We start from the raw sequence: 288,358 nt of genomic DNA on the forward strand, positions 1-288,358 counted from the left end.
ACTTTTTGGCTTTGAAACAGAGATGAGCACGGTCCCCTAGAGTCAGGAATGACTAGCACATATGTGTGAGGGGAACTTTTACCTTTACCTTTAGAAGCAAATAAACTTATAACCAGTAGCCAATATGGGTTTATCAAAAACAGATAATGCCAAACAAATCTGATTTGATTCTTCGACAAAGTGACTAAATTAGTGGATCAGTGAAATGCAATGAACATACTATTTACTAAATTTCAGTAAAGCATTTGATAATAGCAGTAGACTTAAAACCACAACCTACTTGGCAAACTAGCAAAATGTGGAATAGACAGCATTACCACTAGATGGCTTTGGAACTAGCTGACAAATCATACTCAACATGTAGTTCTCAATTGAACTACATCTACATGGTAGGAACTAAGCAGTAGGGTACCCCAAGGTTCAATTTTGGGCCCAATGCTCTTCAGTATCTTCATAAACAATCTAGACAAGAGAAGTAGAAGGTGGCAGATTTGTAGATAACAGTAAGCTGACAGGAATAGCCAACATGTCAGAAGACAAAATCAAGATCTAAAGATCTTGAGAGACTTGAACACGGCTCTATTTAACAAAATGAAATATAATGTAAATAAAAGTAAAGTTTTAAACGTAGGCAAGAAAAACCAACTGTATAATACAGGCTAGGTGAAACTTGGCTTAATGCCAGTAACTGTGAGAGGGATCTTGGATAATCACTTAAATATAAGCCAACAGTGTGGGCAGCCACCAAAAATGTCAATGCAATCCTAGGCTGCATTGGATTCTATCCAATAGGGATAGAATCAAATCACATAACATTCTAGTACCACTTTACAAAGCCATAGTAATACTTGGAGTACTGCATCCAGTTCTGATCACCACGATATATAAAAAAAAAAGATGTTGAGACTCTGGGTGGAGAGAAGAGCAACAATTATCAAGGGGCTGAAAGCCAAAGCATACAAAGAATGGATACAGGCATTGGGTAGTCTAATGAAAATAAGAAATAGAGGAGACATGATAGCAATGTTCCAATATTTGAGAGGCTTCTACAAAGATGAGGGGATTAAACTATTTTCCAAATCACCAAAAAGCAAGATGAGAAACAATGGATGGAAACTAACCAAGGAGAGAAGCAATCTAGAACTAACAAGAAATTTCCTAACGGTGAAAGCAATCAACCAATGCAATAGCTTACCTTCAGAAGTTGTGGGAACTCCATTATTGGAGGCTTTCAAAAAGAGATTGGAGAACCATTTATCTGAAATGATATAGAGCAGGAGTGTCAAACTTGCGTCATAACGGCGTCATCATGACGTATCAGGACTTTTTTCCGTTTAGCTAAACTGGCTGGGGGCTGGGCCAGCATATTATGCATCTGGCCGGCAGGCGCAAGTTTGACATCCTTTATATAGAGTCTCCTGCTTGAGCAGGGAGTTGGACTAGAAGCCCTCCAAGGTCCCTTCCAACTCTAATATTCTATATTCTGTGTTCTATGAGCTAGAAGAGTTGTGGGTAAAAAAATTTGCAGACGTAACTATCAACCATCAATCAATAATCTTAACCCTAATTCTAACTTAACCCATTTTCGGTGTATGGGGGGGTGAGATAGCCAAAATAAGTGAACACCATCCACAGGTACATGAAATTCACTGGTAGATACCTTCATTACAGTACTTTGACAAAAAAAATCTTCAGAAGTCATGACAAATTGGGAAGCAGATGAGTGATAATAGACTTGAGTCTTGCAGACAGAACTGCTCCGTTCCTGCTGCAGCTCTATGATTGGTTGATGTTTTAAACACAAATTACCAATGTAGAGAAGAATGGTTTTCTTTATGTGATATTTTGTAATAGGAGCATATTGACAGACCACAACTAGGTAAAACTCTTGATTATTTCCTATCAAATCTGCCTTGAGTTTTAGCAACCCCACAGGTGGACAGCCTGGATGATCTGCCTCTAATTTGCCCCTTCAGACCTTATAACAGGACACCCATCATGGCTGTAATTGATTTTATTTCTGATTGTCTTATTCTTCTTTTTCTTTTTTTGTTCCCAGCATAATGGACTTCTAGAGAAAGCAAAGTCTTCATGTAATGTGTGCAAAATATAATTGGATTATCGGTGCCACAGGTGAGAACTCTGATTTGATTGGTTACATGATCTATTTGTTTGTTTACTTGGCATTCTTAGTTTTCTCTAATATTAAATTTCCAAAGTGTCAATACGCTTTATCTTGTTTCTTCTAGCTTTCTCTTTCAGGGTCTATGATACAGAAAATCATTGCGTGCATGTTTCTAACATGGATGTTATAGACACGTCATGTCATCTTAATATTCTCCATTAAATGTGTACTGTCAGTTTTCACTTCCGCTTAGGGAAGAGGAGGAGGAGGAGGAAGAAGAAGAAGACAAAAGATGTCCAAAAAAGAAAACCAGGAGACAGGCTAGCATTTCTCTATAGCCCGAATGATTTAAAAGAAATCACGAGCGCCGGCAGCCACCGGTCTGAAAAGAGGCGTGATTAGAAAGATTTGAGGGACAAGCCACGCCAAGGAGGTTCTGTGTGAGTGACGTAACCGCTCTTAGAAGCGAATGGCCGACCGGCTTCCTCGAGAAGATTTGGGGATTGGCCTTCCCCCGCGCGGGAGCTGCCGTCAGAGGGCGGGATTTCAGGCTAACGGGAGGATGTGATTGCGCGACGGGCGAGGCGGGGGCGGTACCGGTTATCTCCTTCCCCTCTCCGTGGCCGTCCACTTTCTTCATAGTCTGAGGCTGAGCTGCGGAGGAGGCTGCAAGTGGTCGCCCGGCTTCTCTTTCTCCTTTCTCCCCCCCGACAGGTGGGTTTCTGCTCTGCGCCGCCTCTACTCGCCTTTCAAAGGGCTGGTTATGGCGGATCCCTGTTTCTGCTGTCAGAAATGAGTGGGGGAGAGAGAGAGAGGAGCGGCACGGCTTCTTCAAACAATCCCTTTTTTGTTTATTCGCTTTTTTAAAAATTTAGTCTACCCATTTATCTTTGTACCTCGCTTAACTGTCCGTAGAGTTTCTTTTCCATCGCCCCGTTTAACTTCGGAATGCCGGGACCGCTTCTTGCGCTTTTTTAATTTAATTAACTCCCCCGACTGAGCGCCCCGGGAGGAGGAGTTAAAATACGGAGGGAAGTGAGCAGAGTCTGAGAATCGGCCCGCTTTCTGCTTCTTTCGAGGGGTTTTGCTGTTTTCTTGGTCCCCTTTGCCCAAACTCCCAGACGTTGCCGTTGCTGCAACCCGATACCGTAGCCTGCCTTCCGCCCCCGCAGGTTTTCTGTGCTGAATGGTGTCTGACCTTCGCTAGCAAGTTCGTCCCCGCGAAACAAAAAAAAAAGTGTTCGTGATATTGTACTGTATGGGAGTTCTCAAAGTCGTATTTCATTCGTAACACTTTCATTTTCTCATTGCTTCTCCTTCCGTTTTATGCAGCAAAATCATTTTATATGTGCGCGGTGGCCCTTTTTGGTGATCGCACTACCAACCAGAAAAATGTCTCTCTGAGCGTTGTCTGTCTCATTTTGGCGGAACCAGTAAAGACCCGAACTCCGTTATATTTAACCGTTTCTGAGTGTTTTCATCTACAAATGATGGATTGGCATAATCCTTCATTAGCATTTAGATTCAGATTCTCACTTAGTCTGAGTCTTCGGTCAGGCTCTTGAATCGTGCAATCTCCGAGCCTATGCATAGGTAGTCCTCAACTTATGACCACAATTGAGCCCTAAATTTATGTTGCTAAGTGAGAAATTTGCTAAGTGATTTTTGCCCCATTTTACTTTTCTTGCCACATTTGTTAAGTACTACAGTTATTAAAAACACTTTAAATGAATCTGGTTTAAGTGACTACCCATTGACTTTGCTTGTCAGAAGGTGATCACATGACCCCAAGACACTGCAACCGTTATGGGGATGCTGCAGTGGCTACAAGTGTGAAAAATGGTTGTAAGTCACTTTTTTCAATGCAGTTGTACCTTTGAATGGTCATTAAGTGAACTGTTGTAAGTCAGGGACTACCTGTATGCATTAAAAGAATACAATATTGTATAGGGGGTGGATAATATCTTTGAGTATGAAGAGATTGGACAACCATTTAAAAGACCTCTAAGGTCTCTTCCAGCTCTGTTGTTCTGTTCTGTTCTAATTGAATATAAAGTAAAATCAGGCTTTGCAATCAACAGCCTTAGCATAAAAGGAACTATATCTAAAAAATTATAAGGACAATGTTGATAGGGTTAAAGTTGTAATTTTGCCATAAAAGTAGTGTTTGTATTGTGTCATCTAGAAGACTAAAAGAACAAGATGTGGCAACAAAAAGTACAACTAATTAATATTTGTCTTTCTGCCCCAGTGTGTATTAGGCTAACTTTTCTTGGATATTTGTGTGCATTCATATGTGCATGCACACACACACACTCACACACTTCTATTCAATGATAGATTATTCCTATCTTGAAACTTCAGAGGCACCATATTTATTTACTGCAATTACAGTACATTTCCAGGTTCCTTTCACATATCTTGACTAGTTTTTATCTTCCTTCATGATCTGCCTTGATCCAATACAATAGTTTCTGATAAGCTTTCAGATAATAAACATATTTATCTCCAGGCCCAAAGATTTAATATTTATAAAGACATTTACACCTCAGACTCAAGTTTCATTTACAAGTGTTCCAATTGAGTAAACCCTTCACCCCCAGTCATTAATTTAAACCTCTTGAAAGTAATTGTTAAAAAAATTCTGAAATATAGAAAAGCCTATCAAGAGAATGTCTTTAGTTTCTGTACAAATAAATTGAAGAGAAGACAAATGGATTTCTTAGGTCACAGTTTCACATTTCTGCTAATGGTGACAAAGTTGTCACAAGCTAGATTTGAAAAATAGGTAAGGATCTTCCTCACTTGCAGAGAACTTTCGTGTATGAAGGAGATGATTTCTGTCCATTTCATTCTTGTACATTGATATTTAAAGAAGAAAGCTGTCCCGTAGAAGGCAGAATCTTGGTCTCTTTCCCAGCTTCAGAATTGGAACAAAAAATGATATTTTGATTGGCATCACATGGGCATTCTGGCCTAGTTCATATAGCATGATAAATTATAATATTTACTTGATTTGGGCTCTGTGTTGCCAAAATTCAACCAGCTGTGGCATATTCAGTAAATAAATGTTTAATACAATATAATTGCATCCACAATGTAAATTCAGTGGTAAAGACTATGATTCTATATACAAATATCTGACAATAAGATTCCCTGAATATAATTTGACTTACTTTTGAGTAAGTAAAGGTAGTCCTCGATTTACAACAGTTCATTTAGTGGCCATTCAAAGTCACATTGCATTGAAAAAGTGACTTATGACTATTTTTCACACATGATCATTACAGTATTCCCGTAATCATAATTCAGACTCTTGGTAAATGATTAATATTTATGATGGTTGCACTGTCCCAGAGATATGTGATCCCCTTTTGTGACTTTCTGACAAGCAAGGTATATGGGAAAGCCGGATTCACTTAGCAACTGTGTTACTAATTTAACAACTGCAGTGATTCACTTAACAAATATGGTAAGAAGTTGTAAAATGAAACAAAACTCAGCAAATTTCTCTCTTAGTAACATAGATTTTGTGCTGAATTATGGTCATAAGTGTAGGACTATCTCTATTTAATTTACTGACACAGTTTACCAGATATACTTTCTGCTATAGAGATGAAGAAAGATCTTAGTTCTTAACTATTATCCAAAGCTATCTGATGTCTGCAGCCTGCTATAGAGTCCTGATTACAAAAAGAAAAACTGGCTGTTAATGATTACAAAGTTGGTTATAGCCTCCAGCAGTTGGTGATCCTAATTGGACAAATTGCTTTCATTGCTTGCACACCTTGTTTCTCTTTCCATATTTTCAAGACCACCTACTCTCATCCCACCCCACCCTACCGTCTCATAGATGAAGGAGAGGGGAGGTAGTTGTATAAGATAGGAAAGGAAGAAAAGAACATAAAGTGATAAGCCCAGATAGCTGGAAGACAACATTAGGGTTGTGTAAAAGGAGGATTGTGTATCTAATTAACTGAAGTTAGAGCCAAATAAGCCTGATTTTTTTTTATTGAAGAACAAAGTGCATCCTCATATTTTATAGGTGACAAAACACCTTCCTCTTATATAGGATTTCAGTACTGGATTCTGAAATTCAACTCTTGAAACAAGTACATAAAAGCAGGGATGCAGGAAGTAATGAGTATTTCATGTTAATGTCCGTATATTATCAGTGCTTTGTGAATAGTATTGGTTGCTGTTTGACTTCCAGGTAGAATTCAAGTTGCTGGTTGTTAGCTATAAGGCCCTTCCTGGAAAGATCTGATTATTTGAGGGAGTACCTGTCTCCAATAGTTTCCACTCATCTAGTAAAATCAAGCAAAGTGGATATGATCTTACTTCCTTATATTAAATATTGCCATCAATGGACAACATCCATTTTCCAAGGAGGCACATCTTCTCTGATATGGTATCTGGTCTCTGAAAAGCATATGTTTCCTCCCAAGATAAGTATAGTTCTCTCCCTTCAAATATATAGTTACACTGACCTCCTCAGTTCAGACAAATCTGTTCCTGAAAATGCCACCAGCACCCCTGGCTTTTTGATCTATGTAGCCAGGCTAATAACTTGCATAAGCATAGCCTTTCAATTCCTCCCTCAGATGAGTTGCTCAGGACCTCCCTGTAAACAACATTCCTGATTTTGCTCTCTGGCTGGAGGATGACCAGGTGTCAGGTGAACTGACTCTGGAGCATGTCACATACAACTGGCCATGGGAGAAACAGTCATTCTTCAGATGCACACCACCTACTTTCAAAGTCTGTCACTGTGCCTTATTGATGGTGATGGCGTATCACACCTTAATGGGAAATTGTTGGTGTTTGAACTCGAAATAGTAGTCTGATGAGATCAGAGGAATTCAGTGGAGGAAAACAGTTTCTCCCTGATTGACACCTGTGAAAATTGTGGCTTTGATTATGTGTTTGCATAGTCTTCATCTGAAGCCTGGTGCCATTGCACAGTAACAGCATGATTGGAGCTCCAATCTTGAGGTTAGAGGACATGAACTGGTAATTCTGGTGGGTTGAGAGTGTGTAAGAACTCTACAGGGTAATGTACAGCATCTTCGACCTTAACTACTTGTTAATTTTCAAGCTTTAAATGTCAATTTATCAAGCCCAATCACATAGTTTCCTACTGAAGCATGGGTATCCAGCTAGTATTTCATAAACCTCTTTAAGAACTCATGGAATATTGTCCTTCCAACAATTTGGCAGGACCATCATCCTTTCAGCCCTTGGGAAGATAGATTAAATTAGAAGAAATAGAATGAAGATCTTAACAAGATGATTAAGGCTCAGGGTTGTGGGGTTTTTTGTTCAATTTTTTATAGTTACTGGAATTAATGTTTTTCTGAGCCACCCGGCATTGTTTAAGATGGGCAGCTATACAAAGCTTTTAAATAAACAATAAATGGCTGGCTCTCTTCCCAGGTCTGAGGATGTCTGTGGAGTTTCTGGCAATTTTATGGCTACTATTAGTATGGTTCTACCTGCCCATTCAGTTTTTTTTAAATATATATTTTATATGGTTTTATATATTTTAAATAAAACAGAGGGATTTTCCACTCCTCAGTTGGACTTGCAATTCAATATACATCTGTGAGCTGATGTTAGAGGTTCAAAATATTGTAAATGTGTTGGATTAAACCACTTTATGACTAGAAGAGACATCTATTACATCCTCCTCTTCTTTTGTGGTAATTGAGCTTTTCCTCAGTTTAATCAAAGAACCGCCTTTCCTGTTTGCTGTAGCAGACTTATTCTGTTATATTAATTTATTGTTTTTAACAGTAGAAGTTCCAGTTTTATGATTCTTCAGAGTTATACTGAAGCAAGACTAGCCTTTATTAAACATTTTTTCTTGTAGTTGGTGTAGTACATGTTGCCCTTGACTTACAACAGTTCATTTAGGGACCATTCAAAGTTATAATGGTACTATACTTTAAACCGTTTTTCACATATATGACCATTGAAGAATACCATGATCAAAATTCAGACACTTGGCAGCTGACTCATATTCATGATGGTTGCAGAATCCCAAGGTCATGTGGTCATCTTTTGGGACATTGTGACAACCAAAGTCAATGGGGCTAACTTAACAATTGCAGTGATTCACAACTGTGTCAAGAAAGGTTATAAAATGGGACAAAATTCAGTTAACAACTCTCACTTAGCACAGAAATCTGGGGTACAATTATCTTGCATGTATAAGTTGAGGTCTACTGTATTACCCTGCATGATTTTTTAGACTGCTATCAAAGACTAATAATAATAATAATAATAATAATAATAATAATAATAATAATAATAATAATAATATAGTGCAGATGAAAATCGTGCCATAATGGCCTGTTACTACAACTCAGAGCCAGAAAAAAGAGGCTATTTAAAGCGAATGTATGAATTATGGAAACAACAATATCCAGATTCAAATGTTAGTGAACAACGACTAGCAGATCAAAGGCGATTTATTATACGGAATAAAGTGTTTAGTGTAGTTGAACATGAGGAAATTCAGGCAAATTGCAAAACCCAAAAAACAATATCACAAGCGGAAATAACTGATATTCAAGACAGAACTAAAGACATTATAGTAGAACTCCCAGAAGAAGCTCTCGGGGAGGAAATAACATCACCACCACTAGAACCAGTTATCACTGAACCAACTGATGAACTAACTCAAAAAGAATTGAAGGATAAGATCATGGAGTATTTTCTGCTTAATGAGGAAAGGCAACGTTTACCATCACTAAAAACTGTGCCTAAGAAAATTTTGGCCCCTATCATGAAAATGGTTAATGCAGTGTTTTCAACAATTGAACCGGGATCCATCTTGGAAACAAACCAGTTAATGTACAGCGCAGCTGTAATAGTCACTAATGAACTAGGCATTAAAATTAAAGTACCTAGTCACACAACAGAAAAAGCATCAAAGCCAAAGTGGAAAATCCGTTTAGAACAAAAAATAAAAAAAATTAAGGGCAGATGCTAGTAACTTAAAGAACATGCATGAGCAACGGCTTAAAAACAACAAAATCATAGATCGGCTAATCGGAAGATATAGATTGGATACAAGAAACATCAAAGAAGCTGTAGAGATTGTAAAACAGCAGATAACAGCAACAGCTAGAAAAATTGAAAGATATGAGGCATGAATCATCCAATATAAACAAAATCAGCAATTTCGATCAGACCAACGGCGTTTTTATCAAAGTCTTAATGTGAATGGTGACACCAAAAGTGAAAAACCAGAAAACAGTTGAATTCTGGAAAGAATTGTGGGAAAATGCAAAGGACTACAACAAGGAAGCAAAGTGGATACATGACTTTGAGAAAAGCATTGGCAACAAACAAATGCAAGTATTAGAAATAACAACTGAGATGGTCAAAAATCGAGTTAAAAAGGTAAAGAATTGGACATTACCTGGAAAGGACCAATTACATGGTTTCTGGCTCAAATATCTGACCAGTTTACATGCAATATTGACCAGGCAACTGAATGAAATTTTACAAAAGGGCCAAATTGATGAATGGTTGACAACTGGAAAAACATACTTGATTCAGAAAGATGCAACTAAAGGAACAACACCTGAAAACTACAGATCAATAACATGCTTGCCAACAACCTTCAAATTACTCACCGGCATTATTGCCAATAACATGATGGATTATTTGGAAACAAACAACATCTTGCCAGTAGAGCAAAAAGGCAACAAAAGAAGGAGCAGGGGCACAAAAGATCAGCTCCTAATTGATAAAATGATATTAGAAAATTGTAAGAACATAAAAACGAACTTGAATATGGTCTGGATTGATTACAAAAAGGCATTTGACTCACTGCCACATAGTTGGATCATAAAATGCTTAGAAACAACTGGCATTAGCAAAAATATTACATCCTTTACTGAAAAGGCGATGAAACAATGGAGAACTGAGTTGGCAGTAGGGAATGAGATCTACGGAATGGTTAATATCAGGCGAGGAATTTTCCAGGGTGATTCACTTTCACCTCTTCTCTTCATCATCGCAATGATCCCACTATCAGTAATCTTAAAAAAAATGAAATTAGGCTACCAAACAGCCAAAGAAGCTGAAAAAATTTCGCATTTACTATATATGGATGATTTGAAATTCTATGGAAAGTCAGAAATAGAAATCCAATCATTGACAAACACAGTCCGAGTATTCAGCACCGATATTTCAATGCAGTTTGGCATGGAAAAATGTGCCACTGTATCCATAAAAAGGGGCAAAATCACTGCATGTGAGGGAATTGAAATGCCCAATGGCCAATTAATGAAATGCAAAGAAAATGAAGCCTACAAATACTTAGGCATTCTGCAGTTGGATAACATCAAGCATGGAGAAGTAAAAACTATTGTCAGGCGAGAGTACACCAACAGAGTTAGGAAAATTTTGAAATCTAAATTGAATGGTGGAAATACAATCAAGGCCATTAATACCTGGGCCATACCAGTTATAAGATACACAGCTGGTATAGTTAACTGGACACAAGTTGATTTGGACCTTTTGGACCGAAAAACCAGGAAACTAATGACAATGCACTACAGTTTACATCCACGTGGTGATACTGATAGACTATATCTGCCCCGAAAATCAGGTGGCAGAGGATTATTACAAGTGAAGCAAACAGTTGAAGAAGAAAAACACGCTCTGGTTGATTATTTAAAAGAAAGTCAAGAACATCTATTAATCGAAGTAAAGAACAAAAATCAACTGAAGGTCCCACAGACGAAACAAGAATACAGAAAAGACGTGATAAAATCAAGAATGGAGAGTTGGCAAAACAAAGCACTGCATGGCCAATTTCTGGAAAAAATAAAAGATAAAGTGGACAGTGAACAAACTTGGTTATGGTTAACAACAGGTACATTAAAGAAAGAAACAGAGTCACTAATCCTGGCTGCACAAGAACAAGCTATCCACACAAATGCCATTAAGGCCAAAATCGAAAAATCCTCTGATGATATCAAATGCAGACTTTGCAAAGAAGCTGATGAAACTGTTGATCACATACTGAGCTGCTGTAAAAAAATTGCACAGACTGATTATAAATTGCGGCACAATTCAGTAGCACAAATGATCCATTGGAATTTGTGCAAAAATTATAATATTAAAACAGCAATAAACTGGTGGGAACATCAGTCACCGAAAATCAGATGGTCAAGATCTTGTGGGATTTCCGTATACAAACCGACAAAATACTGGCGCATAATACACCAGACATCACACTGGTTGAGAAAAATAAGGTCACAATCATAGACATCGCAATACCAGGTGATAGCAGGGTCACTGAGAAGGAACATGAAAAAATTGCAAGATACCAGGACTTAAAAATCGAAATTCAACGACTATGGCACAAACACTGGGTGCTATTCCAAAAGCACTGGAATTACATTTAAAACAGTTAAAAATTGACAAAATCACCATCAGTCAAATGCAAAAAGCCGAACTGCTTGGATCTGCACGCATATTACGAAAATACGTTACGACGTCCTAGGCCCCTGGGTGGGGCCCGACTAGTAACCAATGCCAAATCCGGCAAAACAACTGGCCGCTGTGATACAATTGTATAATAATAAACAACTTTATTATGGTCACAGATCAGCAATAGACAAAATTATCACTGTTTACAATAGTAAATGATATTACTACTACTACTACTACTACTACTACTACTACTACTACTACTACTACTAATTATTATTATTATTATTATTATTATTAACATCCATAATAATAAAATATATGGTATCAAATAGTATGGCTCATGCCTTTGGTTACATAATGGAAGAGCGGGTAAGTATGTGTATAAATACGGATTCTCTAAAAATTGTTAGGGATATCTACAAGAAATTGGTGCAGTAAACATCTTTAATTCAGTAATCAGATTTTCCTTGTCATTGTAGAATTTGCTACTGCACATGTGATAGCCAGGTTATGATTATTTAGATATTTCTTTATAATGCCTTTTGTAACTATCTGTTGCAGAGTTTACAGCAAAAGAAAGGCTCCCTTGAATCTCCAGGATATCCTCAATACCTTTTCTGACTTCCATCAGACATGGTTTATATAATATAGTTACCAGCCAAAAGAATAATTTGTTTATTGAATAATATCAGAGAAATTCAGGATCAGAATTTTGAACCTTATATTTGCAACTACCTAATTTGGGTAGGCAAGTTGCACTTCTTCTGGCTAAAAGGAGAATACTATAGGAGGTGGATTCCTGGAAATAGAAATCAGGAGTAATTAACAGTGATGTCCATATCTGTAGGAAATATGGCAAAATAAGAATGGAAAGAGCATGATCTCTTGAATCCTATACTGAAAACTTTTTTTTTTTTACTAATTCTCAGACTATCTATTGTGAGTGAAACTGATATTCTTAAAGAAGTAAACAAGCCAGAAGTCATCACATGTCACATGATGTGACATCTGGAGAACAAGTAATGTAGTGCAGCTCTTTTTGAACATGATTGGATTTTCCAGTTGATTCAGAACCAATCTATCCTTCAGAAAGCAATTAAATATGCCTTTTTATTTAGTCATTGATCAAAAGCTGCACTGGTAATAGAAATATGTGAGAATGATTTAAATGAAGATCATAATTTGTTTTATTTTCTGAAGATCAGTAGATATGAGGCATTGCAATGATGAATCTTCATCTTAACTTTAGGGAAAAAATAGGATTTTAGGGAAAAAAAACTGTGTCTATTAACAGTAGCATTAAATATACTCTTCTAACCTCATCCATAATTTTATGTAGTATTATTTCCCCACTTTTGTCATGTAAGAGGTGAACTGAGAATTATGATTATTAATTATTTTTTATCTAGGCTTTATTATTTTATATATAACTCTAGGTGGTGAATATACATAATGCTTTTTTTCCCTTATTGTCACCATAGCAGCATATAATGATATATGTAAAGAGGAACCCAAAATTTGATTAATGAGGAATGAGAAAATTGGGCTGTCTTGGAATAGATGAGATCCTAAAGCACAGAATAGCCAGCAATGTAGCATTTGATGAAATAAAGTTTCCCAGTTTTTAAATTTGGATTCCAACAACATGGGTCAATCATTTGTCATTATGGGTTCTAATATTATCAGTGACTAGTGGGCTAGTAGAAAGATTAGCCTTTGGAACTTATTATAAAGCTTAGGCAAAGTCATAAAAATGTAATAGTTCATCAAGTAAATGGTCTCATGCCATTCACAATTCTGAAGCTTAATGTTAAACTCCTTGACAAAACTTCTGTTGGACTTCCACTTGCTTAGAAGCTCTCAGACATTTGGTCCAAGTAGAGAACTCTTCGTTATCTTTGAAAAAGTATCCAATGTCAGAACAAAATAATATATGTAAAGGCCATTTAGTTGCACATGTTGAATCAATATTGCACCAGCTGAAGTTTCTTTTTAAAAGGCAATTTTGTATTGAAAGTATTTCTAGTATCATCCTTCTATAACAGTCTTTGCAATAAATCTATAGTAAAACTCTGCCCAGGTTTTGTTTTGGATATTTTAATTTTGTTTATAGAAATTAAATGACTGTTTTCCCATTTATAAGGTTCAACAGTCATTCCTAGTCCTTGACTTAGCAGCAGGGCAATATGCTTTGGGTGTAGGATGCTGTAGATATACTGTAGGATGAGTCATTAGTTGCTCACATTTTTTTCTTTCAAGTTACATTTAAATAGCAGGAGGAATTGCAGACGACTGTGTATAAAAGCGTGGGTGCAGAGGAAACACCAAACTCTGTAGAGAACTGGCCTGTAGCACTTGCTGCAAGGCTGTGCATGCTGCATTTTAAAGTTCAGATATCTAATCATCTGGTGATTCATCCTGTCTGGCTCGGTGGCTTGCCAAGTTCCATGAGGATCTTTATACAGCATATTTGCAACTGTGGAGTCATAGGATACATTTAGCTGAGGATTAACTTCTTTGGACACCTCTTAAACTGGACTGGCTTCTCTGTAGTGGTTTCTTGAATGGTCACGCCCTCCCCATGGCACATAACATATTTTTCTCATTAATATGATCAAAGAATTCTGGCAACTGCTTCAACATTTTTAAAATAGTTCTTTTTTAAACACATTTTCTTCACTTACTTCAAAACTGAATTCAAAAGGAATTTTTTTCACTTGTCTTAAAACACTTTCTGAGGTGGTTAGCTTTTGGGTTAACTAGATTACCAATTCAGTGTATTGGGCAGTTTGCTTTAAAAGGGTTCTGGAAGATTTTGTTTTAAATCTGCTTTGCTAGCATGGTTGTCTATATAAGCATAGGCACAGTAGATAGAATCGAAGCCTATTGATTTTTTGCAATTCTGTAGAACACTTAAGGCTGATACAAAATAGTTGGGAATCAAAGTACATATGTGTAGAATTAAGGTATATAATGCTTTTGAGCAATGTTGAAAGTAACAATTAAGCGGGTTGGAGCTAATTTCACTGGGGGAGGGGAGATTTCCAAAGGACAGAAGCAACAACAGAAAAGGATTTTCTCCTGGACCCCTTCAGCTGGGAAACCAGTGCGACCTGCAGCATGCCTTCTCTGCCTTTAAATGTGATTATCTACACCTTGAATTGTACCCAGAAGTAAACTGGTAGTTAGGACAACTCACAGAGCAGTGATATTAAATGGGTTGCTCTTGGGACCTCAAGAACTGTCCATGCTGCTGCATTCTGCACCAGGTGTAGTTTGTAAAAGCTCTTCAAGGGTCTCTCCATGTAGAGCACATTGCAATAGTCCAACCACAAGATGACTAGGCTTGAATGAGTGAGCACAAGGACTCCTAGTGCAGGAGTGGCCACAATTGATGCACAACATGAAGTTATGCAAAGGCTCTCTTGCCATGACTGCCACCTGCTCTTTCATCAGGAGCCAGGAGTCAAATTGGATCCAACTGGAATAGTGCCAATCCATCCAGCATTAAATATGTCAAAAAACCTGGATTTGGGGGTCCTAAGAAATGAAAAGTACTATACCTACCATTTATTATTTTTAAGATAATAATGGGATGATCAGCTAGGATTTTTTGGGGGAGGGGGTTAAAAATGGCACTAACAACCTGCTTGTATTACAGCTTTTTCACCTCAAAAAAAATAGTATAAAAATAAAATAATGCCCTTTGGAAAAACGAACAAAGATTCAAATTGCAGAAGTTATGTTTTTAAAGCTAATCGTAAGGTAGTTTAAGAATTTAAGTACATAATACTTTAGAGAAGGATTATATAGTATGATGCAACGTAGTGTACAGTATGTGACACTGCCATGGATTACATTTGGACTGATCTAAACACTTTTATGGTAGACCTTTGAGGTATATCAGAAACAGAATGCACCCAGTAGGACTGCTTATTCCTGATACAGGCAAATATTTTGTCTTCAGTTTGGGATAATGAGAAAGCATGATGGAGAGGGTCATCCATTATACTTTTGTAGCATATCTGTGGTTGGAATTATAGAAATGTCAAGCAAACTTGGAGCATATGTTTCTCTCAGGGAACACAGATAATGCTTATAGAGGACTTCAAAAGGTTCAAATGATTCATAAAACCAAGAGGAACCTGTAGGTACCAACTTTGGGTCTGTGGAAATCAAGAATGCCCAGCATTTGTGGCTCTTCCATAAACAAATTCAGTTAAAAATTATTTTCCCCTTCCTGTGTTGCTTAGGAAAATGAGCATTGCTTGCCTAATTGAAGCAAATCCCTTGAGATCATGAGCCTAACTGGGGACAATATCGCAAATTGGTTTTGCTTTTGAGATGCAACATCCTTCTGTTCTTTAAGAAGGGAATGTATCTGGATTCTGAAATGTTAAAAAGGCTTTCTAAGCAGCCAGCTAAAGCTGGAGAAGAGAGAAGTCATTTAACCTACTGTGAGAGCATTGTTTGTGTGGGATCCCGGAAGTGGGTGTTCTTTACAAGAAAAGGTTTAGCAGCTGAAACAGGCAGGAGCAAGCCGTCAGCCAAGAGTGCAACTACTATATGCAAATTCAAACCTGATGAAGCATATTTAAAAAAGGAGACTAAGAGTAGTATCCATAAAATATTAAGTTTAACAAAGTCAATGTAGTGGCAAAGATAAGAAAGGACATAGATGCTATTTTTCCTTAGGTGGCTTTCTGCTAAATGATAGAGATGAGGGGGTGGGTTTTTTTGGCAAGGATCTTCTGCGATCTGTGTCTGAAGTGAGCTATATGAATATTTGCTTTACCTGCTGCTGTGTTTTGCACTGCGTTATGCAACAAACCATTTTGACCAATTTTTAAAAATGGGAAATGTAACTTTAGAGAATGAGACCTATCAAAATATTTAAAAAATCCTAGGTAGAAAAGATGAGACAGGATCTTAATTAGAAATGACTTCTTTAGTTCCAAAGAGGAAGGCGACAATTATAAATTCCTCAACTAAATTGAGTTATATAGGGCTTCTCAGCTCCTACTGATGGGTTAAGGGTTAGTGGTTTGCCATGACTTTCTTTCTAGGGCACAATTAAGATAGGACTACAATTCACAATCTCCCAATTTCTAGCTTGGTGCCTTTAATTACTATACCAGATTGGTTCTGCAAATGGAATATGTGCTCATTGCCTACAATTCTCAGACCAATAATAAACAATTGAGACTGTGAGTATCATATCCTTTAATGATAGGCCCTTCCCTCTGCGTGGGCAGCTGTATTGACAAAAGGAGGACCAGATAAAATATGGGAGTGCTTGGAAAAGATTCAAGATTTATATGTAATGTGTAGCATCTATTTAAAAACAAAACAGCTTTAGGGAAAATAGCCTAAAACAAATAGAAGCGTTTTTGTGTATGGGGACCTCTCATGGAAGAAAGTAGAAGGAGAATGAAGCATATATGCTAGGCCCGTGATGGCAAACTTATGGCGCATGTGGCCAAGTGGGGCACATGCCATGTTGCCTGACCTGCATGGCATCGCCCATTCATCTTCTGGATTTTTGGAGCACATGTGTGCATGACAGTAAGCTGGCCTTTATGCGTGTGGCAGTGCCGAAAACCAGAAGAGCTGGTCATCTGGTTTCGATTATGCACATGCATGCTGGCCAGCTGATCGTCACATGTGCATGCATGCCAGAAACTGGAAGACCAGATGGCCAATGCACATGTGCACGGCGGAAACCAGAATTTCATTTCCCAGCACATGCATGCCTTCTGGGCAGCTCTTCTTCTGGGTTGTGGCCCTGACGAGCGCATGCAATATGCACACACGCTCCCGCCAACTGCCCAAAAGGTTCGCCATCATTGTGTTAGGCAAACTCCTTAAATGAGTTTCAAATGCAGCCCCACCCTTCCTGGCTAGCCAATATTTCTGGAGATCTCTTTATGCTTCCTTCAACTACAGGAAACAATTTCTCATTTAACTCGCCTGGTGGCAGGAAACTTTACCTTGCATGCCTCACCCCAGCAGAGTTTAAAGTCCAATGTTTCTGGCTTCCCGAAAGTTTCAAGATGCCATGATCAAAGGAGAAGCAAAATTTCTTTCTTGGGTTCTAGCCTTGCAAAACAGAAAGAGGATCCTTGCCATAGAAAGATATTAGAGCCTGAGCACTCAGGCAGGCCCATTTAGCTGTAGTTGAATCTTAAAAAGCCATGCCTTCCTAGTTCATTATTTTATAATATGTATAAGTAAAAAAGAGATTGGATTCTTATACTAAAACAATTTTAATGTTCCTTTTTAATTGTCACAAAGATGTCCCAATTACTTTAAAAAAAAGATTCCACCAAACAAAGAGAGAGAAAATTGAAACTGAAATGTATATGTGTGTGTGAATATCAATTAGTATAAAAATGTGTACATTAATCTTTAATCTCATTCCCAGTTACTTTTAATCTCTTTTGAAAGAGACTCTGTTATGGACATGATACTATTGAAAAGTTGCTCTCCTTATTTTGGCTTAATGCATCTCTGTAAAAATATAAAGACAAATTCATTTGGCCCTGAATATCTTGTATTTGGCAACAAATTGAATGCCAATTATGTTATACTCCAAAAGTGATAATTAAATAAGCATTTACAGCAGGGAATTCTAATTAGGGATCTCTGCAGTAATTTAGATTGTATGTTCCAATTTTGATGCCTAATTTCATAACTTTTTCCTATTGTCAGGTAAATGTATGCTTAATGTTACTCAGTAAAACTGCTATACACATATACATATTTTATATACAACTGATTTATTTGAATATAAAATGGGTAAAACAGTGCAAAAGAGAAATATTAAGATTTTTGTGAAATGCTTTATACTTTTTGGGGAGGGGGGCAAACATAGAAAAAGAAAATGAAAAGGCAGCCCAGTCAATATAAAAATGATGTTTCCATTTTGGTAGAGGCAGAACAGAAAACCTAGAATGCCTCACTGTGTCAGCACAATCTACTTTCTCTAAGAAAGAGAGACTGTGAAGGCCAGCCAAGGCTGAGCCATTTCTGATTGCAGCTGCTGCTTAACAGCCAATTCCATTCAAGAGTAGTTCTAAGCTGCAAACCTAATTCTTGGATAGGAGTGAAATCATATTCTGTTCCTTATAATGTGGTTAGAATTCTGGTTTTGTTTTGTTATGTTATTTAATTGTACCATGATTATTTATTTGTGGAGTCATTTGGTAGCTGTACTTTAAATTGCCCAGAATCTTTTTGACCACAGTGGTTATAATTCATTGGGTTTTTAAAAAATTTATGTACACCTTTGTTGTTCTGCTGGCCCCTGTGTTCTGCAAAAGCATCTTACCTGAGCTGCTTGACTCCACTGCTAGGCTTGTGTGATGTAGAACCTGTAGGGGCTCAGGAATTCATGCTGCAATGACAACAGTTGACCTGATCCAGGTTCCTGAGAGCTTGAGACATACAGGTGATCACATTTTAGGTTTGTTTTTTTATCTCATAGACATTGTACCATGATCTGAGACATTACCATCAGTCTTTTGTTACAATCGGATCACTCTCTGGTTGCTCTTCAGTTTGCTTCATACTTTTGCTCCCCCTGTTTCCCAGGAGATTCACTGACTTCCACTACTGGACTATGATATGTTTTAGACGGTGCTTGGGTTTTTTCCTGAAGTGAGCCTGTGATGAGCATCTTAGAAAGGTTTGCTTTATATGATCTTTCTTATTCCCAGGTGACTCTCTAATTGAGAGAGAGGCGACTTTGATCCCAAGTGACTCTCTAATTTTCTGAGATGCTCTGGAAAATTAAATAACAAAAGCTTAGAGCACTTTTGGAGTAAGTAGTAAAGTGAATTTGACTAATAATATGTAAGAACCTATATTAGGGGCTACAATTGGCTCTTTTTAAAATAATCTGTTCTCTGCTAGGAGAGATGGATCCCCAGAATATCTAGAGGGCCATTGTGAAGAATATTCAATCACTTGGATTCTCTTGGAGTTGTACTCTGACTGGGTTGGTTCAGTTGAGGCAACTTTGGCATAATTTCTGTAGAAATGAATAGGATCCTTGGATCTGTTAACTTCCCACTGTTAGATTCATATCCTTCCTGTTTGGTTAAGGTCTCCAGAGAGATGATAAAAGTTGGAATCATGTGGTGATAAACTCATCCTAGAGTAGTGATTCCCCATGCCTTTACAAGAAACAATGTCTTATTAAGAAACTATCACTGGACCCAACAGTTTATGTCAACCTTTGCCCAGATTTCAGCCTTTTATTTCTGAGAAAAACTGTTGAAAAGGTGATCATGCTGCAGCTTCAGATTGCTAGGAGAAAATGGATTATTTGGATCTTTTCAATCGTTACAGCCAAAGCATAGAGCTGGCATTGGTATGACTGAGAATGAGATAGTGGCTCTCCTTGATCTCTTACCTACCTTTAAAACTATCAGTCATGGTATTCTTCGTCATCAACAATAGGGATTGGGAATGAGAGGTATGGCATTGCAGTGGATTGATTTTCCCTGTGGCCAGTTCTAGATAGTACTAATAGAGAGTAGAGATTACCTCCCTGCGACCAATTAGATCGCATAGATTAGGCCTCCTCCGAGTTCCATCTGCTAGTCAGTGCCGACTGGCAACTACACGGAGGAGAGCCTTTTCAGTAGTAGCTCCGACCCTTTGGAACGATCTCCCCGTGGAGATTCATACCCTCACCACCATCCAGACCTTCCGCACAGCCCTTAAGACCTGGCTAGCCCGTCAGGCCTGGGGATAAAGATAATTTGTCCCCACCCGAATGATGAATGAATGTTGCTTACTATTTTACTTCTATGTATTGTTTGTGTCTATTGTCTGTACCCTCCCTTCCTTATTTTATGTAAGCCGCCCTGAGTCCCCTCAGGGAAAAGGGCGACCTATAAATACTAATAAAAACAAACAAAACAAAAAAAAACAGATTGAGCCCAAAGTCCCTGATCTGTGGAGTGCCTCAGGACTTGTAAAGGAATGTGTGAATGAACTTGGAGGAATAAGAGCAGGGGAAGCCCACCATCACTTAGCTGTCAAAGAAGAGAGAAGACATACCCTAATTGATCAAATAGTTACAAGTGTGTGGGTTGAGAGGAGTTCTCCCAGCCAGGCAGGGAAATGGTGTCAAGTGGGGAATAAGCCTTGCATCCTTGTGTAGCTGCAAGAGGCATAAGCCTGACATCGCCTCCCCCCCCCAATTCCATGGAACTTTATCCCATTGTTCCCAAGAGAAGGCAAAGAGTTTGGAAGATTTCTTGTATTAAAGGTAGAACACAGTAAAGCAGCTTACTTAGACCCTTCATGAGTGGATCTTGCTTGTTGAAACTCCTGTGTGGTTATTATATGGATTATATGGATCCATATAATATTATATGGATTATATGGATCAGGTCAGAGGTGGGTTCCTACCAATTTGGATGGGTTCGGCCAAACCGGTAATGGTATGCCAGCCTGGGTCACAGAACCAGTAGTAACCTCTGGTTGGCCATGCCCCGGAACTGGTCTGGACACTTGCCCTGCCTTGTCTTCGCCATGTGCATCCACTGCCTCCTCCTGCGTACACACAGGTAAGCATTGCGGCGGGGATGGGGGCAATCTGGCAAGTTTCACATGCTGGAGAGGGCGGCAGCGGAAGAAGAGGGTGGTGGCAAGAGAGGGCAATGGTGGGAGGAGAGGGCAGTGGTTGTGGTGGCCAGTGCCCCTGTCCCCATTCCAACCATAGCGGCAGCAGCTGGCAGATCGGTTCACTGGAGGTTTTTAAGAAGAAATTTGTCCATAATAGTATAGGGTCTCATCTCATGCTTCAGCAGGAGTTGGACTAGAAAACCTCCAAGGTCCCTTCCCTATTATTATTCTTTATAAATCTCTCCACTCAGTCTTACTAAGAGAATGGTGATGCATGGTATTTGGAAATGTATATCAGGCAGTCTTCAGACAGCAAAATCTCATCTTATTGGCTAGTATCAAGGGGAAGATGACTTTGAAAAACTTCCTCTCCCACCATAACATGCAAGGTGAGGCAAGGACTGACTGGGAGGGAAGGGGCGAGGAGAAACCAGGCAAGGTTCACCTCCATGTGAGTAACATTAAGATGGCACACCCACCCAGTCACATGACCATGCCTACCTAGTCATGCCTACCTGGTCCCATGACCGCCAAGCCACTCCCACCTGGCCACATGACTGCCAAGCCACACCCACAAAATAAACCACGGCCACAGAACCAGTAATAAAAAAATTTTAAACCCACCACTGGGTCAAGTATAATTGGTATGCTGATTATATAACTCAGTATCATGTGTATCTTGAGTTCTTCGAGTCTTTTATATATCATAAAAGACTTGAAGCAATGTTTGGAGGTTGTAGGGCAATGGATAGGGGAAACAGATTGAAGCAAGACAAAGTAAATATTGATATGGATATGGACTTCCATCTCAAACTGGAAGTTTGCATCTCTAATTCTAAATAAGGTTACATTTCCACAGAGGAAACTGATATACAATTTGAGTCCTGCTCAAAGCTCACAGATTCATCTTGTACACTAATGCCTCTGTTCCTGAATTGGGAAGCTTTTCTCACCATCCCTTATACTTTGATTAGCACAATTGCAAGCCTGCTGTTCTTTAAATGTGGCTTGTCTCTTTCCCAACATTTGGAATTGGGCTGCTTATGCGCTCTTAGATTTTCTTATGTCTTCTGCACGAATAACCATCTTCCCATTGCCTGATAATAGTTCTTTCTGTGGTTTTCACTTTGTACACTGTCTATTTTCGAGAAATTGGGCAACTTTAGAATTATGAATGATAAACACAGTCATTATAAATACATTTTTGATAAGGATGCAAAATATAGGTGTATGTAAGGTTATGTCTTTAAAGAAAATTTTATTCTCAAAGTAATATACAATGTAATTATAGTTTATCAAATAAAATAATATTTTATTTTATCCTTATTTTAAAAAAGGAAAGAAAACATTGGTAATAATTGCAGGATGTTTGCATAAATGCTTGCTGATAACATTTAGAACATGTAACTATTTTTCTTAATTCCTTAAAGCAGAGGAGAAGTTCTGTAAGTTCTCACTCATTAATTGTGCTTACGCTGCTCTGGGATCTTTTTGGATGATGCTTGGGATAAAATTGATCTAAATAATAAATTGAATACTTTCTTCTCTTCATAAAGCATAAACCAGTCTCATTTTTGGGGTTCACTGTAGCTCTGCCAAGGATGTACTACAGTATTTTGCAACAATTCCTAGGTTTTTCTTAACCAGAAATCATACATTTTGGGGGGATTTTAAAGGGTGTTGTAAAAGATGGTTTGGGATTTCTAAGTAGTCACTTAAGTATTGTGTTTTTTCTGCTACAAAATAATATGTTTTCTTCAAGAAAAAGTACTTTTCATTACAGTACAGACATTGATATCCACAAGCTTTATCAGAACAAATGCTTAAAAATTGTCATTTAATCGTTCTTTTCTTGGGCTTTATCTTTTAGTAACATACCCGAAATAAGAGATGGCAGTAATGGAAATAGCTTGTCAGGACCATACAGATCCAGCTACTGGATCTCCAAAGGATCTCCTAATGGGCAAAGGGCCAGAAGAAGTAGTGAGTGAAAAGAAAAGCAGCGTTTGCAAAGTAGAGGAGCCAGATGAGAAGATATTCCATGAATCATGGAAGATCCTGAACGATGTGATTGCTAAAGGAACTGCCAAGGAAGACAGCGGACAAGGGAGCTTAACCTCAATCTCCATCATTGCCCAGGCAGAATGTAAGTGGAAAACAACATATTAATGAAAGGAGAAGAAGATGAAGCTGTATGTGAGGGGGGGGGGAGCAGGGAAGGAGGGAACATACAGTATATGAAAGTATAACTTTCTGTTCTGGAAAGATATTGGTAGCCCTATAATAGATTTTCAGTCTTAATAAGGACATTCAATTGGATACTATGATGATGAAGGGAGAATTGACTGCTCTTAATTCACTTTTATTTTCCATTTGTCCTGGCATTTCCATCTCTCTCTGTCATCCTGAGTCTTAATTCTGGTAGAAACCTCTAACTTTGAAACTGTAAGTGACATAGAGTAAATACAATGAACCCTTGACTTAACAGACTGCTGGGGGCAAGAGGATCTGCTATATCTGAATGCTCATGAAATGTTGAAAGAGAATGTATACATGTGTTATACCATTATATACAAAGATAAATTGTTGTTATGTAACAGCTAATGTCAAATAAAATTCAATGCATTCATAATATGGCATTACATGTTAAAATGCTGAACAGATCTTGCATCTGAAGTCCACTATACTAAGATCTGATCAACTGTCAATGTGTGATTTTGTTATTTCTTGCTTCATTGTGGCATATTTCAACTTCTTTTTCTCATAACTTTCTTCAGGTGAGATAAGCCAGGAGTTCAGTCCCACTTATTCAGAGAGGCCTTTTATTGCTCACACAAAACAATATAGGTAAGTAATCGTTCATAAAATACAAAACCACAATGCCCTCTCCTGTTCCTTATCCCCTATTCACTTGCTTAAAAAGAGAAGGATCCTTTGAATCATCATATTGGAAAGAGTATTCCACATCCATATCCAGGGCCCGGAGAAACATCAAAATAGTCAAGGGCAGGGCTCTTCAACCATATTTTGATGACTGCCACCTTGCCTGCTTTGATTCATGCACCCCATTCAGCGGAGGTTAAGTTAAGTGTATTCCATTTAATTTCACTTTTTATCATAGACTGGTATCCAAACCATTGTGCTAGAATTAGCAAATTTCATACTTCAGAATTTTCTGCATTACATGACATAATTTTTTATTTGAAATGCTATCTTTGAAATTGTTCTTTGGAGACTGTCAGGACTTGGCAAGTATATAGTGTTGATAAAAAACATTGTATACCCCTGCAGATGTAGCATGATTTATGTAAGGTCTTAGTTGCTATGGGATAACTACAAAGTTGTCTTGCAGATTTTCAGCAAGAGTGGAGTATCAAGGCTAAATTTTGTAAGCAACATTCAAGTAAATTATTCTTTGATTGTAAAAAGATAGGAGTGAATGTTTTAAAAGAAGGGAAAGATGAGTAAAGAATCAATATTATGTATCAAAGGGAGCCATTGCATGACTCATTCTTAGGTTTTGTATTTTGAAAAAATAAAATGTTTTTATTGTGACAAGAAGCAATAATACCAGCAGAATAAAATGTTTCTAGGAAAGACCCCCCACATATTCTGTTTCGTGTTATTCACAGTCATTTTCTATTCTGTTATGTCTAAGTTTGCCTCTTTGCCCATATCACCCCAAAATATCATTCAGGAAGTCTAAAAGTCAGTAAAGTTAAAACAATGAATGTTTCAACATTGCTGTGAGCAAATAAATCCAGTGCCTGGCATGGCATGGCATTGCTTTCATTCTCATAAGTCTAAATACTTTGACTCACTTTTGATACTCATATTAAAATACTGTTGACAAGGAAACATCTGATAAAATATGTGTCTATAGTGCTTCAATGTATGATTTAAAAATATATAATTTTATAGATATATTTTATTGGAAATTAAAGATGAAGGATATTATAAGATTAAAAAGAGCATTTTTTACAAACATAAATTCTTTAGTTTGAGAACTTACTTATTATGATTACTCAAAATGTTCTCAAGATCTTAGTGTGTAGTTTTCAGATCTGCTAAATGACTGTTTTTGTGAATTGAGCTAAAGTATATATATCTGTATTACTACTTTCTGTCAGCCGGTCTTGCAGCCTTGATCAAATCCCCAATAATGTGGCTCATGCAACTGAAGGAAAAATGGCTCCATGTTCCTGGAAGGCCTTACATCGCGGCAAATCCCGGAAGAAACAGCGAAAGAGAAAATCCTCCCTTAAAACAGCAAAAAAAGCAACCTCCCTAATTCAAAAGCCAAGGACTCCGGAGCAGGAGAGCTGTGTACCCATACCTGTGCAGGTAGAGCATATTCTACACTGCCTCAAATCATGCTTCAATATAGTATTAATGATGGGCATAATGGAACTTAACCTCAGTAGTGCCTGTTTTCTTCCTCAGAGGCATATATGTGTTTGTAATTGAATTAACAATGTACAAATGAGCAACAGTTCAGATTCCATTTTTCACCTTTATGAAATATATCCTGTTGCAAAATGTGTTATAAAACAAGGAGATTCTAAACCATTTGGGGGGAAAATTTTTAAAATTACAATCTACATTAGATGACCTGTATGATGACAATACAAAAGAGGACAAAGATCACTAGATAGCTTAGCAGTATTAGACCACTTTTTTGTAATTTACCATCTCTGAAACATTTAGGACTTTAACTTCAATTCATCCCAGACAATATTGAAATTGAGATCCAACATACTAAAGTAGATAAATACGTAAATATGTTTTATTTATGATACTTTTATTATAATTTTTAAAGTAGTCATTAAGTGAATCACATAGTCATTAAATTAATCCAGCTTCCCCAGTGGGCATTTTTGCTAGAAATTGATAAAAACACTCACAATCATGTCACTGCAGAACACTGCAAGTGGTGGTAAAGAACTAAGAGCCCAGACCGTGATCAATTGGTACAATGGTTATAAATAATTAACATTATTAAAGGAATGATGGTGAGTCCAGGATTATCTGTAAATTATTGGTTCATATTTATTTATAGATAAATTTCATGTAAAATCATTCCTCTGAAATGTTAGAAATTCATGTTCTTGGTTCCCAGCTTTTAGTTATTTTCCTTTTAACTTATAGGAATCTGACAATTGAGAAAATACCTTTCCTAATTATTGATGGGGTTTAGAGCGTAATCCTATTGGTTAGCTTTCCTTGAGTAGCTAACTAGTTCATTTTTCTTCCAGGAAGATGACTCTCATTTGGGCACCCTCTTCAATATCACTTCATGGCATTCAGAACTATATAAGGATTTTGGTTCTGATTTCAGTTCCTTTGAGAAACCAAGCCAAGTTTTATCTACTAGCAAGTTGCACATGATAAAGAACCAAGCAAAACTTGAGTTACACAAGTTGATCAGCCCTGCTCAGTGCTTGAGTCATGTTTGGAAATCCTATACACAGGACAATTTGGGCTCTCAATTGGAGATTGTGCATCCCTCCCATTCAAACAAATTTGCTCCTTATTTGTATAACCATAGCTATTTGCTTCCTGCTTTGAAACCTGGCCCCCTGAAGACTTATCTTTTTGATGATCTTTCAAATGTAGATGATGAACGTTACCTTTCAGACTTAAATCTGGCACATAGCTTTTCCAAATGTCACCAGTCTGCAAAAAACACTTCAGATACTTTTTCTATGGATGATTTTCTAGTAGATGCATTGAAGGGAAATGTTATTCTTGGAGAACCAAGAAACCTAGCTTGCTTGGCCAAGACTTGGAAAAATGGATCAAGTTCAAAAGTGTGCCTACAGGAAATCAATGAAAATGAAGGAGTGTTGCTTACAGAGGTGAGCCTTTGAAAACTGTTAACAGGGTACCAACTGTATACTTTTTGATCAATCATGCTGTATTATGCAAAGAAAAGATAGGGATCATCACCTGGAGCCATATTCCTATAAACAGGGTCAAAGCTTGGTCAAAGGCAAAGCTTGGTCAAAGGCAAAACATACAATTAAAAGTATTACAAGATAGGATATTTGTGTTAAAATATTTGAAACTGCGTGGGGCCAGGGGCATTGTATCTTTCTATATTTCCTTAAGTGGGAAAAGTACTAAAAATCTGGCATAGAAAGAAAAGATGAGACTGCAATTTTACTCTCCATTGGGCTAGCTTTCTTAAGAAAATGAGCTTTTAACAAAGAGATTCAATTTCTTATGTCTGGTATAATAAAGGAATAACTATTATGATCTTAGAGTGAAAGTTCATTTTAATGAACTTCATTTATTGAAAATAACTTGAAAAATCATTTTAATGAACTTTTAAGTTATTTTCAATAAATGAATTAATACGGAAGGTAGTAGGGTCCTCATTTGAAATAGAAACAATTTATCCGTCCCATCCTTAAAAATACTTCCAGTGTTGGAGCATTCACAACTTCTGGAGGCAAGTTGGTCCACTGATTAATTGTTCTGTCAGGAAATTTCTCCTCAGTTCCAAGTTGCCTCTCTCCTTGATCAACTTCCACCCATTGCTTCTTTTCTTGACCTTAGGTGCTTTGGAGAATAGCTTGGCTCCCTCTTCTTTGTGACAACCCCTGAGATACTGGAACACTGCTATCATGTTTCTCCTAGTCCTTCTTTTCATTAAGCTAGACATACTCAGTTCCTGCAACCTTTCTTCATATGTTTTAGCCTCCAGTCCCCTAATCATCTTTGTTGCTCTTCTCTGCACTCTTTCTACAGTCTCCACATCTTTTCTACATTGTGGCGACCAAAACTGGATGCAGTATTCCAAGTGTGGTCTTACCAAGGCATTATAAAGTGGTATTACACTTCACGTGATCTTGATTCCCTCTCTCTGTTTATGCAGCCTAGAACTGTGTTGGCTTTTTTGGCAGCTGCTACACATTGTTGGCTCATATTTAAATGGTTGTCCACTAGGACTCCAAGATCCCTCTCACATACTACTATTGAGCAAAGTACCACATATATTTTACCTGTATGTTTTGTTTTTCTTGCCTAAATGTAGAACCTTACTTTTTTCACCATTGAATTTCATTTTGTTAGATAGCGCCCAATGTTCAAGTCTGTCAAGATCCTTCTGTATCTTAAGCCTATCTTCTGGAATATTCGTGGCTATTCCTGCCAGCTTGGTGTTATCTGCAAATTTGATGAGTTCCCCATCTATCCCCTGGTCCAAATCGTTGATGAAGACGTTGAAGAGTACTGGGCCTAAAACAGAGCCTTGGGGTACTCCACTGCATACTTCCCTCCATGTAGATGCAGTTCCATTGCTCCAGGATCTTTGAAAGATATAGTTGGGTGGTTCTGAGATCTCATCTACTAGTTCCTTCAGAACCTTGGGGTGTAATCCATTCAGTCCTGGTGATTTGAACTCGTGTAGAGTAGACAGGTGCTCACTTATCATTTTCTTCCCTATTTTAACTTATGTTCCTAATCTGTTTTTTGTGGTGCTGTTTTTGATAGTTGGACTGTTTGTTCCCTTTGTGTAAAGACAGATGCAAAAAAACAAGTTAAGTAGTTCTGCTTTCTCCCTGTTACGTGTCACCTTCTTGCCACTTTCCCCCAGCAATGGACCAATTATTTCCTTGACTTTTTTCTTGTTCTTAACATGTTGGAAGAAGCTTTTTTTGGTTATTTTTTACTTCTGTGGCAAGCCTTTGTTCATTGTGAGCCTTTCCTCACTTCATCTTTACAGGCTCGGGTTATTTGCTGATATTCTGCCTTAGTTATGTGCTCCTCTTTCCATTTTTTATACTTGTCCTTTTTATCTTTCAATTTGCCAGAAAGTTCTTTATGCTGCCATGCTGGTTTCTTTTGAGAGCTGTTATTTTTCTTCTTCATTGGTATTGTGCTAGACTGGGCTTTTATAATCTCACTTTTCAAAATTTCTCAAGCTTCTTGTGTTGTTTTCCCCTTGAGGATTCTTATCCATGGAATTCTTCCCAAGCGCTCTCTAAGTTTATTTAAATTAGCTCTCTTAAAATCCAAGACTCTAGTTTGACTTTCTTCTACTATTTGTGCTTGCATAATGTTGAATTCCAATATTGCATGATCACTTGCCCCCAAAGTTTGTTGTTTGTTTGTTTATTATATTTATATGCTGCCCTTTCCCCCCGAAGGGGACTCAGGGCGGCTCACAACTCAAACCAGGGAAGGGGGGTACAGACAAAAAATTAAAAAACGACACATAACAATGCATAATTTAAAACACACAACAGTCATACCATTCGAGACGGGGGCAACAGCTCTTTAGCCCCAGGCCTGTCAGAACAGCCAGGTTTTAAGGGCTTTGCAGAATGCCTGGAGGGTGGTGAGGGTTTGAATCTCCACAGGGAGTTCGTTCCAGAGGGTAGGAGCAGCCACAGAGAAGGCTCTCCTTCCTGTAGCTTCAATACGTTCTATCATTTAATCTCTTAATGAGAATTAAGTCCAATATGGCTGTTAGGAACCTGTTGGATCTTCCACTTGGTGCAGAGTTTGTCTCCCAGTTGATGTCAGGGTAGTTAAAATCCCCCATTACTATTGTGATGTGCTTCCTACATACCTTAGTTAGCTGACTAGCAAATAGTTCGTCTATTTCCTCTGTTCCTCTGGTTGGTAGCCTATAGTATAGACCTATGGCAATGTCAGCCCCCCCCCCCCAAACTTAATATTGACCCAAATGCATTCAAGATAATTTTCATCATTGTAGTGCTCTATTTCTGTAGAGATACAGTTATTTCTTATATATAGTGCAACTCTACCTCCTCTTTTATTTGGTCTATTTCTTTTAAATAATTTAAATCCCTCTAGCTGTGTATTCCATTTGTGGGTTTCATCCCACAAAGTTTCCGTAATGGCATCAATATCATATCTGTCCTCATTTTCTTGAATTTCTAATTCACCGTGTTTATTCTTTATACTCTGTGCTTGGTATATAGACATTTGAGTCCATTTTGATTGAACCTGTTTTTGCATCCTACTTGTTTCTGTTTGAATATTATCAGAAGAAATTGCTGAGTTCACTCTTTATGTTAAACCTTAATGTGTTTGCTTTTTATTTACTATAGTGTGATGTGTGAAGAAAGTTGCAGTTCTTTATAAACTCATAATTTATCATTTAGCATTTATAAATCCATGTTGCGAGTTTCACTGGCTATTCACACAACATGCCATAATAGCTTCATTTGGTTTTGGTATTGAAATGCAGATGCTGTTTTTAAGGTTTATGTGAGAACTAGAGCATTTTAATTAAGCGAACTATGGCTTAATATTTGGCTCCCAATAATAAAGCTGAACATTTGGGTAGATAGACTGGTTCTAGATTCTGGACAGGCAGAAAGAAATATATCATGACATAGCATTGTGATTCCCCCCCCCCCCCCATGAAATTTATTGCCAATAGAAAAGGAGGTGATCCCTAGTTTCAGTAATGTTGGAAAGCATTATATGAATTCATGACTTTATCCCTATGAAGCTGTAATTTGTGAGTAATATACCCTGTTTTCCCAAAAATAAGACCTCCCTGATTAATAAGCCCAATTCGGACTTTTGAGCGCATGGGCTAAAATAAGCTTTCCCCAAAAATAAGACCTCCACAAAAATATTGCAACATAGCAGCAGCCATGAGGTGACCACGCTCGCCACCTCCTGCACCTCAAAAATAATAAGACTTCCCCAAAAATAAGTCCAAGTGCTTATTTCGGGAGTCAAAAGAAAATAAGACCCTTATTTTCGGGGAAGCACAGTAGCAGTAAGAATACTCTTGAGTCCTGGTCACTGTTATGTATATGGTGAGGAAGACTCTTGTTCTGCTATGTTGTTAAGGCTTTGTGAACGTGATGCTGTAACTTGGTATATTTTTGATGATCATGATGTCTAAAGAGCATTTATTTTTTTAAATAAATTGTTCATAGAAACAATTTAAACTCGAAAGAGTTTAAAATCTTTCCATGTAAGACAAGCATTTATTTTTATTGCATGAATCTGCTAATAGAAATCCTAGGTTTCTCACAGAGTCAAAGATGGAAGGTATACAGAGAGAATTTCTGGGATGCCTCCTGAATTCATGTCACTTTGTCACTCTCTGTTTGAGGATCTCATTTTGTGATGCATCTTTGTTCTCTCTTCAAATTGTGCTTCTTCCTAGGATTATGTAAGTTTCATTTGAAGCAAAAGACAGCTATTGTTCTTTTCTAGGAGCAAGAGAAATAAGTAGGTAGCCATCCAACTTTCTCACTGTAGATTCTGGGCTTTAAAACTAGAATAGCTACAATTATGTGAGTTGCAGTTAGAGAGAGAGAAAGAGAACACATACTGGATTGGGGAGGGCTAGTCTTCCAAAAAAATAAAAGTAAATTTCTAAGGCTCAAGGATAGAGAAGAATTAATAAACATGTGAACTAATGGCAGGATAATTTGTCTTTAAAAGGCAATCTCTGAAATGTTTTTTTTCTCCTGTTCTTAACAATAATTTTGGCAGTGTCAGTTAATTCATTCTCTTTTCAAGGGCTCTTTTCCTCTTTTGTTTCCTGGTTGCTAATCTGCAGAAACTCAAAGCAGTCGATTATGAGTACCGAGAAGAGGTTCACTGGACTAAATCTCAAGGTTTGCTCGGCACAGGCTCTTTTGGAGAAGTGTACAAAATGGAGGACAAACAGACCGGCTTTCAGTGCGCAGCCAAAAAGGTACAGTGGTACATTATGCAAATCTGTTGCCTCCAAGGGAGGGAAAGCAGCATCAAAAAGAGGAAATGAAAGTTGCTTCCCTTTTCAGTGGAACTGCTGAAGGCTGGAGCAGTCACAGCAGTGATGCTTTGCTGAAACTTGTTTGTCACATCCTCAAGGTCAAGCCAGAAGCCGTCGCCATAGTGACACCAAACAGCGGAATCTCCAGCTGGCTGTGGGTGTAATGGGCTGCTAGGGAAGGATCACTCTTGTATAGAGGCCAAAATATTGTCCTGCTGAGGCAATCTTAGCTGCTTTCTTACATGGCAGAAATCATTTGTACAATTTGTAACAGGGTCAGGTATTAATAATAATGGAACTTTCTTTAATCTGATCATTGTATCCTGGCAATTTGTCTGGCTTACTTCTTTTAGAATATAATTGTAGTCGTGGTTTACTCCTCATCCAATTAAATGGGCTCCAGCCACAACAGCTCATGATGTAATTAAAGTATTAGTCTTAAAAATACCACCAATCTCTATATTTAAATACAAAGTATGGTGTGAGAGCATACATCACAACTTTTATGCAGTTTTATTAGACAAAGCTGTAGCTTTAAGCTACTAGCTGGAGCTGATTTGTAAGTGTTTAATTCTTTTTGTGACACATAGTGTGCTTTGGTGGCACCTCCAGCAGCTGTCTAGACTTCCTCCTTGTATTGCATCATGCACTTTCTTATGTTTAATGCTGATATTATGTTTAAGACACAAGGGGGAGCTAAGTTAACAAGTTGGGAAGCTCAGATGCCTGAAAGTTTCTCTGATGACTTTGTGCAAAAATCCTGAGGCTATTTTTGTAATTCCTTTTTTTCCTCGGGTCTGAATTTCAATTCTTTATTTCATTCTCTGATCCAACAATTACCAGCAACTAGCATGTTAATGACTAATATTTTTCTTCTGGCTATTCTTCTTTACAGACTTTTTGTTTTACCAGACTATATATAATCAGCTGTCATTTTAGCTTTTCTCTTGTCTATAACTAGAGGCAGACTGTATTTTAATGTCTGGGTTGAAAAAACAAGCTGGAAAAAGAATATTTAGCTTCATTCATACAAAAAAATACTAGGATATGTTTAGCTTATTTTTGAACTGAACGCACAATGTGACTTTAGCTTTCAGATCTCAGCTTGTTTCGATGAGAACGTATTACTGTATCAAAGTATAATATTGGTTTGTTCTTGCTTGTTTGTCTTATCTGTTCAGGCCACAGAGATGTGAGGTCAAAGCCATGAAAAAGAAACACTTTACAATTAAAACTACTCTTGTTTGCTCCCCTCCCCCAATTCCTTGATCCTTCTTACTCTTTTTGGCACTAGTCATATTTTTATATCAGTTTCTTTATAAAGACCCATGCTTATGCCAGGATTTTTGTGTTTTTTGTTATTCTGCTTTCTGTAACTTCAATGTTGAAAATGCAGCTTCAGTGGGACCAAATGTCACTAGTGTGCCCAAAACAAGTAAACACTCTAGGGAGCTTTGCATTCTCAAAAGTAAAACTTTATTGGATACACTATTTTGGTACTGAAGAATCAAAACCAGCTCTGGTTTTCCCAAGCAAATGCTTACCTTGTTAAACAATAGCTTCCCTTTCTCCCCAACCCTGGTGATCATATTTTTCTCAATTATCATGAGCCTAAATGTTTCCTTGGCTCATTGCTTACTCGTCTTGTTTTTTAATCCATTGTTAATTTGGTTTTACTTCTTTTTCTGCCAGCTTGTATTTTAGCTTTATTTGTTGCCATAATTTTCTTTATAAAAATTTATTAGGATCTATTTCTTCCATTTCAATGTTTTCTGCCTCTCATTCTCATCTTTTCTTCATTTAAGCAGCTGAGAATCACAATCCTTTGTAATTAAGGTTAAGTAGGTATAAATACCAAGTGGTCTGCTTGCCTCTCAAATTTCCTTAAAGATAAGAAATCCAAATACCCCAGCTTGCTCCATCTTCTGCTTTCTCACTGCTCTGAACTTCCCTAGTCCTGGGTTTCTTTCCCCACTCCACTCATGCTTAATTCATTTGAAGAAACAAGATATTGCTTATTTTAATTGTTTGTGAAAGGCATAATTTTTCTATTTAAATCCAATATTGTTTGAGCCTTTTTAACTCATACTTCTCTTTCTAGGTACAAGTTGAACACTTTCGTGCAGAAGAGTTGTCAACATGTGCTGGAGTAACACATGCCAAAGTCCTTCCATTATATGGAGCAGTGAAAGAAGGCCAGTGGGTTACCATCTTCATGAAACTGATGGAAGGTAGGTGATCAGGAACAGAGAAAAGATATTAGCAATGAACAATAGAAATCACAGACTATTGGCAGAGGCAAAAATAAATTGGTTGACTAGATCTGAAGCAGGGATCTAATTTAGTCAATTTAAGTTTGTAGGGAATTGCTTCTGCAACATTTAAACAACCATTAAATGTTGCCTGATGTGGTTGTTGTGGGATATGGAACTGAAACTTGATGGAATACTTTTCTTCAAACACTATCTAAACCACCCCACTTTCCTTCAGTCTTAGATTTGCTTTTTAAAAATAATAATATTATTTGGGCCTTGTTCATCATACTAAAATATAATGAACTTTTAACATCTTGGTTTTAATGGTCCTATAAATATAGAATGCTTTAAAATTTTAGTAGAGAAGCAGAATATCTTTCCTGACCTGATCTTGCCTGTTTTTCTCTAGCCGTCAATTTATGCTTTATTTCATTTTATTTCCCTAAAAGCCAAGGATCACAACTGTTTCCTGACTTTAGTGTTAATTTCTCTTTTAATTGGGGATAAGTATTTTCTATTTTTAGTAGAGGATAACTGAATATTAGTTAGAACCTATTGGTCCAGTAGTTGAACTTACAGCGGGAGGCTGTGAATTCTAGCTCTGCCTTTGGCACAAAGCCCAACTGAGTTTCTCCCAGCCCGAGGAGGAAGTCAATGTCAAACCACTTCTGAAAAACCTTGCCAAGAAAACTGCAGGGACTTGTTCAAGTAATCTCTGAGAATTGGGCATGATTGAACAGAAGAAGAAAAAAAAACACCCTCCTGAATATTTACTTCTTGCTTTTATAGTCTTGCTATAAAAATATGTATTAGATTACAGATGAAGAAGTTTTATAGCTAATTAGCTGACCCTGCACTAGCGGGAATACACTAGGAAGAGGAAGAAACTCTAAAGTTAATGTGTGTAACTTATGGTTCAAGGGCCACATGCAGTCCCAGACTTTCCAAATTGTAGTCACCATGTCTTCTTTGTACATTGTTGCCCTTTAACTATAAGAGCCACGATTGCAGATTTCTTGACTATGATGCCACTTGATATTTTTCTATAGACTGAAGAAGCTAATGTACTTCTTGGTGATTAGCTAATAACAGGAATAATTTTCTCTGAGTGATGGGACTTTTTTCTTCTAGGTGGGTCACTAGGCCAGCTAGTTAAGAAATGTGGATACCTCCCTGAGGACAGAGCTCTTGATTATCTCAGCCAAACACTGGAGGCCTTGGAATACCTCCACTCCCACAATATTCTCCATGGAGATGTAAAAGGTAAGATCAGCATTAAACAGCCAACTCTAAGTAGCAGAGAATTTGCTCAAAATTGCATTAATTGCTGCAGTTTCAGAAAATAGGAGGTGATGTGAATTAGTCAGCTTGTCTTTGCCTTCAATAGAAGATTATGTGAATGTTCTGGCAGCCTCCTTTCACATAGAAAATTAACTTTGAGGGAGAGGGACTCTCTTTAGGCTTCTGCCTGAGATGTTAATTTCTCTCATATTAGAATTTCTATGGAGGAACACTTAATCATGTAAATCTGCACTTCTGGTCCCCAGTAATAAAGTCAAAATGTCAGGTGAGAACCTAAGGAGAAGAACTAGATGGTTTTGCTAACAATATTATAGATAGATATTGATGGTTTGAAAACTTGCAATTTTTCTTTTGGCAGCTGACAATGTCCTTTTATCTGGTGACAAAAGCCATGCTGTTCTCTGTGACTTTGGTCATGCAGCTCAACTTCATCCAGATGGCATAAGGAACTATCTAATCACAGGTAACCTATGGCAGGTTCTGAAGAGGCTGTTGATGTACAAACATTGGACGACTGTTTCCTTTATGTTCTAAATTTGCAACTCAGCCCCAAATATAAATAACATAGAGGTGTCTGTCTCACTATCTTCTAACATCAGATATGAAAATGTATCTTTATATCTGACTCAATATTTTAGGCATAATTTCTAAGGGCATTATTTTAAAAAAATGTTATATGGTGTTATATACACTATATTGCCAAAAGTATTCGCTCACCCATCCAAATAATCAGAATCAGGTGTTCTAATCACTTCCATGGCCACAGGTGTATAGAATCAAGTCTCTAGGCATGCAAACTGCTTTTACAAACATTTGTGAAAGAATGGGTCGCTCTCAGGAGCTCAGTGAATTCCAGCGTGCAACTGTGATAGGATGCCACCTGTGCAACAAATCCAGTTGTGAAATTTCCTCGCTCCTAAATATTCCACAGTCAACTGTACATGGAAGTGTTTGGGAATGACAGCAACTCAGCTACGAAGTGGTGGGCCACGTAAACTCGTCCAACATCAGTGTGTCACCTCACAAATGCGCTTCTTGAAGAATGGTCAAAAATTCCCATAAACACACTCCTGAACCTTGTGGACAGCCTTCCCAGAAGAGTTCAAGCTGTTATAGCTGCGAAGGATGGACCGACATCATATTGAACCCTATGGATTAGGAATGGGATGTCACAATAAGTTCATATGCGAGTAAAGGCAGTTGAGCGAATACTTTTGGCAATATAGTGTATGTTATATATCTTCTGCCCATAATCTTTACCCAAGAACTTTAGATATTATTCAAATTGAGCTACTGTGGGTACTTTACCAACAAGAAAATTGCCTTAAAATTGAGAAAAAATGAAATTATGTCAAAAATCCTGGGTAATATAAACTTAGATATAAGTTTCATAGGAGATAAAATTCTCTTTGCTTTGACTAAGGCTAGGGAGGAAGGAAAAGCAAAAAGGATCTTATCTTGCAACCCCTGGCTCCTCCCCCCCCCCCCCCAAGTTTAGCAGCATATGCTAATGCCTTGGAAAGGAAGGTTAGGGCTAGAGAGGAAAGGAAAGCCAAGAGCTTCACCAGCATCTCACAAAAAGATTGCTGCTTGTAGAATTCTGCCAAATGGCCCAGCAATGAACAAGCCTGTCATCCTTCCCTACCTCAGCCTCTTGAACTCTGGAGATCTTGAAATGGTAAATGAGCAATCAGTGACAGGGATGGGGGTGGGGAGGAGGCTCAAGGAACTGTGGGGACTGCAAAGGATGGGAAGTGGAGCATGGGGTGTCAGGGTGGGGAGAGTCTTTAAGAGGATGGAGACAAGTGGGCTTGTGCCTGCACTAGGCCCACAGGTTCTTCCCCTACTCCTGAAGCATCACGTACTCCACTTAACAACCCACATTTAATGAATGGGGAAGCAGGGGTGGGGACCATTCCAGAAGTGTTTTGAGAATGAAGCGGCTGATTGTTTGGCTTTAAAATACCTCTTTCAGATTTGAAACCTTGTGAATGCAAAACATTTTGGGTACTCCTATTTCCCAAGCAGTACTTCTTTCCAGAGAGTTTCCTACCAGCATGAATCTGAACTCAAGTTTTCTGTATTCTTGCCTTGTCTCTCAGTTGTAATACTCCAACATTAATTTTTTTGTGTGGTGTCTGGTCTTCTACAGTGAAGGGCTCTTGGGCTAGCCTTTATTAGTTTAAGAATGTCTCAGCATGGCTGCTTGTATGGAACAGGGCCCAGCAGGACCCCAAAGAACCAATTTTCTCTATTCCACTTTTAGGGGATTATGTCCCAGGCACTGAGACCCACTTGGCTCCTGAAATCATAATGGGGAAGCACTGTGATTTCAAGATAGATATCTGGAGTAGTTGCTGTATGATGCTGCACCTACTGAATGGGTATCATCCTTGGATTAAGTACTATAATCATCCTCTGTGCCTCAAAGTAAGTCATCAGTTATTAATGGATAAATTGTTGGTTCATTTATTTGAAAGACAAAACAGATAATTGTGGCATGAAATGCTTAGTGTTCTCAACCAATCTAAAAAATGTATCTTTTGTTAGTAAATACATATTTTGTTGGTAGCTTAAAATCCAAAACGTTTACCATTCAATACGATGCACTTATTTTATATTAAATATTGGTCTTCTGGAGACCAATAGTTAATCTAAAATAAGTGCATTATGTTGAATGGTAATTTTTTTAATACAGGTCCCACCTCGGAATTACTTCAAATTTTCAGATCTCTAGAAATTGTGGTTTACACTGAAATACACAGTCTCTATTCTGTCTAGTTGTTTGGTGACAAAAGCCATTTGCTTGAACCTTTTAGCAAAAAATCAGCAATATTTGTTAAATGGTAAGATCCTTATAATGATAAGTTCAAAGTGAACAACAGTCTATAAAAAGGGGTTTCTTGGGATTGTGGCTATAGCTTATCCAGTCCCAAACAAATATATTTGGATGGATGATTCTTTCATTCCCCACCATCCTGTCAGAGCTGAAGAAGCTTCTTGGATGAGAAGCAAAACATCTTTGGAGAAAAACCAGAAAGTCCAGTTGCCTCCTGAAAAAAGCACTTTTGGGACATTTTAAATTCAGGGTCATTTTTCTCTTACATAAATATTTGTTAGAAAATGAGTATGTGCCTACTTAGTTCTACGCAGAACCTGCAAGAATGGATGGGTGAAGTTGGCATTTAGACTGCAATTCTGGTCTCATTTACCTGAAGTTGAATTTTAATTAAAACAATGAGACCTTTAGTAAATCAGTTTGCATATATAATGGAAGATAAAGGACAAACATGAAGTAAGCTTATTCAATTCTGAAACAACACAGTATTTAGTCCATATAGAAATGATCACTCAGAAGCTGAAGGGCTATAATTAGGAAAATGCAAAAGACAATTTTCTTTGAATCTTTAATATAGAGCAGCTTCAGGAATCAGCTCTTAGACAAAAACCTCTATGTCAAGATATGGGTTAAGGTCAGGGTTTCAGGATTCCAAATAGCATCCTCCATAAAATAAAAGTCAGAGGCTAGAGGTTCCTCAAAATTCCAATTTATTAGAAGAGCCATGTTGGCACATCTGGGAAACCCCAAATCTGAATCAGCACCCACATGTCCATCACATAGTCCAATCAGTCACTATCCCACAGGGAGATTCCTCCCAGCAATGCCCCTCCAGGTGCCAAGACAAAATGACCTTGACTTTCTGAGAAAGAATGTTATTTTGACTACTTAGGTCTCATGCTCCATACAATCTCCCTTCCCAGTTTCCCACAGTAGAATATGTGGTAGGCTTGAGGCCCACTGTAAAAGATGGCTTCCAAGCCTGACACTCTATTTGAGAAGTTTAGTGTGGATGCAAGTCGTATCTAATAATTATATAAATTTTGATGTATAAAATACTATTTAGGTTGCAGTTGACTATTCTTAATGCAAAAGAACATTATTTTAAACAATTGAAAATGTAGCGTAAAACCTTTCAGGTTTTCAAAGAATATAATTATTCTGTCTTTTCACTGGGGGCTAAAATGATTCTAATTTTTGTCTTCTTAATTCAGCCTGATGAAATATAGTAGGCTTGGATTTAAGAGCTGGGCAAATGTTGGCCAGTGAGGAAACACAATTTCTATCTATCTAAGACATTTGGATAGCACTGGTCCTATTTGCAAGCCACGCCCCATATTTTGTCCCTTTTGAGTATTGCCTTTAAGACAACCTATCAGTCTATAGTGTGTGCCTGGTAGAATTACTATATAGATTAATATTTTCGTGCCAAAATATTAAGGGTCTTTGCCTGTATTGCAGTTGTCGGTCACATAGTATTATCTATGCCTTGTTTTCAAAAAAGTGAGAAATTGATTTCTATTTCATATAGTATATATACAATAGTAGTTGTCATTGTTTGTTAAATAGTTACCATTTGTAGGCCTGTAGCTTTCTGATTGCTTTTGATCAGTATCCATTTTCCTGTATCTCTGCATTGCAGATAGCCAAAGAACTACCCCCTCTCAGAGAAATTCCTCCCTCCTGTCACCCATCCACTGTTAGGGTCATTATCTCTGGCCTTGAGAAAGATCCTACAAAACGAGCTTCTGCAGCAGAGCTAAAGAAGAAAACCTGCATAGCACTTAAGCAAGGTGAGATTGCTTTGCCCAACTGAACATGCAACTGGCTGGCAATTTCTTCCTTTCTTGCATCTGTCCCCACAGTCCCCTGAAGAAAACCTTCCTCTTTTATTTTGTTCCTGACATTTCTCTTTATGTTGCTTCCATGAATCATTTTCACATTTGGTTGTGTAAGAGAAAACATAGAAGTCAGGTTTTGTTTAGTAACTTGTGTGCTATAAATTGGAAGAAAGTAAAAGTACACAGCATGTCACAGGGCAAGCATTGTCTGTAAATGAATTTGATTGCCTTCCCTAGTGTCATGCATGAAAACCAGGGCCACACGTGAAGGTTCAATTTAACTGATTTATTGCTAAAAACATATGCACGGGAATCTTCTCAATAAACAATCAACAACTGATTAGAGCTAGATAAGGTTCAAAGGAAGTTCGACTTAGCTTGTTTGAGATTACATAACAACTAAACTAATTCCTTGTTTTACCTCTCTTTCTGGCTCTGCCAATCCTTCTCCTACATTGATCAAATAAAATTATACTAATTTATTGTCCGCAGAATATTTCTGGTAACTTTATGATATACGTACGTACGTACATACATACATACATTTCTTCTTTTTTGTTCTCTCTGATCCGTGAGTGCAAAATTCTGAAGTTGTATATTAGTAAAAGGATGATGTATTACTGAGTGCTGCTAAAAAACAGTCCTTCTATGTGGCTGGTTAATAAAACAGATCAAGATAATGTCTCCTTCAAGCTGACAAATAAGAACCATTATAGTTGAGTAATTCCTGGACTGTGAGCATGGGACTGTTTTATCAGCAGGCTTCTGGCTACAAATCAAAAACATGTATTTGCCCTGATAAAAGCACCAAATAATTTAGCTCATGGTAGTGGTTTGCACTCTGTGGGACAGCCTTCCCAGTTGTTCCTGTTGGCAACAATTTTTGTGATATTTTAGAAAGCAGTATGCTTTTATTGTTGTAAATTCCAGTCATCTTTCTGTGCTTAGTGATACAGCACTGAAACAAATAGTCAAACTCACTCCTGATTTCCATATGTATATGCTATGTCTTTTGTCAAATAAGACAAAAGTGATTTACTGTTTATGGCCTTTTGGTTTTGTTTTGTTTGAAAATATGATAAAACATTATTCTGCTGAACAGTAGAAAATAAAACCATGTCACAGTAGTCACCATTTTATTAATATATTTATTATAGAATGTATTTATATTTTCCCTCTTCATAATTGATTGCTACAGGGAATTTAGAAGAACTAAGAACATCTAGGTATATCATCTGAAACTTTGGAGGTATCTTACCTTGTGTTAAATGTGTAAGTGGTGGTTGAACAGGGGTCCCAGTGTTCCTGAGGTGTTTTTATCATAGATTTTTCCATATGTGCTTCTGTTTTATAGTGGGAGGACTGAAGAGTTCTTGGAGTGCTGAATACAGAGAACCTAGATGCCTGCAGTCAACACAGAAAGCTATTCTCACAGAACTATTGTTATCCATACCTGAACTCCCGGATAGCCAAAAGGTGTTGTCTAGAAGCCCTAGACCTCCACTACCATGTCAGGATCTGACTGAGAGAAAGCAGTTAACTCACCCAGACATGTGCAAGGAATTACTGCCACCATGTGACTCCCTTCTACCCTCCTTCCTGGTACCAGCCAGTATTAGGAAATACAACATGACAGAATGGAGGACTCCCAGCATTGACCACGACCTTCAGCAGCTGGAGTTTGGTAATCATGGATCAGGATTGATTGATTGATTCGTTCATTTATCCATGCATCCATCCATTCATTTCCTTTATTGTTTTTATAAATAATTCAAGGCAGCAAACATATCTAATACTCCTCCTTCCTCCTATTTTCCCAAAATAGGAGAAGGAAGGAAAGAAACAGTGAGAAACAATGACCAGCCCAGGCTGGCTTTCATGGCTGAAGTGGGACTAGAACTCACAATCTCCTGTTTTCTAGCCTGATGCTTTAATCAGCAGACCAAACTGGCTTTCTTATCATTAAAGCTGCTTCTCTGTTTGCCATCTATTTTCCTGACCTCTCTTTTTTCCCCCAAGCTTTTTGTATAGCTGTCCACATCATAGACATTTTTTCTGAATGCTGTATACCTGCTTACATTTCTACCTGCTTATTAATTTAGTTGAAGAAGCCAGTCATATAATTTAAAGTTTAAAAGAAGGCGAGGGTAATGACGGTAGCAGAATCAAAGGAACCTGCAAATACCCAGACATCCATGAAGGAAATTGAGTATGTTGCAGTGTGAAAGTAGCCAGGGGTATCTGATAGTATACATTTTAGAGAATGAGCATATGTAATATTTAAATTTAATAGTAGAATCAGGAAATGAAAGGATCCTTTGAAAACCTTGCATTAGATTCTCGGTTTAAAAAGTGTTAATGTAAGTAAAATGTTCTTTAGATGAGTCAATAAACTTGGTAATCCAATTTCACTCCTTTATTTAAGTTGTGAAAGGGATTCATTATTAATGTAGTTCAGTGTTTCAAAAATAATTTGGAAGAAGTGTTTATTTGCTTTGGCATAATACTGTCTTACTTTTCATTAAAACAGTTTCAATGTGGCTGCTTTAATAAATAGTAGAAAGGTGCTGTGTTCATGCATGAAATCCAAAGCCCTTCTTCCAAATCATTTTGAAGCACCTAAAGTTTTTAATTGCCGTATTTTTCAGAGTATAACCTTCCCCCCACCAAAAAAAGAGGGTGAAAATTTGGGTGCAACGTACATACACTGAATGTAGCCCCTACCCCTTGAGGCAAAAAACATGATGGTCTGTGGCAATCCCTGCAGCCTGGGAGTATTCCGGTAGTCCGATCCACCCGCCAATCAGCTGTGCTGAATCAGGTTGCAATGAGTGTTAAAGCTGACCTGTCTGGTCAGAGTTTGCAGCAGCAGTCACATTCAGAAAGCACATACTAGTAACTGATTCAGCAGGATTCAAAATAATAATAATAATATACAATACAATACCAAAAGCAGGTTTTCCAAGGTAAATACAAGCAAAACACAAGCATTTTCACTTTCAGTTCTCAGCTAAGCCAGGTTCCTTCATGTCTCCTTGTTGCTCACCCAGCAAATACAGTTTCAGAGTCCAAATAACCTTCATTGCTGACTTAGTTGCTATTCCTATTAATTGGCTGATCAAGTCATGAACTCTCACAACTGACAGGAAATTAACCAGCTGAATACCATGGATGCTGGTAGGCAGAGGCAGAATTTTTCTTCTTCTCACTTTCCTTCCCAAAAACTAAGGTGCGTCTTGCACTCTGGAGTGTCTTATACTCTGAAAAATACGGTTGTTCTAGCAGGATTCAGAAGAAACAGGTTTTATTCCAGTATATGCCAATGGGCAAAATATCCATTGTTTTTTTTAGAGTTACAAATATTTTATTTACAAATAAACTAAATTAAAATTAAAATAATTCTTTATTGGCAGATTATATTGGAAACACAAAAGACAAAAAAAGGCTTTAACTGGGTTGAACTTTTGAGGAAAGAAAGGTTTGTTTTAGAGAAGGAGAAATTAAGTAGTAAGAATGAAAAATGCATGCCAGTATGTTTAAAACTAAATATAATAGCTGCCAAGCAAGAATTAGTATAAATACAATACACATTTATTTTTTAAAAAAAGCAAATCCATTTAATTTATTATTGGAAGCAAAATCAAAACTATAACCATTGTATTTTGAAATGTTAATGAGATAATGGAGCCCTTATCTGTTTTAATAATGAATCCAGAAATGAGATGATGGTTACTCCAGATCAGTTTAGGGTAATCATGGATGCCGACAGCGGACAGTCTTCAACGTCTTCATTTTAGTCCATTCTCATTTCCATAGATCTGATTCTGAACAGCCTCTCTCAACCCTTTTCACTGGAAGAACAGGAACAAATGTTGACCTGCTTCAGCTTGGATAGCTTCCTCTCATCAGATGCTAGTGAAAAGGTAACTTACATGAGGATGGGCAGTTGCTGTTTTGGAATTGTAGCAGATTGTTCAAGTCAGAATATTCCAAGAAGGATTGTACAGAATTCCTATTCAGAAGAATTTGAGCATATTTGAAGGCCTTGTGCATTCAAATCTTTCACTAATCCTGCTTCAAGTTTGTGTCCTGTCTATGCTATGAAGGAAAATGGTTTTTTTAAATAGAACCCCAATCTAGATTCTATTGAGAAAAGCATATTTATTTCCTCCACTAATTTCCTCCAGTAATTGAAGAAATAAATAATAAAATGAGTGACTGATCTAATATACTCAATTGCTTACCCAATCTTCTGGGTCAAAAAGGGGACAAGTAATCCTTGACTTGACAACCATAATTGGGACCAGAATTTCTGTCACCAAGAAATGCAGTTGTAAAGTGTGATGTCATGTGACTGCATTACTTAGCACTGGCAATGCTGGCAGTCCTGGTGGCCATCATAATTCCTAATACTTGGGGAGGAGGGTTGTCTTTAAGCAGGAAGTGGAGAGAATCCCAAATAAATACATATCCACTGATCACATCAATCAGACAGCAGCTCCTGCTGCTGCTGAGGTATGGCTGCCTTGGACCTTCACAGGACAACTGCTGCCCATGCCAGGCCTTCTTTCCAAGGTTGCTTGCTCCATTCTCCAAATTGTGTGTTCCGCTCTCCAAATAGTGCATCTTGTTCTCCCAATGCTTTAGAAAGCCTTCAGAAAAGTCTTCGCCAGATCTTTGAGAATGGGCACCCTATTTGGTGAAAGGCAAACACTCAGCTCTTGCAGTGCTTTGGAAGTTTTCTAACTTCCAAAGGCTTTCTGAAGCATTACAAGCACCGGGAACACAATTTAGAGAATGTTACCTTGGGAAGAAGGCCTGGTGGAGCCAGCAGCTGCTTTGTAAAGAGTCAGGCAGGGCATACCTTGTGAATAGCGGGAGGAAGGTGGCAAAGGTCAGCTGGGTGTGGCAGGGTGGAGGTAAATGAAAGCCATTAGTGCTTTCTGCTGTGATCTTGAGGTAGCTAGCTGAGATTTGTGGCTTGAGGGAGCATTTCTCAGGGGCAACTGCAGCTCCGTGACTGCAATAAAGGCCTAAAGGATAATAGTAGTTGGCTAGCTGAAGGCCCTGAGCCTCTAGTTCAGTCCCTGCTTTGATGCTTCTGCTAAGGAGTGTTACTGTGCAAGGTGGCCAAAAGGATAGACGGGCAAGAGATAAGCAGGAGAGGGAAGTCAAAGGTCCTCTATGGTTATAAGTGTGGGCAGACTGCCAAGAATCCAGATTCTGATCACATGACCATGGGATACTGCAATGACCATAACTTCAGGGAACAGTCATAAGACCATTTTTTTCAGTAGTGTTGTAACTTCAAATGAGCATTGAATAAATAATCATAAACTTCAGCATTTTTTTCCAGTCTCTTTCCCATTCGCTGCAGATCATTCCTAGGGCTTTGTGCTTTTCTCGAAAACTACAAAAACTGCTCACTGCAATTGAATTGCATCAGTACAGTGTAGTGTTTATGTTGTTGGACTGGACACAGGGAGATCGGGTTCAAACCCTCACTCAACTGTGGAATCAACTAGATTGATTTTGGCCAGTTACTCTCAGCCAAAATGTGAAGATTTGCCATAATAAGTGGAATCTAAATATAGCTAAATGTAATAAAAGTATCCTATAATAAAAGGTTATAGATATTCCTAAGGAATGTTCACATTTTTCTTTCATATCACATCACCTCTGAATCTTTGAACTTCTTACCCCAGAATCTTACAAACAAGCTGAGCTATTCTCTGTATGTCCACCTTCTCTGCCTATGCAAAAATTGGCTGATGCATCTTTCCCATTTAGAATGTTTCAGTAGTGAGGCATGGCACTTGGACAAATGATAAACTTTATGAACGGTTGGTTAGACATTCCATTCCATTCCAAAACACATGCATATGCATACTGAATACACATACATACTGAAATAAAATTGTCGTCTTCTCTCTTCTTGTTTCTATGTCTTTCACAGATAGTTTTTCTTTAGCAACGTTAGCATGCAAAATACATTTCTTTCTTCTCATGCTTGAAAGTATTCACATTTATTTTTTTTCTCCATATACCAGGTGTCAAATACAAGCCCATGTAGAGATTTATATTGTCTAGCATTTCTTGAGAATGTGTGTGTATGCGCGTTTGGAGCTCCAGCAAAGGAGGGGGGAATACAGAAAGGAATGCAAAAAGGAATGTAACAAAAAGATACATCTGGCATCCAAGCCCCCCCCAAAATGGAGTTGCTCCTCCTTTTTGATTCTTTAGGGTTCATTGAAAATGTCCCACAGTCTGAAGGACACCATGAGTTCAGGTGTACATTCCTGGAACAGTCAAGCAGATGGCCAGAGCAACAGCTGGAACAGCTGGCTGAATCGCAGCAGGAATACAGATATGCCCACTTATGTTAATGGTAAGACATGGTTATAGGATGATAGCCACAAATTATTTTTGATGGTATTTGTCAGATATGATTTTTTAAAAAATCAAAATTAGTTACTATTGTATTTTTTGGAGTATAAGACGCACCTTTCCCCCCCCAAAAAAGAGGGTGAAAATCTGGGTATGTTTTATACACTGAATACAGCATTTTTGGCCGCCTGAAACCCCGGCCCCTTTACAAAAATGGACATGGAGAGGGTATGGGAGGCTTGAAAAGTACTCCTGAGGTCTGGGGAGGGTAAAATTGAGCAAAAAATGGGCAATTTTTCCTCATTTTTGCCCCAGCCCCCAGAAGCACTCTACAAGCCTCCCAAAGCTCTGCATGCCCTTTTTGTGTGTGTGTGAAAAACGGCCTGTTTTTTGCTTGTTTTTGCCTCACCCCCATCACCCAGGAGCACTCTACAAGCCTCCCAAAGCTCTGCATCTCCCCCTCCTTTTTTTTTTTTTTTTTTGCAAAAAACAAGGCATGCAGAGGGTTTGGAAGACCTGCAGAATGCAGAAACATTTTTTTTTAAATTACCTCTTCAAAATCATGGTGCGTCTTATTGTCTGAAAAATACGGTACTTGAATTATGGACATGAGCTAGAACAACAGGATAGCAGCCTGGAAGATAATTATTCTTTCCCATTGTTTACTACATTTTTCTAGTAACAATCTAACCTACGTTTCTGGAAAATGTTTATTTGATAAAGTTAAATGGTGAAGACTCTGGCTGTTTGAAAAGCAACTTAAGTGTGACATGAGCTTTCAAAGATTAATCTGGTTAAGTGTATGCTACATTACACTCTGTGCACAATTATTAAGCAGGCTGTATTTGGGAGGATTAAAGAAGTTTGTTATTTATATATAATAACTATATTATATATTTAATGTGTGACCTAAAAATTCCTCTTCACTAAGTACAGCTCAAAGAAGCCAAAATGTTGGAGAATCATAATCTAAATCCATATTTCTCAATCTTACCAACTTTAAACATGTTTGGAGTTCAAGTTTCCCAGCCATCATGCTGTGATTTGAAATCCATATATCTTAAAGCCACCAGTGTTGGGAATACTGGCCTAATCTATTTTTACACTAGTATTCTCCGGGTTGAGAACGTCTTATATTTGATAGGCATTTTAGTCCAAGGATGGGTGGAAGAAAAATTGAGAGCTATTAATCTCTGCAGCAGGGGTAGTCAACCTTTTTATACCTACCGCCCACTTTTGTATCTCTGTTAGTAGTAAAATTTTCTAACCACCCACCGGTTCCACAGTAGTGGTGATTATTAAAGTAGGGAAGTAACTTAACTTTACAAAATTTATAAAGCAGAGTTACAGCAAGCCCCTACCGCCCACCATGAAAGCTGGAACGCCCACTAGTGGGCAGTAGGGAGCAGGTTGACTACCACTGCTCTACAGAATAAGGCTCTTTGGAATAAAATTGGAACAAAAAGTTCTTTTCTCTCTTCTTTTTTATTTTCTACCAGGGGTGAAAATTGAGATCTGCTTGCTTAGTGGGGAAAGCCTCCACATCAGAGAATTCCATGGAACTAAGGTGGGAGATGTTGCCACTGGAATCAGCAGCCAGGTAGATATTGCACAGAAGAGCTGGTCTTTTTTGGCTATGTATTAAAATAGAGTTTTCGGTGAAGGAAATATAAATTTTGCAAAGCAACTCTTTTATAGCAGAGGATGCACAGTGATAATTTTTATCTCTTAGATATTGTTGAAGTGGGTGTGGCTACAGTTTCCAGTCCAATCTGAGGATTTGGGATGCCATAGTGCTCCCCCAATTGGGGAAATTAGCCTAGTTTGGGGAGGGACTGGATACCTCTGAAAGATTTAAAATGCTACTTTATTCATATTTTCACTGTTTACTACTATTATTTAAACATAGTACATGATTTATTCCATCCTTACATTCATCCCAGGCCAAGATTTGTAATTGTCCAGAGGTGTGCCATGGGTCACTAAACACAAATCTGATGGGTTCACAGAAGGATTTGGCAGATTTATACAGGCATTAATTAGGATTGCTAGTAATATGTACCTATAGTAGAGTGGATTTTGTTTACCTGCTTTTTATTTTTTATTTTTGTTTTCTTAGATACCAGCCCCTGCATTCAGCTTCTTCTCAAAAGAAGGCGATCCTGTTCATTGTGATATGACTGTCCCTGATTCAGGCATTGAACTTCAGTGCACTTTGGCTCCTGATTGTAGTTCTGGCTGGAAGTGGAGGGTCAAACATGGTCAGTTAGAGAAGCGGCTGTAAGGTCTTTTTCCTCCTCACTTCTTATATTGAAGCAAATCTGACTCTGCAGAAAAGTCAATGTAGGAATTCATTGGTGACAGCTGGCTGCCAAAGTAGATTATAGGTTCCTTGTCTGCTTCTTTGCCACATCCAGTGCCTACAGATGGTGTTGTGGGATGAACGTCTATGCAGAATTGAATGATTGGACTGCATTTAACAAAATCAACCTCAGAAGCTTGGAAACATAGGTTGCTGTGGTTTAGGCAGATAAATCTTCCTTAATCTCACTACTATCCCAATAGTGCTTGCGGGGGGGTGTCATCTTTTAACCTGCCTTTTTTCAGTTTGAGCATTGAATGTTGCTTTTGAATTCTTTGGAGGAATATATGACCTCCAATATAACAGGCAGTGTGTAATGAGTGCATAACCAATATCTCTGCAGAAGCTGTAACTTCATCATTTATACAGAAACTCTTTTTACTATATGTTATTTCATTTTCTTCCTGCACAATTTACAGCAGGCATGTTCAATATATAAAAGGAAGTTTATTATTTAGATACATTAACTATACTATATATTTTACTTGCGGTCCAAGACAATTCTTTTCCATTCTGTGTGGCCCAGGAAAGCAAAAAGTTTGCACACACCTGTTTTACAGAATTAAAATTAAATTCTTATCAGGGAAACTTTTAACTACAATATAATACAAATAGCTTTTTAATATTAAATAGATCATACTTTTCAGGAGAGCATTAATTTTTATTTTTTGTAATTCTAAATCAGAGAGAACCACATCAATCTATTATTGTTTATGATATAGAAGTAAGCCCTTTTGAATGCACCAAGACTTCAATGCTCAGTAGATTCCACCTATGTCAAAGATAATTTGAAGCAAAAATCTAAACTTGAGATAGTTTAGGCAAATCCTTATAGTCTTATTTTTAGTTGACCATATTGATTTTATTAATTTTGATAGGTTTGTGTGAAGAACTCTGGTCGTGTAAATGAATATCATTGGACTAGGGTGTAAAAGGAATAAAATATATGGTATATAGCAGGGGTGTCAAACTCAAGGCCCACGTACCGGATCTGGCCCACGGGGTGCTTAGATCTTGCCCACAGCAAAGGAACAGCCCACAGTGGCTCTGCAGACAAAAACTGAGCTTAGGAGGGCTGTGTGTGGCCCTCCCAAGCTCTGTTTTCGCTGGCAGAGGGTTGCAAAAGGCTGTTGCAGACGAAAACGGAACTCAGGAGCCAATTTTTGCAGACAGAATGTTCGGGCCTCCACAGGCGCCCCCAATACGAGTGATGTTGAGCTGATCATGCCCTCCCCAGCCCCCTGATGTCAAACACAACCCTGATGTGGCCCTCAATGAAATCGAGTTTGAGATCCCTGGTATATCCTTGACACCCCTGGTATATCCTTTTCTCTTGATAGGTGTAAAGATATCTCATTCACAAAACCTCATCTGGCATGTTTGGAGCTACATCTGGAATGTGTTCACTCATAATTGTTTTTGGTTAAACTTTGAAATGATATAAAAAAGATCAATCCAATTGACAAAATTGGAGGGGAGGGGGAGGATTTTAAAATGTGTCTGATTGTTATTCCTTTCTCTCAAAAAAAAAGTAATTTGAGGGCAATAGACCAGCCTGAATTTAGTTGCCTAAATTCCAGCTAAATTTTCAAGGTTTTCTACTTCCTCTCCCAAATATGCCTACTTCTGTACCAAGGTAACCTCCAGCCATTCTGGAGGGCAACATCTTTCAATCCATCTTTTCAAATGTAATTCTTAGGCAGCTGGAGTGAATGTGTAAATTACAAAAAAATGGCCATAGAGCAACTCTAAACTCTATAATATTTTTCCTTTTAAAAGTTTCATTTCACATCAGAGTTAAATGTCTTCATTTCTAACTTGACTTCACTATTGGATAATAAAATTTGTCTGTTGCTGCTTCTAAATCTACTGCAATTCTAAGCAAGTAGATTATTTTCTAGAAGCTTGAAGTTGTGCCTTAATAATCAATTTTTTCTTAATTGGCAAGAGGCTTTTGTAGTCTGATCTATTAGAAGTTGTACTGCTGCATTTGAAATCTTGCTTGAATATCCTGCTAATTTGATCATAGTTGTGCTCTAAGAGGCAATATCTTTCCAGGTGGTACAACAGAATGCTGAAATAGGCTACTATGTGTTTATGATTGTATGTAATTTCAATTGTCTGAAGTTCATATTGTGGTCCCTATTTAATTATGCACAAAATTAAATGCTATTCAGAATTGGAATCATTGCTCTTGCAATTCAGTAACCTAATGAACTTGTGGAGTTTCATGATTTACAAAATTGCCACAAGTATTGGGAGACACTGGTTAAAATATCTCCTCAGGATTGTATTTGTTGGAAAGAGCAAGCAGCCTCTTATTTTGTTATTGAAAACTAAAATGTATAAGTACTGTTGTTTGGGACTGCAATCTGTAAAATCATTCTGTATTGTACTCTCTTAGTAGCTGGTACAGTTCATGTAAAAGAAAGAGGTTTTTTTTAAAAAATGCAACACTTTATTATAAAGAATAAGAATTAGCATAAGAAACATATTTGACATTAGTTCATTGCGGGCAGCAGCATTGTGGGTGCAAGCAGCAGGAAAGAATTGAGGTGCTGCTCTTGGGAACTTCCAAGGCATCCTGCTCCATTTTTCCTTCAGGGACCTGGGTGCTTTTATCCAATCTGAACCAGCTGATTTGGAGAAATGCCGTGTAATCATCAGTTAACAAATCTGACTTTCTTTTCGGTTTGGCTGCAGGAGGCTCAAATAAAGCATTCTCTTAGGGTCACCAGGGTAGGTTTCTTGACAATATGTTTGTCAACATGGGTTGACTCAGCCTTCCATCCTTCCGAGGTGGGTAAAATGAGGACCCAGATTGTTGGGGGCAATATGCTGACTCTCTGTAAACCGCTTAGAGAGGCCTGAAAGGCCTATGAAGCGGTATATAAGTCTACTGCTATTGCTATTGCTATGTTTGTCTTGGCAATGATGTTGGAGCATTTTTGTGACAGAGCCAGGTTCTGAACCAGGGCCTCCTTCAGAGCAAGGGCTTGGTTGAGTTCTCTAAGCTCCTTTGACAGCTGAGCTAGCTGGAGGGCATGCTGAGCAGTGTAGTTGTCTGAAAACAGAAGAGCCTCCAGTTTTACTGCAGACCTTGAACTGATTTTCTCCAGCATCTCTGGCTGCTCCATTTTTCTCCAGAAGTGAGTGGTCTTTTCCCATCAGAGAGAGATTTTCCACAGGCTCACCCCCAAAGCCTCCAGGCACGGCTCCAAAAGGATCCTGAAAGGGAAACCACGGCAGATCTGTCCCTCACTCACCAGCATTAGGAAAGAGTTTAGTTGTTCTAATATATCTAGATAGATGAGTAAACTCTATTTTTCGCTGTCATACCTAGTTTCAAGTTGGAATTCAAGGAATGATTTTTAAAAATTATAGAGGAGAAATTGGCTGCAGAGCCAGTCACAGCTGTCAATCTATTCCTAACTGTAGATATTTTTTAAAAAAAATAAAAAGCCCTCTATAGATAGTACAACTTGAGCTTATCCATTCTGTTTGTGGAAAGGAAACGGCTCCTAGTTACCAATGAAATTCTCCTAAGTGTTCCTAAAAACATTATTTGTGGAAATCTTGACTTTTTCAAGCACTTTTCTTAATTTGCAAGAATGGCTGATTTATCCAATCAAAAGAAAAAAAATGTAGCAGTATGATGTATCTAAATGCAATAGGGGAGTAAACTACTCTCACAGAAAAATCTGAAAGTTTATCGTGATATCTAAAGTATTTGTGGCTGTAATCCAACTGTCAGTTCTTAAAACTTCAATCTACTTACAGCATATTGATTCCTGCGAATGAAGTAGCAGACCCTAAATCAAGAAATGGGGATCTAATATACAGAAAAGCACAATATTTTTTCTTCTTCATTAATTTACTTCATGTATATTTTCTCTATTTGTTTTGTTTTTTGGTATAAAGAAGTTTTTTGTCAGATTTGCATTGTGATGACTTAATGATAGTGTGCTCATAGATCATATTATGTCTCTGCATGTGTATGTTTTTTTTTACTGTGATATATAAATCAACTCTGTAGCATCAAGTCAAGCCACAATGGCATATTGAACAAATGGTGAAAATCATTTGGCCATAGTGTTTAGGAGCACTATATGAACCAAACCATTTTTTTTTTAACTCTAGAGAATTTATGCTAAAATATTAACTTTCTGTGTGAGCTTTCTGTGTGGAGAATTTATTAACTTCCTTGCTTCCAGTGTTTAAACTGTTAAATAACTAATTTGCTTGCAAAAATAAGCTTAGAAGTTTGTCTATTTTTTCAATGTTAAAATTATCTTGGTTTTGAAAAAGCCGAGAGATGGAACGCTAGAAAGCCTCAGTCTTACAGCCTGTTATCTTAAATACTTTTTCCTCTAGTTCAGCTTCAGAAATGCCAAAAAACTTTTTAAAATGAATAGAATGAAAGAATTATTTGAAACAGCTCTTTAAATTGGAGTTGCTTTTGCCAAAACCAGGGTAGTAACCAGAGTGGCCTAAAGATCCTTCCAAACTGTGTTCTTAATATTTCAATTAAAAGTGTTCATTTTGTTGTTTTCAATTTAAAAAATATTTTTAATGGAAGGGGAAAGTAAGAACATAGAAATATATTTTAAATGAAAATCACTGATTACATTCATATGGCGCACTGAACCAAAAACTTGCCAGTGATAGTCTAGTGTGTTCTGAAGACCTGTGCTGTGTTTAATTTATGGTTCAGTGTGATGTTTCAATCCAGAAAAGTAAATTTTATTAATTATGGATCATTTTATACAAGCACAATATATATTGTCTGTGATTCTGTGAAAATTAAGAATGTCTGATGTTATTTTTAACTGTCAATGAAGTTGTAACCCTAATGAAAGCTAAATGTACCTTTTTTCAATCAAAGAAATTAAATCACTGTGCCTTTAGCTCATATTTTGGTAGTGTCTTTATTTAGCTAGATGTTTTTCTACTGTTTCTCTTTTCTGTAGAACTTTGACTAAGGATGGGTGAATATCTAAAAATGTTGTGGTTACTTACTAATGACTAAGTGCAGTTTATGAATTTGCAACAGGTATATACAACCTCTGTGATTTTAGTGCAGATGTGGCGGTCTCATCACATACCAAAGCCAGCATACTGTCTCCCATACTGTCTTAGATCATAAACTAACTCATGCTAATGTTCTGGGCTGTCTGCTGTCCTTTATAGTAGGGATTGCTTCATAAAGAAATTAATGCCCAACATTGATAAGTGTTTGCCTTTTGAAGAAATATTTCATTTCCCACATCTTAAATTGTAATTCATACCGCTTACAAATGATTTGTAATTTGGGAATAAACATTTGAGAATAAAATTCTTGCCAATTATGGGGAAAGCTGGGGAAGAGCCATTATCAGGAGGGCTGCTGCAAGATTTGGCTTTGTGTGAACGAGTTTGACAAGTACCCTTTCTTTTGCCAAAACAACACTAGAAAGACTATCTTTACCCATGTGCAACTTAAAATCTCAACTCAAAGTCGTCATATTTTTTAATTCCCCTCCATGTTGCATTTTATCCAATTCGAGGTCTATTTTGTTGTCTGGATCCAAAACAATGATCATTGAAGCTTAGCAACTTGGCCTTGTCATAAAGTGCAAGGCTGAATTTTGTAAAACCAAAATAGTCACCCTTTCGGTTCTAGATAACATTGCAGGTTTCAATCTTTGATTCAAATCATACAACAGGAAGGGCTTTAAACTATTGTGGGCATGACTGGTCTTCAATAAAGTTCCAAGTTCATCCATGGTCACTTGAATACTTACTAAGGATACTTAAGAGGCATCTTTAGGTCAGCCATTTGTTGTCATCACAGCCCAGGGTGGCTGTTGGGATAAAATGGAGCCCCCTGAAAGTCACCTTAAGTCTCGAACAAATATGGGTTTACAAATCAAATAAAATGGTGGGATATTCATGTACAATTAAAGGCTTAGTGTGGTAGAAGCCTGATCTGAAAATTTAGAGTACTGTACAGATTTTAATCACAATAGTAGAGTCAGGGATTAGAGTCTACTAGTTATATAAACAAAACTGTAGTATCACTGTAAAGGTTAGTCTCTCAAACATTTGATTTCTGAAAATGATCAATTTATCTATGCAACGTGTAGTACTCAGAGGGAAATCGTTCTGAATCTATCATGGGTTAACAACAGATATGCTTGCGGTACAAAAATATTTCTAGTTCCTTGGCTGAACTGGGACGTTGAAAACACATTCTGAAAGGCAAACTACATCTGCTGAGAAAAAGCGCATGGATATAGCCACCTGCATTTGAATTAAGTTGCAACATCTTTTATATGTCACCTAAACTGATGGTTTTATTCTTTTTGGAAGGGAGGAGGAAAAATAGCCTGTGAAGTCTAGGTGACAATGAATAAGGCGGCAGGTTTTGCTGTTAGTGGTAAAATAGGTACTTGTTATTACTATTCACTGGGATAGTTTTTCTCAACCATATCATCTGGAGGGCATGAAGCTTGAGAAGACTATGAAGAGTCATTATTTAAAAACCAGACAAAGATGATTTTGTAGGGCAAGTAAGTTTTACCACGTTGTGTAGTCTCTAAACACTTTCGCTTGAACACTACATCTTGAACAGAATTCTGAGCTGCCATGTATTTATGATCATAGGATGAATCTCTAGACATTTTGATATTGCAAATTGTATTGGCTCCTCTTTGACAGATTTTTTGCAAACTTTTTTGAATATTTCCTGTCTTAAGAATCTAGCCCAGTGTACTTCCCAAACAGTAAGAACATAATTTTCATAGTTACAATACATGTATTATATTCTCTCATTTGTTAACTTGCTTTGGATTAAATGCAATTCACACACCATATATAAAAATAATGTATACAAAGTAACAAGTCATGTAGAGCGTTGTAGCTCATCTACAGAATTCAAGGCATTTTAAGAAAATTAAGTTCCACATTCAGTTGTTTTATTAACCCTCCCTCCCCACACCATTCCCCTTGCTCCCAGACATGGCATAAAGAATTGTGCTATTCTGAGCATTTTCTGCGATAATTTTAGTTTTTCTTAAATTATGGGAAAAGCAATGGTAGCCTAAAACTGGGCTTCTAAGCATATCTAGTCTACAGCAAGTTTGGGACGGACAGTAGGGACCTGGCCATAGTATTGCTAAAGGCAGTTGAGGATTTTGTTTCATCCAAGTTGAGACTGAACAAATTTGTCCATGCATATCTAATCTCTCCTGAAATAGGTAGTTATTGCTGTGAAGCTTGCATGCTGGAGTTTGAGAGGGAAAGCAAAAGTGCAACTCTGCATAAGTGTGTCCCTGCAGGCATAAAGTGCTCCAGATGGAGCCAGATTATACAAAATGATGGTACTGTAACCCACGCCTCCTGCATACCCACCCACCCAAAAAGAGGGGCATGAACACATTGCTCTTCCCCTCTACATATTTTAGGAGATATAATAATTGTTCTCCCTCGGCAAATGAAAGAAAAGCTAGGAACCATAAAAATCTGGCTTGATTTGGGAGAGGGAGTAAGATGTATTGTTTCATGTGCAGTGGAACTACAAAAAAGAAAGAAAAGGAGAAAAAAGGGGGGTGGGAGCATTTTTCACAAGTTAACCCTATTCCCCAGGTTTTCAGCAAGTAGGGAAACATGCATTTGGATTAGGATGTGGTATCCTTCAGGTGAACTGACAGTGTGTAAATCTCAGTATAGAATTATAACTATGCATTGCAATGATGAAATCTTTATTAAAGATTTCCTGAGTTATCTAATTACTGTCACCTCCAGTCTATATTTTTCTGTTTCTTAGAAAGCTCTTAAGAGTATACATCTGAAGAATGGAGGTGGGGAGATAATGTATTATATTTCATACATAATACATACTGCCAGCAACCCGGAAGAAAAAATTGTTCAGCCCACAGAAGAATGACACCATGTGGCAAGGAAAAGAACAGCAATTCCCATAGCCAGTGTGATTGTCACCAATACTCAAATGAGTAGTTTTTGAAAGTGCCAAACTTTTGCTAAATCCTGAGATGCTGTTCAACTGATCAGATTAACTCCCTAGACTGATTGTTGTGATAGAAAAGGATGCTGAATTCTTTAAATATTCAAGAAGAATATATAATCATGGGGAACTTTGCTAGAGAGGGAGAAGAGCAACATTGTTTTCAATGGGTTTCTAATTACATTGGATGCAACTATGATCATGCAGTTACAGTTGACATGTAGTTGAATATAGATCACAATAAGGGGCAGATCTGGACTGTATGGAAATGTATAAAGAGGGCAAAAAATTATTCATAATTCTAAGCAAGCAACAGGATTATGTGCCCAGAATCAATCATGAAATTTTGCAAAAGAAAAGGCTACAGGCCACTGAAGCCAAATCATTCTACATCAGAAAGCTGAAATGCTGAATATGATTTCGATTCTAAAGTGATGAAATTAATGCAGCACCTTTGCAAATAAAAAATAAAAAAATGCTGGGGCAGGATGCTATTGTATACAGGGTGTTTGCTCCACTTACAAACAGCTTGGATTTACTAATTAATTAGCCCTGTTTTGCTATGTTATAATGGCTTAAATGATCCTGAGGTTACACCTTCCCAGGAAGTAATCATCCTACAAGTACATCAGTACTTAGACTAACATAATTTTTGTGACACTTGAAAGAAAACAGACAATCCTCTCCCACCTTGTCTCTAGGATAGAAGCGGAATTGAAAAACTAAAATAGAACGAATGCCCTAGATAAGGAAACCAGAATAGGTTGGATAGAAAAGAAAGCAGGGAGAAAGGATCTGGATCAAATTGCTTTCTTCTTCTTTAGAGGCAGCAGTCGCCACAAAGATTTTTGGAGGTGGAAGATGTTTCTTATTGATTTGGTGGTGGAGGTTTGTAGCACCATTGGCTGTCCCTATTATTAGAGACTTGAGCCTCCCCATCCTGCCCACTGCTGCCATGGTAGGTCAGTCAAATGTGGCCAAGATATTAGTTGCTTATTAGATGAAGAAATATTGTTGATCCAGCGGGCAACATAGCCAGCAAGATTTACATGTGCAAAGGTTATAATTAAGTGTGTATGTGGGGAGAGGAGAGGACAGTCATCCTGGCCTGAGTCCCTTTATTCCTTGGAGGGAAAAGTCTTTGGTCCAGGCCTCTTGGTCTGAGTCCTTGTTTCACCCAGCAAACCAAGGCTTATTTAGCTTGTTCTCATTCAAATCTGTCACAGTGAGATCTCGGAGGTTGCCTGGAGAATCTGCCCAGTGGTTCGTTTTTTGCCACTGTGCCGACCAGTGTCCCCCCGCCGGTATGGCTGGATACGTAGACCTGCCACAAAATAAAACAAAACTCAATTATGACTTTTGAAGGTACATATTCTCTACCCAGCAATATTTTTATAATGCAGAACATTTTAATACATAGGGAAGAAATTTTTACCTGCTTCTTAGTATTCATTATGTTTTGGGGAAAAAAATGGGATTCCAGCCTTGAAAAAGACTTTTGTTAAGAGTATCTAAAACTTGGCAGTTGCCAAGAAAACTAAATCTTTGCATCAGACACTAAAATTCCAGTAAATATTAAAAATAAGCATGCATCATAAAAGTATTTATCCTTTGCTCTTTAATTGGGAAATATATAAATATTTATCTACTTATAAGCAAGATGGATATAATGGGGAGACAAGATTAAATCTCCAGTCACGATGCTCATAGAGAGTGTGTAATTTTCCTGTTGGAGGGGAATTTGAGGATAAAAAGAGGGTCTTGTGGTCCATTCTGCCAGACTCAATGAGGATAAGCACTCCAAATACATTCAAAGAATCGCTGTTGGAAAGAGTTAATATGCCATGCTGATTGCTAACTGCCATGTTCCTTCCCCCAAATAAATTGTGCTGCTGACCAATGTTACCTAAAGCCACAAGCTACAGTGGGCTTTCTTCATTGAAGCTGGCATCGCAGAAGAGGCGAGATGAGCGTTTCCCCGTCCGAGCAGTAAAAGGAATAGTTTTCAAAGCTAAAAAGGGACAGTTCAGGGAAGAAAGAAAGGAATCAAAGAAAGGAAAAGAGAAAGGAAAAGCAGTAGGCAAGTGAAAGAATGGATTGTCCAAAGAAATATACCTTGATAGTGCAGCTGCATTACTGTACTTACTAAAAAAGTTATCTAGGGAATAGGCTACCTGCTCTCCCTTAGAGACTCTCCAGAGCAGTCGAGTTCCCGCTCCCCACACTGCAACTCCCAGGTCAGATTTAACTCCCCAGGTCAGATTCAAGGTCAAGATGCCCTTGAGTGAGCTATTAGCTTAGTCAGTGCAGTTTACTTGGCAATAATATCTAAGTGATTACCCATTTTTCCCCTCCTTCCACGTTTCTCAGTTTAGCAACAATCTCCTGTTATCAGGTGCTCCCCATCCAATACTAACAGATCATTGCTGTGTAAAAAAATAGGAGGCAGGAGGATTATGGATACCATCCTGAGTTCCTGAACGAGGTGGAATAGAAACCAAATAATTAACTAACTAACTAATTAACTAAGACTGAGCTCCTCAGTTTCTGAAATTAGCACAGTGGGTTAGATGCTGAGGCCATGATACAATATTCATCCCCAAATCCCCTGCTTGTGAGATGGATGTATTCTTTGAGAATCCAGGGCAGAGAAAGATATGGGTATGTCTAAATTCAGTGTGGTATCTTGCAGGGATTAGTAAAAGCAAATGAACATGACTTCCAAAACAAGTGATAAGGCTTAAGAAGGGCAAAAGGGAAGCAAGTCAAAAAGTCAGAAGTAAACGAACAGCTAGTTTCAGAAAGCTAGTATCCTTTTAAAGTCCCACAGAGCTTCAAGATCATGTGCCCATGTACTGCTAAATTCTACCAATCTGTACAAAATTTGCCAGGGAAGATTTAAACAGACTGGTTTGGATCCAAATTTAGGGTTACAGAAATAGAGATACTTATTATTCCCCCCCCCCCCAGAAAGTTTCTGAAAAGGCTACATGGAGTATCATGGAAGACACAGGGAACTGAGGGGAAGGAGGGGGTGGGGAGAACCAGAAGCAAAGGTATCTTCCATGATCAGAGCTCTGCTCATACGTTTTAATCTCCTTTGGCTTTCAGAAGTTCCCCATTTTCACTATACTACAACTTGTTTTCTTCTACAAAGTTTTAATCCCCTGCACACTATAGTATTTTTCAGTGCTGGGAGGGGAAATTTGCCTTCATCAATCCACTTGTATATCTAAATCTAAACTCATCTTACTCATGGTGATTATTATTTGTACATTTATATATAATTTCCTGAATTGTACTTTCTATTTCTATTGATGGGTTTAAAAAGTTTAATGTTTTGATAGTGCTTTGAGCATATTACCCCCGGGGGGGGGAAAATAAGCAGAATAAAACTGTAAGAAAAAATAACAGTTCACATCTGCAATAAGGAAAATTAAATGTGCAGCTTCAATGGACCTTAGAAATGTGCTACACAATGATACCTTCTCAACGAATGTGGCAGGGACCCAAAGAACTAAAAACCACATGCCAGCTTCTTGCTACACAGAGATATGAAGGAAGATCATCAACAGTATCCATGCAATGAAAAATATTGCTAGACATTTGCTTTCCCACCTAGGAGCAGGTATCTAAAGAAAAACAGTAATTCAGGGCAAATTATTTGTAGGTCACTAAGATCACTTTCCCCTGTCAATAGGATTCTGAGCAGTTCTCACTTTAATCTTTGGGCTTCTAGGATGGATCTGCAGAGACTTCAGAATTTTTTGTTCAAGCTGCCAATTTCCCTTCTCACCTGAAATAATGTCTTCAATGGCACCATCTTTTTCTTCATAAATGAGAGGCTCTTTCACCATCTGCTTTTTCTTCAGCTCAGTTATGAGGTCCATCTGTTGTCGCTTGGCCTTATGGGTGGGAGATTGCTAAGGAAGAGAAACCGTTGCTATGGTTACCCATGTATCATGATGAAACCGAAGGTGTCTGTAAAGCCAGCTCACCCAACAGTGCTGTATGGGAAGTAAGTCCACTTATGGAGTAGGAGATGCTGTAGATTTTGGAACAGGAGGAAAGGATAAGAAAATCTTAACACATACCTTGGGTACTGCCTGTTCCCCTTTGCCGGGGGAAACTTGCTCCTCCTCTTTGGCAGCTGCTTCTTGCTTCTTCCACACTTTTATATCTTCCTCTGCTTTCTTTATATTAGTGGAATGAGAGAAAAGCAATAATCCCATTAAGCAAACATGTATATCTCAACTAGATCACTGTTTTTCAACCTTAGTAACTTTGCTGATGAGGCATTCTGAGCAGTGAAGTTCGCACACCTTAAAATTGCCATGGTTGAGAAACACTGATTTATTATACAATAAGATGTTTTCTCCTCAACAAAGATTATGGCCCATTTCTCCTTTGCAAGCTCTGCTTTTCTTTCTTTTAAATAACCCCTGTACTATAGGAATGAGCTTTTAAGCTCACAGCATACATTGTCTTATCCCCGTTTTTCAAGAAACTGCACCTTCTTAGAAGCACAAATAAAGTGATACATTATTCTTTTCTATTTCTTCCAACTGGTATAGTGTTCCCTCACATTTGGCCATCAATATTATTGTAATTCTTCTCACTGTTCACTGTGTGAAAATGCAATATATATATATATTGATTAATGCCACCCTTACCATTTTGATTTTTCGTTTTTGTGGCTTTCATGTAATATATATATATATATATATATATATATATATATATATATATATATATATATATATATATATATATATATATATATATATATATATATATATATATATATATATATATATATATATATATATATATATGCATTTTCACACAGTGAACAGTGAGAAGAATTACAATAGAATTACAATAATATTGATGGCCAAATATATATATATATTACATGAAAGCCACAAAAACGAAAAATCAAAATGGTAAGGGTGGCATTAATCAATCCCAACAAGCCTAAGCTACAATTTAAAAAGAATACACCCGTACTTTACGTCAGGTGAAAGAAAAAACAGTTTTTAATAAGTTTCTTTTTTCATATTAGAAGGAATTAAGATATAAGAATGAGCTGAGATTATTGGAAGAAACTATTTTAACACCCTTGCTTATGAACTACAATTACATTCATGCATTTTTTTTGTCAATATCATCAGTAGTCCTTTTCCACAAGGTTGTTTTTTATCCCTGCAATAATAATTGTCATGAAAACAATAGAAATTAGCAGCAAATGCTATCTACAGAATGGTATTTCAAAATGAGACATGAAAATGGGAGAATTTCCATGATGAAAATAGCTTAATAGTTGCAGTCAACTAAACAATTTGGAAGAGAACTGATGGACTCAGTCAACCTCCCCTCACCCCCGAATAGATCAACTGAGACTGAACAATTTTCATAATTATTTAATTAATTTCTACACCACAATTTTTGTCTCAGCTTTACATAGATTTAGTGCAGCCCTCTCCATTGTGATACCCTCCAGGTATAATGGAATTGTGTATTTCATCACTCTCAGCCCAGGTGACCAATGGGGTTTTAGGTTAAAGAAAAACTGATTTCGTATATTTCAATAATTCAAGGTTCCTTATATCTATCTTCTGACCAAGCTTTACAAAACTTCAGTAGAGGAAACTACTTTGATAATCTTCATATTGCAAAAGTGACACATGAAAACAGAAGAGAGCAGCCATCTTGAGAATCCACGATTCAGACAAGAGATGAACCCAAATAGTCTCCTTGGGTCATTAGGCTAAAACATTAGGCTACAATGTATTGGAAACAGGTTTTATTTTACCTGGTATGCTCTAATAAAGCGTACAAATGTAGGGAAGAACATAGTTGGAGGAGTAGTCTTGGGATTCTCCCCAAAGTATTCCACTGTTGACTCGTATGCCTCCTAAGGAGCAAGTAAAAACAATAACTGATTCACACTTATGGTTATAAGAGCCATTCTGTCAATCAAAAACTCTTTATTATCTCTATCTATCTATCATTACCTTTCTATGCTTCCCATCCCCCCTACAAGGTGATTCTAGATGGCTTAAAATTATAGAAACAAGTGAAAAGAGCTAAAAGATTAAAACAAACCAATATTAAAATATTATTAAAAACTGCACTAAAACCATGCCTACAAGAGCCAAGAGCACACAGGACAAGGATGAGATCTTCTTATCCTGTCAGCAACTTCCAGTGATGAGCATCCTTCTCAAGGCTCCAGGGCAACCGCAAAGCCAGGCCTTGATACTCTTCCAGAAGATGAAAAGGAAGGGGAGTTCTGACCTCCAATGAAAAAAATGTTTCACAGGGATAGGAAAACAGTGGAAAAGGCTTTTCCCCTTGATACTGCCTGCTTCAATTTCTTAGCAGACAGGATATGTAGCAGGCCTCTTTTGCTGGCACAAAGAGGCAGGCTTGTCCCATTAGGGAGAGACAGCTCCTCAGATATCTTGGACCATGCCATGTAGGGCATTAAAGGTAACAACCAACATCCTGAATTGGGTCTGGAAGCAAACTGGCAGCCAATGCAACTTGCACACTTATAAGTGGAGCCTTAGAAGCTCCCAGGACTGCACACCATTACATTTTACACTAACTGCAGCTTTTGAATACTCTTCAAGGATAGCTCAATATAGAATGCATTGCAGTAATCTAGTCAGGAGACAGGGCATGAATGACTATGGACTGTGGGCAGGGCCTCATAATCCACGTAAGGACACAACTGCTGCACAACTCAAAGTTGCACAAAGGCCCTCCTAGCTACCCAGTTGATAAACTATCAGATCCTCTTGCACCCAAAGCATTGTGCCTGGTGTCTGTTGAAGCCTATTGTCTCCCATCCAGACCCTCATAGCCTCCAGGCACAGAGAAAGGGCAACATCGCTTGGATTTTAAATCTATGGCTGTATAAGAATGTATAACATCCATTTAAAACATGATTTATGGTACGAGAGTTCATAAATAGATTGTGGAAAAAGAAAACAGTTCTGCTTTCCCAACCTGTGGATGAATTCTCTTCCAAGCCCATAGACACTTGCTGTGATACCTCTTTTAAATAAAGAGGCACCGCAGCTTTCTGGTTATTTTGTTATGACCTCCCCCAACAGCAAGCGGACCTGATAGCAGATTCGGACAGTGAAAAGGTTGGGGAGGTACATGGGACAGTCCTGGAGTCTGGGGAAGATTCTAACGAGTGCTCTGTGTCAGAGACAGAGATGAGGCCAGGGCACATCTGACAGTTATCAGCTGCTTTCGGAGTCAGACATCAGTGGGGCAGATGAACAGCTGAAGCCTGTTACCCAATGTGCACATGCACAGAGTTGCCAGATGAAGGGAACAGCTAAGGAACAAGGTTCGACTTGGGAGTAAGGCCAGAGGTAGACGTGAATGGCCCCTCCCATAGGGAATAAAGAAGAGCAAAAGGAGAGGAGTGTTTGCAGGAGACAATTAGTTCATTCCTGCATTCTTGCCAAGTATTGCGGCATCTGAAATATATCAGCTTGGCCACTCTCCAAACCTGATAAATGTCAGTAATTGTGAACTATCTTGAAAGACTGCGGGAAAGACTTTGCTGGAGAGGAATTCACTATAAATTAAATAAAAGGGGTTTATTGGGATGAGGATTCGGCTTCCAGCTGCTTGGGAAGCCTAGATCAGAACAATTTTGTCCTTACCTGTGCAGTTTTACTGTCTGCCTGAAGCTTTTCCATCATTTCTATGTTTGTCTTTAGGAAATCCTTGAGTATGATACTGTCATCCTGGCGCATGAATTCTTTGCGTGTTAGCTCCATGCCCCGCTGTAAGCTTCTCACATCTTGAAGCACACTGTCCAGTGACACTACAAAGATGGGAAGGAAAGAGAAAAAGTATGGAGAGGTGAAGCAAGAACAGCCAGTCTGGATTACTTCCGTCTCACTTACTTTCACTTTTAGATTCATTATTTTTATAGGGCAGATGCTCTTCTACCTAATTGCCATTGTTAGGAATATAATCTAATGGTTGGGTTGGCAATATATAAACCATGTAACAATGTTGTACCTGTTTCTTTAAATCATACTGTAAAATGTGATTGGTTGCTGTTTTCGTCAATCGGCCATAAGAGGAAACCAGAACAACTGTTAGCTCTCTGTTTGTTAGATGCTGGGCTGATCTGATCTGAGTGTTTTGGAAGCTGGCTGTTAGAAAGTGCTGTGAGCTATTGTAAGTTTTGCAACTGTTAGCAAACTTTGAGTACCAGACTGATTATATGATACTGGACTATGTTATTTGGATTATCTCTTAACTGAAAGACATTGATGACTGACTGTCTTATCCGTGTATGACTTGGACTGTTTGATGGACTCTGATACCTCTATTTCCACGAAAGTAAAAGCCTATTTAAACTGCAGTGTCTCTGTATGCTGGTTTGTGTGTTCTCCAACACAACTCTCACAACACTTCACTGAACGTACTCTTTCTCCCAACAGGGAGCTTACCTAACAGCCATCCAAAGAGAAAAATCAACACTCTATTTTTCACTAGGAAAGACACTCACTGTTCTCTTCTTGCCCATAATCTACCACTTTAACTTAACTTTAACTTTTAATAAATTTATATGCCGCCCAATTCCATAGGACTCCGGGCGGCTACTTCATACCTGCCCCTGCTTTGTCCAGAAAATGCAGCTCACTGGAAAAGTTCAGGAACTCAGGGTATTTTTCTTGGATCACCCGCACTATATAATGAAGTAGTGTCTGTTTCCGGTCTGTTGATTTCATATCCAGAAGCTACAGAGAAAAATAGCAATTAGGTTAAGAAAAAACTAAGATATCAAAGCATTACAGAACACCTGCCCTTTCTGGTGCAGCAATTTTCTTCCCACCTCTTCTTAATTCCCGTGGGTTTGGGTGATGTATTTTATAAACATACCTCTGATATTGTGAAGACATGTCCTTGGAGTACAGTACTATCACTCCTGATAACTTGAACATCATCAGGGAATCCAAGGTAAGGAAATGCTGAATGACTCATACTATAGTAGCTTGGGAAAGATTACTGGAAAGCACAACCTACTGCTATTATGAAAGTCTGTTTGAAATGCTCAAGGACCCATATTGGGTGGTGTGTGAGTGTGTGCATTTTTCCTCTGTGGCTGATGCATAATTGGAGCTCTGTGTCATGCACGTTACTCTCAGTCTTAGCTCGTTCCTCATTTGTGGCCACAACCAACTTTCAAGTTAACACCCTACTATTTGTTTTATTCTAGAAGCAGGTCCTAAGGATTCTATGCCTTCTCCCCACCTACCGCATCAAGGCTCTGCAACCGGAATCCATAAGCCGCTCCCCGTTTGCTGCTGTTCAAATAATTCCCAAATGCCAGGACAATCTATGGAGAGGCAGACAGGCAATTAAAATGAGTCATATTTGACTGGAATCTCTTAGCTGAATCTAAAAGCATTGATAGGCCAAGATAAAGGGAGGAGGACAAGAGGATATCATTTTATCTTATAAGAATAGCCAGCTACTGGGGGGGGGGAGGTGGATATATTAATGATGGCTTTGAAAGTTTATACATATTCATGAAAAAGCATATGAATGGTTATTAACCATAATCATTATAATAGTGATTTTACTATTTCTTTTATTCCTGGGAAACAGTGGGTGAAAACCTCAAGTTCCACCTTTAGGCTTGGGAAATAAATGTCTACAATGTCTGATGTCTTTACAGCATAATATTTCTAGACATATATAATAGAGCAGGATTCTATTATGACAATCAATTGGTTGTGTCACATAACCCAATAAGTTCATGAATCAAAGGGACCCACATAGCAGATTCTGTCTGCTGTCAAGCTCCAAGGATCAATCTTTCCTTCCTTCCTTCCTTCCTTCCTTCCTTCCTTCCTTCCTTCCTTCCTTCCTTCCTTCCTTCCTTCCTTCCTTCTCTTCCTTCCTTCTTTCCTTCCTACCTTCTTTCTTTCCTTCCTTCCTACCTTTTCCTTCCTTCCTTCCTTCTTTTTCCTTCCTTCCATCCTTCCTTTCTTCCTCCCTCACTCCTTCCATGCCCTCCCCCCCAATCCATACTCACACCACAAATTCACAAAGAAGTGAACTGGGTAGACCTCTGTTGCTTAATGTTATTAAAAATTCATGCCAGTGTGGCATACTAAATAACTTTGAGACAGTCCAATTTTCAGTCTCATGGGATTGTTGTCTATGTGTGTTTGTGTGTGGGAATACATAGAATACAATGCATGCCACTGACTTCCTGGAGGAAATAGTGGTTTACACATCTAACAAATACATAAAACAATTAAATTGAATGTAGAAAGTATTCTGAGGTTTAAGAATATGTAGACAACAGTTTGCAACTTGGTTGTCAACATTCTGGGAGCCAACAATTATTACTACTCAAGACCAAAGAAAAATTGTCCTTCAACTTAAATGATTGTGGAGACCTTATCTTTAAGGAACCTCACCTCTAAAATCTGACGCAGTTTGGTAGATGACTTGACTGACATTGAAGCAACAATCACAAAATTTAGTTGCTGCAAATGAAATGTGAGAATGACATAATCAGATTTCCTACTTGGTTTGACAACTACCTGAAATTATCCTACCTACCTTAATAGATACTACTTATTGGAACTAAATATAAATGTGGATATTTTAAACTTTTTAAACCTCTAAAATTTATGTTTTCCTGTTTTGTGACTTTACTCCACAAACATTTCTTGACATTTAAAAAAAATCATGAAATTGGAAATGAATATTTTGAAAACAATCAGAACAGGAAAAAACAATAACTTTTAAAGTACCATTTTAGCTGCCAACACTGCTAAATGCTGCATAAGATACTTAATAATGCTAGCTTATCATGCAAGGTGTAGACCTGGATCTTTTCAGATAATTGCAACCTTTCCCCTGAGGTAATTTAACGTGGCTTGGGAATTCGATGACAAACCCTGATAATGCCATAGTGGATAATTCCACATAAAGGCTTGGCAAGGGTTAGAATTACTTCCACAATCAGCACAAGTTGATAGAAGAAGAAAAAATAGTTGGTAGAATAAAAAGTTAAAAAAAAAAACATAAAAAGGATTTGCTGCCTGCTGCTATTTGATGTCTTAAGTGCCAGATTTGTTGCTCTCTCTCCCCCAACAATATTGGATACTTGAAAATGCTTCGCTACATTTAGCCCCGATCTACTTCCTATGCAAAGTTGCAATTTACATTCTGCTGCTCTTATTAAGCCATTCAGCAAATCATGCCTTTTTTTCCTGCAACCTGTAATAAATAAGAAGACGGAAAAAGAAGAAAAATACTATTTTAGAAGAATCATTAGTCAAGATACTATATCAACTTTTATAACCATTTTCAGGCTCTTCCAATTGGTATTAACCCAAGATATTATGATTGACACCACTTCTTGGTTATAATCAGTTGCCTGCTTTGTTCCTTACTGGCAGAAGGAGTTGTACGGTATCTGCAAAACTGCCTAAGAATGTCATGATGTTCATGCGTTCTGTAAGGCGGGGAATTTTGCTGAATTTGATCATGAATTGGTCCTCATCTGAAAGCTCATCCAGTGGACGTTGCTCTTTTTCATATTTGCGGATTAGTGTCATCTCATATTCCGTTGGGATGAAGCGCATCAGTAACTCCAGAAAATCCAGATTGAGGGTTTGTAAGTCGTATCTAAACAAGAATAAAGTAGGCCGGGAGTAACTGGTTAGGTAGGAGAGGCCTAAAGGGTTTTTCTAGATGACAGAACTATATATGTCATTCCAGTAAGTAGCTTCCCATCACAAAATTAACTGTTTTGCATATATCTAATGTGGATCATGAGCACATGCATAATGTGTTCAATTCAATCTTCCCTTTTGAATGGCAGGTGAAATTAGCAAGAAAAGCTGGACATACTTACGTCTGAATGGCTTTGCAAATGCTGTCGATACTGAGCCCCCCTTTACGGAGGGTGATGGCCAGGTTCTTGGCCCGGTTGCATTCAATCAGTGAAACCTTAGTGGGAGCTTTCTGTAAAGTCTTGGTCTTTATGGAACTGAATTCTTTGCCTGGACCCTGAGCTTTGGTTTTGAATTGTTCTTCAAAGTCATTCATGTCCAGCTCCTGCACCAAGGAGAAGCCAAAATGAACAAAGTGATATATGTATTGGGTGAGCAAGGAAGAGAAAAGCAAAAAGGTAGAGGCACCCACCTGAAGGACTTTTTCATCATTGAGTTCATTGAAGATGGTCCCATTGATCTGGTTAGGCTTCAAAGCAACCCAATTGAAGACAGGCATACGGAATTTGGTCTGTATAGGCTTCTTGATCTTGACAGCTTCCAACAAATAAGAAAGTTTGTAAGTACTTTATAAACTTCTACCATCTCAGAGATTTGTCTCTTCCCAATTTTATTTTTCAGCAAGGGCCTTCTCACAGATTGGGCATAAAATGAAAGATAAACTCTCATCTGTGATAATTTGGATGTAGTTAAATCTTTCTAAACTAGTAGAAACGTTGAGCAATCATTGATAAAATATTGGATTGAGAAGACCTAGGTTCCAATTTATACAATTTATGTAATTTCATGAGTGTCTAAAGAGTGAAGCTGGCTGATTCCCACAACGTATTAAGCCATAAGGTTGCTTATTTATTTAGAGATGTGCCTCACAACCTTTGGCATAACACAAAAATTAAAATCCACCAGTTAAAACAATAACTCATGGCATCCTGGCTACATGACCTTTTCCAATCATAAAACTGCACCAGGAACAAGGCTTACCTAACCTCCAAACCTGAACAGTGAGGGAAAAGCCAGGTCCTAACAGCCTTACAAAAGGCTACCTGGATCATCAAAAACTTGCTGGGGAAACTATACACCCCACCTTCACTTCAAACGAAGGTAAAGCTAGACATTTTGGAAAGTGAATTTAAGAGAATCCCAGAAAATACTACTAAAAATAAAGGAGTTGAGGAAATACTAGCAGAACCGTTTTAAAACCTTGGAAGATCACAGCAATAACAGTTTGTAAGCAGATATGAAAAATATAGTGCAGCCCAAAGAGATGGACAATATCAATTTAAATTAGATTTCATATTAACCTTCTGGAAGACTGTGAAGATCTGGCTCTTTGCCCAGGCATTGGCCCAGAAGCAAACCCAGCAAATGTAAATGTAAAGTTAATGAGGCATTATGGGGCTGGGTTTGGGATGCATGGTGTTATTGTGGGGTGGTGTTGGTTATATTTATTGTGTTCTCATTGGATTTCATTGTGAGCCATATATGTTTTCCAAATAAATAAATATTTTTCAATACAAAAAAAGCAATATTAAATAATGCTCAAACTATTTTAAAAACCCTCACTGTTCCACAAATCTGATTTTATCTTAAGGTAAAGGTAAAGGTTCCCCTCACACATATGTGTTAGTCGTTCCTGATTCTAGGGGGCAGTGCTCATCTCTGTTTCAAAGCCAAAAAGCCAGTGCTGTCTGAAGATGTCTCTGTGGTCATGTGGCTGGCATGACTAAATGCTGAAAGCACACAGAACGCTGTTACCTTCCCACCAAAGTGATCCCTATTTTGCTAATTGCATTTTTTATGTTCTTTCAAACTGCTAGGTGACAGAAACTTGGACAAGTAACGGGAGCTCACCCCATTATGCGGCACTAGGGATTTGAACTGCCAAACTGTTAACCTTTCAATCGACAAGCTCAGCGTCTTAGCCACTGGGCCACCGGGTCCCTTTTGATTTTAACTTACCAATACATAATAAAAATACCTAAGGTATAGTTTAAGACTTAGCAGTAATGTATGATCCCATGTGTGGGCCATGCAATAAACCATGGTTAAAAAAAATAACTGTTTAGCACAATATTTGGACCTGTTCATTGTCTTTCAGCATAATTCTTTTTTTTTTTATGAATGTTGTTATAAGCAAAAGCAAGAAATAAACACAGTAACTAAATAGAGGTAACATGGAATATAAATTCTACTCAGTTCCTAATTTCTAGCCTTGAGTATTCTTCAGGCTAGGAGCTAGACTTTGGAGATGAAAGATCTCAACTTTAATTTATTTAAAAGGCTGCTGCCTCTGTTATTGAAGAAAAGCTTGGTAATATTATGTGATCATATAATATGATATGATATTTTAAGGAAGAGCAATTGGAAAAAAAAGATGTCTGGCAAGTAATTTGCCATACTTCCTTTTTCCCCAGAGTTATTGTATCCCCTTTACACTTAGCAGTAAATACCACAAAACCTTTGTCATCCTCAAGAAAATCAAATTAACATTGTTAGGAATGTATGATGTAACCTGTTGGGCTGAAAACCTGTTAGGTTCAGTGAGTTTTACTGAGCTCATCCAGGTTCTGAGTAGACATGTCCAGTTTAGAATTGCCCTTTTAATTAATTAAATACATGAACAAAAATCTATAAATGATGATTTAGATTAATTTTAAAAATAAATTTCTTCAGAATTACAAATTATGATTTACAGTAAATGGAAATTTTTATAAAAGTGCAGAATGAAAGCACCAACTCAGAGGAAGTATCCCAACTCTAAAGTAACTGAATATATCATTTATATATAGTTGTTTTAAATATTAAGATTATATCTTTCTGCTATATACAATAAGATACCCAAGGAACCATATACATCAATATTTTTAAATTCAAACAATCCTTTTCTTGAATTAGGAACTGAACAATGCAGACTATTGTTTGAGATTTCTAATTATATTTCCGTTCAGATTCACTGATTTATTGACTGATGAAAAATTTATATGTCATTAAATTCACAATTCTTTTGTGAGCTTCTGATTTCAAGAGAGGGGTAAATGAATATATATCTTACAATGCAAATAGAATGGCTGTTTAAGAAAGATCTACTATACTATATACAATTTACCTGCAGTAACTGTACTGGCTGGCAAAGTTGCTCCATCAATCATGGGAGGCGGTGGTGGGGGAGGAGGAGCAACTGGGCCACCAAATGTTAAGAGGGGTGGTGGCGGAGGAGGAGGAGGCGTTGATGAAGCTTGAGATGTAGTTACAATCACAGGCAGTGGTGGGGCAGGTGGAGGCTCATTGATCCCTGGTAAGGGTGGTGGTGGTGGTGGTGGAAGAGAAGTTGGAATAGGTGGCAACTCCTCCTCTTGAGAAGAATAGAAAGCCCCAGAATCACTGCCTTTCATGGAAGGTAGAGGTGGTGCTGGTGGTATTTCTGGAGCAAGACTGCGGACAGGAGATGTAGATGGGGAGGGATAATCTGAAAGAAAACAGAACAAGATATGAGGAATGCCTTCCTGTCCTGCCCACTGGAAGATAATCCTGTCTAAATCTCCTGGAAAGAAAAAGTATATGAGCCAACCATATTAAAATACTTGTTCCTGTATGATAAGTGATGATTTCTTAGCTGCTGCATATCACGGAGTAGTCTCCAGGAGATAAGCCATTTGGGAGACCATATAGTTCAAATGTTGATGGGTTGGAGCAATTCAAATTGGAGTGTTTCTTACCTGAATGTCCATTAAGGCAAAATGAGGCAAAGGAAACAAATCCTCTACATTAACCGAGGAGGAAAAGTTCTACACCAATCTTGTCCTTGATCTACTAGCTGCATGTGGGAATGTATTCATATAGGGCAGGGTTTCTCAAACTGGGAATAGTGAATTATCAGGGCACATTGGCAACTTGGTGATTATTTTTAATGCATTTAATAGATGGGAACTTTAACGCAATTTAAATGGCAAAAAATCTATGTGCCGCACAGTACAACTAACACCTATCTATTTATTTACTTATTATGGTTGCCCACTAGAGTGATGGCTAAAAAGAAGAATTTGTAAAAAATATCCAACTATTATTGGAGATTTACAATCAATTGATAAAGACTAGTGATAACCGTGTTTGGCTTCTTTCAGATATACTTGTTTCCCTCTGGAATTTCCAGGAAATTTAAATTCTTTGGAGTGACTAAAGAAATATATGTCAAAGTAAAGTTCAGTATTTTAACCCTCTTTGTACATGAAGTTATGAGGTTCTTTACCTCACTTGCTTCACATGTAGATTAACATTTAATTTGTAGAACTAAGCAGTATATTTCTTGCCCAATGTAATATTTTATTTTATTCAATTTCAGGATTTCAGGATTTCAGGTGCTGCATCAGCCGAGAGCCCAGGGAAGGGGTGGGGGTGTGGCCGCTGTTATCCGGGAGTCGTTAGTTCCTCGTAGGGTCCCTGCTCCGGAGATTGTCGGGTGTGAGTCTTTGCTGTTAAAGTTGGACCTCAAGGGTCAAGTGGGTCTGCTGCTAACGTACCTGCCTCCCAACAGCGTTGCAGCAGCCCTCCCCTCGCTCCTCGAGTCGGTAGCCGAGCTGGCAGTTGAGTTCCCTAGGTTGATGGTCCTGGGGGACTTCAATTTGCCGTCGCTCGGTGAAAACTCTGATGGGGCGCAGGAGTTCATGGCCTCCATGACAGCCATGGGCTTGACCCAAGTAATTAGAGGCCCAACCCATTCAGCGGGACACATGCTTGACCTTGTATTTCTCTCGGAGCAGTGGATTTGTGATCTTGGTCTGAGGGGGAGCGACATCATACCCCTGTCGTGGTCAGACCACTGCCTACTGAGGCTCGACTTCCGGAGGCCAAACCCCCACTGTAGGGAGGAGGAACCGACCAGGTGGTTCCGCCCCAGGCGTCTTATGGAGCCGTCAAGGTTCCAGACAGAGCTTGGGGTTATTCCTGACACTCTCGCCCACAGTCCGGTGGAGACTCTGGCTGCTGCGTGGCACTCGGCAGCGTCGGAGGCCCTCGACCGGATTGCGCCACTGCGGCTCCTCCGAGGCAGCGGATCCCGGAGACCTCCTTGGTTCACCGAGGAACTCCGGGAGATGAAGCGCCGGAGGAGATGCCTAGAGCACCGTTGGAGGTCCAATAAGTCCGAATCGAACCGAGCAATGGTAACCACCTGCACCAGGGAATACACCAGGGCACTTAGGGCAGCAAAAAGATCTCACATAGCCACCCTGGTTGCATCCGCTGAGTCCCGCCCAGCCGCCCTGTTTAGGATAACCCGCTCCCTATTGAACAAAAGGGAGGCGGGGGAACCCTTGCAGGGCAGAGCTGAAGAGTATGCCCAATTCTTAGCGGACAAAATTGCTCGGTTTCGGTCGGACTTGGACTCCACCCCCGCAGTTCCAGCCGAGACACAGGGGGACCAAGTAGAACAGCTCTGGGTTGAGTTTCAGGACGTTACCCCCGGGGATGTGGACAAGGCCATGAGAGCTGTAAGTACCTCCACCTGTGTTCTGGATCCGTGTCCCTCATGGCTGGTTACGAACTGCAGTGAGGTGACACGAGGCTGGATCCAGGCGGTCGTGACCGCCTCCCTTCGGGAGGGGAACTTCCCCGCCGCACTGAAAGCGGCGGTGGTGAGACCCCTCCTGAAGAAACCATCCTTGGATCCAGCTGTCCTTAACAGTTATCGCCCTGTCTCCAACCTCCCCTTCTTGGGGAAGGTTGTTGAGAAGGTGGTGGCCTTCCAGCTCCAACGGTCCTTGGAGGAAGCAAACTACCTAGACCCCTTCCAGTCAGGCTTCAGACCCGGTTACAGCACAGAAACCGCTTTGGTCGCATTGATTGATGATCTCTGGAGAGCCAGAGATGAAGGATATCCCTCCATCCTGGTCCTCCTTGACCTCTCAGCGGCTTTCGATACCATCGACCATGGTATCCTTCTGCGACGACTGCGGGAGGTGGGAGTGGGAGGCACCGTGCTACGGTGGTTCTCCTCCTACCTCTCGGACAGGTCGCAGTCGGTGTTAGTGGGGGGGCAGAGATCGTCCCCTAGGCCCCTAAATTATGGGGTGCCTCAGGGTTCGGTCTTATCCCCCCTACTATTCAACATCTACATGAAACCGCTGGGAGAGATCATCCGCAGGCACGGGATTAGATACCATCAATATGCGGACGATACTCAATTGTATCTGTCCGCCCCGTGCCAACTCAATGAAGCGGCAGATGTGATGGGCCGGGGTCTTGAGGCCGTTATGGACTGGATGAGGGTTAACAAGCTTGTGCTCAACCCAGAAAAGACCGAGTGGCTGTTGTGTTTTCCTCCCAAAGATCTGACTAATATTCCATCACTCAGGCTGGGGGGTCAAATTTTATACCCCTCAGAGAGGGTTCGCAACTTGGGAGTCCTCCTGGATCCGCAGCTGTCATTTGACCACCACCTAACGGCTGTGACCAGGGGGGCATTCGCCCAGGTTCGCCTGGTGCGCCAGTTGCGCCCCTACCTGAATCGGGAGGCTCTCACAACAGTCACTCGGGCCCTTGTGATCTCTAGGCTGGAATACTGCAATGTGCTCTACATGGGGCTGCCCTTGAAGAGCATCCGGCGACTTCAGCTAGTGCAGAACGCAGCCGCGCGAGTGATCGCGGGTGCACCTCGATTCACCCGCATAACACCTATCCTCCGCGAGCTGCGCTGGCTGCCTGTCGATCTCCGGATGCGCTTCAAGGTGCTATTAATCACCCATAAAGCCCTGCATGGCAGTGGATCTGGATACTTGAGAGACCGCCTTCTGCCAATTACATCCCTGCGACCGATAAGATCCCATAGATTAGGCCTCCTCCGTATCCCATCGGCCAGCCAGTGTCGGCTGGCAACCACAAGGAGGAGGGCCTTCTCAGCAGCAGCCCCGGCCCTTTGGAACGAGCTCCCTGTAGAGATTCGTACCCTCTCCACCGTCCAAGCCTTCCGCATAGCCTTGAAGAACTGGCTCGCCCGTCAGGCCTGGGGATAAGGATAGTTACCCCTCCCGAATGATGAATGTATGTTGCTTACCATTTTATTATATGTCTCTATCTTGTTGTTTGTATTCCCCCCTTTCCCAGTTTTATGTGAGCCGCCCTGAGTCCCCTCAGGGAAAAGGGCGGCCTACAAATTCTAATAAAACTAAACTAAACTAAAACTAATGAGAGGTCAGACCAGAAATTACTATATTGGGGCTACCACAGAATTGCAATGTTAAACAACATTCAACAGCAAAAAATTATAATTCTTCATTTATATTGCAAAATGCTCCAAGTGAAAGCCTTTGCCTTGCTTGTCCCATGAGGATGTACCTGTGCTAGTTGACGAAGATGCTTCAATATTAATCACAGGGAGGACCTCAATGCCAATGATGCTATCACTGCCAGGCCCACGCTGGATCCGGATAAAACCTCTGTCTTCTAGTTCTTCCAGGTTGTGCTCCAAGGCAGAGTATTGTGGAGTTATTTTTGACTCTGGTGGAAGCTGCATTGGGAACCAAGAAGGACTTTCTGGCTTGTTAACTTTGCTGATTTCATCTAGCTTCTCCTAAGAGAAAAAGTTTAGAGAGTTTTGAATAGAAAACCTAGTGAATTTATTCTGTTATTCTGAATTTGAGCAGCTTTTATTTTCTAGGATCTTGAATATGCTGCTATGGTATGGACTGGGTACCTGAGAGACCGCCTCCTGCCGATTACTTCCCATAGACCGATTAGATCTCACAGGTTGGGTCTCCTCCGGATCCCATCCGCCAGCCAATGTCGGCTGGCAACCCCCCGGAGGAGAACCTTCTCTGTTGCAGCTCCAGCCCTCTGGAATGATCTCCCTGTCGAGATCCGGACCCTTACTACCCTCCCGGCCTTCCGCAAAGCCACCAAGTCCTGGCTGCTCCAGCAGGCCGGGGGGCTTGTGAAACATCCAGCCCCAAGGAAATTGTGAATGTTGCGATTTTTGTTTTAAAGTGTTGTCTTTGTCCAGTTTTCCCCTTCCCTTGTCTATTGTGAGCCGCCCGGAGTCCTTCGGGAGTGGGCAGCATACAAGATAAATAAATACAAATACAATACAAATACTTGCCACTTATTTTCCTTTTTTTTTTTTTAAGAAAAAATATTCTGGGCTTATTAGATTTTTTTTAAAAAAAATCATTTTATACAGCTCACTAGCTCATATCAGTTTAGGGGGAAAAAAACCATAGGACAGATACTCCTAAGAGAAAGAAGCCCATGTCAATGTGACAGGTTCTGAATTGCAAATATTCCCATTTTCATGATTGATCATGACACAGGGAAGACTGATGTGTCAGGCAAACAATATAACCCACCCGATCAATCCACTCAAGTAATCTTGAGAGGTTTGATTTTTGCTCCAAAAGAAATTTGGGACTAAATTAACTTTCTTTTGTTCAAATGGGTTTAATGTCTTCTACAAAAATGAAGCCTTTCTATTCACTTTTCCTCCAGTGTTTTTCCTTTACCCATTTTCTTCCTGTGGGATGTAACACATCAAAAAGAAAAAGAAAAAAGTGAAGAGTGAGGAAACCAGCCCTGTGACTGGCTTTTGCAGAGCTGATCCTAGTGGCACCACATTTTTTAACTTTTACGAAATAAAACAAATAGATAAATAAATACATTTAGAAGCCAGAAGGTGAGGGGGGGGTAGGACACAAATTTCTAACTAAGTTTTGCAACTGTTGGGAGGACTAAACTGGGATGACTAATCAGTTGACCAATCACTGTCTAGCCATCTACAGGTTGTATGTTGCGAAGAAGAAAAGATGAGGGAAAGAGTGAATGATCAGGTCAGCCCTTTCATGTGTACATGGCAATTATGTTGAGCACATTAATATTCTTCCTCTATTATAGGACCTTCTCATCATCTGTTATTTCCAATTAATTCTACATATCTGCCCGCCGCATGCAGCTTGTGAGCTTTGTGGAGGGGCAACTATGTTAGATGGATACTTGACCTGATGCAGCAAATCTTCTAATTACATATGGAATTTATTTAAAAGATTCTGAGCCTACCAGGATTTCGGAACCTGGCTTTAGTTGCACACCTGGAACAATCTATGTTAAGGTTAGATCTGTTCATGAAAGGTTGAGAGGAGTCTGAATTCTTCTTGTAAAATCAGACTTTCTAAAGTTGGAAGGGGATATTTCGGGTCCAAAATGTTTTAGCTTGAAATGCTCTGCATTTCTTTTCCCACTTCCAGTGAGATGGTGATGCGGGAGACTGCAAGTACATGAATTCCATCTAATAATTTTAAAATTTATACAATAGACACAGATTTTTTTAAAAAAAATTGAAACATATAGGTTCAATATCAACTGAGGTTTGAAAGCAACAACCTGAGTTTACTGCAGAAGTGTGCAGTAATGCATAATAATAAAGATTGTAACTTTTTGCCCTGATCTTATTTTGAAATCCATTCTGATCAAAAGCTCTCCTAATACTTTTCCATTTGCTTCCATACCGGCTCATCACTAGTTCTTGCTCTCAGGATCTCCAGCTCATTGCGTGACTGATACAGCTGTTTCTCTAGCTCAGCAATTTTGGCCTCGGATTCGTTTTCTGCATCCTGGAGTTTCTCAGTGAGCTGTGAAAAGAATCAATGTACTGAGAATATGTTTTGGGAGGTCCAAGCTGTAAAGCAGAGTCAACAAATATCCTATGTACTCAACCAACGATGAACTTTGTGCATATGAACTTCAGGTGCAGGGATGGAATACATTCTCCCAGCAGTGGTGGGTTCCGGATCCCGTTCCAACTGGTACGATTGGAACGGGCCCGGCGGTATCCACATGGACGTGTGCAGCACACATATACATGCACGCATGTGTCTTAGTGCCTCCGCAAGCTTCCATGATGCTCCAGCTGCTCAGCAGAGCATCACATAGGCACTGTACATGTGTGTGGAAGTGCTGAAGACTTAAAAGACTGGTAAGGAGCTCAGGCGGGTGTGTGGGCCCTCCGGAGCACTGTACTGGAAAGGTATCCAGTGCTCTGGGCACACTTGTACCGGGGCGTACCGTCTGCAACCCACCACTGTCTCCCGGTGACCTGACCCCGTGGAGATTCGTACCCTCACCACCCTCCAGACCTTCCGCACAGCCCTTAAGATCTGGCTATCCCGTCAGGCCTGGGGTTAAAGATTATAATCCGCCACCACGCGAATGATGAATGTTGTTTCTATTTTTAATTATGTATTGTCTTTATATGTCATTGTGTGTATTCCCCTTCCCCATAAGTTGTAAGCCGCCCTGAGTCCCCTCAGGGAAAAGGGCGGCCTATAAATAAACTTATACAATACAATACAACCACCCACCTTCCTGAATTGCTGCTTCTTGACCATCTTAAGATGTGCATTGTCCATAGGATTTGTTTAGTCAGTTCCCTACCTGTCCAACCTCTTCTTGCAAATCCTCTATGTGTTCCAGGATGGCATTTTTGGTCTCGGTATCCTCCAGTAAGGCACCAACATCAAAGATATTATCCAGATAGGCTTGGATCTGCACTTGCAGTTTATCACTTTCTGTACAACGCAGCTTCTGTTAAATCACAGGAAGAAAATCTTGATTTAAAAATCTGGCCAGGGTGGTCATTCTTTACAGTATAAACTTTTGGAATTATAAATGTCAGTACATGATCCATCTGCATGTGTTTCTTTTTCTTATTTTTAATAAAAAGTTTATAGGCATTGGTGTTGTTGTTTTATGACACAAAACCCAAATAAACTTGCTAAAAGAACCAGGGCATAAAATTTTCCCGGAACATTTTTGGAAAATGCTCTTATCACCTCCAAATTCTTTTATTCCTTCAAAACCTATATATTATAGATTAATGCTTCAGTTTTAAAATGAATTACTTAGATTGTAAAGTGTTGTTTATAAGGAAAGTAAATAAAAAAGGGAAATTCAGCTATGAAGAACTTAATTCTAATTTCTATCAGTATATATAGAAAAATTTCCAAAAGTAATAAAACAGCATCAGCAAATTAGGTAGAGAAGCATTCAAATATCCCATCACTATCTCTTACTCTGAGTAATAAAACATATTTACTGTGTTAGCTAACTTCTATTGCTTGCTTCCAACAATGGTATACATTTCAGAATTGCTAAGCACTTTTCAAATGAAGAACAATTAAGGTGAAATTAAGAGCCATTAAAAATAACCACATACCTGTAGGTACTCATCAAGTCCCAACTGTGTAAACTCATATTGTAAGAAGGCACGGAAGTTCATGTTCTCCACAGAATGAACCACAATATTGATGAACTGCATACAAGCCACCTAGATGTTTGGGAATGGAGAAGAAAAAGTGAAAAGAAAAAGTTTTCTAGAGGATTTATAGTTTTGAAGGGCTGGGATTTTGGTGGTTAAAACTATCTTGTCATGTGAACTCATTATACCCAAGTTATATTTTTTAAATAATCAGATATTAACTTTGGGAGAACCAGTTAAGTGTAATATGGGGAGAGGGAGGGAGGGAGGGAGAGAGATTGTGACTTCTATTCCTAAAATAGGTATAAAGCCAATTGGGTGAGCTATTGGGTCAGAAGGAGTCAACAGGAACTTGAAGGCACACAAGAAAGGAATAACTTTGGCCTTTTGAAAATTAGAAAAAGTGTTTACTGACATTGAGAGTTTCAATGACTTTTTTTTAATTATGGGGAATATCATTTTATAGTTGATTTAGTTTTTAAGCCCCTTATTGATAATTTTAATGATGCTTTATTGAGCACTTACTGAGTATGCTTTGAAAATGATTCAGAAGGCATGCTAAAGATTTTACCCAAGCCCAAAACCGCTAGAGACATTGTTCGTCCATTTCTCCAACCTGTGCCTCCATAAGGGCTGATGCTTCCTTTTTGAGAATTGCTTTTCTGATCCTGAAGCATGAATTACTGCATAAATTTAAAACATGTAACTTATTCTTTGTTAATTAGGGATAGGAAACATGGCATGAGCAACAACTAATCTCCTGGCAGACTATGCCTGTTGGAGAAGAGTATTAGAGGAAATCTTACGGATGACCAAGCAACCATCCCCTCTAATGCATTTTGTTACCATGAAATCTATGTTGCTGTCTTCATTTCGGAAATACTCCATCAGCTTCTCAAAACGGTTCTTCTCACCACAAACCTTTAAGGAGAGAAAGGAGGGGAATTCTGTTTGATGGGACACTGCGGACCTGCCATGACAATAAAGAGTTTAAACTGTTTATATACATATGAGTAGCTTCTAGCAACCAGACCGAAGTATTTTATTCTCTGTACTCTCGGGGGCAGTCAACAAAAATGGAACCACTCACTGCTTAAATTTGTTTTAATTAGATGACAGGTCCAATGAATTTTAGCAAACCCTTTGAGAGAGCAATAATGGTACAGCCTTTGTTGCATCTTGTTAGTGGCATTCCAAAAACTTAGTGAGATCAAGATAAAATAAGTGGGGCCAGGACCCTCTCTCCAAAAAGAGAGAGATAGTGTATAGTTTAATATTTGTTTTTTGCCCCCTTTGTCGCATTTGAAATTATAGTTTGGCAGACAGCTCTTCTACGAGAAGCTTGGGAACTCAGTTTGAGTCTCAGTTTGTACACACCGCTAGAAAGCCTCTGGCTCCATCCCGATTAGTAAATATAGTTCAGCAACTATAATATTGCTATTTGAGTCTGTGTTTAATTGCTTACCAGCTAGCTGGCCCAAGTCCTTCCATCTCACATGTATCCTATCTTCTCCCACTTACTTTACTCTTTCAGTCCTAGTTCCTATGTCCTGAAAAATGACTTCTGTGGGGGAATAAGAGAATACCCTTTTCCTCTTTTCCCTCGATCTGGTTCCCAGATTCCCTTAGAATGGAAGCCATGCCAGTTTCGGACAGGAGATCATAACAATTTCAGCACAATTCTAAAATGAGATTTTATAATGGTACTACCATTTTATTTGTCTTACTAAAAGTAAGGTTGGTTATTTAGTGTATATTGCATAACTCCTCCAAGTATTACTGATGCAGCCAGCTCCTCCGCTTATGATTGATGTTGATTTAGTGGGTAGTGGTTGATAAGAGAAGGGAGGAAAGAGAGTGCTTCCATGAGGGGCTGTTGCCTCTCTTTTGCCCAGTTGCCAGTTATAATGTAGATAAGCTACCAGATCTGATTGCAGAAATCTAAATAATTATTAGAGAGCAGCAGAGTGTTATATTTTTCTATTGGTCACCCAGATTTTTCCAGTCCTAGTCTTGTAATTCAGGATGTTTGAAACACTCAGATGTACTGCTTTCCATCTCTAAGTGAAGAAACCTTTTCGAGAACATATTTTGAACTCATAAAAGAGCAAAATACCCTTACATAGAGCCAGTCCATTTCAGGCAACTGTAAATGTAAAACTGAAATGGCATGTGGGAAAAACTTTGGGAGTTGAGGCAAAGATGCTGCCTAGGGAATAACCAGATAAGAGACAGCATAGCCTGCAGCTAGATAATGGACAGGGCAAGACGCTTAGAAGGGACCCATGTTTAGTTTCTCAGGCTGTAAAGGAGATGGTGGGAGTACTTTCAGATTTGCAAGATTCTGTTAGTGTGGCTTAACAATAATGTAGAATTAACTCATTTGCTGTGTTTCCTATCAGGTACACACTGACAAGAGCTCTCAATGGTCACCAAGCTCTCAATGGTGATAATATGTTTCATAATTACTTATTTATAAGAATTTGCTTCTAGAACAACAGAATACTTGGCAGCTTGATCAGTACAGGAAGATTACGGTATTTAGTATTCATTCCCGTAAGCTCAGTGACATAAACAGATTCTGAGTTAGTGCAGTTGCTCTCGGTTCAGGGATTATCATTATTTTAATATCTACTGAATTTACTGGTATTCTGAGTTTATCTCAATAACCTTGGTTTTAAGTCTGATTCTCATAGCCACTTTATGAGCCAACTGCAGGTTGTTCATTCATGTTGGGAATAGGATCAGTTTGCATCTTTCTGTTCAGTAACTAGAATTCTCCCATTCCTAAAAAGCCATTAGGGCAGAGGTCTTCAAACTTGGCAACTTTAAGACTTGTGGACTTCAACTCCCAGAATTCTCCATCCAGCTGGCTGGAGAATTCTGGGAGTTGAAGTCCACAAGTCTTAAAGTTGTCAAGATTGGAGACCCCTGCTTTAGTGCAAACCACCTGTTCTATTGCCTACTATACTGGGTAATTTAAGTAGCTTCATCAGTTTAGAGAGAGCAGTATGAAGATCAAAAACCCAACTTTTCCTTCTATATCTATCTATCTATCTATCTATCTATCTATCTATCTATCTATCTATCTATCTATCTATCTATCTATCTATCTATCTATCTATCTATCATCTATCCACCCACCCACCCACCCACCCACCCATCTATCTATCATCTATCTATATCTATCTATCTATCTATCTATCTATCTATCTATCTATCTATCTATCTATCTATCTATCTATCTATCTAGTGTATTTCATTTCCAGAAGCTTTTGCAACATCTCCAGGAATTCCCAAGGAATATCTTTAAAAACCAAGTTAAACAAAAATGGGTGATTTCCTCCTGATGTAATCACAAGCTTGAAATGAAAAATATTTTTTTTCTGGATGGCAGCACTGAAAGACTTGCTGTGATCTCATTAATTCCCACTCTGCCTCCCAAGTGATTCAATTTGCATTTTAAAAGGAACAGTGCTAAACACAAAGTTATTTTTAAATCATGTATGTGGATACTACATTCATCTTCCCTATTCATATGTACATACTACAGTATAGTGAGAGAACATATCCTCTTGTATTGCTTCTGCTTTCATTTTTAAAAGCCATTGAAAAAAAAATCAACAAAAATGTGGAAGCTTTTAAAACCTCTGCTTTCATTCTTCGGCTCTTAGCACTTCAGTTCACTTGGGCAAGGGCTGAATAGTGTTCAGGCAATAACAGCAAAGGGATCCAGAATAGAATATATGGAGCTAGTTTCTATGGCTGTGGCCTCACATTTATCCCATTTCACAGCCTCTGCACATTGCCTACTGCTCACACTGGTTTAAATCTGAAAATATGTTACACTCTGAAAAGTTGAAAAGTTTCTTTTGAAAAACAAGTAATTATTGACCTGCTTCTACGGAAGTTTAGGATCTGTTATTCCACATAGCGATTGTCCTAGGAATGCTTCCTCTGTGGGTGGACTATTCTGCTGCAACTTTGTGTGAGGTAGCAATGAAACATATGTACCAATCAGATTTCAAACAAACTCATAGCAAAATTGAATAATTTTCACTGGAGCATTTTTGGAAAGATAAAAGGGTCTGAACATTAAGCAATGCCACCAATTAACACATGGTTTTCTACAGCCATGATGGCGAATCTATGGCTCACGTGCCAGAGGGAGCACACAGAGAGGGCATCTCTCTGCTGGCATGCGTGCTATCTTCCCAGGTCAGATCTCCGTGACATTTCTTTCGCAAGCTTCTCTTTCCCTGCAAACGACGAAACAGAAGCTCATGAAAAAAAAAGATCCTTCCTCTTGCTGCGCTGCCGGTGTTGGGATGTCCCACTTCCCGCCGCGCAGCTGGTCTTCGGGTCTCTGCTGCACATGTGTGCATGCGTGTGCACATGTCTGTGCGTGTGCATGTCCGTGCATATCCAGACGTCTGCACATATCTGTGCATGCATGCATTTGTGTGCACGTGCCCCTTTCAGTTTGGGCATGCGTGCATGTGCAGTTTGGGCACTCAGTGTCTAAAAGTTTTGCCATCATTGTTCTAGAGCATATTTTGGCACTAGTCTTGATAGATATTTTGAGAAGGGCTCCACTCAATAGAAAAAAAGTGAAGAAATAGCAAGACCGATTTACTGCATTTTGAAGAAAATATATTCACTGCCATCTGGGAGAGGGTTTTTTTGTAAGACCATTATATCTAGAATTTAATATTTAACTTTAGCTAGTTGCATACCTAAAATATTTTTTTTTAAATAGTTTATATTAAAGCAACATCACTTGAACTAAGCACCAGTGACAAAACAACAAGGTAGAGCTCACAAACCTCTTTGAAATTGTCAAAGGCAGCCAGAATAATGTCGTGTCCTCCTCGGACCAAGCAAACAGCAGCCAATAGCTCAAGGACAAGAGCTTTAGTTCTGCAATATGGGAGCAAAGATTTTACATTTTTCCAAAGAAACTGGAACAGGCAGACTTGGAAGAGAGTGAGGCCGACAGGCAGGCAGGCAGACTGATGGATGATTAGATTTGCATAACACATTAAGGCAAAGACAGCCAAACTACATTACAATTTTATGCAATGTGTGAATCTTTCTGTTGAATGGAGGTAAATTCCACATTCCTTACCACTAGTATACAATATTGTATTATTTGTCCTAATATGAACTCAGATAATTGTTATTATAGTCAGAATACTATGAGATTTAAATAACTCACTGAGTTCCAGTAACTCACTCCATAAAACTAAATGAATGAATACTGAGAACAAGTCAGGATGCTTGGGGATTTTGTTTGGTTTGTATTACAATCAGCACTGTGAAATGAAGCAACCTGCTCCACGCCTCTCAAACATCTGTGCCAACTTTAGATGCGACCCATTCTCAGCTCAAAATACATGCCATAGTGCATATAGAGTGCACATTTTTAGAAAATATATTGAAAAGTAATGTATTCTAGAAAACACTCATTTTATACCATATTTTAAAATAAAAGGAGTGTTTGATGCAGAAATGATATATGAATTCATCTCTGAAATTGACCTGGATAGCAATTGGCTAACATAACCATTCAGATTAAGAAATATAACCATAAAGGAGGACAGAATTCCTACCTGGGATTCTTATTGTTGAGGCTGAGTGTGATCTCATTTACACAGGCAGGGTGGTTCATCACAAGGCTGAATCCAGACTAAGGGAAAAGTGAGAAAGTTAGCAGCCCAAATTAGCAGTTGAAGGTGAATCTAGATAACTGAAAGTAAAAGCACACACAAGCATGGCTCTTTGGTTACACAGAAATTCAAAGAATGTATATATATTTTAGCAAGCTAAGGCCATATGGACATGGTTGATTGTGGCAAGCCAAACTGCTGGTTACTCGTTTTCAAGTGATAGTTATGAACCTAACTTTTCTTTTCATAGACAGCTTTAAAATCACACATAAACACACACTTTCACATTTTAACCAAATTGTGTGTGATGTCATTTAACTGTAGCATATAAAAGTTTAAAAGGCCATGCAACTCTTTAAGACACCCAAGTCGCCTCAAGCATTTGATTAATGATCAAATATTGGGATATATAAACTCACAGCATTCCACCAATTCCCACAGCCATGTCTGATGGGAGTAACACTACTGGGCAACATCTTCCTTTCAAAAATAATAGTGCAAAATATCTGCCTACTTACTCAGAAGTCATTGCAGGCAGGTTGTGGAAATCTGCCTGTACTGTAAGGAAAACTCCAGCGTTTAAATTTATAATATGTTTGCTTTTAATAATTTTAATAATATGGTGTTTATGTCATTTTAATTTTTGATTGTGAGCTACCCAGTTTGATGTAAGATGAGCACTTGCATAAATATTTTAAACAAATAAATAAATAAAATGGGGGTTCATCAAATCTAACACTGGCTTGCAACTTACTGACATCACTGACAACAAGGGCTATTGAATTCTCCCTTCTCAATTTGTCTACTGTGGCCAACAACCAAATGCTTGTTATATGTCAATGGTTAAAAGCTCCATACACACAGATGATTTCCTAATGACGGATAACAAAGTCCAACAATTTTGGAAAAACACTTGATTGCATCTTCTGTATTTTACACCCCATGATCTCAGAGAACTTCAAAACAATTAAACCCAGAATTCTAACATTAAAATATTAGGATTTTTCTGAGAATGCTTATAGCCACATTACTCCGAACACCTGATTTATGGGTCAATTGAGATAACATATTAGAAAACTCCCTAGTAATGGACATTGGTTTCTTCAGACTAGCTCTTCATATGGGAGTCTTTCTAGACCTACCTGAAAATATTGGGGATGGGTTTTCTTGTACGGTACATGTTTCATGGGTTTTTTCCTCTTTGCCTCTCTCTGATACCATGAATATATGTCCCTTCACACATCAATTCTGAAATCTAGTCACGTTTCAAAATTCCTTCCCAATGTTATATATGCGTTTCCCAAGTCATTTATTTCATACACATGGAAACTTTCACCTTTCTTATCCACTTCTTCCATTACCTGATAATTCATAATGGCACGGAGACACATGATGCACACATGAACATCATCCTTCTGGCTGACGATGCGTGAGTTCCGTAATGCCTTCCTGCTGTGTGCCGGATTGAATCTGGGGTAAAAATAAATTTAAAGTGAGGGAGGGGGGAAAAAACAGCTCAATGACCGTGAATGCCAATCTCATACAACAGTCCAAAAGTATAAAGAATAGCATATGAGAAGAATTTGAAGGAGAGCAGCAGGAGTCAGTATTAGTAGCAGGTTAGTAGTTTAAATTTTCCTTTCCTTCTAAGTTTCCGGTACAAATAGCATCCAGGAATAACTTATCCAGGAATAACCTTATCCAATCTGTTGTCCTGCAGCTGTGTTGCACTTTACTCCCTATAATCTCTAGCTGTGACTGACTGAACATTATAGAAGTTAAAGCCCAACATATCTGGAAGGCAACAAGATGGGAAATTCAGGCCTAGAGAATGCTGTCACCTGTGAAGACTTCCAGTCCAGTTTCCAGGGCATTGCTGCTTCCATATGATTAAGCCTGGAAAAGAAGCTCAAGAATGGAGCTGGCACGACTACAGAGAAGCCTTTCATATGGATATGGTGGAAGGGCAATACTGAGGATGGATGCTGGTATCAGTTCTTCAGGTTCTGAAAAACTGACGGCTTTTTTGTTAGCCTTACGGAAGGTTTCTAGATGCCATGATTGAAGACAAGCCAGATGAAACTTAACGTTATTTTTGTGAAACTTCAGGCTCTTTTCATTGCTCAACATTCCCTAACCTCAACCTCTGTACATCTCAGCCAATCCCCTAAGCTTCATGACAGTAGCAACAAAAAAACTAAAGCCAAAACAAACAAAAACCAAAAAACCCTTGGGATGACTATGAAAACAATGAGAATCTAAGCATGCAAATATCCCAGATTTTCAAGTGACTGAACTTTTAGGGATGGATTTGCCTTATTTGGGATATTTAAAATAGCAAACGTCCAGCCCTCAAGGTGCCCAATGTTCAGTTATCTGAAGTGCCTGTGCATGAACACACAGAAGTGAAAGGACGAGTGTGCCCTTGCCCAGCCACTCCTACGCCCCTCTGGCTGCATTTGTGGGGCAGAGGGTTCTCATCTCATGAAGTCTGGGAGAGGCTCACCGGGGTGAGTAAGAGTTGACAGGTGGCCTGGGCTTACAGTCCTGCTCGGTGCCAGGGGCGCTGGAGGAGGGGATGCTGGGGTGGACTTGTTGAAAGAATGTTTGGATCTGCTGGTTCAAATGGCAACACCTGAAGGAGGTGGAAGAATGCAACCCTGCAGGACAGGAGGGAAAAATAGGATGCTTCAGGTGGACGCCTCCCTTCCCCTCCCCCTCCCCAAGCATGGGGGAAAAGTGACAGTTTTTTGGGAATTACAGGGAGGGACATTTTACTGTCACTTGAAAAGCAATCTTGATACCCCTTTAGCAATTTTTGGTAAATCCAGCAAAAGGAGCCCATTACTACCCATTTTTCCAATGCAAGCCTACTTCTACATTTTGAGGTTTTCTCTATGGTATGGGCAGGAATGTTCTCTCCTGTAAATTGGGTGGCCCTGTATATCCCAAGTCTGGGGCTGGGAGGAAATTTTCCGGCAGGACTGAGAATCTCCCTTGGGTCAGTTAAGTCAGTTGTTCTCCAAGGTCAACACCATCCTATTCAGGATCAGGACCTTATGTAACAAAAAGGCTGACCAGTTATAGCATTCAGCCCATTGAATCACAAGGGCCAGCCCCTCCAGTCTTGAAGGAAGGTCTTGTATTGGTATCACTTCACTTCTGAAATGTAAGTAGACAGAAAGGCTTCTAATGCTGCATAGGAAGCCACATAAACAAAGCATGGAAGGGGGCTTTGGTGCACTCCCAAGAGATGCCAGGCCACCTTAATGCCTCAATATATGATTTTGCCTCTCAAAAATGAAAGCGAAAGAGAAAAGGCATACAGGTTTTTCATACACTGTGATCTAATAGATCACAGTGTTGAAACTCTCCAGAACTGATGACCCCAAACTACACATGTACTATATCCCATCAACTATTTTCCCCCTATCCAGGAAGACAACGTCTGGGTACCTACCATGAGGCATTTCCCCAATGGAAGCATGCAAAAGAAGTGTGAGGTTAGAATAAGGAGAAAGAAAAGGAGTTAGGACAGAGATGAGAGAAAGAAGAGAAAAAGAGAAACTGAATTTGCAAGTTTGTTGGAAAGTTAGCAGTTAACGTGAACAGGCACCCATCTTCTCAGATTCGTCATTTAAAGCACTACTTTTGAGGTGATCATAAACGTGAAAAGTTTAGAAACTAGATTATGAGTGACTCCTTACTATTATTTTAGGTTGATTTACTTAATATAGTAATCATAGCATGCAAAAAATGTTTAAAAACTATCTAATTATAAGTTGGCTTTTTTCTAGACATTGTTTTCTGGGGGGGGAAACCAGTGCATACTGTGTTCTTTGCATTGCCAGAGAAGTGGACTTTTAATTTCAAAACTAGAACTTGAAAAATGAGTAATGTCTTGAATATGAATATATATATTATATATTATATATATATAATGTCACAACCCTTGGTATGCGAGGAAGCATACTGCTTCCTTTCTCTGTCTATTGGCTCATCTCAAGAGACCAACCAGACAGAAAGCCATTATTTTTACTGTTGCCTTTGTTACATTTGTGTTGCATTGTATATATATATAAATCTGATGGGATCAGAGTTTTCAGTTTGAGTGCTAAGATGATCTGCAGAAGTTAAAAAAACAGAAAATAATCTGTGTGGAGCATTTCTTCATACTGTTCCCTAATGACCTCATTTTAATAAGCAATTAATCTCATTGTTCCATTTAAACTCAGAGCTACCTTAAATCCAAAATATTTCTGATTGTTTCAGATGAAGGTTCTGAGAGTCACCCTATACATATACATCTAATCAGCCTGCCATCCTTTGTCACTCATTTATTTCATTTGGCATCATTCTGGCGTGATATAAAAAGTATAAAGGTAGTGGCTTATACTAACTGAAATGGCCTCTGATTTCCATGGTGCTTATATTATAGTAAATGGTACTTTATAGCAAAGACTTTTTAACATGTGCCAAACCCTAAGACAGGGGTCCCCAACCCCTGGTCTATGGACTGGCACCAGTCCGCAGCATGTCAGAAACTGGGTTGTGCACACAAGGGAAGCCCCATATGTGGAGTGCAGGCAATGCACCAAACCACACCCTGTCTGGTCCACGGAAACACCTTTCTCCACGGTGGCCAAAAGGTTGGGGGTTGCTGCCTAAGATTTAATTTGCTAGCTTTTGTATAACTTTCACATTTTATTTTCTAGAGCAGTTTGTTGTGCAGGGAAAATATAAAATGGGACTGCTTCTCTTCCTGTCCCATAGGCTTCATCTCAGTAGTGGGAAAGTTGTTTAAGAAAACCTACCCGGACTTCATTTGGTTACCTGACAGTCAAGTGCCTCGCTTTGATGGAACCCTGTGTGGGAGAGCAATTGCTTCTGCTGAGGTCCTCTACAGATCTGTCCAGGGCCTTTCCCTTGTCCGACCCAGGGCTCCCATTGTCAGTGCTGTCCATATCATACCTGGAGCCACACAGACAAACAATAATGTGCGTCAACAGGTGGGTGGGTGGGTGGGGTTTATTGAGGCTCTGGCAGGGAAATAGGAGAAAGGAGAACTGTTTTTCAGGGCATGACCGTTGTGTACATGTCAATAAATTCTCCTCTCTGTAAAGATTCACAACTCAGTGCTGAAATAAACATGGCTTAGGCTCCATTTTTGCTTTGGCAGCCTCAGAGCTGGGCCGCTATCCAAGGTGCTGAGCAAACTGTCTTCGTGTTTTTTTTATTTTGGTGTGTACAGACTTCCAGCTTCCATGATCGTCTTTCTCTTTTTAACTAGGTTCCTAAGGTCTACTAGACTGGCTGGATTCAGGCACAATGTTATAGGTGGAATAAGTGGAACAAGATGGAAAATAGGTGGCTTAGGAGGCGGAGTCATTACATACTTTACATGGAAGTTGGCTTCCACATAAATATAAATCTATATCTACATTACTTCAGATTAGGAATATTAGCAGCTTATTTTTTTTTAAAATAAACTGTTAATTGCTTTATTGTTATAATTAATATTTAAAACCAATGAAATGTTGTCAAGAAATCATCAAACTAGCCCTTGAGTTACAACCATTTGTATAACAACAGTTCAACATTATGACAGTTTTGGAAAAAAAGTGATTAAAAGCCCGTCCTCAGACTTTCAACCACTGTATCACACATACACACCCTGCAGTCATGTGTGATCACAGTTTGAGCACTTGGCAACTGGCTGGCATTTATAACTGCAGCATTCTGCAGTCACTTGGGGTAAATGGATTGACAATCAAATTTCTCAATTTCATTTCCATTAAAAAAAAAAACCTAACTAGGGAAGCTGGATTTGCTTAATGACTGTGCGATTCACTTAATGATGTGATTCATTTAGAAATTGTGATATAAATGGTTGTAAAATCAGGCTGCTCATGTGATGATTTGCTTTATGACCTTCCCAATTTATGACAAACATTCTAGTTCCAATTGTAGTCATAAATCAAGGATTATCTGTACCGCAAGGGATTTGGATCCAACTCATCTCGACAAGATATTGTTAAGATATGTTTACAGAGAGTCCTCAACTTACAACCATTCATTTAGTGACTGTTCGAAGTTACAATGGCACTGACAAAAGTGGAATGACTATTTTTCACACTATCCCATGGTCACAGGATCAAAAACTCGACACTTGGCAGCTGACTCATATTTATGACAGTTTCAGTGTCCTGGGATCATGTGATCACCTTAACAATTGCAGTGATTCACTTAACAAATGTGGCAAGAAAGGTCATAAAATGTGGCAAAATTCACTTAACAAATATCTCACTTAGCATCAGAAATGTTGGGCTCAATTTTGGTCGTAAGTCAAGGACTGTCTATATTTTTCCTACAATATGCAGTGATGCTTGCTTTTAGGTATGGGCCTAAAAAATGCAGGTGGCCAATTGTCTGCCGGCAGCAGCAGAAGAAAATTATGCTACATGAGCCTATATAATTGTTTCATTTGTAAACAATGCTTCCTTTATAACTCCTATCAAAGCTGGGCACATGAGATCAGTTAGGAGGGTGGCTTCTGTACCAGCCTCCTTACTGCATAGCAACCTCCCTGCTTGAACTGCTGGAAGGCATCTCAGGGCTGTCCGTGAAGATCCCAGGTTTGTGGTTTTGGACGGCTTCAATCTGCCATCCTTCCAATCTGCCTCAGAGGCAGCTCAGAGTTCATGGCTGCTGTGGCAGGTCACCCAAGCCCACCTCACTATTGCAGTCACACTCCAGATGCTATTTTCTTGCTGGAGCAGTGGCAATGTGATCTGGCAGGGAATTCTTCATTATTTCCATGTCACGGTCAGGCCACACCCGGTAGCTGTGAGATTTTCCAATGCTCCCCGCCATGCAGGGAGGCAGGACCTATTTGAATGGTCTGCCCCCACTGATTAATGGACACACAAAGGTTTCAGAAGGAGCTGGGGGTTCTGCCGCTTGGCCCAGGGGAGGCCTTGGCTGCAACTTGGAATCAGAAAGTGGCTGAGGCCCTGGACAGGATTATACCCGTGCACATTCTCCTGACCCAATAGTCCCAAAACTTACTGTGGTTTATGAAGGAGCTGAGGGTGCTGAAAAGAGACAAAAGATAGCTAGAGCACTGCTGGAGGAAAACTAAGAATGAAGCTGACGGGATACAGATTAGGGCCACAATTAAGGCCTGCCTCATGGCAAGTAAGAGTGGCGAAACATTGCTATTTCTCCAGTCTTATTGCATTTGCAGAGTGTTGCCAACAGCCTTGTTCAAAATCCATTCTTGAGAAGTGAGAAGCTTCGATAATCATTTATAGGGCCATGCAGAGGAATTTGTTGAACATGTAATGAACAAAATCACTCAGATCCGTTCTCAGTTTGAATCCAAGTGTGGAGCATGTCCATTGGAGATGCCTGGGAAATGGACTTCCCAAATTATCTGGAATGGTTTGATCCTATTGGATCTGAGGAACTGGACAGGATCTTTGGGGCTCTTAAGGCAACTACTTGCTTATTAGATCCCTCTTGCTTGGTGAAAACTTCCAAGATGGTGACCGGCAAATGGGTCCAATCCAGAGGTGGGTTGCTCCCGGTTTGGCCCTGATTGGGCAAATTGGTAGTAGTGACAGTAGGAGGCTCTACCCACCTGCCCGGACGATTCTGCACATACGCAGAAGTGTTCCGCGCATGCACAAGCATGCATGTGTGAGCAAACTGGTAGTAAAAAAAATGGAAATCCACCACTGGTCCAAGTGGGTTTAACATATCAGTGCAAGGGAAAGTGTTTCCAGCACTATTAAAGGAGACCTTAGTGTGGCACCTCCTTAAGAAGCTGTAATTGAACCCAAGTTCTTTGGACAACTTTCATCCAGTTTCTCACCTTCCCTAGAAAGGGAAAAAGTGGTTGCCTTGCAGCTCTAAAGGGTCTTGGATGAAATGGTTTACCTGGATCCTTTTCACTCAGATTTCAGGTTGGGTCATGTGATGGAAATGGGATTGGTCACATTTGTGGATGATCTCAAGTGAGAGCAGCATGGGAGTTGGTCATTCTGCAGATTTCAAAACCATTAACCACAGTATCCTTTTGGCCATCTATGAGCTTTGGGGCTAATTGGCACTGTATTGCGCTGGTTCAGCTCCTTCCTCCAAGGTCAGTCCCAATAGATGTTAATAGGCAGCAAGATGTATTTGGTACACTCCTTTTTAACATTTACATGGGTAAAATCATCCGACCCCATGGGATGAGATATCATCAGTATATGCATCGCCATGATGCAGCTTTACATACTCCATCCACTGGTGATCCAAATGATGCTGTGGCCATCCTTTCTCAGTGCCCGGAGGCTCTAGGGATCCAAATGCAGGACAACAGGCTTCAGCTTAACCCAGGCAAGATGGAATGGATGTGGGTGCAAGGGACCTCCAAATCCAATTGTTTATCATTGTTAACTCTGGATAGAATTGTATTATCTCAGACAGGTCCGGTGGGAAATTTAAGACTCCTCCTGTACTCATGACTCCTGCACAAGGAGCAGGTGATAGTTGGGCTAGGAGGGCCTTGTGTTATGCCCCAGTAGCACCCTTACCTGGACTGGGAGGCACTGAGCATGGTTACTATTGCCCTAATCATCTCTCAGATGGATTACTTCAACAGATTCTACATGGGACTGTCCTTGGAGAGTATTTGGAAGCTGCAGCTGGTATAGAATGCAGTGGTGCACACAGTCCTGGGAATTCCAGGACTGCGCATATCACACCACTACTGTGTGAGTTGCATGATTTTGCTTCTTGGTCCAATTCAAGGTGTTGGTTGCTACCTTTAAAGCCTTACATGGCTTGGGTCCAGGGCATCTGAGGAGCCATCTTTCCCTGATGGGATAAGCTTGTGTCAGCAGAAGGAACCTGCTAGGGATTCTTTCTGCTAAAGAATTCTAGCAAGCAGATTCAAGGAGAAGAGCCTTTTCCACTGTGGCCCCATGCTTGAGAACCACTCCCACCACAGGTGGGTTGCTGCCAGTTTTACTACCGGTTCACAACCCGCGAGCAATGCGTATAGTTCAATGTAAATTGCTCTTCGTGCCTGTGCAGAACAATTTACAGTGAACTGCCCATGCGCAGTCACTAAAAACCAAAATGGTGGTGGCCCAGTGGCAGCGAGGGAACCAGTTCGGGGGCGTGGCAGGCCTGGGCCGCTGTCAGTTCTGTAACCAGGCCTGAATTCTACCGAACCGGGCTGAACGGGAGCAACCCACCTCTGGCTCCCAACCTTTTGGCTTTGCTGGTTGGCCTGGAGCATTCAAGAGGTTGCTCATTGATGGAGGTGGTTGAGAGGGTAAGAAGACCTCATCCCCCATCCTGTCCATCTCTTAGTTCTGGTTTTAATATACCTTCTGTAATTTTAATCTATGAAGTTTTAGTGTTTTAATATTTTAATTATTTTTCTATTCTTTTATAACCTGTAAGCTGGCCAGAGTCACCTTATAGGGAAATGGGTAGCATAAAAATTTAATAAATAATAATAATAATACTTGGCCTTGAGGAAATGAACTGGTTGTAAGCTTGTGTTAGACTGACAGTCATTGTTAGAGAAGCAACCACTCATATCACTATGCCTTAAATCCTTTCATCACTCCTCAGTAAAGTTGTATGTGATTAAAATATATTTAATAGAAAAGGGTTTTTTTCTACTAAGTATTACATTTCCTTTAAAATAATTTACAGAGGGCCCATTTTAGTAAGACAAATGCGAGTCTATTAGCAGAAGCTCACACTTTCTTTTTCCCATTGGCTTCCTTAATATTAAAAAATAGCTTTTTCAGAACTGATACCTTGCAGAAGTCTCCTGAAATTAAGTAGAAGTTTGTAAAACCAGGCAAGGAATTACAAGTTTGCCACCTCTAGTTTCCTGTACCAGGAAGTAGGAGGGGGAAACTCTTATGGCTCCTATATGACTCATCTATCCTTATTTGGGAGCACAATTTCAACAAAAACTGTGAACACTCTTATTAGTGAAACTTTATATTTCTCTTGATGATTCTTTCTTGACATAGTTGGAACTGATATTAACCTATATTAGAAATGTTTTTCCAATTGTTGCGTTGCAATTCCAAACTTAAATCTAGAAGAAAACTATGTGATGGGAAATCTTGCTTTCCTGTGCCTTTCCTATGTGGTTTGGGCCCAAACAGTTATTATCACCTTTCTTGTTATCAACAAGTTTGCAAGCTATTTTAATAACAATAGCAGTTAGACTTATATACCGCTTCATAGGGCTTTCAGCCCTCTCTAAGCAGTTTACAGAGTCAGCATATTGCCCCCAACAACAATCCGGGTCCTCATTTTGTTTGAGGTTTAATATGTATTGTAATTGTTTTGGGTCAACTGATTCATTGGAAAGTTAATTCCTGACATAGAGTTATTTCACAGGGATGAGACAAGAGTTGAATGAGTATATAATCTTGGATAGGTTTCATTAGGTAGAACTCCCTTCTAAAAGGATAATCTGATACCCCAGTTCATGCATATGTATATACAGACAAAATGTAATGTATGTCCAATTCTCAAAAGGTCATGGACATTATTTCTGTGAGGTCAAGGAGCCTTTAGACTCTTTCTCCACTAAACAGGATAGCAGGCTTCTCCTGAACATAACCTCAAAATTCCTTTGGTAATGTTTCAAGCAGTTTATAATTAAATAAGGAACTTAATTGATTTAATTCTCTCTAATCAATATCAAACCTACCTAGAGAGTGATACTACTGAGATAAAGCAGCTACTGGCATCCTTATATTATTGGTTGCCCAGGCTTGAGTTCCCTGCACAATTGGATCAAGCAACTCCTGATTTTAAAGCTATGTTTATGGCAGAAGTTTCATCACCATTCTGCTTTGTTCCTTATTATTACTTTTAGTTAACAACAATGAACTTACGTGACGGAGCACTGGGCAAAAGCAAGATAATCCACCAACACATCAAGACCTCTATTCTCTTCATTTAGGAACTCCTGGACCCAACTGTGGAGAGGAGAAAACATACATGAATTTACTCTCCCTTGAATGAAAGAAGGTAGCACATTTGCTTCTCTCTCAGCCTGGAACTTCTCCAGGACATTTGCTTCCAATAGAAGCATGAAGCTCAGGGCTGAACTACAGAGTGCTTGGTGCTGTTTGAGCTTGCAAATGTTTTGGCTAGGTAACATCTTCAGCGCTACAAAGGATTTGTTCTCTGTTTACATACAATAACTTGGTAGAAGCACTGTTTTGTCGATAGTTTCTTGATCAGGCTGTTTCTTAATGTTTGATTGTTTCTCTAAGTGGGTAGTTCCTTGATTAGAGTATTTACTGCTTATTTATCCAGTGTAAATCCCTGCTTATCTAGGTATTGAGTGGTGAAAGAGGTGTTCTGGTCTTTTTGAAGATAATTCCATAATTTCACTATAAATGGACAGTCTTAATCACAGTTTCAATTTTAAAACTGAGCATCCTGAACCAGGATAAATCAAAAAATACTAGAGACTTCTTGGAAACTTGGCACTTAGACAACTCAGCCACCAACAGGCACATAGAGATAACCATTTACATGCCATTCAAAAGAGGCAATTGAAAAAAGCTAAAAGGGAAACAAAAACATCATAACACCAATCCTCACCCCAGATAAGCAGAGGTTTACACTATATAAATGATCAAGTCAGAAAGAATATCCTAACCAAGGAACTATCCAGGAGAAATCAAAACCCCCATCAATGGGAGCAAGCTATCACATATAAACAGAAAGCAAACACCACTCTCTTCTAGCAGTGAAGATGTTACTTAATCAGTAATGAAATGCCTGCAAGGAAACAATCAAGCTCAGAAAGTACCAAAGATTCTATAGTAGAGAATATTTGCTTGCTTACACATATTTTTTTACTAAATCAAAGGTTCTTCAGCTGTATATTGTAACTACCATAATTCTTTGCTAACATTTGAAGGACAGAAATTTGAGAAAGCCGAGTCCTAGCATTCATCTAAGTGTTTTCACTGTTAATTAACATGCTATATCAAATTTTGTGTGCATTAGTATCTTATTTCATTTTTCTTAACAAATGTTCTGCAAGTTATATTTGTTGTGTTGTAATCCTATATTCTATCTGCCTTGCATTAAAACAAAGAAACTTAAGTGAAGATTCTTCTGCATTGGTATAGGATAGGTCCAAATTATCCTAGATGGGAGCACTTTAGATTAAACATGGAGGAATCAGATTATCTGTAATGTCCTAGTATGCTCTATGACGTATTACACCCGTTATAGAAAAATTAGATATCTTTCCTTGATATTCTAGCTTTGAAGCTGCATAGAACATCAATTATACTGGCACATTTTTAGCTTATAATTAGCCATTTAATCACCTGCCTGGAAAGAACTAAATTGCCTTTATTTATTTAATTATTTAATTGCTTACTTATTTATTTGTAATTCAGAAACAAAATGTTTCACCCTTTTAAACTGGCAATGTTCTACAAGAAAAAAATCTTATTTAAGGGCATACGAACAAATGAACTAGCAAAAATTATGGTAGATAGAAACGTGTTTTGACTTATTTGCAAGGATTCTGAAATTTCAGCACTAAGAAAGATGATCCATGAACTCATAAACTGAGGATAGACTTTGGAATTCAACTTCCAAGTTCACATATTATCCATTTCACCAACATTTTCAAGCATGAACTGAAATTTACATTTACGTAAATCACTAAAATTCTTGAACAATCATTCGGGTAAGTAGTGTACATTCCCAGAAAATCAAGTATTGGGAAGGACACATTCAATGATGCTGGCATGCCTTCTCTCCTGCCTATCCCCATCCTGCTCTTAGATCACCCTCATTTTTTGTGATGCTTGGTGTTACTCAAAATAATGTTACTTTTCCTCCATGAAAAATATTTGTTTATACCAATGTTTTCAAATTTGGCAATTTTGAGTTCCTCAGCCAACTTGTGGAATTGAAGTCCACTCAGTTGCCAAGTTTGAAAAACAATGATTTATACTATGAACATTAAGATTGAAAGACTGAATTTCTCATTTGCACAGAAAAAAAAGAGAGACAGGGGACTAAAATAAATTTCAGTGCCTGAAATTCTAAAATGATGGAACTTGAGACTTTGCACCCGTGTCCATCTCCACCCAAAAATTCTGCTTACTTATCTCTTACAATATTTTTATATTCCAAACTTTTGTATTATGCAGTTTCTTTTGGGATGTGTTTTTAAATTAGTAGTAGTTAAGTAATAAAACTAAATATGGCACTATTCATATAATTAGCTATTGTGTGGATGGCTTCTTGAAATGCAAAAGCAGAGTGGTACCCTACTGTGACAGATGGAAGTCATTAATAGCTTGTCTGCCATTAAGATCTTACTTCTATCCTGGATTTCAGCTCCCCCCCCCCAATGAGCTTTCCATGCAGAAAATGGGAGCTATTTTTCACAGTGCAGACACAAGGGGGATCTAAACTGAGATGGTGCATAGCAAAGTATTACAGGATAGCTTGCCATCCCAACAAAGTGTGTGCAAGTATCTAACGGGTATATGTGCCTACAACCTACTTTTGTACAGATATATGTGCAATTCTAATTATATAGAGTACTTTCTTTATTAATCTTTTCTAGTCTGGCCCAAGGTAGTATGAATTAGTACTATGCATCACTTGCAATCAAAGGGGAAAAGGTACTCAGTGCTATCATGTAGCACTCGTTAATGTAGGTAATGTACAACAAATTGCAAATATGATACAAATGCAGGAGGAGGAGATTCTTTATTGGCCAAGTGTGATTGGAATTTGTCTCCCGTGCATAAACTCTCAATGTACATACTGTGAATTCCACTATGTCATGAGAAAATTATTTAGTACTATTTCTGCTGGGCTGCATTGCCTCTCCTGGTGCCCAGGTCCTATATCTCAGTCTAATGTGTAATTTGTTTTGTCTTTTACACTGTCTTGGGCTTGACGGTATCTTTGATCATAAAATGCTGACAAAACTTGGGCTTGTTGGCTTCCCTTTTATCTCCCCACTGCTTGGCAGGCAGTTGGTCCAGAGAGATAAATGCTTTCTCATTCAAGCTGTTAATTAGCCTGCATACATCACTGTCCTTAATGGTGTTGGCTGCTGCCTCCAATATGCTGGGGTCACCTTCTCTACACAGGGCCAAGGCCTTTGCTGCAAACCTCAGAGGAAAAGAGTGGGGTGGAGTTCTTAGCTTAGCTCCCGGCAAAAGAAATTAGTCAGTTAACCAGATTAACCTCAACTGAGGCTGATGTTCATTTTAACGATTAAAATGTAACATCACCCAGACAATCCTTAACACATTTTTCATTTCCCTGGTGTTTCAGCAGATGGCAAACAAGTGAGAAATGAATTAATTCTGTTCTCCTTTGTCTTGGTTTCCTCTCTTCAGTCATTAATTTATTCGTTCCAAAAAACAAGACACCAAAGGAGGAATAAGTTGGTGTAGAATTACTAGTTGAAGGATTGGAAAAGAAAATGCAAGACTGAACCATAGGACAGGGAACTGCAGTCAATAAATTCAGTTTAGCTTCTTTCATAAGTTCCCAGCTTGGCCCTGATTCCAAAGGTCCTATTGATATTATGTACTGCATTTATCTTCTTCCCATTCAATAGTCACAAGCAAAAAAATCGCCGCACTTCCCCTTATTACACTAATTGTTCATTCCAAACACAGGTAGAGAATCCCTAGGCATTCTTGCCTACTTCAAGGCTGAGAAAGAGAGGATCAAGGCTGGGTTTATCTCCTTTCAAGGGTCACTTCCCCACTTCACAGGCACTTTCTAGGTCAAAACAGATTGTATGAAATAGTTCTTATAAAAGCCAGAGATAAGAATTTAATGAGCTTGAAGTTCAATGCATATGAAGTCATCAGTAGCAACAGCAAGGAGACATTATCTATCACAAATTATACCAAGCCATAGTTTCTTGATTAAGTAAAAAATAACATTATACCCCTAGTGATGGGCTCACAAACTGCATTCTAAATTGGAAACCAACGAAGGCATATTATGTGTAATATGTGCATTCCAGCATTGTTATAATCAATTTAATTTCTTTTAGTTCAGCATTTCAGATATACTACAAAGGAAACTTTATTTATTCATTCCTTAGATTGATATGCTCCTCCACCCCAGAGGATCTCAGTGGCTAACAACAAGAAACTTCATTTTAAAATGTCTTCAATAAAAATGATACTCTCCCACTTCGTTAGAAATCTCATCAGCATCATAAAGGATTAAAAATAGATATGCAAAGTCATGTGTATGCATTCTGACATTCAAAGCATTTGTTCCTCCTGATTTAGATGGCAAGGCCAGCTCTTAACTTCTCAGCTACAACTCAGGAAGGAATCTCGATATGGAGAGGATTCCATAAACTGGGGCAGTGACTGGAAATACTTCTTTCCTAGATCTCATCAGATGATAGATTGGCTGGATCTGAAGTTGACCCTGTTCGATATGATTTGACAGATAAATGAATATTGGATATGTATAATCAAGTTATCTAGTATTCAGATAGCCTTATTCAAACTATTCATAATGAGGATTGGACCATTTACTTATTAATAACTATATTACTTATGTTGAAGTTTACAAATACAAAACCTAACTAAGAATTAAGAGTGTGCCAAAATTTCAAAAGGTGGGGGGGGGAGAGAACTATTAAAAAAATATTGAGTTAGTTACAGTAGCTATCAGACTATTGTGAGCAAAAATATATAAAACTTAGCTTTAAAGTTAATCTTAACAGAAAATAATTAGTTTGTTTTTTTATTTTACAATTTTTATTTGGTGTTGGGAATCATTTGATGAGATGAGTGGCTATACAAAATGAAGAAATTAAAAAATTTACTGGTCTTGTATCATTCAAAGATCCATTTCATTATTTACTGGTTACATTTGTATATTGCCTGATTCCCAACAACTCAGGAAGGTTAACAGGTAAAACATAGGAAACAAAAAGCAATAGTAGAAACGGGGAACAAATCAGCTCCAAAGCCTTCAAATTGCAAGCAATGCAATTGACTCAACAAGTAAAGCAGTAAGTCCAGAATGGCCAGTAGCAACATTAATCATTCAGTCTGGTAGTTGCCAGATATAATTCAAAAAGCCAGTGGTCTCAGAGCATATACTTTATTGATGAGCTGTGGGCAGTTTGCCAAAGACATTATTAGAACCCATAATTTTATTTGGACCCTACAATGCCTCTCCTGCTTAAGATCAGAACACCATTAATGCCATTGTTTGCAAAACTAAAATCAGACCTTCTGTATAAGCCCTGGGGATACCCCTGGGGATTAATCAATTTGCATGTCAAACCTGGAGAACAAATGACATAAAATGGCATCTTTCTGACTTTTCTACAAATATGGGTTTTTCTTCCTATCCAGAAACTAATCAGAAATTTGAGTATTTGAAGAAAAAGTTATAAATAGCTATTTAACAAGCAAGGGCCTTGTCTCATGGCTTTGAACTGTTGACATACTATATATTACAGACTCTAGTTTCAATTCCAATTTCTATTTAAATATGTGCTATACTGTCAAGCTGTCATTCTTATTGAGCCCTAAGAAAAGAGCAGGCCAAAAATGGAATGAAGGAAATAAGTATTAAAAACAATCACCCAGATTCTAAATACTCTCCACCCTCCCAGCTGTATCTGCAGTTGATAAATTCTCTGGAAGAACATCCAATCTACTTCAGGCCAAGGGCCATTATCTTCTGTGCCACGTCTTTGGTTACCCTGGACTAGTCCATCGGGAAAGTGAGATCTGTTGGATCAGTTTGTCCAGGAGCCTTATGGATCCTGTTGCTTCACAGAGAATGGTTGGGGAGTTCCCTAAGATTGTGGTGGGCCGTTAAACTGAGATTGCAGTCAATACTTGGAATGAATGGAGGATGATAGCCTTTCATTGGATTTCTCTTAAGTAGCAACTCTTTATCTATCAATCCTAAATACCTCTTGGTTTACTGAGAAGCTCTAGGAAATGAAGCAACAGGAGAAACATCTATGACATTGTTGGATAAAAACAGGGAGCAACTCTGATTAGATATGTACAAGACTTTAGATTAAGGAGTATCTTATGGCAGTAATAGCAATAAAACATTTTTTCCACTCTTAGCATGTGCGCTACCCAATTGACCATATTCAGGGTAAGCTGTACTTTTCTGGAAAGGGAATGTCTTGATGAACATCTTAAAGAAAAGCTGTGAGGGTCGTGCTAGGTTTCTGATAGATACAATCACTTAGATTATTATTTCTGACTAAGTGAATCCTACTGAAGCTCTGTTATCTGGGAGGAATTTGAGCCTACCAGTCTTGAGGAATTGCATAAGGTTTTCTGAGCTGTGAGTGAAAGCCATTCAAAGCCAGTCATTAAAAATAGGTAAGATCAAGAAATAGAAACTGGATGGATTCCAAGAATACATTTTATTGCTATAGGGTAGAAGAATAGACTCCTGAAAGCCTGTCAGAGTTTCTCTCTGTTCTTTCTCTTTCTAAACAAGATCAAGGCAGGAATATTTTGAGTTTCTTTCTACTTTCTTAGGACTGAGTTATCTCTTGTTTTTTCTGTCATGATTTATTGTTCCTTTTCTCTTTTTGAAGCCAAATGCAGACCCTTGAGATCCATGTCCCTTCTGACTAATCAAAGCCACCTAGGAGATGACACATTGTTAGGTCCAGGTGGCAATGAATTTATCTTTGAAAGAGGCAGTGATATGCCCCTTCCTTGTCACTGGACCCAATTACAGTACGTATTTTTTCTCCAAACTTCCTTGAGGGAGGTAATCAAAGAGAATGGGCAGCAGTTCCAGGGAGCTTGGGGTAAGGAGATAGTGGAATATTGGATACTTCTCAGCAAGGTTTCAGACTGGAGTGTAGCAATGAGACAACTTGGTGGATGGTTTCTGGTGGGACTGTGGGTGATGTAATTCTCCTGCTCATCTTTGATCTTGATACCTCAGTGGCTTTTGATACCATTTATCATAGTAACACATGGACTAACTTTGGGAGTATTAGCACTATTTTATAGTAGTTCTTCTTAATTAAATAACCAATTGAAAGCTTGATCAATAGATATTTTGATAAGATAGAAAAATGTGGATTAGACAGCATCACCACCAGAAGGATTAGTAACTGGCTAACCAATCACACTCAACATTAGCCCTTAATGGAACTGCATCTACATGGAAGGAAGTATGTAGTGGGCTATTTCAAGGCTCTGTCTTAGGCCCAGTACTCTTCAATGTCTTCATAAATGATTTAGATGAGGGAATAGAAAGGGAACTAATCAAATTTGCAAATAAGCTGGCAGGAATAGCCAACATTCCAGGAAATGGGCTCAAGGTACAGATGGATCATTATAGACTTGAACACTGGGCTGTATCTAACAAAATGAAATTCAATGATGAGAAAAGTAAAGTTATACACTTAGGCAATAACCAAATACACAAATATAGAATAGATGGTATCTGGTTCAATAGTAGTAACTATGAGAGGTATCTTAGGCATCCTAATGAACAATCACTTAAATATGAGCCAGCAACGTATGGCACCATAAAAAAAAACTAACACAGTTCTAGATTGCATTAACAGAGAGATAGACTCAATATCAAATGAAGTGTCTCTAGTACTTTATAATGTCTTGGTAGAACCACACTTGGAATGTTGAATCCAGTTTTGCTCACCACAATATAAAAAAAGATGACGAGATTCTAGAAAGAGTGCATGAAGAGCAATAAAGGTTAGGGAACTGGAGACTAAAATATATGATGAATTATTGCAGGTGGCACACTGAGCCATTTTTGAGGGCACACAAGGTGTTGTCCTGTCAGCTTCAGTACGCATCTGTGTGCTGGCCAGCTGATTTTTGGCCATTTTTCACCCTCTGGTGGCTTCCCTGAATGACTTGACTTCAGATGACGTGGGTGCCCCATTACCAAAGGTTTTTAAGAAGAGATTGGATAACCATTTGTCTGAAATTGTATAGGGCAGTGGCCCCCAATTTTGGGGGCACCGGTTCTGTGGAAACTGGAGTGGGTGTGGTTCTGTGTTCTGCCTGCATCCCATGGACGGGGCTTGGCTTGTTTATATGGCTAGGTTTCTTGTATGCCACGGACTGATGCTGGCTGAGTAGGAGGTTGGACTAGAAGTTCTCAAAGGTCCCTTCCAACTCTGTTATTCTGCTTTCTTTGGGGTAATTCCACTCAGTAGTTCCACTTTGGGATTAATTCCACCTTTCCATGTAAAAAGGAAGAGGCTGAATTTTAGGTTCATGGATCTCTTATTCCTATTCAATCTATTCAATCTATTTAACCTAGTCTTATTTAACATCTACCAGAGTTTATAGGGGGAGGTTATCCAATGGCATGGAGTCAGATATTATCAGTATGCTGATTTGTACATTTGTATATTTTGTACATCTTGATCCCTGGCCATCCAAGCAATGCTATCAATGTTCTATCCCAGTACCTGGAGATTGTTAGGATGTAGGCGGGTTACCAAACGTAGGCTTAACCCTACCCAGGCCATTTTGATTTTTCACAGACCCCACTGGGCACAATCAGAAATCCTCTGTATTCTTGCCCAAACATACCTTCTTCTATCTCCAAAAGGCATAGGATTCTTTGGAGCATTTTTTTTTTTTTAAAGTATTATTTCTCATTTTGGAAAGCAGAGTACATTTCTTGTAAAATATAAACTATTTTGAGAATTCATTCATTCGTTCATTTGTTAATTCATTCATTCTATTTCTATAGCTCAGTCAATGACTCTGAATGAGTCGATGAATTACCAAAGTGCTGAATGATAGTCTCTGAAGTGGCCGTGATGCTTCAGGTTTGTCAAATAATATTCAAGTAATGAATATATTATAATTGCTAATAATGAATAAGTTATAATTGCTCATGACTAGGAATAGCAAGTTGGAGAGTGCATAGCAAGTAAGTGAATAACCAATGAATTTGTTTTCCACGGATACTCACCCAATGTGGTTTGTTCTCAGGGATATCTCTAACTCCCGAAGAATCTGGGTAGATTCTTGAACTCGTCTCTTAAACTGGATAAAGAAAGCAGAGCAAATTAAAATCCCATAGAAATTACAAATCTGGCATATGTTTATCTATCTGTGACTTACACATTATACAATGAAAAAGTATCTACACGTCAATGGGAAATAATATAGAAAGCACTAGGAATTTCAGATTGTGAGTGTGCCTTGCAATCAATAGTGAATTACAAACCAGTTCTTTTGCTGGTTGCATTTTCATATTGATTGCAGGAAGTCTGTGTTATGAGCAAAGAAAAATCATACACCCAGAGAGCAAGTGATAAAAGTACCCAATATAAAAGGATCTGTTCAAATAAAGCCTATGGATCAAATTTAATAACTAAGACTATAGGAACTGTGAGTTTCTGGCAGGTATACGAGTCATTCAAAACTGATAATTTTTATTAATGAAATGTGAATCTTTTAAGAGTCAAGCTTTTTCATAGAAAAATGCAGGTGTGTGACATCAGTTAAGAGAGTGATACCAATCTAACTCCTCAACCTAAGGCTGTCTGGGCATTTTCTATTTTACTCATAACACAACGATTCCTGAAAATTACACCTCCATGTTTCTAGTCAGACTCAGAAAGAAATATTGTGCATGCCAGTCTATATTTTGTATTAGATGCACAGGTGTTGCTATAGACCACTTAGAAAATGTAAGTATGCTTCCCCCAACCCCTCACCCTATCAGGCCTGTAGCATAACTTGCTCTGTGTAAAGGATCCTGTGACTTCATTCTTTTTCAGTAATGTTCATTGTATTTTATCTACAATTGCTTTCATTGTTCTCAAACTAATGAAGGATTCTTACTCTGAAATACAAATAGCTGCAGTAAATAAAAAATAATTTTGTAACTGCGTGCAGAATAGCAATTTCTACTCATTCAGGAAATCAAAAAAAATCTTTTAAAAAATTAGTATTTGCCTGCTGAAAATTAGTATTTGCCTGCTATTTTTGTTTGGTTGTTTTTTGCTCCATTTTTCCTAAAAGCAAAATCAGTCTTAGGGAAGAAAACTATGATACAGATAAAGGTTCTGCTCGCACATATGTGCTTGTTGTTCCCGACTCTAGGGGGCAGTGCTCATCGCCATTTCAAAGCTGAAGAGCCAGCACTGTCCGATGACATCTCTGTGGTCATGTGGTTGACATGACTAAATGCCAAAGGTGCACAGAACGCTGTTACCTTCCTACCAAACGTGGTCCCTATTTTTCTACTTGCATTTTTACATGTTTTTGAACTGCTAGGTTGGCAGAAGCTGGCACTAAGGATTCGAACCGCTGAACTGCTGATTTTTCTGATCTACAAGCTCAGTGTTTTAGCCACTGAGACACCACTGCTAATGGTTTGTCAGCAAAAGGATATCTTTCTTACTTTTACTGTATGTAAAACTAGACAGATTGTGTCTCGTGAAGCCATCTTTTCAGAGATGCTTCCTTACTATATTTCCCAATTGTGACAGAATGTCTAATTACTGCTTTTACTGGAAAAAGCTGGGATACATTCAGAGATGTATCTGCCTGGAAAATAGCCCATGCTGAATTGTATAGTACAGTCAAACATCACTGCAGGAAATTTTTAATGATATTTTGTATTATGCCATAAAACATTTTATGATTATTTTTATGTCGTAAAATGCTTTATACAGTTTGCCGCATTTGAAATCCACAGGAGTCATCAGTCCAAGATTTTGGACACATTCTGTAAGTTAGTCCACTTGAGTATATTGGTTCCAAAATTACTGCCTTATGATGCAGCATTTTGCCTAGTTAAAGGTTATGGGAATGAGTATTTTAGACATATATAGATTTCCAACTGAGAGAGAATAGAAACAATACAGAAGCAATTATGGGAAGGAGAGAATATGAAATTGCCATATTAGCCACAAGTTACCTTTCCACTGAATCCACCTGTGTCTAGATAGCTCTTCAGTTTCTGGATATAGGCAGATGGTGGGTTTTTGACCTGGAATCGTTCCTACAGACAGGCAGAGCAGAGATGGGGGTAGAAGAGGAGAAACAACACACATTTTTTCCCATTAAATCCATGATTAATAGAGAGGGTTCTGAAAATGCAAACATGTTATGAGGGCAGGCAAGTTAGGTATCACTTTTTTATCTCTTTTTGTAGATGTTGAGGACACTATTGTTAAACTTGACCAAAATTACAAATATTTCAGGTGCTTTTGAGTCCGGGCACTAGCAGCCTTTAGCTGCCAGACGTAGATATTTATGAATCATGCTAAGCTGCAAAAGGGTGAGAGAGAGAGAGACACAAAGAGAAAAAAATATAAATCAATATTCAAGGCCTTTATGATATATTCAGGCCTGTTAAAGTTTAGGAAACTCCCAATTTTACAGCCCAGTCATTACAGGAGTTCCCAACTTATGAAAACTGAGCCCAAAATTTCCATTGCTAAGCAACACAGTATTAAGTGAGCTTTGTCATATTTTACTACCTTTCTTGCCACAATTATTAAGTGAATCACTGCAGTTGTTAAGTTAGTAACGTGATTGCTAAGTAAATCTGGCTTCCCCATTGACTTCACTTGTCATAGGTCACAAAAGATGATCACATGACCCCAGGACACTGCAGTCATCAAAAATACTAGTCAGTTTCCAAGCATCTGAATTTTGATCAGGAAACTATGAAGATGCTGCAAAAAGGTCATAAGTCACCTTTTTTCAGTGCTGTGGAGGCTTTGAATGGCCATTAAACCAACTGTTGTAAGTTGAGGACCATCTGTTCCCCATCAGGGCTTCTATCACAACAAAACCCATCTCTTCAAACACATTAGCCTGCAAAGTGTATACTTTGGAATGTTTGCTTACAAAGTTCTATAGTTTTCACCCCACTCCGGTCATTGTAAACTGTAAACTTTAAAGAATCAGTGGGATCTGTAAAAATAAGTTGTAGATAATCCTTTCCTTCTTAAATGCAGAACTCAGATCATTTAGTCCCCTGTAAGTCATGCCTGCTTCTTTTTCCCATAACAACTGCATTGCATCACCCTGTGCCACAATGTGACACAATGTTTCACAAGAGTGATTGTGTGCTGCCTCCTGTTCTTACTTTCTGAAGCACGTGAAACATTTGCTTCAAAAGAGTCTGCAATAATTAAAAGATACATTGTTAAAATGGTACCAGTTTAAAACTTGGATGTGTAATTGAATGAAAGTGTTTAAAAAAATAGACTAAGGCAGGAGTGTCCTCAGACTATGGTAAATTCTTTTACTTTATTGTAGCAGTCACCATTTTTTGGGGGGAGGGGGGCTGACCAGTCCTTGTAGACATCTCTGGAGAGTTCACGAAAAAAATGAGAGTTAACAAGGAGATGTGTATGTGTACATACATGCAAAAAAATAAAAGGAAAAGATAGTTTTTGTATAAGTCTGCGGGCTAATGCTTCCTTGGATGATGTGCTTGGCAAAGAATTTTTAATTCTATGTATTTCTGATAGTTTTGCAGAGTCTAAGTTTATAACAGGGGTGTCAAACTCATGATGTCTTGGTGATGTCACATGATATATTGGGACTTCCCCCCCTTCGCTAAATCAGGTGTGGGTGTGGCCAGTGCGTGACACATCTGGGTCGTGGACTGGGAGTTTCACAGCCTTGGTCTAAAACATTGGCCTGCAAAAAATCGCGTCTTGTCTTTTGTAGCCTGGGATCTGAGGTCTAGGAGATATGAAAAATTCAAAAACTTCCATCTGTAAAAGTGGGGGTGCTGCTTTCAGCCTGCCTGTTTGAATCCATAAAAGAACCACTTTTCCTTACAAGCAGAAGATCCCGAGATGGCAATGTCAGGGCAGAAAATAATTTTACAATTGTGGCGGATACAGGTAGTCCTCAACTAACAATCATTTGTTTAGAAGCTGTTCAAAATTACAACAGCACTGAAAAAAGTGACTTATGACCATTTTTTTCACACTTACAACCATTGCTACATCCCCATGTGATCAAATTTCAGAGGCTTGACAATGGCCATGTATTCGAGGTAGTTGCAGTGTCCCAGGATCATGTGATCTTTTTGCAACCTTCTGACAAGCGAAGTCAGTGGGCAGTCAGATTCAATTAACAACTGTGTTACTAACTTTACAGCTGCTGTGATTCACTTAACAACTGTGCCAAGAAAGTCTGTAAAATTGGGCAAAACATAACAACCATCTTGCTTAGCAATGGAAATTTTGGGCTCAATTGTGGTCATAAGTCAAGGGTGACCTGTAATTAGAAGCTGTTCGTACATCCTCAACATGTTTTATATAATTATTATCTACCCCTTGATGTAAATGCTTTGATTCATGGCAGAGCTGCTGCCCCTTTGTATATTTGTTCCATTTTTCTGTGAGCTACAGTCTTGTATCCATTGCCATTTTTCATTAGAATTTCATTAACGCAACAGCATAATTAGCACAAGGCTGCCTAGTGGAGTTATGCATAGCACACTGTTGTTGTTCAGTCACTAAGTTGTATCCAACTTTTCCCATGGACCACAGCATGCCAGGCTCCTCTATACGCCACTATTTGCCCCTATTCATTGCATCAATGAATACCAGATCCTAAGCTTAATTTGAAGCAGAACACAGGGATTAGTTATTTAATGGTTTAACTGATCTGTAAACCTTAGTAATCCAGTTAGGACTCAGTATGTTTTCACTCAGCAACAAGTGATTGAGTTAAATGTTCTGTGTGAAGAGTTATACAGGCGCCATTTGTGTCTTTCCAATCAAAGATCAACAGGAACATCTATATTACCCACATTGCCACTTCCTATATGATTCATGCTAAATGAAAGGCCAAGCTTTTTTTGGCCCATCACTCACTCAGCTGTATTTGTTGTGAGCTAAAGCAGACACGAATAAATTCCACTTCACAAGGATCCTGTGACCTGATATCATTCAAACACAGAACAGTGGGTGGCATATTTTCTTGGTTCCTAAATGCTCACCCAAAGAACACCTTAGGATTCCTCTCTGAAATAAAGGACATTAGGAAACCACCTTGTCCCAGAGCTGCTTTAGCAGATCTGTGAAGAGCTGGATCACAGAGATATTCACATAACCCAGAATGAGTCATTCTTCTCTTTTTCTCTTCGGCATCATTCGCAAGCCTGTGCCTTTATTAAACTGAGGAATATATAGTTTCACAGCATGAACAGGTGCCATTTCCCCCATGTGTCTCTGCCAACAGCTTGTTTTCACAAGGGAACCTTAAGTAACCACCTTCCTTGTTTAACTCAGGATGGAGAAAGATTGTTTCTCCATCACTACTAAACTCATGAAGGCAACGGAAAAGAAGGAACAGCTGTTTGTTATGACACAGCACACTTTCATATGTACCCATTTAACCTTGGCAGGATTTTGAAGTGTTTCAACCAAGGTGATAGTGGATTTTTTTTTTGGCTAGGTTCATATCACAGAGTGGCTTCTTTAGTTTTGACTTAGCAGAAAGTGTAAACCTCACAAACAACGGTTTAGACAAAGAAACCAGTTTGACACTAAATGAGTCCAGTGAAAAATGCTTCTTTTGATGCCACTTTTGATTCATCTGGGTAGGTACAAAACAGACCTAAAAGCAAGTGTTACCCCTCCCCACATTCACAGGGGCCCAGTTTTTCCTACCATGTAGTAAACCTAGTTTAATGCTCTGAAAAACAGATGTGCTTCCTTTTAACCCAAATGCAATGCAGTGAGATTTGACTGAGAGGCTGCAATCTGCCTAGCAGATCTCCTGAATTTACACTTTTGGCCTTATTCAAACAGCTAATGAAAGCATGTACTCAGGGATAAAATCATGCCTATTGCTTCTATCCAAAATAAATTTCTGTGAACATCTGAAGGAAAAATTGGCATTCATAGAAAATTAGACACTTGTGAAGAGCAAGATAGTGTACATGGCGAATGCAACCCTAATCTCATAAATTGGTCTTTTGAGTATATTATATTTCTCAGAACCTAAGCTACTTGTATTAGGGCATCAATTCTGAACTTCTGGATGATGTTTGCAATCCTGTCACAGACCTACTTAAGGTATTTTCTTTTCCTCTAACAGTTTCCGGTGGGAAAGTAAAGATAGAAATAGCCTTGTTTATCCAGTCTTCTCAAGGACAAACCACACTAGACTTCTAATTACACTGAACTGCCACAGGTGTCCTATCAGGGATCCCTGACATTTATCATGTTAGGTCAAAGCTAAAAGGAACATGATTATAATACTATCCACAAACACCAAAATGCTTGTGGAATATCTTTCGGTGTCTATAAACTCTCTACGCAAACCTATTTTTTTAGACCCTTTATTTAAAAAATAAATTAATAGGAAGATATTAAGTTGCAAAACAAAGCTATAGACTTTCATATAACCCTTTGTTTGGAAAAACACCTTTACCTATTAAGAAAACAGCACCCCACAAAGATAAATTTAGGGGGGCTCAGGCAACTGCAAGAAACAAATTCACCACTTTTCTTTTCAATAAATAGGCATTTTGCTATTGGTCCTCCCCTTTACAATATAGGCCCAGAATACTTTAGAAGATTGCTTGCTTGTCATGATCACCAACCACAAAAACTACAACTCTCAGAATTCTCAGACGTATGAGGAGCTTTGAAGATTAAACCACATTGGAAGCTACTTTAAAATATGATTCATATATGTAGCTACTTTAAATAGAGCACTCTAGACTCTTACCTGGTCACATATTAATTCCCATTTCTTTTCATTATCATACTGGCTCAGAAGCTTCATTTTGTCTGGTGGCAGATTCATTGAATTCTAAATAAAAGAAAGGGGGTGGGGGGTGGGAGAAAATATTGTTTATACAAAATAATTGCATAACAAGAATTGTGATACGTTCAATCATGCAAAGTTTTTCATGCAGGTAGTCCTCGACTTACGACCACAATTGAGCCCAAAATTTATGTTGCTGAGGGAAACATTTGTTAAGTGAGTCTTGCTCCATCTTACAACATTTTTTGCCACAGTTGTTAAGTGGATCAATACAGTTGTTAAGTTAGGGTTAACCTGGTTTCCCCATTAACTTTATTTGTTGGAAGGTTGCAAAAAGTAATCACATGTTCCTGGGACACTGACATAAATACGAGCCAGGTGCCAGACATCTGGATTTTGATCATGTGACCAAGGGGATCTTGCAATGTGTAATAATGGTCATAAGTCATTGTAACTTTGAATGGTTGTAGGTTGAGAACTACCTGTAATACTGGAAGAAAAAGGCAAGGCAGCAAGAGAGCAATTTGAAGGTACACGGAGAAGAATTCAGTTGTACAATCATAACTTTCATCTTGATTTTTCCCCCCCGTTCCCCAAGATGTCTGCTTTGAGTGTAGAAAGGAACTTATTTGATCCCTTTGTAGTGAGTTGCTCCCACAATCATGGTTTTTCTTCAGTGCTCCCACAACATTTTCATCAAAGTTTTCTATGAAACTATACTTAATTCATTTTCTTTATATTTTACCAGACAATCTTAATGCAGATGCAGATATACTCCATGTTAAGCAATCTTCTGCAGAGGTTCTTTGTTCTGTGTCAGCAGCATCTGATACTTGGGGTGGGGGTGGGGGTTGGGGAAATTCCCCTCCTTATGATTATTTCCTCTAAGAGGTTTTTTTTTTTTGTACTTCTGAAAGTGTTAGAATTGGTATTTTCCTCTTCTATATGGATGATGCCATTTTGTGGCATTATAAGAGGCTCAGACCTAAACATCAACTATAGAGAAAAAAAAACCAGTTCTGTATAGACCCAGTGATATATAGGAAGGGGCTAGTGGTCGATTGATGGGGAGAATGGAATAAATGCAGAGGCTGGGGAATCATTTCCAGAAATCATTTTAAGAGCAATTTTAAAAAATCTGGATCCTCTAAATTGTATGATTCAAGTGTACATTTTCCCATTTTTATGTGAGCTTCCCAGAGTCTATAACTGGGACAGCAGTTGTATACTGTGAAATAAATATTATTTGGCAAAGGTCTAAGATGTTGCACATTAATTGTGTCTTTGATTTACAGCTAATATTTTTTTAAAAAAGGTTTCCTACATTCAGCTGGAGGTGCGTTTACAAGATGGCTGGAAACAACCCCAGTATAGTTACGTAAACTCTCAACAAATAAAGTTCAGGAGCTTCTCCCACTTATTTCTACTGCACTGCAGTATGGAAATTCCATTAAATGGAAATTAAACTTTCCTTGGGATGACCTGCTAAATCTACCAATAGTCACATGGTACACTCAAAAGGCCTGGCTCATTGTACAAAAGGCCTGGCTACCCAAATAATGCTCATATTCATGGACCGCCGTGTTCCTCTTTTGCTTCAACATAAAGAACAAAAAAAAAAAAAAGAAGTCTTTGGCTCCTTGTGATTATGCTTGAATGAAATCAGCATGTATTTAGAGGAGATTATCTCAGTGGCAGGAAGTTGCAAGCTGGCTCTGTGTTTGGTTCTTGCAACCATTCTTTCTCAACCCAATCTGTTCTCATTTCCCTTACAACTTGCTGATTGAACCATTCCACGTAGGATGGAAAAACAGGGCCATTGGTCAAAACTGACTGGTGATGATGTGCCAGTTTTCTTAACAATAGAAAAAAACTAATAAAAGTTAATATTTGTAGCTCAGGATCCTTGATGCTCTCTGAGCTTGTGCTAATTAATTGATGATGTTACCTAGTTAGGTTAATGAAACACCTGTAGGAAAGTAACCAGGCTCAGACTGCCCCCCCTCTCCAAAACACTAAATTGAATAAAAACTTTCCTTGATCAATGAGTGACACTATCCATGTGAAAAGATTTTCTTGGCTTCCACTATACAGATTTACCAAATCACCTACTTTGAGTTGCAATTATCTCAAATTATAATTAATTAAACTCCTACCTTAACCCTTTATCTTACTCCTTTTGTTTGATTTGAGATTGCCTGAATATTGTCTGCAAGTAAAATGAACTATCAAGAGGAAAAAAAATGCTGAAAGGTATCAAAATTTCTTCAAGCAGCTAGTGAGATTCAAAAATAAATCCCTTTATCTAGGCCTGCCAATTTTAATTTGCCTAATGAACATATGCTTCACTTAATGATGATTGGCTTAACAATCGCAATAAAAGGTAATAAAATCAGGCATGACTCACTTAGTAATAGAATTTCTGATCCCAACAATGGTTGTAAATTGAGGACTACCTATATATCATCTTACGAATGTAAAAAAAATAATTGAGATCAATAGTAGTATAATAAGATGAAATTAGGCTTATTTGGTCAGAAGTGGCACAGTTTCCTAGACAGTTTAAAGTTTTGCTGTTCCTACTCAAAAAAAAAATGTATATTATCTCAGAGGTACATATGCCGGGGTGGAGGGGGAGAATATTTTATATTTCATTCATCTAGAGCAGGGATCTCCAACCTTGGCAACTGTAAGATTTGTGGACTTCAACTCCCAGAGTTCCTCAGCCAGCTTTGCTACCTGAGGAACTCTGGGAGTTGAAGTCACGAAGTCTTAAGTTGCCAAGGTTGGAGACCCCTGATCCAGAGGATCAGCTAATGATAAACAATTAGAATTTTATGTAACTGGGACATGAACCTATGTATGTCATCAAAAATCTTCAACAGTTAATTCCAAGAGATCTTCAGCTCCTCCTCCTCCTCCTTTCCCACTATAAATTCTGTCCAGTGATCAACTGTTTTTCTCCTTTTCCCATTCTCTCCCCAAGCGTTAATGCCCACAGCACATTTCTTGGAAATGGTAATCCAAGTTGAGGAAAGGCATTGCCACCAATGGCCAATTTGGATGACTCATTCAGAAAGGGTTTGGGATGGCTGGGATGGAAGGCTGATGAGGTTTCCAAGAGCAGCATTCCATTTCCCATGGCAAAAGTCATCCCGTTGAAGGACCGAACTTCATTTTGACCTGAAAACCAACTTTAAACCAGCAGAGATGAATATATTTTAAAAAAAACTTTCTTTAAAATCAGTCAATATTCACTTGACCCTCTTTCCCAGATCTCCTCTTCACAGCAGCATTTTTCAATCTCAGCAGCTTTAAGACAAGTGAACTTCATTTAGGAGAACTACAGGTATTCCTCAATTTATGATCACAAGAGAGTCCAAAATTTCCATTGCTAAGCAAGACCATTATTGAATGACTTGTGCTCCACTTTACAACCATTTTGCCACAGTTGTCAAATGAATCACTGCAGGTATTATTGGATTATTTGGTTGTTAAGTGAATCTGGCTTCCTCGATTGGCTTTGCTTGCCCGAAACCAGCGGGGGAGGTTACAATTGGTGATCCCATGATCCTGGGACAGCGCAAATTTTTTTGATCACATGCCCAATGGAGATGGGATGACTATAAATGTGAAAAACAATCATAAGTCTTTTTTTTTTTCAGTGCCATTGCAACTTTGAACGACCCTTAAACGAATGGTTGTAAATTAAGGACCATCTCTACTGCTTTACAAAATGCTCTGTGTTGGACTCATTATGAATCTAGATCCAACCCAATGAGTGAAGAGATGGGCTCACATATTGTGCTAGGCAGTGGTGGGTTTCAAAAATTGTTCGAACCTACTCTGTGGGTGTGGCCTCCTTTGTGGGAGTGGCTTGCTGCCCATGTGACCGGATGGGAGTGGCTTGCCACCCATGTGACCGGATATGAAGATGCCAACGACACTTGTCAGAACCACGTTAAATTACCTCACACACAGCACTGGCATGCATGAGAATATGATGTAAACTTGTTTTTTAAAAGGCATCTTTGGTTTGCGTTAAAACAACTTCAACACACGCAATGTTCTGATTGCACCACAAACGCAGTAGTCATCCTTACCTTTCACAGAGGCACTCAGTTTTATAAATATGAGCATGATAGTGTAGAATAATTATATCCAAGGACCAGTGGTGGGTTTCAAAAATTTTTGGAACCTCTTCTGTAGGTGTGGCCTGCTTTCCAGGTCCACTGGTGGAACCTCTTCTAACTGGTTCGGTAGATTTGACGAATCGGTTCTACCGAATAGGTGCGAACTGATAGGAACCCACCTCTGGTGCTAGGCCACAATATGGTTGGTTTTGTTTTGGCTTAGTGCAATTTAAGTTTCAAGCGCCGTAGTTTAAAAACCATGGTTTATGTTTAGAGTGGGAAGGCAGATCCTAGTCCTAATATCGTGCCTTGACCAGAGCAATTAAAAAATTGAAATATAGTAACAATTCAGAGGTGATATTCAACAGGTTCTGACAGTTCTGAAGAAATTTTGAATAGTTCAGAGAACCGGTAAATATCACCTCTGTCTGACCCTGCCTCCCTTTATTCTCTACTTCCCGAGTCCCAGCTGATCGGGAAGAAATGGAGATTTTACAGTATTCTTCTCCTGGAGTGGGGAGGGAATGGAAATTTCATAGTAACCGTCCCCTGGAGTGGGGAGGGAATGGAGCAATTGTGGGTTCCGGTATGGTGCAACAGGACCGGGCATCCACCACATGAACGTACACAGCACACACACACATGTGCAGCACGTGCATGCATACTTATTGCCCACAATGCTCCCCGACGCCTCCGCTATGCTCCAGCTGCTCGGCGGAGCATTGCACAGGCGCCATACGCTCTGTGTGCATGCACAGAGGACCTGAAAACCTCAAATGCTGGTAAGGAGGGCGGGCGGGCCCTCCTGAGCACTGTATTGGAATGGTACCTGGTGCTCTAGGCAGGCACGGGTTGTAACCCACCATTGGGATGGAAATTTTGCAGTAAACTTTCACTGCCACGCCCACCAAGCCATGCTCACCAAGCCATGGCCACAGAACCGGTAGTAAAAAGATTTGAATCCCACCACTGGAAAAATTGATACATTTTAGCAGTACAAATTCAGAGAGGGTTAAAAACATAACGAAACATTCCAAATAAATGCATTCAGAAAGAAATAAAGGTCTTAAATTAATAAGCCTTGAATTATTGGGGAATGCTCCATAATGGCCTCATAGATGAATCTAATACTCCTCTTTCTAATTTTCAAAATTTCTTGGATATTAGGAATATGTGATTTTGAGACTCTATGGGAATTTACATCTTAGTTGCTATTAATAGCAGCCACATTGAAAGAAGCTGATGGCATTCAAATTACCAGGCAATCACAAAAACTGTCATAATATAGAAATCAATAGGTTTCCTCTAACTGATATGAAAAGGAAGAATTCCAGCTCTTTTCAGAGGAAACTCATAGCAAGAAAACATATAAGGCGTCATCATTGTGTTGATGTTCATAGATCTCATATAGCATTTTCTTATCTTCCAGAGGACTTGCAATTCAGCTCTATGGTGAATGCTGGCTTCCATGGCATCATTGCATAATTGCATAATAAGGTGATACAAGATTCTCTGATGTAGGAGGCCTGGAGGTTCAAATCTGGTTTGGGCTGCAATCCTAATCTAGGGACAGAACATTAGAATTGAGAGGGGCAAGCCACCTTTGGGAAGGTCTTTTCTATGAGACCTGCTCTCAGACCCACATTCCTTTCACGTTTGAAGAGTACAGAATCCTAATCAGACCCTCTTTAAATGACCTTACAGAATGGCCAGAACAATTCTGAATAAGATTATCTCTAATTCATCTTAATACTGTGCCATGCACAAATCTGTGGGTCATAATCAGAACTTTGGATTGAATCTGAGTCTACTAGCATCCAGTGCAGTAACTTCAGAATAGGTACTATATTATGGACCAGTTACAGCTTCCAAGTCATTTTCAAAAGTAGTTTAGTATGCTGCAATGATGAAGACATATGATAAGGATGTGGCTCATGGTCACTTATATGTGGTGTTGGTTACTGGAAACCCTGTGGATAACTCAGCATCAGAAACATAGCAACTTCTGCTTGGGAGCTAGTTTGTAGATCTGTTTATTATTTTGCTGCACTGCATCTTTTAAGACATGTCCATCAAACGAAACCTCATTCAAAATTTACACAAGTGGTATGGAATAAGAGGTCCTACCACAAATTGCTTTTGTAAATGGGTCAATTGATAAACCAAAAAGCAGGGCAGCCTAATTCACTTGTGAATGTGTCCAAAAGCAATCAGACTTAAAAGTTGTCAATTTTGATGTGAGCTGATGAAATATTATAAAAATATTCAATTGCCAAGAGTAAACTCCTGCCAAAATTTCTGTTTTCAGAAGTGAAAAAGACTTTCTCCAGATGATCAAAAGGCTTTGTAGAATTGGGTGACAATAGTATTAGTTGGTGTTTGACTTCGCTTAGAGCAATTCGGATCCTTGTTTTTCTGATTATTTTCTGCTGTGTGCCCTAGGCAACAAAACCCACACCTTTTAGCCTTATTTCATTGCCTCATTTGGGTGATGAGTACTAAAAAGAAATGTGAAAAATTTTGCAATTTAGTTTTTAAAAAGGCTAATGGTTGATAGAGTGTTCAGTTAAGGAATGATTAGGATTTTTGTGAGATGGTAACACTTTTTTCTAGAGGAAGCTATTAAGCAAATAAGTTTCTTAAAATAAGGAATGGCACAGATATTTACCATTGACTTTTGTTTAAACAAATAGTCCATTTATTGGCCACATCCAATTCCAGGAGATCCTCATATACATATACATTCTCGGAACACTTCAGTTTTCTTAAAATTTGTTGGCCCATTCTCCCTTAGTGAGATATTTTGACTGAATTTCCACTCACAAGGTGCTAAATGTCACCTAGACATAAGCTGATGTATCATCTTTTTGCTTCATCACTGTACCTGATCTGGAATCTGTAAAGCCAGTTATTTTCACTGGAAGAAATATATCGGAGGTATTGTATCGCTGGAGAATACTAGAGAGGCAAATACACTTGGACTAAGTGCTGCCTCTAGGCTTTACCAGTTGGGTCTCTGGGGCTATAGTGAAAGACATCTAGAGGGCACTATGATATAGAGTAAAGGTAAAGGTTCCACTCGCACATATGTGCTAGTCATTCCCGACTCTAGGGGGCGGTGCTCATCTCCGTTTCAAAGGCTAAGAGCCAGCGCTGTTCAAAGATGTCTCCGTGTTCATGTGGCCGACATGATTAAAGGCTGAAGGCATACGGAACACTGTTACCTTCCCACCAAAGTGGTCCCTATTTTTCTATTTGCATTTTTATATGCTTTAGAACTGCTAGGTTGGCAGAAGCTGGGACAAGTAATGGGAGCTCACTCCGTTACATGGCACTAGGGATTCAAACTGCCGAACTGCTGACCTTTCTGATCGACAAGCTCAGCATCTTAGCCACTGAGGCATGGTATCCCATATACGATATAGAGTAGTGTTTTTCAATCTTGGCAACTTGAAGATGTGGGGAATTCAACTCCTAGGATTCGCTAGCCAACAGGGTTAGCTGAAGTATTCTGAGAATGAAAGTCCCTATATCTTAAAGTTACCAAGATTGAGAAACACTGATACAGAAATATGTAGGCCTCCCAAGTACTGCCATATTTACCAATATTAGATTGTCTTCTATATCTATTAAAAAGTAAGATCTCCTGACTCCCAGTCATGTTCACATAATTTATTGGACAGCTATATGAAACTAGTTCACCATTGATTTTTCTTGGGAATACTTCCAGTTTACAATATAGCCCTGGAATATCTGGTGACATTCTTTCCTCTCCCAAATACTAATTAAGTCCAATCCAGATTATTCTTGAATCAGCCAAAGTCAGCTAACCATTGATCATATGCAAACGAATGCAAATCCTAAAAGGTTGTTTTTGTAAAATACATGTAATCCTCTATTTATAGCAGTTTATTTAGTGATCATTCAAAGTTACAACAGCACTGAAAAAAAGTGACTTTCAGTGACCATTTTTCATATTTACAACCATTGCAGCATCTCCATAATCCCATAATCAAAATTCTGATGCTTGGCACCTGGTTCATATTTATGATGGTTGCAGCATCCCGGAGGTCACCTTCTGTGACTTTTGACAAGCAAATTCAATGGGGAAGCCAGATTTACTTTACAACCATGTTACTAATGATTCACTTAACAACTGTGGCAAGAAAGGCTATAAAATGGGGTAAAACTCACTTAACAAATGTCTCACTTAGCAGCATAAATTTTGGGCTCAATTGTGGTCATAAGTCAAGGACTATCTGTATGGTGCTAGGCCACCTATGGTGAACCCACTATAAAGGGAGGAATCTTTGACACAAGGGTGTCCCCCTGGAAAATGAAGAGCAGACAGAAAAGGTTCCTTGAAAGTAAGATACCCATTTCCTGAGCCTCCAACAAATCTACCACAGCATATTGTTTAGGAAATTACTTACCATGTTTTTTGGAGTATAAGACAAAAAGGAGGGTGAAAATCTGGGTGCGTCTTATACACTGAATACAGCATTTTTTACCCTCCGACACACGCACACACACCCTGCACACCCAATTTTTTGCAAAAATGGACATGCAGAGGGTTTGAAAAATGGGGCGTTTTTGCCCCCCTGAACCTCCCAGGAGCACTCTACAAGCCTCCCAAAGCCTATGCATGTCCTGTTTTGTTTTGGTTTTTTGCAAAAAATGGGTCTGTTTTCACAAAAAAACGTGCTGTTCCTTCCCCCCGCCAGCCCTCAGGAACACTTTGCAGGTTTCTCAAACTCTCTGCATGCCCCGTTTTTCACAAAAAAACCAAGACATGAAGAGGGTTTTCATGCCTGCAGAGTGCAAAAAAAATTTTTTTTAAAAAATTTACCTCTTCCAAATCTTTGTGCATCTTATAGTCCGAAAAATATGGTAACTATTATGATAGGTGCCTAGCTATTTTTCAAAATTCTCTTTTACAGCGTCATGGAACAGAGCACTCCTTTTAAAAGGATGAACATAATCTCCTTAATTTCAAATTAGCCACCCCAAACCACTGCAGTTAACTACTCTTATTCCTCCTCTGCCATTGATTTCTTTGAGGATCTGTTCCTTTGACTTTTAATGCTTGAAAATAAATCCTGCCCCCACAATCACTGGTGCATGATTTGCTTTCATTATTCTTGTCAGCACTTCTCAGGATCAGAACATTAAGAAATAAAAACAATATCATTCTTCTATGGCGATGCCATTGACCTCTTCTCTACACCGTAGTCCAAGGGCAGAGACTGAATCAAATGTTTCCAAAAATAAGAGAAGGGATGTGGCATGAACATTAGGAAAGACTTCTTGATGACATGAGATTAGAACAAACTGCTATTTTATTTTTAGAGATTCTTAAAACAAACGCCTGGGTCCATAGTACATCCATAGTAACACTTTTATCTGGGGTGCCCATATATATTTAGTTAGTGTTATTTTAATCATTGAATAGGTTTTATGATGTAAGACACGTGAAGTCACTTGCTACACAGACTGAACACAATAGCAGTTAGACTTATATACCGCTTCATAGCGCTTTCAGCCCTCTCTAAGCGGTTTACAGAGTCAGCATATTGCCCCCAACAACAATCCGGGTCCTCATTTTACCCACCTCGGAAGGATGGAAGGCTGAGTCAACCCTGAGCCGGTGAGATTTGAACAGACAAACTGCAGAACTTCAGTCAGCTGAAGTAGCCTGCAGTGCTGCATTTAACCACTGCGCCACCTTGGCTCTTAGGTTATCACCTTGATTAACCACTGCGCCACCTTGGCTCCAGGTTATCAGCACTACTCTCCAGAACCATGGTAATATAGATAGTTCTTAACTTACAAACAGAATTGAGCCCAAAAGAGCCCAATTGGCTGTGAGACAATTGTTAACTGCCTCTTTTTATGAACTTTCCTATCCTAGTTGTTAAATGAATGACTGCAATAGTTAAAATTAATAACACGGTTGTTAAGTGAATCTGGCTTCCCCTTTGACTTTGCTTGTCAGAAGGTCACAAAAAGTGATCACATGGCCCTGGGACACTGTGGCTGTGTCATAAATATGAGTCAGTTGCCAAGTGTCTGAATTTTGATCATGTGACTGTGGGGATGCTATAATGGGCATAAGTGTGAAACATGATTATGTCACTTTTTCCTGTGCTGTAGTGTAGTAACTTCAAATGGTCAAGGACCATCTTATGTATTTCTTGGGATGGGTGTTAAAATGTGTGCTGCAAGATAATCTAATAGATTTTGAAAGATCAATTTTCTGTCAATGAGGACTGCAATAAATTGAAATAACCTAGGGAACAGAGAAACATTTTTGTATTGTTTTGACTCCCACAATTTGATTTTGAAGCACCCTGCCCATTACTGCTTCAAATATTTGTGGGCCTATTTCTATCTCTCCATTAAGAATCTCTTTAGTATCCCACGGCCTTCTCCCTGTAAAGGTACTTATTTGAAGCCATTTGCCAACTTGAAATCATCAGTTAAGTGTTTTTACAATGAGCTTAATGGATCCAACCTCTTCCCACTTGTCCTTCAGGTTTTTTTAAATATCAGACTTGTTTACCTACTTTTTAAACTACTGTATATTTATAAATAATGGTGAGGGGGAGGAATGCGGGATTCCTACTGCCATTGAGTGGTTTGAAGAAGTCTGGCTTGCACTTTCTTTAGGTTAAAATTTCCTTTAGAGAATAATTCATTGTAGCCTCTCATTTATTTACATCAACATTCCCCATTCTGAAATTCTAATCTTATTAAATACATTAGCCAGGAATTTGAGGAGTTGCAACTTCAACATTATTGAAGGAGCCAGTCTTGGGCTGAAAGTTTGCATCTTTTAAGACCCAATACTTAAAAGAAATGAATCAATAAATGAATCTGGGCAAAAGAGATGGCCACAAGTTCCCCAAAATCTATGAAAACTTTCAGCCATATCATATGTTTTAGATAGGGGAAATTTATAAACATATTAGTTAATGTTTTGGTTTGTGTGTGCATGTGTTTGTGTCTGCCTCTCACTGTTGGCTCTTGGTGACTGCCAGGACAAATTCATGCAGTTTTCTTGGCAAGATTTTGTAAGTAGTTTGCCATTGCCTCCTTCCTAGGGCTGATACAGAATGACTGGCCCAAAGTCACCCATCTGGCCTTGTGCCTATGTTGTCCCTGTGGGTTTTATCCTGCTAGCTGTGACCGACTTTAAGGGGCAATGCTCATTTCTGTTTCTTCAACCAAAGAGCTAGTGTTGTCAAGACATTTCCATGGTCATGTGGCATGATATGATGGCTCAACAGAGAGCATACGGTGAAACATGGAAAGATGTTGGCTTCCCTGTTTCTAGCTTGGTGCCTTAACACTGCACCAAACTGGTGCAGTATGTATCAAGTAATTTTCTAATGCCACTTATTTCTTTATCCTGACCATGCTCAACTTTTAAACTATGGACTCTGATAAGGCTATAAAAAGCTTCTGGTGACCTCTAGCCTTCAAAAGATTGAAATATTATACAGTAACATATTAATTAATGTTTACATAGCCAAAACTAAGTCATGGCCTCTAAGATTTGCATGGATCTATCAACAGCCAGTAAAAATCTACTCAATTCTACTTGTTTTATAGATTTGGCTTGCCCAAAGTCTTGCAGAATCTTAAATGAAATTCTGAATGACAGCTTCTGGGCTAACATCCCAATTTCCAGCCATCTAGGATTATCGATGGACTCAGCCATCTAGATTCTGCAGTGACAGCACCATTCTTAAATTAACTATTCAGAAGGGGAACAAAAAAACAGTATTCACTATTTTCCCTTAGTTTTCAGCTTCTTTCTTATAAAAGTAAAAGATTTGTCCCTTACAGAGCTGCCCATATTTGCTATCACAACAAATCACAAATCAGGCCTGGGTTCTTGCATACTAAATAACTTTAGTGGAATCTCACTTTAATGATACAAATTAGAAAGTCTTTAAGGGATCATTTCTCCAATAGACTTTAGGAATTAGATTTCCAAGAGAATTCCCTTATGACTGAATATAAAAAGGATCAGAAATTGTTTAGAAAGTTTAGCAATCTTTGCTAAAGATTTTACCTTACAGGCAGGAAAGTTGCCTGAGACATGGAAAGGTACATATATAACATTAATACAGAGAAGAGCAACAAAGATGATTAGGGGACCGGAGACTAAAACATATGAAGAACAGTTGCAGGAACTGTGTATGTCTAGTTTAATGAAAAGAAGGACTAGGGAAGACATGATAGCAGTGTTCCAATATCATAGGGATTGCTACAAAGAAGAGGGAGTCAAACTATTTTCCAAAGCACCTGAGGGTAGAACAAGAAACAATGGGTGGAAACTAATGAAGGAGAGAAGCAACTTAGAACTGAGGAGAAATTTCCTGACAGTTAGAACAATTAATCAGTGGAACAGCTTGTCTCCGGAAGTTGTGAATACCCCAACACTGGAAGTCTTTAAGAAGATGTTGGATAACCATTTGTCTGAAATGGTATAGGGTTTCCTGCCTAGGCAGGGGGTTGGACTAGAAGACCTCCAAGGTCCCTTCCAACTCTGCTATTGTATTGTATTCACAAAGGCACATGCAATGGAACTTCATCTAAACTATGCAATATAAAAAGGAACAAGGCAGGATTGTCCATTGTCTCCTCTTTTGTTTATTCCAACTTTAGAAATATTAAGCAGAGACATAAGATGAGAGGAGAAGATTTAAGGATATAATTTTGTAAAACAAAACACCTTATCAATTAAGAGCCTTTGTAGATGACTTGGTTCTTATCTTCAAGGACCCTTTAAATGAAATTGAAACTTTAATGGGAAAATTAAATGAATTTGATGCATTTGCAGATTTTATGATCAATAAACAGAAGGTAAAGATGTTAACAGAAAATATGAATATCCTGATAAAATAGAATTGATGAATAACATGGGTTTTAAGGTTGAGAAGATAAAATATTTGAATATTAATATGATATGATCTGTATGTTGTTTCAAAATAACTATGTTAAGACTTGGATTGTAATAAACAAATAGATATTAAGATGGATGAAACCACAACTGTCATTGTTGGGAAGAGTTTCTGTGATTAAGATGAATGTCTTGCTTAAAATGATTTTTTATTTTTATTTTAGACAATACCAATTTTGACATCTAATGTACAATTTAAATAATGTCCCAAAAGACATAACTAAATTTATATTGTATTGTATTGTATGGCAGAGGGAAAACATACTGGTAATTTAAATAAAAGATACTGCAAGAGGCAGAAGAAAAAAGGAGAATTGGGCTTATCCGATTTGAAATTATATTTTGCAGCCTACTGTTTGGTCTGGATGAAATAGCGGATGTTGCTAAGAAACAGGAAGCTTTTGGACTCAGAAGGGCATGGTTTCATATTTGGGTGATATAAATATCTATGGTGTAACAAAACTGGGGTTAATGTAGATTTAAAAATTGTTTTGTTTGATGTGCCATAACAGATATAAATCTAGGCTGCGACTGAAAATACCTTTGTGACTCTCTGCACAGAAAGTATTTTACAAAAATTATCACTAAACACAAATGGTTGATTTACTCTGATATATTAGAATTTTGTCAGGAAGGATGTAGAATTTTTCTTCAGAGAAGAATTAGTGTTAGAAGTATATGTCAATGATATCTTGTATGTACAATTGTCCTAAAGGTGCTTTTTGGTTTTTAAAGGGAACTACCGCATTTTTCAGAATATAAGACGCACATTTTTTCCTCAAAAAAAAAAAAAAAAGGCTGAAAATCTGGATGTGTCTTACACATCGAATACACCAATTTTTGCCTCCCGAAGCCCTGCCCCCTTCCCAAAAATGGCCTTATGCAGGCTTTCAGAGAGCTCCTGGGGGCTGGGGAGAGCAGAAATGAGCAAAAAATGGCCATTTCCCTCTCCAGCCCCCAGCAGCACTCTATAAGCCTCCATAAGGCTATGCATGTAATTTTTTTGACAAAAAATGGGCCGTTTTTTGCTTATTTTTGGCCCCCCACCCTCCAGGAGCACTCTGCAAGCCCCCTCAGGCTATTCATGCCTTTTTGTAAAGGGGGGAGCATTTTTGGGAGGTTAGCAGAGTGCAGAAACTTTTTTTTCCTTTTGGAAAGCTCTTAACTAATTGATGAGAATTACATTGATCAAGTGCTGTGCCAGCAGAAACAAAATCTTAGGTGCTGCAGATTGTCAGCAATTTCATTCTCCAGCACATGGATAAATACACCTGGAAACATCTACCTACCTACCACTCATTCTCTCCCTATATACCTACTGTATTTCTCTCTCTCTCCCTCCCTCCCACCTACCTACTCTCTCTCTCTCTCTCTCCCTACCTACTGTATTTCTCTATCTACCTACCTATGTACCTACCTACTCTCTCTCTCTCCCTCCCTATCTACTGTATTTTTCTCTCACACACACTCTATTTCTATCTATCCTACTTACCAACCTACCTATTCTCTCTCTCTCCCTATCTACTGTATTTCTCTATTTCTCTCTCTCTTAATCTACCTACCCACCTACCTACCTACACACACACACCCTCTCTCCCTACCTACCTACCTATTGTATCTCTCTCTCTTTCTCTCCCTCTCTCTCCCTCTATCGACCTACCTACTTTTTTATTTGCCTCTTCAAAACCTTGGTGAGTCTTATACTTTGGTGTGTCTTATACTCTGAAAAATAATGGTAGATTCCATTTTCCTTGAGGACATTTTGCCTCTCATCCCAGAAGTTAAATGTCTTCAAGGAAAAAGGAGGTCCATTAAAGTATGTTTAAAAAAAGGGGAAAAAAGCACCTTTGAGACAACCATGACCTGGACTGAGAATCTCCATAGACGTGTATGCCTAATTGTTAGCTTTAAAGTGGTTAAAACGGTGCATGGTTTTGAATAACATAAGACTGAATTCGAAATGGAACTGGATGCAAATTATGATTATATTACTACTAAATGTATAAACTTTTATTGACATACGAAACAAAAGGACAAGTGAAAGAATATAGAATAAAATGAGCTTAAAATGTCACAGATGGTGTATCTATGGATAAATGAGAGACTATATGCTGTAAGGTCTGAAATTTATGCTATGTTATAGTCTTAAAAGAGAATTTTTATAAAATGCTACCTCTTTGACACATCACTGAAACAACTGACTAGAATGTATAAAGGTTCTTCAAACTTATCCTGGAAATATAACCAACAAGTAGGGACATTTTATCACTTGGTAGACATGTAAAATGCCAGAAAGTTTAGACTCAATTACATATAACAAATACAGAAGATTTTAAAAAGTCATATACAATTGAAGCTATTGACTTTTGAGATTTGATGGATAAGCAGCTGGGGGGGGGGGGGGACTATGGAACATTGTGATAAACTGTAGCAAACTGTTATATTCACAAAGGCGGAAAGATTTGATTTTACCCTAAACCTTTGAGCGATGGCCCTGAAAATTGCAAAGTTTAGACTATCTTCAACATTACCTCTTGTTTTTATTTCTCAAGCTTAGGGAGATGTGAAACTCATATGTTGATGTTTGGAACAGTCTCTTGTAACTGATGAGAACAAACAAATTGTAATATAATCTATGTAAGACAGAGTTGTTGCAAAGAAAAAAAAATCTAGCACTCTGGAGGAAGATTTACAATTGGGTTTAGGTAATTTCGATTCTCACTGATTCTCAGTGCCATTTCTGAGTGAAATCTAAAATGTCTCTTAATCTCTGGTACCTTGAATGATGTGGGACCAAATTACTTGTATCAATCCAAGCCAGCCCATTCTGCTCTAAGATCTGAAGTGGAAGCTCCTATTTATTGTTCAATGCCAAAACTGGTCCAATTGGCAGAAGCAGGGTAGAAAGTTTCCCTTGAGTTCATTACCATTCAAGGTTCATCAATCTCCCTAATTACAGACCTTGGGGGTCTTGGCCCTAAATTTATTTTTCTATAGTCTTTTCTTATGCATTGGTTTTCAGTTATCAGTGTTCTTAAAGGATATGTTTTATTACTCCTGGCTTAGTGCAAAACAATGATTTGCAAGATAAAAAGGAAATAACAGCTGTGGAAAACTGGAAGAGGGGAAGCAGAGCAAGAAAGCACATATTGTTAAGCACTGAGATAGCAGTATGCTTGGAAGAGGAGAAATGTTATAGAAATCCTGCTCCTTGTAATGTTTTAAGTTTATATGCTAGAATAAGATTTAAGAAATAATTACAAGTTGATAAATATCAATATTAGAGATGTGATGTCAACAATGCAAGAGAAGTAGAATGAACTATTCTCAACCCCTATGCCTTTCTTTATATTCATTTTACCTGTTATCTGTCAATTAACCCTGTCAGGGCTCCACGTTGTTGTATGCTGGTAGGACTAAGAGAGTAGATTCCCTTGCTAATATAGTTAGATTTTTTTTCCTGAATTATTTTACAGAAATGTTTTCATCTCTTTTCATATTCAACATACATCTGTTCACTATAGCTGAAAAGAACATACAAATGCTAAAGCATAATAGCAAACAGAGGTTCCGCATCACTTCTTTTTCTAAAAAGGCCTTTTCACTCCAAACCCTTTTGAAGGGATTTGGCACAATTTTGGCACAGTAATACTAACACTAACTAACTAACTGATAATTTAGTATTAGACTAGAATGGAAGAGCGAGTTTGGTCCAATAGTTAAGGCACCAGACTAAAAACCAGGAATCGGTGATTTATAGTCCCACCTTAAGGCATGAAAGCCATCTGGGTAACATTGGGCCAGTCATACTCTCTCTCACTCCAATCCACATCACAGGTTCATTGTTGTGAGAAAAATATGAGAAGGAAAGTGCATTAGGTATGTTTGCACCCTTGAGTTATTCATAAAAATAATGAAGGCAGGATAGAAATATTATTTAAAAATATTATTTATAACACCTGAATATTATTTATTATACCTTAACCTATTGTTAAGGTCTCTGATAAGCTCAAGAGAATCAAAGAAATGTCAATAAAATCAATAAAAAGTAAAGATAAAGAAGTAAGTAAGTACAAGGACGTGAGGGATCTCTCTCTCCTTCACCAAAGGCCCAGGTGAAATACATTGTCTGCAAAAATGTTTTGAGGCACTCAATTCTTTACCTCTCAGTTTCTGCCTTTTCTACTCAGTTTACAGTTGATGGATTTGATAGACCAAAAGACTACCTATTGAGCAGGACAGCCCTGCTGGGAACTTCATACAAAAAAGTTGCTGGGTCTTGAGGCCTCCTATAGGAGGCACTTCCTTTCTGCACTACACTGAAATGAAAGTACAGTTTTGGGTGTGTTCATATACTGTATGTAGCACTTGGGCACTGTGAGAAGACATCAACAGGAAGTGGGTCTTGTTATGAAAGAAAAATGTGGCTTCCTAGCCAGATTTTGGCCCCCAAATTGTAAAATTAAGAGGTACGTTTGCCTCTGAACTCATTATTTCCACTTCACAAATATGACAAATTATTGTTAATAAACAAGTTTCCTAGGAATGTTTTTATCCATATGGAGCTCTGCATACAAATTACAAACAGGTTTAAATAACAATAACAACAATAATAAAAATAATGACTTTGCAAAAAACTACCTTACTTAGAATTGCCTATAAAGCTCTTAGGACTTGAACTGTTAAGTTTTTACAAGTTCCAGACTATGAATCGAATTGAAGATTAAATCTTAAATAACAACAACAACAACAACAACAACAATATGGTTGTATCAATAGAAATAGGAGCCTTTGGCACAGTACCCATGCCTAGATACATGGAAATTTTGAACTTATCAGACCTGAATATTCTCGTTTTGCAAAAACCCACCATACCTGGAGCTGCCTATGTACTCAAATGTTACATTAACAGCTCTTAGGTCCTTGGTTAGGGCTTGAATTGTTAAATTTCTACCAGTCCCAGACTGTGAATCAAATTGAAGATTAAATGAACAACAACAATAATAGTAGTAGTAGTAGTTGTTGTAATAGTAGTAGAAGTAGTAGTAGCAGTAACCAAAACAGCAGCAGCAGCAGTAGTAGTAATAGGCGTCTTGGGAGTGATCCCAAAACAACTGGAGCACCACTTGGATGCAATCCCAAAACAACTGGAGCACCACTTGAGCACCATTGGTATTGACAAATTAGGCATTAGTCAATTGCAGAAGGCTGCCTTATTTAGATCAGCTTCCATCCTGTGACGATATCTGTCACACTGTCAAATATCCAGATTTGCCTATCCCAGTTCCTTGGTAAGGACTTGCTAGGTAGACAAAAATACCAACTCCAATCTGAACATCTGGCTGAGGTTGCAATAATTAAAGGAGGAGGAGGAGGAGGAGGAGGAGGAGGAGGAGGAGGAGGAGGAGGAGGAGGAGGAGGAGGAGGAAGAAGAAGAAGAGGCTAAATTCTGGCTGCAAAAAGCCAATCCTTAAGAACAAATGCTTATAAGGCCAGGATTGAGAAGGTGGCAACAGATAATGCTGCTTCTTCAAAGTTAGTTGTTGGAAGAAGATTGTAGGTCAAGGTACCAGCAATGGTACATTGGAATATCTGCAAGCAAGAACTGTTGGGACCAAAAAATTGACAAAGTACAGGTAGCCTTTGCTTAACAACAAATCATTTTACCACCCTCCAAACTTTATGAGCCGTAAAGCACACCTGGCTGCTGTAAAAGGTCATGCTGCCTCCCCCTCACAGACATGTGAGTGCATGTCAGATGAACCAGATTGGGCATTCCATGATCCCATGACTTTGATTCATGATATTTTTGCAAGTTTCCAGAGAAGAACACCCATTACATGAATCGGTTCACTTAACAACAGTGACATTCACTTAACAACCATCCTGAAAAAGCCTGGAAAATTACATCCAGTTATGTAGATTCTTCGATGTACAACTGTAACAACTTACTTCTAGGCTCAATAACGGTTGTAAATTGAGGACTATCTCCTGTAATAGAAAATGAAGATGCTACGGTCCTCTAGGCCAGTGATGGCGAACCTTTTGTGGCTCACATGCCAAAAGCGGGGGGAGCACAGGGGGGGGGGTCGGGCACGGGTGTGCCACATCCATAATGCTATGCGCATGACCCAGCACGCATGCACGCACGACCAGCTCTCCCCATTTTTGGCATGTTTTTTTCACCTTCCCAGGCTCCAAATGCTTTAGAAGAGCCTGGGGAAGGTGAAAACAGCCTCCCCGCCTCCCCCAGAGGCCCTCTGGAAGCTTCAGGAGCTTCCCTGAAGCCTCCGGAGCGTGAAAAACCACCCCTATGGGCAAACCGGAAGTTCGGGAACTGATTTCTGGTTTGCTCATAGGGGCGGTTTTAGCCCTCTGGAGCCTTCAGGAGGCTTCCTAAAGGCTCCGGAGGACAAAAAACAGCCCTATTGACAAACTGCAAGTCTGGTTTGTCTGTAGGGCTGTTTTTTGTCCTCCGGAATCTTTAGGAGCCTTCAGGAGGCTTCTCAGAAGGCTCCGGAGGGCAAAAAAACGACCCTACAAGCAAACTGGAAATCACATTTTTTGCCCACCGGAGCCTTCAGGGAAGCCTCCTGAGGGCTCCAGAGGGATAAAACTGTCCCTATGAGCAAACTGGAAGTACATTCCCAAACTTCCAGTTTGCCCATAAGGCCGTTTTTTCGCACTCCACAGGCTTCAAGGAAGCCTCTGGAGATGAAAAATGGTCTCAAAAGAAAGCCGAAGTCAGCTGGCCAGCACACGCATGCCAGTAGTGGGTTTCAAAAATTGTTCAAACCTACTCTGTGGGTGTGGCCTCCTTTGTGGGAGTGGGTTGCCGCCCATGTGACTGGATGGGAGTGGCTTGCCGCCCATGTGACCGGATATGAAGATGCCGACAACACTTGTCAGAACCACCTTAAATTACTTCACACACAGCACTGGCATGCATAAGAATATGATGTAAACTTGTTTTTTAAATGGCATTTTTGGTTTGCGTTAAAACAACTTCAATACACACAATGTTCTGATTGCACCACAAATGCAGTAGTCATCCTTACCTTTCACAGAGGCACTGAGTTTTAGAAATATGAGTATGATAGTGTAGAATAATCATATCCAAGGACCAGTGGTGGGTTTCAAAAAATTTTGGAACCTCTTCTGTAGGTGTGGCCTGCTTTCTGGGTCCACTGGTGGAACCTCTTCTAACCAGTTCGGTAGATTTGACGAACCGGTTCTACTGAATAGATGCGAACTGGTAGGAACCCACCTCTGACGCATGCGCACTGGCCAGCTGACAGGGCAACGCCTTGGGTGCCTTAACAAATGGCTCCGTGTGCCATCACGGCTCTAGGACATTAGAATTCAAACAGGCAAGCACCTACTCCATAATACTCCAGACTTAGTAACTGTGGATAAGAAACATCTTGAAAATCATTCTGAGAAAATACTGGAGAAGTGACTCCTGTAGAAATCATTTTACAGGAAGAAATGAGTGACATTGGCAGGGGCTTGAATCTGCTTTACTTTTATAGTGTTACTCACCCACTGTATTCAGCAGCTAACTTACCACTTTTGGCCTTTTTGCTTCTGGAACTACAGAATGCGTGCCTAATTGCATGTTTAATAATAATTTTTAACTAACAGCAGCATTAGAAAAAAGATATACAATTTCTGCCGTTTCTGATGAACTATACAATTTGGACAAAAAATTGCATTGATTTTATCTATCAAGCTAGATAGGAACTTAGAGAAATTGTTATATTATACTATACCTATATCTATAAGTATTACTATATGAAGCTATGATTTTAAGTATTAATGCTACTATACTATACTATACTATACTATACTATACTATACTATACTATACTATACTATACTATACTATACTATACTATACTATATCTACACCTATAAATATTACCATCACCTATACTGTACTATAATGTAATGTAGTGTATATTGCTAGTTTATATATTATATAGCACATATTGTTATACTCTACTATAGTACGGTAAATATTTGGGAACTATCCAACTGTGTTTCAGTTGAAGTTAGGAAGTTAAGTATTGTTACTGTACCATAAACCAAACCTTAATTCAAATGAGACACGGGTGCAGCCTGCTGCCCTCCCTTCAACATTTTATGTATACAAACTCATCCTGTTATGGACTGCATACTTGCTCCTGTACTAGATGTGATCCCTAAGTATTCTCCATTCAACAGGTGTATAAATTAAGAACAAGAGCTAGGCCTGGAAACAAGAGATAATACCTGGTATAAGGTCATATGTAGTTTCATAGACTTACTACACAGGTACTTAGTTGTTAGATCTATCTACCAGATCCACAGGTCTATTCACTGATTGCATCTGTTCTACATGAGCCCATGGTGATGTATGCTTTTGATGCATTCCCATCTGGACATTTAATGTGCAAACTTTGCTGATCCAGAGTAATGTGAATGATCTGTATATGAGACTTGTGTGACTCCATTTAAACAAATCCAATAATTACTCACTTGTTTCTAGAAGGTTTGAAGGCTCTTTCTGCTGCTTAGTTTATCTGAGGAGTACATTGTCCCACAGAAGTCTATCTGGGCTTAGGATAGTTGAGGAAACAGCCTTCTTTCTTACCTTGTCACAAAATCAGCCATATGAGACCTTCTCAGTAGGTGTCAATGGAGTTTAGACTTTTCAGCCATTTTGCTAGTGAGCAAAGAATAGTTGTTTTTATGATTGTTACTTATAATTCTTTTATCTTTAATTTTCTTACTATTAGTCTGCCAGTTTTTTAGAGATGGGCAATGGGATATAACTCAGATCACTATTGTTTCCACTTTTTTAACTTAGATAGTGTAACCCAACTTGTTGTCCTTTCCAAGGTTTTGCTTTCCAATATACCAGGATAATATTTACTTTTGTAATACACAAAAAATTCTCATTATTGCTCACCTATGTGGCATGCTACCTCAGCTGCAATATTTTCACCAAGAGAAAAGAGGCAGCCCAAACCATAAAAATCAAGAAACTGATATTGGTTACTCTGCTTTACATTCAATACTACAATAATATAATATTACAAATAGTAATACTAATTAAATTAATTTCGAATGCATCTCCTGGGCATTCCCCTGAATCTCCCACAACAAAAACTCCTGGAGAAAAGTCAGCAGTATTGAACTATATTGAAGGGCTCCCATTCACAAGTTTCATTCCCTTCCTCAGAAAAACAGGTACAACAAACTCTGGACAATCTTGCTATGTCAGTATGCTAGTTTTCAGCCGCCTGCAATGTGGATATAATAATGTGGACTTTACCTGTGTTAGGAATATAATCTAACGGTTGGGTGGGCAATATATAAATCATGCAACAATACTATACCTGTTTCTTTAAATCATTCTGTAAAATGTGATTGGTTGCTGATTCCTCAATCGGCCATAAGAGGGAATGACTGTTAGCTCTCTGTTTATTAGATACTGGGCTGATCTGATCTGAGTGTTTTGGAAGCTGGCTGTTAGAAAGTGCCGTGAGCAGTTTGTAAGTTTTGCAACTGTTAGCAAACTTTGAGTACCAGACTGTTTGTATGTTTATGGACTATGTTATTTGGATTATCCCTTAACTGAAAGAGATGGTAAGAGATGACTGACTGTCTTATCCATGTATGACTTGGACTGTTTGATGGACTCTGATACCTCTATTTCCACGAAAGTAAAAGACTATTTAAACTGCAGTGTATCTGTATGCTGGTTTGTGTGTTCTACAACACAACTCTCACAACGCTTCTCTGAACGCACTCGCTGTCCCAATGTAGAGCTTACATAACAACCTGCATGCATTGGCAGGATTATTTTTATGTTTCAACAGTCAGAAAATCACTAAGCCACTAAAAAGCCCAATAGCTGGAAATATTAAATTCTTGTCTTTGTTCTTTGGTTTTGTGTATTTGTTTTAAAATAAATATATGACTAGATTCTGATTCCCCCCCCCCAAGAGCAACAATCACTTCTCATCATGGAATATTGTTTAAAAATACTATGTCTTATTGTGAAAAGGAAATCAGAAAATTTCTTTTGCTGTGCCTTCTTTCATTTACCAAAAATATTTTTTTTAAAGTAATGGAAAGGGAGTTCTTAAAATCAAATGAGCAGAATAGTAGCTTTTTCTTTACTTCATGTCTTGGCTTTTATAACTATTAAACTACAAGTGATTTATATTCTCCAATCACAAAAGTCAAGGAGCATAATAAGAAAGCAGGGCTGTGATTATCTATAAATAAAAGCAAACAGACATGGCAACCAGAATTGACAGTGAAGATATTGAAGTGATGGATAACTTCTGGTTTTTAAGGTTGACTATTAACAATAAAGGAATCAGCAATCAAGAAACACATCACAGCCTAGCATTTGGTAGAGGAGCAACGGAGGGCATGGAGCAGATATCCAGATGCCATATTGGTGTCTGTATGTACGAGGATTAGAATGTTGCAGGAAGTGGTTTTCCTGTGACATTCTATGAAAATGGAAATTAGACTTTGAAGAAGCAAATCAGGAAGAGCTTTTTTGCTTTTTGAATTTTAGCGTTGGAGAAGATTCCTGAGAATACCATGGGTAGCCAAGAAAGCAAAAAAATGGGAATATAGAACAAATCAATCTAGTTCTCACTCTAAAAATGATTAACCTCAAATTATTTCATTTTAGAAATATTATGCAAAGATCCAACTCCTTTGCAGAGTTATAAACTAGAAAAGGCAGAAGGAACTAGAAATAGAAGAAAAGCCACAAGCTTGATTAACCCAATTGTGGCAGTGATTATACCATTTGAAAACCTGAAAAACTAGGTTCCAGGCAGATCGTTCTTAAAAGGGTCTATTTATGTGGATGTTAACACCACACTGATTGCTACCAATGAACCAGCCAGCCATCCAGCCATCCAGCCAGCCAACCAACCCAACCAGCTCCAACTTTATAATTATCTCTTCATGAAAAAGATTGGATATGGTTAACAGACTTGTTTTTAAAAGCCTGGAAACCAGATCTAGCACATAAGATGTTGATTGCTTAAAGCACAGCTGATACCTACATACACCACTAGATTTCTGTACTGAATACATTGATGTAGTAATCATCTGGTGTTACATGTGGATAGATGCATAACATACAAACTTTCCTAGTAAATAGCATTGCAAATTAGCCTGCCTGGTTGAAATGCTTTATGTCCAGTCAGACCATTGGATTATCCAGTTCTGTATTAGCTACTTTGATTGCCAGAATCTCTTCAGGTCATTCAGGATTCCTCCCCCCTTCCTATCCTAGCTCTCCAATTTTCTGTTCCAGATATGGCAAGGATTGGGCATGGGAACTTTGGCATTGTAGAGATTATACTTGGCAACTACCTACTCCCCAGTTCAAGTCACGCAGTTCTATTAAAGGCATCCATTCACCTTTCTAACCAAGGTCATTTACACCCAAGTTACATCTTTGCACCTGCGGACTTGCTCCATAGGCTACTGTTGTTGCATAGAATGGACCAACATCACAACCAAAAAGGAGAAAAAGCTGCTATTTATATGTACAGGCTGGTCTGAACTACAAAATTAGATTATAAAAACCGCAGAAATAAAATTTTTCCATGGTTCTTTTAAAATTTTTGGACAGCTGCTGGCGTACTACATTTGCCTTTGGCAGTGATCAGTTTCATCTTAACCGTTTACTCTTCACCACATTTCCTTAAAGTTATTGACAAACGGTCCATATGCTTTTGCAAGAGCTGAGCTCTCAAAAGACGGAAATGTCTTGCACAAATCTACTTCCTGTTCATGAAGAGTATGTGGGTTAACATAAGCAACTGAAGTTTGAAAACTTATTAGATGTCCCTAGCTACAGCGTTGCCTTGTTACTTCAAGCAGATTTACTGTTCTTTCACTTCACTGTTATTCATCTCCTTCCTATTTCTCTTCTTCAGGACCTGTCTTCCCGCTGGAGACCCAGATTAAATAGCTTCTTGGCTTCAACTCATATTGGCTCTTTCAGTAAGGGAAGAAATTATGTTATTCCTCCTGTCATTCTTCACTTATGTTGTTCCCAATATCTTGCTCTTTCATAGGGTCTGACAGAGACCATAGGACTTAAGCCATCAAAGTGATGATTAATTGTAATTAATTAAGATTTTTATAATTAGCAAATGATTGATTTTCAGAATATGCTTCAGTGCATCAGCTTCAAGCATATCCTATATGCGTAACAAAGCTTTTGAACCTCAACACATCCTGATGCAGTTCAAAAATGAGTGACTCCAGCCAAGCATTTTGCTTGCTTGCTGGTAAAAGTAGTCCTCGACTTATGATCACAACTGAGCCCAAAATTTCCGTTGGTAAGTGAGAGAGTTGTTAAGTGAGTTTTGCTCCATTGTATGATCTTTCCTATCACAATTGTTAAGTGATTCACTGCAGTTGTTAAGTAGAGTTGCGGTGGCGCAGTGGTTAGAGTGCAGTACTGTAGGATACTTCTGCTGACTGCCAGCCGCCTGCAGTTTGGCAGCTCGAATCCCACCAGGCTCAAGATTGACCCAGCCTTCCATCCTTCCGAGGTGTGTAAAATGAGGACAAACAGATTATCAGGGGCAACATGCTGACTCTGTAAACCACTTAGAAAGGGCCATAAAAGCACCATGAAGCGGTATATGTCTAAGTGCTATTGCTAGTAACACTTTCCCCATTGACTGCTTGTCAGAAGATCGTAAAATGGCCCTGTGACGCTGCAACCTTTATAAATACATGCCAGTTGCAAACATCTGAATTTTGATCATGTGACTATGAGGATGCTGGAACGGCTGTCTAAAACATGGCCATAAGACATTTATTTTAGTGCTGCTGTAATTTTGAAGTCACTAAATGAATGGTTGTAAACCAAGGACTACCTGTTTACATGAATGCCTTGTGGGTGGACATAGTTATTGTGGCAACCAATGTATGGGAGCATCCATGACCTGTTGTCAAAATTCCAGATGTGTACATTAGCACCTCCATAGCTGGAGCTCTTGCCTTAAAGGGCTTCACTCTGTATCGCCTCTCTGCTTCAAAATATGGGGAGAAGAGACTTGTAGCCCACCCATATTTTCCATCGCTGTCTGTATCTTTTCCTTACCACTGAAAAGAAATCCCAGAATAACTTTCTCCTTTCTTTTCCTTTTCCTTTCTTTCCCCTCTTTCCTTTCATTCCTGCCTGCCTGGCCTGCCTACTAGAAGCTATATGTTTAGAAGCAGTCCTTTTGTTTGCCATGTTCCTTTATGACATGCAATCATTTAATCATTACAAAAATAATGTCTATGCCATCTCAGTGCAGGTTTGAAACTATAAACAGTACCCAAGAAAACAGTTTGTTCAACATGAATGTGCACGTGTCTATTTCACAGCTAATTTTGAGTGTATTAGTATTAAGTTATATATATATATATATATATATATATATATATATATATATATATATATATATATATATATATATATATATATATATATATATATATATATATATATATATATATATATATATATATAATATGCAGGGATCTTTTCAGATTTGACCTAGTTTAATGAACTTTTTGTTTTGAGGGCTGCTTTATTTCTAAAGCTTGAAATGATTAGAGCACCAACTTTAAATCAGAAAATATGGATTAAAAGCATACTTCATTTTTTATGCTACATTGGTTTTCATATATTATTGCTGTGATAATATAATACAAAACATAAAATACCTTCTCCTTAATAATGGATAGTAATAATCTCTTAAGACTGTGCATTCTTTCACACTTCCTTCATTGTCACAAAAAGGCAGTGGTCTTCCATTTTTAGTAATATGCAAATGCATTTAAATTTAATCAGTTACTAAGCTGGCTCAAAGACAGATGAATAAGAATCTCTTCAATACTGGGCAGTCTGGCTCTTTTTACTCTTTTTACAATCTGGGGATGGCCTTGTTTAGAAAATTTAATATAAAGTACAGCTCCTTAACTGTTAAATAAGAATATATTTAAAGGTATTAAATATATATTTCCCAAACTGATTCAAAGTCCCTTTAAAATTCTACATGGTTTAGGATGTAGATATTGAAAATCCATCCACAGATAGTCCTCGGCTTACAACAGTTTGTTTTCTCACTGTTCAAAGTTACAACAGCACTGAACAAAGTTACTTATAACCATCTTCGCACTTATGACCATTGCAGCATCCCTATGGTGATCACATAGTCAAAATTCGGATGCTTGGCAACTGGTTCATATTTATGATGGTTACAGTGTCCTGGGGTTATGTGACCAGCTTTTGCGACTTTCTGACAAGCAAAGTCAATGGGGAAGCCAAGTTCACTTTATGAACTTGGCTTCCCCAAGTTATTACTTTATGTAATAACTGCAATGATTCACTTAACCGAGGTTAAGTGAACCGATTCACTTGAGCCGAAGTGAACCGATTCACTTGAGCCGAAGTGAACCGATTCACTTGAGCCGAAGTGAACCGATTCACTTGAGCCGAAGTGAACCGATTCACTTGAGCCGAAGTGAACCGATTCACTTGAGCCGAAGTGAACCGATTCACTTGAGCCGAGATGGCGCAGTGGTTAGAGTGCTGTACTGCAGCCACTTCAGCTGACTGTTATCTGCAGTTCGGCGGTTCAAATCTCACCAGCTCAGGGTTGACTCAGCCTTCCATCCTTCCGAGGTGGGTGAAATGAGGACCCGGATTGTGGGGGCGATATGCTGACTCTGTAAACCCCTTAGAGAGGGCTGAAAGCCCTATGAAGCGGTATATAACTCTAACTGCTATTGCTACTGCTAACTGCTATTAACAACTGTGGGCAGAAAAGTAATAAAGTGGGGCAAAACTCATTTAACAAATGCCTCACTTAGCAACATAAATTTTGGGCTCAATTGTGGCTGTAAGTTGAGGACTGACTGTACTCCCATACCAACTGACTCATCCATAAAGACAGGTGAGGAGAGATCTTTCCTCCAGGCAGCTTCCGCCACTCACAGTAAAGGAGTAGAGAAAGGGAAAACCCATCTTAAATTCCCTCTATAGAGACCTACTTATTAACACTATTGCTATCTTTTGGCACAGCGTTCTCACAAATGACTAAGCTCAGATTGTTCTATTTGGGACACATTACATAGAGTTTTTAGAGAGGTCTATACTGTGATCCTATCATTCCTTCTATAATTAGAAGGAAAGAGGACAACCAGCAGCAAAATGGATGTTCTCAGATACAGAGGCAACTAAAGTTTGGAAGATCTGAAATACCAAGTTAGGAATAGACTGGCATGCAGAAAAATCTATCTATGGGGTTGCTAAGACACCAACATGGTGAAGCATAATCAATCAGTGTCTTTTGGCACAGGGAAGGTCCTTTTCTTCCCTAGAATTTTCAATGGATTTCACTCTTCCCCATTTTGGCATCCCCCTAATCAGGCTTGGGTTCCGGCTGCTGCTACTGCCGGCTTGTTCAGGGATGCACCGCATGAGCACGCTACGCACGCATGCACAGTACTAAAAAAAAAATTACTTCTGCGCATGCACAGAAGCAAAAAACAAGATCGGCGCTGCCAAGAGAACGGGTTCAGGGGCGTGGCAGGCCAAGTTACTATCTACTTTGCTGAACCGGGCCGAACCAGTAGGAACCCACCTCTGCCCCTAATGTATTGGAAATGCAACTCTTAGAGCCAGGATCCTATAGGGAATTCTGGGGATACCATAACTGTGTGTATTTTGCCTTCAATTTAATATATTTTATTTATAAATTCTACCTTGTCTTTTATGGAATGGCCTGGAAGCTCTACTGTATGGCAGTAGGTAAGCCTTTCAATTAAAGATGCAGCCTTTTAAAATTCATAAATAATGGATTTCAGTGCTAATGTTTATGGAGGAACAACCTCCATTGAACAATAAGGTTTACTTTTGCGTAAAAATACATAGGATTGCACTGATAAAGCTTGGTGAGAGATTTATAACTTCAAAACTTCCATGCCTGGATAAAATAAGTTTGAGCATCTCTACTTTTAAGAATCAGTGGTTATCAGGCTTCTTCCCCACCTGCAGTTTTCCTCCCCTTTTCAGGGGCTGAGAGAATAGAGAGAAGGGAGGACAAGACAGCTGTGTAATAATGTAACCTCAGGAAAATCAAAACAATTCAACAATTTCAAAAATAGGGAGGCAAAAACTACTAGTATATAGACCAGGCAGTGATGGCTTTGCCCTTGATAAACTCATGTTTCAGTTCAACCATGAGAAATAAAAGGTGGGAAAATTTTCACTTGCAGTTGAGAAAGTAAATAATAGGGAAATCCCCAGGGATTTTGATGAGAAGCTGCAGCCACAGATGGGATGTTTCTTTGTGATCACCTTGCAAAAGAGAAATATTCCAGAAAGCCAGAGTTCTTTTGAAGCTTTCCTATGCAAAGGGCAATTCCAGACCAGCGCTTGCCCAAAATGAAAACGATTACTTGGTCTCAAAGATGTAGTTTAACGGCCTGTTAGGGCACCTGTTGGAAAGCTAATGCTTTCTTTTGGGCATTAACCCATTTTGTAATGGGGGATTATGAATTTATGCCATGCTTTTGGTTTTGTAAATTGTTTTCTGCTTTAATACTATAAACATAAAGTCACCCAGAGTCACAATTTGTGAAATAGGTGGCCATATAAATTGATTAAGTAAATAACTAAATAAAATTCTGATAGCCCCTAGATTCTTGACCTTCCCTTATAACTAGTAGCTGCACATAGACACACACAGGCTTTCTAGAGACTATCACATAACTGTACGTTTTTTTCTTAGCACCAAACTGGAGGTATTTCACCTTACATTTTAAAATGTTGGTTTTTCATTGAATATAATACTTTACAGTTATTGAAAATTATTTTCCACGGCTTTTCAGAAACCAGGATGACTTCAACAAGAGACATTGTTATTAATATTAGTATTATTCCTATTATGATTAAAAATCCAAATTTCTAATAAATTGTTTGTCTTGTAGTCTTTCCTAGAGTTGAGAAACAGTGATTGGCCAAGGGTCACCCAGCTGGCTTAGTGCCCAAGGCAGGACTAGCAAGACCTCCGAGTTTCTAATGCCTCAACTACTACACCAAACATGTTGTGCAATTGAGCGTTCAGAATATTTTTTCCAAAATAGTTGACAGTGTTCCGAGTTGGAAGTGTTATTTTTTTTCTGATTTAAATAAACTAAATTTAAATGTAAAGGTTCCCCTCGCACATATGTGCTAATCGTTCCTGACTCTAGGGGGCGGTGCTCATCTGTTTCAAAGCGGAAAAACCAGCACTGTCCGAAGACGTCTCTGTGGTCATGTGGTCGGCATGACTAAATGCCGAAGGAGCACGGAACGCTGTTACCTTCCCACCAAAGATGGTTCCTATTTTTCTACTTGTACATGCTTTCGAACTGTTAGGTTGGCAGAAGCTGGGACAAGTAACGGGCGATCACTCCATTACACGGCGCTAGAGATTCGAACCGCCAAAATGCAGACCTTCTGATTGACAAGCTCAACGTCTTAGCCAGTGAGCCACCATGTCCCAGTTTAGTCCCTTTAAACTAAACTTAACAGATTTGTATTTAGTTCATTTTTCATGGGGAGCAAGAGGAAATCCTGCTTCCAATTTTTGGGTAATTTGCCCACAAATGTTAACACAGTGCAAACTTTTGAGTACTATAGAAGTTATATAAAATGGTTTCAAAGCCACATAAGGTGCAAGGGTTTCCATCTTTGCACCAGTAATTGCTTTAGTTTGCCAGCAGCAATTTAAAGAGATCTGTGCCAGCTTTTCTGACTAACGCTTTCTATATAGGTTAGAATACCCCACTAGAGATGATGAAGGTTATGTTCTGAAGATGAGAAAGGTTGTTCTAAGCACTCTATAGGCAGCAGTTGGAGATTTCCATCAATAATTAAGATGACACCTGTACACAAGGGAATTCCAGCAACCCAAAAGGAAAAGTAAAGGCCTCTTTCAAGTTAGCATCTTCCACATATTGTCTTTCTATGCTATTAATCCAGGCCAGCCTTTGTTCATTTACCAAGATATGCCAGTAACCGTGTTTGACTTCCAGGTAAGCTGGTTATGACATTTTAAAGAGTATTAAACACCAATAAAAACTTTTGTCTTCCTATTCAATGCAAGCCTGATTGATGTAATCTGATAGCATTCATGCTGAACTTCAGTAGACTGTCAGTGGGAGGCAGATTGTCTGGAATATATTATATTTATATTCTAGGAAGCTGTAATGTTTGTAAGGGAACAAACCGTAACGTCTTATTATATATTTAGGTAGGTAAGCCACTTAGAAATGGTATTGATTGGAGCAGCATATAAACCTAATAAAATAAATAAATTATAAAGCATACACTTCAAAATAAACTACTACCTAATGTTAAGCAACCTTTCCTAATTGTGTCTGATGAATGCCCCAAATGTTTGTCCTTAGAGTTTGAATGAGTTCTTTTTCTTGCAAACAATTATTTGCATTTCTTACATATATTTGTGTAGTGTTTCCAAGAATATAGAGCACGTTACTTGCATTATCAAACTGTAATCTTATAACAATCCTGTTAGGTCATATTATTATCCAGCAGATTACAACAGGAGGCTCTATTATTTGGGTTTCATAGGAAAAGGTACACAGTGTTAATGGAGCATCCATTCATTCTAGGAAACGGGTTCAAGAGTCTTCTTATCTCCATAAATCTTCCCTTGGTGCAAACACAAAGAGGAAGTCAAGAGGTGACAAAGAAAAGAATCAACTCTTGATTATTAAATATATTGATTATGTTAATGCTTGGCAATTCTTTAAATTCAATTTCAAAACAATATATTTCATTGCATGTGTGACTGCAATCCTCGATTTACAACAGTTCATTTAGTGACCGTTCAAAGTTACAGTGGGACCGAAAAAAGTAACTTATGACCGTCTTTCACACGCCTGTCGCTGCACCCCCATGGTCATGTGATCAAAATTCAGACGCTTGGAAACTGACTCAGATTTATGACAGTTGCAGTTCCCAAGGCCATGTGACCACCTTTTGTGACCCTCTGACAAGCAGTCAATGGGGAAACCAGATTCAATTAACCATATTGCTAACTTAACAACTGCAGTGATTAACAGCTGTGGCCAGAAAGGTCATAAAATGGGGGAAACTCACTTAACAACTGTCTCACTTAGCAACATCAATTTTGGGCTCAACTGTGGTTGTAAGTCAAGGGCTACCTAAAGTAGCACTTGTCTGACAATGGCAGCTTTAGAGGGCAGTCTGATATCTTGAGAAAAGTTACAGCTACTTTTATGAATTTGAGACCAATGTTACAAATTCACACCTCTGCAAAACTCCAAAGTATCTTTCTGGAATAAAGCACTTTATAGGCCTAATTGCAACAAGAGAAGGAAAACGCAGCAAGGAGAAATGGGTGCACTTCAATTCTATAATAAAAAGAAGTGTCACAGAAATGTATTAATGGTTTTTAAAAAACTTTTTCTCCTTTAATACTAATCCTGTGCACATATACCTGCACAGGATCCTTTGATCTTGAATAACAGACATGATACTGATCCTCACACATTACTTTGCAGACCAGTGGAATGAGTGAAGTAGTCTAAGGGTGGAGCAAGCGATCAATTTTCATTTGTTTATAATACCCAAACTTTTTCTAGTGTATATGTATTCCTGGAATTAAAAAGTAATGTACTTAACTTACTAAATAATATTGTTTATTAAGTATTTTTTCTTCTTAAAAAGAAAAATGTGCTTATGTCAATTATCCCCAAAACTTCTCCAAAAATTATGTCAAGTAATTATCTGGTCTAGAGAGCTTCTTATGAAATGAATTACTATTAGAGTCATGCACTACCATTCTACGGGAGTCAAAGGAATTCTATATTCAGCCCTTTTGATTCCTGGTCCTGGACAGAAACTACAGAGGAAAGTATCCTGTTTACTCCGCTTCAGAAGGCATCCCATGACCCCAGCTGGAAAATGATGGATCCTTGAGGATAAATAGCAGGAAAGATGATAAATGTACATAAAATTACACATGGAGTAAAGAAAATGGAACACCCCTCCCCCATTTCTTATAATACTAGAATTGTAACATTTAATGAACTTGAATGGCAGGTAAAACAAAACTGGCATTTCACCACAGAGCACATAATTCGAGTTCATTTAATTAACATATAATGATCCCTACCATCTTGGATATCCTTAACAGCAAACTAGACAGATTCACAAGTAATTGAGGATTGAGGAGTCTAGAACAATTGTTCCCAAACCCCTCTACATGTCCCTCCAATCACTGTTAACTCTCCATAGAAGAAAGAAAAAGACATGGGCATCAGATTCAAAGCAGAGAGTTTTTAACCCGTGTTAAAAATCTGGCTATATGCTATATGCCATATATGCTAACAGCTATATGGCTTTTCTAAGAACACAAGTAGGGAATCTCTGAATGATAACAACTTCTAGGAGAAAATGTGGTTGATCTCATTCTAAGGTGATTCCTACCTAACTGGTCACTTTGGGAAATGAGCCATGGCCTGATCCAGTGTTTTCTGGATTACACTTATAGTTTGGTTTGCATATACCAGTGATGGCGAGCCTTTTTTTGCTCGCGTGCCAAAAGTGGGGGGAGTGCAGGGGGGGGTCGTGTGCAGGCATGCCACACCCATAATGCTATGTGCACGACCAGCGCTCCCCCCCCCATTTTTTGCATGCTTTTTTCACCCTCCTCAGGCTCCAGAGGCTTTATAGGAGCCTGGTGAGGTCGAAAACAGCCTCCCACGCTTCCCCGAAGGCTTCAGGAGCTTCCCTGAAGCCTCTGGAGCACGAAAAACCGCTCCTACGGGCAAACCGGAAGTTCAGGAACGGACTTCCAATTTCCTCATGGGGCGGTTTTTCACGCTCCGGAGGCTTCAGGAAAGCTTGTGAAGCCTCTGGAGGGCGAAAGATAGCCTCAAAAGAAGGCCGAAGTCAACTGGCCAACGTGCGCATGCGCGCTGGCCAGCTGACAGGGCAAGCCTCGTGTGCCCTGACAAATGGCTCCGCGTGCCATCTGTGGCACGCGTGCCATAGGTTCACCATCATGGGCATATACCATCCATTCAGATAGTATGAAAATGCAGGGCAATTAAGATGTCACCCCTGTTGTTCTTCCATATCTTATGGGTGGAGGTTTATTTTGTTGGTGGAAGAACCCTATAAGTCCATGTTTAACAATTTCTTTTCTGAATTCCATGCTTTTAAATAAAATGTAGTATGATGCATCCTTTTTCAGTGATAACAAATTTTAATGTAAATTTCAATACTTACAAAAGTACCCTGTAGGCAATCAAGTCAACTACCACTTTTCCCAATGGCTATTTTGTTCTGAGAAATTGAGATACTGCTATCTCAAAAGCAGATTGCTGACAGGTTCAATAGCAGAGCAATCCCTCTCTCCGCATGGATTGGCAATGAATGTGAAAAGAATTATTATTAACCAGGATGTGTGTCTCTCATTGCTTGAGTTGATCTCTTATCTGGAAAGAGTACATCCCATTATTGGGTTCTCATGTATTTTAATTACTGTTTTCTGATTTAGCATTTCTATCCTTTTGCTTTGCAGAATTATTGGACTGTAAGTCCCAGAAATCCTATTAGCATATTGGCTGAAAATTCTGGAAGCTGTAATCCTAACATATTTGCAGGATGTTGTATTCAGAAAGCTGCTCTATTGCAAGCAGGGTAGCAAATTAAGTTACTCCATACTCATCACACAGATTTTTGCCTAGAAAAAAAATTGCTTCTGAATGGTGTAGAGAGCAAAGTGCTTTGATTTTATTTCATGGCATTTAAAAATGTGAATTGTTGGACCATATATATAAGGGCATCTCCACAGAGCAATAGTCCCAATCTGTTTTTCTTGTATGCTGTAAGTGGCAGTGTTGTGGCAAGCTGAAAACTTTTTATTCTATGTGTAAAATGCTGTAATGTGGAGGCAAAGGGGATTGAGAGGGAGCACTGAAGCAATGTAACAGCAGATTTGGCTTGTGACTGCTGATTACCTCAATTATCCCACTTTGACAAAAGTGGCCTGACCTTGGGTCAAAAGTTTAACTTCACTATCCGTTACACCTGATTCTGAGCAATTGTCATAATTACACAAATTGTGCTAACTTGCTGATTGGCTCAACAATCAATTTTGCAGAGAAACACTTGTTATTTTTTTCTTCTTCCACCTTCTGTCAATCAGGTTTTTTTTTTCACATTTAGGAAAGGATAATTTGCAACCCACCCTTTCCTTTGTGTAAAACCTTCTCTGCCTATTTGCCTGGAAACTGAGGATCTCTGAACTGCAACTTTCTTTGCTTAGTCAATGCCCATTTTTTAAAGGAACATATTCCAGGAACATGAACATGGTAGGTCAAGCTATGCAGCAATTTCAACCAAAAGTTGAATCATTCTCAAAACCTGGATAATAGCTTTTAAAAGAAGTCAGGAGAGTCATACAAATCCTCACTATGTATAGAAAACAGGTTGAAAGTTGCATTCCTCATTGTTGTAGTCTAAATTTATGCTATTATACATACAAACCCAGAACTAGAGATGCCTTCTCTATTTTACACTCTTACTTTTGGTTTTACAAGATTTTGCTAATATAAGTAGTACTCATTTTACGATGAATTTTTGCTGTTAAGTGAGAAATATATTAAGTGAGTTTTGCCCCATTTTACGATTTTTGCCACATTTGTTAGGTAAATCACTGCAGTTCTTAAATTAATAACACGGTTGTTAAGTGAACCTGGTTTCACCATTGATTTTGCTTGTCAGAAGGTCACAAAAGAGAGTCACATAAACTCAAGAACACTGCAACCGTCATAAATGTGAGCCAGTTCTGAAGCATCCAAATATAAACCACGTGACCATGGGGATGCTGCAACGGTCATATTGTAACTTCGAATGGTCACTATCTGAACTGTTGTAAGTCAAGGAGTGCCTGCAACTATGGATATGAAAACGAACATTTACTTTTTTATGGTTCTACAAGAATTATTAAAAATAAGGGAGAATAATCTGCTTTTAGCAATTTATGAGCATACGTTTCTAAACATCTACAGGTGAAATAATGCTCAGTCAACTCTCTTTGCTGACAATACCCATTATCCCCTGCTTTTCAAGTTAATCCTTTTTTTTTCAATCTTCATCTTTTCTCCAAAGGAATCTTGGTTACTCAAAATAATGTTCAAGAAAACTGGCACAGTAAGTATTTAAATTATTGATTATAATAGAACAGGTACCATTTCTAGCAGGTCCTACAAAGGTAATTCCCACAAACTATGAATTTACACAAAATGCCACACACAAAAGAACAGGAACAATTTGGAGGCACAACTCCAGTTTAAAATAGAGAACTGTAGGTCATACATCCTTCTGCCACCATCTTCAATACTAGAGAGCAGATCATTCATTTCAGGATACTTAAAATAAACCAAACTTCTTTTTGGTGGCAGGCACATGGTTATTAGTAAAGCTTTGAAGCAAACTAATAGGATAAGGGTATATTAGTATTTGATTTAAAAACAAAAAACAAAACCTGAAGCTATGGAGTACAAAGTTCAGTCATGGTTCTCAAAAGAGTTTATTTTCTATGTCTTAAAAGTGGCTTGCTAGGGATTTGTCTTGTCACATCTAAACTTAAGTGCTCAGAATGGCTGTCTCCTTAGAGACAAAATCCAACATGAACCTGAAAATACCAAATGGGGGGGGGGGTTAGGGGGGGGTGGAAACCCCTTCAAATATGGCCAGGCTTTTTCAATCCAGTTTTCTCCATTGTGCCGGGATTACAATTCCCTTGAAATCTCAGCCACCATGATGAAGGCAGAGGACGACTATGAAGTCTCAAGACATCCAGAGGGACCAAGAAGGGCTGCTTTAAGGAACGTAGCTGTGTGGTCTGTAACAGCAGCATCAGAGATGCACTGCTCTGTAGAATTTGGACAGGGTTACCCCTTTTTTGGGGGTGTGTGGACATTATTCCCTGAGCTGGGTGGCAGTGAGTGATGTTAGTTCAACTTCATTTAGGCACTCAAGGTTACAAAAGGGCAGTGAGGAATTGGCTACTGTTACTAACATCAAACAAGAAAAGAGGGGAAAAACGGGGAGAGCTGTTTTTTTTTTCATGAAGCTGATCTGTAGTCTATAACAGACACATATTTATGGAAACATTAAGCAAGATTTAACCTCCATGAGGAACTGGAGGCAACGTATGAGCACACACCTCTCCAGATCAATGAATCTCTCTGCTCCCTCCATAGTCACACCCTCCAACTTAGATAGGAATCCTAACAAGACATAATATGGGTCTGTGAATACTGTTCATTCCAATGAATACTGCTCATTCCGACTATATTCTCAGCCCGGGAACTCTATTTCATGCCATTTTAATCAGAGAGAGAAATAGATATGGCACAAGAAGTGTTAATGTTAACATATAACCCACAAACAGAAGTCTCAAACATTATCACATCACCAGTCATGGTCACTTCAAAGTGCTCTACATTAATACCTCTTTCCCCTTGTTAGATTACCTCGCCCTTGATACCCGTTTGATGTTAAAGACCCCCACATCCAAGTAGCTAGAATGATGAAGGGGAAAGGAAGGTGAAGTTAAAAATCGGCTTTTGCCGCGGTAGAAGCCGCGGTAGAAGCCGCGGCAGGAGGAGGAAGAAGAGGAGGAGGTAAAAGGTTGAGGAAGGCTTCCGAGAGACTTACCAGAACATGTCCGAATCGTTCTTCCAATTCCTCAGCATTAGGCATCGGTAGTTTGGGGGGTGCAGGCTGTTTAGGGGGTAAAGGCGAAGAAGCAGTCGGTTGGGTTTTAATCTCCTTCGCTGGAGACATTTCCAGGCTGCTGGCTGCATTACCCATTCTCAGATTTTTAAGATTACAAAATTAAAAATCTGGGAAAAGGCTGCGAGTTGAAAATTCCCCGGATTTTCCCCTGAAGCAGAAAACGGTTCAAGGGGAGGAAGAGTCTCCTATAAGAAAAATCACACCCATAAAATAAAATAAAATAAAAACAGGCGGGAAAAAGATGGAGGGTGTTCCAGAAACTCCTTGCACGTGCTTTTAAAAAAATCTTCTATGGCAAGAAGGAGCCGTGACGGTTGTCCATGACTTTGCTCTGGCGTCTGGAGTTACCGGAAACAGGAGAAATATAACGGCCGCGGCGGACTAGAGGGAACGTCGCCCAACGCGGTGACCGCTAAGCTCCGCTCCTTTGGGGCCACCACCAGGCAGGAGAGCGCTGCCTCGCGCTTTTCTGCATTCAAATAGATGGGCTCAATTTCCACGCGAAGGTAGCAACGCAACTTTTTTTCAGAAAAGGGAGGTGCATCCTCTGATCCGCTGCAAGCGGCGGGGGGGGGAGAGAGAGAGAGAGAGAGAGAGAGAGAGAGAGAAACGCGTGGCTGCTATTGGGAAGGCGAGAAGTGACGAGCTGCTCAGCTTAACTTCCCCCTCGCCTCCACCCCCAAAAGAGGAAGGCTCGAAAGCGAGAGCACAGGAAGTCACAATGCAGGTGTTTTGGCTTGGAATATTCGTGCGCCGAAAATAAGCTAGCGGCAACTTTTCTACACCGCTGCGCTGCAGGTCCCCTTCTGTAGAGGTCGCAGGCGAAAACGTTAGATCTCTCCTCCGGTGGCTTCGTCCATTGGCAAGGAAGGTCTCCGTTGGGCTGAAAGGCAGAAAGCAGCCGCAGAGGGAGCGCGCGGATTTTGCAAAGACTGGGATGGGTAGATGGGGAAAGCAGGGGAAGAGAGCCGAAAGGGACGACACAGCTTGCCCATTCCCTTAGGCAGGAGCCTTGGCCTAGAAGGGAGGAGACGCCGGGGGGTGGGGAAGGAGGGGGACGAAGTAGCAGTCACCTGCTAGTGGAATGAGGGTCTCGGGCAGTAATAGCAACCGAGGCAAGAGACGGAAGGAGAGCTCCCTGGGTCTCAAAGCCCACGGTTTCCCGTTCGGGGAGTGTTATTAGCTTATTCTTAATTCCTTTCCAAAATAGAACGAGCTTCAGAATTTTTGCCAGGACTGCAGGTATTGAAGGCCAAGCTCCTTATCCAAGTCGGCGCTTTCCAGATATGCTGGATTACAAGTCCTATTATCCTCGGTCAGCAAAAGTGGTGGTGATGGGCGCACAGCGGAGGAAGGCTGTCTCAGAGAGTGTGAAGACAATCATAGAGCCGTAACTGAGAAGAGGGAATGGGCATTGGGTACCCGAGGTAGGGATATATACCACATTCAGCTAGATCCACCTTAGAATGTAGGTGCATGTATACATATAACATTGGAAAAGAGAGAAGAGGGCGGGAGGAATCACGTGCCAAGAATGGAGGGCTTTAGGTTCCTCAAATCTTTGCCACCTTTTGAAGGGAGGAAATAGACGTCATTTTGACGGTGCGGCGCTGAGTGCACGCACCCTGCGCCCACGCCATCATTCTTTCAAAAGATACATCCCGCAAAATTGCTGGATAACCTCGTCTCACCGGGCCCTCAGCTAACACAGCTAATCTCCCCAGCAATGGAGGCAGAAAAGGGCAAAATACATTATTTCTATAAACCCACGTCGCTAAACCTATTTGCATTAAAGGGCATCAGCATCTTCGGGTCTCTTTCGAAGCAGCCATGGTAGAGGCGCGTTCTACCGAAGTAGATCCTAAAATCCACCCTCTAGTGGCAGATGGTTAAAATGGCTCTCTTCAGCAAACTTTTAATGGGAGCCAACTGATCTCTTCCTTCACATTTTTACCAAAAACAATTGGGTGTTAAAAGATTCCAGTAGCCTTCTGATAAGAGTAAGCCCTGATTAGCGTGCCTATTGATTAGTCCTGCTTACATTCCTAACAGGAAAGAACTGGAGGCCACTAAAAGAGGCAAGGGCCAAGTTAGTCTTCTCGATTTTTATTATAATATTTACATTTTTACTTCCACCACAAAATTCTGCGGAAGCAGATTTTATTAATTATCAAGATGCAATAACAAAATCACAATGCCCAAGGAAGGCAAGCAAAAATAGAGAGACTATTGACAAGCAAACTTGGCAAGATTCATGCTATTTATCATTCTGGTTTTTCTTCTTAAAATCTGAGGTACTATTAAATTAGAAAGCTCTTCTAATTTAGCCTTTTGCTTTCACACTGGTCAAGCAAATATCTTTGAAAAGCTCAATAATATTAGCATACTCCCATTACTGGTCCAAAGCAGCTGGCACTGAGATTCTAATGTTAAAGACCATAAACAGTTGTAAAAATCAATAGCCATACTGCAGAACACTGTGGTGTACTATTGTTCACAGTGAGTAAGATTTCTTATTCTCAAACTGTTCGTACTTTCTCCCTTTGAGGAAGCTTCCTTAATCTGGCCAGTATTCCTTTCTAATTCATTTCTGCAGTATAGTTTTTCTATATCCCAAGCTTAATCAATCTTCTAAATCAGTGATGGCGAACCTTTTTTGGCTTGTGTGCAAAAAGCAAGGGGAGTGCGCAGGGGGTCGTGCGTGGGTGTGTGCCACACATGCACATGCTTTCCCCCTCTGTGCACATGCCTGTGTGACCAGCCCTTCCCCTCCCCCGCTTTTGGCACTCTTTTTTCACTCTTTCCAGGTTCCAGAAGCTTTCTAGGAACCCAGTGAGAGCAAAAACAGCCTCCCCACCCCCACCCCGGAGGCTTCAGGAAGCCTCCCTGAAGACTCCGGAGGGCAAATAACGGCCTTATAGCAAAACCAGAAGTAACTTCCTATTTGCTCATAGGGCCATTTTTTGCTCTCCTGAAGGCTCCGGAGGGCAAAAAACCGCCCTACGAGCAAACCAGAAGTCCATTCCCGAACTTATGGTTCGGCTATAGGGCTGGTTTTTCGTACTCTCGAGGCTTTAGGAAAGCTTCAGGAGGGCAAAAAATGGTCTCAAAAGAAGGCCAAAGTCAGTTGGCCAGTGCATGCATACGTGCTGGAGCTGACAGCAATGCCTCATGTGCCCTAATAAAGGGCTCCATGTGCCACCTATGGCATGAGTGCCATAGGTTCGCCATCACGGTTCTAAATGCTGAATTGCTTTTATCCCTATCGTGTACTGCTTTAGCTTATTATAGAACCGTGAGAGCGAACCTAAGGCATGTCTCCTACAGATGGCACACGGAGCCATTTCTGAGGCATTGTCCTCTAAGCTCCAGTTCACGTATCCGCTGGCTAGTTGATTTTCAGCCTTCATTTTCGGCAATTTTCATTCTCCGGAGGCTTTCCTGAAGCCTCCAGAGGGCAAAAAATCGCCCAACAGACAAATCCGAAGTTTGGGAACGGACTTCCAATTTGCATGTTAGGCTGTTTTTTTACCCTCCGGAGGCTTTAGGGAAGCCTCCTGAGGAAGAAAAATGCCCAACTGGCAACCTGGAAGTCCATTCCCAAACATCTGGTTTGTGTGTTGGGCCGTTTTTTTGCTCTCCCCAGGCTCTTAGAAAGCCTCTGGAGCCTGAGGAGGGCAAAAAACTGGCCTATTGAGCCCACCAGAAGTTGGAAAATGGAGCCTGGGGAGGCCGTTTTCGCCCTCCCCAGGCTCCAAGAAAATTGTGCATGCATGGGGCACGCCGCAGGGGAGACATTAAATTATGGGGGTGGGTACGCGAGCAAGCATGATAGCACGCACACGCATGATTTTGGCAACCGAGGCAAAAAAGGTTTGCCATCACGGTTATAGAACATGAAAGGTTCTGGTTACTTAATATTCTTAATGGCAAGAATCACAACAGAAAATAGTAAAATAACTTTTCATTCAGTTTCAGGAAGCCATTAACAAAATTGATGGGCAAGGCTGTCCGGTTGTAAAACAACTCATTGTGTTTATTCTGGTATGTTTAATTTTATTATTTCATTTATCTCCCTACTTCATCCCAATGCTTTTGAACCCTTTAAGATGAGGACTTTTATCTCTTAATTTTATGAAGTACGTATATCTATATTTATACATACGGTTTTGAAAAAAATACACTTTTGAAAAAAAATATGTATTTCAGTAGCTATACTATTCAAAATCTGAGCAAGTCTTTTCCATCTTTTTTTTTTTTAGTTAATAGTTCCTTGGGCTAGGAAAGATCCATGTGAAAGAACATCTCCCAGGAAGTTCAGGCCAACTAAACATGTGTTTCTCCATGAATCCTGTCCAATTATGAGTCTATACAAAGTAAAAGATATTCAACAAGCACAGTGTTCTCAGAACCACCACTGAGCATAAGCCACATTAGAACAGATCCAGCCTTTTTTATCTCCAGAATCCGTCATAGAATTGCCTATGGGGATTTCTGAACACTGCTAACATTTAAAAGAAGCAAGCTGTAACAAAATCTTTATAATATGGAGTTGACGTAGATTGCAATAGTAGGGGGAGACTTTTTTGCTATCATGGAAATGATTATATTCAGTAATTTTCACGTTTGTTCTAATCTTGATAAACTAAAATGCCCAATAATTCATCCTTCATCACAAGATATATGGGAGTGCTTAAGGCACCAGACTAGAAAGCGGAGACTGTGAGTTCTAGTCCTGCCTTAGCCATGAAAACCGCCATGACATAAGGCCAGCTGTTTTAGTTAAAATAGGAGGTGTCTTGGTAATTGATAATTGCTATTAGAAAGAACAGGAAGCTCTTGTTTGTGTTGCATTGGGTAAATGCGGTGTACATCTAAGTTGTGTGTGTGTGTATTTTACATGTTTAATTATTATTTTTTTAAAGGCAGCAGCAGATATGGTCTTCTTGAGAGGAACCTTGGTGTTTGGTTCGCACTGAGGTATATTGATGTAATAGCCATCTTCTCCATGGCAGAACATCAGAGGGTACTGGAGAGTGTCATAGGCATTGTGCATCTCACTGATTCGTAACAACCTGTTGTCTCTGCTGTGGAGAACAATCTCTCGTCTCAAAATCCTGGCCAACAATGAGAACAGCCACTTCTATAGCTATGGGGGCATTGAAATGACCTCGATATTCTCCAGGTTTCCTATCGGCATTAATCATCACGTGGAACTCCTTGTGGCCCTTAGGAACAGAATCAACAGCAGCCTTAAGTTCCAGAATATGCTTCTGGTGTTCACGCAGCAACTTCTGCAGTTGGCTAACCAGTTGTGGATTAACACCTGGGTAGATTCCACAACGGATGTCATCATCACCAACAAAGTACATCTGGAGAAATGAAGGCTGGTGCTGAGGCCCCGCCATGATACTCCCTATCCTGTGGTAGGCCTGCCCTTGCACTTTTGAATGTTGGTATAAAATTTCCCTCCTTCACCTCTCTGGCTCCAAAATATGTCATTTGGAAACATTGTACTTCCGGACAGCAGAAAAGAAGAGCTTTCTCATTTGATGCTGGTGGGTGAGAAGGTTGTGTAAAGGTTCAGAAGAGGACTGAAGGGGAGGGAGGTGGACTTGAAGTTTGTAAGCTTTACAGTTCTGGAGATTTTGTGATGATGTGTGAGTGGTATTTCTCTCTCTCTCTCTCTCTCTCACACACACACACACACACACACACACATTATCAAGATGGGATATTTTAAAAAAAGTAAATCTTCAGATATTGCAACCAATAATACACAACTGACCACCATAAAGGTTGTAAACAAGCTTTCATAGTTGATGTGAAAAACTGATACTGGTATTAAGACAGCAAGCACAGGCTATGATGCTATGGAAAAATTTAATTATTTATAATTATAAATAAGTATTTGCATTAGAGCTAGCTCAGTTCTGAAGTACCTCAACATGAAAGGACGGCGAGAATAAAAATCTCAAAATGTAAATAAGTCACTTTTAAGTACTACAGGTTGGTGTTAAAGCTTTCTCTGAAACAAAATCTATAAAGACAAAGCATGTAAATAAAACTATAAAATTTCTATAAACTAAAGAATTTTCATAGAAGACTTTTTTTAAATAGTCCCTGATCCAATTCTGCACTTGGACCATCCCCACAGGCTACACATTTGATAAATTCTAGAGAAGGCATTTAAGTTTTCCACAACATCAATAGCATCATCCCTTTAGCCAGGGCTGTCACACTCATGGCCCACTGGCTGGGTGCGTCATGTGCTGACCACGCCGATGCCCAATTTAGCGAAGGGGCAAAAGTCCCGATACATCACGTGATGGTGCTATGATGCCGTAAGTTTGACACCCCTGCTTTTAGCTATTTTCAGCTAAACAATGTTTTTGAATTAATGCTTACTTCTGTTATAGTCCCTTCAATTATATTGCACTTTATATGCAATCAACAATTCTTTACAGATACTATGCAGAGGGGGGTAGAATGTAAGGATAAATGTTAACCTATGGCTATTTACTGAATTTGTATAAGATTAGAGGTGCAAAGTGGCTACTTGCAAGTACATGACTGGTGTTGCTGATTAAGACTTTACAACTCAAATTCTCACTTAACATATTCAGATACTCAGTAGGTTTTCTCCAGAAGATTGTCCTATTGCTGACAAGGTGCAATAAAATGCTTCCATATTCAGACAAGATCTAGCGAGATCACATGAAGTAGGATGGAGTGAATTATCTGATTGACTGATTTTAGTAATGAATAATTATAAAGAGAACAATCTTACTAAGGCAACTTGTATTATGGAGATTAATAATGATAGGGACTGAGTCACCATGCCATTGATACCATCAAGAGTTTACATTTGTGCCCTCTGTAGCCAATGACAACAGACAGGTTCTTTTTGAAAAAGAATATTTTTTATTTGTATGCCATCTGAACATCAGATATACCTGGTGTGTGTTAGCGTGAACCATTTGTACATTTTGAAATTCATGGTGCCAAACCCTCCCCCAAGACCAAAACAAAAACAAAAAACCCAAACCCACCTCTCCCCAGAACATTTGAATTGGCTGACACAGAATGAAACTTTAAAAATGCTAAGTAGACAAAAGAAAAAAAATAAAGAGAAAAGCAGCATGAAAAAAGAGGGGTAGATACAGCCAGTTAAGAGATGTCATGCGTATGCAAAAACATTGTGGCATAGGAGAAGCAAGCTTACAAAATAATTATGAGAAAGCAGGGAAAGAAAATGGAAGATGAGGGCAATGATGTGGAAGGTTACACTACTCGTATGTCAAGCAACACCTTATATATAACTTCATTATTCAATGACAAAACACCAGGGTGAAGAGTGTCGTCTCTCCCACACAAAACCACCACTCTAAAGTTCCTCTAGATTTGAATAGAGACGAGGCAAATCATTTACAGCAGTCTCCTTCATTCTAGGATCCCCCACCCACACCCTACCCCCGGCTCTTCAGACCATGCCAGCTTGGAATTACTGGAGTTGAATTCCAAGGTAATTTGTGGGCACTAGGAGTTAGAAGGCTACTTTACTTTTGCTGCAGGGTTGCCTCTGAAAAGATCTCCCCTCTCCCTGATGAAATGTTTATGGCCAATAATTGCTTTCTGGAAGTAATAGTGGAGCAGGCAGGAATCCCTCCTGCCATTGTAAAAAATAGGCTGCCAAAAAATCCAATAATTATTACTTGCTCCACCATTATATCTAGTAGTCAGATTAATTTGGTATTGGAGCAACTAGTTGCTTGATTCTTAACACAGACTATGAGGAAATTCACTGCTGAAATGACAGTATGGTAAAATTTAGGAAATCTGTTCTTCAGTAAATCCCCTTAGGTATCTGGCATAGTAACAGAAGAATGCAGTTTCAGATAGCAGCCACATGGGTAGTGTAATATGCAGCCATGCCCTCACCCTCAAAGGGCAGCTTTATTCTTGATGCTCGGGAAATGGAACAAAGGTTAAAAATACCTCTGGATGGCCCAAACCAGCCTTCCGTCAAAACCCATGTACTGTTTTTTTTTTAAAAAAAATAAACAATTAGGAACAGAAGCTCAATTGTACTTTCAATGGCATATCTTGTAAAATTAAAAGGCAAGTACATTCTAGCCTTTAAAAAAAAGCATGCAGTGCAGAATCAGGAAACCTTGAATACCACTGTTCAAGAGTGGCTATTATCTGCCCTTTTTCTAATATGGAAAACTGTATTTTAAGCAGGCCCCGTGTGATAAGGCCTTAGAATTGTAGATGGGGCACTTAAGGATGACAGAGGCCTGTAATATATTTTTTTACTGATTCTTCAATAAGTGTGAACATTGATGTGGCTTAGCCATTCTGATTCCTGAATTCTGAACACAAAGTTAATATAGCTCCCAATTTCTAATTTTACCCTTTACAGATGACAAAATTCCTACATAGAACACAATGCTATGGAAGGAGTTTGTGGGAAACCAACATGCACCCATGGACATTTGCTACTTGGGCACATGCTTAGCTGCAGTAATCAACCTTGATTACCCAATGCATGTACACCTGTGGACAATCAGGTTGGACACAATGCACACAAGAAATAACTTCTATGCAGGAATTTTGTGTGGCTGGGTTCTTGTGACTTACAAGACATCTTGGCCTATCCCTTTGCCACCTTCAAGAAAATGAAAAGCAGGTTCATTTTTAAAGGTAGCATATGCATCACTCCTTTTATTTAGGATGCTGCCACTGCTTCCCTTCCCCCCACCCCTGAAACATTTCTTTTTAACATTATTTCCCCATCCCAGTACAAAGTTCAGCAGATAAAAGGTTACATGGAAATTGGAACACACAATTGTATAGACAAGATGGATCAGATGAGGAAGTCTTAAAACAGCCTTCCCTACCCTGGTGGCCTCCAGATATATTGGGACTACAAATCCTAGAATCCCTGGCTATGTTGATTAGGAATTGAAAGACCTGTAGTTCCATCACATCTGGAGGCCACTTAGTTGGGGAAGGCTGTCTTAAACTTTTTAAGTGAGGAGGAGAGCAAAAGGGGCATGGGGAACCCAAAAAACCCCCACCGTCTTCTAAGCCTTTTGTTCCACCCACCCCCCAAAGGTTTCACGCACCAACGCTGCAAACAGCCAACAGTTTTCAACTCTGCAAGGGGGGAAAAAAAGATGGAGACATATCACTCAATAGCACAATCCTTCTGTAAAATCTGTTACAGTTTTAACCATGGGCTGTAAGAAACCCCTCACCTATGTTAGCTTCTTGGCTTTGTTGTATAATGAATCCACTACTTTACTCATATTCTGAATGGTCTCCAGGGCAGCTTCGTATGTTTTGTCTACAGGTGGTTCATCAAAAATAATCAGGACACCTTCCCCTTGGTCAAGAATCCCTGATGAGAGAAAAGTTTCAATTAAGATTGTTGGATAACTTACATTTCCAACACAGAATGTTCTACTTTAATTTTGACAGACTTCAAAGGACCAGAGTAGGATTACGTACTTAATAAATAAAAATCATACCCCAACTCTATAGATTCCAAATGCAAAACTTTTAAAGATAAAGGAAAAACCCTACAAGTTGTGGGAATTCCTCAATATAATTCAATCTATATTATATTGTTAATGCTTGTTGAGGTACATCATATTTATTCAGAAAAAAATACCATCAAATATTACTAAGGGCAGAAACAAACTCTTTTCTTGAGAATTGACTCACCATGGAATTTTTTGTCCAGGATCATCTGAGAGAGCTTTCTTTCCACATCTGCCTGAAATTGAACCAGGAAACATTCAAGTGAGAGAATGCTCCTTGCTTAGAACAATGCTTTCCTTTTTTCCCTTGAAAAGTTATTTTCCACTACTTATTTCAAAGAAACAGTTGCCAAAATCCTCACAGTTCAACCCATGAATATCTGCTTAGCAATACAGCTGAGTTCTACTAGTGTCTGGTTACAGTATTTCAGGCTTCCTAAGTTCTTTTTTATTTTCATTAAATTGAATTTGGAATTTCTTTATCACTTCTGTTGCTTAAGAAAATGTGATTTTTTCCCCACAACTGTAACTGACATTGAAACAAAAAATGACTGAAAATAGCATTATGGAGACAACTATATTTAAGCTCTTACCTTTGATAACTTGATAAGGCTAGATATGTGGTCAATCTGCAAAAGAAAATAAGATGGGGCCACAATGAGGAAGTACTATTTTTTTTGATAGAAACAGTTAATATGGAGTTAATCTTCACACTATTTGCCTCTACCACTGCATTCACACAATTGATTGTGTGAAATTATCAGCCTTACCAGATAGACCAGGTCAAGAATCCACTCCGCAGAAGGCTAAAACAACTTATATTAAGAGTAGTTATAATAACGGAATCTTACATATTTGATTGTGCTATACCTCATTGCCTTTTTATGTTCATGTGAATTAGGGAGGTATTTGTCTGAGTCTTTTCCAGATATTTTCTGCTTGTTGTAGACTTAATATATGCTTTCTCCTTGCTAATGGATATTACAATGGATCTGTCAAGTTTACCTTCCTTAATCTCTACATAATTTTAACTTTGAATCTTCCGATTTTTTCTTTCTGTACTGCTTTTGTCCTAAATTGTGTACAGAAAATTTCAAAATCGCCCGGCTTAAACAAAATTATTTTATTATTTTATTTATGCATATATATCTTTTCTTCTAAAATACTATGTCATAGTATGTTTAGCACGATGACCAAATCAATCAAATAAATAAAAATACAATATAAGGGGGAAAAAACATGATTTTTTTTATAAATATAATAAACCACAATACAATGCTCTAAGTTTACAAATCCTTCCCTGTTTTAACCAGGGCTTGTCATTTTGTTTGAGGTCACAATAATAGTTTAGTCCCAGTTTGGTTTTGTACTCCATCCAAAAGAAGCAGAAAGAAGGCAAATCAGAATTGGCTAAATAAGACATAATTAAGAGACTCTAACTTGTTCAACAAGACAGATATTTAAAAGATGTAAAGCAAATCTTGGATTACTTTTATGTGAAAATGTCGGTGTTTTAAAATAAACTTTTAATGCCCAGTTTAATGGGGAGAGAGATAAAACCATGACTTAAGAGAAACAGAAAAATGGCATGGGTAGCCCTACAGAAACATTTTACCTGCACTCTGGAGAAAGGCTCAATAACCCGGATGAGGTTTTGTTCCAGTAAGTTATCGTACAGTTTGCCCAAATGTGTGCTGATGATGGGGTCATCCCTGAGTTCCATTTTATAATCTTTCAGTGCCTGCAGCAGATCAAGTTCAATCATTACTGAATGCAGGAGACTATTTCACTACCATTCTGACTAGGTTACCTGAAGTTAGGATAATGTTGCAAATCCAATCTGGGTCAGTCACCAGTGCCAGATGTTCAGTCTTCCAAGCTTTTGGACTTGTGATGGAGACTTGAAGATGGAGCCCATCTTCAGGGAAGTTTTTTTCTACTGAAATGTGTGGGGTTTTTTTCCTGGTAGAGAGAGGTTCCCTGAAAATGGGCTCCAGCACAAGTTCAAAAGCTAGGAAGACTAAACCTCTGATCCCGGTCACCGACCCAGACTGGATCCTGCAGATCATTCATAGCTATATTTAGAATAAAAACTGTAATTCTTTTTGAATTACTTATAGGACTGAAATTATTATCTGACTAATGAAAATAACATTCACTAAAAATACACAGACCTATGAGCATCCATTAGGCACTTGGTCTTTTCATTTCTTGCAGCAACCATATGGTATTCCTAGGTAGTGATGCATTTTTGTTCAGAACTGAAGGAAAAATAGCACCTTGAAGGGAATGTAGGTATCAATGAATATGTTGCCGTCTTTTTATGGAGATATAAAGAGGGATAGCAAACATTCCCATGCTTTCTTAAAAGCATCATTTCCACTGGCTGTAAATGGCTTCTCATACAGAAGTAGCCCTAATCAAACTAAAATTTAATTTTGTAAATAAGCCTGAATTCTGATTAGTTATGCAAATCAAGATATTCAACACTCTCCCAAGATATATACAGAGATAAACATTTGAAGGAAATATTTGAACATAGTACTTTATTTCCTAGCAACAGAAGTTACATTTTTTTCTTACTGTTCCAAGAGTTTTTCTAGTTGGCTTTGGTTTATCTTCAGAATATTTTCACTGTCACATGCTTTGACTTATCATACAACAGCAGGATCCAAGTTATTGATTTTTCTGACTTTCAATGAAGAAAAAGTCTGCAACCTAAAATGCATCTTCTGAAGAAATCAGACCTTTGACTTAAGGTCTTAACAACTGAAAATGTGACCTTGAAAAGTGTATCTTGAAGACCCAAAAACTGAGTATAGGGAAGACATCTCCCCCCTCTTTTTTTTTTTTTTTTTGCTTTTCAGTGAGAGGTGCCTTTTCTAAGTCTAAGAATTAACCTAATCCAAAGATATTCAACGCATTTTCCTTATTATTGCTGCTTACCTTTTTGAAATCATCCAGTGATCGATTCTTACTGGCTTGAGCTACACATTTCAGTGCTTCTGTCTGTAAAACAGTAGAGCCAATACTTACATTCTTCTGAACCTTTAGATAGTAATATTGCTTGCATTCTCATATGAGAAAATTGATTAAGTTGGATAGAGTGTAATTCAGGAAGGATACTTGGATCAAAATACTACGCCTGCTTTGATTCTTCTACCCTCATTAACTCACACATTTGTTAAATCACAGAAGTATTGAGTTATGTTTTTGAAAAACTATCCAGACAAAATGACTTCAATGTGGAAATGGAGATGTAGGTTGTGATAATGAAGTACCTGAAAGCATCCAAGGAGTCAATGCAACTCAAATCCATCCATCGGGATCTAAACTCATTAAAATATAGAAGTGCAAACTAGGACTGGAAGTGGGAAACTGGCTCTGGTGAACCAAAAGGAGAATCTATTTGCTTTTTCTCATTTTATCTATATTATCCTTATTTTATTTAAATCTGTTACTCAGTGTTAACTATCCCCTGAAGATTAGATAGCTATACTATCCTGAAATACTGAATTTAATCCAGTTTAATCTCTGAAGATAAAAGACAAAATCACCTCCCCTATGCAACAGAAGAAGTCCATATTTTACCTAAATCATCAAGAAGACAAAATGATTATGCTGGACAAAAATTGTAAATAAAACTAACAAGACAAATCTGACTTTATTCACACCTCAAATATATATGACCATCTGAATTGGGATTTGGAAATAGAACTTAAAAGACAAGCATTTCTAGAGCTGTCTTCCTCTTATAAACAAGGAAACAGGTGATCAGAATGCTTCCTTAGCTTTCATCCTGAAGCAACAATTCGTACAATTTGAACAGACCTTGTTGCCAGAAGATGCCTACTGACTGTCCGAACAGTAATTTTTATCTTTGAATATTAACCATCTATAAACAAGAATATGGACTCCTTAAAAAACAGCTTTTGAAACTCTTGGGCAAAACTTGCAGATAGATTAGCAGTTTCCAGAGAAGCTTAAAAGACTGCCACTTAGCAGTGGACAGCTCACAGTTTTATACAATTCAAATGAATCAAGCTGTTTAAATTTACACTTTAATAGAATTAATAGTGGGTGCTGGCTTACTAGAAAATCTATTACTATATTCTAGCATTTAGCCGCTATTTTTCAAAGTGCTGTTTGCTGTTCAAAATAACCAACTGTGGCAGGATATCAAATTATTTTGTTGTCATTTAATCAATTACAATTCCTTCCATGTTTTGGGCACTTTGAGGGGCATTTTTCAGATATATCAACTGTGCATTTTTCAGGATGAAAAAAGGAGTGCATTCAATCCATTACCCTGAGCAAAAATTATCTTACCCAATGCCAAGGGCAGCATGCCAAATTATAAAAACCACGGCAACCAGTAACCCTAGCATTCTTGTCAAGACAAAGTTGAAATAATACTCCTAAAATAATGCCAAAAACATGTTGCAGATGAGGCCTTAGAAACAGTAGTAATTAATTCTTCTGGACCTAACTGTGAGAAAAAAATACTGAGAATACAATGAATTTAAAAACTAGAAATAATGGATGCAACCGCCAAAACACTGACTTGGTATCCTTGAATTTGACAACAATGCAGAAAGCCTTTATAAATCTCAAGAGCCCTACAATTTAACTCCCTCATCAAAGCAGGAAAATATTTCACACTTTAACAAGTCCAAAGTGGTCTAATTTGCTTTAATCGTGCCAATCTCTATGAGATCTAATCCATTTTGACTTCTCTGACTCAGACCAGGAAAGGGGACAAAAGGAAACTGATACATCAACACCACAGACAGTCAAGGCTACCAGCCTCCCAATTCAATTGGCTCAAAGACAGTAATCCAACGATATAAGATCATAGGCCCATTTTGATGAATCACATCATTAATGCTGCTGACCCATCTTTCTCCATTCAGGTGGGAACAAATGCAAATTGACTGGCTCCCAAACCACTCAGGATGCATAAAAGACATGTCATAAAATACTGCTAGGAGTAGAACAAATTAGTAGCTAACTGTTTTGAGCAGGATTAAAAAACTTTATTTAACAGGAGTCAACAAGGATTGGAAAACATTTCAGGAACAAAGAATAGTAGTTCAGGATTTTTATACCTGCCTGCCTGCATACCGCAATGCAAGCTTCCCACTCACCAATGCCTGCACGTCCTCAGGTCTGTAAAAAAGCATAGATATTTATTGAGTCCATGAATTCAGCCTACAAAAGTACCTCACCATATAATCATTTCTTTCCAGAAAAATCTGCATTCTACAATCGGTTTTATATTAATATATTTAAGGGAATGCCAAATAAGCATGAACCAAAGATAATCAAGAAAAAAAGAAACCAGCTATTTGAATATTTTTGACTCCAGGCATAAAGAGTAACTTTTGCTTGTAGCCACTGGAAATGACAGAGTTATAATTTTTTTAAAAATCAAGAAATATACATGAAACTACAAACCAAATGTTGACATCAAGAACAAAATAATAGCATTGATATAAGGGATTGGACAAAATGTTTCTAGGATTTCCTTTTTCAAATGCCATTCACCATGCGGAAGAAAAATCAAGAGAACCTTTGCTTTCTCTTAGCTGTCAGAAATGAAAAGTAAACAAGTTATATTTCAAGAACCTCCAGCTTTCTCAATAGTTAACTCCCTAGACCAAATCATATTTTGACTAGGAAAGCATACTATAAGACACTCAATTCTGTTAGATGGCAAGGAGCTCAAATATAGTGGCCTTTTCACTTTTAAGGGTTTGCTTCTATTAAGCACCCATAGCACCCACTTTTTAGAGCACAGCTGAAAAAAGTAATATTTTAACAGTGATAACGCAATTCCAATATGGAAAAATCTAAATGGGACACAAAGGCAAACATTCTACCCTTCTTTGCTCCTTTTCCTGGCTTTTAATCCCCCCCCCTTTCCCCCTTTGTGTTCATATTTTTTCAGCCACCATCAGGATTTGAAAATCAATTTATCCATACAAGAGTTTAATTAACTGCAGCCTGTGGTATGATCAGAGCAACTGTCCTCTGTGCAGGTGTAAAATAAGGAAACAAGTACATGTTGCATTCCCTATTTGATGCAATAAAATCACATACAAGTTTAACATGATCTTGCACAGCAGCATATACTTCAACGCAGTGATGGCTTTGGGGCTGTCAATGGAATCATAACCTTCAAATGCCTCATAGAAGTAAGAATATGCTGTCTTCCAGTCCTTCTCTTCTGCTGCATGGATAATACCTATTAAAGGGAAAATAAAAAAGAATATAACAGAGGTAACTGGAGAACAAGATAAGGGAAAACACTGCTGCCAAATCCTATTTATTTCTCTAAGCAGAAAATTCTTGAACTTTCCTGTTGTGGGGTAGGGAAAGAAAACATAAATGTATGCATATAGCTAAAGAATTTCTAATCTTCACAAAATTCATTTTCATATATTCATGCAAAATAGTAGATATAATTTGTTCCAATATTTAAAGTTTCACCAACTTTTCTGATAGCAGATTGAATGAGACTCAAAACAACACCAACTATATTAAGTGTCTGCTAAATCACAGAAATCATGTCAAGGAAATAATCAAGTGATGTTCAACTGTATAATTCAGGATAAAGTTTAACAAAAGAACATTATCAAACTATTCAGTTCTGTAACTAATTGCTAATGACTGCATCTAAATACTTATAAAAAACCATATCTGTTCTTGTAATCACTCAAACATTGGTCATTTTTCTATTTTGCATGAATAATAAAATAAAGCAATTCTTTTCAAAATGCTACAAGAAATCCAGAAATTACAGGCAGTCATTGGGTTACCACTATTCGTTCAGCAACTGCTCAAACTTACAATGGCTCTTAAGGAGGGGACGTATTACGGACCCTCAGAGTTCTAGCCACTAAAATGTTCCCACAGTACTGCCTGAAATTATAATACTGCTGCAAGGCACAATCACGTGAGCACAATTTCTGATGTTCCCTGTTACTTCTCACAAGCAAAATCAAAGTAATCAGAAGTCATGGTCACATGAGTCCCTTGCTTAATAATGGTTGCTGTCACTTAGCAATACAATCATACAATATCATGTTGCTTACTAATGGCAATCTCTGTCTCAACTGCCATTGTAACTCGAGGACTAACTTACCATTCAAATCAAATATTCTCAGCTTACAATAATTATTCAATAATCTTTGGAACATACAGTACATAGTACAATTTTCCCTAGACAGACTGCTTTAGTGTGATTCTGTCTTATAAACGTTTTTGCAATATTAGTATTAGGTTTTTATCCTGTTTTTATATAAGATTTTAAAAAAATTGGACTATAAGATGCACTCCCCCCTCCCCAAATGGGTGGAAATGTCTGCACATCTTATAAAGCCTCACCCACTTGATGGTCACCACTCTTCGGCCTCCACCTCCCAGCAATTTCCCTTCTTGCAGCAAACAGCCTGGTCAACCTGATTTAGTGCAAGCAGCTGATTGATGTTTGAGCTGCCTCCCAGAATACCACCAATCAGCTGTTCCAGGCTGCAGGGATCGTCATCGCCCATTGGCACCAGCGTCGCCCAGTGCCACTGCCACTGCCCCCACGTTCCCCATTTCTGGCATCTGCATACCCCATTTTCGGCCTCTGTGTGTCCTGATTTAGGCCCATTCCAGCCGGTGGGGATAGGCAGCAGCAGTAGCAATCCCCGCTGCCTGGAACGGGCCGAAAATGAGACACACAGAGGCTGAAAATGGGACACGAGGCCAAAAATGGGGTGTGCAGAAGCAGCAGTGGCGATAGGTGGCAATGGCGGTGATGATCTCCGTAGCCTGGAACAGCTGATGGGTGATATTCTGGGAGACAGATCCAACTGCTTTAGCAGCTTGTGCTAAATCAGGTTGGGCTGAAGCTGACCAAGCTGTTTGCTGCAAGGAGGCAAATTGCTGGGAGGCAGATATTATTTTCTTGTTTTCCTCCCCAAAAGCTAGGTGTTTTATAGTCCAGAGTGTCTTATAGTCCGAAAATACAGTAACTCAAGGTAGTGAACATGCCTAATATATAGGTAAAACACTGAGGGGGAGTGACTGGCCCAAAGTTATCCAGCCAACTTTCATGCTTAGAGAATTTCCCCCACCCCCACCTTCTGGTTTCTAGGCCAGCACCTTAATGACTATCCCAAACTGGCTTTTTCTCTTTTTTTTCTGTGACCTAGTTTGTTTTGCATGACATTATAAGCCAATCTTTCCCCATTTTGTGCTCTGATTGTTATAAGAATGCAAGAATTCTTATGGTCCTGGACAGCTAGCAAGGTGGCTGGGGATATATTGCAGATTAAAATAATCCAGATACTCAAGACTTGAAAACACCGGATTTTATTTCTCAGATTGTGCAAGTACTAAAGACCCAAGATCAAGGAAGGCATTCATAATACAAAAAAGCATAAGGCTTTACCTGATTGCATATCCAGTGCTGCCTGCAACTTGGGTGGACAATAGATTGCATTGGCTGTGGTTCGGGCAGAGGTTAATGCTGCTCTGGCTTTTGGCAGATTGCTCAAAGCATGGTACGTTTTGCTCTCTAATAGCTGCACTTCCACCAACAAGGCCTTGTCATCCATCTTCTTTAACTCCCGCAAAAGCTGTGAGCCTGATAAAAACAATGTGGATGGTGGCATTTACAGATACCATATTAAAGGCTTTCCTCTGAATCCTTTAATTTGATCAGAAAAAGAAAAGTCTAAAACATCAGTTGATCAAAATGTAGGAAGACTGAAAACAGCACATAAAAAGCTAATACATTAAATACAAAAACCAACATTTCTCTTTTACAGTATCAGTATATCCCCAAAGCTTCTAAATACAATATAATACAATAGTAGAGTTGGAAGGGACCTTGGAGGTCTTCTAGTCCAACCCCCTGCCTAGGCAGGAAACCCTATACCAATTCAGGGTTCCACCACAAAACCGCGCTCGACTAAACCGTGTCCGACTAAACCGCGTAGCTGACATCATCAACAGGGCGACAACAGCGCGGAGACAGAAGCACGCTGTAAACCCTAAACCTAAAATTAACCCCTAACCCTAACCCCCCTAAACCTAACCCTAAACCTAACCCTTAATCTAATCCGAACCCTAAACCTAACCTAAATCTAACCCTAACCCTTAACCTAACCCTAATCCTAACCCTTAACCTAACCCTAAACCTAACCCTTAACCTAACCCTAAACCTAACACTTAATCTAACCCTAAACCTAACCCTAAACCTAACCCTTACCTTAAGTTGAATCGGCTTGCTTTCAAAGCGCTATTTAAAGCGCCCTTCTTTCTCCGCGCTGGCTGTTGTCGCCTTGTTGATGATGTCAGCGACGCGGTTTAATCGGGTGCAGTTTAGTCGAGCGCGGTTTTGATGGGTCACACCAGTTCAGACAAATGGCTATCCAACATCTTCTTAAAGACTTCCAGTGTTGGGGCATTCACAACTTCTGGAGGCAAGCTGTTCCACTGGTTAATTGTTCTGTCAGGAAATTTCTCCTCAGTTCTAAGTTGCTTCTCTCCTTGATTAGTTTCCACCCATTGCTTTTTGTTCTCCCCTCAGGTGCCTTGGAGAATAGTTTGATTCCCTCTTCTTTGTGGCAACCCCTGAGATATTGGAAAACTGCTATCATGTCTCCCCTAGTCTTTCTTTTCATTAAACTACACATACCCAGTTCCTGCAACCATTCTTCATATGTTTTAGTCTCCAGTCCCCTAATCATCTTTGTTGCTCTTCTCTGCACTTTCTAAAGTCTCCACATCTTTTCTACATTGTGGCAACCAAAACTGAATGCAGTATTCCAAGTGTGGCCTTACCAAGGCCTTATAAAGTGGTATTAACACTTCACGTGATCTTGATTCTATCCCTTTGTTTATGTAGCCTCAAACTGTGTTGGCTTTTTTGGCAGCTGCTGCACACTGCTGGCTCATATTTAAATGGTTGTCCACTAGGACTCCAAGATCCCTCCAAGTTACCTGTGCATTTCATTTTTCTTGCCTAAATGTAGCCTAACTCTTTTCACCATTGAATTTCATTTTATTAAATAATGCCCAATGTTCACGTTTGTCAAGATCCTTCTGTATCTTAAGCCTGTCTTCTGGTGTTGGCTATTCCTGCCAGTTTGGTGTCATCTGCAAATTTGATGAGTTCCCCATTTAGCCCCTTATCCAAATCATTGATGAGATGTTGAAGAGTACTGGGCCTAAAACAGAGCCTCAGGGTACTCCACTACATACTTCCGTCCATGTAGATGCAGTTCCATTGAGGACTACACGTTGAGTGCAGTTGATCAGGCAGTTATGAATCCATCTGGTGAGAACGCTGTCTAATCCACATTCTTCTACTTTATCTAGTAGTAGGTTATGGTCTACCTTATCAAATGCCTTACTGAAGTCCAAGTAAACTATATCGACGGCATTCCTCTGGTCCACTAATTTTGTCACATTGTCAAAGAATGCAATAACATTACTCTGGCATGATCTGTTTTTGACAAAGCCATCTTGGCTTTTGGCTATTACTTTGTTTACTTCTACGTGTTCGCTAATTTGTTGCTTAATTATCTTTTCCAGAATCTTTCCTGATATTGAGGTCAGGCTGATAGGTCTATGGTTTCCTGGATCTATTTTTTTCCCTTTTTGAAGATAGGAACCACATCAGCTCTTTTCCAGTCCTCTGGCAGTTCCCCAGTGCTCCAGGATCACTGAAAGATATAGTTCAGGGTTCTGAGATCTCGTCTGTACAGTTCCTGTAATCCGTCTGGTCCTGGTGATTTGAACTCATCTAGGGTAGACAGGTGCTCACTTACCATTTTCTTCCCTATTTCAATTTGTGTTCCTAATCTGATTTTTGTGCTGCTGTTTTTGATAGGTTGGACTGTTTTATCCCTTTGTGTAAAGACAGATGCAAAAAATGAGTTAAATAGTTCTGTTCTGTCCCTGTTGCTTGTCACCTTCTTGCCACTTTCTCCCAGCAATGGATCAATTGTTTCCTTAACTTTTTTCTTGGTTTTAACATGTTGGAAGAAGCTTTTTTGTTATTTTTTTACTTTTGTGGCAAGCCTTTGTTCATTGTGAGCCTTAGCTTTCCTTACTTCATCTTTACAGGCTCGGGCTATTTGCTAATATTCTGCCTTAGTTATGTCCCCCCCTTTCAACTTTTTATATTTACCTTTTTTGTCTTTCAATTTGTCAGAGAGTTCTTTATGCAGCCATGCTAGTTTCTTTTGGGAGCTGTTATTTTTCTTATTCATTGGTATTGTGCTAGACTGAGCTTTTGTAATCTCATTTTTCAAAATTTCCCAAGCTTCTTGAGTTGTTTTCCCCTTGAGGATTCTCATCCATGGAATTCTTCCTAAGCGCTCTAAGTTTATTGAAATTAGCTCTCTTAAAGTCCAAGACTCTTTGATTTTGTTCTACTACTTGTATTTGCATAATGTTGAATTCCAATATTGCATGGTCACTTGCCCCCAGGGTTCCTATGGCTTCAACACCTTCTATCATTTCCTCTCTGTTAGTGAGAATTAAGTCTAATATGGCCAATCCCCTTGTTCCTTTCTCTACTTTTCGGGAAACAAAGTTGTCTGCTAGGTTCATTAGGAACCTGTTGGATCTTCCACTTGGTGCAGTTTGTTTCCCAGTTGATGTCAGGGTAGTTAAAATCTCCCATTACTATTGTGGTGTGCTTCTACATACCTTAGTTATCTGCCTAATTAAGGGTATTAGCCATTAATAAGATATTTTATTATTCTTGACAACATGAAGAACCCAGCAGTTCCAGTTGCTTAACTAAGTCACTATGAATTTATTCATAAACTGAATCTGAAAAATTAAGAACATATTGTTTCAAACCTACAACAAACACATTGGGTTCTGGACATTTTACCAAACCATTTTGGATTGGCTGTAGTTCAGCAGAAAAAGAAAAGAGAAATACTTCTGGGTTATGATATTTTGTGGAGTGATTTTATGGGATAAATATGGCAAAGCCTGGCGCAGATCACCTTTTTTCTTCCCTTAGCAATTTCCAGTGCAATGTATCCCTCTCTCTTGCTCATCTCCAATTTTTCTAGGATCTTCCCATCTCCCCATAGCCTCTACCAACCTCACTGGCCTTGATTTTTGCCATCTCTTCTTTCTTGCATCATATTTAAAAACACATCCGTTTATAACAAATTTTTCAAACTGTTTCCAGATCAAAAACAGTGATAATTCATTTCATGTTGAGATCAAACATGTTCTCAGTTCATGTAGAAATCACCTCAAACTAGCTGCTCCATGCATTCACCATTGTATACATTCCTAGAATAATGATAATTAATCATTGGGGTCACTTTAGGGATGATTACAGGTCAACTTACCTAACTGCAAAGCTTCTTGATACCTTTTTGTATCAAAATACAAAGAAACCAGCCTTGCCTAAAGGGAGAAAAGTAAAGAATTGTTGTGAAAACTTATGATGATTAAATACTGATCTAAGAGCCAAAATGTGTAAAATATGAACCAGGAAATACTCTCGGGAAAATGTTTTAGGAGTGGCAAGAAAACATAGGAAGAAAATCCATATTATAAAACACAACCACAGTAGTACAAAAGAAATCAGAAGTAATGTTTTTGAAATGGCAAGGATAGAAACATGGACTAAAGGCCTACGTGGAACTGCATGTGTTAATCCTTGCAGGTAGGAGCACCATTTTATTAACACATTTACAATCTTATAAGATAAAATCTTAGGTCAACCATATCTGAGAAAGCTCTTTAGGAAGAAAAATACATTTGCATTATAAGCTGCAGGAAAATTGCCTGTAATAACATGTAAATCAGTTTGGAAGCTTATCATGCTCCAAACTATTACTTGAGAATATGCTGTCAAGAACCTAGAGAAAAAGTAATAACAAATGTTTTGAGTATAATAGATTGGCATATAGGATGTCAGGTTCCATACCCAATAACAAGGGGAAGAATACTGTGCATTATTCCATTAACTACAATGGGCATATGTCATATCCTACCTCCAGAGCTTGGCGCAAGAATGTCCTCTTCTCCGATTTGGCCCATTCAATGCATTCAAGACATAGGTCAACCTAAAAGAAAGACCACATTTATTCAATTATTTTTTCTACTATTTGCACAATCACTGCTGTCATTATATCATTTTCTACATAAACTGTCTCTGAACATTTGCAGAGATATGCCTGAATTTCAATTGTCTCACCTCTTGTCCTGTTGCAGCTTCCATATCTAGGAATAGGTCTAGCAGGGACCGAACCAGACGAGCTGCCTTTGCCTTGCTAATGGAATTCAAGAAAGGACGCACATACTTCAGTAGTCCTCCAAGCTCTATATTAACAATAAAATAATCAAGTAGAAATATAGTTCAGGATCTGAAATTGTTATCAGAATGCATTATAAAAGGTTATGTTCATATTCTAGAAAAAATGACCATACATACATTTTAGCAGTCAGTTATCTGAGACACAAAAGGCATATTAATTTAAACATCTTCTGATTTCCATTACAGTTTTACTACAGGGGTCTTTCTCCATGTGTAATTGAAATGTCACTTTGCCTAATTATTATTTGCACCTAGGCAGTGTTTTTAGTTTATGGCTTTATGAAATGTGTGAAACCAGCCATGGTTAAATCATAATTTAACATAGAGAAAGGTGAGGAGGAGGAAATAATGTTTAAATTGTTTGATGTTTTGATGAAAATCAAGTTGAAATCCTATTCTAGCATTTATGCTAATTGTAAAAAAATCGCTAGTAATGTGACCATTAAATTGCTTTAAACATAGGATTCACCTTCGGCTTGTCCTGTCTTGGCCAAGAGACTCCCAAGTTCCAGAATGCTCTGTTCTTTGACTTGGACTGCTTCTTCATCATTCTCTTGAACATCACGTTTTACTGGGAAAATAAAAGGTTTTGATGAAAGAAGAGGTATATGTCAAATCAAAGAGTGTTTACAAGTCTCCCATTTTAGATTTGCTTCTTATAAGCCAAAAACATATGCCTGGCAAATTGTTGAGTCTTGGAAAGGAGCAGAAAGTTTTGCATGATGAAGCAGCTCAAAGCATAGAATATTTATACAAGGGCTTGATGTTACCTCATTTGGTGTTAATACTTGAATCAGCATAAATATGTCCTCAACAATGAAATGAATCCGCCACACTCTTGAATGTGTTACTAGATATTGAAAATAAGACAATGTATATTGTCTTATTACAAATATATTCAACATGAAAACAGATATGTCATCAGTGCTAATGTATTTGTATGAACAAATAGACACAAAACCACTATTATTCAGAGAAGCCAATACAGTAAGCTGATCTGCACCGAAGAAAAAAGGGAGACTCTCATACATAACCTTTGTTATAGCCAATTATTGGATTTGGAAAACCTACTCTTTCTGGAACAGAATGGGCTAACTCACCATAGCCACCTTGCTGCAAGACAACTCGCTATGGTGAACACCCAGTGGGACAACTCATTGGGAAACAATTTAAAATTTCTATTTAATTCTTTTAATTTTTGCCATTTACATTTCATTCTGTCCCTCCTTTTGCCTCCTTTCTTTAATGATTCTATTCCACTATTTCTTTAATATTAGTGTAACTCTTGTCCTGAATGAGTTGTCCTGCAGCGCGTTGGCCCTGGCAAGTTGTCACAGACCTTTCTGGAACGTGTTTAGAATTATATAATTAATTCAACAAAATTCTTTTTACATAAGAACATTACAAGGACCGTTCTTCTAAAATCAGAACAAGATCTTATATAATTTTGTAGTTAACCACTCTCATAAATGGACATAAGAATAGTAGCTACTTGTTTAATAACAGCAGCTGATATTTCCACACCATATACAGACAGTCCTCGACACACAACAGTTCATTTAGTAACCAAAGTTACAACAGCACAGAAAGAAGGAACTTATGACCATTTTTCACACTTAAAACTGTTGAGGAATCACCCATGGTCACATGATTTATATTTGGATGTTTGACAACTGACTCATATTTATAACTGTGGCAGTATCCCAGGGTCATGTGATCTCCTTTTGCAACCTTCTGACAAGCAAAGTCAATGGGGAAACCAGATTTACTTAACAACCGTGTTACTAATTTAACAACTGCAATCATTCTCTTAATGTGGCAAAAGGTCATAAAATGGGGCAAAATTCATTTAAAATTTCCATTTAACAACAAAAAATTTGGACTCTGTTATGGTCATATGTTGAGGACTATCTGTGTTTACTTATGAGGACTTCTGGAACATGACAAGCTGTAACCAGAAATACCTTTACAGGGAAAAATCAGGAACATATAACATATGCTACACCAATAGCTTTATTTATGTTGCTTTGCCATTTTTTTTTCTACATCCAATTTAGCCTATTTTTAGATCCACCATTCTTACTCTTCACATTGCCCTTCTTAGTGCCATCTCTGCACCATATAACATTCCATCTCCTTAAAAAGTCACCTCAGTTTCACTTAGAACATGTTTCTCCTTTTCCATTCTGTAGCAGGACAATCCCATCAAAAGCAAACTATTACCTAAAAAAAAATCCCAACTAAAAATGAATCAATAAAATATTCAGGGTATATTAATTTACACTCACTAATAGAGTGCCTTGGCTTTCCACAACCAACAAGTGAAATTTTTAAAATGTATTATGATGGACTTTACCTGCCTGTCAAAACTTGCAATATAAATACTGAATGATGAACATATTAAACCACTAGCAAAGCAAGTGCAATATAGTCCCTTACTATTAACTGTAACCGAGAGTCCAATTTCCACTCACATCAGAAAATCAACCTACATTTCAGAACCTCATACACGCTTCTCTCCATTACCTTTGGCGCCTTGGAACCGAGAGTCGAAAAAGTGACATGGGGTGAATGAAGCAGGCCCGACTGCCCGCTTAGGAAGTTACAAAGTAGCCTGACTGGCCCAGGGCTACAAAGCAGGTGAAAAACGGCAGAGAAACCCATTCCTATCAGGCAAATCCGCCGGGTTTACCTTCTGATCTTTAAGTCGCCTCTTCTGAATGAAAGCCACGAGGGCAGGCAGGTCAGAGAGACCGCCTGGCCACCTGTTAACCCCCACCTTCGCCTCAGCTCCATCCCCCCCCCCACGCGATTACCGTCTTCCGATCCCCACTTGCTTTCTCCGTTTCCCACGAAGCCACGCTGAGCATCTTAGAGACCTTTCCCACTAAGGCTCCCCGTTTCCAAATCCCACCTTCTCGGGAGATCCGGCTTCCCTTTGGGGTTGCACACAGTGAGTCAGCAGCGGTTCCAGCCTATCCCGTCCACAGGCCCATCATCACCAAATCTCTTTGCACCCTCGGCAGCCAGATTTACCTGCCGGTTCCCCCCTTTCCGGCCGGCCCAACTCACCTATGGAGTGCAGAATGCCGATGGAGGCCTCGCGATCGGTGCTCAGTAAAGACTGGGCGCGCTGGAACTCCAAGCCCGCCGCAGCCGCCATCTTAAAAGCCAAACTCGCTCACTCACGCCGGCCGGAATCACAGGGCCTTATTTCCACCGGAAACTGCTTGTCTCACTTCCTCCCCTTCGACTTTGCTGCGTCAAGCTGTAATGATACAACTCTATGATTACCCCACCAAGAAGCAGTGTTGGCTGGGATATGTAGTGCTTTATTAACATCTTCGGAATCAAGCGGGTTACTTGTTGCTACTAGGAAACCGGTGAAGCGAGGGAGGAGGCGTTAAGCTATCTACGCTCTTCGCTAATTCAACATCATAGAAGTACGCAGAATACGCCCATTGTTAGGTACACACAAACACACCTGCAATTGACTGAAATTTATTAGATGTTTGCTCATTCTGTAACGGCTGTAACCAGACTGATTTCAGATAGGACTGTTTCTAAACGTTTCTACATAATCCCTTATAAATCCAGAATAGAGACCACTATTTCAAGTCAAAATCAAGTGATTTAGCCCCAGTCGAACTTTTTTTTTTTGAAAAAAAGTTTTAATGGAAAACCATTTATTTTAAATGAAACACAAATGTTTTGAAATTCAGTAGAGTTGATCTATGATGCTAGACCACAGAATTTAAGATACTAAGAATTACATGGCACGTAATTAAAACTGCATAGAGTCAGAAGGCAAATCAAATTCAAGTTGCTGTGAAAGAAAGGTGTACAATATATGTATATTGCTTTCATATATAGGAAATTAGCACCCACCCTGCTAGAAGAATATTACATTTCCCTGGCTAAGAAAAGGAGAAATATGTTTTTAAAGACGAAGCAGCTTCCTACAGCTCCCTGTCCGCACCTACCCACCCCCTTCAGCTCTAGAGTGATGGAATTAAAACATGTTCCTCAGGACATGGTAGGATTAGCCCTCTACCCATCTCATCACATGCCACCTGGGAAGATTACATCACCCAGCAAGGCTCAACCAAGCCTGGGATTCAGGACAGCCTACATTTGCTCCTGCATGGCCCCATGGGAGTCTGACAACCAATCAGAATACAAGCTCAAATTCAAGAGCCCAGAGAGAGTATAAAACTCCCCTTTTTTTCTTCATCCAACATCTTCAAGGCATGTTGTTCTGTCTACCATTAAAGCCATCTTTCCAAACAGCCACCATGTTTCCAGTGTCTTTCTCCCCACTTGGAACTGAAGCCAGAAGGACACTTCTTCCAACACATGGCAGCTTGATTTTTTTACTTAGTGCTTCTGTGCTCATTGATAGCACTTGCTACCCAAAGCTTAGATCCGGCGTGTCAAACTCATGGCCTGCGAGCCGGATGTGTCTTACGCTGATCACACCCACCCCTGGTTTAGCGAAGGGAAAAGTTGTGATATGTCATGTGACGAAGTGTCGTCACGAGTTTGACACCACTAACTTAGATTATCTGAGAATTATTACAGACTTGCAAAGTAGATTGCCATTATCTAAATTATATGTAATCATCCACTTACAATAATTTATTTAATGGCCATTCGAAGTTACAACTGCACTGAAAAAAATGACATGACCGTTTTTCACACAACGTTTGCAGCATCTCCATGGTCACACAATTAAAAATTCAGATGCTTGGAAATCAACTCATATTTATGATGGTTGAGGTGTCCTGGGGTCATGTGATTATTTTTTGTGAATTTCTGACAGACAAACTCAATGGAGAAGCCAGATTCACTTAACAACTGTGGCAAGAAAGGTTGTAAAATGGAGCAAAATTCATTCAACAACTGTGCTCAATTATGGTTTTAAGATGAGAACTTAGCTTAAGGAATCAACTCAGATAAAGGAAATGATCTAAAGTCTCTAATGATTTCATGGCAATAAAGAATAATTTGCTTAGTTGTTGCACTTACCATAATTGTTTAGCGCAGGTAGTCCTCAACTTACAACCATTGGTATAGCAACTGTTCAAAGTTACAATCAATGGCACCGAAAAAAGAGACTTATGGCAGTTTTTCACATGATGGTTGCAGCATCCCCATGGTCACGTGACCAAAATACTCAGCAAAGTCAATTGGGAAGTCTGATTCATTTAACAACTGTGTAACTAACAATTGCAGTGGTTCATTTAATAACTATGGCAAGAAAGATCAGAAAATGGGGCAAAACCTACTAATAACTGTCTTACTTAGCAATGTAAATTTTGGGATCAATTATGGTCATAATTTGAGGACTACTTATATATCATACAATACACTCTGCTCTATGTATAGTATCTTTTCTATAATAAAACTATATTCCAACATGCATGCATACACACGCACGCATGCACAGACAATAGATAGCAGATTCTTGTTAGAATTCTAGTTTCCATAGCAATGTTTTCCTCCACTTTTCCTGTAATATGTTTTCAATTTTTCCATCCAAAACATTCTTTAAATTATTGAAAAATGTCCCAGTTTGTCTGCTTTTCTTTTGTGTTATATATACCATGGAAAGCACACTTATTTTCCCAAAACAAAACATCATGTTAAATAAACACACATACACACACACATTTTTGTGCAATGCAACACTTTCTAGCTTTTTTATTCTCTAAGTTTCAATAGCTTCAGTACTGCAATATGTTCACTGCAGTCTGCAGCAGACTGAGTCTGGCATGGCAGTGCACTAGAGGAAAAAATCAGTAATAATAATTTATATTAGACATTATTGCAGCTATGATTGGAAATAGAATGCTGAACTAATTCTATCCTATGATAGGAACTAAGACCATGTGTTTATTTACACAAAACATAGTGTACATTGAAATAAATTATGAATAATTAATGTAGAATTTTTATTGGCCAAGTGTGATTGGACACACAAGGAATTTGTCTCCAATGCATAAGCTCTCAGTGTACATACGAGGAACAAGTGAAAATTATGGTAATAATTTGATAAGATACATTCATCAGAAATCATAAGATACAATACTTAGTGACAGTCATAAGCTACGAAATAAGCAATCAATATAAATCATACTGGGATACTAAATAAAACAATATAAATCATAAGATGCAAGCAACAAAGCTAGAGTTATAAGAAAATAAGTAAGAGATAATAAGAGATAATAGGAAAGATGAGAAGAATGGTAATACAGCCCTAGTAGGTGGTTTGAGAATGTTGTGGAATTATTTGTTTAGTGGGGGGCAGGGATGTAACTGTCCTTGTGTCTGTTTTGTGTGCAATTTTCTATAGAGCAAACTCGATTTCATTTAGGGCCGCATCAGGGTTGTGTTGGACCTCAGGGCCGGAGTGGGTGTGGCCAGGGTCAGGATGGCCAGCTTGACATCACATGTGTCAGGGGTGCAGTGGTGGGTTTCAAAAATTTTTGGAACCTCTTCTGTAGGTGTGGCCTGCTTTCCGGGTCCAATGGTGGAACCTCTTCTAACCTGTTCAGTAGATTTATGAACCGGTTCTACCGAATAGGTGTGAACTGGTAGGAACCCACCTTTGCAGGGGTGCCTGAGGCCCGAGTCCTCTGCCAAAGAAAACAGATTCCCAACCTCCATTTTTTGGCTGGGATGGCCTCCTGCAATGCTCTGCCAGCAAAAATGGAGCTAGGGAGGGCCACTTTTTCGCTGGCAGACACACTGCAGACTCGTCCGCTATTTCCAGGGCTCCCCTATAAGATGGATCTAAGTACCCCACTGGCCAGATCTGGCCCTGGGGCCTTGAGTTTGACATCCCTGCTGTATAACGTCATTTTGAAGGAAAAAGATGGCACAGTTTATGCCCAGGATGTGAGGGGTCTGTAGATATTTTCACAGCCCTCTTTCTGGCTCATGCAATATACAGGTGCTCAATGGAAGGCAGGCTAGTAGCAATTGTTTTGTCTGCAATTCTAATTATCCACTGAAGTCTGTCTGTCTTGTTTGGTTGCAGTGCCAAATCAGCCTGTTAGAGAGGTGCAAATGACAAACTCAATAAGTCCTTTGTAGAACTCAGGGGTGAAATTCAGCAGGTTCTGACAGGTTCTGGAGAACTGATAGCAGAAATTTTGAGTAGTTTGGAGAACCGGCAAATACCACCTCTGGCTGGCCCCAGAGTGGGGTGGGCACGGAGATTTTGCAATATCCTTCCCACAGGATTGGGGAGGGAATGGGGATTTTGCAGTATCCTTCCCCTGCCACACCCACAAAGCCACGCCCACAGAACCAGTAGTAAAAAAAATTGATTTCACCACTCATAGCTGTATCAGCAGCTCTTTGGGCAGTATCAACTTTCTGAGTTGGTGCAGGAAGAACATTCTTATTGTGCCTTTTTAATGACATTTTTGATGTTAGGTGTCCATTTTAAGTCTTGAAATATTATAGAACCTGGAAACTTGAAGGACTCTACTGCTGATATTGTCTTACCTAATATTGTAAGCGGGATGTGATAGCTCAGTGGCTAAGATGCTGAGCTTGTCGATCAGAAAGGTCGGCAGTTTGGTGGTTTGAATCCCTAGTGCCATGTAACGGAATGAACTTGCATTACTTGCCCCAACTTCTGCCAATCTAGCAGTTTGAAAGCATATAAAAATGCAAGTAGAAAAATAGGGACCACCTTGGTGGGAAGATAACAGCGTTCCGTGTGCCTTTAGCATTTAGTCATGCCAGGCACATGACCAGGGAGAAGTCTTCGGACAGCGCTAGCTCTTCGGCTTTGAAACGGAGATGAGCACCACCCCCTAGAATTGGGAATGATTAGCACATATGTGCAAAAAGAACCTTTACCTTTACCTAATATTGTAAGAGGTGGTAGGAGGGCTTCTCCTAAAATCTCTTATCATTTCTACAGTTTTTAGTGTATTCAGTTCAAGATTGTTCCGGCCACACCATAAGGCTAGTTGTTCAACTTCCAGTCTGTATGCAGATTCATCGTTGTCTCAAATGAGACCAATCACTGTTGTATCATTTGCAAACTTCAGTACTTTACTAAAGGGATCTTTTGAGATGCAGTCATTGGTCCAGAGAGAGAAATAGAGAGCGCACACAGCCCTTGAGAGGTCTATGCTAATTCTACAGATATCTGATGTGATTTTGCCTAGCTTCACCTGCTGCTTCCTGTTAGAAAGCTTATGATCCACTTACAAGTGTTGTCAGCTATGGCTAGCTGAATCAGTTTAGTTAAAAGAATATCTGGAATAATGGTTTTGAAAGCTGAGCTGAAGTCTACAAAAAAGACTGATTGCATAACTCCTTGGAGATTCAGTATATTGTACAGTGGTGGGTTGTCATTTTTTTTTACTATCAGTTCGGGTGCGCTTCTGCGCACACGGGGTGCTTCTGCCCATGCACAAAAGTGTCAGGGTGGGTGGGCGAAGCTACTACCGGTTTTCCCAATCCGGGCCAAACCGGGAACAATCCACCTGTGATATTATAGAATGTAGTGCAGAGCCATATTGACAGCATGATCTGCTGATCTATTTGCAAATTGCAAGGGAAATTCATTTCAAGCAGTTTATTAAAATATGCTCTTTTTGGCATGTATGTATTTTCATGTTTATATTTACTTCTTGGTCTTTTTAAACACTTTAAAAATACATGAACATCCTAGTGTCTATAACTACAGCTCAGGACATGCATCCTTATTGGATTGATGCTGTTGAATCAGTTGCTCAGAGATCATTCTCGGCACCAAAATGGGCTGAAGGTTTCCCCATGTTTCTTCTTTCTTTCATAGCACACAATCTACCCACTTAATCCAAGAATATAGAGAGGGTCAATAGTATTGTTAGAGGTTGTATAATGCCTCTACAATATAGAGAGGTGAAAGGTCTGGCCCCTTTTCAAAGCATGGATCAGGTGACAGGCTCATTGGCTTTTAATATACTGTCCTCCTCAGTGGTATGGATGGCTGAAATATTTATTCTTCTTCTCAAAGATTTCTTAAACAGGTTGAAGTCATTATGCTTGCTTTTAGCCATTAGTTGATTTTAAATGTACATTTTAAAAATAAATTCCCACTATGGATGCAGAAATAAACTTATGGCTTTGGCTGAGTCGTTTATATATACTATAAAAAGCTACAATAGATTTTCTAAGCCACCTTCATTCTCTCAGCTTATGAAGTAGCCATGAGCATTGCCAGTGGAAAAACCTTAGGCTTATCTGCAAGATGACAGCATTTAATAAAATCCCGCAAAGCTTTCTATTAATGTCCATCTTGGCGATTGCCTACCCTCCTCCCTTCAAACTGAGAATAATTTTCTATGATACTAAATAAGCATTCACTACCCTCTTCTGTACGGTACTCGTGGGTCTAATCAGGGAGAATATTTTACAGACGCCATCCAGCAATGCAGATGCTCATCCCCCCACTGGCTCCCCATGTACACAGGAACGAGTAAAGCAGGAAAGACCGGAAGTGGGCGGGAGGCGGATTGGCCACGCCTCCAGCAAGTGATGTAACTGTTTCCTCCCGCCCCCTCCTCGGCAGATTTCGCGCTTGGAGTCTTCGCATCCCCTGTCAGTCGCGACTTCGGCTGCGGAACAGCAAGATGGCGGCCCGGGTGAGTGAACCGATGAATGACTGAAGGCGGGGGCAATGACGTGTCAGCAAGTCACTTTCTGCCCCCACCCTTTTCTTTCTCAAATTATTACAGCCGTATTATTTTAAGAGCTCAGTTCCCCTCTTATTTTTTGGACTGGTGTATCTGCCTTTTTTTTTTTTAAGTAGGACCGGCAGGACCTGAATCTGCATCAGAGCCTATTTGAAGGATTTATGGAGTAGTGGCAAACGCTCTCCTCCGGGCTCCTAAAACTCAAGGGATTGATAAGGGAGGAGATCTTCGATTACACGATGATCCTCCCGCCTTTTGAAGTGGGATTTGTTTAATAACCCTGGAAAAATTTCGTACGTGAAAATAACAACAACCGCAGAACAAATGCATGTACTATCTAGCTACGTTTCCTCTGTGAGAACCGTCACAGTGAGTCATAGAGTAGCATCTCTTCACCAGCCTTTAGCAAATTGCTCCCCCCCTCCCATTTCTTAGGTTCAGATCACTGCAGTGAACCTAGAAGAGGAACAGAAGGGAGGGCAAACCTCATTTCCATATTCTTGAAATAGATGAGGTGTTTTTTCCCCCCTTGTTTTGAAAACTTGACAAAAACTTCCTTTTCTCCTACGTTTGTTACTCTTAAATAAGGCATTGCACAGGCAGGGAAGGCTTCACTTGTCAGTGCTGAAATGTTTCTCTGTGTAACAAATATTCATTCATTGGTGGCCTCCCAGTAATTAGCTCTTGTTGTGTTACTTCCTCCATTTGGAACAGGAGGATCCGGTGGGTGAAAAGGTGGGAGTGTCAAGCTGTTGATGCAGTTCACACTTTTACTGCAATGTATTTGGCTAGTGATGGAGCACCCTGCCTTCAGATTCTACAGTTATGCTATTAACTCAGATAAATATACTGCTGCTTTATTTTCAAGTGGCTTATTCTATGCCTGCCACTTTGTTTCTTAAAACCAGGAGTACAACAAAAATGGGTTATATTGAAAAAAGGGTCATTATATAAAGATGTCCTTTCAATAAATGGTTTAAAACATCACCAAACCTTGTAGACTTTGGCTACAGTACTTCCATTTGAAAAAGGACAGTGTTGACTTAGGAACTTAGCAGAATAATTTTCTCATTCTCTGCATATTATAACATATCCAGATAGCTTCAGGAAGTATACTATAATAAACATAATATACAAACCTATACAAAAATATGAGTTTAGTTACAGTATTAAAAATTTATAAATTAGACATCTACTTTTATTTTAACTCAAGGCATTATGCCAGTGTACATTTAAGTATCCTGATAGTTAATAGTAAAAAAAAAATCTGTTTCTTGAGCTTTGTGAAAATCTTAGGGCATTTTCATGTAAGAACATTGAACAAGTTCAAAAACAGCTCCAACCTACACTGTCACAAGATGTTGGCTGGTTTTGAGAATTGACTCCTCAGTATCCTCCCACTTTTATTAATATACTGCCACTTCATTGGAGGCTTTTAACTGCAGTGAAGAAAATGGTGGAAGACAACTTGGATGTTTTCTGCAGTGGTTTCCCATTGTATGGGAGAACATCTAAATTTGTTTTATACTGCATTCTTACGTAGGAGGTGTGAGGGAATTTTTATGACTTCATATGTTCAGAGAGTCATTGGATTGAACACTGTTTGACTTAGACATGTGATCTATTCAAGATTCTGTGGCTTGAAAAAATGTGACTGTCACATGGGAATTAGAAACACTAGTGTGAAAATACCCTAAAATATGCCAGTGGGAATATTTTATTGAATCCAGTAGGAACTGTCATTCAAACAAAAGGTACTAATACTTATTGTTTCTTTCCCATTCAAGTGACAAATACTTAATTTTGGGCTGAAATTTTTGTTGTTAAACTTAGTTAATTTTAATTTCTCAACAAAAATGTGACCACCCAATGAAACAAGGATGTCTTTCGTACATTTTAAGAAAATGAGACTTTTCAGTTATTGGTGAATAGAATTATAATTATGGTTGCCTTTGTATTTGTTCATGTTTTTCCATCCTCTTTGTCCTTGAAGGCTTTTAAAAATTATATTTAACCGAAAAAGTTCAATATAAAATTTAGTATTTATCCCTTTATTATTTTATGTACTCCAAACCACGAGAACAATGATTCTTATCATAGTATGCTGGTCAAGAATTTTCTTCAGTAAAATCTCTTAATACTGAGCTGCTGGAGCAAGTGGATTTTCAGTGTAATGAAACTCCATTTTAAGACATCCATCGTATTTCCTATTCCAATTTTCTTTTTCTTTTTTGGATATTATTTTTCCAAGAGCACAATGCACTTAGAATAGCATATGTATCTTCAACAACTGATAACTACCTTAAGTCTGTTACTGTCATTCGTAATGTTCACGTTAGTACCTGTTTACTTGTATGGTTTGTGAACCACTTATCATCCCTAACCCATTCTCATGAACAGCTGCTAGTTAGAGCATGCAGGGAAATGGAGCTGAGAAGATGGATGGGCTGTTGTTGGTTAGACTGACTGAGGAGGAGGCTGTGATGCTTTTACAGAGGTAGGCTGAAGTAGACTGCACATTGAGCATTAGCAGCTTAGAGGATGTGCAAAAATGTTTTTATCAGTCTCAAAATTGTAATGACCATGCTGATTGATAGCTATAGAATTGTACCCATCATTCAGTTATGAATCAATTCCTGAAATAGTCTGGGAGCTTTCATTTTTAAAGGACATCCAGCAAGATTGGTTAAAGCAACAAAAAGGGTGACTAAAAAGGATTTGAATTCTATTCAAATTGGGCAAAAGATTTGAAAGGATACATATAGTAACAATGCTGTGTTTGTTTAAGTTTAAAGAAACTGGACTTGCAATGCCAAAATATTTGGCCTGGCTATTTGCCATATAAATCAGCACTAGTCATTCTGGAAAGAAAATCCAAAGGACATGTAGGCTTGCCATAAGCTGAGCAGATTCTGCTTAATCATCCTAGTAGAGATGTGATCTTTTAAAATGCATCCATTTAAATAGTCATTGTCGATGAAATACATACCACTGAGCAATTATAGTGATATGTTTCTTCATATAGGGATGGATGTATTCCAAGAGTAAATGAAATATGAATGTTTTGAAACATCTTGAATTTTAGTCTTAATCAGCCTAGCAAATAAAAAGTGAAGATTGCTAACCTTCTGTTACACCCAAACTAGTCTTCCTCACTTTCCTAGCCCCTATGCTGTTTACATGTCTTTCCAGCTTTGTTATTAATCTCAAGTACTTATTTAGGCTATGGGGTAGATCTACATGTATAGACTCCATTGCTTCAGCTTTTATAAATCAAGTGCACATCATATGGACTATTAACTTTATCAGGCTAGAAATAAGTTTAATCAAAGATATTATGGCTGAGTAGGCTTCCCTAACCTAGTGCTTTCCAGGTCTTTGGGACCATCATTCCAATCATCTTACCCACTAATATATAGGCTGAGAATGATGAGATCTGTAATCAAAACGGAGTGGTATGAAGTTTAGAAAGTAAAAGATTTCTGGATTGGAATTTTTCCTGGACTTTCCTGATCATGACCTGGAGAGATTTATCTAATTTTGTCTTCTGTGCAAGTTGCAGCCATGTTTTTTCAAGCAGGAGGTCTTAGGCATGAGGAGTTTGGTCTCTTTCTAAACAACACAAAGATGATCTCTGCAAGGAATTAAAACATTAAAATATAAATTAATGGTGAAGAGATAAAATTCATGGAAAAATTCACTTTCCTAGGGTGTCAGATCACTCAGTAGTGAATGCAGCCCAGAAAGAAACATCAGATTGCACTGGGTCATACAGCAATGATGATCATGAGCCAAATAATGGAAAAGCAAGGACATCAGCCTGGCAACCAAATGTAGGTTAGTCAGCTTCATTGTGTTCCCCATAGAAACATATCTCTGTGCAGAGATACCTGCCTACTAGGAAGAGAAGAGGAAAAAAAGGAGGGAGGGAAGAACAGGGAGGAAGGAAATTTTACACAGCCTTCCCAACTCAGGCAACACCCCCATAAGTCACCTACCCAAGCTGTCCCCCCACCTTTCCAATTCATGCAGCACCTTTGGTGCATCGCTTTGCACCCTCCCCAACCCATACGCCCTCCCTCCTTGAGCCTTCCCTGATACCCATGGCATCTCTTAAACACCCCAAAACCCTTCTCTGATCCAGCATGCTCTCCTTGACACATACAGCACTTTTCTCACACACCATGATCCTCACTGTTGTCTTACATACCCTTCTCGATCCATACTGCTCTCTCCATCATACCATCTCTGACCATATGGCGCCTCTTGTACAGTCCGAAACACACCAGAGAAAATATCTCCAAAATGATGACTTAGTATGGCCTGGATACTCTACTTGTACTTAATCTTAAGAGAGTATATGTCCTAGATATAAATATTGTAGTTAGACATAGAACAGTTGTATTTACACCCTGAAGACAATCTTAAATAATAGGATAATAATTTCTTTTTACTGCTCAGGATGAAACTATGGATCCTCCTATATTGGCTCTTGCTCAGCATAGCTCTGAGGTCATTTAGTTCTTTATACTAAAATTGTCCGTAAATCTGGGCACCATCTGTCATTGTTATTTGCTTTCATCTTTGTGTAATCTCTTAGCATGTTAATTTAATGCTAAACTGATGTAGGGTTAAGTGCAAGACTATTCCTTGTGCACTTTGCTTAGTGCTTCTCCCTGTACTCTAGTGCACAATCCCTCTTCCTAATTTAAAGGTATTTCCTTTCTTCGATCATATTCTTGCTTCTGTTGCCACCTCCCTCACCCATACCATCTCTGGCAACTTGTCTCATGACCCAGATTTTTGAGGACATTATAAAACTCACTTTTTCTTATTTATGTAGTAGCCGTGTTGTGGTGAGATCAGAGCTACATTATTTTACAGTTCAGGTTTGCAGGACATATGCTTAAATGTTTTTGATTTCAAGATAGAAAATAAATACACAATCCAGGTCAGTTTCTTCATTTATTGCGCTTTTGATTTTTGAAATGTCGACTGATTTTTCCTGTGAGACATCATTTTTTATATCAACTGTGTTGCCTGTTATTTGTAGATCAAATTTCAATGCCACCTCTATCTTCTCATATAATACTTGTTCCTCTGCTATTTCTTCCATAATGTCTTCTGAACAAATTCTGTCCATAGAAGTAAACATCACTATTGACATTGTTACTAATTTTCAATTCCATTTTTCAAATGTGTCCTTCAGTATTTTCAATATTTTAATGTTTTGCATCATTTTATAAGTCCAGTTAATTAGCTGTTAAGCACGTTAATGTATTTTTCTCCTTTAAATAAAAGCTTTAGTTCCCTATTGTGACCAATTTTTAAAACTAGTCATCTTTACAAAAATGCGAAACAAATCTATTTCTTACAAGAAGGATTTTTTAATAATTAATTCCAAACTTATTCCAAATTTCTCTGATTCCTTAATCTATTTATAACTTTATCAGACCAAAGGCTTGTTTAGCTTTTTGCTGTTTATTTCAATTTTGAAAAATATTTTTTTTAAATTAAGGATTAAAAGAAAACTTACCGAATGTTTTCAGACTTTTCAGACTTGACTGAAGGTCTCGGGTAGCTTAAAAGCAGTTATAAAGCAATTTCTGAATATGATTAGGAAAGGAAATTTGCAAACTTGGTGTCTTTTAAAAGGCCTCAATAATGGTTATGAGCAAGATGATTACTCCTGTCATCTCTGAGTACTCAAACTCTTCCAGTGATAGTTGTCTTGTAATCTCCCTGCTGAAGAGCACATGTTTAGAGTGATTGTGGGCTATTACCTGGCTGGGGAGATTCCAAAGAACTGGTATATACACGAGCTCATGGTTTTTCACTGAGTTTGTTGGCTTCGCTTTTCACAGAACCATCTTCACCATTTCTTCCTTCAGATGTACATAACTGCTTACATTTTGAAGTGATGCAATTTGTGTACAACATCATTGTGTTTTTTTGATTAACCTGTCCTACCTTCTATCATAGTTTCTGTTTCTTATACTAATAATCAGCCAGCTATGTTTGTAAATGGTGTGTGACAGCTCTCTTTCCAAACATACACAAGTTTTCAAAAATATACAAATGCTAAGCAAATGGGAAACAGTGAATTTGCACAGCTTATTCTAAAATAAAATTGAACTTCAAAAATTAAAGCCATTTTGTATTCATGCTCTCATTATTGACCACTTGTCTTTTATTTTATTTTCAGATTATGCAAGCTGCAAGATGTCCCACAGATGAACTCTCCTTAAGCAATTGTGCTGTGGTCAATGAAAAGGACTTTCAATCTGGCTTGTAAGTTCGATTGGTCTCTTTTTAGAGAAGATTGCAGAAATAGACTTTCTTCAGCCTGTTTTCCCCCCCAAAGTTATACATAGTAAATATTGAAATTATATGATTATTATTAGCAATGTGCTAAATGAGTTCTCTCTCTCTCTCACACACACACACACAGTTAATAAAACACCAGTTCTGTGAATTGTATTTTATTTGGCATTAGAATTTTTTGTGTGGAAAGGGGGAAAAGACGAGGCATTATCTTTGATATTTGGGCTATAGAAAGTTATTTGTTTATTGATCTGATTGTTAATCAGATTTACATATTACTGGCAAAAATTAATATTGATTAATTTTTCATGTTTTCCATCTTAACAATCAAAGAAGATAGGAAAGCCAATTTGGCCTAGCAGTGGAAGAATGTGAATTGGAATCCTGTCTTAAGACATGAAAGTCATCTGGATAAGTTTGGGCCAACCACTCTCACTTTTAATCCTAGAAATAAAGAAATAGCCCCCCCCCCCCCCCCAAAAAAAAAAAAACCCTCCAAAGACATCAAGGTTTTGTGTGTGTGGTTTGCCAGAAGTCAAGTCTACTTGAAGACAACAAAATCATAGTGACTTCATTTGTTTAGTTTGGCTCAAACCAAAACTACAATATATAGAGTTATGTATGTATATCAATTTTTTAACTATTAAGTAAACTAAGGTGTATGATAACTTTCACCTGCAAATTGCCTTCTGGAAGCTTCATTATCAACATGTAAGAAAGAATGTTTCTGGAAAATCATTTTGAAGTTTTTTTAAAAAAGGACCTTTCCAATCCTTTGGCTGTTTTTGCTGTTTTATTATGATTAACTCTTTTCTATCCAGTCAGAAATTATTTCATTAAAAAAATCTCAAGAAATAAAATACTGTACTATATTTATTGCAAAGCATAGTTTTGGATATTAGACTTCAATTATTTCATAGAACAGATATTGCTTGAGCTGACTGAGATATTGAAAGGTTTTAATAATTATGTTTTTTCCACCTCTTCTTCCTCTTCTCCCAAACTCTTTATAGGCATGTAATTGTGAAGACCTCACCCAACCACAAATATGTTTTTACCTTGAGAAGTCATACATCTGTTGTGCCAAGTAGCATTGCTTTCAGTCTGCCACAGGTATGGCTTTGATTATTTGCTTCCTTTTTGATCCCAAATACAAGCAATATTGCTACTAAAAGTAACTATTTTCAACAAAAATTAAAATTGCAGTGGCTCAAAAGAAAAGTATGCTTTCTGGATATCGTATGAAAATGAAAGCAAATTATTCAGTTCTAGTAAAGCACCTTTTATTGATAAAATATTAGGAAAAGTGGGTTGTTTGAGGACAGAGACCTATGTTATGTAAGATACAATATAGGCAATCAAGCAGCTGGATTGATGACCTCTGTAGCTATGATGCAAGATATGAGGATTGTTATTGCAGAATAAGCATTCTGTATAGCTCCAATATTGAAAAAAATAATAATAATTTATGTATGATCTAACAACTTCAGTTTCTTGTACCAACACCTTTCAAATGTAGCTTCTCATCAGCTATTTAGCAACAAACCTTCAGAAAATGTGACTAATCTTTGCGGCTTCCCTGATTCCCCTGTGGTGTTAGCTAACAGTTTGGACTTGTGAATGAAGAACAGCGTAGCCTTGAATTTATGTGAGTGAATAGGACTCATTCTAATAAAAGAATAAAAAAGCAGCTTGCTGAGCTGCAAAATAATGTTTTACTTCTATTATTTTGTTTAATAGAGTTACAATCATGTGGGGAAAAAAGGTACACTCTCTTTGAGTTCTACGGTTTTATGTATCAAGGCATAGTAAAAATAATCTGGTCTAGCAGTTCTTAAAAGTAGATAAATACTAAATATGCTGGAATCATAGCTACTAGAACTCCTCTTCAGCATACTTAACATTGGAGGGTACCAGTCTGAGGAAAGCTGTTCTAGATCAGACGTAGGAAAAATTGGCCCCAGTCATTCAATAACAACCCCTGGCCAGAGCATGATTACTAGAAAAAGCACAAAATTATTTGCTATTCATTTTGAAGATATAAAACTCACCTTTTAAATAAATACAAGAAAACCAAATTAGATAAAAAGAAAAAGAAGTAGAAATAGATGTGGAACCTGGAAGACACCATAAATATCCATCCATTTCATCTTAGAAGAAGGATCTTTCACTCACATTAGCACAGGGTCTGGGAGAACAATCAGGTCCCTTCAAACACTAACAGGATGGGAGCCATCTGGATCTTGAGGCTCTTCATTCCATAACCATGACGTTGCTAATGAAGTGATATCTGGTTATGTTCATAACAACTATGTACAGTATAATAGGCCAATAATAGCATGTTGCCTATAGGGGACAAAGTAATCTAGGATTGCAACTATGTTTTAGCATGACATGAATTTTACTGTGCTTATGGCTGCTACACAAAAGTTATTCATTATAACTTCAGATAGGTATTTTCCTTTGTGAATATATATGCATATTTAATGTAGGTAAATGATTGTTCTTTTTCTGGTATGCATTTTTTCTCTATAGAGAAAATGGGCTGGTCTTTCTATTGGGCAAGAAATAGATGGTAAGTTTTTACTATAATTAATATATTTGATCTAATATAATTGAAACTTTTTTTTCTAAAGCTCTTTATGTTGGAATGAATTCTGTTGCAGTGCAGGTTTTTTTAATCCTCTTTTTTCTATTTGGCATTATCTATATGAAATACTGTGCTGGGATAGTTACACTGATCTTTAAATGCCTGTTTTTTATTATTATTATTTCTCATCTCTAAATAAAAGCTTTATGTAAGATATTTAAAAATTAATGATGATAAAGATAAAACAAGCAGATCAAAAGAGAAAAGAGCCAAACAAATAGATACATCGGAAAAGAGAAAGGGGGACACAGTGCATTTTACCTTATTAAATAATCAAATGATAAAGGAGCAAATAAAATATCCCTTTGGATGAAGTTAGAAATGAATTGGTGAAAAACTAACAACTGTAAATAGATACCTATATGGTTTTTGCATTTGAGCTATGGTGGCACAGTGATTAGAATGCATTACTACAGGCTAATTCTTCTGATTGCTGACTGCCAGCAGTTGGGTAGTTCAATGCTCACCAGCTCAAGGTTGACTCAGCCTTCCATCTTTCCAAGGTCGGTAAATTGAGGACCCAGATTGTTGGGGGCAATATGCTGACTCTGTAAACCAGTGACAGTGGGCTGTAAAGCATTGTGAAGTGGTATATAAGTCTAAGTGCTATTGTTATTGATTTGCATGCATGCATCTTGCTTATGGATTCGTAACTGACTAACCAACCACACTCAACGTGTAGTCGTCAATGGAACTGCATCTACATGGAGGGATGTATGCAGTGGAGTACCCCAAGGCTCTGTTTTAGGCCCAGTACTCTTCAACATCTTCATCAATGATTTGGAAAAGGGAATAAATGAGGAACTCATCAAATTTGCAGATGACACAAAACTGGCAGGAATAGCCAACACTCCAGAAGATAGGCTTGATACAGAAGGATCTTGACAAACTTGAACATTGGGCACTATCTAATAAAATGAAATTCAGTGGTGAAAAAAGTAAAGTTCTACATTTAGGCAACAAAAACAAAATGCACAGGTACAGTATAGGTGGTACCTTGCTCAATAGTAGTAACTATAAGAGGGACCTTGGAGTCCTAGTAGCAACCATTTAAATATGAGCCAGCAGTGTACAGCAGCTGCCAAAAAAGCCAACACAATTCTAGGCTACATAAACAGAGGGATAGAATCAAGATCATGTGAAGTGTTAATACCACTTTATAATGCCTTGGTAAGGCCACACTTGGAATACTGCATTCAGTTTTGGTCACCATGATGTAGAAAAGATGTGGAGACTTTAGAAAGAGTGCAGAGAAGAGCAACAAAGATGATTAGGGGGACTGGAGACTAAAACATATGAAGAATGGTTGCAGGAACTGGGTATGTGTAGTTTAATGAAAAGAAAGACTAGGGGAGACATGATAGCAGTTTTCCAATATCTCAGGGGTTGCCACAAAGAAGAGGGATCAAACTATTCTCCAAGGCACCTAGGGGAGAACAAAAAGCAATGGGTGGAAACTAATCAAGGAGAGAAGCAACTTAGAACTGAGGAGAAAGTTCCTGACAGAACAATTAATCAGTGGAACAGCTTGCCTCCAGAAGTTGTGAATGCCCCAACACTGGAAGTCTTTAAGAAGATGTTGGATAGCCATTTGTCTGGAATGGTATAGGGTTTCCTGCCTAGGCAGGGGGTTGGACTAGAAGACCTTCTAGGTCCCTTCCAACTCTGCTATTGTATTGTATTGTATTATATTGTATTGTATTCCTACAGTGGTATCTAATGGAATTTTCCCTCTTTTCACCCCAGTCTCTCTCAAAAAGAATGTTAGCAATGAGATTCTTGTCTCTATTATCAAGATGCTAATATTTTCTGGAGTGCGTGTCTGTTGCTTTATAAGTGCAGTTAGTTATAATTCTATGAGAAGCAAGTTTTTAGGAAGACATGGATTCTATCATTTCATCTTACACACTAAAAGCTCATATTTTTATTGCCCAGTAATATAAGAAAACAAATGAATACACTCTTCAAGCATCCTAAATTGCTTTTTGATGATTTAGACAAAACTGTATAGCCATTGCGGTATAATAACTGCATATATTGCCTCTTTGCATCTGTTAAATCTAACATTACCATCACAGATGTATTCTCTTTTCAGTTAAAGGTGTTTGCTTCTCAGCTTTTTTATCAGAAAATCTCCCATAGGGAGTGTGGAAATCTTTTCCTACAAAGTAGATACTTACAAAACAGGAAGGCTAATTAGTGATTGCAATGGTATAATTCCCACCTGTATCTAAATTTGGAGGTTGTTTCCTATGTTTGATGCATGGAAATATACACCTTTGTGTGGCATATTCTAATTTCTGCCACTGTCACTTTTTTTCATTTTTAGTGACTGTAATTCAGGGCATAGCTATGCAGTTAGCCTTTTAAAAGCTTTGAAAATTTTGTCGAATGAAATAAAACTGATTGCAATTAAGACAAAAAGAGAGGTACCTGTACTTAATTTTTGCTACAGTTGTCAAAGTTACTAGAAAATGAATTCTACTCTCTGCAATACTGTTTGTGTCCCTGATATATGCAGTTGTTAACTCCAAATTCATAAACAGGAAATTAAGTCAATTGCATCTGAGGAAACATGCTGATGGCAAAACTTTTTTTTTGTCTTTGAAGTGGGAGACTTGATTCTTTAATATTGTATAGGGACTTGTCCATTCATGGGCAGCTAGGAGAGATATTGTATCTATCCATGTTTAACATTTATTTCCATTACTCCTTTTTTGTAATAGCAATTTTTAATATAAAATAAAAAGCACATTATTACAAAAGCTAGAAATATTTTAATATGCTTTTATAACTGACTAGGAGTTATACATTTTGACTACTTATGTAATGAATGCTTCTAGATTAAATGTGAGGCCTATAAATAAATAGGCAAGATATAGATGCAGAATGACAAGTATTATCCTCCAGATAAGGAATCTGAAGGTCAGAGATAAAAATGGAGGCTAGATTATAAATAGTAAAAAAAATTGTCAGAGAAAATATATAAAATTCAGAGGAATTCCATAATATTTTGAAAAGATATAATTTAGAAAGAGAAGTGGAACACCTATTTAAAAAATAGATTGATCTAGATGATATTGATTAATGGTAAGCGATAATTTAAACGTATGTTACCTCACTGTCAATGACTTTGAATGAAGAAGAATCATTACAAATTTGAGAAATCTACAGAATAAACTCATGGACAATATATAGAAGAAACTTACCATGTATATATTATCAGGAAATGCTGAGGCAATGCTGGCTTTAAAAAGGTGTAGCATTCTTTAAAACCTGAACATATGTTATTTTATCAGATGTCATTGGATAGAAGGTGAAGAGATACGAGGTTTTTGAGAACTCCAAAAAAGAGAGATTAAATGCAAATGGGCATCTCAATCTCATCTGAAGGTTTTTTAGAAATGGTAGCAATAATACAAGAGATTAATAAAATACTTGCATCATTAATAGCAACAGAGTAAGCTAAATAACTTCCAGACAGATCAAATAATGGATCAAGCAGTAGCTGTCCTTTCATAAAGATAATTGATAGCCAACACCATGGATTAATTAATTAATTAATTTAAAAATTGAAAAATATTCTCAACAGATATTAATGAACTAAAAAAAACCAATTTAAAAGGGAAGAGATTGTTGAAAATTGAAAAAAGGAAATACATATGTATGTAATAAAAGTCTATATTTAAAAAAAGACAATTAATTTGCTAGAACATAGAGAGATCAAAAGTTTGTGGCCCCTAACAGACAGACATGCACTGAATCAGAGAAGGGAATTTGGAAAATATGTGCTTAATGAAACAGGGAGTTCACATGGAACTGGGGAAAAATGCAGTTGCTGCAATTAATGCTTGAAACAATAGTGAAGCAAAATCTTATGAAAATTACAATGAGAGACATGCAGGTTCTTGGAGATACTAATATTTCTCTTAAAATATTTACAACTCTGGTTCTTACAAAAGGAAATGAATAGGAAAAGTATTCTACACTGCATGTCTTTGCATTTTCTCTTAAACACATGGAGACCTAAATATCCTTTAGAAAAATAATCCATCTACTTGTTTATTATAAAATTTAATCCAAAACAGATATTTGTTGGTCTAAGTAACAAAAAGCATTTTATCTTTTTTATTGATAGATTTATAAAAATATCCAAATTTATTCAAGAATGATTACTCACAAGCTTATGGCAGAAATCATCACATAGAAAAAAATAAACTTTTTCTGGTTAGAAAGAATATCTGTGGTAAAAATGAACATTTTACCCAAGGCCAATATTTTATTTCAAACATTAGCAATAAGAACTGAATAGATTGTGAGAAATAACTCACCTTATTTTGTTATGCAATTTTTTGATTAAATTTAGAATTCAAGATGTGAAAGAAAAATATGGACTGCCTATATCAAATCTTATTGATAATAAAATTTATTATGGAACCAAAAGTTTAAGTTGGTTTACAGATTGAATCATATTGCCATAGAGAATGTTTACAAAAATATTTTTGGTTGGATGCAAATATAGATGTTATTTTATAAGAGATTATTCAGTAATTAAAAACAGCATGTAATAGTATATAATAAATATAGCTGATTTACTCTGGCCCTATTACCACTTGCTTCAATATTAAATATTTATTTTCATGAAAGTGTTCATACAAAAAGTGATCAGATGATAGAGAATTCATATTTATTGCAAGATTTAATAAAGATGAAATTTTTTGAAACAATTGTCAAAAATGCCTTATTGGTTCAGAATTTTAAAATAACTGGAATAACAAACAATTCAAAAAAGTAGGAACAGGATTTTTTTTCACACTTGGTGACAATATGATAAAATATAACAATTCTGAAAGATAGTTCATTATAGAAGGAAACTAATGTTAAGTATTAATTCTTCTAAGCATTATTAAGACTTATTTTTCTACAAAGTATGTAGAGTTGACTGACTATTTATATGATATCAGCTGCAAATAATATTCCCTACCGTTTCTAACATGTTACATGTGGGAAAAAGAATTGTGTGGCTTTCCCAAATCAAATACAAATGTATGTACCACAATACAAATATGCAACTAATTGCAAATACAAATGTAGCAACAATCATACCTTTATTTCTGCTAAATTTCACATTTATTTACTTATTAAATTTATTATGGATACCTATTTTAAATGCAGTAATCCTAAACTGATCACAATAAAGCCAACAAAAACAATAAAATAATTGTGTCACCCATGTATAAAACATTACCATTACTTCCTGTTGTGTGCTTCAAGTGATAATTGTTGATATTTTGTAAGTATTTAAGATTTTTCTTTTTGTGAGCAGGAAGGATTTGATGTAATGAAAGAAAAAAATTGTGAAGGGATAGGATTGATTATTGTAATTAAAGAATTATTGTAATTAAAGAAAGTAAAGTATCATGCAAAAAGCCTTTCATTTCTTTTATTTCTCCCCCATAATTTCCTTTTTTCATCTGGTTGTATTCTGAATTAACATGTTTCAATATTAAATTAAAATGTGATTTTTAAAAATAAAATTAACAACATTCGGGGCCCAAAAGTCAACAGGTGTTAAACTTTTTTTGGAAGGAGAAAAGAAATCAATTAAAGATAGCCTTTTAGATTCTATATATAATTATTTTATACCTTTGCATCAATAATAGCCACTTTGATGTTTTCCAAATGTTCTTGAATTTAGCTTCAGAAATGGTCATGGATTGTAAGAAATTATCATAAGAATTGTAAGCCAAAATATGTATCCCTGCTTTAGACAATAAAAGATAGCCCTCTGGTTTATTTGGCTAAAAACCCCATCTTAATTTCCAAGCCTGAATTAATAGCATGATTTGATAAAGACTTTTTTGTGGACAATTATGACTTTAAAGATGTATATTAATATGTATTGGTGGTCTTTTATAAAAAATACTCTTTTTCTTAACTGAAAAGGACCTTTATTGTTTTGTGAAAAAAATGTGGACGGGTTAAAAAAAAGAAATAAAATATAGTGTGTAAGCTCAATTTATTTTGTCTCTGGAATTATTAAAATAATAATGTTTTATAGTCCTTATCCTGTTTATGTCAGTGTTAATAGTTTTATCTGTGTTTAAAAATAAATAAACATAAACCAGAGTATTCATTATCTATTTTTTTAGGGGAAGAGTATGTTCTTCCAAATAGAAACCATTTAGATTTTCATACCATTTGTTTTGACATTATACATGAACAGATGATTAACCGTCTTTAACCTGCTATCTAGAAAGTTGCTAATTAAAAAAGAAATTAAATATTCACAAATGATTCAAAGGGATAAAAAGTCTATAGGCACCTGCAGAGTTCTTAGAATTCACACAAAATGATAACAAAATGTTCTTCTAAAAAGACATTTTTGGCTCATATATTCATTTTAGAATTAAATTACCCCCCCCCTCCAGTCATTTATAAGTGCAATATCAATCAATCAATCAGTGCATTAGAGGCACATAATATTATGAGCAATTTATAATATCCATGTTTTTTATTAAATGAGTAATGTTTTTTTTATTTTCTTTGGGCACAAAGTTCTGCTGAAAGGAATCATGGTTGAATAATGTTTTTTGTTTTCTCACAGTTTCCTTGTATAACTTTGATAAGACCAAGCAATGTATTGGCACTATGACTATTGAGATAGACTTCCTGCAGAAGAAAAGTATTGACTCAAATCCCTATGACTCAGACAAAATGGCAGCAGAGTTCATCCAGCAATTCAATAACCAAGCATTCACAGTTGGACAGCAGGTTTGTGCTCCAATGGTTTTACACATTTGTATGTTTCTCACTTAGCAATAACTTTTATATTTGATACCAAGATATGGAATAATTATGAATGATAAGTTGCATACACTTCCTTTTATATTGCAAATAATAAAAGGCTTTCTGTTGGCTTTTACATATATTTTTGTAGGCTACAAACTTTTGGAGATTATTTTGGGCTCTTGATGCCTAGATGTGGGCAACATTTTAAAGGACATCACTTAAAAAGCTGTTGAATGATATAATGTATTTATGCAGCCAGAATATCTCAAGTAATCCATAGTATTCTGCAACATTTGTTGGACAAGACTTCTGCTTGCTAGAATCTTTAGCCAAATTTATCAGAGCAAAAAAGGGAAGAAGCTAGCTAGGCCTGTTTAGGGATGGTACAAGTCAAGCTATATGTTTATTGTAACCATTAGATGGGATAATAATTGCAATAGAAAATAGAAAATAAAAAATAAGTTATATTTTCACCATTTCTTAAAATTATTTCTGCTGCTAAGTGTAGATGGATCCAGTGATCCATGCTATAAGAGATCAAAGAATGCATAATAGTGTTTTTCTTCTTCCATTCAGTTGTGTCTGACTCTCAGAGACTTCCTGCAGGTTTTTCAGAAATAATCTGACTTTACCTCCTTCCTGGGGCTGAGAGAAAGTGATTTAGCTGACTTTGTACCCAAGGTGATTAATGCAGAATAGAAGTAAATAAGGTATAATTGATATTGGGTTTGAAATTGAAAAACAATGCCTTCCAGATGCATTCAGGTGATTACTTCCAAAGTTCCCATTGTGTATGAAGAATGGTTGGAGTGTTTCTTTAACCCAAAACATTTTTTCTTAATTCTGGATTATAATATAATCAGTGACATTGTTCTTTCTCTACCCTCACCATCTAATAATAAAGATGGATGAACAGATAGACTGTATAATATAAGATACAACCTGATAGTGATTAAAGGAGACATGAAGAGACTGTTACTTAGGGATGTGATTTTTCAGCAACCTGTAGTTCAATTTATAGAAGAAGTCTTCGATTTACAACCACAATTGAGTCCAAATTTTTTGTTGCTAAATGAATTTTGCTCCATTTTCTAATCTTTTGTGCCATTGTTATTAATTGAATCACTGCAGTTGTTACTTGTTTATTAAGTAAATCTCGCTTCCCCATTGACTTCGTAAGAAGCTTACAAAAGCGAATCACATGACCCAGGGCCACTGCAACTGTCGTAAATATGAGTCAGTTGCCAACATTTGAATTTTGTTCATATGACTATGCACGTGGTTGTCATAAGCCACTTTTTTCAGTGCTGTTATAACTTTGAATTGTTACTAAATGAACTGTTGTAAGTTGAGGACTGCCTGTACTTTGCAGATCAGCAGAGGCCTTGATCTTCATAGTATGTACCATACAATGTACCATCTCCTGATAACTAGGATAAACCATATCGCCCAATTTTGTATGTGGAATATTGGTTGTCTATCCTGCTATATTATTTTAATGTGTATTTTTCTTTACTCCTGCAGCTTGTATTTAGCTTTAATGACAAACTTTTTGGCTTATTGGTCAAGGACATTGAAGCTATGGATCCTAGTATTCTTAAAGGAGATTCTACCGCAAGTAAAAAACAGAAGGTAAGTTGCAAATTGTATATGTATACAGTCTTAAGACAAAGATCATGACATGAAAAATAGCATCTAAACTTTCAAGCCCCAGAATTTGGGAAAGAGCACTCGTGGTGGACTTCTTGCAGGTACTTTGGCCAATTTTGTATTAATTATATCTGAATATCTCATTTGATTGAGCAAGCTTGAGGGGTTCCTATAATTCTCCAAGACCACATCTCTTGAAATTTGGCAGAAAAATTGAAGTCTTTGAAAACTTGATTTTCTTACAAAACAAGCTGGCATGTTAAGATGAAAAATGAACTGCAGAGTTCAGATCCTCCTGATTCCGGGATGTCATCACCGTGTCTCTGAAATTGTCTGAAATCTAAACAAAAGGCACCCCAAACAAAGTAATTATTTGATTTTTAAAGGGAGGAAAGCATTGTACTTTTATTATTTGGTGAATTAACATTAATTTTTCATAAAATGAACCATGCAAAACTATCACAATCCTAGTTCTCAGACTAAGAAGAGAATTTCATACTCAGTGAAAATCAAACCAACCTTGAAAAGTTGAAGAAATAATACAGAAAATGAACACTTTAAGAAACAGCATATGGCTTAACAATGCTTCTAGAAATCGAGATCAAATCCTGTGCCAAATGTATATCATGTATATTTGTCATATATAAATATGGCAAATTTTGTTTACTTTATTATGTTCTTATATTAGAATTGTTCTGTTCCCACTTGTGTCATTTCCCAGTGTGAGTGATGGTATTTTCTGCATCTACCTTCTGTGCTGGCAGCTGTTTTCCTTTCTAGAATCTTAGATGCCTGATCCTCTTCCTGTTTTCATAGTTTGAGCAGGGAGCAGATAATCATGAATTAGCCTCCTTTAAACATGCTGCTGAAAATAGCGTAAAGGCAGAATGCCAGTCGGATTAAAATAACTTTATATTCTGTTGGCCAATTTGTTTCTTGCCTTCTGCATCTCAGTGGGAAATATTGAAAATGTCATTATTCCTAAAGGCTTTTATTTGTGTATTTTGTTTCCATGCTTAGATTGAAATTGGTCTTGTTGTGGGAAATAGTCAAGTTGCATTTGAGAAGGCTGAGAGTTCTTCTCTCACTCTTATTGGTAAGTCTAATGATGAGAAATAGTTTTGGATTCCAACTAGAAGTCACAAAAGTTATTAATCCATTTTTAACTAGTCTGTCTCCCCATTTATATGGATTTAGTAGTAGTAGAAGTCAAGTTCATCTTTTCTGACCAACAGATATTATTAAAGGGGATAAGCTTTTAGGAGCTACAAACATCAGATGCTTCAGTTTCCTGAAGACACTGTTTTTTAACCAAAGGTACTAATGACATCTTGGTTTAAGAAAAACAAGAATATAGAAAAGAGTTGGTAATAACTAGATGCAAAGGAAAATTACCATTTTTGAGCCTTTAAAAGAAGCATGGAAAAAGTTTCAGTATCCAGAAGTATAAGGAGAGATGTCACCCACTTAATAATCAAAGATCCTATAGCCAGGTCATGAGAATGTGAACCCAGTTACTTTTTTTATTGGCATTTATAAATTTTAGATACCTTTGTTGGCTCACATTCTTAGATAAATATATTTTAGTCATATTCCTTTGAATTGAAATATAAAGTGAATGGTGGTTAAATACATTTATTTCATTTTTAAACTGCCTTTTAGAAATGTACTCCTTTTTAGTAAATATACTAAGAATATCTAAAAATGTGCAAATTAAAGAGATGCATTAGGAGGAAAGTTGGCAAAAACAAATACATCATGGGAAATACATATTAAAATACATTTGTTATAGAGATGGGTTGCTCCTGGTTCGGCCTGGATTGTGGGAACCGGTAGTAGAGGCTCTGCCGCCCACCCACCCAGATGTTTTTGCGTGCCCGAACTGGTAGTAAAAAATTGGCAACCTACCACTGATTTGTTATATATATATTTCTTCACAGATATACTGACTGTTGTATGTTGATGCTGCCAATTGTTCTTGTACAGCCTCTCTATTTTATTGATCATGTACAATTGTATTCTATCCTGAGGGGACTTAGAATCAATGACAATGAGGCTTATGATCTGTATATATCTCACTCTTTATCTCAAGGTGGCATATATAGTACTCTTCTAATCTTGTCTTCCCAGCAAAGCCATTATGGATGGGTGGGTTGAGAAACAATGATTGCCCTAGATCAATGTGTCTGCCTGGCTGAATGAGGAATCTGGGTTTCTCAAGTCTTGGTCAAATTCCTTAACCATTATATCATATTTTGGCTAGACAGTTCCTTTCTCTGCTGTTTCTTCAGATGACAAAAATCCACATCACTGATGACCCCTGGGAAAGTCATTTCATTGAAACTGGTTGAATACTGAGGGATTTTCTACATTTTATTTCATTTTTTTCATTTGGATGTGGGAAATTACTCTCTGGATTTATTCTACCTCTGGATTTATTATATGCAGTATGCCATGCCTAGGTAAAAGGCTGATAATATAGATATGCTAGTAATCTGACATTTGAAGGATTTTATCAGGATCTGGGAACAATCTATACATGCTTTTATGATTACATGTTGTATAGCCTGATAAATATTACATTTTATGACAACCTTGTGTTTTAAATAAATTTGTGGTATATTTTTGAAAATTATCTTCCTAATTTAGCAGAAACTTGCATTGTTTTGCTGGCTCTACTAAATATGTTTGGGTTTTCTATGTTATAACCATTTTTTTGGGATTGGAGAATGCTTGTGGGATTTGATGGTTAATAAATCATGTATTGTGGAATGAAAGAAAAGCTGCAATTATTTTGCTGTCAGAGTTTCAAATACCACTTATGGCCAGGATGTGGCAGTATCGAATAAGAAAAATAAAATGGAAAGCTGAGTGGTTAATTTTGCTGCTTCCTTGGAAATAACATAAAATACTAGAGCCCTGCAACTTAAAAGCTAACCATTTACCTTAATTCTCTTAATGAATTTCCCTATGACCTCCCTGCACCTTTTTCATAGACAAGAATGATAACAATAAAGTCTGCCCCCCCCTCCAAATCTAAACTAAAGACATAATCCTTCTCCCCCCCCGCCCTTACCTTTGATTCTTTGATATATGAGTTCAAGTCTTCGTACTTTCCTTCCTGTCAATTTATACAGCCCCTCATAACCAAAGCTCTAACTGTGGTCTTGTACTTCCCCCATTATTTTCTTTATTCCTTCTCATTCTTGTTTCCACTTTTTTGTTGTTCAAATTCTTGTAGCCTGCAAATTGCCAATTCATTGAACACTTTTTTTTATTTTGACTCCAAAGCCATTAGCCTATTGCAGTGATGGTGAACCTATGGCAACGTGCCAGAGGTGGCATGGAGAGCCTTCTCTGTTGGCACATGCGCCATCCCCCCAGATCAGATCTCTGTGATGTTTCTTTTGTGAACCTCTGTTTCCCTGAAAATGAAGAAACAGAAGCTCACAAAACAAAAAGATCTTACCTCTTACTGCGCTGCCAGTGTTGGGGTGCCCTGCCTCCCATTGGCCAGCTGGTCTTCAGGTCTCTGCTGCGTATGTGCACATATCTGTGCTTGCACCTGCACATGTCTGTGTATGTGCATGTCTGCTCATGCGTGCATTTGCACACACATGCACCTTTCAGTTTGGGCATGCACACATGCAAAGTTTGGGCACTTGGTGTCTAAAAGGTTCGCCATCACTGGCCTATTGCTATCTAGATCTTCTGACATGGTTATATGCAGGGGTGGGTTTCTTGCCCCATTCCAACCGGTTCGGTTGGAACGGGGCCGGCGTCCTCCTCGTGCACGCGCGCGGTGCACACATGCGTACTAGCATCTGTGCGATGCTCCAGCTGCTCCTGGAGGATCGCGCAGGCGCTGTATGCGTCCTGCGCATGCGTGGAAGCGCAGAACTCGTCAAAACCGGGTAAGGAGCGCGGGCGGGCGGGTGGCCCCTTCGCCGTTCCCAGAAGTTACTTACTTCCGGGCTCGCCGACCAACCAGTTCGCAGGGACCGCCGCGAATCGGTTGAAACCCACCCCTGGTTATATGATACCATTGTCCAATATGTTGCACATAATAACAAAATACTTCAGCAGAGTTCCTGTTTCACTCCTCCTTAAGACCTTTTGGAGAAACTAACATGTCAAGGGCCAGTGTAGTTTTGCATTTAAGAAAATAGATGCCAAAACGCAACCATATGAAATAGGAAGAATGTGTGTGGGGCATGGAGATTATAGAGTGCTAGGAACAATGAGAATTAGAGAGCAAGAGCAAGAAGAACTGATGAAGAAAAAAGGGATGTAATGTACATGTGAACTCCTAGATTGGATTTTGTCAGACTCTATCAATCCTCACAGCACAACTGTCCAAAGCATTCAGGTGTTCTAGATCTCCCTACCAGTACATTTTTCAAACTCCTCTAATTAGCCCTTTTTGCTGTAGATTTGTTTTCTTCCCTTTTTCTTATCCTTGTTTCTTACCTATTTTCCCTTCATTCTTACTTGGACTCATGTCAACTCTTAGTCTTCCTTTTTATTTTTAATCCTTTATTTCACCTAGGTTCCACTGACTGGTCTGAGTCATTTATCTGTTCTTTTGTGAAAATATAATAGAAATATTATTTAAAAAGCTTGACAGACTTTGCCATATAAATAGTGTAGACCTCAGTTCCCAGGATTTCAATGTTAACTGAAAAATTCTGAGAGGTGAATTCCACACCTTAAAATAGATCCTCAAGTTCAAGAAGACTGAATTACACCAGCTTTAACTCCCTAGGTGATGTACCTTACAAACGATAGGCCTGCTAGATTGGCTTTTCAAGGTAGAAATTTAATGGAAGGCAGAAGCGGTAAGTACATTAGCTGAATAGATTGTTAGAACTCTGAGCCATTTGCAACAGCCCAGCCAACATTCTTGATTCCCAAGTGTTGTAGAAACAATGTTCTGTTTTCTCTTGTTATTTTACTCAAATTTTAAAAAACCAGATTTTTGTGTGAAGGGGCTGAGCTCTATCAGTTTAAAGCACATTTCTGGGCCCCAGAAGAGTTATCATGTGAGACTATTGCAGGAAAGAATTTGGTGTTATAAAAGGCTCTGCAACAATAAATAGGCATACATAAGATGATGCATATTATTGCAGCCATTACTATGGTTTTCTAAATTCTTCTTTCCCTTTTAGTTTTAAGAAAAATGTGAGACTGATTTTTAATTCTAATTTGTTTTCAAAATGGATTGGTGAAATGAAGGGCAGGATCTAATTTACCAATAACTACTATATCTCCTGTGTAGAAATATATAAGTAACTTTCTTTGTGCCCATTAGAATGATTTATGGTTAGAATAGTTAGATATACTGGCCCCTTAATACATAGTGGTTAAATACATCTTCTCTCCCCCCCCATTTCATGCATTGAGAAAAATATATTTTTGCTCTTTAGTCATTTATAGTTTCTTAAAATTAACCTTGGGTGCTAATATTAATTTATAAAGTTCATTCAGATTTTTGACTTATTAATTACTATTTCAAATTAATTAAGTCATTATTGGAAACAAATTGTTGATGAAATCTCCTGCAAAAAAATAAGGGTGTTATGCCTATTGTGCCTCTCTTGTCAGTTTCCTTATGCCAAAGTGTATCGTATATGAACCAGAGCTCCTCTCTGAGGGAGATGGGTGGATAAGAAATATGAAAGATAGATAAAGAGAAGGAGGAAGGGAGAGAGAAAACATTCTTTGTTTCTCAACCTCAAGTTAATCATGGATAGATTTCTAGTTTGGCATTGTTAGAATATTATTCTTAGAGGAAAGCTGCTGGAGTGATGGAAAACACAATCACTTAGATGACTACAGTGCTCTGCAGTGTTTTCAAAAATATTTCCAAATCTATGAAATCTAGAAAATTGGTTCTCCTAAACAAAAGGAAAAGTAAGGTTTTCAGATATTTCAATAATCTTTCATAACATGTCAGGTCATGAGCAAATATCAAAAGTTCAGCATGGTGTACTGGACTGTCCCCATTAAAATATAGGAAATCTAGTGCAGTCTCTGTGATGTATTATTATATGATTCTGTGACTTATTATATCTTATTAGATCCTTTACGTATAAAAAAAAACAAAGAATGCTTTAACTAATTTAAAATAGTGCTTTTTGTTTGTATGCAATCTACACCTACATACATAATTTATTAAAACATGATGAAATGATGGCGAGCTTGGCTAACTAAATTCTTGTTAAGTCTGAAGATATACTGTATGTATGTTTTGTTTGAGTGTGCGTATACATGCAAACACATTTTAGACAAGGGTAAATATTTTCTATTTTAATGAAGTTTTCTGCAATCTTTCAGTCTATTCTTAACTAAATAAGTTTGAAATAATTTTTAGCTCATGTTCTTAATAAACTGTTCTGTGCATCAGGCATATGTAATAGTGTATGAAATGTATCGTAGCCATCTGTAACAGTTCTGATTAAAATTATTGGCCTTGAATTTGCTCTTTTTTCCTGCAGGCAAATCCAAAACTCGTGAAAATCGTCAGTCTATCATCAACCCTGATTGGAATTTTGAGAAGATGGGTATTGGAGGTCTTGATAAAGAATTTTCTGACATATTCCGAAGGGCATTTGCCTCTCGAGTATTCCCACCTGAGATTGTGGAGCAAATGGGTTTGTACCAAACATAAACATGAGTAGATGTTAACGATATTATATGACCCCCAGTGCACATCACAGAAATTACAGCCCTGTCCAAAAGAACACAATAAGGGCTAGTGCAAGGATGAAAATATGGATTGAGAGAAATGAAATATAAAAACTGTCATAGCAAGAAATGTAGAAAAGATTTGTGAGATAGTTTCCCCATAGCTTTAAACTAGGTAAGGTCAATAAAAATAGCTGGGTGGATGATAATATGTTCATTGCACAATCAACAGATATTCTAAAGCAGTGGGATCTAACCTTTTGGGCACGAGGGACTGGTTCCATGGAGAGAGGTTTTTCTACAGACCAGAGGGAGAGTGGTTTCGTTGCACAGTCCAGTTTCTGGCATGCCGTGGCGCGGTCCATGGATTGGGACTTGGGGATCCCTGCTTTAAAGATTTGAAACATATTCAGTCTGCCAACATAGCCAATTCAATGTTTGCTTAGCTTTAAAGTGCTTATGTAGTACGAATTAAAAATTTCACTTAGCTAAAGTGAAGACTTAAAGGCTTCTCCTATGACAGTAAGTATCTATTTAATCACTTTCAAATCAATCTAAGGAAATGGGCAGGATTGAATAAACTGTTTTTTCGTACAAAACAATTCAACTAACAAGACAAAGATAAAATTATATTATTTTTACTGTTTCTAGAACAGTTTCTAGATTGGCTACTCTGCCAGCTTAAATGTCTAATGATGCAAGCTTACTTCTTAATTAAAACTGGAAACATTCCTTTGTTATGCTTCAGTATATTTCATTTTAAAGTGCAGTAAAGGACACAAGGCAACCAGTTTGGTGTAGTGGTTAAGGCATCAGGCTAGAAACTAGGAGACCATGAGTTCTAGTTCTGCCTGGGGCATAAGGCCAGCTTGGTAACCTTGGACCAGTGGCTTTCTCTCAGCCTTAGGAAAGAGGCAATGTGTAAACCACTTCTGAAAAACCTTGCCAAGAAAACTACACGGACTTGTCCAGGCAATCTTCCAAAATTATAGATTGGAAGGGGAAAGTAGACAAGATGTGGCAGAGATACAGTGGGCAGCCATTCTTTGTCTCATGGAGTTGTTCTACCTCAACCAATTTACACTTGTTAAATTTCTGTTGGCCATGGACTGAGTTAATTTTTCAGAAGTCAGCAAATTTGTGACTTCCTGACAGAAGATGATGGGGATTGAGGCTCTTATAGCCTAAAAAGGCTTGTTTCCCCTGATAAGCTACAGTCGTTTTCAAATAAAGAAGTTGCTTTTTAGTAAGCAAAACTTCCCATTGCAGTTCCATTTTTTTCCCGACAGTCCCCTCCCTTAGGCAAGAGAAACTTATCTGAAATTTGAAGAAGAGGGCTGCTTCCTGACACCCATCCTTTTTCTCTGCATTAGTTATAACTTGCTTTTCCAACTATATTTCAGAGCTCAAATGCCAGGTTGACATCTGTTCAGGTTTACCATAATAATTCATGAGGGGAAAAGAAAAAAACTTAGAGTCTGTGTATAGCAGGAGAAGATCTTTTCCCTCTCTATGTTTTCATTTCTCTGTTCTTCTGCCTCAAAAATGAAAAATGATAAATGTGCCAGCTGTATAGCCTGGCGGGATTGATCATCTGCATTACAGTTTGCTTCAGAATAGAGGTTCTATAATTCTTCCATTTGTAAAATGAAGTGGGGGGAAAAACAGGAATATAAATCAACTACACTCTGCCGAATCCACAAAGACATGCCTATTATGAGGCCATAGATATGGAATGGTAGAATTGGAGGTAGCTTTCATCCTGAGATCATCTAGTTTATCTTTGAAGTGAATAGTAACTATTCAAGAATGCAGTATGGAGAAAGAAACAAGTTTATTACAGTGAAGAAACTGCATTGACTCTTCTTCTCAAATGCCAAAGGGAAGCTTATTAGTTGGAGTTTAACAACAAAATGAGTAAACTTCTGGCTTCTTAAAGACTAATCTATGCATAATGGAAAAAATCAGCAGTATCAAATGATAAAATCCTTACTGCAATAAATGTAAATGTTTAAGGTATATTAGGCCTCTTTATCATTTCCCAGATCATGTGATTTTCATTGTATTTTTTATTTATCCACAAATAACTTTGAATATTTGTGAATTAAGGTCCTTAAATATCATTTCAATGATCTGATCATTTAAGGAAATAAGGATCTTCCTATACATAATACCCAGAAGCATTTTCCATAACTGCAGTTTCTAGGAATGTTAATAAATATTGCCACACCATAAACCTGAGTTAATGAAAGCAATGCTTGATGGGTAAATATTGTAATCAACTCCAAAATAGAATGGACATGTGTGTAAGTTTACTTGTGTCAAAGAAGCGTATGGCAGAAAATAACACTAGATTTATAGCTCTGTATTTTACAATAAATACTCATGCTAGATTTTTAAAACCTATAGAAAATTGCTAGCAATTATGGATCAATAATATAAAATTTAGAATTCAATGGCTGAAAGTAAGGTTAAGTGGGCTGTAACCCATCAATGCTGGTGGCCTATTCTGTAATCTTCAAGCACGTTTTGGGCTGCCTTCTCATTTCGAGCTCTTAGAAAGTTAGGCTGCTGGTGTGTCTCCTCTGCAGCTGTGATTTTGCTAAAAGCCTAAAATTACAGTAAATGAAATGTAGTTTAATAATAATAAAAAGCAAGCTCTCAGTCCCACTTTTGGGCTCAAGTTATGTTTAAATATGTGCAATTTTTATTTTTAGCCCAGGGCTTTTCTCAATACGCATTAGGAATTCTTGCTTTAATCTGATTTTGTTTGCATTCCATCAGAAGAGATAATTGTTCTCCAGTTTGCATAAATCCTAGAGGGTCTATTGGTTCCAATTCATCTTCTTTCATTGTCATTTTTCCTGCAGGTGGTCTTGGTTTTACTATAGCACTGGAGGCCAATAGAAATTATGCTCAGAAACTTTGTAATCACTAGAAAGAGCCACAATGCATTTAGCTATTATCTTATCTGCCTTAGAGTAAGTTTACTTGCTCTGACTCTTATCATTGGATATGGGTGATACAAGAAGGCCAGAAATTTTTACAACTTGATTACAAAAATGTCTACAGGAATTTTTCAATACATTCCATAATACTGTCATTTTCACTGAATTACAGTATATTTCCTGGACCAATGTCATGTCTTGATGTAAGCATTTGGGACTTTCAGTCTGGACAATAGTTTCCTTAACTAAGCAACTTGTGCAACTTTTCATTTTAATTCCCACTTGCAGTCATGCCTAAATACAGAAAGTACATTTGCTAACATCCGATACAGTATTCTCCTCATCTCCCATTTGTCCTTTCTTGTTGATATTTGAAGTATAATCTTCAAACATTTCTCCTTTTGCTTATGAAATACTGTAAGATGTTATAGAAATGATGCTATTAGAATTCTAAAATTTCTTGGCTCTCTCTCTCACTCCTCTCCATGTATATATTTGTGATTTCTGTAATCTAACCTGTTAAAGCATCTGTCATAAACTTACAGCTTTCTAGGCCTGTTATTTTAACTACACATCCCATTGTCCTTAACCAGCCAAGTTATTGTGCCTAATAATTGTGTGTTAAATTCTTTTCCCAATGTGGTTTATTTCTGTTATACGAATATCACTTAGCCATGCACTAAACAATATGAGAAATGTGGCAGTTTGAGTGAATGGGATATTGGGAGCTAAAGCAAAACAAATAATCCTGTAAATGGCATTTCAGACTGGCATTTGCAAACTACCTTAATGATGTGGTTTATCTCCTTTTAATTTGTATCAAATGTCAAGCCACTGAGAATGGCATACTGACAACATTGTCTTTGGACCTTGTAATATCTTTTTCTGTTATTTTGATGAGCATAGTTTCCCATGTGAATTGTGTGTTACAAGTGGGTGAGCAAATAATTAGAAACTGGTGCCCTATTTAAGGAGTGACCTTTGATCAGCAAATGATGGTAAGCAGAGGCATTTAGATACACCTATCTTAAGGAAGAGGCTGAGTTTTAAAAGCTGTCTGTTAACAATGCTGACATTTGGATACACTGCCTGCTTTTCTCTCAGAAGGGAGATAAGATGTAAATGCAGAGTAGCTTCATTTTGAAGTTTGTCATCACCTCTCTATTTGAAAGGAGGCCTGTCTTCATGTTTTCAGAGTCTTCCATGTTGGCCAGGTGGGGACATTTTGTACAGAGACCGCTATTAGGTGCAAAGAGGTGAAAGTGTGGGGGAGGGCTCAACTGTAGAGTGTGTGCTTTGTATGGAGAAGGTCCCAGGTTTAATCTGTGGCATCTCCAGCTCCTGAAGTTCCTGCCAATCAGCTCTACTGACTTTTACCCTTGCTGATGTAAATACTAAACTCTGGGCAGCCCTCTGATAACTGGTAGATTCAGAGCAGATGAATTTTTTTTTTGCAATGATGAACAGTTTTAATTTTAAAAGGGGGTTAGGCAATTTTATGGAGGGGGAGGGAATAGGTCCATTAGTACTGTTAGGTCTCAGATGGACTTCCCCATATTTAGAGACCTAGTCTGATTACCCTCACGACTTGCTTCCATTAGAATTATTAATTACAAAGTGCTATACCCATCTAGGATAACTTGATTTCATATGTGTGGCACCTTTATAAATTCCTATTGCTCTTTGTTATCAATGGTTTCAAAACATTTGTTTTTAGTGCATATTCCCCATCTGAATCAAAATTTATCAAGTAGGATTTGAGGATTGGGCTGCATGTCTTCAACATACTGGGTTATTTCACCTGGTTTGTGCTGTCATTTCTGAAATGTCTGAATAGCAGTGTCATTACCCATATGGCTGGGAGACTACAGTGGCTTTTATTACTTACGTTCTCCGGACCAATAAAACAGAAACTTGTAATATTGGTAGGTTATCCTTAATCACTATTTCAGAAGAAAGTTATATGTAATGGTCAGAGATCAAGGATAAGGGAGTAGAAAAATATTTCTCCTCAGACCTCTTGTCTTGATGGACATTATTTTTGCAACTAGTCTGTTACATAAACTGTAGCAGAGATTGACAACTCCCAGAGAATTATAATACATTTATTGCTCAGCTGTCAGCAGCATCCTTTTCCTGAATGTTTAATTTACTCTCTTCAGAATTAAAATTGATGGCAGGCTTAATTTTAATCATTTATATCCTACAAATTAAGACAATATCTTGGAAAGTTTATAATAATAAGAATTATATGAAAGGAGTTTCACTAAAATTCTGGTATAATACACTTTGAATCTCAACCGATATGAAAGTGGTAATCTATAACTTAAAACTATTAGTGAAACCAAGTGGGAACAGATTATTTAATATAATTTATAATTATGTTTTTTCCCCCAAAAAAACCTATGTAAGACATCTCATGTGTAAAGAGTTTCAGAAATTTCAAGGAAATTAAATGCACTGGAAAAATGTACACTTTCTGAGGGCCATTACAAAAAAATGTAAATATGTAGGTAAAAGAATGCTAGTTTGGTGTAGAGATGATTATGCCAAACTAGAATCAGGAGACCATGAATATTATACTCAGCTTACCATAACTCAAACTGGATGTCTTTGGGCCAGTTACCCTCTCTCAGCCCTAAGAAGGGTCAATGTCAAATCACTTCTGAAAACCTTGCCAAGAAAAATGCAGGAACTAGTCCATGCAGTCACCAGGAATCAAAAGGCTTACACAAAATAAAATAAATATTAGGTATAGGAGGATTTGAAAATAAAAATTAGAAAATAAAGATACTGTATTCATCAGATATTTTTCACCAGGGCTTGCTAAATTGCTGTGTAACTTATTGATTCCGAAGTTCCACGTGATGTCTCATGAAGATGAAGGGACAAGAGTCATTTGAGTAATTTTGAAGAATTTTTTTTCCTTTTTAATCAATGAAAAATTTCCTTTGCAAAATAGTTGGCAGATCTATAACAGAGGTTACAGAATCTGAAACAAGGCCACATCTAAATTATACAGATTTATAGGCAAACTCCTCTAAGTAGATGCATTAACTTCAATAATTTGATTTATTTCTTATATGCAGTCACGAGGGGATACCAAGAAGACCTATAAAAATTGGGAAATATACATAAGAAAAGTAACATACATTTGACAATTGTGTTAACACATCCCTATTTATAAGAGCTATAGCTGCCAAGGAATAGAACTAAATATGTAGACCAATCTTTAAAGTAACGGCCCTAAGAATCTAATATTGGAATAGTAACCTTGTATTCTCCAGAGGTGTTGGATTTCAGTCCTAATCAACCTGCCTAGTAGTATAGGACTATGGATGTTGTATGAAACATCTGGTGAACGTCAAGTTGCAAATCTCATTTGTGCTCTTATAGCAATGGTTTATTGTTAATAGTATCTCTAACACTAAAAAGAAAAGTTTAGTTTTCTGCCAAGTCAGTTTCCTCTTCATTGAAGTCCGGTAGCATTGAAGTTTCTGCCAGAGTAAATTATTGTTATCACAGAGGATTAGTGTGCATAAGCCCTTAAGAATTACTTTTTGGTATCACAATCAAATAAAAGTTAATATATCTGTGTGTCTTGTGCAAACTCTCAGTCATTCTAGTTACATGCAGTTGCTTGATAATGGCATCCTCAGGTAGATGAGATTTTGGGTGTATCCCTTTTACCTTGTTGCCTTTTCAATAAGAGGCTAGTGTACAGCATCAAGGGATTACATTCACTGGTTTGCCTGGCAACAGAAATTCCCTAAACTTGTTTGTACAAAATCTGTTCTGACTTGTTCATAGCTTTTTTGTAGCCTCTCTCATCTCAGTAAACTGGGATTCCCCTTTTCTGGCATCACTCATCATTCAAATCCCACCTCACTGATTTTTGGCTACACAAGAGATCGTGTTCCCTATCTGCTGAGTTAACAGGTTCTTCTTTGACACTAATTTGACAAGGATCATCTTTAATTTATCACCACCTTGCTGATTCATATGTATAATTAGTCTTTCACCTCCACTATTTTTTTTCTTTCCTTCCCCCCATTTGCACTGAGTGTTTGCTTTTCTATCTGTCTCTCTAAAATACCTAAGAGTTGAATAATATTTTTTTCTCTGTCCGGTTCCCCATCAAGGTAATGGCAAAGCAGATGCATTAGAAAAAATTACAGATGTCAACAGTATGAGTCATAGCCATTATTGGTTGCTATGACTCAGCCCATCTTAAAATGATATTGCCTTTCCAACTTGAAAGCCCACCTGAGCTAAAATTCAAAAACTTGGTATAATATCATTCTCTTAATTTATCTTATTTATTGAATTTGTACATCACCTTTTTTTCTGTCAAAGGATTCTGGGCTGCTTACAATACCAGAATATCAGAATAAAATAACATAGGATTAAAACATTAAAACATCTTCATTTTCAGAAAGGTCCCAAATCTTGCTTGCCGGAAATAAAGTTAGCCCTTTTGACTGTGCTTCCCTTTAGTCATCTGCCAGTAAGTTTATTTTCATATCCCAATACATAAACATTTTCTATGTTTGTGTTTTATATACTCCTTCATTACAATCATTTGGGTAATGCATTAAGTCTTGTATTACACATGAAAAAACAAAGAAACAAACAAAAACCTATTGCCTTACCTAAGTATTGGAAAAACTGGGAAATCCTAGCCATATTCTGTTTGTGGCATGGCCCTGTCTACTTTTCTTTGTCTTCTCACCTGCTATTCTCTCACATGCATATGGATGTTAAGTGTAGTACCTAGCATCAGAAGATGGCCCACTCATCTTAATTAATGTTGCTGTTTAGTACATTTGATATAGACTCAGGTGACTGAGAGTGTTAGAAACAAGATTATTCAGAAATAATTTTCTTATGTATCCATCATTTTCTAGATACTTCTTTTAGTTGCACAGAAATTATTTATTTTTATAAATATAATATATAAAATGCATATACTTTCCTTTCTACAATATTCCTATTTGGAAAATGTCTGCATTTTAGCTCATTGTTTTGGTACTAAGTGTTAAAAGTAGTTGTAAAAGCAGAATACAGGACACTGGCAGATTCTGAGCCTAATAATTAACCAGATGAGCCATGAAAATTTTAAAGTGTTCACCAAAATTGTAAAGAAAGGAAGAGGATTAGTCTTCTTCATCTCATAATAGCTAGTAATTTTTGGAGATGACTGCTAGAGTTGATGTGTGTCTGTGTAAGTATATAACATGAGATTTAAAAATTTGGTTCTACGTCTTTCCCCTGCAATAAAAAAATGTTGGGATAGAACCCATTCCACCCTTGAATTGTTTAGCCTAATTAGCATTAAAGGGATAGATTACAAAAGAACAGAAAAGAGGAAGATGTCTCCTTGAAATCTAAAACATATTTAGAAGATTCCTTCTGGAAGCCTCCAAGAAGCTCTTTAGCAGCATGTTTCTGTATATCTTTGTAAACAATAAACTCATAACGTTTCTTAGAAAAGAAATGAAAATCACCCCCAAATAAGGTATTAATTTCAGTACATGCTGGGATATCTCAAAAAATATAAAAATCTATGACGAAAATAATTGTGTGACTGAAACAAAAAAGGGAAATAATCTGCTTCAGCTGAGGTATTCTGGAGGAGTTACTGAAATCAGAGGGATGTTTACCATGTGCTTCATCCCCAACTCCCCAACAATTACAGAAAGAAACTTTATAGCTCTAATTTCAGATTTCCTTCTACAGAAATAAGGTCATGTACCTATCTCTTTCATTTAGTCACTCCTCTTCTTTCACTTACTAGATTTATAGCCTCCACTAAGATTTCCTTTACATATTTTTGCCAAGAAAAAAAAATGCAGATAGTTCTATATCTGAGCCAGTGCCTGGATACCGTTATCATCCTTTGCCCCTCAGAAGATAAAAGCAGTTTTAGCAGTCTCCAAAAATGGCTGATGGGCAGATTTATTGGGCTAGTGGGAATAAGTTCTGTTCTGATCCAAACCTGTCTGTAATTTTAAATAGTAATACCTATGATTTTGAATTGTACGTATGGAGGAAAGCCTAAAAATAGACAGCTGGTAAGATGATATGTTTATCAGTTTTCTGGTAAACTGTGATATAAATAGCAAGTAGTAATTGCTGCTCTATTTTGCACCCATTATTGTTCTGGCGAAAAAAATATTTTCTTTGTTTGTTTCATGATTGTGTTTTCTCTTCTTTCTTTTTAGGCTGCAAACATGTGAAAGGTATCCTCTTATACGGTCCTCCTGGCTGTGGTAAGACACTTATGGCCAGGCAGATTGGCAAAATGTTGAATGCCAGGGAGCCAAAAGTTGTGAATGGGCCCGAAATCCTTAACAAATATGTCGGAGAATCAGAGGCCAACATTCGCAAGCTCTTTGCAGATGCTGAAGAAGAACAAAAGAGGGTAATTTAGAAACATGAAAAAAATTACATGGTGTTCTGTTTGAGTTAGGATTCAAGCTAGTAGTAGAATCATCAGAGCATATGTTAACTGCTACAGGAGCAATTTGTGGCAACTTTTTTTCTTCATGTCATGTAATAATTATTATTAAGAAATTTGTGGCTTGAGATTGCATCATTGTGTGGCATATTTTCCTGTTCTCATAAACAATGAAATTGAGTAAAGTTGGGCAGAAATGATCCCCAATTAAAAATAACTAGACCTAATGAGTGAAAGAAATGGCAAAGATATATTTTATTTTTAACAGCCTCTGTGATATACAGTTTGAGATGTAGTAGCTCATGGGATTGCAATTTTGTTAATGTGGGTATTCTAGGGGAGGAAAAGAATTTGGATCTATTCCAATGACTGTCAGTCAATTTTAGAAATCTTTTCATTTGGAAATTTAGCGTAGCAATGTGTCTGGCTACCCTAACTATAGAATGGAGTGGAGGAGGACTGAGACAGGAGAGTTGATTCAGTTTGCAAATAGGGCTGTTATTTTTTGTTCCCACAGAGACTAACTAGTTGATTTGAAAAGTCAGTAAACAGTGCAAGGATACATAGAATCCTTCAGAAAATGCTTTTTAATATCTGGAACCACTGTGATATAGTCATTAAAGAACTGTACTAGGATTGGAGAAAGAAATCTACCATTAATTGTGGAAAATTCAGTATGTTATTCTCTGTCCTTTATATACCCTCCGCCTAATTTACCTCAGAGGATGGCTATTATAGAAACTAAGTTCTCCAAAGAAAGTCAGGATACCCATCTAACCAATCAATCAAACAATTTTATTTAGAGGAATATTGTCTGATATTATTAGAGGCAATAAATAGCATTTATTATAATACTATCAAGCCTCCTTTACTTGTCATTTTTCTAAGTATTAAAAAGTTCAAATATTGTACAGTTCTGTGTTTGCCCACTTTTAGATTTTTATGAATCTTTGCTATTGAACATTATTAAAATATTCCTAGAATCCAAGTGAACAAAGATGATTCTTACTTCATTTTTTCATTAACAAAGACCTCCATCATTCTGATCCACTATTAAAAAGCCATTGCTCTTGCCTCTATTTATTCAGTTCAAATAGTCAGGGCCAATTATGTGAAAATTTCATTTAACAATCAGAGCTGATTTGGGCCAGCTGTCCTTTTTATACATTTTACAAACCATGTGCCCTTATCACAATGAACTTCTCACCACAGATTCTAGAAGGACATCATGTTCCAGTTAAAATAAATTTAGACTTCAATAAAAACATCACAATCTAAAACGAAAAACAAAACCCCACCCCAATCCGCTGATGGATATAATTCTGGAAAACCAGTTTGAAAGTTTCACCAAAGCCCAGACAGATATTTAGACAAGATTTGGCATTTTTATTCACTTATTAAGAACCTGAAATTATTACTGATTGACTACATAGTCAGCCAGATATTAAATTTGATTTTATCTAACTATTGAGTCCTTCCCAAGGACCTGGATAGACAGATATTTTATTATTTTTAACTATTAATATATAAATAAAGCTGCCAAAGGAGACCATCTATCTCCATAGGATATTGATGTGCAGTTTGGAAGAAATAAGAGATGGGATCAAGTACTTTTCCTATGTGTCTAGACACTGTGTTAGGATCTAAATAGAGAAAAAATAGCTTAGACGTAATCCAAATAAGAGGGAATGTCTATAGATTTGGAAGCTGTCAGATTCCAGAAATAATCATTAACCATGAATGAATTATTCCATCCTATTCAAAAGTGGTTTACCATCTGGAGGTCTTCTTGGACTTTCTTTTTCTGCTTGAAGGAAGACCTCAGTGTAACTCGACCTTCTGCACCAGTTGCGACCACTTTTGAGCCAGGAAGCCTATTGGCAGTTCCTTAAGTAATTGTCACCTCACATTTGGAAGTTGCACTGCATAGGACCATCCTTGAAGACCTTCTGGTAGCTTCCATTTATCCAAAATGCAATCACATGGGTAGTAGTGAGCTTGGTTTATTTTGTGCATGTAAGATTTTTATTACAAGAGGTGTACTGGGGAGCATTTAGCTTCCAAGCACTGCATCCAAGCAGGATATTGGTTATCACTTTCAGTTACATATTAAGACATACGTTTCATGCAATCTGCCCCTTCAATGAGCTCCAAGAGGGAGCTCCAGTCTTTTTTTGAGACAATGTCAATATCTGGAAGATGCAAGTATTTTCAGTGAAGGTCCCTCTCCTCTGTTCCGGAGATGAAGACAACCCTATTCTTGTTACTGCATTGAATTATGCTGCCCTGACTATGTAAGAACTGTAGAGATGGAAGATTACTGCTCCCAAAGGAGTGATGCTGCATGTTTAGTGAAGGTTACAAGTTATAGATATACTATAACTATATATCTTGTCTATACTATATATAGACAAGTTATAGATTATTATTGGGTTTGGCCAATATTGAAGTTTTTAGTGTTGATTAAAGTTTTGTAAGACTCTGAGAGTCAATTGATTGCAGCAGCATAAAACTCCCAAATAATAATTAAATATGTGCCAGCTATAAGCATGGTGATGGTAATTAGAGGGTAACTTAGACTTGGATGACTTGTCATCATTGGAAGGAAGGAATCCTCTATTGCAATAGTTCTCAAACTTTTCTTCATTGTGGATCCCCTTTTGTGGCCATGAACCATGGCTATGGAACCCCAAAACGTAACTCAGGATTTAAACCATACCATTTCTTCAAACCTTTGTGGACCACTGTTGTATTGTATTAGATACCCTGCTGGATAATATCAAGGCATTGCCTAAAGTACAAATGGGACATTCGGCAAAATATATTTCCAAACATAAAATGAGGTATTCAAGAAAATAGAAAACCCAATTACAGATTCCATAGAAACTTTGGGCAGGATCTGAAATAATTAGTTCAACCTAGAAAATCAACAAATGATAGTGAGTTGAACCCATTAACAATGTAGGATTGGATTAAAATTCATATAGGTGCGACTTATCAGCAACTGCAGGAAGAATATGGCTTCAATTATTGTACCTCTAACTAAATCTCTAGAAAGAATTTATTTCTCACTCTGCCATGTCAAATATTACATAATTTTCTTTATAAAATAAACAAATTCTAAATGTTATTTGCTCATTCGTCTTTATATCAGTAGGAACATTCACTTGAAATGTTGTATATATCAGTCAGCAAAATGATACACAGATTCAGAAAATCCAAAAATCTAAAATACAAGTAATAATTCTTGAGAAAAGAACTGCAATCCTTTGTGTCTTATAATTCATTCTGCTTAATTGCAATCCGATAATACTTCATATTGTATATGTTTATTTTGTTTCTAATAGCTTTAAGAATTTGTAATTGTTGACTTGGCCAGAAATGGAATTCAGTCAATGTAACTGGGAGTTCTGTAATTTACCTGAGTCTTTGGAGTGAATTACATCTATATTTATATGCTACTAAAACTCCCCTGTCTGTTTATAATCTTTCTGATTGCACTATGATGCACCATTAGCCCAAATGATGCATCATAGTGCAAAAATGCTTGAATCAAAGTACCTCAAATCTATTAATTTAATGGTACAAAATCTTGAACCCATTACTGCCATTGAAGTACCATCATTACTTTTACTGTAATTGAAATTTCAAGGATCTTCTCATCAGTTGTTTTTACAAAGCTCTGGTTGCTGCATCATCATCACTCTTAGTTGTGGTTATGTGTTGTGATTTATGATGCTCCCTGCCAGTTTCCCACAAGGAGAGTCAGACAACTACTGTTGTCACTGCCTTTTTGTCCATTCATGTCATTCTATTTCTCATTCGGTAAGGAAATACCTTTGAAAGGATGACCCAATGGATCATGGGTTCTAAAAAAATGTTTGTTCATAAAATTCTGAATGTACATATTGTAATATTCTATTCCCTAAGATATTTTTAGTGGCCTTCGTAATCTTAATAATATGAATTAATCTACTGTTAATTGAGCTGTTCTGGAATACTGAAGCTGGAAATGGGTGCACAATGCTTTATTTATGGCCATAAGTCTTAAACCAAATGAATATTGAAAGCTTTCTCCCTTTATTATGATTAGAGTGGAATTGTTTTTTGCAAGCTTAAGTGCTTTATTCTGCATTCTTTAAAACAGTACTATGATAGCTATTAGAATAAGGATGACAGTATTTTAATCATATACTTTGCTTTTTCTTCATCAGCTTGGGGCAAACAGTGGTGTCCATATCATCATCTTTGATGAAATTGATGCTATCTGCAAACAACGAGGGAGTATGGCAGGCAGCACTGGAGTCCATGACACTGTTGTGAACCAGCTCTTGTCTAAAATTGATGGTGTTGAACAGTTGAACAATATCTTGGTAATCGGTATGCAGTTGCCTTGTTCTCTTGGGTTCTCTTGAGAGGGAGACTTTGCCATATCTTTGACGTATTTGCAGGGAGACATGGATGCAAGATATTTCTGGATGCAGAGAATGACTCTCACTCTTCAGAGTCTTGAAACTAAAGCAAAAGTTTTAGAGCCTTAGACAAACTTAGATAATTTATCTAATATAATAGGGAATTTTTTTATTTATTTATCTTATTAATATAGCCACCAATTACAACAAGTTAACCTGGACAACATGTAACAAAACTAAAACAATACATTATGAGTTATTTATATTCAATCTTAAGAATTATTAATCCTTAATTGACATTCTTAGCTTTTTTATTATCAAAGATATCTTTTGCAGTAAGTTTTTATACTACTGTTTTTCAAAGAAGGTTTTAAATTGTAATATTTAAATTAATAATTAAAAGAGACAAAATGGAAAACAGAAAAAAGGTGTTAAAAAGATGTGATAACTGCTTGGAAAAGAAAAAGTAAGAACAAACCCAAGAAATAATACTGGTGGAAGAACCAGTTCTTTTACTTTATGTTAGTGGGAGTACAAGGCAAGGTGGTGGTATTTCCCCCCCCCCCCCCTTTCTCCCTCCCTGCCTCCCTCCCCCTCTCTTTCTTTCTCTATCATACTGTATCTTATATTTGTTTTCATGCAAATTAATTTGTAGATTAGTAGCAATCCTATCCACATGTTCATTCATTTGAATAGTAAAACTTGAGACAGCAACTCACAGATAACAGATGTATCAACATATCTCTGAAACATAGTTTGGAACCTTAGATATTACTAGATGTATCACAATTCAAGACTGTGAACAATCCTTTTTCATTTCCCTCATTTCGTTATCTCTCATATGACTATATAGCTCCTACACACACACACACACACACACACACACACACACACACACACACACACACACACCTACACCTCTTTTGAGGTCCTTTTGGGATCTCCGTATATAAATAAAACGTAAAAGGAACATTATCATGCCTGGTGGGAATGCTATGTTTGATTTGTCACTTTTGCTTAATGGAAACATATAACAATTAAATAAGAATGTTTGCTTGGTGCCTATAAGACTCAAACAGCTAACCTAAGAATCAGGTGTAGTATCTGGACTCATTCTTTTTCAACCTAGTAGTAATTTCTTATTGATGTCCAGGTATGACCAATAGACCAGACCTGATTGATGAAGCACTCTTACGACCTGGACGACTGGAAGTGAAAATGGAGATTGGTAAATAATCAGGGCAACAATTATTTTCAAAATTATTTGAAAAGTTTTGGTAGGAAATGATTTGGTAAATATGGTTCTATGGCCTGTTGAATAAGGAAGATGTGCAGTATGAATTCTATTGAACACTTACAGAACCATGATACCCATGACTGAAAAATACTCATAGAGATTGAACAAAAGACAAAAGCAACATTTACTGCAGATCACAAGCCATTAGTTTGGCTTCATGTACATTGTCTTTTCCTCTATGGGCTCATACAGAACTGGTTGAATTCTTATATTAGAAGAATATCAAGCAACAACAAGCCTTGAGCTTGAATTCTTGTGTCTTTTCCATTTTCAGCAATAGAGAAGGACATTTAATGTTTCCTTCCACATGTTGGCTTGTTCTTATTCCCAAGTTTGTATACTGTAGGTAGGTACAGCTACAGAAGTTTAAGCTATATTCATCCATAGTTATATTCATCTGTAGCAAATATGGGGAAGTATAAATGTGATTTGGATAGGATAGGACTCTCCTAAGGAATATCAGGGAAAAAGTCTAGACTGGGAAATCCCAAAAAAAACCTAGGCAATTGCAAGATTTATTGCTAAGAAAGTTGCCTGGATGTTTCCATAACTCTTCAGTCAGACATTATTTGTGCCTAAATGTAATGAAATGATTCATAAATCTCCACTGCATCCTAGTTGAAAATGAGGTGCAATCTCTACCCCATTTCCCACTCATTAAAATCAACTCAGGGGGCTGGCATTTGGGAAAGAAAGGTGTTACTTAGCCTGTTACAATATTGCAATCATGGGAGAAAATAGTAATGTCCAAAGAGCCTTTCCTTGGCTGTCTCCAGATGTATTGGGGACAATTGCTTCCAGAATCCCCCAATTAAGATCTTTATAAGATATTTTGAAAGTTGCAGACACACTACATCTGAAAAGATCATTGTGAAAAAATGATTTAAAGCAAAATGACAACTTATCTGTTTAGGCTTGCCTGATGAAAAAGGTCGAATGCAGATTCTCAATATCCACACATCAAGGATGCGAACCCACCAACTGCTGGCTGTGGATGTGGATATTACAGAACTGGCCGGGGAGACCAAGAACTTTAGTGGTGCTGAACTTGAGGGTCTGGTTCGGGCAGCCCAGTCCACAGCTATGAACAGACATATTAAGGTTTGCTCTTCTTTAGCACTAGCCAGTCTCTTCAGATGCATTAGATAATGAGCTTGGGCCCTGTCCTCTTGTGCCGCTTCCTCTTTTGTTCTTCTTACAATACCCCTAACCCAATAAATTATATTAACAGACACCCAGTCCTATTGCACCAGTGTGAACATGCTACATGTTGCGCCGGTTCTGCAAGTGTTATGTAGTTATGATATTATTTTGCATTCAGGAGTCTGACAGCCCACAGATAAAAACTGTTCTTCAGCTTGTTTGTGCAGCTGGCTATGCTTCTTTATCTCCTTCCTGATGGTAGGAGGGTAAAGAAATGCCCTTGTGAGTTTTGCTTAGTTATAAATAATTTAAGAGTTAACCCTAAAAGGCAGAATAAATCTTTAAATTAGCAATATTTGGGGGAAGAAAAGTAACAAGTAAAAATAGTTTTCAAGGGAGATTTATGTTATTTCAAAAAAAGATGAAAGAATATTGAAGCACGCAGCTTCTTCTGCTGTAATCTAAAACTAGATAAAATAAATGATCACCCTATTTGTTGTTCAGATGTCTACATCATTTAGACAGTATGATACAAAAGCTACATCTTCTTTCCCTTTCTTAGCTCTTTGAGCACCATTGTCCCAAGCTTTTTTTTTTCCTTACCTGCTAATTTCTAGGTATTGAGGCCAGCTGTTGGAGGCAGGGTTCATCTTTGTTAAATGCTATAACAAGACTGAGCAGGTACATATACCTGATAGTACTGTGAGATTCTATCATGGAATGTTTTGACTTTGTAACGGAAGCTTCTAAATGTTTTGGAGCTACTTTTTCCATTTTGGAACAATCTGGGATTGGAATGTTTCCCTCATAGAATGCATACCTATTTTCCAGTTATTTTCAATTTGAAAATAACATTTGGCTGCCTGTTCATATGGATTGGATTTTTAAATAAATTCAGTGCAAAGTTATGCCTGTGCTCACCTAATGAAATGTTCACTTCACAAAGAGATAAAAAGTATGCAGGTGCACAGGCAAAAAACATGCAAATTTGAATATAGAGGCTAAGAGTGATACACTGGTAGGATACATGAAATAGATTGTATCTCCTTCGTATTATATCAAACATTTGTCTCCTTATTTCTGAGTTAAAACAAACATTGTCCTCCTGGTCTACTATTAGATATTGAAATGGAATTAGATTTTACACATATATCATGAATTATATACACAAAGAGGGTAAACATCTACAACAGTTTTATTGCTTAGTTCCCAAAGGCCTGATTTCAGGGTGAGATATTTATTGGAGTGTTTCTCTTTCCTTTCCTTTCTTCTCTTTCTCTTGTTTTCTTTTTCTCCTTCATTTTTAGTTGTAAAGGTCACTGGGTTTTTAGCAGGAAATGAGTGATGTCAGATGTGAAATGTCAGGATGAGTAAATTAGAGATTAGCTGAAACAAGCTAAATTAGTTTTTTATATTGGAGAGTGTTGAAATGCTGATTTTTGTTAGCCTGTGACTGTAACAGGTGTTGGGCTTGGAATGCATCCTGGAACACATAGCTCTTAGTGTGTATGCTCTGCAGATGAATTTGGGGAGGCAGGAGACCTTTGTAGCTTATAAAAATGAATCTGAAGGAAAATGCACTTTAAAGATGGTCTAAAATCTAAAGTGGAAGAAAGTTTTTCTATGGCAATTCCATAGAGTGCCAGGTTCCATGGTGCTGATCTATTTTCCCTGGTTTTATCAAGTCACTCCCTTGTTCTCCCAGCTCAGAATCACTTACGAAGCTAGTTAGCTTCTGCACACTTCTTTGTCACATTTCTTAATGTAATCGTTTAATATACAGAAAGATTGTATGCATTCTCGCATTTATTGACTTAATTGAAATCCAAATGTGCACATCTTTCCATTATCTTGGGCACTTAACAAGGAAGAATTGTAAATCTTCAATAAAGAATCATGTTGTGTAAGGATTTCAGAGAGAAAATGCTGGGGATCTTTTTATGAATGTGGAGTAAAAAAGTCCAAGTTCAAATCATACATTTTGCTCAACTGTCCTAATTACACAACGTTCAGTAGCATAGACAGAAGCAAATAAAAAGAATGAAGGCGTGCAGGCATATGTACATACTTACTCATTGATTCTTTTTTGGAGTAACTAATATTATTTATGCAAGGTGCAGTAAAGAAATAAGAAATAGTGCAACTGATTTATTTGTATAACATAAAGCAGGAGACGAAAAGGGGAAATAATTAAAACTAACTTATTTCAAACACTTTTTTATACCATTCCATACCTTTTGTTCTTACAAACCATCCTTCACACTCATCAGACATGTACCAGTTCCTATGTTTATATACTTTAAACTTCTTGTTTCTTTTACTTTCTGCATATACTCATGAATTGTACTCTGATACATTCTGTTTCCAAGAAACTTATTTTTTTAAAAAATTATATATATATATATATATATATATATATATATATATATATATATATATATATATATATATATATATATATATATATATATATATTTCTTTTATTTAAAGGGAAACTGAAAGTACCTTGAGATTTTTCTTGGAAGTTCCATTAGTTGAAGACCTATTCAAAGAGACTTATTGTAGACCTATTTTAATTTATGATTTTGTTGGCTGTCTTATTGATGTGCTATCTCCCATTTTTATTAGGCCAGCACTAAGGTGGAAGTTGATATGGAAAAAGCAGAATCTCTGCAGGTGACAAGGAGAGACTTTTTGACTTCATTGGAGAATGATATTAAGCCGGTGAGTGTGTCTCTCATTTCTTCTTGTTGCTAAACAGGAGAACTAATTCATGTCATTCCCACTCTTGCAAATGGAGGTAATTGTTCATTATTTGCTTTACTACATTTGTTTCTTTCCAACCACAGGCATTTGGGACCAATCAGGAAGATTATACAAGCTATGTTATGAATGGCATTATTAAGTGGGGTGACCCTGTTACTAGGGTGCTGGATGATGGGGAGCTTCTTGTTCAGCAGGCCAAAAATAGTGATCGGACTCCCTTGGTCAGTGTTCTTTTGGAAGGTATGTTGGTTGCTCTACAGAGGATGGATTAAATGTGGTCTCCTAGAAAGGGTGCTGGGCTTGAGAGAGACTATTTCTATCTGAAATGATTTGCAATTTCTAAAGGAAGATTATTAGTATCATATTGGATTATAAAAAGGGTTTCTGGCACCCCTGTGAGAAAAAGAGGATTGGTATATTCTTCTCCCTCTTAACAATTTACAGAAACTTAATTCAGCATAACCTCAAATCATATTTAGTGTGATATCTGAAATGCTGTAACATGGTTTCTAACAATTAGCAAACTGAAACTGGGAACCATTGAAGTGATTTTCTACATATGATTAGTGCTGCTATCTAATGTTATGGTTAAAATAATACATACTCTCTATCTTGCTTTATCTTCTTAAAATTTCTAAAAGATTTATGTGTCTGAGTGCAAATCATGAAGATAGATGTAGAGCTTAGAACTGGGAAAGAGGCAATCCAAAAAAATATAATAATTGTTTATATCAAAAGCTGCTGAGAGTTTCATCAAAAGCAACAATGAAGCATTGTCATTGTCTAATTCTGGGAGTAGATTATCCAAAAGGATCATCACCAAGTCTTCATTCAGTTTGTAATAGCATTGCTTAATTAATTAATTTTATCCAGGCAAGCCTGAAACTTCAGTGCTATAAAAAATATCAAGAAAGGAGTCCTTGTATCTAGTAATAGTGGGAGATGCTAGTTTCAAACCCACAATTACAATTTCTGTTGTTTAGATTAATGGAGTTGATAAAATTTTAAGATGTTCTATACCATCTCCACCCCTGACCCCACAAATTTAAGAAATTTCAAAATTATTCTGTATATTTTTTAAATAACTTCAAGCAGTTAATGATGATCAGTGGGTTGAATGTGATAGATAGATAGATAGATAGATAGATAGATAGATAGATAGATAGATAGATAGATGATAGATAACCTCTGTTCTATCATAAGAGCCAATGCATCAAGGAGACAAACTTAATGAAGTTCCTAGAGGTTAGCATATGGTTTAGTATTAAAAGTGATTTGTGTCTCAATGAAGATTCTAGATTCATAGCTATTTTAAGAACATGAAAGTTCATGTAAGTCTCAGCCAAATGGAGAGATCTTTTCTTCCATGGGTACTCAGTTTTCATGGAGAGACTTTGTCTTTTTATGACTGGCAAGGCATGCTATTCCTTTTGTCTATCCTTGGATTATTTTTCGCCAACAGGTCCCCCACATAGTGGGAAAACAGCTTTAGCTGCAAAGATTGCAGAGGAATCTAATTTCCCCTTCATCAAGATCTGCTCTCCTGATAAAATGATTGGCTTTTCAGAAACTGCCAAGTGCCAGGCAATTAAGAAGGTATAATTACTAACCTGTTTTATAACTAATCATTTTTTCTGATATATTACTAAATAATTTTTCTCTATTGCTCTGTTTAACAGTTTGTTAAATATTTTTACAAATTAGCTATGTAGCTTTGAATTCAAATCAGGATCTAAGAAACGTAAGTATGAAAATAATTTTATTGTAGCAAAGGAAAAGATATTCAAAAAGCTAAAACAGATATTTATTTATTTATTCATCTATTTACTTATCACCCATCTTGTTTTGAAGTGACTCTGGGTTGCTTATAGCATTAAAACATTAAAATCATAAAATATAAATATTTCTAAGGCAATAAAAATGGAAATTACAATGAAAAATAGAATTATAGTAAAAAGATGGGGAAGGAGGGAGGAAAATGCATGAGGGGGATTGCCTCTTAACTCATCAACTGCCTTCAGTGTGATTCTTCCCTGTTGGGGGAAATTTCCTCAAATTCTCCTACTGGATGTACAGCCTTGCCAAAAATATTTTCCCCCAAAGAATCACAATTTTAGGATGACTGCAATTATTGCCTTAAAGTGTGCTATGAAATATTAAGTTAGGGATATCAGTATTTCATACCACGGGATTGCTTTGAGGCAATAACTGCAATCAAGTACTTTCTGTAATTCTGAATAAGACTTCTACACTAGCAATTTGAGGAGTGGTCAAATCACCCCAATAGCATTAGCCCGCCCCTCTTGGGCCAACAAAAGAGGTTTGTACAGACCCTGTCTGCCAAGGAATTCCAGAAGGTGGGGCCAAAGAGAAGATTGTTTTCCACTTTGGCCTCAACTCTGTGGAACACTCTACCACAGCAGGTGAAAACTGCACCCTCTCTTTTGGCCTTCCAGAAGGGTGTTACAATTTGTTTTTGCCAGTTAGTGTGGGGCCCTGAGGGGGTGGGGGGTTCTCACTGCTGGAGATGGCTGACAGAGTAAGAAGATCCTATCCCTATACCATCTAGCATTTGATTCTGGGTCCCCGTCCCCCCCGCTAGTTTTAACATTTTTAATTTGCATAATTTTTAAATGTTTTTATTTATTTATGATCTGTAAGCCACCCAGGGTCACCCAGAGAAATGCATGACATGTGAATTTAATAAATGAAGAAATAAATGTTTGGCCACTCCTCAAATTGCTAGTGTAGAAGTCTTATTCAGAATTACAGAATTGCAGAACTTTTGCAAATTTTTGAGTGCAGCAGTGCATTCTACATATGAGGCAAAATTATTCATGGAAAGGAATTTTTTGATACTTACTGTCAATAACTGCTGGAGGGACTGCATTGACTCTAACCAGAACAAATGTTTTGTGATGTCTGTTATTTATTAAGGATTATTAATAACTGACTGGCATGGTGCTAGAAGAGCGTCTAGCTCTGGTTGCCATCCTGTGTCAGTGACTCTGTCCTTCAGGAATCTTTTTGCTTGGTCAAATCCTATCCTCATTAGAGAAGCCATAGGTTTCTAGTTTTTCTCTAATGAATACATTTCAAGTAAATTGGAAGTTACCCATGCTAATCAGCCTGTTGGATTAAATATTACTTTTAGCCAATAATTAAAGATCTAGGTATTACCTTTCTACTTGTAATTTCTGGTTCTCATCTTAAAGCTGCACTAGATACACATTTGGGGACTTGCATGATAATCTTAAACATTTGGACTTTTGTATCTGCCTTTCAGAAATGGGGTCTTCCTGGTCAAATAGTCAAACAGTACTTTTTTCTATTCAAATAGCCTGAGTAAATAGTTTGCCTGAAAAATCACTGAAATCCAGTAGTGACTTTTTACCTGTAAGGGATATAACATGTTCTCCATGCCATTTTCATTTGCTTTATTATTTAGAAAAAGGATGAGAGTCATGCATCAAAAGCTAAGTGTCTCTGGATGTCATTTACTTGTATCAGTTTCAACTTACTTTACTGCAAATTAGGAGGGGAGAAGAGAGGGGTATCAATTATTTTGATCATATTTAATGAAAAAGACCCATGTAAACAGAATCTGTCTGAAGTACAATAGATAGTTAAAATAGTCTTCTACAGCTACTCTTTGAAGAGCAAGGGAATGCCTTTTTTTAGCTTAATATAAATTGTCTTACTTTATTTTCAGTTTCATAATGTTGTTTAAAACAGTGCTTCCAACACAGGAGGAAAAAATCATTTTCAGTAGATATCTTGAATCTCATTGTTATTCCCTGGATGTTGTCAGAGTGAATAATGATCATTATGGTTAGTCACATAGAATAATAAATTTAGGCTATGTAGGATATTAAACTGAAATGCTAGGGAAGACAAAAGAGAAGTTTGGTGGTGTATAAATGAGTCAAGTTCACGTAATCTGTGAATCTACTAAAAGAGTGGCAGAGAACAAAAATCTAATATATCTAATTAAAAGGTCTTCACATTTCTATGTAAGGAAAGATACATATCTGCATTTGCAGCAGGAAAGAGTCATTTCCCAATAAATCAAAGGAAAAATTAATTTTAAGAATGTGGATGGGCCACAGATAACATCATCATCTTCCAAATTTTAGGAAATTGAAATTTTAAAAAATATTTTCAGCATATTTTACATGGCATAGGGCTGGATAAGAGGAATAATTTCCAAAAATTGGAGGGCAGTTCCATTCAAAAATTTCAAATATTTAATAAACCCTTCAAAGGAGGAAAACAAAATTACTAGATATCTATAGTACAAAATATTTTTTCTTAATCTCTGATTTTAGAATGTGCTTTGTGCAGAATCAGTTTCTCCCTTTGTAGTACTATAACTTCAGTTAAAGAGCTTTTCTTTTAAAATAAGTTAAACTAAAACACTTGAATTTGGTAGAATTTAAATCTTAAGTTCCAAGTGGCAAAGCTTTATTATTATTTTCTTTGAAGACTCCATTAACAAAATGCTTTGTTGCTTCTGTTTCCTGATGTTTAGATCTTTGATGATGCTTACAAGTCTCAGCTCAGCTGTGTGGTAGTGGACGACATTGAACGGCTTCTTGGTGAGAATGCCTGTAAAGGAAATATCTGTGAAGAACAGATGAGCTTGGGACAAAACCCCAATTTTTTTATGAAATCAAAGGTTCTTGTGCCTGGTGTGGTTGAGCTTGGATAAGGAGGTAGCAATTTGGAGGCAATTTATGCAGGTGTAGATGATAGAGTTTGTATCCACCTTTCTTTATTTGGAAGAGAAGGTAACATGACACTAGAAGAAGAAAGGATGGTTGGGTCCTGAGATTAAATTAAAGGAGAGTTTTATTTAACCTGCTCTAATTTATCAACTCAAAGGTTTATTGTTATCATAGCTAGTTTCCTAATTGGCATTATTTGATATTAACCACATTTGAGGTGGCAGCAGCAAGGCTCAAATGAAATTGGAGCGCTAGTTAGCTTAATACTACACTTGGAAGAGTATAACTGACCCGACTTCCAAACTTTGAAATGGAACAATGTTTGAACTTGTTGCCACTCTGTATGGCTTTCCATGAGCTGTGTAAATATGTGTGTTATTTTGTTATCTTAAACTTTCAGATTATGTTCCAATCGGGCCACGTTTCTCCAACCTGGTGTTACAGGCCCTTCTGGTGTTATTGAAAAAAGCACCACCTAAGGTAAGTATCCTGTCTTGCAACAAGACAAAGTATTTGTTAGCTGAGCTATGTGCTCATCTGAGACCAAGAGCCTTTTTAAGAACAATGAAACAATTTCATATAAAAGAGATGAAGTATTTACAGGGCAGTCTTTTCCCCTTTCAATTAGAAGAGTTTTAAATATATTTTGTATTGGATGATAAGTCAATTTGTCTTTCTGTTTGGGGTATATATTAAGGAGAAAATTAGCATTTCTGAGTTCTGAGGTAATATTGAGGAAAATAATTCAACATGTTATTCTGCATAGTGGCATGCTTGTATAGATATTGCTATGCATGGTAATGTCATTATGAAGCTGCTGTAGAAAGGCTTTCAGGCTTTATTTTTTAGATTAAAATAGATATCTATGCTATGTATCAATAATTTGCATGGCCTATAAACAGTAATAAAGTATAAAAACATTGATATATACTAATATAAAAACTCCTGAAGAAAATCACACCATTCACATACAACATATAGCTTTTTTAGGCTCTAGACATATACTACCTCGATGCTTATGGGAAAATCCAGGTCTTTAAGGCTTTTTAAAAGACTAGAAGGATAGGAGCATGCCGGATCTCGGGGAGGAGATAACCAAATTTGATTTCAGAATGGGCCCTAACAATTAAAATCTACTCTCTCTCTCTTTTTTTAGTTTGGAAGATAACTTCACTACATTTGCATTGGGGGTTACCATAAAAAACTGAAAACAGTTAATCAGGGAGGCATTTTTGCTGTATATATACAGTAGTGGGAAAAATTGTGAAAACCTTTTAGGAAAAGTGTATTTTTATGCCATCACTATCAAACAAGGAGATCTTGGTCTCATCACTCCAAATAACACTGTCCCATTGTTCCTCTGTTCAGGTAAATGGTTTTAGCCATGTTTTAGTCAACTCTTTGCACCATTACTTTAATTTTATTACTTTTTACAAGCTCACCAAATGAAAGAATAAAAAAAAACAACTTCAACCATCTTAATAGCAATCACATAACACACTGACAAATGTTCTTCTCTCAGCTTCAATACATGACATCAATAATTGAATCCTACTGTGATCAGATTGGCTCATTGCTAAAACAAGATGAGACCTGATTGGCTCTCTAAACACTCATGCTCATTGGCTACAATCAGATGAAGGAAAGCTACCTGATATCAACCTAAGCAAGTTGTGGTTTCTTTTTCTGGTTATTTGTCTATAACATTTCATAGAATACAGATAATTGAATAAACTTCATTGCATTACATTCTTGATTAAATTATCTTTCCATTGATATATAATTTTATGGTACTACTCAAAAAAAGTGGTGTTATTAGCCATCAAACCTTAAAAATACACCTTTCCCAAAACATTTCCACAATTTTGGCCATTAATGTAGGTAGATCTGTACTTCCGTGTGTGTGTGTGTGTGTCTGTGTCTGTGTGTGTCTGTCTGTCTGTCTGTCTGTCTGTCTGTCCCGGTCCCTGTCCAGTCATATCTCACTCTCTAGGGTGCAGTGCTTATCCCTGTTTCTTGGCTGAGGGAGGCAGTGTTGTCTGAAGACATTTTCTGTGGTTATGTGGCCAGCATGGCTATACACCAAAGGCTATACACCAAAGGAATGCTGTTACCTTCCCACCAAAGTGGTACCTATTTATCTACTTGCATTTGCAAGCTTTTGAACTGCTAGGTAGACATAAGCTGGGATAAGAATGGGAGCTCACTCTGTTACATGGCATTTGGTTTTTGAAACCAGGTTATCAGCTTTCCACTGTGTGTGTGTATATGTGTGTGTGCAGACAGACAGACATCATTTAGAAGTAGCGCGTCCTTGTAAAAATCCATCCAGAGAAAGAAAGAAATATCCAGTTCTTTTCCTCCATACAAGTGGTCTATATTCACGAATTCGTATATTTTCTTATACAGACTTTTAAAGCTTTTTAAAATTAATATAGATTTTCCAAAAGAAAAGAAAAATAATAATGCCACGTCTCTGCGCTCTCTTATTTTTTTCATGTTTCCATGGGTTTTGCAAAAAGGAGAGATGAGGGGAGAGGATTTTTTTTACAAGGACCGAGGAGTGGGGGAGGGAAAGGAGAGAGGAAGATTGAAAAGCGCTGGCCCAGCAGGGAGCCAAGCCAGAGAAAAAAGCATTTCTCTGAGAAAGGAGCAGTAACAGCCCAGCAGCCCGAAAGGCTTCCTTCATCTACATGCAGAGTCACACAAGGCATTGGATGCTCTGCTCGGGAACCCCACAGAGGCTTCACATGGGGTTCCCTGCTGGTTCCTATGAAAAAACTAACAATTAGACTTAGAGGGTAAAAGCCCAGTGCAGTATCCTTCTCTTCTACTCTTCCCCCTTTCCCCCTCTTCCCCCTTAAGCTAGATTGACAATTTTGGTAATGTTATGAAAAACCCAGCAAACTGTTTTGGGGATCTTCTGAATGGGGCCTGCTTAAGACACCCTCCCTATGTTTGTCCTACAAATTTCTGTGTGTGTGTGTGTGTGTGTACGTATGTATGTACGTACTATGGGACTAAAGCAATTATTTTGTGAGCCTCACAGATTTTGTTTGTACGTATGTATGTACTTATGTATGTATGTACGTATGTACATACCTATGTAACCTTATTTACTTCTATAGTCTTTATGGATAGAGATGCCTTAATTCTGCTGTCTTTGAGAAGGATATAGTCCATAATTTGATGGCTTTAATTTTATTTTTTCTGGAACTTGAAAACTCTCAGTGAAACAATGGCCTCAGAGTTTAAATAATGTAAGCGATGCCCATTGCAGAATTTGTAGTAAGCATAGCCAGCAGTTGGGAAGAATGGTATAGATTTTGTTCAACTCTTTGTAGCTTCATTCAATATTTTATTAAAAGCTGATGGACCATGCAATCCATACATGAGAATAAAAATGTAAAAAAGTTAAAAATGTTCAACTAACATTGCTAGAATAATGGGGAAATGTAACCTGTTACTGATCCCCCCCCCCTCCCAGCCCCAGAGACAATAATTTCTTTCTAGGAATTATGTCCAGAATGTCTTGGCATTTCACAAGACAATTTATACTGAATGAAATCTCTTCTTTCTTTTCATAAAAATGACAACCAACCTTAGAAATTTCCCATATATTTTTAAAAAAATCCTATTCCTAAGGGCATTTTGTTGTCATAGACCTGCCCCTGTAGTTGTAGCAGAGAGCCTAATAGTCTGGTGCTAGGGAAGGAAGATGGTTTCTTTCTCCCCACACTGTGCTGGGAAAAAGGCACCTGCTTATGTATGTTTCTAATCTCTTCCACTGTGATTGGAAATGCTGTCTCGCACAATGTCATTGCCTCCCTGTCAGCAACTTGCTAATTGTGGCTGTGAGTGTGCTGTAGCAGATAGCTGGGCTGCATTTCTTTTCTCTTGAGGACAATTTGCTATGTAAGGCTCATAGAAACACTATACTAGTTTCTTTACACTGCAGATACAACTTTGAGATATAAGATTAGTCTCCCATAACAAGTTTAGATTGTAAACTTGGCTGGGCCCAGAGGGAGGAGTCCCCCTCGTAGAGATGTGCCCAGAGGGTTTTCAGGTGCTTCATCAGTCGTGATCCCAGGGAAGGGATGGGGGTGTGGCTATTGTTATCCGAGAGTCTCTAGTACCTCGTAGGATCCCTGCTCCGGAGCTTGTCGGGTGTGAGTCCCTGCTGGTGAAGTTGGACCTCAAGGGTCAAGTGGGCTTGCTGTTAACGTACCTGCCTCCCAACAGCGTTGCAGCAGCCCTCCCCTCACTCCTCGAATCAGTAGCCGAGCTGGCAATTGAGTTTCCCAGGCTTATGGTTCTGGGGGATTTCAATTTGCCTTCGCTCGGTGAACACTCTGATGGAGCGCAGGAGTTCATGGCTTCCATGACGGCCATGGGCTTGACCCAAGTAATTCGGGGCCCGACTCACTCGGCGGGTCACATGCTCGACCTCGTATTCCTCTCGGAGCAGTGGAGTTGTGATCTTGGTTTGAGGGGTAGTGAGATCTTACCCCTGTCATGGTCGGACCACTACCTACTGAGGCTTGACTTTCGGAGACCAAACCCCCACTGTAGGGAGGAGGAACCGATTAGGTGGTTCCACCCCAGGCGACTTATGGACCCTTTGGGCTTTCAGACGGAGCTTGGCGTTGTTCCTGATACCCTCGCCCGCAGTCCGGCGGAGACTCTGGTTGCTGCTTGGAATTCAGCAGCGGCAGGGGCTCTTAACCGGATTGCGCCTTTACGGCCGATCCGAGGCAGTGGACCCAGGAGGGCTCCTTGGTTTACTGAGGAACTCCGGGAGATGAAGCGCCGAAAGAGACGCCTAGAGCAACAATGGAGATCCAGTAAGTCTGAGTCAGACCGAGCGCTTTTAACATCCAGCATCAGAGCCTACCTTCGGGCAATTAGGATGACCAAAAGAATACACATTGCCTCTCTGATTGCTTCCGCTGAGTCGCGCCCAGCCGCCTTGTTCAGGATAACCCGTTCCCTCCTAAATAGGAGGGATACGAGCGATCCTTTGCAAGGCAGAGCTGAGGATTACGTCCAATTCCTCGTGGATAAAGTTGCTCGGCTTCGGACAGACCTGGACTCCAATTGCGCAGAGCCAGCTGAGGCACCAGGGGAGAATCTGGCAGGACATCACTGGATTGATTTTCAAGCTGTTACCCCTGAGGACGTGGACAAGGCCATGGGAGCTGTAAGTGCCTCCACATGTGTACTGGACCTGTGCCCCTCCTGGCTGGTCGCTAACAGCAGGGAGGTGACACGGGGCTGGATCCAGGCGGTTGTTACCGCCTCCCTTCGGGAGGGGGTCTTTCCCCCCGCTCTAAAGGCAGCAGTGGTGAGATCCCTTCTGAAGAAGCCATCTTTGGATCCAGCCGTCTTAAACAACTATCGTCCAGTCTCCAACCTCCCCTTTGTGGGGAAGGTTGTTGAGAAGGTGGTAGCCTTTCAGCTCCGGCGGTCCTTGGAGGAAACCGATTATCTAGATCCCTTCCAGTCGGGATTTAGGCCTGGCAACAGCACGGAAACCGCTTTGGTCGCATTGATCGATGATCTCTGGAGAGCCAGGGATGGAGGTTATGCCTCCGTCCTAGTGCTCCTTGACCTCTCAGCGGCTTTCAATACCATCGACCATGGTATCCTTCTGCGACGACTGCGAGAGGTGGGGGTGGGAGGCACTGTTCTACGGTGGTTCTCCTCTTACCTCTCGGACAGGTCGCAGTCGGTGTTGGTCGGAAGGCAGAGATCGACCTCTAGGCCCCTGAATTATGGGGTGCCGCAGTGTTCGGTCCTGTCCCCCCTCCTGTTTAATATCTACATGAAGCCGCTGGGTGAGATCATTCGACGGCACGGGATAAAATACCATCAGTATGCGGACGATACGCAGCTGTATCTGTCCGCCCCGTGCCAACTCAGTGAAGCGGTTGACGTGATGTGCCAGTGCCCCAAGGCTGTTAGGGACTGGATGGGGATTAACAAGCTTGTACTGAATCCAGATAAGACCGAGTGGCTGGTGTGTTTCCCTCCTACTAATTGGCCAAGTGTTCCATCTCTCAGGCTGGGGGGGTCAAACAGTACGCCCCTCAGACAGGGTTCGCAATTTGGGAGTCCTCCTGGACCCACAGCTGACTTTTGAACACCACTTGTCGGCTGTGACCAGGGGGGCATTTGCCCAGGTTCGCCTGGTGTACCAGTTGCGTCCCTACCTGAACCGGGAGACCCTCACAACAGTCACTCGCGCCCTTGTGACCTCTAGACTGGACTACTGCAACGTGCTCTACATGGGGCAGCCCTTGAAGAGCATTCGGAGACTCCAGCTTGTCCAGAATGCAGCCACGCGAGCGATCGTGGGTACACCTCGGTTCACCCACGTAACACCTATCCTCCGCGAGCTGCACTGGCTGCCTATTGGTCTCCGGATACGCTTCAAGGCTCTAGTCGTCACTTATAAAACCCTTCATGGTATTGGACCTGGGTACTTGAGAGACCGCCTGCTGCCAATTACCTCCACTAGACCGATTAGATCCCACAGATTAGGCCTCCTCCGAATTCCATCCGCCGGCCAGTGTCGACTGGCGACTACCCGGAGGAGAGCCTTCTCTGTGGCTGCTCCGACCCTCTGGAACGAACTCCCCGTGGAGATTCGAACCCTCACCACCCTCCAGGCCTTCCGCATAGCCCTTAAAACCTGGCTGTTCCGACAGGCCTGGGGCTAAAGAGCTGTTGCCCCCATCTCGAATGGTATGACTGTCGTGTGTTTTAAATTATGCATTGTTATGTGTCGTTTTTAATTTTTGTCTGTATCCCCCTTCCCTGGTTTGAGTTGTGAGCCGCCCTGAGTCCCCTTCGGGGGAAAAGGGCAGCATATAAATATAATAAACTAAACTAAACTAAATTAATAGCCCACCTCATTCTATAAACTTAGAGAAAGATTTGATATCTTTGAGGAAGTATGTTGTGGGCTTCTTAGTGCTCTCTGAGCTTGGAAACAACAAAGCTCAGAGAGCACCAAGGACATCACAGTTTAGCCCTGAGCTACAACAATTCTCTTTCATTGGTGGAAATTACTTTCTTAGATCTTAGGATTGGTTGATAATTAAAACTGGTGTCCTCATGGCTTCAGAAAAACAGCTCATCTTTTAGTTGAAATGCTTACAAATAGAGATGATTTCCTTCCATACCCTTTATGAATCAGCTACTCTGTTTTGAATCCAGTACATACAAGAGTAATATGTACTGCATTCTTCCCCTCTTCAGAAAATGTAATATCTTAGACATGTGCAGTCAGAAAATTGAAGGAGCCACATAATTGGAGATGTAATTGTCAGACTGTAATTGTTTACTTTTTTAATATTGAATGCTGATGTGATAGAATATTAGGTTTTCTTTGTTATGAATTCACCTGAATTGGAGAGGGAGAGTTTGTTTGCTTCCCTCCCACTCCCAAAGTAGCATTAATATGGTCTGTTGAATAATTAGAATCTGTTTCCAGCAGCTTTATTTAATAGCCATTGCTACTATAATTTGGCCCAGGTTTTATACATTTTTGCAAGATCCAATAAAACTTAAAAATAAGTTCTCAAAATTCCACAGTGAATGTTCTTGATGAAAGGGGAGAATAAAAATCTTTGTCTATATATTGGCCAATTTTCAGACAGATTGTTTTCCTACTCTTGAACAATTTGGATAAAACCTGGGGAGTCAAAAATTGCAAAGAATTGCAATTCTTTTTTAGCTTCTTCTATTTGGAAAAATGGCAGTGCCAATCATGGTTTGCTTTTGAAGTTTGATTTTTAAGAAAGGAATTGTTTCACTTGATTTGATGCAATATCTGGAGGGTGAGGAAGTATGGTCCACTGCACTTTTTTATTGCACTGCACCTGCATTTTTGTTCCGACCCTTCCTTCTAGCACTGAAGATGTGACTTAGTTGGATAGTGAAACGTCTGCAAGAAAACAACGAAGCTTAGAAAGCACCAGGACTCCACACTCTGATATGTGCTAGCGCTCCCATTTCATTTTACCTAATAAGTTTAGTTTAAACTCATTATTTACCACCTGTAGGAAATGACCAGGCTGAACCCGAGGGAGGATCAAACGTGTCATAAGTCATGAGTCCCTGTGCACCTGCAAGAGATCTAAGTCCAGGCCACCTTGAATTCCTTTCTTAACTCCCACATATTCCCTTAATGGTCACTTGGCCAGGTTCTTATAGAGAGCTGAGCTTACAATAAATCTTTATACTCATTTGAACTGCCTGAATTTCCTGATTTCCCCAGCACTTAACACCACCTTGTTTATTAGATTTATATCTTGCCTTTTTTACAGACATGAAGAAAACCTAAATAGCATTCTCTCTGGTTTTCTCCAAAGTAACCATATTGCAAAGCAGGTTGGGCTGAAAAGGAATGACTGGACCAAGGTCATTCAGAGGACTTCTGTCACTGAGGGTGGACCATAACCTGGTTTCTAGTGCCAGTCCACCCTGGCTGAATGGACTTTGGAAAAACTGCAGTACTTGCCCATTTGAGTTAAAAAATTATATCATTTAATACTTCAGTACCTTAATTGTTTTCCTAGTTTACATGAAAGATTTGTCTGGAAGTACATTTTTTATATCGGTGTTTTGATATCCATCTCACCATTTAAACTTCATGACCTTCCAGTTGGCAATGTAAAATTATTTCCTGGGTGGGCTCCATCTTTCATCATAATAATTGCTTTATGGCTTTAAAAGCATAGCTTTCTCTACTTCCAGCAGCTGACAAAACTGTTCTCTTTCACATATTTCACCACTGTTTGTGCTTAATCAGATTGATCTTGCCAGAGGTTAGTTCAAGCACTGGGGTGACTCACAAGAATCAGAAGGTTAGAAATAAATTTATGGGGAAAACCAACTGCTCCACTAACTTTTAAGAACAGTGGAAACAATTTTGTGAACAGTATCTACTGTAAAATCATTTATTTTGGGAAATTCCCACAGTGTTTTAGATGTTGAGTGCTACAGAAATGTAATTAAATGAATACAGTTTTTAAATTACTTATTTTAATAGTTTCAATTGAAGTGTTAATTTTGCTTTAATGGCTTGTTAGTGTCTTTTCAAGCAGTATCTGAGCATGTTGCATTTTGGGCTATCTTTTCCAGTCTCCTGTTTTAGTCAGCATCTCACCAAGGAGAGACAGAGGTGTTTGGAAATTCAGGCAAGATTAGTGATGAATCTGGCAGTTTGATACTTTTCATTTGCTTGATAGGAACTTTTTCCTTTTTTATACTATACTAGTAACCTAATCCAAGCTATGCTTAATTGAAAGCTATAAAGTATAATTTAACAAGAATGTAGGGTCTTCCCTAAGTCACAGTAGTTTTCAGATTTATTGGAAAGAGCATTTAAAGTTTTTTTTTTTAAATAAGAGTTAAAATGCATGGAGTGTAAGGATATCAAAAGCTACTATCATTGGTAACAGAGTGGTATTTCCATGTTTACTTATTTAAAAAAAAAACAATATTTGAGAAACCATTGCTTTCACGGCCTCTTTTGGCTTTCTTGGCTTCATGTGACTTGCCTCAGTGTAAAAAAGTGGTTTGGAGCACTGAACTGGTCCAGCAGGATGAGCTTACTAAGCTGCCAACTATGAAAAGGAATGATGAAAGCCAAAGGGTTAAATTATAATTTGAGTTATTTTCAAAAATGTTCAGTTTCATTTACCTTTTACCTTCGCATTTTTTATTAATATTTAGGGTCGCAAGCTCTTGATTGTTGGGACTACTAGTCGCAAAGATGTCCTGCAGGAGATGGAGATGCTGGATGCGTTTAGCACTACTATCCATATTCCCAACATTGCTAGTGGTGATCATCTCATGGAGGCCCTGGAGGTGAGGAGATCACTAGTGTGCCCTGGAGGAAGAAATCTGAAAAAAGAATCGAATTTCTTCAGAGTGTCAGACAAATTGAGTCTGTGAATCTTTTGAAATTATTTTGTTATCCTTAATAGGTAGCCCATACCAGGAAATCTGCTTTACAAGAATGCTGAAGCTACTGGTATTAAGATTGGCTATGTTCTGCATCACCCACTACTTTGTGAATTAGGGAGTTGTCTGTCTGAGCCACTTCGGAATATTATCTAGCAGTTTTAGATTTCCTCCCGTTTAGCCTAGCCAACAGATCTTGCATATCTTTGTCAAGGCCATCTTTCTACAACAATATTTAGGAGTGAAAATATAACTTTATCTTGGAAAAACAGAACTTTATCTTGGAATGAAGAGTAGAAGTGGCAATAAATATTTCTTCTGCCCATGATTGAGAAATAATTGCCATCTAAAATACATGAACAATTACAATCTGAAATGAAAATATTTCCGTAGGAAAGATTTACCAGTAGTTAAGTTTCCTTGTCCAAAAATACTACTTGTCTGCAGATCATTATTTTAAAAGGTCCTATAATGGCCACATTTATTTGTTTAAACAGTGAAGGCTGCTTCTATGCAGTTTTATACAGCTATTCCTTTAGAGGCAAGATTCTAGAAGATTCTTGATTTTGAAGATTTTAGAATTAATGAAATTGCATTGTATACATATTTAAATTACAGCTGCTGTTTTGTAATTAACATCTCTTGAATTATGTAATTTGCAGTAGAGATAATTACCCATCCCAGATACTGATGGTTTTATATAAACTGAAATTGTTGAAAACAATCTTTGAACTAATGTTTAATTAGATCAACTTATTGCAACATTTACAATTAGCATTAGTATTTCCATTTAAATTAGGATTTCTGTTTATGTTATCAATATTGTAGAGTTCTTAGTAGCTGGATTTACTAATTGCAGTGAAGTGACAGTTAAATTTGTTATTAATCCCAATTGATTTTAGAAGTTACTGACTGTGACAGTCTTAAGTTGTTCACAACCTGTTAGTTAAAATTAACAACATTTCAAAAGAGACATTGCTTCCTCTTACATTTTGTAGGAAGAAATCTCTTCTAAATCTTATGGTATTGTGTCATGTTTATACAAATGCCTGAAATAATAGAATAAGGTGAAGAAGACAACAGTGCCCATGTCCACACCTCGCTTTTAATTTGATCTGCTTCTGTCTGGAGCAGAAATTTGAACATCAATAGAACTCATAATTTCTACCTTTCGAGTAGTTAATATAAAAAATCCTGCTGTATAAGAAGAAAATGGAGTCCAGAGTTAACCAGATCCCATCCATTCCCTTGACTCAGCTTTCCTTATAACCTAGGTAACTTTCTTTTTCCAACTTCTAGCTCCTGAGTGTCTTCAAAGACAAGGAACGCAGCACTATCGCTCAGAACGTCAAAGGGAAGGAGGTCTGGATTGGCATCAAGAAACTGCTGATGTTAATTGAGATGTCAATGCAGGTAAAATGCTTTTGCCCTTAGATCAAGTCAAGAAAATAAAAGATGTGGCTCTCCAGAACTTCATTGGTTTGTAGTTAAGGATTCCTTATCATTTTTTTATGTCGCCTACAGTCAAGAGCAGAAAAACATATTTGGAGGGCCACATCTGGCCCATCTCTGAACTAGACATATGGGTTGCTTGGCCCCTGGTCAAGCCAGGATATTTTTTAAAAAGGCACTGGGCATTGGGAAAAATAAGGCTTTTAACAAAGGTTAACCCTGTATTGAAATATTTTGTTTTTCTTCACAAAGTAGAATGTAACTTGATTACAGTGGGGCAGAAGTTAGCAATTTCCACTTAGCAGAGAGGGAACTTCTTTGCATAGACTCTCTTGTAAAGGCTCCCTTGTAAACATTTTACAACTATTCATTCTCTAACCAAGGGCCCTCCAAATTTAATGGGACTCATTTCCAGAGGATAGGAAGCTTCAATAAATTGTTGCATCTGTCATGCAAAAGGGAAAAATGTGTTTAAATCATTTTCCCTCTCATATATTAGGAAGCAAAACTTTAGGGATCTAGTTTCTACTAGAGTTTGACATTGATTTTATCATTCACATTTGCTATATAAAACTACAGGTGTTTAGAAGTTATATATCTGAATCAACATAGTTTTTTAAATTAATTTCATGCCATCTAGATTATTAGTGGCCACCTAAAATAATTCTCCACAGGCGACTAGTGAATTATTTTGTAAAATGATGGCTTAACAATTTATGCAAAAGAAGCTAGTGAAATCCGATCACCTGCCAAAGGCTATAGTCCATGAACCTAGTTAAAGTTTACATGTCTTAGCTTCGGTATAAATGTGCCAGTCAAATGAAAATGGAGGTCAGATATGCATTAATAACTGAGATGCATATGGGCAATTTTATACCTCTCTAGGACTGATGCCTGCTAATCAGCTGGTGTAACTATAAATGAAGACCTTTTTACCTCTTTTTCGGACAGCTTTTAAGTATAAGGCAAGAAATATGCAATTCGTCACTGTGTTATAACGCTTCCCCACTCCCTTCTGAGTGACTTGTTCTTTGCAATTCTGTTGAAACTTGTATAAGGCTTGGGATCTGCTTTGACTGGATGTCACCTGAGGGTACGAAGTCATTTATCTAGATTACTTTTTCCTCTCTTTCCCTTGTCTCTTTATTTTCATAGCTATAGGCAAAAGTCAGTAACTTATTGCTCACACCTATTAAAGTGTAATAGGCAGAGACCTGTACCATTTGACTCTGGCCTGGTGATGTCCAATTTCACTCTTTTTATTGCCTTAAGAAGATCCCTCTTACTGATCCTGCATTTTAGTACCTTGAATTCATATGATTTAATATTCAAAGGGAAAGAGCTACAGAATGGAATGATGAAGAAAAGATTGTGTTGTGTTCCCTCTTTCCTTTCTAGCTAACAAGGGAATAGGGGCTGAATCATGGAAGACAGTTTATTTGATATATTTTTTGTCATCCTATCATTCTTATCCTTTTATTAGACATATTCCTTAGCATTTGAAATTAGATTTGAAATGAGGCAAAAATAGAATAGTAGATCTGCAATCATGAATATAGCATGTTTTTCAGCAGGCTCTTTTGTTTAAGAAAGATCAATGTTCATTTTGTCTTTTGCCAATGGCCAAAAAACATGGGGAGCAAATAGAAGCTGTAAAATTGACACAACTTTCCAATCCATGGGAGGAACCTGTAGGCATTAACAGGAAGGACTAGCCTGGTGTGTTTACCCTTAATCCTTATTATAGCTTAGTATGTTATACGAACATGTTCATTGCCTGCTGAAAACTATTTTAGCAACTGCAAAGATCTGCATGGTTTAATATTTCAGCATGCAGTTCTTTTTTGTAAATTTTTGGGCTGAATGCAGGAATTACAGAATGGTCATATATCTGCTTAGCTTTCTTTTTTTCTGACAATATTGGATTAGTACTTTTGAAGTCAGGCACTGTTTCCCAACATCAAATTGGGAATGAGGTGAATAGAAGCAGAAAGGCTAGATGCACTATCTTTGGTTCTTTAGTTTAAAAAAAACATATTAACTGTGATAATTTTTTTTGGGGGGGGGTCTATTTGATACTGCCTCTCTTAACTTTCCTTTTGTTCATTGAATTTGTTGTGATTAACTGGAATGTGTGTGTGTATGTGTATGTGTGTTAACTATGTGTGTTTTGAATACATGTAATTTATGAAGATGGATCCTGAGTACCGTGTGAGAAAATTCCTGGCACTTCTACGAGAGGAAGGAGCGTAAGTAATAAAATAACTGTTAGGAATGTGCTTACCTAATCTGCATGCATACTTAAGAACTATTTATTGCTGGCCAGATAGGGATTTTGTGGGAGTTTGCTTTGTAAATTTTGTTTTATAAAAACATTTGTTGTAATTCATGACAGCTGTTGAACTATTCCACCCCCAAATCAGCCTGTTCCATTGTTTAGGGCTTGACACACTGTTGTGTTGACAGCTGATATTGCTATATAAATGCATATACGTGTGTGTGTATGTATTAAAGGAGATGGAGCTTTTAATCTCTCAAGCATGCATATAAGCCATGCTTTGTGTTTCTCAAAGTCATATGCATAAATATTTCAGGACTGACTTTGATGACTTAGTTATGTTACATACTTTTCCCTGTTCTACAATCCCAACTCACACATTGGTTTATATTCTAGTTCCAGGCCACTTTCTGTCACCAACAGATTCAAACTCAATGCTTCATGCTCAAAAATGTTTCTACCCTAAATTTTCTTCTGGCTTTTACCTTTTCAGATTCTCTGAATATATAAAACTAGCACATCAAGGAGCAAGCAAAGCTAACACTTTGACTCCATGACATGCTGGCTTCGAGTAGAGGGAGTTTTTGGTGAATGAAAATTTACAGTAATGTGTGTTCTCCTTACATATGTATTTATTTGCCCACGTAAAACCATAATAAAAGATAGTATTAGAGATATTTTTAGATGTTGATACCATTTTTCTTCTAGTTAGATCTATTCAGGTCTAATAGGAAGGATAGTGCATCGTTTGTGTTCACAAGTCTATTATGTAATCCTTTCATAACTTCCAGAACAGGGACTGGGCCAGTACATTAAAATGCTACTTCATTCATTAGTAAATGAGCTCCAAATGATCCCTGTTCAGGTGGCCACCTAATGCTGGGATGAAATAGAATTCACTTCTTTAACCAGCATGTTAGGAAAAGAGTTTCTAGCTTTGCCATTTTCCCACATCCTGTCTTAATGCAGTCAGAGTACAACCTTCTTTTTTTTGCAGCTGTTGAGAGTAATATCTGGGGCACAACTGGCCTGTGAATTTGCATGCAGTTTCCCTTTTTGGATGACCATCTCTGTGTGCCACCACCCATTCCCCAAGACCTGCCTATCCTTGTGGCTGTTGCACTCTCTCTCTTTGCAGTAGTCCACTGGATTTAGAATGAAGCTTAAACCTTGTTAAAGGCTGGTGACCTGGAAAACAGCCAAGCAGAAGACTGCTTCTCTGGGACCTTCTTCCATGTGGCACATTTGGACAACTGCATAATGCTTGGTTCTCTTCAGAGATTCTCCTCAACTTTTTTTCTTTTGCATGTTAGACACAATTAAGTACTTTACCTTTGTCTTTGATATCCTGCTGTATTGTGACAAATCAAACTTATTCTAGAATAACTGCTTTGGTGTTATGCACCCACTTGATTGATATCGGTGCACAAGCAAAGGAGTGGAAATGCACCATGTACAGACCTACAGACATTAATGTTGAAACTCAGGCATAAAACATGGGGAAATCCCTCCATTCTTAGCTTACATCAATCCAGTGTGAAAGCTGGTAACAGTCTGCATGATTATAAATTCTTGGTGATAATTTTTTCCCACTCCAATCTTGTTAAATAGCTGCTTGTTCTTGTAGATTTGTCCCACATTGTGGGGTTTCACACTCCTCTCAAGAAAAAAAAATGTGGTGTAAAGTGCTGCCTCTAGTTTCAGATGAATTAAGATCCAAGGGCTGCTTTCTATCTAGATTTTAGGCAAGATTAACTGCTGGCCTGCAAGCACATATCAGCATTTGCAGTGGCTCAGCTAGTTGAGGTCCAATATAATTTGATCACCAGCTACAGAAGCAGCAGCAGAGCATCTGACATACTTAAACTGCCCTTGATTGCCACAACATTTTCAGAACATTCTTCTTTCTTTTGTCACATTAGCCCTTACCTGCTACAATCTGTTTCCTTTTATGAAAATGTTGCACAGAATTATTTTTAAGAGATCTGTCAAGTGTGTAGGTGTAAGATGTTGAGCTTATACTGTATCTACTTTCCTTCCTCTGCCACTTAGCAAGTAGTTTATTAATACTTCAGTCACATGTCTAGCAATTAATCTCAGTCACTGTGCTTGCTCTTGTCTGCTGTTGGCCTCATATTTTGTATAGTAGAAACTAGGGAAAAGCCTAATTTGCCTTTTCCAGAAGTGTTTTCCTGTGATTTTTGGTGTGCAATGCAATATTGAATCAGTGAGAGTAATAGGCTGCTATTTAGAATGCTCTATCACTTATTTCTTACCATTCCATCCTTTAGGGAAAGCACACTGATCAACATCCTAAAGAATGTAGTAGCTACTTAAACTGGAGCAAGTTAGCCACCTATTCCTAGTACTAATTATAACACATCTTATCCATTCCTATCATACTAAGGAGTTTGTTTGCAACTCTCATCAAAGGGAGTTTGCCTAGTAGTATAGGGAGTGATGAACTAGAGCAGGAGTGGGATGCAGCTGAGTTTAAGGTCTTCTAAATAGGTAGAAAGGGAAGGAAACTAAATGCACAGCTGCCATTCCTTCTTACAGCGAAGCATTTATTGGCCCTTAAGCTCTTTTAAGAAAAAGTTCATTGCATGGCCCTAAAATGTAACCCATTCACTCACAATTAACAAATGGGCTATTCCATTATTGGCATGGTTCCCTTTCCTTGTTTCTTCAAGTTGCTAAATTTAGAAGAATAAAAACAGTACTTGACAACCTCCAATTCTGTGCTGCAAATACCTGCAGTATTAGAAACTCTTGCAGGGTACCTGAATTATAATGGATATTTATTTTACTGTGGATTAGCATTGTCTCGGATTTATATTTATTGATTTTTCTGCCATGAACGATAATGTGTGAATGACAGTGGACATGTAAGACTCCCATGTTTTGTAGGTGATATGATTGAACTGCTTTTAGGTGAACTTTGCTGTTCTCCCAAACCTCCACCCCCCCTCCTGTTTCCCTTCATTTTTCACTGAAAGCAAAGCATACATATTGTATTGTCTTGATCAAATAATATAAACATTTTTATTGTTGTTTTTTTTGTCCAAAGCTATAGAGAAAGAAAAATACATATATATATATATTTGTATTATATATATATATAAAGATTGATTGTATGTTAAAATGCAGGATGCAATAAAAAGGCACAGATGTTTAAAATGTATTGATGGTTTCTGAGTTGAAATGACGGGATGAGTAAATTAGTTCTCCTGAAAGATCTGCAAAAAATGCTCATTTCAAAGGAACAAGGTTTCTCCACCAATCACTGACTATTACATATTAAAGGATACATTTAACCTGTGATAGAGTTGGGAGAGAACAAATTTTTTACCAAGCTTAACGTCTGGCCAAAATTGACTGGGCCTCACTAGACTGGGGGGTATGCTTTCAGGGCTACGTTTACTGAGATACAAAAGTTAGGGATTAGGGTTAGCTAAGAGAAACGTGAAATACCTATCTAAAATTTGGGCCAATACTGAAATCCTGGTATCTCTACTATATATAATTGCTGAAATTCTTAGCATTAAGAAGAATGGAAAGCAGTTATACTTAAATTGCAAAAAAAAATTGATTGCAATTTTGTTCTGCTGTACGTGGATTCCAACTGCATTTTCTCAGATCTCTTTTTATAACCCAGAAAAATTACAGTCTTTAAAAATCATAGGCAGCAACACTTCCTTTACATAATAGTTGATTACGTCCACACCTTCCACAGGAACAGCATGAAAATATTAAAAATATTGTTTTAAGTGCCTGTGTACCTTTACTGACATGAGAACCAAGGAAAAGATGAAATATTTTTCTTCAAATATATCTATATATTTATATAATATATAATCTTAGTTAACTCAAAGGTATATACATTGTATAATAAATAATTATAAAAACAGCATTTTTAGAATACAACTTAAAAAAAGATGAATACCCTCTAGAACTGCTTTGTCCCCTGGTGTTCTCCTAGATGTCTTTGATAGCTCTCATCTTCGCTGATCTATTAAAATGAGCTGTTTAAAGATTCTGCGAGTTGTGATCCAACTCTTTTAAAGGAACACCAGGTTGTGGGAAATGTCTTCTGCTTAATAAAGAATTTTGGATGCAGCAGGTTGAGGGCAAAGGAAACAGATAGATTGTGAGGCTTTCTTTCATATAACTATATATCCCCTTTTAAATCTAGAATATCTACATAGCAAGAAAAAAATGGCAAAGCCACTGTAGTCTAATAAGGAGTATATATTTTTTGAAGCAACTTCCTTACTTTTAAGTCAGTTTTCAATGTGACAGCAAGCATACATTCTAAATGTGGCAAAAAATATGGAAAATATTTCCCTTGAAATGTAGCAAGTGCATTTTCAAACCAATTTTCAATGTTTCCTGAATGATGCTTAGAACTTATTGGAATGCATATTTCTACTCCTCTTCTACAAATGCTTAAAATTAGAGGTTTCTTAAACCCATTGAAGTTAGATCATGCAACTCACTGAATTTGGCTGATCTCAAAAAAAATAAGCAGAATTGGATCTGATTAGTACTTGGATAGGAATTACCAGAAAATATTACTGCTGGAAGTTAAATTTAGAAGCTTAAAAAAATTCTGGGAAACAGCAGTGACAAATTATTTCTCTATTTAATTATTTTTATTAATAGCTCACCAATATTTTTAAAAATAACTCAAGGTGGCAAGCATACCTAGTATTCCTTCCTCCTCAAAGGTTACATTTTAAGTTATTCTAAGAGATTAAAAGCAGGCTGAGTTGATCATAAGCTTGTTCCTGTTTTTCTAGTAGAACATATTTCTATTTGAGGAAATAGAACTATGTTCAGTGATGTCAAAACTGACTAACAGTAGTTACTCTGCTCAGGGTTTGAATTTTGTTAACTTATTAATTAATATGAATGTTGGTTAACATTAATTTATCTTTATACTATCATTATAAGTGGGATTATTAGAAAAATACTTTTTGTTTTCTTATTTTATTTTTGCAAGCAAGGATCAAATTGGACAGAAAGATTCTCTATGATAGATGTGCAGCAAGTTATGCTAATAGTGAAAAAATGGAAAAGGTTTTATTAAGTGGATGATAAGGCTGTAGATAAACATTATATTTCTTTTGGCTGATAGTGGTTAGCTAAACAATATAGTACAGGTAACACACTGTAGGGAATGGTTTGGCAAATAAAGCCAGTTGAGTGAATTTTATCAGCATGACTTAGCGTCACATAAGATTAGTTAGACCATCTTTACCCACAATGTATGCTATATCAAAAAAATGGGAAAAAAGGTTCAGTACTAATCCATTCCGAGAATTAAATTCTCATATCTCTGCGATACAAAGTGGGACATTTTGAGAAGGCTTAAGAAAACAGCATTATGCACAAGGGAGTGTAAATGGCAAATTCCAATGAAGCAAGGATCTATATTAGTTTGGACCAGAAGAAAAGAAACTGTAATATGAAGCAGATGTTAATTACATATCTCAAATATTTTGGAGCACCTTGTAAGTAGAAAATCTATTCTTGTTAGCAACAATCATCCTCAGCTTTTCCAGTTGAGTTCAAATCATCAATTCAACTTTAGGTGGGTTGACTTAGTGGTACCACTGCAGTATTTTGGAAGGAGCCAGAAGCAAAATTATGTGTTTGAGAAAAATAAAAATAGAAAACTTAAAATTATTAAAATTTCAGGGGGAGCATCATTTTAAGAAAAATATCCTGAAGTCAGCAGCAGCAACTTAAATCTATTCAGTGGGAAAGGAGGAGTATTGATGGGAGGGGCAGATACCTTAGCTAACGTAGGAAGTCTCATGTCTCTTATGTAAAGAAATTAGAACACTCCAAAATAAGATAGTTAATAGTATCCTCTAAGTATCCAGAAATATGTAGGTCTGAAAATAAAGGTAAAAGGGGAAAAAGTATCAACATTGTCTGAGTATGTTTATTGTTCTCCAGGAACCTTGACATTTTAAGTGTCTGTGGAGACAAATACTTGGTGCTTGAATGAAGAGAGAGAATTGCTCACTTGAATCATTGGAGGGAGAAGCAAGAATAATTATTAGCTTTGTTGGTTAAAACAGAACAAAAAGAACATGCCCCAATGGATTGGTTGCCAATCTTAACTCTTTCTTCTATTAATTCAGTCTAACTCAGCATTTTCAAGCAGGTTTAGCTAGAAATTTAAATTTTGAAGAAGGAGCTGGCTGCTGGTATTTCAGAGGCTCACTTTCTCTTCCTCTAGTCCAAGGGTGTCAAATTCGCATTGTCGTGGTGGTGTCACATGACGTATTGTGACTTTTCCCTTCGCTAAACGGCATGGGCATGGCCATCACATGTCGTATCCAGCCTGACACCCTGACACCCCTGCTGTAATTTCTATTTATGTGTTCTGGGACTCTAATTGAAAGTGTGGGGGTATGCATACTATATATGTTTGTGTATGTTAAACATGATGTGTGTTTCTGTGTGATGGATCATTGTTGGTCAAAAGACTAAAAGTTGTACTAAGCAAAAACTTGGTCAGTTGAAAAAAAATGAAATGCTGTCACTCTAACATTTCAGCTCCAAAATCCAAGCTATGTTGCAGATTTAAAAAAAAACATGATTATAGGGCAGGGTATGAATGTGGACATGGAGGGAAAATTAAATTATTCATAAAATAACTGCACTTGATGAAGTGTTTAGGAAAAACAACCTGCTATCATTTGAGTTTGTTCCTTTCACATTTTTTTGAGCCTGGCTCTTCCTCCTCTGCATTTTGAACATCATTTACTACCATGAATAGTTACAATGAGTGTCTGTCACAGTTGCAACACCTTTACTCCTTTCATAGGGATTTTTAAACAAATATATTCTCATATGTGCAAAACAAATAACCTTTAAATATTGGGAACATTACCTCAGGAACTTCAGAGCTCATTGTCAGCCGCCATAATGCAACCTGTTCAAGAAGAAATGCAGATGTTGCTAAGTAAGCTATCTGAAGAAGTCCGGTTGGATTGTTTTCAAGGAGATTATTTCATCGTTGCCTGCCTTAGTTGAAAAGGAAGCTGGGCATGCTATCTTTTTTTCTTCTCTATTATCCTGAGTCAGGAACTTTAACTACCACTTTAGTGGTAGTCACTTTATCCTCCAGCAATACCATAGAGCTATTTCCTCAGAAAATTAATAAGCAAATGGTATGAATAATTACATTTTTTTTGTTGTGACATGAACTTTCCAATTCTTTCCTAATTAAATTGTGCTTCTCTTATCTCTGAATGGATTCAGTTTTCTTTAAGTTAGTAACCTTCACAAGATGAGATAGAAATAGGATTCCCTTTGGGAGGAACAGGTTAGTCTGTTGATTGACCCTATACTTCCATAGTTGAACTAGCCCATTGACCCTTGATTTTTTTTTTAACAACTTTGCATTCAATCCAATTGTGTCCTATTGTGTTAACAGCATTTCACTTTGAATGGAAGCAACGCATTGCATTTGCAAGCATATTTGTTCATTCAAATTTTCTCTAATAATCTGTGCTGTGTTGATCCAAAATCAAAAAATTATGTTAAAATGCTTATTATGAGAAGCTACATAGCATAAAATGGAAGGTATTCAAGTTCTTCAGAGAACTTGATTTATTATTTGAGTTTGATTTATGACTTACATATTTAATAAGCCTCCACTTTCTAACTGAAGTCATGAAAGAAATGGTTTATAGTCAATTTGCTATTTATATCTCCTCCAAAAATCTGGAAATTGAATAGTGATAGGACCCCAATTTTGATAGCTCTGCCATGTAGAAGAATAGCTTTCTGTGTTTTCCATTTGCTCATAATTCAGTTCCCCCAACAATGGTGAGTTCCAGACATAAAAGTTCCAAGAAGCATGAGTACTCAATTGAAATTATGGGCCTTATTTTCAGCACATCTGAAAGGTAGTAAGGGCTGAGAAAGCTGTTGTATCTGTATTAATGACAATCTAATTAAGAAGTGTTTATATCTGGAATGTGTTTTCCTAAATAATTTTTTTCCAGTACTCACAGAATTATTTCTTTCTGTATTTCACACACCACCTTATTTGTTCTCCCCGTATGATTCAGCCTCTTATGTTTTGTTTACTGTCCTGTTGAATGCTAGTCTCTGTTCTTAAGAGTTATTTGGATAGTGACATATACATATCCAGTGTCTTCTGTCATCTGCTGAGCAACTATCCTAGGAAGATCACATTGGGGACCCCACTTTGCATACTTGTGTATAAGAAATAGTAGCTAATGCCAAAAACATTGGGAAGGAAGTCTTCTAGCTTAGGGAAAGTTCTAAATTCATTGCATTAAAATTCATGCAAGATTTTGTTTAATAATGAGTGCTCTTACAGAGCATTTTGTATTTCCTGAGCATTTCAGATAATGATAGCACAGGAGTCTTCACAAATGTTTCAGGTGTGAGGCATGTCCACACTGCCTGTTATTTAAGATTGCTTAGGATGGAGGTGAACTTTAAACTGACTTTCCCTCTCAAACTCTTTAGCTACTTTTGCAACAACAACAAAATACCTATTTTGCTCTAGGTAGTCCTTTACCCCACACATACCTTTTTTTATTTGCAGGTATGAACATCATAAACACGAATGCATTCCTGGCAGCTGACATAACAGCACCAGTGGAAGATGCAATGGCATTTCTCTTTCCTTTTCTCTGTCCTAGTGTTATGGCCACGGCCACAGCAGAGCAAATCACACCCATCAATCCCATGTGAGGTCACATTGCACATCCTGTCCCTTGTACCAAATGACCCAGTCTCAGGGTTGGGTTCACAAAAATTGGGTGAGTTCTCATAATAGACCAAGTCACGCTCGGTTGGTGGCTTAAAGAGGGCATACTTGGCACGCAGTGTCTCCACCCAACCACGGGATTCCCGATGCTTCTCTACCACCATCTCCGAAGCACTGTCATACTTGTCCTTCAAGTAGTCACCAATGGCCCGGAAGTCTGGCTGGGCCCACCAGCATGTTTTAACCTCACAGCTGCCAGACAAGCCATGGCATTTGCATTTTAAATGCATGTGATCCAAGATAGTCTGTGCAAAAGAAAACAAAAAATCAGGCGAGTCAAGCTTTTAGGATTTCCTCTATGCAATTTTCATTAGAACAATTTTGTCCTGGCAGCCTTTTGACCTGCTACTAAAAAGACAAACACATCTGTCCTCTCCTCTAGAGGAGTAACTTTAGTTTGACCAATGATGGTTAATCAAACTGTTAGGGCATTGCACTCTTCAAAATTGTAACAGAACTATGTTATTTTAAGAATTTATAATGAATTGGGATAGCATGAATTTAGGAACATAATTCAAAAAAGCATCATTATCCAACTTCATGCTGTCTAGAAGTGTTAAAACTTGAATCATCATCAGACAGCCTGATGCAGGCAGTCATTCCCTTATCATGATAGTTTAAGCAAATTCCTCAGGAATTTTGGATAAGCCAAAATGTAACTGATCTCTTTAACTGGCTAGACCCTTTGCCTGAGTCATCAAATACACACCTATCTACTTTCTTTTTCCTAATCTCCAGATAATGCTACTTCTTAGAAAGCACTATGGGCACACAGTTGCTCTCAGGGCAGAGGGTTTTATATGTTTTTCTTCTGTCTCTTGATGGGCCATGAGCTATGGTGACAAGGGAAAGAAGATGACTGAATGGCAGGCCTTGAGTGGCTGCTGCTGATAAAGAGGAAAGAGGGAGAAGTTTCTATCTGCCATTGATTGAGGCCATCAACAGTCTGGATAAGAGGTCTGCTGAGATTTGGACTCGTGCTGACCAACTTTCCAGCCGTGAATCCCCAGGAATGAAGGGCAAAAATGATTTGTTGCCCATTCTTTTTCAGAAGAATCTAAAGAGGCAAACCACTCACCGTTCTTCCAGCTTCATTATTGTGCCTGTTCATGGCAGAGCGAGCATCTGGACGGTTTTCTCGGGCATCTGCAAACTCTCGTGAGACAAGTACTCCAAAGTCAGCATCTTCACTGCATCCTCCCCATTTCCATCCTTCACCAGGTGGTCCCTTATGGTGTGAGTCACAGCCACAAATAGTTGAAGTACCTTCAGCACATGAGCGTGTGACGGCAAATGCTACACCAGCAGAGGCAATGGCATGCACAAAAGCTGATTCTCGTGTAGCTGCAAAAGAAGGTGGAAAGACCCCATTTATTTAGTTACGCTCAATGATCAAAACTATTCCATGGTATAACAAAAATATGGGAATATGAATAATTAAAAACTAAAGTAATTCAATTTGTAACTACATAGCACCAGAAATCCCAGGTTAATTCCAGCATTACACTGAAGTGATCCTCACATTCTATGAACAGAATTTAGCAATTGTCTTGCTTATTTCAGACATGAAAACATTTTTCTCCTGGGCCAATTGAAGCTCTTAAGTAGCAAAGATGTTATTAGGACAGAGCACAAGGATAGTATGTGGGACAATGCAGCAAAACATGAGAAAGTTATTTAGCTGATCTCTCCAGAATGACATAAAAAATATTTGACCTGTACAATTGTGGCTGGCATAGTATTAAGGTGATCCAGTGAATATGTTCTGTGCAAAACAGAATCATAGTTGGTTACAATAAACAATCTCCTGCAAATAATTGGATCAATCATTTACATTTACAGCATTAAATGTCTGTGTACATTTTCACATACGTGTGCATGACTGCCCTTCCTTTCTATTTTTGGCTGGTTTTGTAGTTTCATTAATTTTAATAAAGTACCAGCTGAGTTGCTTTGATACACTGCATTAAGCCAGAGCCTAAGCCATAAATCAGGAAAAGCACCCCTTTTAAAAGAGGAAGAGAAGAAAAGGGAGAAGACGCGGACTATCATTCTGCCCATTCTGACTTGGTTTTGAAGAGTCTTGAGGTTAGTTTTTAAAATAGTGGCATTTATAATTTAAACAATTGTTCCCAGCAAACATTTGAACAGGACAGTAAGTAAAGCAGTAATACCAAGGGGAGGCTCGTGAGTTAAATGGTTCTTCTGTCTCTGAAAAGGAAGAGTAATGGGAGAATGCAACTGCTTTTCATTAGGCAGAGCTCTAGGATTCGCAATTTGGGAATGAACCAGAGTAACTGGATCTGGGATGCTATCTTCAAAGTGGGAATCCAGAGGGTAATTTAAAACTGTCCTGGAGCCTGTGTATATAGAAGAATCAGCCCACATCCCACTGACCCCCTCTCAATTATACCCTGGAATTCTCTTGTAGATGGGAAGAGGGGGCTGGGGGTGGCTGGGAGAGGTTTCCCAGTGATACAACTGAAGTTCTCAGAGGCATCAAGGGGGCAAGGGGGGAGCAGAGCTTGGGTGGATTAGGGACTCTTGACAGAGCTTCACTGTCATGGCCTCCTATCCAGACCCTGTTACCTGCTGGGACACTCGATTTGCCATTGTTTGTGGAGTGTCACACTGTATTACCCACATAATGTGGAATGTTTCCGCCAGGCGCAGTGGTGCCCATGCTGGCATTCTCTGCGGCCACCCCTTGGCAACGGGGCCTGTACTCACCCTGCCCTGCCATCCCCCTGAGAGCCCACCAGTCAGGCTCGGAAATCTCTATTGAGTCCTCTAATGCTGTTTCTCCCCTCCTGAGCTCTAAGTGGCCAAAGGGCGTGTGAATGGTGCGGGGTTGTGAAGCAGTTCGAGGCCAGGAATGATATCCCTTGCTCTGGTGCACAGTGGGGATTGCAGCTTAGCTCTTTTCTCTTGCCCATAAGCTCATTTTCTCTCCCTCCCCACCGACTGTGCTGCCTTGAAATCTCTGCCATTTAGATCCCAGCTCCTCTTTAAATGCAAATTTGTCATCTGTGTCACAGCTGAAAAACACTGCTGGGTTATCACAATGCTGTAGGCCATTTGCAGCCTGCAAAGCCAAGCAGTCTCTCTTCTTTTCTCAAAACACAGAAGCCCTGGAGATACAGGTTTTGTTGTACTTATTTGTTCCACAGAAATATGGGCAGGCTCCTTTCCTCAATTTGTTATGGAATTCTAAAACAATTATCTGTAAAAATAGGTTACACATTTTAACCTCTCTGCATACCATGTGACTCAAGTGTTTTTTTTTTCATATACCCCACCCACAACCCAACCCTTTCACCTGTCTTTTTACTTAGGCTGAGCATTTTCTGAGGAGAGAATCCTGTGTAGGGCTCACATATTTGCCGGTTGCCCTATACAAAACAAATCATCATACAGTGGGAAAAAAGTCACATGTGCATTCAAAGATTTGTGCTATTTAGTTATTTATATCAACATAACTTTATTGCACAGATAAACATATGCATATCAATCTGAACCTCCACGCTAAAGTAAATTTACCCTTTTAGTGAAAAACAAGTCATCAACACAGGAAGTTCTTAAGATGCCAATCAGTTATTGGTGTACTAAGCAGGCTGCGTTGCTCAGCCTTTTTTTTTTCTGGATTCAAAGCACAGAACAATTCTTGCTGCATTGCTAGATTTTCAGATCAGATGGATGCTTGTGTAACTAAATAGGAGCTCCTTATTCAGCCAAAACAAAACAAGTAATGTATGTCTATTAAATATAGCTAATTTACTATCTCAGATCTTGTAATTAGCAACAGTCATATAATGATGATATACATAATAGTTTCTGGATGTGATTCTGTAGAAGTCCTGCTTTTTAATGTTTGAAATAATGGTCCTCATAGTTATTTCGGTGTAAAGGCATTGGCCTAAAAACCAAGAGATTGTGGATTTTAGTCCCATCTTAGGCACAAAGCCAGCTGGTGATATTGGGCCAGTCATTCACTCTTCATCTAGGAAATGGCAAGCCAATTTTTGAAAAAGCTTACCAAGAAAATTTCCCTAAGCAGTCACCAGAAGTCAAAACACTGACTTGGAGGTGTGTTTTGTATCTGTGTAAAAACAAGTAAATCATTTAATATTGCTTCTGAGAAAATGTAAGTTCTTAGTGCTTACATGATTTTGCCAAAAAACTAATATGGATATGTTTATTTAGTGATTGGCATTTAATATATATTTTATTCAAAATAGTAGTGCTACTTTTGTATAGGATTATTTCTTTTTTAATATGAAAGATATATGCACATTTTTCCTTCTCTTTACATGTAAAGAAAATTTAAAATGAGTTGTATTTATCATGCAAAAACATGGCATTTCTGCAGCCCTTCTGTTTCACTTGATTGGGACTTACTACATGAAATAATAATTATAGAACTACAATTATTATTTGTGTTTATTAATGAATAACAGTTCAAAGAACAAACAAAGCGAATCACATATTTGAAATTCGAGTTCCAGCCAGAAACCTAAGAATTATGCAAGTAACATCATAAAATGTAATGTGTGCTCATTCTAAGTGTTTTTTAAAATTCACAATTGATAAAGCCAAAATATTTAGTTGTCAAACATTTGCTTAATTATAAATGTTCGCTTAATTTACCTATTTCTATCATCAGAGCTCTATAGTTTACAATTCTTTTTGCTCTGTTCTTCTACCATCCCCTTCCTCAAGTTATTGCCATATCTATAAAAATTACTGCTATCTTTTCCATTGCTTTATATATAGTGCATCATAGTGTTCTAGATGGTGATTAGTTTCTGTGTGAAAATCCCACACTTTTAAAATACCCTTTTCATTAATTTTTTTTAGTTGTCTAAAGAAAATATATTCAGTAAACTCAGAAATTTTAACAAATAATAAAGCCTCATTCTTTGGGCCTTGCAATTCCTAATAATTTTCTCTGGACTGCTGGTATACAAATGAAGTGCAATTACATTCTCACAAAATGGTAAGTTCTTACAAGTAAGACTATTTTATTTTAAGATACAGTATCTCAGTTACTTCCCAGTTGGGAATGTAGATTGGAGGGCATTGGAGGAAAAAAGAAGAAGAAACCTTGGAGTTATACTTGCACTTACTTTGAGAGACTTTTTTCTGGTTTACTCAGTAACTGAATAATAGGTTTCTATCTCTCCCTATGAAAATATATTTGGGAATATCTTACCATCTTAATAATTGCTTCCCTGACATATACAGTATATTTCCTTTAATTTGTTCAGGACTATAATTTGCTACAGTGTGGAACTGAATTCACATAAAGCATTAGAATTCAGTTTATAGAATTCATATTAAGATTTTAATATGACCCAAGCATGAACATATGCAACTATTTTAAAAGAGTCTGAGTGCATAAATTACACTATGTCATAACAATGTTTTGGTTTTAGTATAAGCCATTTGTGGTTTACAACCCAATATTTATGATCTAGCATGCAGAATTAATTAAAATCACAATGACTTATTCAACCAAGGGTAAGGAAGACAACTATGGCTAATCACAATATGTGAATATTGGGAGGGGTTTTTTTTTCTTATTCTCATCTAACCATTTTTTGCTCTGATGAAATTGATTCTCCCAATGTCAGAGCCTTTCCCAGTCCTGACCCCCACAACATTCCTAATACTTAGAGAACACAGAAACTAATATTCCAGCATGTAAAACATATTGCCTAATGTTCTGCCCTCTTCCCCCACCCCCACCCCCAGCATACCATGTGTTATACCTTTATCTAGAACAGGCCCAAAAATAGCCAAGCTGTCATCAATGGTGGTGCAATTCCAACGTCTCCCCCGGAACTGATGTTGGCACTCTTGAATTCCCAACTTCACACCTTCAGCCACACTAGGCATGATCTCAATGTAGTTTCGGCAGAAGCGAAGCTGCTTAGGCACTAAGCCAGGAATTGAACCACAGAGAATTGGCTGGGAGCCCAGGGATGTATATTGTTGGCCTAATGCAAGGGACCTGCATGGAGAGAATAGATACAGTCTATAGCTGAAAGTGTACTGGGCCTCCAACATGTCAAGTTCCACCAATTTATGTTTGTCCAAAGTGGATCTCACATAATAATTAATTCATAAGTTCTTCTCTTGAAATTTACAATGATTACTACATTTTCTTCTAGATAAACTCAGAAATGATTGGTTTATCTGTAGTGTAGATATGTTAGTCAAATGCTTCCTTCTTCAACTATTTCTACTCAAGATTTGTTAATTTATTTTTGCATAATATTGAAACATTCTAGCATAGAATCGGTAATTTACATACTGATCTAGGATAACTTGTTTAAAAGATCTCAGTTGTCTTTTAACTTTCTTTTTCAAATGAGTAATGTTTTTTCTGCAATAAGGAAGTAAGCAATATGTGGTTTTCAATATATTGTTGAAAATAGCTCCTATCATTCCTTACCGTTGGTTGTATTAAATAACACTGGAATTCAACAACTTATGGATTACATTGATTGTCTTTGCAAACATAACCCATTCGAGGTAGGCAGACAATTAATTGATTAATTAATAATTTATTCTGCTGAAAATGTTTTTTTTCCTGAAAAATTCTTTAAAATGAATAAAATTATGAAAGGCAGGAAAGGAGAAATAGGAACTGATCTTGTTGATTGGAAACAAGCAATAATAAATAAAATAAAATGAGACAAATTTGGAAAATAAAATTAAAGATGCAATGATAGATATCATAGAAGAGTCAGAAAAATAGAATATTCATATTCATAGTTAGAAAAAAATATAACTGCATAAACTGTGTATGATTTGGTTTACATGTTGAATGTTCTTGTTTGAATAAATCCAGACAGGAAACCAGGATATTTTAACACAAAATGGCCAGAAAAATTACCTTATGTTAAATCCCAGGCTGTGCTTCTGTTAATATGTTTGAAACAGATTCTGGGCAAAAGTTCCCATTTAATTTTACATCACTTACTTATAATAGCATTATCCAATCCACATTGGCTAAATGTGTTGGGATTTGGAAATATCCCAATTTGGCTGGGATAAAATTTATATTTGATGCCAATGCTATGCCTGCTGAACTTCACAGTCAGATAAGCATTAATTCTGCATAAGTGGTTCATGCCAAAAAATAATTATCAAAAAACTATTACAGCATGGCATAAAGTTCAAAGTGCTCTCTCTCTCTTAGACGTCTTAAATTCCATCATTCAAAATATTTCTCTTAAAACCTGGAGGCACCCTTTCTGAAGAATTATAATGTTACTTTTGAATGAGATAACTGTTATCTCTTTTTTGGATTGGGCTGAGACTGAGTGAGGTCCTGTGGCTGAAGGGAGACTTTTACCAGCCATAATCCAACACCGTAATCACAATGTCTCATTCGTTCTCAATGGATACTATTAACACCACTAAATTATATTTTTAGCCTTACTACGAAATCAACATATTAATCTGCTTATCTTTAGGACTTATTTTTTAACTTGCTTAAATTTTCTTATTTGCACAGATGTAAGCAGAAAATATTAGAATTGCACATTCATTTCATATGATATGATGGCAAAGTTCAGGAAGTATGGGTGGTACTTTAGAAAATCTGTTTGTGAAGCCAGAGGATTCCCCCCTCCTCATCAATCCTCTAGAATGCACTAGGGGTCTTGTAATTCATATCCTTCACCTCTTTTTCTGCTGCCAAAATATAGACTATAAATTCTGCTTTCTCCCTGTGGAAATATTCTTTTCCCTATACATACAGGTGGTCCTTGACTTATGACCACAATTGAGTCCAAAATTTATATTGATAAGCAAAACAATTTTACAACCATTCTTGTTGCAGTTGTTAAGTTAGTAACATGTTTGTTAAGTGAATCTGGCTTCACCATTGACTTTGCTTGTTAGGAGGTTGCAAAAAGTGAACAGATGACCCTGGGACACCACAACTATCATAAATATTAGTTAGCAAGCAAGTGAATTTTGATGACATGAACATGGGAAGGCTGCAACTGACATAATTGTAAAAAATGATGATACATAACTTTTTTCAATGCTGTTTTGCTTTGAACAGTCACTAAATGAACTGTTGTAAGTTGAGGACTACCTGTACTGTACATTTTTATTGATCTGTAAAGGCCCCAGTGTATGGTGATGGCATTACTACTTAAGCCTAGTAAGGTGCTGCTTTCCTAACTACATGGCTGGTAGGTTCATAGTAACAAACCTGCTGTATTAGGGTGTTCTTTGGAGCACAATGAATATTGTGTTTAAATATTTGAAAAAGTCATATTGTTAGTTGTTTTAAAAGGTTGAATGTTTAGAAGTTGGGCTGGTCAGTTTTCTTGCAAAAGGAGCTATCCAAGAAAAAGTGCTGAATCTTGAGTTTCTGGGGTTTAGTACCTGCAGACGAATTTTATTATCTTGATGTGCTGCATGGTCTGACCTAGCAATGCCTTTGTGACTTATGATCAATTTAATGCCATCAACTCTGTTTTCTGATTCAATCTTTCCTACCCAGATAATATGATATGTGATGAATTGTAATTTGTGTCCTCTCTGGTCAACATAGATTTTTAGATCTGTCATCCAAATCCCAAAAGCATTAGGCAACAACTGTATAACAAATGGATGGAGTGGTGAGAAGGGTCTCTCTAAACCTATTATAAATTCAAACCTAGAACAATAGGGAAAATAGTAAAATAAATAATTAAAAAAGAAAATTAATAATCTCACCACCTACATTTGGAAAGAAACATGTAATCTTGTTTGCAGGTAGAAGACTAAAATATCATAAGCCTGATTTATAATGAGAAACATTAATCACTCCTCAATAAAGGATAGATATCCAGCTGTTGACAATCATTTGTATTTCCAAATATTATCAAATATGTTGGATATGTTGGTTTGTGATAATCAAAGAGGTGCAATTCTTTGAGGGCTCTTGGACAATTTGAAAGGTTGACCCCATGTCCTCAATGCTTGCTGCTGGTAAGGAGGGTCTTGCCTATTCACTAATGGGCTTCCCATATAAGCATGGCCAGTCATAAAATACCCATTTAGCAGAGAACATTGGAGATATTGATCGTTAGCCAATATCCTAGCTCTTTCATTGCCTAAGAATGGAGTCCAGTGGCATTTTCAGAAAACTAAGTGCTAGAAAATAACACTTTACCTTTCAGCCAATCTTTAAATGGCACCTTTCTATTATTTTTTTCCATATTCAAAGAGTCTATCCAAAATTAAAATCAATTATTAGCAAACCAAAAGCCCAAAGAGTGTTATGTAGTGCCTATTAAAGAAATATTGATTATTCCTATCTTACACTTCTACTCAAAAAGACATGTTATTGGAAAAAAGGGGGGGTTGGGGGGCTATCCGCAGTATTCTAATTTGGGATGAGCAGGTGTCAGTCCTCCTAGGCAGTCCAGATAAGTAACCAAAATCATAAATACTAATACTTACCTTTATTGTAAGGTTGCAGTAACAGAAACATGCAAGTCTGAAAGCCCTTCTCCCCTTCCTTGCCTTAATTCCAGAGAAATAGAAAGAGTCCCTTCTGAGATGCTTTTTCTGCCCCCATTTCTTCTGTGGGCTGAGATATTTCTTGTCTGGCCACTGCTGAGTCTGTAGCTCCTTTTCCTCCTGTTTCCTAACATTACTTTCACAGCCCATTATAGCAGGTCATTCCCCATTTGCTACATAAATATAAAATGAATTGTTCTGTTTCGTTTTCATGTTTTACATGCCAGTACTATCACCTGAGAACCAATACAACATCATAAGTTTATTGTCCTTTGACCAGAATCAGTAATGTAGAATTAATGGCTTAGCTTCACAGCTTCTTGCCTGAATCACTAGTTCTCAGCATGTTCCACAGGATTACTACAGGGGAGGGAAATGGAAAAATGCATCCTGCAGCTTCTTGAAGGAAAGGAGGGATGCAGTCATGATAAATTATCCACTCCACTCACTTGTATTGCTGGTTCTGAATTGCTTTTGCTCCTTGCTTCCTTTGGAGGTAAATACATGTAGGCAGCTACAAACAGGCAAAGCACTCAGCCCTCCATTCTCCATAATCCACATGGTTTCCAACAAAGAAACAGAAAAACCAAGAACTCAGACAGAGACACGCCACATTAAAGAGTCCCAGGAACTCACGAGAGCTAGTTTGGTGTAGTGGTTGAGGCAACAAGATAGAAACCAGTAGACTAATCCCTTAGGTGTGAGAACCAGCTGGGTGGCTTTGCACCAATCATTCGCTCTCAGCCAAATTCACTTCACAAGATTGTAATTGTGGAGAAAAATAGGAGGAAGAAGAGTCATTATCTTTGTTTGCCACTTGAGTTATTTATAAAAACAATAAAGGTGGGAGATAAATAAATTGATACTATGGTCGGAGAGCTGTATTAGTCTATGGAAGCCATATGTCAGAAGGAATTTGATAGCACCTTTTCAGATTAAATGTTTTATTAGCATATTTTTGTGAACTATAATTCACAGACCATCAGATGCATGGTGTAATTAGGTTGTGAAAGCTTATAATTTTTAATGTGCTAGTCTGAAAGGTTATAACATATTCCTGATTTTCAATAAACAAACAGGCATTTAATTTCATTACCAAAGATCTTTCTCCAATTCCTAGCAAATACTTGGGCAAAAAACATACCACACAAAAAATAGAAAACAGATGGCTCAGATACCCCAAAGTTGATAGAATATTTGGAGTAGTATGGCTAGCAATATTATGGGTGCCTGAAAAACAAGTTAGGAACAAGCCAAACAAACCTTGTTGACTTGATTATATGTATGATATAGCTGATCATGGCTAAGATATTATCTGTTTTACCAAGCCACAGTAGGTTCACATATAGTACAGAGAAAAAAGGCTTAATATAATTTGGGAGTAGAATCATTGATTGAACTGAAATAAAATGGTAAGGATATTTGATGGGTTTTTTTGACAAACAAACAAATTACAAGCACATGGATTACAATGTAGATAAAATGATCTGATTCACCCATACCCCTTACTCCAAAGCAATGAAACTACAACATAATTTTATGTGATGAGTTATTAGGTCATGTATTTGTATGCGACGTAACCTAGCCAGAACAGAACACACAAGGAATTTGTCGCCAGTACATAAACTCTCAGAGTAATAATAATCATAATAATGATACTAACAAGAGAAGGTAGTAAAAAAAGATGAGAAGGATAATAGTGATACAGCTATACTAAATGGATAAATGTACTTAGGCATAGGACAGTACTGTGGGAATTAGGTATTCAGCAGAGTGATGGCACAAGGGAAAAAACTTTCTCCATGTCTGCTTGTAATGTGGATAATGCCCATGTTATTCCTTTTGGAGCTGAAAAATTAATTAAACTAATTACAGTAGCTTCTCAACTTCCTTCATGTGCTGCTTTTTTCCTTTTGCTCTCAAATAGGCATGGATCATATCAGCTGCTATCCTGCTTACCTTCCCTCCTTTAGCTTAATTCCTCCAACTGATGTTTACATTGAGCTATTCATATCACAATCGCATGCAACCACATTTTCAGTCAAGAGGGAAGTCAACCTTGGCAACTAGCCCTAAAGTATTAACATCAAGTGCCTGTCTGTCTAAATATACAAATGGCTTATATAAGTAAAATAACTGTAACAAAACAGTACTAATAAACCAAGTTAAAACTTGTAAAATGGGAGACTGTAAACTTGCAAAGTGTGCAAAATATCAAAATTTGAACCCAATGTTTGAAAAAAATGAAATAAAATATTAATACAGATGTTGTTTGTATAATCTTAAGAGTGTGACTTAAGATTTCTAGGGTGCTTTTCTCTTTTCCAGAATCTAATATATTCATACACATCATTTTGCCATTGCAACATTACATAATATTTGAGGACTATATTCTAGAATCTCTAAAATTAATTTTAGGATGGGCTCAGGTGGAATGAATGGAAATTCTGTTTCCATCATTTTACTCATTGCTTGATGCTGTGTACATACAGTATGTGCACCTTCATTTAATCAGAGTGCAAAAGGAATGACACTACACTTTCATAATCAGAATAATATTTTTCTTTGTGTGGATTTATTTAAATATCTATCAGTTATCTGCATAAAAAAGAGTAGCTAAGAACTGGAAGAAACTCCGTATGTGAGAGATCAAGAGGAAGTCCATAACAATTAAAATAAGGCAGGTGTGTTGCTCCAGAAATAAGACCAAGGAGCTTGCATGGAACCTGAATATTATTGAAGAAATAGAAAAGTTGAGAATTTATCTAGCATTCCTACTTGAATGCAGGGGAGTGTCAACAAATGCCATTGTCTGAATTTTATTATAAAAGCAAGCAGGACAGAACAAGAGGAGTGTCCAACAGCCTCAGATGTCTTAAGGACTTTCCAAAGCTTCTTTTCCTTGTGATCCTTTCTTTTCTCCCAGCTGAGAGCGCTCCTTATCTAAAGGGCAACCACAGGGGTTGATGGCATCCTTAACCCTAGTGGGCCGTTTCCTTGGCTACCTCATTAGAAGATGCTTAAATCCTCTTGTCCCTATAATGGGAGTTTTCTACTATAGACCTCCACAATGGAATCAGCCCACCATGTAAGCAACACAAAATCACCCACAACTGTACATTCAAAAGGTACCCTGGAGCAACTATGACAATTTGTGGAAACAAGCTCCATCAACGCAATAGAATTTGTTTCTGAGTAAGGTCAGTCTGAATTTGGCCACCACTAATCATCTTTCCCAGGTCTTCCAACCATATTGAAAATAAAACCTAAAATGCTACGTTGCCCCTAAATGCCTTTTTGGGCATTCACCAGCATAAAAGGAATTGGGAGCTATATGTATTTACAATGGAGAGTAGCGCAGAGGTAGGGACCCACTTTTCTGTTACAAGTTGCATTCCCTTGAAGGTAATCTAGTAATGCCAGTAAGTGGGTGCACAGCAAAAATGTGACTAGAGATGGTATCCCCTCAGTCTTCCTTTCCTCCAGTGGAGTATGTGGTGGGCAGGATTGTCTGTAGGTTGTGGCAAAAAAAAAGAGAAGAAGATGAGAGTCCTAGATGGTGCAATTGAAGCTCTATGGCACACATAAAAATGGCTGTAGCTTTGATTGTGATTGTCATTTTCATTTAAAAAAAAAACACGTCCTATAGAAATACCTGTTGACTAAAAATCAGTTAACATAGATAGGCACTTCTTAAAATAAGATTCTTAAAATCCAGCACTTCTTAAAATAAATTGATTCTTCGGCCTAGAGCTGAAAATTAGTTAAAGGACTACACTGATCTTAACTGAACCCTAACAAACATTACTAGCCTTGTTCCATGAAACTATCTCCATTGGGTTTTAGACTTTTAAAGTAGCATTACTGAGAAAGTATGTTCCTGGATGATCAAATCAAATCTTCTGAGCTGAAGAAGCGTCTTGGATGAAAAGTAAAACATCTTCAAGAAAAATCAGAAATTCCAGTTGGCTCTTGGAAAAAAAACACCTTTGGGACAACCATGATCTGTATGACTGAGAATCTTCATAGACATTTCCAGTGGATATTTTCTACAATAAATATGCTTCAAATTTTGAAAATGCTCAGAAGAGGACATTAGGCCTGTTGGCAGGTCAGGACTGAGTCTTCTATGAGCATGTGTGGGAAGAGCTGTGGTCAATCTTCTCTATCTTTGCTTTAGAAACAGCATCACCTGTTTGCTTGCCTGAACTCTGACAAGCTCTCTGCCCCAGGGAGGTGATTAGCCTGAGATAATTCTTCTTTAGCAGGCTGCTTGCTTTGTTGTTATTAACTCTGGAGGGAACCTGACTTGAGGGCAAGAAATGACTTATTTTTTAGCACCCAGGCAGCGCCAGCTAAGTTGTTGGCACCAGTTCCGCTACAAGCCTCCTGCCAAAGAGAGATGACAAGTTAGGTCACCAAGTGGTCCTCCCCACCCTATCCAGATGAATGGCTGACATGAAGTTGGAACATTCTTGTTTGATTATTCGAAGGCTGCAGTAAACTCTAAAGCCAGAAATGGTGCTAATGATGGTTCTGTATTTAGACAGGAAAAATCAAATGCACTGATATCAAATAGGTGGTATCTGGCTCAATAGTAGTAAGTTCACATGGGATCTTGTAGTCCTAAGTTGACAATTACTTAAATATGAGACAGCAGTATGCCATAGTTGCCAAAAAACCCAATAGAGGTTTATATTTTTTTTTTTTTGCATTTGTAGGCCGCCCTTTTCCCTGAGGGGACTCAGGGCGGCTCACAGAAAACCAGGGAGGGGGGAATACAACATTGAGACAACAACATATAATAAAATAGTAAACAACATGCATACATCATTCGGGCGGGGTAGCGATCCTTATCCCCAGGCCTGACGGGCGAGCCAGTTCTTCAAGGCTATGCGGAAGGCTTGGACGGTGGAGAGGGTACGAATCTCCACGGGGAGCTCGTTCCAAAGGGTCGGGGCTACTGCTGAGAAGGCCCTCCTCCTTGTAGTTGCCAGCCGACATTGGCTGGCCGATGGAATACGGAGGATAGAATACAGTTCTGAGGTGCATTAACAGAGCAGGGGTGGGTTTCAAGCAATACGCCCCGGTACGGGCGTACTGGTGCCTGCCTGAAGCACTGGGTATTATTCTGGTACGGTGCTCTGGAGGACCCAGCTGCCTGCCTGAGCTCCTTACATGTCTTTGAGCTCTTCGGCGCTTCCATGCATGCGCACGGAGCACACAGCACTTGCGCAATGCTCTGCCGAGCAGCTGGAGCATCACTGAGGCTCACGGAGGTGTTACAAGAGGTAAGGACACATGCATGTACTGTGTGTGTGTGCACGCGCATTGTACACATACATGTGGTGGACGCCTTACCGGTTGCAATGGGATCTGGAACCTATCACTGTAATGGAGGGATAGAATCAAGATCATGTGAAGTGAGGTTGAAAGTTCATTCTCTGAGCTTGTGCATTGGTTACTGAACATTTTGTTACCAAGGTACGTAAGTAACATCTTCAATGTAATTTAGGAGTTGTCAGTGTTCTGCTGTTTATTACACTGAATATGTTACCTATCCTATTATGAAACATTCAGAAACCAACCCATAAGCTCAGAGAATTAACCTTCATCCTCATCTTACATCTGAGCTACAGATATTCGCCACTATTGCAAATCACATGAAGTGTTATCATTTTATAATGACTTGGTAAGGCCACACTTGGACTATTGCATCCAGTTTTGCTCACCACAATATAAAAAAGATGTTAAGTCTCTAAAACAGGACTGTCAAAGTTGCGGGTCCTGGGCCGAATACGTCACACGCTAGTCACCCCCACACCCATTTTAGCGAAGGGGGGAAATTGTGATATGTCACTTGATGTCGTGATGATGCAAGTTTGACACCTCTGCTCTAGAAAGAATGCAGAGAACAACAAAGATGATTGTAGGACTGGAGGCTAAAACATGGAGAACGTCTGCAGGAATTGAGTATGTCTAGTTTAATAAAAAGAAAGACCAGGGGTGACATGATAGGAGGGCTTCAATATCTAATAGGATTCCATAAAGAAGAGGGGGGCCAACCTATTCTCCAAAGCACCTGGGGTTGGGGTAGAACAAGAAGCAATGTGTAGAAAGCAATCAAAGAGAGATGCAACCTAGAACTAAGGAAAAATTTCCTGACAGTTATAACAATCAGTGCAACTATTTGCCTCCAGAGGTTGTGGGGGCTCCAACACCGGAAATTTTAAAGAAGAGATTGGACAATCATTTGCCTGAAATGTTATAGGGGTTCCTGCTTAAGCATGGGGCTGTACAAGAAGACCTCCAAGATCCCTTCCAAGTATTATTCTGTATCTATCCTATAAATACGGTAAGTTCACACAAATATTAAACAAATGCAACCTAGTTCTTTGCACAACTTACTAAGCTAAAACCGATCAAAATATATTTTGAAATCAATAAAATATCTGAATTCATTTACATTACTCTGCTCAGGAGTTGTATAATACATGTACTCCAACAACTATTTTTGGATGAAAGAATGCCAGTTCTTTATTCGGATTGTTCAGAATCAGCACTCTTGATTGAATAAAGATTTGATACCAAGGAACACTCATGAGAATACACTGTGAATGGAACCTGCACGGAGAGAGCACTTTAACTATGACAAAATAACATGCCAGTCATCCTTGAGATTTGAATATATCAGCTTGTTTTAAAATATAGAGTAATTAAAAAAAAACAAATAAACCAATAGGGGCCATGAGATCTGGGCAATTCTGGGCATATTATTTTTATTTGTGTGCCCATGCCATATAAAAGAACAACAATAACAGGATTGCTTTGTAAGTTAATTCTACTTTACTCAGGCTTATTATTTCACTTGATATAGGGCAGCCCCAAATCATAAAACCCTATTAAATTCATACATTGCATTATTGTTGGTTAAACAAGCCAAAACTGGCTGGTTTAACTCTACAAAGTAAACCATATATCAATGGTTGGCTTCAAACATCACGCTAAGCCCAAACCAAACAATTATGGCTTACAACAGTATGTGAACCCAGCCATCATCTTTATAGTCTCACATTAAAAGTAAAAGTGAAATCTCCATGAAATTAATGAGAAGCATATAACATATATCAGTCTATAACCTTGGCCTTGCATCCCAAGTAAAGGAAGGTATAGAAAAAAAAAACCCTCATTCCTTCTCTCCCCTCTCACCAACACCCCTCTTAATCTGTGCCAAAGGGTCAAGTATATTGGAGGTGGGTGTCAACTCCAAGGATGTTACCAGAAGAAAATATTCATCTCCTTTACAGTAAACATTAGAGACTCCAAGTATGAGTTGTTCCTCCCTCTTCCAGTAATCTTTCTTGCCTGACTTCATTTTGTAAAGGAGACCATCAATGTGCAAGGAGGCTGAAGGGAAGGAAAATACAGCTGTTCCCCAATCTCTTTAATTTATTATATTGTGGGATGTGTGTCCTTGAATGTAATGCTTAGTTTCTTCAGAATCAGATATTTTTCCTCCTTATTTTCATTACTTACAATGTGTTATCTTGCGGTTACTTTGGTTACTTTGATATGAATGAGTTGCAATAGCTTAAGCTTCGTTCTTTTCTTTCTAATCAAAGCTTGAGTTTTAATCAGTTAGTAGCACTGTGCATAGTATATCTCACAAAAAGATAGAAGGCTCATGATGGACTGAATAATAAATTGTCCAGCTGTTATTTAGTGATTTGTGAAAAACTATGTTGGTTCAATTAGTTGTATGTACTCAGATAATTAGGTAGGCTAAAAGCATGATTATTCATGATTAATCATATCTTGGCTACATCCTTTAACTTTTCTGGTGAGTTCAGGTTTACATCTGAACTAAGTAAAAATAGATTCTGTATAACACAAAGCCAATTTCTGTAACCATAATAGGTTAAACAAGCCAAATGCTTTTTACATAAAACTGTAAACCATACTCTAGAATGACTGTTCATACAGCACGCTAAACGAAAACCAAGCAATTGCATAATTAACACTAGTCAAAGTTAGTATCAATGGTAATAAAAACCTTGTAATGGGTCTTGGTTTGTTTAGAGAGATTATTTTTTTCAATGTTTCTCTACTTTGTTTTCTTATATATTAGATTGCAAATGATGTATGAAGATTATTGGTTTTGTTTGATTATCTCTGCACTTGGAAAGCTGTTGTAAATAAAAATTAAAAATAAAACAATACACTATTGCAAAAGTATCAAGTTAAATAACAACAATTTACCTTTTATCAGTTCATTTGCTTGTGATTTTAACTGCTAATCTGTCTGCTTTCCTAAACAATTAAGGTTACTAAATCTGAATCAAAGGAGACGCTGAAATGGAGACGATCCCCCCCCACCCACCTTTTATATGTCTAGAAGAGAATTCCTTAGTCTGAGAAATCTAAATCCCACCAGGCACTTGGGACACCAACTTTTTGTTTTAATAATAATCTCGATGTCCTATTTAGAAATAACAGGACGGGTTTTAAAAGTGTTTCATTATTTTCCTACTCTGAGTGTTGGCTCTCCTAATCGGCTTTAATGTTTTGAGTACATTAACGCTTCCTCCCCTGTCGTGGCCCAAAGAAAGGAGAGGAGGGGAAGGGGAACAGGTTTAAACATTTTTCAGAAGCCTTGTCATCTTTTATCAGATCCGCCTGGAGGTTTTATGTCGGGAGTCCTGTTCTCTTACTGTACATTAGCAGCTGCATTCCAGAAAGTTGGGTCAATTCCCTTCGCACCTTCCGGCCGCCCTGAGCAGCTTCCCAGGTTCATCTGCCGTGCCTCACTCTTCCCTCGCGACTAGCCAGCGGCCCCTCTCTCCAAGCCAGCCTGTTTTCCTAATTCCCAGTATACGCGTTTCTTACTTCACAGGGAGCAAATGACCCCCGGGTGTCGGCAAACAGTTATCACATTCGAACCCGATTTAAAAATAAATAAATCTGCAGAGATGGTGCAATCGTGTAGAATTCAACCATCATTCCCACTGAGATCGATCGATCGATCGATCTGAACTCACATAAAGGTGTAGAAGACTAGACGAGCAAAAAGTGTTCATAATGTTTTCGAAATCCCGCAACCTGACAATACGGTAAAATCTAGAATTTGTTATAATAGAATCATATTTTAGAGTGGGCGGGAATCCATAATTTAAAAACTAACATGTTTGTCAGTTAATTTCTGCTTGGCCTCTGAACCTTTTTAAATGTACCTGAACAGACAGAACAAGAGTCGGGAGTAAATTTTAATTATCTCTAATTCCACGGAGAACTTAACAGTTTCCAAAGAAATAAGGAGGAGAGTTATATAGTTGGTTCTCTGGTGCCCTAGAGGAGAACAGATCACTCCTAGGATCTGAATTCCAGGGAATTTTTTTTTTGTAAATCTTCCTTTTCAGCCAATTTGAGTATGAATAAAATTCATACTGGTTGTCCATTTTCCCCAGCCTTTTATATTTAAATAAATCTGACTGTCAGTTTGTTTTATATAACTTTTAACATCTAGCTGCTTTTTTAATACTAATTATAATTTATTCCATATTTGTTTTGTATGTGGTATAAATTGCATCAGTAATGTTTATCCAAAGATGTTGTTACAATATCTGTGAGATGGGCTATTTTAAATTTGTCCCTAATACCCCAAAGGAAGATTGAGGTAAATTTTATTTCTTGAATTGTGATGGAAGCATGGAAAGAAATTAACCAAAATGTATCCAATTGTGCCTTAAGTCAAGAACATACCTGACTCTAGAAACTATTTCGTGGCATCCAAAATTTTAATTTTAAAACTTCTGGTCACAGGAGCATAAACTCAATGATTTTTTTAAAAAAATCTGAAATTAAAAATGTGCATCTTGAAAACAAACATCCGTGGGTATTAAGCACGCCTGTAACCATTCCTTTTTAAAACCAAAGCAAATAATAAATGCTAGGCAGGAAATCCATCTCAAGAGAAAAATCTCTTTTGTGGAAGACAAAGTCAAATGGAAATGTCATATTTGAATGCAGAGTGTTTCATTTTATGTATAGAGTTATGAGGACATCATTTAAGCAACTTTATGTAAACTAGTTGCATACATACATACATTTCTGTCATAGGAAATGTTAGAAACATGGTAATTATTAATACAGTATTGGCAATTTCTAAGGTTTTAGTTAGCCTGATGGAAAGTTTCAGAAATGTTTTAAAAAATAAAGGAAAGGAGATATTCATTCTTTACACAGTAAGTATCTAGGGAATATATAGGGAAACTATGGAGGATAATGGAATAAATGTTCTTTGCAATTTATTGATTCTAGAATTTTGCCAAATGTCTTACTCTTGAAATCTTACAGATGAATTTCCACTCATTTCATTTGTTATTTTCTACTAAGTGGGATAAATGTTTAAATATGAAAAGGCTGAAAGAAGACAAAGATCACAAAAAAAGGAGGGAAGAGTTTGCTTAATAGGTGAGATGGAATAATACCTTTGAGAATGTGCAAATGCTTTTCTCCTATCTTTGAAAAACTTCTACGTTTTTCACAGAATCATTGGACAAAGGTCAGGTGGATTATTCTGTTTATCCAAACCTTTCTTTAAAGTGAGGCCATGGAGGTGCACAGTATTTATCAACCTATTTCTAAGTATCTAATTATAGCATTGATTATCAATATCCAGCAGGGATAATGCCTTGTGGGTTGAGAATGATGGCTATTGTAATTCAGCATATCTAGAAAAGGTCAGCTTGGGAAAGGACACTCTAATATTGGGTTTCTGTAGATTGGCGAGTTGATCAGGATGTGTGATCTTTAGCTAAGGTGAATGTTCTACTGCCAAGATTCAGCTCTGGAATATGAGCTTTGTCCAATTTAATCATCTCTGCGCTTTCTTCCTTGGTAGATCTAATTTCCAAATTCATTTGCACCATCTGGAGTTTAAATGTTATTGATACTGATTTTGGATATGCATAGACATAATTATGGCTCATCTCACTGGTTGAACTCAATTGTTGTTTATCCATTGGCTGGCATCCAACTTGCCAATAGGCTTTTGGCAACATCAGTTGTCAATTAATATCTGAAGCCAGCAGGCAAAATGTTAAAGATGAAATTCAGCTGCTAAAGTATTGTTGTCTTCCCAACCACCAAGATGGCATTGTGTCATATTTGACAGGCAGGGAAAGTCTGATTTTAGTAGAGTTCCAGTGAAAAGATCTAAGAATACTCGAGTTCAGAAATAGTGATTAATAAAGAATTTGTAAGGTACCATTCCTATAACTTTGTAGAGCCAAATCAAACCACATTATAGCTTCTTGTAATGACTTAGCACAATAAGTAAATCCAAACTGTGTATTTTCTTCTGTCATCAAGAAGATGGTACGGTCTTCTTACTGCAGTCCATTTCCCCTCCATCAAGAGTGCCAATGAAGTTAAAAATAATTCCCAAAGCCCTCCACAATTCCTATGGCATTCTTGTATTTTGGATGACCTTACCTCCTTGGTTTCAAGGATGCTTTCTAAAGAAGACCAAGTGTTGAATTATAAACTGAGGAATGTTCAGTAGGATTGTGTAGGTGGTCCAGGGAATTCTTATTCTTCCTCCATTCAACCCCTGGTTATATTAGTCCTGGACTACATCACTTTGAAGAGGCAAATCCAATTCCAGATCCATCACAGCTCTAGAAAGAAAGCAGCCCTCTACAGCCCAGGCTGTAAAGATTATTGCACCTTCTTTTTTGTGGTTTTTTTTACACATATTGCAGCATTCTCAGAAGCTTTTCAAACTGTATAAAATTCAGTGAAAGAAACATATATATACACACATATATATATACACACACATACAGTTCCAAAGCATGATTTACAAAGAAAAACAAATCACAGTAGATTTTCTCCTTTTAAAAAAAGTCATTGTGTTTGATGCAATTCTAGATTTTGACTTTTCCCATTTCTTGGTCCCTTTTTAATCAAGTAAGAATGCCACCACCTGTCCTAATGATCAAGCTTCTGTCCCTATTTTCTTGAATTTTAAAATCTTATTTCTATATGGTATGAACTTGATTATACAAAAAGCAAACAATGTAAAGATCATTCAGTTGAAAATCAGGAAGGTTTTGGAGAAATTAGCATCTGAATTCAACTACAGCAACCTCTCTTTCTCTTTCAATCTTTTTTAAAAAAAAACAAAGCATATACAAGTGATGTATTTTAAAGGTTAGCCAGAGGTCATTGTTTTTTAGATTTCCAAAAGTGGTTCTGGAAAATTGAAGATCATATTGGAGAAGTACTTTTCCACAAGAGCGAATATTACTAAGGTGGGGTCAAATATAGAAATCTAAGCCAACATAGCTTTTCCATTTGTATCCTAATTTATGGGACACAATTTAAGTCATGTATATGGCAGCACCTTTAGTCTTGGATCTAAGAATTGACCCAAGAAGTTTTTCAAAAGGCAACTGGACTTTCTTTGCTTTCTCCTTGAAGACATTTTGCTTCTCTTCCAAGAAGATTCTTCAGTTCTTTCAGCTTCCAACTGGATGAGAAGCAGAATGTCTTCAAAGAAAAAACAAAGGAAATCCAGTTGCCTTTTGAAAAGAACGTTTGGGACAACTATGACCTGGATAACTGAGAATCTCCACGGACATTTAAGAGTTGACTTCTATGCTGGCCATTGTCTTTTCCATATGCCCAGGAAAAATCTGTTATACCTAATATGTGCTTGGGTCAAAGATGCAGGTCACTCTTATTCAGTTATATTCTTCTAATATATGACATGTACAGCGTACACAGCTGTCATCACAACCTGAGATGATGGGCTATGGAGTGCTGGAGAAAAATACTGGTACATATTCTCTGCGAATCTCATTTTTTAGGGGCTGGTTTTATACATTTGTGCTCTTGTGCTCAGTTGGCTAGATTTAATAGTGCTATAGTATTACTATACAGAACTACGTATGAAAATATTGTAATGAAACTAAAGCTAGTATCACCTTTCTTGCTCGCTTTCTTCCTTATGCAAAGCTTTCAGCCAGCCTTTGCACTTTTATATATATGTATATGTATGTATGTGTGTACACCCACACTACCTGTTCCTGTTCCTCTTTGCCTCATCCCACCCCCATTCCAGGCAATTTGAAACTATGCAACCTGCTTTTTTCACACTTTTCGATATATTCATTTTTTATTCCTAACATCAGGTCCCTAACTAGCTTTCTCATTGTCTTTTGTACCTGGAATTTCAGTTTTGTAGCTCAAACAAATTGACTCAAGATAAGACTAGGTGATCAAAATTACATTAGTTAGACTGTTTAGTTTGAAGAATTTTAAATCTTTTTTGAAAATGCTGGATTATTTTTTAATGCAGAAGTAAATTATTACGTTCCCAGTTTTATATATGTGAAAGTTGACCGCTGTCCCATATTTTATGACTGACAATTTCTCTCCCCTGCTATACATTAATAAAACTAATACATTGATTGTATGCACTTTGGCTTTTTTTCTGCAAAATTGTGCATGGTTATTAATTTTTATTATTGTTTGTTAAACAATTATTTACTGACTATCTTCTTCAGCTGGAATTATATCCTGAAGAGGGATTGAACATTTGCAAGAAACTTAAATAAATTCAGATCTTTCCCAATTCACTTAAATCCTGCTAAATAATGCAAAATATAGGTACATACACTTTCACATCAAGTGAAAATAACCACTTGAATTTGAAAGGAACTGAATGACGAAGTTAGAAAACATGCAATGAAATAAGGTGTGAGGATTGCTATGAAATGTATATACTAACTTACAGCTCATTATCAATTATTGATAATTGATTTGTTCATTTCTGAGCCTTGTTTTTCAATATAATTATTACAACATTTGCTCTATACTGTACTAGAAAACACAACTATACAAGCACAGCTCAGTCACTGTGACGCTTTATAAATTCTCTATAGATAATTTTCATTATCCTAAAATATGCGTAGGTGCATATTGTTGTTGAATTATGTATGTCTGTATTTTAAAATCCAGAGGCTTAATCCTTTTTCTTTGAGACAAAAGATATCTACCAGAAGAATAGGTTTTAGGGGAAGAGAAAAATTAAGCAGACTGGAAGAAAATAGATTTTTTATAGTGCTTCTCTCTACGTTAATAAGTATGATTGGAAGGGCAAAATTTTACTAAAACACCAAGGTTTTTCTTTATACCCTGAAATTTTTAACTTTAAATAAGCAGCACAGCCAGATTCTGTTTACTGAACTAAATTCTCTGAATCAGTTCTCCTTGACAGTTCTACTTGAAACAAAACCTTTGATTCTTAATAGTTTACAGCTTCTTTTATAGGAAGTTTGTTTCATCAAACCTGAGGCTAAAAGAGATCTGATTAATCTAAATTCTGACAGGAGAATCTTTTTGAACTTTAATATATATGAGTCATATCCATTTGGCATGGAAAATACAAGCATTTTTTGATGTTGCTGTGATTTAATTTTTCTCAATTATTTTCATATAATCAGACAAAATAAGGTTAAAAACATTGTTAAATATACTGAATGTTTATTCTTTATTATTTATAGTAGGCATCTAAACCAAAATTTTACAACACAACCTATTTTTCAAAATTAAACATTTTTTGATTTATATTTATACCACACTTTTGATTATATTTAAAAAGGAATTAAGGGAATAATTTACATAAAAAGAAAACTTTGAAAGTGGTAATGGAAGGCCATATTAAGTTAACTTAAAGCTGTTGATATTTCTAATTCAAGTATTTAAAACATTTTCGTATAAGGATATATTTTAATTAAGCAACAGGAAAAGCCAACATTAGATTATTAAATGCTAAGTATTTTTAATAACCTAAATTTTGGTTTTGCTGAAAAAAATCTCAGATCATCCCATGTCCTAGTACAGGGAAATGAATCTTTGGCAAAATAATTTTTAGCTTTTATCTTCTTGGTTTGCTTAAATGGAGTCAAGATTCTTATGAAGCAAGCAGGAAATTAAAATGTCAAATTGTTGTCATTCCAAAAAAATATTGAAATTAAAACTTAGATCTTGGTTGTTTTCTTGATTTTTTTTTCTGCAGATGTTGGCATCATTAAGCAAATATATTTAAAGTGAAAGAACACATTTGAAGAGTCATTTTACATAGCACTGTTAATAAACATTTGTGATCTGCTGGCAAATACCTAATAGTGAATCTTGATAGTAGTTTAATATTTATATTATTTTAGTTGATTGTCTTACAATGCCTGCTGCTTATAAATTATATTCCAATATATTATTCTGATGCCACAAATGACTGAGACAGACACAATGCTTTTCAAGCAAAAGGAAAAAATCTTTTAAGTATCACCCTTCCAAAATGAAAAAAGCGAGGCGAGCACATAGGAACTTTGCACAAATTCTGAAAAAGCAAAATGATGAGAGAAACATGAATCAGGATGCAGAGAGAATGCAAATATACTGAAGTAGGGAGAAAGAGGTAGGCTGCCAAAAAGTTTGAGATGAGGAGAAAAGAAATCTTACCACCAAATAGGGTAACCGGCTAGGACCTTTGTATCACCGAAGAAAAAAGCTAAAGTTAATCCAAGCAGGTGGTAATCCATTAGTCCAGGCTTGGTGCTGAGGAGAAGAGCACTCTCCACGAAGTTTGCAGAAAAACATTTAAGGACCCCCAAAAAATCAAAACAAAACAATCCCACCCTGAAAAAAAACCCCACAGGTATTTCTACCCCCCCACCCTCCCCCCTCACATTTACACACACACCCAAAGCCAAGAAATATTCCTGAAGTGGAAAATGACTTTGTGCTGGTCAGAAATGCACCTCGCTGAACCTTTTCCCCCACCCACCCCTGACAAACTACCAAAGCGTCTATTAAAATGTGCTGTGCTTTGGAGATGTCAGGAAGCATCCAATCAGATTGCACGGCCTAAGGTGAGGGATGAGCCTATAGTTCAAGGCTGTCAGTCATCCCAACATTTCTCCCCACACACACAAACACAGCAATGTACTGCTTGTTACAGAGAGTAATAGGCAAACCTTGAAAGAGAGTTTTCTAGTGTATTCCCTTTGTCTTTTTCCCCTATTTTTTTTAACTCTCCACGGGATGTACAGTTTATGGCTCATCTGCCATGACATGATTAAGCTTAGAAGGTAAGGTGAGAATGGGGAAATTCTTGAATTTCATTTGTATGCTTTCTAGGGCTCCTTATGTATTCCTCTGCCAGTTGGATGGCAAGTACAAAATGTGAATTTGCAGCCATTTAAGATAGGCTTTTTGATGTTAAGGAGCTAATATATGAACTGCACTATATTTCCTATCTTACATCAAGGTCTCAGTTGATTCTGATACCGACATTTCTAAACATTCTTTTTTAAATCCTTTACACATTTATAGGTTGAGATGCAACAAGTTGGGTCAAGAGAGATTAATTTATCCACACGGGAAGAAACCATTTTCTGAATAATTTGTTTCCCGTGAAATGTCAAAATGTATGCTGTTTTCTTTTTATGTTATTTTATTCTTGGGTCCTTTGACTGTATGTAATAAACTTTTCACTCATTCTTCATTCACATATTTAATAGAGGGAGTCGCATGATCAAATTGGATTCTAAGCATGGACTATTGACTATATTAATATGCTTTTGGAAGGAGAAATTTGAAAACATATTGGCAAAATATTAGCAAAAAACATTATGTCAAAAGCCTCTCCTGTCTGTCCTGATTCTAGTGCTATTTGCCTACTATAATATGGTTAAATGGGGCCAGGAGAAGGAAGAGAGGAATGTTTAACTACATGCATATTTTGGCCAATACAGGATTAATATTTCAGTTACATACATTGAATAAATCCAGGAAAAATCATTCATGAACTCAAAAAGATTTTACACATTCTACTATTTTGACCGTGTGCAAGAATAATGTAAAAAATAAAAGGAGAATTACCACCACACCACCTTGCTGGATTACAATTAAACTGATTACATCCTGAACACTTTAATAATTTGAAGAAACAGAAAAAGAATATCCTTCCTTGGACTCCTACGTTCTCCTGGATAATCTGTAGAATGGCAAGCAAATCATTGTGTTTGAAATCAAAGAAATATATTTTATGGCCATTAATATCAGTAAATGGAATGCAATTGATGAGGCAATACTGTGGCCTTATGAGAAATAGTTCAGTATGTCACACCCCTGAGTGACAGTGACTATCTGGAGTCCTGGTCCTGTCAGCTTCGGTGGAGAGTATGAATGTCTTCTCTGTCACTGCATTTCAATTATGGATTCCCTGAAGAAGCCCGCCTGGCCCCATCTCTGCATGCACATAGCCTAAAGCCTGCCTCTAGAAAAGGATAGGAGATATTTTGAATGTAATTGTTCTTCCATGGCGCTATTGAAGGACTTTCAGTAATTCGTGTATTTAGAGATAGGTATATTGTTAATTCAATTTTGCATTTTTTCTTTTCCATTTTTTCTTTTCCTACATTTGTTTTTAATTGCCTTGAGGAAATGAGGCAGAAATGGTTTAAATAAATAATTAAAGATATTCAGTTGAAAAACACAGATAATTTTTCATCTATAAGACAGTGAAGGTGCATAACCTGTAAAATTGCCTTGGGAGTAGGGGATTCTATTCTCAACCAAAACTATTCTCAGTCACCAGTTATTTATATGTTTGGATAAAATATGACCTGCAATTTCAGACTGAGCATTTTTTCCTGAGAGCCACTTTCATATAAAGATTAAGATGCTGGATTAGCATCAAGGAGATCTGGTTCCAAATTCTCTATCAGCTACAGAAGCTCCCTAGGGGACTTTGACATAACTTGCAGGATTGTTGTCAGGAAACAAAGAGGGAATGATTAAATAATTGATCAATAATTGAATATAGAAATAGATAAGTAAACAAGTGGTTATAAAAGCAGTTTTCTGCATTCAAGCTACTGGTCTTCACAGCATTTCCCTGCATGTAATCTAAAAACTAAGCCTTCTGGGAGGAAGGATTTAAAATATGCTTTTACTCCTGAACAAGGGATTGTAAGAAACAAGGACCCTTCAGGTTTGTTAATTTTCTTAAGATAAAAGTATGATCCACCCAATTTTCTCACTTCTGCAAATGGTTTTCATGACAGGAATAAAGAATTCTGACACCCTACTGGTTTATCTCCAAAGGCCTGGATGAATCCATGTCTCAACTTGTGAAATTAAAAAATTCATAATATGGCTGAACAATAAATTTGATGGATTATTTCTTTATAAATAAAACTAATGCTAATACTTTGTCTTTGTCCTGTAAAATCTGGAATTTTAAACACAAATCATAAATAGTGACAACACTAAACTTTAAAAAGAAAAAAAAGGTACGAGTCTGTTAAAAGATATATGTGCCCTCAAAATGAATTGTTTTCCCTGCTTTTTATAGAAACAGAAGACATTGTCTTTTACACTGTTAGGCCAATGGAATGTCTACGTAGCTCAGGACTAACCTACTTTACATCACCCCTAGAGTTATCCTGTGGTTTTTTGGGGTGTTGTGTTGTGTAAGCCCAGCCAAATATAATTTAAGACAATTGAACCCATGATGGCAAAACTTAAAGTAAGTGAATCCAGTGATGTTCAGATGGTGATTCTCCAGAGTCTACTAGAAATGACAGGAATTAATGTAGGGATATTTTCCAAGAAAAACATGTTGTGTGCCATTGGATCGTGTCACCTTTCAACTAATAATGGATTCCACAGTGTGAATATAGAACCCGGAGGGATTTAATGTATTAACTAAACAGGGTGCTGTAAACTTAGGAGAAAATTCCTGTGCAGTGTCTGCCATTTCAGGCCGAACTTGCTTTTATTAGCTTGATGAAGGCTTCTGCTCTGTTTGAAAGCCTGCTGTAGCAACTGATACATGGAGAGTTCAGAGCAGCAGTCAAAGGAACACAAAGGCTATTGATTTTTAGTTTCAAGCAAGTAGCTTGGTTTCCAGTCAGCAGGAGAAACAGTCAGGCAAAAACAGTTCAAACCTTGAAGCTTAAAGAAGCAGAAAACAGAGTATCAGCTGATCAGAAAAACATCACTTTAGAAATTGTTTAGCCAAATAGTCCCAAGCAGGCAGACAGGGAAGAGGGATGGTATAGCTCCTGATTGAACCAGTGAGCAGAAGATGAAGAAAGAAGACTCATTTATATTTTTATACATTATCCTTCTAGTTTTATACATTATCCTTCTAGTTCTTTGAAAGCAGCATTTAAATTTAACAATATTTAATATTATCAGCATTTGGCTTTTTTTCTTCCCTTATTTGTTAGTGTTCATAGCACTCCCTCCTGACTACATCTTTGTGACTCATCACAAATCTCAAAACCCGTAATGGAGTGAGCTCCTATTACTTGTCTCAGCTTTTGCCAACCTAGCAGTTCGAAAGGATGTAAAAATGCAAGTAGAAAAATAGGAACCACCTTTGGTGGGAAGGTAACAGCATTCTGTGCGCCTTTGGCGTTTAGTCATGCCGGCCACATGACCACAGAGATGTCTTCGGACAGGGCTAGCTCTTCGGCTTTGAAATGGAGATAAGCACCACCCCCTAGAGTTGGAAATGACTAACATATATGTGAGGGGAACCTCGAGTTACAACCATTCATTTAGTAACCAAAGATACAGCACTGAAAAAGTAACTTATGACTGTTTTTCACACTTCGTTGCAGCATCTGTATGGTCACACAATAAAAATTTGGATGCTTGGCAACCGGCATGTATTTATGACAGCTGCAGTGTCCTAGGGTCATGTGATCACTCTTGGTGACTTTCCGACAAGAAAAGTCAGTGGGGAAACGAGATTCACGTAACAGCTGTTTTACTAACTTAACAACTACAGTGTAATAGACTTAAGAACTGTGGTAAAAAAAGTGGCAAAATGGGGCAAAACTCATTTCACTACTATCTTGCTTAGCAACAGAAATTTGGCTTAATTGTGGTCATAGGTTGAGGACTTCCTGTATTTTAAATTTCTCTTTGCTTATATTATTAGGAAAAAGAATCTGAGCATATTGATGGTGCAACGATAAATCAGTAAAGCTCATGTACTTTAATTAGCCAACTTTCAGGACTGAGATTTCAAACTGAAGAATAGTTGGCTTAGTACCTTTGCAGGATAAGCAATTTTTAGCAGGAATTACAGCCCCCCCCCCAGTTCTCATGAATCACCAATGAATATAGATCCATTCCATAACGATGAATAAAAAACAAGTGGTAAGTAGCAGTAGCCATACATTTTTTTTAACAAAATGAGGAAGGACAAATGGAGAGCTCCCTTCCTCAGTAGTGTATAAATATATTCTGCCATTTCCATAGTTTAGAGACAATTTCCTATCATGTTGGTCTTCTTAGAAAGCCTGGTAGTTGGTTCAACATATCTGGAGGGCATTAAATTGTGGACACAGGGACCACCAATGAAAAATTCATGTCCAAAGGAATACTGGATGCTGACCACAAGCAGTAAACAAAGGTTTTGTGCTTTCTGCCTGGGCATATATAGCACACACAGCCACAATGTGGTTTGTTGGGTTTAGTGTGTTCTGCTACTGCAATCATCTGTAGAGTTAACCAACTGTGATTTTAAAAACTTGGTATCCAAGTATGATGTAAATCTAGGCACTGTTTGGATTATTATTATTATTATTATTATTATTATTATTATTATTATTATTATTTTAAAAAATAGGGCATCGGGTTTATCTCTATGGGAAGCAGAGGCACAATGTGATGCAGCAAGCTCTACATTATTTTCCTGCTGGGAACATCCTTGGTTTAATTCAGTCAAACTTCAGCAGCCCATCCCTCGCAAGCAATGATTCCTCTGATTTAGAGAGGTTGCGTTTCCCTGAAGTTGAAGAGCTCTCATCTCTTTTCTGTGTTGCTTTTCTCATCTGTAAACCTCCCCCTTCCTTCTGCTCCAACCCTTTAAAAAAAAAAAGTCAAACTGTAAATGGCCACTGGATTGTGCTTCAGGGCACAAGCTGAGTTAAGGTATTTGCCTCTACTTGTTCTGCATTCTGCAGCATAATGGCCCCCGCTGCCCTTCCAAGGGTGAAATTCATCCACTAAGCAGCTGTCTTGATTTCCTTGAAAATTACCTGAGGCAAGGGGTAGCAAGGAGATTTACGCCGGTTTTGGAAGTCAGTTGAGCGACAAATTCAGAAAGATGTCTGGAAGAGTCTGCAAAAAAATAAACCCCTCAGTCCAGAGCGAGACAAGAAAAAGATATGGCATGACTAGCCCCAGTAAAGTTACAATGGCATCTTTCTGGAAGGAAGAATGGAGTCTGTAATCATCAAACTAGAAGCTCTAGAGTAGTGGTCTCCAACCTTGGCAACTTTAAGACCTGTGGACTTCAACTCCCAGATTTCCTTCAAGATCCCACAGGTTGGGCCTCCTCCGGTTGCCGTCGCCCGGACAATGCCGGCTGGCAGTCCCCCGGGGGAGGGCCTGCTCTGTAGCTGCGCCGGCCCTGTGGAATGATCTACCCGTAGAGATCTGGACCCTTACCACTCTCCCGGCCTTCCGAAAAGCCACCAAGACCTGGCTGTTCCGGCAGGCCTGGGGCTGTTGATCAATGTCCAGCCCCACTTAGACAGAATGGATGGTGTGCAATTTTAACAATTGTATTTTCACCTTTAATTTTTTACCTTAATTTTTAAATGCTTTTTATCTTGTCTGCAAGCCGCCCAGAGTCCCAAGGGATTGGGCGGCATACAAATTTTATTAAATTTCAAATTTCAAAATTTCAAAACTCTGAGACTTGAAGTCCACAGGTCTCAAAGTTGCCAAGGTAGGAGACCACTGCTCTAGAGGGGTTTTTAGACAATGGAACCTGTTACTTAAGTATTTCTCATTGAATACCATCGTGTTCTCATGGAACTCATGGCATCAGTTTGGAAACCATTGCCCTGGTGGATCTAGCCACAGTTCCATCTAGTCCAACATCAGGTTTCCAAAACTGCCAAAACAGATGGGGCTACAAATCTACAAGCATAAGGAAAAACTCTTGTAGACTACTATCTGATATTCAAAAGGTAGACAAGTTCTATGCTTGGAAGGTCCTTTTAAGTATTTGTTTTCCAAATCAATAGTAAAGGAAATCCAAATTTTGTGCTTAATTAGGTAGCCTACTCAAATTAGGAAACAGTGCAGGATTTCTTAAGGTTTGTAATTTCTTCAGTTGGTTATAATGCATACTGTATTTTTGAGAATTGCTAATTATATGAAAGAACATCACAAGTTAATCGTGAAGTAAAATATGCAATAGGCAATTAAGATTTCTACAATGCAGTATGTATGCATGTTCATTGCTATTGCCCATTCCTTTCAATAATTTCGACTAGATAGCCCCCTACATGAATGGCATAGCTGGCCCAAAATAGCAGGAGACTGAGATAAAGTGGCATAGAAGTACCATTTGAAATCTAGAAGTAGACCAAAGCAAGATGAGAAAGCATTACATATAATATAGCAAAAATTATTGTTCAACCCTGAGTGGGGGGAAAAGATCAGTTTTAATTCAGTTTAAGTTTTCATCTATAAGTGAAATTAGTTTGTGTGTCCTGAAGGAGAAACTATTCTAACAGAGAAAAAAACCCAAAAACCAAAACAAAACACCACCTGGACTAATATCTGAGTAAAACCAGGGTCTTCTAATCTTCTCACTGACCTTCAATAAAGTAGTATAATTTTTATTAAGACTGCAAAACAGCTAGACACCCACCCTCCCTCTGATCTTAAAGACCTTGACTTGGGTTGGCTACTACAATTTACTTTTTCCTGAACTTTTGAAAAGGATTCAGAAGATGTTTCCATCAAGTTAGATTCTTTTAGTAAGCATTGTTCTATTTATATTTTCATGTCTCAAAAGACAATTACATCTTTAAAGGCTCAACTAAAAAAGCTGGTTTTTTTTCCCCATCCTCTCCCTTTCCCATTGTTGTCTGTGTAATAAAAAATAAAATAAAAAAAAGCTGGTTTTAATTGTTGGAATTCTGTCTTAGACCTGGGATAACTAACCAACTATTCCCTCATATATGAACCTTTACTGGTGCCCCTTTTGCTGAAATGTGTGACCCGACAAATGCGCGCACGACAAAAGCGCGCCGACAAAACCGTGATGTCATAAATGCGCCCACAACAACGTGCCGACAAAACCGTGCCCACAAAAGCGCGATTTCAGTTAAGGTAAGGGTTAGGTTCAGGGTTAGGTTTAGGGTTAGGTTTAGGCTTAGGGTTAGGGTTAGGGTTATTAGGTTGTTATTATTTGTTTGTTGAAGGTGCGCTTTTGTCGGCGCGCTGTTGTCGGCGCGCTTCTGCGCTCATTCGTTGGCGCGATTTTGAACTCTTGGTTTCCTCGCCGCGGTTTTGTCAGTTGCGCTTTTGTCGAGCGTGCATTTGTCAGTGAACCGCTGAAATGAAGTAGGCAATTCCCCCCCCCTCAAAAAAATCCTTTCCAAAAGTGGCATTTTTTGAAACATATTTCCTCTAATTTTAGTAGAACCAAGTGCAAAATTATTTGTGTCATTTGCTCAATTTGAATTATCATGCAAATGGAAAAAATGCCCAGGATGCTCTAATATCTGATTTAATGGCCTCCTTTCCAACAATAGCTATCCCCCACCTCCAATTAGTTCATTACTAGGAGATTTCACTAGACTCAATTGTCAAATAAGGTTTGCTTTAAGAAATAAAGCTTATAGCTAAGTAATGAAAGTTTTATGCTGGTCTAATAATTTTTTAATTTTATTACTATTTTTTCCTCTATATATTTTTTCATATGAATTTAATTGGCAGCATATGTTTATGTAATTAATCTAAATATATAATACATAAATAATATATTTGATTAGAGTTTTATCAAAATTTGAGCAGAGGAAAGATTGCTTAAATATTGTACATTTGATGGTTTGATGAGTAGGTCAAGATTGCATGACTCACATCTCATTCTAAGCCATAAGTTATGGTCAAACTCAGTCAGTCAGTATGTATTTAATATACTACCTTCAAGCTAAACAAGCTTGAAGTTATTGTATTTAGCTGTATGAAGCGACCCCCCTCCACCACCTAATTATCTGTTTAATTATCTGATGACATTCTCACAACACCATCAGTATCTATGGTCCTTTTCAGCATCCTACCATTACTGGATCCTTTTGGATGAACTTAACATTTTAAAACTTGATATTGAAACAACAAACAAAATCTAGAAGCATGGAGTCAAAGAGAAGCATTTGAATGCACTTTGTTTAAACATATCTAGGTTTTAAGGGGTGTTCTGGGCCATACTTACCAGCTGGGACATAGGGTGTAACAATTTGGCAGAAGCACAGCAGTAATTTTGTGCCACATGATAGTCTTTTTCAGTAAAAAGATAACTAAAAATGTTGTGTCTGCTTGTACCTAGTCTACTAAATCATGCTGTGCATTACTGTAGATCACTGAATAAACTAAAAATGACTAGGATCACGTTACTGTATAATTTATATACTATACAATAAATTATGATGATGAGCCAGCCAACGAATAAAAGGAAAATATTGTCAACTAGATATAGGAGGATGGTCCAGAATGATTATAAAACATATGCTGGAATTGGACTTAAAAGTCCACATGACACTTAACCTTCTTCTTCTTCTTCTTTTTTAAATGAATAAGGGGGGACCTGACCTCACCTACTGTGCAGTCATATATGCTTGACCTGAATCTGGAACCATCCGAATCCTCCATGTAAACTTTATTGTGAGGATTTTCCCACGGCTGAGTGGTAGAGGTAATCCTCAATTTACAACCATTTGTTTAGTGACTGAAGTTACAACAGCACTGAAAAAGTGACTTTATGATTGTGTTTCAGTTGTAATAATTGCAGCATCCCCATGGTCACATGATCAAATTTTGGATGCTTGACAACTGGCACATATTTATGTCATTTGCAGTGTCCTGGGATCATGTGATCACTTTTTGTGACATCACAAGCAAAGTTGGTAAGGAAGACAGATCCTCTTATAACCATTCTGTTACTACCTTAACAACTACAGTGATTCATTTAACCACTGTGATAAGAAAGGACATAAAATGTGGCACTTAACTGTCTTGTTTAGCAACATAAATGTTGGGTTCAGTTGTGGTCTTAAGTGTAGGTCTATCTTTAGTTTCTAACTACTCCTAACAAATTTTACACATGTCATAGCTACACTTAGACCAGGGGTCCCCAACGTTTTTGATTCTGTAAACTGGTAACAGTCACAGCAGCGACAGCTTTGGTAGTTTTGGCAGTGGGGAGTGGAGAGAATGGTTTTGTGTGTGCAACCTAAAT

The 288,358-nt window shown here is 38.0% G+C and overlaps 5 protein-coding genes across 15 annotated transcripts; 2 read left to right on the plus strand and 3 right to left on the minus strand.

The window, feature by feature from the left end:
• Nucleotides 1-2,754: 2,754 nt before the first annotated feature.
• On the plus strand, nt 2,755-50,494 carry MAP3K14 (mitogen-activated protein kinase kinase kinase 14). 2 transcript variants are annotated; one of them, XM_087713384.1, is made up of 16 exons: nt 2,755-2,839; nt 23,091-23,366; nt 23,998-24,067; nt 25,351-25,564; nt 26,476-27,078; nt 31,782-31,919; nt 34,081-34,210; nt 35,366-35,497; nt 35,895-35,999; nt 37,803-37,966; nt 40,018-40,168; nt 41,571-41,900; nt 44,033-44,139; nt 46,460-46,604; nt 48,103-48,203; nt 48,723-50,494. In XM_087713384.1, exons 2-16 carry the CDS (start codon nt 23,111-23,113, stop codon nt 48,885-48,887), a joined length of 2,811 nt encoding a protein of 936 aa, XP_087569510.1. In that variant the 5' UTR covers nt 2,755-2,839; nt 23,091-23,110; the 3' UTR covers nt 48,888-50,494. The 2 variants fall into 2 exon arrangements, with proteins under 2 accessions (XP_087569510.1, XP_087569511.1); XM_087713385.1 differs by lacking the exons at nt 46,460-46,604; nt 48,103-48,203.
• Nucleotides 50,495-56,530: 6,036 nt separating this feature from the next.
• FMNL1 (formin like 1) lies at nt 56,531-151,041 on the minus strand. Of its 7 annotated transcripts, XM_014058297.2 has the most exons (28): nt 150,399-151,041; nt 112,454-112,537; nt 107,661-107,744; nt 105,702-105,775; nt 96,602-96,685; nt 90,510-90,647; nt 88,183-88,311; nt 87,038-87,146; nt 85,620-85,696; nt 84,834-84,927; nt 80,854-80,928; nt 79,966-80,076; nt 79,185-79,334; nt 78,260-78,382; nt 76,101-76,335; nt 71,878-72,237; nt 69,184-69,308; nt 68,894-69,096; nt 68,430-68,664; nt 67,446-67,514; nt 66,272-66,352; nt 65,624-65,753; nt 64,662-64,825; nt 62,786-62,887; nt 61,065-61,163; nt 60,767-60,893; nt 58,877-58,981; nt 56,531-58,294 (listed from the first exon to the last, which is right to left on the minus strand). In XM_014058297.2, the coding sequence occupies exons 1-27, from the start codon at nt 150,552-150,554 to the stop codon at nt 58,890-58,892; spliced, it is 3,510 nt and encodes a 1,169-aa protein (XP_013913772.2). In that variant the 5' UTR covers nt 150,555-151,041; the 3' UTR covers nt 56,531-58,294; nt 58,877-58,889. The 7 variants fall into 7 exon arrangements, with proteins under 7 accessions (XP_013913772.2, XP_013913778.2, XP_013913771.2 ...); XM_014058303.2 differs by lacking the exon at nt 88,183-88,311; XM_014058296.2 differs by lacking the exon at nt 58,877-58,981.
• Nucleotides 151,042-158,536: 7,495 nt separating this feature from the next.
• Nucleotides 158,537-176,587, minus strand: PSMD11 (proteasome 26S subunit, non-ATPase 11). The gene is made up of 14 exons (XM_087713386.1): nt 176,454-176,587; nt 173,851-173,952; nt 173,262-173,386; nt 173,059-173,130; nt 172,408-172,465; nt 168,471-168,665; nt 166,130-166,274; nt 165,136-165,196; nt 162,974-163,036; nt 161,643-161,768; nt 160,621-160,656; nt 160,212-160,263; nt 159,743-159,885; nt 158,537-159,641 (listed from the first exon to the last, which is right to left on the minus strand). Exons 1-13 carry the CDS (start codon nt 176,542-176,544, stop codon nt 159,743-159,745), a joined length of 1,269 nt encoding a protein of 422 aa, XP_087569512.1. The 5' UTR covers nt 176,545-176,587; the 3' UTR covers nt 158,537-159,641.
• A 6,319-nt stretch (nt 176,588-182,906) lies between these two features.
• On the plus strand, nt 182,907-247,829 carry NSF (N-ethylmaleimide sensitive factor, vesicle fusing ATPase). 4 transcript variants are annotated; one of them, XM_014070450.2, is made up of 21 exons: nt 182,907-183,034; nt 189,291-189,376; nt 190,423-190,522; nt 191,945-191,984; nt 198,667-198,833; nt 200,376-200,483; nt 201,522-201,597; nt 206,999-207,154; nt 216,361-216,560; nt 220,811-220,976; nt 222,162-222,236; nt 223,219-223,406; nt 226,077-226,172; nt 226,298-226,454; nt 227,677-227,810; nt 230,746-230,812; nt 231,342-231,421; nt 240,689-240,823; nt 242,219-242,332; nt 244,565-244,620; nt 245,143-247,829. In XM_014070450.2, the coding sequence occupies exons 1-21, from the start codon at nt 183,023-183,025 to the stop codon at nt 245,204-245,206; spliced, it is 2,277 nt and encodes a 758-aa protein (XP_013925925.2). In that variant the 5' UTR covers nt 182,907-183,022; the 3' UTR covers nt 245,207-247,829. The 4 variants fall into 4 exon arrangements, with proteins under 4 accessions (XP_013925925.2, XP_013925927.2, XP_013925926.2 ...); XM_014070452.2 differs by having other exon boundaries at nt 245,647-247,829; XM_014070451.2 differs by having other exon boundaries at nt 245,788-247,829.
• A 2,395-nt stretch (nt 247,830-250,224) lies between these two features.
• WNT3 (Wnt family member 3) lies at nt 250,225-278,615 on the minus strand. Its single transcript, XM_087713389.1, has 5 exons — nt 278,536-278,615; nt 259,248-259,489; nt 254,555-254,820; nt 253,236-253,721; nt 250,225-251,601 (listed from the first exon to the last, which is right to left on the minus strand). Exons 1-4 carry the CDS (start codon nt 278,613-278,615, stop codon nt 253,242-253,244), a joined length of 1,068 nt encoding a protein of 355 aa, XP_087569515.1. The 3' UTR covers nt 250,225-251,601; nt 253,236-253,241.
• Between the last annotated feature and the right edge of the window lie 9,743 nt (nt 278,616-288,358).

The sequence above is a fragment of the Thamnophis sirtalis genome, unplaced genomic scaffold, assembly GCF_051295495.1.
Source record: "Thamnophis sirtalis isolate CommonGarterSnake01/CBP01778 unplaced genomic scaffold, rThaSir2_p1.2 scaffold_4, whole genome shotgun sequence".
NCBI lineage: Eukaryota > Metazoa > Chordata > Lepidosauria > Squamata > Natricidae > Thamnophis > Thamnophis sirtalis.

What these genes read in the sequence shown, in the direction of transcription:
- FMNL1 (XM_014058296.2), bottom strand. Translation starts at nt 150,554, where the DNA reads ATGGGTAATGCAGCCAGCAGCCTGGAAATGTCTCCAGCGAAGGAGATT. An exon ending in CAGGTGGATTCAGTGGAAAG is followed by an intron (nt 105,776 to 107,660) that starts GTAACTTGTGGC and finishes TTCTTTATCCAG; the next exon opens with TTTAAGAGACGAGTTCAAGA. An exon ending in TGCAAGAAGAGGTTGGACAG is followed by an intron (nt 78,383 to 79,184) that starts GTAGGGAACTGA and finishes TTCTTTTCACAG; the next exon opens with CTCACTGAGAAACTCCAGGA.
- PSMD11 (XM_087713386.1), bottom strand. Translation starts at nt 176,544, where the DNA reads ATGGCGGCTGCGGCGGGCTTGGAGTTCCAGCGCGCCCAGTCTTTACTG. An exon ending in CAAGACAGGACAAGCCGAAG is followed by an intron (nt 173,387 to 173,850) that starts GTGAATCCTATG and finishes TTGTTAATATAG; the next exon opens with AGCTTGGAGGACTACTGAAG. An exon ending in CACTGGATGATTTCAAAAAG is followed by an intron (nt 161,769 to 162,973) that starts GTAAGCAGCAAT and finishes GATCTGCTGCAG; the next exon opens with GCACTGAAAGATTATAAAAT.
- WNT3 (XM_087713389.1), bottom strand. Translation starts at nt 278,615, where the DNA reads ATGGATTACCACCTGCTTGGATTAACTTTAGCTTTTTTCTTCGGTGAT. An exon ending in TGGGCCTGTTCTAGATAAAG is followed by an intron (nt 254,821 to 259,247) that starts GTATAACACATG and finishes CTTCTTTTGCAG; the next exon opens with CTACACGAGAATCAGCTTTT. An exon ending in ATAATGAAGCTGGAAGAACG is followed by an intron (nt 253,722 to 254,554) that starts GTGAGTGGTTTG and finishes TCTTTTGCACAG; the next exon opens with ACTATCTTGGATCACATGCA.
- MAP3K14 (XM_087713384.1), top strand. Translation starts at nt 23,111, where the DNA reads ATGGCAGTAATGGAAATAGCTTGTCAGGACCATACAGATCCAGCTACT. An exon ending in TCTCCATGGAGATGTAAAAG is followed by an intron (nt 35,498 to 35,894) that starts GTAAGATCAGCA and finishes TTCTTTTGGCAG; the next exon opens with CTGACAATGTCCTTTTATCT. An exon ending in CCTTCAGCAGCTGGAGTTTG is followed by an intron (nt 41,901 to 44,032) that starts GTAATCATGGAT and finishes TCATTTCCATAG; the next exon opens with ATCTGATTCTGAACAGCCTC.
- NSF (XM_014070450.2), top strand. An exon ending in CCGCAAGTAAAAAACAGAAG is followed by an intron (nt 200,484 to 201,521) that starts GTAAGTTGCAAA and finishes TTCCATGCTTAG; the next exon opens with ATTGAAATTGGTCTTGTTGT. An exon ending in GGAAGTGAAAATGGAGATTG is followed by an intron (nt 222,237 to 223,218) that starts GTAAATAATCAG and finishes TTATCTGTTTAG; the next exon opens with GCTTGCCTGATGAAAAAGGT.